The 241,596-nt window shown below is 43.1% G+C and overlaps 2 protein-coding genes, 6 long non-coding RNA genes and 1 other non-coding gene across 29 annotated transcripts; 3 read left to right on the top strand and 6 right to left on the bottom strand.

The window, feature by feature from the left end:
- Nucleotides 1–1,218: 1,218 nt before the first annotated feature.
- On the bottom strand, nucleotides 1,219–118,864 carry ZNF236 (zinc finger protein 236). 16 transcript variants are annotated; one of them, XR_011441641.1, is made up of 34 exons: nucleotides 118,533–118,852; nucleotides 99,715–99,857; nucleotides 98,324–98,488; nucleotides 90,999–91,085; nucleotides 85,071–85,249; nucleotides 82,081–82,205; nucleotides 81,605–81,777; nucleotides 79,310–79,453; nucleotides 76,376–76,579; nucleotides 75,163–75,391; nucleotides 62,983–63,255; nucleotides 61,513–61,716; nucleotides 53,011–53,152; nucleotides 52,095–52,355; nucleotides 49,150–49,403; nucleotides 47,460–47,561; nucleotides 46,811–46,962; nucleotides 45,081–45,184; nucleotides 41,063–41,214; nucleotides 39,164–39,376; nucleotides 35,906–36,188; nucleotides 33,414–33,517; nucleotides 31,223–31,588; nucleotides 30,348–30,493; nucleotides 30,013–30,253; nucleotides 29,415–29,594; nucleotides 26,247–26,402; nucleotides 21,231–21,312; nucleotides 20,002–20,189; nucleotides 15,074–15,205; nucleotides 11,855–12,052; nucleotides 9,400–9,529; nucleotides 6,787–6,963; nucleotides 3,324–5,848 (listed from the first exon to the last, which is right to left on the bottom strand). XR_011441641.1 is itself a non-coding variant. In XM_023648000.2 (33 exons), exons 1-33 carry the CDS (start codon nucleotides 118,585–118,587, stop codon nucleotides 5,724–5,726), a joined length of 5,787 nt encoding a protein of 1,928 aa, XP_023503768.1. In that variant the 5' UTR covers nucleotides 118,588–118,852; the 3' UTR covers nucleotides 1,219–5,723. The 16 variants fall into 16 exon arrangements, 13 of the variants coding, with proteins under 13 accessions (XP_023503768.1, XP_023503769.1, XP_023503773.1 ...); XR_011441642.1 differs by having other exon boundaries at nucleotides 30,348–30,490; XM_023648000.2 differs by lacking the exon at nucleotides 21,231–21,312 and having other exon boundaries at nucleotides 1,219–5,848.
- Nucleotides 118,865–119,434: 570 nt separating this feature from the next.
- LOC138925450 (uncharacterized) lies at nucleotides 119,435–129,005 on the top strand. Its single transcript, XR_011441645.1, has 3 exons — nucleotides 119,435–119,559; nucleotides 126,960–127,043; nucleotides 128,657–129,005. It is a non-coding gene; the product is annotated as an uncharacterized lncRNA (long non-coding RNA).
- Nucleotides 124,288–124,394, bottom strand: LOC111774845 (U6 spliceosomal RNA). The gene has a single exon (XR_002810148.1). It is a non-coding gene; the product is annotated as a U6 spliceosomal RNA (small nuclear RNA).
- Nucleotides 129,006–163,469: 34,464 nt separating the features above from the next.
- LOC111774770 (uncharacterized) lies at nucleotides 163,470–165,614 on the bottom strand. Of its 2 annotated transcripts, none has more exons than XR_002810035.2 (3): nucleotides 164,466–165,614; nucleotides 164,000–164,251; nucleotides 163,470–163,923 (listed from the first exon to the last, which is right to left on the bottom strand). It is a non-coding gene; the product is annotated as an uncharacterized lncRNA (long non-coding RNA). The 2 variants fall into 2 exon arrangements; XR_011441634.1 differs by having other exon boundaries at nucleotides 164,434–164,649.
- Nucleotides 165,615–167,818: 2,204 nt separating this feature from the next.
- On the bottom strand, nucleotides 167,819–168,323 carry LOC138925449 (uncharacterized). The gene is made up of 3 exons (XR_011441636.1): nucleotides 168,193–168,323; nucleotides 168,019–168,093; nucleotides 167,819–167,937 (listed from the first exon to the last, which is right to left on the bottom strand). It is a non-coding gene; the product is annotated as an uncharacterized lncRNA (long non-coding RNA).
- Nucleotides 168,324–170,698: 2,375 nt separating this feature from the next.
- Nucleotides 170,699–184,721, top strand: LOC111774772 (uncharacterized). Its single transcript, XM_070221205.1, has 5 exons — nucleotides 170,699–170,814; nucleotides 172,008–172,159; nucleotides 177,413–177,979; nucleotides 183,192–183,255; nucleotides 184,579–184,721. The coding sequence occupies exons 1-5, from the start codon at nucleotides 170,699–170,701 to the stop codon at nucleotides 184,586–184,588; spliced, it is 909 nt and encodes a 302-aa protein (XP_070077306.1). The 3' UTR covers nucleotides 184,589–184,721.
- A 7,533-nt stretch (nucleotides 184,722–192,254) lies between these two features.
- LOC102147610 (uncharacterized) lies at nucleotides 192,255–211,455 on the bottom strand. 2 transcript variants are annotated; one of them, XR_002810030.2, is made up of 6 exons: nucleotides 211,319–211,455; nucleotides 209,616–209,735; nucleotides 200,723–200,872; nucleotides 199,252–199,353; nucleotides 197,458–197,541; nucleotides 192,255–195,360 (listed from the first exon to the last, which is right to left on the bottom strand). It is a non-coding gene; the product is annotated as an uncharacterized lncRNA (long non-coding RNA). The 2 variants fall into 2 exon arrangements; XR_002810027.2 differs by having other exon boundaries at nucleotides 209,616–209,810; nucleotides 211,319–211,448.
- Nucleotides 211,456–218,109: 6,654 nt separating this feature from the next.
- On the bottom strand, nucleotides 218,110–241,201 carry LOC138925448 (uncharacterized). 4 transcript variants are annotated; one of them, XR_011441631.1, is made up of 3 exons: nucleotides 237,099–241,201; nucleotides 228,478–230,438; nucleotides 218,110–218,972 (listed from the first exon to the last, which is right to left on the bottom strand). It is a non-coding gene; the product is annotated as an uncharacterized lncRNA (long non-coding RNA). The 4 variants fall into 4 exon arrangements; XR_011441630.1 differs by lacking the exon at nucleotides 228,478–230,438 and having other exon boundaries at nucleotides 237,099–237,150; nucleotides 237,687–241,201; XR_011441632.1 differs by lacking the exon at nucleotides 228,478–230,438 and having other exon boundaries at nucleotides 237,099–237,757; nucleotides 238,149–241,201.
- On the top strand, nucleotides 228,088–232,663 carry LOC111774771 (uncharacterized). The gene is made up of 3 exons (XR_002810038.2): nucleotides 228,088–228,522; nucleotides 228,749–228,891; nucleotides 232,518–232,663. It is a non-coding gene; the product is annotated as an uncharacterized lncRNA (long non-coding RNA).
- Nucleotides 241,202–241,596: the final 395 nt, after the last annotated feature.

The raw sequence follows: 241,596 nt of genomic DNA, 5'->3' as shown, positions 1-241,596 counted from the left end.
TAATAGATTGCAGGCCGGCCAGACTTTGCCTCGGAGTGAGATATACCTTGATTATACTGGTCAGTAAACAAGCATCGCTTTGCTCTGGAGGAAGATGCTCTATCTCCTGAGGCTGTGTTCTATACAAACAGCCCTGAGACGATCATGGAGCAAAGGCAGACAGTGCTTTCTTGGTAAGACTTGCAGAAATGAGCGAGATCTACAGAGGAGTGTCTCCCAATACCTCATAGCTCATTAATTGAGAATGCAAGTAGAAGGTTTTAGAGCTGGGAAGGAATAAATTTAATCAACTAATTTTGTAGACAAAGGGACAGGCCTACAGAAGTTAACCAAGTGGCCTAAAGACAGTAGTGGCCTAAAGATTAGCCAGTCAGTGCCAGGGCTAATCTGACCCGAGGTCCCAAGTCCCCCTACTTCTCAGCTTTGCCAGTGCACAAGATGCTTTGTAAACTCACGCCTTTAATTGTGTTTAACTATGAACACTCTTACATCGTAAGAGAACCAAGCATTCTGGAAAAACTCATCTGGTGAAGCATTTTAAATAGTTGAGGCAATCCACTATAGAGGGCACAAATTTTCCATAATCTGCAAATTTTTTTAAAACAATCCCCTTCCTCCACCCACCACATTTTAAAAACTGTCGAGCAATATTCCTCCTACAAATAAACAAGCAACAAGAATGGTAACAGTTTCTTCCCATTCCCTCTGAGCAAAGTCCAGAGAAAATCACTATCGCTTAGCTATTCAGTCCAAAAGTGCATGCAGTCCCTACTCTGTGCCAGGAACAGGTGAACTAAGAAAAAAGATATCCTTAATTTGTTAGTTCAACAGGATAATGACTCTATCAACTACGAACTTCTAAAAGTTTGGAAATACATCTTTAAAAAGGATTAGATGCTAAAATATAAACTAACTCCATCGGTATTTCTGGGAAAGTCCAATATCGCACATATCTTATGAACAGTTAAATTGATATTATGATTGATTTTCATTTCATCTCAAGTCACTCAAATACCTTACAAATGAGAAAGTGGAAAATATCCTCAAGGATAGAAAATTAGACATCCTCACACTATTCAAGCCCCATAGATCTGAATTTATTGCAAATTCAGCACTGTTGCATTGTGTTAACCCATGTGGAAAATGTTACCTAGAGAAAATGTCCATCTTTAAAAGGTTATAACTCACCCAAAACCCAAATAAGTAAATATACAGGAGTTTAAAAATAATACAAAAACTATTTTTATTATTCTTAAAGCCAGCACAGTCACTGTTGGCAATAACTATCCATTTCCAATACAAAATTGGATTAAGTAAATATCATCCAATGTATAAAGAGACAATGAAACAATTTTGAAGATAAAAAAAGAATTGCTCTGTAAATTAAAAAAATTAAAAATTTTCTTTAGTGGTGAATCAAGAATGAATCACTGTCATTTTAGAATTTGTCAGATTACAAATCTTGATTTAATACAAAAGTCTTCATGCTGTAATGCATTAAACATAAAAAGATTAAATAGCAAAATCTTTTATGATTACTGCCTATTGCTCCTGCCACTTATACTGCCACTTAATCTTTATTTTTTAGTTCTTTAAAATATTTCATTAGTCACCCATATAAAAACTGCTACAGCCGAGAGGCCCATGTGAAGAGTGGGCGGGTGTGACAGGGAGGCAGCCCCTGTGTGCTCATTCGTGCACGCATGTCACTCAGGAAGGGGATAAACTCAGATGGGAGCAGCGAGGACCAAGCATGACACTTGGTTTCGGGACTGTCCCGAGGCAAAGACAGGGTCTTCACGAGGGATATGCAGGGCTTCTGACCTTACAAAAAGGTGTGTGCCCCCCACTTTTTAAACAACGAAGAACTAGATTTCTAGAATGCTAATTTTCACTAGAAGGTAAAGATACAGAGGCTTAAACATGTATGTAGGCACTTTTGAAATTCTATTCTAAAAACTCCAAAACACCTACATTACATACATAGAGATTAAGTGGCAAAAAGAGAAGAAATCTAGATTCAGAAGTATCAATTGTATAATTTCATCTCTGCCTCACTTTATACAACAAATTGTAGAAAAAGGATAAATTAGCAACGATCAACTCTTGGCTTAACTTTTTTTTGGTGGGGGGGAGCACGGTATTAACTTTGAAATAAACTTCTGGAAAAAAAATGCAAAAAGCAAGCATGAGACCTAAAAATAATAACCAGAAAGGAGTTCTATATATCTTACATATTTTCTTAAAAAGATGTTACTTACATAAATCTGATGATCATTTAATGTTAAAAATGTGTCTTCATGAGTTACAAATATTCTTCTGCAAAGAGGAAACTCCATGGGAAGAACATAAATCCACTTCCACGTTTTAAAATCTTGTACCTGTACTAATGCATGCATCTCTTGCACGTTAATGATTTATGAGTTTAGATGAAGTCAGAGAATACTAGGTTTAACTGTAAAGCTCAAATTCACATTTCCTTAAAAATGACAACGGGCAGGGGAGTACAAAATACTGCACTCCAGAAACATTCCCTAGTTAAATGCCCAAATTGGATGAAATGGAAATTCGACAGAACGATGGAAATTACTCATCAGGACAGATTTTTCGGGTTCCGTCAGTAACACCCCATCAGAGGATGGAGAGCAGTTTGATGGGCTTCCTACTGAGCGACAGGCCGCAGGCTCACCTCCAGTCCTCGGGGGATTCTCCTACTTAAACACCTGCCAAAGCGCCCGAGTATTGACCAGAGGCAAGAGGAGAGCTTGGGGGAGGGGCATTTGAGTTTATATTTTTTAAAAGATGTTTTTATTTTAACCTATTACCATTCTGTGAAAATATGGCCACTTCGGCATTGCCTAACGCATTGGATTCTATACATACTAGCCTCCTCCTGCTCCCTCAACAGTACACAAACCCAGCTTTAAGGTCAGTATCTGTGGAAAGGGAATTCTTCCTTTCAGCTTATTTAAGCGCTTCAGTTACTTTACCACACAAGTGGGTTAAAGACTCACGACCCTTCAAAAGGTACCTAAATGACGAGGGTATTGTTTAATTTGGCCAATAATGAAAAACTGAGACCAGTAATGATACTTGTAGCTAATACAGATGGCGTGCCTGTCAGTGAAGCTTATCCTGATTTTTAAAGTGTGAAGCTCTTCAAACAGACCTTGCAAGGGTAAGCTTTCATTGTCTGGACTTCACAGGGGTAAAGGAAAATATCATGAAAGTTCTTTTCTGTTGAAAGTTATCTGAACCTGAAATTAACTCAGGTGCCAAATTATTTTATATTAAGTATTTTAAAAAGAAAAAAATTAATCACATTTCCTAACTTCACTTTTTATTTATTATTATTCCAAAGCAGATATGCTATGATGAGATATTTCTAAAAATACAGTTATCGATCCTCAAAACCCTGGTTATGCAGGAAGCTAGAAATCTCTCGTCAGAAGACTTTTTATCAACCAGTAAAAATAAAGATCAACCTGTACTCCACCAAAGGTTCAAGTGAAATTATGTCTTTACAAAACCCTCTATTTTCAAGGACTGTTTTGCAAAGAAGCAGCTTTTACAATTAGGAAGTAAATCAAAGTAATACATTAATGTCTTGTGTTTGCCTGCTAATAAATTGGGAAAACTCACAAATTGCATTGTTGATGCATATTTTTTCTTTTTCTTTAACCAAAATAAAAGCAGGTTCGATTCACCCAGTAAGGCCTTACATAAGCAGGCAGTTCACCAATACAGTTCACTGAACCATGCTTTCTGCACAATTAGGAATTAAGCAAACCCCTTTTAGAGACTGTCCTGAGATGACATTTAATGCTAAAACCAAAATAAATAAACTAGCAAGAACAAAATTTTTAAAATTCCAATAATTTCAACTTTTGGGATATTTGTTCACCAAAATTAATCAACATTTCTAAAATATTTTAATACAAAATTATAAAAGAAAGTGCATTAAAAGCAGAACTTTTAAAACTCTGGCACATTACAATTATTCTGAATATACCGACTACAGCCAGGTATACACACTGACATTCAAGGAAAACCTCAGGATATATAAGTCCAGTATCACAAGAATAAGTCAAATAAGGCTTTTTTTTTTTCCTTAAAAAAATATACAATACACAAAGCAGTTTGAAAAAAAAGAGTAATATTATTTAACAGTTTTCTGACTTAAATATTTTCACATAACAAATGTTTTTATATCACCATCAGTGTTACTTATATACATACGCCAAAAGTGAACAACAAAAAATCAAAAGATGCCCTTTCAAAAAATAACAGTGAAATGTCTCTTTCTTCAGGAAGCTGAAATGAGCTACTTTCTTAATATACAAAGTCCATACAATATTTATAATAAAACTGCTCTCGTCTGAAACCAGGGAGACAATGAGAGAAAATAAAGGCAATTATTTCTCAGGAAAAAAACAAAAACAAAAACAAAAAACAACCCCAGCTCTATGTTACAATGAAAAAGATATCCATTTATTAATAAAATGAATACAATACTGATCTGAAGTGCTTGTAGGGAGGTAAAAACTCTGATGCTCTCTCTGTAATTGGGACTAGTGCTATATTTACAAAATATACTGTTCAGCCACACAGAGGCCCATAAATCTGTATATGTACATATGTATTTATATATAGAACATATAAATAATTTCAAAGGAGAAATTCACATGAAGTACAGAACTTTCCGTCTTTGGAATGCTGTAGGAACGCCGTGCACTCGGCCCCAGCACGGGGTAGGATTTGGTTTGGGACTGTACAATGTGGCACCATTGATGACACTAAAGAATTCCCTGAAATAAAAAACACACCTGCTTATGCATGAAGAGATCCAGAGCTTGTATGGGTTCTATCCTCAAACTACAAATGCACTTCCTAATTATCGTGGTGGACAGGGCCGCGGTTACTTGGTTCCTAGGAGACAATTCTGTGATTTTCTGTTGGCGATGTATGGCTTGTGCTTTCTGCAATCATCTAACCCACGTACCTGAACATCAGTTTGGGGAGACGTGTGGTGTGCTCCCGTGCAGACAGGTTAATCCTCATTTGTGTGTTGGTTTACTCTGTTCCCCAAGTTTACGCCCCAGATGCTGCCTTCTTGTAACTAATGATTAGACATTTGTAATGAAGAGAGAATTGGTCCAGCCATCTCTCAAGGTATTAGTTATATTAACTTATGGCGGACTAGAAAGAGTCAATTTCTACTAATTTCAAAATGCACAGAGAAAAAAGTGGACAAAACTTCCCTGCGTGTCTCTAACATTTTTCTGAGCTTCACGCACCTACCTTATGTGTGTTTTATAAGCTATGCTTCTTATAACAGAAAGCATGGAGGAAAAGCTATCTTACTTTTTCCATGTTAACTTTGTCTTTGCTAATACAAAGAAATCACACTACAATGATAGTAAGATCCAGTTCGCTTCTTTTTAACTAGATACACCGGCCACGGAGAAGGTGAGACTGCTAGTGTGACTGCTAGTGTAGTACCTGAGTTCAGTGATTTGTAGACAAATGAGAACAACGTGTCTACATTTTTCCCAGTTTTTTTCTAAGTCTCTGAAAGACAATGATTCGTTAGATAATTTTATAGCTAAAAAACTACTGTGGTAACATTTTTAACACTTGAAGCTTCAAAACAGAAATCCCAAGTGCTTTGTTCTTCACAACATTTAACTTGAGAAATGTCCTTAAGGTGACGGCAGGCCGTGTCAGAACACGTTGGCCAAGGCCTGCCACTCGCTCGTGGACCCTTGCACCACCTCTTCCAGGTGGAGGGTCCGGCTCAGCTCCTCCCCTCCATGCTCCTGGTGGCCAGCGGATTCCTGCAAAGTTCCTGCAGTGTAGACAGAGCAACAACAGGCAGAGTCTCAGATATACAGCACAAAATTATCCACATTTAAATATAGACAATTTAAATACAGACAAGAAATTCTAAATTGATTTGCTTTCCCTCTCAATGAAAAAGAATAATTTGAACCACAGCTTAAATAATTCTGTCGGTGATGACAATTACTTTACTTGAATATGAATACATATAACTTGTTACATATGCCCGCTCCCATAAAGGTTATATTAATACAATATCAGTGATGAGCAATTAATAATCAATAATGTAATAACATGCATGATTTTTCTAGCAGAAATTAAAGCAGGAAGCACTAGAGTGTGGATGTGAGAATAAATTTTCTCTTCCTCAAAAACTTTCACAACACGAAGAGTTCTATTCCTTGTGGTTCCCCAGACACTGCTGCACGCGACACCACTCACCATGCTAAGGCGCATCTAACTTCACTCAGGGACCACAGCGCTCCAAACAACTGAAGGGAACCTGAGATCCGTGCCTCTAAAACGCACTGATTCTGTCAGAGCCACACCGAAGGCTCCATTCACATCACACTGCCAGCTCTCTCCTCCCTGTAGAGCTACGCCTGCCCCCTGCAGCCTCGTCCAGGCCATTTACTGTCACTCCTAGATTCCGTGTGGAAACAGAGACGAGCAGGAGGGAGCCCAGCAGTCCACATGGAGACACGGAGCCCATCTGCTCTCTGAGCCACAGGACACACACAGAGAGCGTGCAGCATAGATCCGGCCTGACTGCCCCAGCGCTCGGCTCCACACACTCTGAGACACAGGCCTTGGCCAGCACGCTGCAGGAAGGGGATTTCCTGAAACCCTGCGGGGACGACACAGCACTGACCGCTCACTGTGGAGCTCTGTCTGTCACAGGGCATTTAAAAGCACGACTTCTCAGGCAGAGAGTACGTCTCTTACCAGTGTAGCTATGCGCCCGCTTCATGTGGAGCTTCATGTTGCTCTTCTGGGTGAAGCCCATGACGCAGTAGTCGCACTTGTAGGGCCTCTCCCCCGTGTGCTTCTTCATGTGCACCTGCAGAGCACTCTTCTGGTTGAAGGCTTTCTCACAGAGAGTGCAATGGAACGGCCGCTCCCCTGAGGGGAAGGACAGCCCCACGTCAGTGTCTCTCATTAGACGGCATTTGACAAGCAGACATAGAAAAAAATAATTCTGAAGAAAGCACGCAAATTTAAAAAAGATCATCATGGTGTCCTTCCTGCTACCATCGCCCAGATTGCTAATGCACAGGATCCTAGCAAATCCACTCCAGGGTGAGGCACAAAATAAAACTGTTTAATGAAAAGCTAGTAAAAGTCCTAGAGGCATCTAGACATAAAAGTAGAGCACACATGGTTTAAACAAAATGTTTCTAATACATCTTGGGCAGTAAAGCAAAAAAGACATTAAGGACGTAAGAACATCAAATCCATGTAATTACAAGCATGATTTATACAATATTCTTCTAAATGTTAATAGCTTTCAAGTTAAGACAGACACTGAGAAATGGAAGGAAAATTTGCCAAGTTTGACTTCTGCTGGGGGTGGCCTAGACGAACACCCACTTCCAGATCTGGTCCTGTCCCTGCTCAGCATCTTCCTCTGCTTTACCCGTCCTGGGGCCCCGGTAGTCCTGCGTCCCCTCACTGTCACTGACTCGTCCCCACACACTCATCCACTTCCAAGCTCCCAGGGGTTGAGTATTCTCCTGTCCCAGGACTGGCACAAGCCTTTCCCCTTAGCCTAGAAGGTTCTTTCCCATGCACTCTGCTTGGCTGCCTTCGGGTCAGGTATCTGTCTCCTTCCTGGACCACGCATCAGCACGAGGCCCACACGGTTACTCTGAGAGCACCTGCTCTTCATCTTCCCAGGGTGTCATCTATGCCACGCCTAAGTCTGTTCTTCCTTCTATGCAGTGGCCTCGACAAGGGAGGTCTTCCACAGCTCGCCTACGACAGGCAGAGTCCTAAACATGGCCCCCAAGGTTTCCTGCCCTAATCCCTGGGATGTGACTATGATGATGTCACGCCTGCCATTACATTCTGTAAATAGAGAAAAAGGACTGTCACAGAGGTGATTAAGGTCACTAGTTAGCTGACTTTGGGTCAGTCGAAAGGGAGATTATCCTGGCAGGTCCACTCTATCCACATGCACCCTTTAAAAGCATAGGGTTCTCAGGCTGGAGGCTGAAGGGGAAGTTGGAGAGATGAGAAGCTGGAAAACTGCCATTGCTGGTCTGAAGATGGAGCACCCACGTGAGAAGAGATGCAGCCCCCGGCCAGCAAATACACAGGGTCTCTCCAAATGCATCTATTTCATTAGGAAAGGCAAACAGTAGTTTCTGTCTCTTAAACAAAAGCTAAATAGCTGAACACCTGGCAGGTGTGGGATCTCTGCTAACAAGGACGTCACTGAGAATGCATGACCCCGTGGGCTGGGTAAGGACCATGATGGGGAGCGCTTTGCTGGCAATACAAGGAGACATCTTGGGCCGGCTGGGGCACCAGTAGGTACAGGGGCCTCTTAGGGAGGGGTGTCCACACTGACACCTGAAGATGAGTCAGAGATGACCAGGGAAACAGACAGAAGGGGTGGGAAGACAATGACCAGCCAGAGAGAACACTCTTTGCAAATGTTGGGGCACCAGATGGCAAGGCGAATTCAAGAACTGAGACTTCCCCATGACTGGGGTGCTAGAGGGATGAGGACATGGATTACAAAGGCTTGACAGGTCCCAGGGTTCCACCCTGATGGGCTCAGAAGGGGAACAAGACGGCACATCTGCCTCTTAGGGTTGTAGTCTGGCTGTTGTGTGAACAGAGGGCTGGAGGAGTGCCAGGAGACCAGACCAGGTGGGAGGCCGATTCTGTGGTCCTGAGGAGACCGTGCTGGCCGAAGCAGAATGGGGCCATGCGAACAGAGAGGAAAGGAAGGTCCTGAGGGAGAGGTAGGCTGCAAGATCCACAGGACTGGGGACTGGAGACAGGGTGACGGTGCAGAACAGTCAGGGATGACCTCCAGTTTCTGTGTGAGAGCAGAGGCCAGTAAGACGTTGCCAGTGTCAGTGGGGTGGTAGGGACAAAGCTGAGGTGGGTTGCCACAAGAGGCAGAGGAGATGGGAGTGTCTTTGTTTCCTTGTTTTTTTCCTCTAAGAAAAAAAGACTTGAGTAGATTTAGGTGGTGACAGGAAAAGCTAGTAAAGGAAAGTGTGAAGATATAAGAGAAAGACAAGGAATGAATTCCACTAAGGCACGAGGGATGGAAGCTGGAGGACTGGGGGGGACGGGTGCTGAGGCGGTCAAGGCTCCGGGACAGCAAGGGCGTTCTTGCCTGATGGCTTCTATTTCCTACGGTCACGGTGAAAACAGCAAAATCTTTTACTTGAAAAAGTTAGCGTGATAAATTGATCAAAAATTAGGAGAAAACTGAATATGTGGACTCTGCTTTATACTTTATAAAATAATGCATTACGTCATCAATGCACATTTACATGAGGTCTGCTCCTACGCCAGCAGCAGACTGCGAGTCGTTACCTGTGTGGATGCGGCTGTGTCGCTCCAGCTGGCTGGGTTTGGCAAATGCCTTTTCACAAGTGTCACATTTAAACACTCTCGGCTTCTGAGAACTTAAAGAAGGACCAGCTTGATGTGTCTGCATATGCTCCTAGTAAAGGCAAGACACAGGAATGAAGAAATATTTAAGATCGTAACGGAACTTTACAGACCGGAAACAGTAAAGGAAGACCCACAGAAACTCAGGTCAGCGGCAAGGATAACAACCGGCCTGTCTCTGCTCAGCGTTCTCCTGGTTCTCACACGTCATGTCAGAGGGTGGTAGTGTGTGGTGGACCCAGGCTCCAGTCCAAGCCCCTCATACAGGAGCCGTGCGTCTTGGCAGTTTCTCAGACCTCCCCTGTTGTGGATAACCTTGACAGTTTTTAGGGGATTCGTCAGGTATTTTGTAGGCTGTCTCTCAACTGAGATTTGTCTGATGTTTCCCCATGATTAGCCCAGGGTTATGGGACTGGGGAGTTAGACTGCCATTTCCATGCCAGGATATCAAGGATATACACAACATGCTTCATGACTGCTGATATGGACCTCGATCACCCGGCTGCGGCAATGCTGTCAGGTTTCTCCACTGCAGGTAGTCTGTTTATTATCCCCTCCCATCGGGTACCCTCTGGAAGGAAGAGGGAAGCGACTGGGCAGCTCACACCCAAGGAGCGTGCAGGCATCCTCCAGGGTGGAGTGTCTACATCAATTATTTGGAATTCTCCTGCATGGGAGATTTGTCTCTTCTTCTTCATTTATTCCGTCAATCATATTTATATCAGTGAGGACTCCTGGATGTGTATTTTGTACTGTGGGTTATAATCCAACACTACTTTATTTCCTTGCTCCAACTGTTCCAGCTTTGGCCACCAGGAGCTCTTTCCATTGGCTCCTGCATCCCTTTGATACGTTCCCATTACTGTGTGTGTGTGTGTGTGTGTGTGTTTGTGTGTGTGTGTGTGTGTGTGTGTGTGATGGGCACTTCCTTATTTTCTGGCACATTGTAATTTCTTTTAAATCCAAAATTTCTGAAGGTCATCAAGAGAAAGCAACTTATAGGTATCAAAATGCCAGATTTAGTCTTTCAAACTGTGTAACATCATTTCAGAATGTTTATGGAAAAGTTATGCCTTACATATAGCAATATATATTTAAAACATGTTAAGAAATTTTCTTTAACTGTTTTTATTCTGTTTCCTCTTTAAAAGGATTTATTCTGTTAGACAATATTACTGTGGCTATAATTTTTGTACTCTCTACTGTGAGCTAAGCATTGTGCTAAGCACTTTACAGTCCTCAAAATAACCATAAAATGTAATTATTAATATCCTTATTTTACAAATTAGGAAACTGAAGCTGTGGATGTTACACGACCTGACCAATACCACAGAAATTCTAAGTGGTGGATTCAAATTCAGAGGTCGGATAGGGTGGGAATTCCTTGGCATAAGTGGCACACACACCGATCCCACTGTGGTAGCCCTTCAAAAGAGAGTTCACTCTGTATTTGGTGTTTTAAAACTGAACATAGAGTCTTCTTTTCAAAATACATTAATAACGGGGTTCCTCAACTCAGAAAGAGGTGAGAAGCACTGGTTACCTGCAGGTCTGGAAGAGAAATGTAGGTTTACTAACGGAATGACTCCCTGGGAAGAGTGGAGGAAGGAAGTCTGGGATCCATTAGCTATTAATTAGTGATCAGATTCTGACGCTTCTGGTCACTGAGAAGTGGTGGTGGAGGAGCACTGGCCTAGAAGCCACAGGACCCAGTTACACATCCCCAGCTGGCACCTCACCTGATGGACGGTCCTGGAACTCACCTCACAGAGCTCTTGCTCATGCTTTCTCCACTGTGTGGACATCCCAGTTTACCCAACCACTCTCCCACGTGTGGGCAGACAGGGGGCCTCCAATTATTTGCAGTTACAGACAATGCTGCAAGGATAATCTTGGGCATACATATTTTGTACCAATTCCCAGGGTGGATGCAGTTTGGTTGGGTACCACCTCATTCCTCTACAGGAAGTCATACCAAGCTGCAGTCTCACCAGGAATGATGGGAGTTCTTGTTTCCCCACAGCCCTGCCAATAGGTGCTGACAGATCTTTTTTCAGTATTTGCCACACTGATAAGGTGAGAAATGGTATCGCAATGTTATTTTAATTTGCAGTGGACACCGATTTTGAATTGCACAGGAATATGCAATCTGTTAATCTGTACACCAACAGACCAATTAAAACCAAAACAACCTGGTAAACACATTTACCTCCATTGACCTTTTCCTCAAAAAAATGGAAAAATTTGTTACTCAGGTCTTTTCCTTTCACTAGTAAGATCCGTGACATGTACTGACGGCGGAATCCGCGGAGTGCCTCTGATCTTAAGTGAGGAGCAGCAGCACTTGCGGAACGAGGGCCAGCCGCAGAGAGAGTACCTTGAGGTGCGTGGCACGCTTGAAGGCCTTCCTGCACACGGGGCAGACGTGGATGCGCTCCCTGCCGTGCGCCTCCTTGCTATGATGCAGCAGCATGGCGGCCGACGCGAAGGTGCGGCCACACTCCAAGCACTGGTGCAGCCGGCCCTCCTTCTCGGGCTGGCCGCCCTGGGCCAGGTTGGCAGAGACATCAGTTACCTGGAGCGGGTCAGAAATCCCGTGACTTTACTGGACTGCTGCAGTTTGCAAACTGACAGGTGACAAAACAGTAAGGAGACACACTAACACAGGTATACCCCACCCACAGTGCACGGTCTGTCATCTGGGCAAGGTCAGCCGGGGGCCCTCAGCACTGGATCAGACCAGCACGGCACCCCCCAACTTCGGAATGCTTGCCATGCACCGACAGAGCAGGGCTCAGAGAAGAGAGCGTGTTAGATGCGTGTAGCAGCCCCAGTGCAAATCCAGGCCAGCGTTAGTGCCTTAGCCCTGAGAAACAGTAACTAAGAACAGTACCTCCCCATCAGGGCCTGGTGACAGTTAAATGAGATAATAGAAGAAAGGTGCTGAGAACAGAACCTGGCACACGACAAGCATTCAGTAAATGCTACTAGTGGTAGTGGTTTGAGCTTAGACAAGTACTAAAGATAATGCTAAAAAAAAAGGCTACTGCTTTGGCTGAAGATCTTTCTCAGCAAACTGCATTATAAATAACAGCAGCAGCAGGTGTTTTTAGCTTTTGATTGGATAAAAGCATTTTCCCAAACTTTGGATCACAACCAATTAGCAGGTTTTCAAATCATTTTAATAGGATGCCATCAACAGCCTAAAAACAAAGAAAGCGGGAGGAGTTTATTACTCAGCTTTTATAAACAGCAGAGTTCAGTCTGGCAAAAGAAAATTTATATATGATGACTTAGTGAAAGAAATTATAAATAATTATGAAGAAAATTGATGGGATTTGTCAACATTTTTATTATTTCCAGTTTATCAAATACTTTTTCATAATACTAGAACATAGAGAAATGGATGAAGTTTAGAGAAAAATACTTTAACAACAACAAAACATTTCTACACAGTGCTCTAATATTATTAATCTGTACTGTAATTTTAAAAAATGGAATGAAAAAAAGGAATAAATAGAAAAGATCAGAAGAGCAAAGATAACACAAATGTCACATGCCATAAGGGTAGGTATAATTTTGTGACACCTGTGTCAGGTGTGCATGTGTCTACACATGAATGTGTATGTAAAGAAAAGAAACAATAAGAACACACATTGTTTTCAGGCCATTGCATAAAACAGATTTCTTGTGAGTGAAAAGAAGTTTGAAAAACACTGGGATAAATGATACTCAAGGCTGTTTTATGCTGCAGATAAAAAACTACATGATTAAAACAAACAACACAGAAGGAAATATACAAACTAAAACAAAACCCTGGAGTTAGTGGTGCTGTCTACTATCGTCTACTAACACTTACAAATATTATCAGTAGTTAGAGTAACTCAAAGACAAGCAGCAAATTGTTTCTGAATCAAACATTTCATTCACAAGAAGTGAGCATTCAATGTCTGTGTCCTTTCACTGTAACCACGAGTAGACAGATTTCTCTGAGTCCTGTGAGTCCTTCATTGAACTCAAGCGTGGTCTTGGGAACCCTCAAGACAAATGTGTTAAAGTTACACAAACTGAAATTCAGTTAGATAAGCTGTGGTTACTCAGGCAAGATTGGGGGAAATTGCCAGCACTGGGTACGTCTAATTTCTTTATGAAAAGAGGCCTTGTCCCATTGAAAAGACCAATGAATAATTATCTTGAAACTCATTTGCTAAAACTGCTTAAGTATAAAATTTAATGCTTCTTAAATTCAAAGACTATTTATTAACTGCACTTCTAACTCTGAAAAGTTTTAAAGAAAGAGTTTCTGGACTCCTCTATATTTAGAACTATTACTTGCTAACATTTTGGCCCCCCAAAACATTCATTTTAAGAAAAAAGACTAGTTAAATGACAAATAGGTCATGCACACACACATACGTAAGTGGATATAGAAAGGTACAGCAAAACTTAAGAGAATCAGCAACGGTATTACAAGAAAAGCTACAAAACAACCAAATGCAGTAAATGGGAAACTGAAGTCTGCTCAGTAAGCAAATATAAGAGGATATTAATAAATTTTAAACCAGATTTACACATGTGGGGGATTTGAACTGGCCACCCTAAATGTGTCTCTTTGGTTCATTATTTTTAAGAACAAAAGACTCTGAAAGAATCTCTGACCTCCCCCCTTCACTCACATGTGGAAGATAACAAACACATGGATAAAGAGAACAGATTAGAAGTGACCAGAGGGGAAGGGGGTTGGGGGGTGGGCGAAAAGGATAAACGGGCACATATGTATGGTGACGGATAAAAGTTAGACTACTGGGGGTGAGCATGATGAAGTGTATTCAGAAATTGATAAACAATAATGTACACCCGAAATTACAAAATATTATAAACCATTATAATCCCAATAAAATTGCTTACAAAAAAAAAAAGAATTTAAGGCAAAGGCGTGTCCCCAGGACAGGCCATCACAGTAGATAACTCTGGGCATTGGCAGACCAGGAGGGTCCTGGCCAAGTCCATCTTATCAAGGTTCTGTCTACCAAACACCTGCTTCCCATGTCCCTGTGAGTCGCCTTCCTCCCCTTTGAAGCCCCAAACCCCCACCCACACCCTCCTCCTTTGTCTTTGGCTAAAGATGGTATTTAAGGTGGCGGCTGTGGCCATTCTGGGGAGTTGCTCAGCTTTCCCGGGTCTCTCCCATGAGTACATGTTACAAAGCTTTGTTTGATTTTCTCCTGTTATTCTGTCTCATGTCAATTTAATTTGTAGGCCGGCCAGAAGGACCTAGAGGGTAGAGGCATTGTCTTCCTCCCCTACACACATTATTGGCTGCTCCATCTCATTTTGTGGTGCTAAAACCACACCCCACTAAACACCAAGTCACAGAGTGAACCAGGTCTAGCAGGAGTCCTTCAACACACACCACCCCCAGACCCACTACAGCTCAGCACGCTCTTCACTCAGGGTTCGGCTGGAGACACAGCTCCTCAGATGCAGCCCCAACCACCAAGCCATGCAGCACTCCCCACGACCCTCTACCCCAGCCCTTCTGAACCCATGCTCTTTAAGGAGCGAGAGAGGACGTGAGGAGAAGGGCATACTGCACCTGGTAGGCGATCTCCTCACAGGTGGCAGACGACGGCTGCGGGGTGTGGCTCACCAGGATGACCTGCGGAGAGCCTGCACCCCCTTGGCCCGAGAGAGAGGGGTCCGTGAGTAAGGCTGGGAACTGCTGACCCTGGCAAAGATTATCACTAGTTTAGAAGTTATGACATTATCACATTCAGTCATCATTTAAAAGATCTTCTACGGGGCAGTCACTTTGGAAAACAAGTTGGCGGGTCCCCAAAAAGTTAACCACAGAATAACCATATGACTCAGCAATTCTACTCCTGGGCATCTGCCCAAGAGAAATGAAAACCTGCGTCTACTTGAAACCTTGTACAAGAACGTTCACAGCAGCACTATTCACAATAGCCAAAAGGGGGAAACAACCCAAATATCCATTAACTGAGGAAGGGATAAACAATGTGGGATATGTGTATAATGGAATATTATTTGGCAATAAAAAAGAATGAAGCATGGCATGTGCTACAACATGGATGAACCTAGAAAACAATATGCTGAGTGAAAGAGGCCAGTCACAAAAGACCACATTTTGTATGATTCCATTTATGTGAAATGTCCACAAGAGGCAAATCTGTAGAGACAGAACAGAGATCAGTAGTCGCCAAGGGCTGGGGAAGACAGCAAGGGGCGGGGTGGGCCTTGGGCTAGGGGGACACCAGGAGTGACTGCTTACTGCTATCATACAAGGTTTCTTTTCAGGCTGATGAAATGTTCTGAAAGTAGATATGGCGATGGTTGCACAACTGTGTAAATATATTAAACACTTTTAAATTGTACCCTTTAAATAAATGGGTGAACTTTATGATAAAAAAATAAATTATATCTCAGTAAAGTTGTAAAATATATATATTTATAAAGAATATTTATTTAAATGTTTACTTAATGTTTATTAAATAATGCTTGTTTGAAAATACACATACAACTTTGCTATACTATACAAAACTACTTTGAGCCTCATTACCACTCCAGCATGCCTTTATCTATTGACTGTGATTCTGAGACAAAAAGAGAATGAATGTGGTGGGGTGGGATAGCGGGGGCAAGCGCCGAGAGGAAGTTTAGCTTAAATGAACCAACTATGTACAGAAAATGCTGAATCTATATAAACACCTTAGCATACAACTTGAACTGCTAAAATCAAACTGCATTCTACACATATTTTACACATAATTAAAACGCTCACTTGAGACATTAATTAGAAAAATCACCATCAAAGCATAACACTAAGGGGGTAAGGGGTCACTAAGAACACTGGCTGATCATAAAAATCATGCCATGTCACTAGCACCCTGCAGCTGAAGGTGAGGGCTGTTTCTTAATGTCTTCAGGAGAGTGACAAAGCTGAGCTCCAACAGGGCAGACAAAGGATTGAGGAAGGGGAGGGGAGATGAACAAAAGGACTGAGATGGGATTTAAGAAAACTTCATCCACCAGAGAATTTCAGGTCCACTTCTTACGGGAAAGACACTACCTAAGGCAGACAGGGAAATAGAGGAAATGTGGAATACGGGGTACGTAGCACAGAAGATAAATTTACAAAGTCATCCTCACAGACACTTGAGAAAGAGAGTTTCTTAAATTGACTTAAGATTCTTTTCTTCCCATAGGCACCTTTAAAAAAAGAAAATGATGAGGCCAGCCCCAGTGGCCTAATGGTTAAGTTCAGTGTGCTCTGCTTTGGTGGCCCAGACCAGACCTACACCGTTCTGTTAGTGGCCATGCTGTGCTGGCTACTCACATACTAAAAAATAGAGGAAGACTGGCACAGATGTTAGCTCAGGGTGAATCTTCCTCAGCAAAGAAAAAGAGCAAATAATGATATTTTAGGTATTTCCACATATCAAATTTTTTTTTACACAAACATGTAATAGATTGAAAAGTTATAAAGATTCATGTTCCTTATCCCCCTTACAAAGTGAAGTTCATTGGGGGCTGGCTTGGTGGCATAGTGGTTAAGTTTGCGTGCTCTCCTTCTGCAGCCCAGGGTTTGCAGGTTCAGCTCCCGGGTGGGAACCTACACACTGCTCATCAAGCCATGCTGTGGCGGTGTCCCACATGGAAAATAGAGGGAGACTGGCACAGATGTTAGCTCAGGGACAATCTTCCTCAAGCGAAAAGAAGAACATTGGCAACAGGTGTTACCTCAAGGCCAATCTTCCTCGCCAAAAAAAAGGAAACAAACAAACAAAGGGAAGTTCATTGAATACTGCTACTTTCAAATACCACTTACTTCTGCACTTTTTGTTATGTGTCTATTGCTGGCTTTTGCCACCACTCTTATCAGACTACCCAACTTTGAAAAACAGTGTCAATTAAAATTAATAAATTCACATTTCCTTATTTTATTAATCAAAGACAAACAGAAATGCTGGCTGGAAATTCTGATATATATATAAGAACCAGTGTTGGCTCAATAAATTCATATATTCTCAACCAAAAGCTAAGATATTTGAGACTCTAAGCTTACGTAGGTTTATCAAAGCGAAATGATAATTCTCTTTTGTTTTGAAATGACAAAATTACAGAAGAACAGGCTAGCAGTTGTCAGGGGAGGGGAGAGTGAGTGTGGCTATAAAAGGGCAACCTGAGGGATCCCCATGGGGATGAGGGACATGTTCCGTGCCTTGACTGAGTCAGTGACCACACCTGGTTGATACTGTGCTATAGTTTTGCAAGATGCTACCACTAGGGGAAACTGGGTAAAGGGTACATGAGATCTCTCTGTATTATTTCTTATAATTGCGTGTTAATCTACAATTACTTCAAAATAAAAGGGTTAATTTTAAAAAGCCAGAATACAATGTACTTTACTAGCTTATCATTGGTGTTTCAATTGCCAATATTAAGTGTTCTTAATGCAAACACCCTGATTCAAAAATCAAGTGTGTAATAAAATAAATGCTCAACAATTAGCTACACTCATGGAAGTGGTGACCTGAACCCACTAAAATGAAAGTCGTTTATTTTTGGTTTGTATTATTACTTGCAGTCTATTTCTTTCTTTGCTATATTTGGTTTTCACTGAGGTGGGAATTACAATAATTCTCATTATTCCCCAAGTACACATGAACTTTGCAAGCTCCCAAGCAGAGGGGAGCAGGGCTTCAGCTCAGCTCCTCACTCAGCCCAGGCAGCTGCATCAGAATCACGTGGGAAAGAGGGACGGTGAGGAACACAGATTCCAGCCCCACCCACAACCACTGAATCAACCTCGGATGGAGACCCAAAAATTCTGATGTGCAACCAAGTTTGGGAAATACTGGTAAAAAATGACCAAGGGTTGGCCCTATTGATGAATGAGACTTGATGGGATAACAAATTTGACTCGTTATCAAGTACCTGTAAATCAACCTAATTTACTATTCACATGTACTATAATTTCACCAGAAATATTTTTCTTAGCAGTTCATAATCTCACTGCCCTATACAATTCTTAATAAACTAAGAAAAACACTGTGCCTCAATGAAAATGTCAAGATATTTAGAACCAATAACAGTCAACATGAGAAACTTGTAGGAAGATGAAAGCTAAGTAGGGCATGGAATTAAGAAAGCTTTAAACAGCTGGGGTTAAGACAATTCTAGTTATAATATGCGCAAGTACCTCTGGAACTTTAGAACTGGCCTCTTGTCACAGCAGGGTCCCTGGAGGGAATGAGAGGAGGGCTCAAGGCAGGGCTTACCCAGAGCTACTCAGCCCAGACGCTGGTCAGCCAGAATGGAAGCCACTACTTCCAAGGGAGTGCCTGGGCCCTCACTTGCAGTGTGCCACAGGCTGCCCCAGGAAAGGGCCCTGCGGTGCTGGCGGACCTCCACCAGTGAACCTGAAAGGGCTATCTGCCAACGGTGAGTGAGCATTCTCCACTGCAACAATTTGTGCTTGTCCTGATGCAAGCTGGCTGAACACTGGCCCTGGAGCAGTGCAGGAAATGTCACTATTTACAGATGAAAAGAATTAGAACTCAGAAGAGGTTAGTCACTTCTCCAGAGTCAAAATAGCCACCACAGGGCTGTGACAAGACTGGAACTAATCTTGCTCTAGATGCAACAACCTTAACTGTTTTTCTTATACAGGGATCCTAAAAAGCGGAGACAGGGGTAATACAAGAACGTGTTCTGTAGACAGAACAACAAACGAGCTTTCCGGCTCTGCGGCACCTTCTGCTGTTCTCGCGGCCAGGGACAGGCATATAGGAACAGGAACTATCTGCTAGGTCAACTTACAAAACTCTGACATAGCTTGATCATAATAAATCTTCATTACAATTAATAATTTATCATAATGATTTTTTAAATTAAACTCCAAAAGGTTTTCCAGCGTCTTAGCTCAATGCATTATATAAAAGGTGCACCCTTCGATCCAGCATATCTGCTCGTGGGGGATTCAGCTCAGAACATTAGAACTTCTACTCTAATTATTGAAACCTTGACTGCAACATAATGCCCCTCAGTAAACTCGTCCATAAAACAAAATGATCCACAGCCACTAAAACACTTTGGCACTGCTAAAATCACTGACGGGGGAGGATGTTTACAACATAATCAAAGGGGAAAGCTGACACTACATGATATATACACGAACTCATTTCTGCAAAAATTTTAAACTATGCTATCTGTGTGGATGCATGTGAAAGTTGAGGAGGATAGAGACACTAAAATGTTAACTGTAGTTCTGTTTGGGTAGTGGATTTTTTTAAATACTTTTCTGTATTATCTGCATTTTCTTGATTTTCCCTTTTTGCATTTAACATATTACATTTTTTAATCACAAAAAAACCACTTTAATTTTGGAAAACAGTTCAGAATACATATTTAGGAAAGAATAAATGAATAAAGTTTCCCAAGCTTACTCTTTGAAATGGTACCATAACTCTACCATGAAGGGAAAGGCAGTGAGGCACACACCTGAGAAGCGATGTTGAGCGTGACCGTGTCCAGTCCTCCGGAGAGCAAACCCTGAGTATCAGCCAGAGTCAGCGTGACGCTGGCATCTCCTCCCACCCCTGAGGAAGACATGACCAGGTTCTGAGCAGACATGCCAGAGGGAGACATCGGTGTTGTCGAAGGAAGGCTTCCAGTTGTAGTATTAAGCTCTACAAAAAGGCAAAATAAGTAGATCAATGAAAACGCTAGATTCATCCAATTTTAACAGCATAGGAAGAGTGGTTTTCATAAAGGGACTAATCTGTCATAACCAGCATTTACATTGCCTAAGATTTTGAAACTGCACCAAGGAAATCATAGAATCTTTGATTCTAATTTTATGGCAAGGCTTTTGTAGTTTCTAAATATTTTTATACATAAATATACTCTGCTTAAGTATAAATAGAGAAAAACAGTAAAAGAGGAGTGAAAATGTGACCCCATAGTTCCAGTAACTGTTGCCAATGCAGAAGGAAACTCAGACAAGAATTTTCAGGACACTGTCCCCATCTAGGACCAGAGACCAGCCTGAAAAGAGGAGTCAGGTGTGATACACTGAGCAATGAACAGTCCAAAGCTACAATGTGACCACGTCCACGACATTCGCACTTCCACCAGCCTTTACGTCTACTCATTCTGAAATACAGGGAATCAAAATAAACCTCATGCAATCCTGTAAATAGTAATTTATCCTGCATGACATCTTAATTTTCTTTGGCTAAGACAACAAAACTTTATATATTTTCCCCTTGTAGCCAATGATAAGAGAAAAGGAGATATCTGGGACAGAATCAGGCAAAGAAAGACCTCTTCTTCTACAGAACAGAAACTCATGCACCCTACGGGCAAATGAGATGGGCTTAGCACGGGATTATCAAAGTCCTGTGGTGCGCACCAACAAAAACCATTTTTTAAGTTTCTACTTGTAAGTATAACACATGCACATGCAAGTACACAAATACACACACACACTCTCACAATCCTTCCATTCATCTAACAAACATGATTCATCATCCATTTGTGTCAGCCACTGTGCTAGGTGCTAGAGATACCAAGATGATAACTAAAGCAGAAGCTGAAAACCCTATTTCCTAATTAGGTTTAAAAACAAAACAAAACGAGGCTCCTGTCAAGACTCTGCTGAGACGGGGGTCACATCAGTCCGGAGCCTGTGCTCGAGTCAGGGGCCAACGGGAGACCAGGTCACTTACTTGTAACTGGAGTCCTCCAAACACAATGCCTCCACAGATGCACACTCTTGGAGTCCCACACTGTGCTGCACAGACCTGGAACCTTCAAAAGCAGTATAACCATTAGGAGGCTAGGAGTCTCTGCTCTGAAGCAGCCACCGGGGCTCCAAAGACAAGCTCGTGAGATCCCTCCCACCTCGCCTAGCATCTGCAGAGGGGACTCCTAAAACACGCCAGGACAGCAGGAGGAGTGTGGATTTGTGGAGGGTGCATCTCTAAGCACTCCAGTTATCAGTACACTGGTCAGCCTCGATTCATTCTCCTGACGTCACCTCCACACATCCTTACTCTTGCAAACTAGCATGCAGGCATGATTTTAACGTAAGTGGACAAAGATTAGAAAGAAGAACCTGGAAGAACATGGCGATGACCAGCTACATGAATCGCTGGTGCATCAAAACCAGTGAGGAGACCACAGGGTGGGCCGTCAAAACACCCAGCTGAGAGAAGCACGGTGGTCTAAGGCTCACCGGGACCACATCCACAAAGAGCGAAGCCAAAAGCTCATGGGGTCCATGGCTACTTGGACGGCAAGACTTCACACCTCAGCCGAACTCCTGAAATAAGGGACCAAGGATCTTCTCCCCCTTCCCACCAGTAAAACATTTCTGACTTTGATGACTATTAATGTAAAAGGTTCCAGGACTGTGCATCACAAGAAATCTAAAGAAAACAGAAGCCTGGGTGTTCATGTAACTAAAGTGAATCCTGACACAAATCTCAGTGAAAAGACTAAACAACTTCAGGCGAAGCCAGAGTTCCTATTTCAACTCAAACAGTATGGCGCATGAACCTTTAATAACATTCTTAATTCAAGAGACTTTCCACAAAGAGGATGATACCAGTTCAAGTGAACTATCCTCAATATAGTTGAAAAGAACATGTGATTAAAGTAGGAAAAAACTGAAATTTTCTTAAGCTGTAATTAAATAACTAATTAAAAGCTATAATTACATTTGCTCAACATATAGCTCTTAATTATATAAAAACATTTGTTTAAAGCTCTAGAAGCCACAGGTTTAAAATCAAATTAAACACTCAACATGAAAATTAAGATTCATTACTTAAGCAAGACTGCCGACCCTCACTTGCAGTTTCCACTTCAGCTTCTCTGAAACCACTATTCCCCGAGGACACAGCACAGCAATCTCCGTTCATTTTATGACTCTAACTCAAAAAAGTAATCTTTAAAGGATTAATAAAATTCTGTATGTTCATCAACCCCAGCACTGTCTTCAATCTTTGTTGGGATAAGTTTTCATAGCTTCCAAGAAAACTTAATTATAATTTTGGAAGGTTTCCTAAGTAGTTTAAAAGATGAGAGATCAGCTTTTTCTTGAAGTTAACAAAAATGTTAGAGACGGAGGTGGGAGGTGGCAGGAACAGGAAGGGTGCGGTAGTCTGGCCATTGCTTCCCGAGGAGAAAGTGGGGAGAACGTCCTCCTTAATTTTAAAATGCACCCACAGATAAGAAATGTTAAAATTTCTGAGCTGTTGGGAAATAAGTAATTGTTTGTATTTAAATCTAGAAGAGACAAAGGCTAAAACAACCTTACTACAAACTAGTAAACAAAGAAGTGGTGTTTTCTTTCACTGAAAGCACAACTCGATTTATTCATCAAAATTATCTTAAAAGTGGGTTGAGAACAAAAAGATAATACCAATTTGAGAAAAATTCCTTACAAAGCTGTGCTAAATTTCAAGCCTGTATTAACAACACTTTCTGCCTCTGAAAGGGTACTTACATCATATTTGACTACTTTCTAGGAAAACTACTTGTGTCAAATCTTGTCATAGATCTTAGGATCTGACTTCAAAATGGACTTCAACCCCCACATCACACATCTGAACAAAAGCATGCACTTTTTATCTTGTATGTGAAATTTTGGCTAATTTATTTGTAAATCCCTAAAAGGTAACACACTTCCTCCAATTAAGAGGCAAACAGCCAGAGTTGTCCCAGAGGCTGATAAGCCTTAATTAAATCTTGTTCACACAGAGAACTAAAAAATAACAGAAACCGTATGCATATTCATTATGCTCAGATATAAAGGTCTGGCAACAGAAGCTTTCTATGGTAACACGGAGGGTCTGTATTTTAGTGTTTATCTTAGAAGAGGTCTGTTCAATCTCAAACAAAGTCATTTTAATTTCACTTCTTACTGGTGTTCCCTGAAGCTTGCTCTGGGACTGACTTTGACTCTAAGATAGCTATTGCCCATTAAGAGGTAGTCTCTTCACCAATACTACATAGATGGGATCAACTATTTAATCATGACCAGTACCAATGGAATATGCAAACATCTCCAAAAACATGTGCTCAATATCAAGGATTGGTTGGTTCAATGTAGGAAAAATCTCTTCCTATGGCCAGGATTATTCAAAGACACCAAAGGTATGTGAAAACATAATACAACTGATCTCCTCATATAAAATTAATCCTGTATTTATAAGAGCTGATATTGTGTTACTAAACAAATGCTCTTTAATTACAAGCTCATCTTTTATTTTACAATTATCACCAAATCCCTTGAAAAAAATTTTTTTAAATAAGGCACCACATTAAGCTAAAGCAGCATCAAAAAGAGAGAGAGACAAATTCTCTCTTTCAGTTCTGCCATCAGCCATACTGCCCTGAAAAACCCTTCACCTGCATGTACCCCTGAAGGCGGATCTATAAGGGAAAACACTTGATGTCTGACTAACCAGATACCGTAGTTTAAAGAAACACTGGTAGCCAAACAGAGCCCTCAGGGTTCACGTGTTCCCCTTCCATCCACTCTCTCCATTCTGATCAGAACATCCCCAGTTTTAAATTAAGTAACCTACTGCACCAGCAAACATTCCAATTACCAAGTAGCACAAAAACCCACCCCACTTAAATTAAAACATCTAATACTCGTCTTTCCATCAATTTGCCAAAGACTCTCTAAAGATGTGAAGCAGAGCTTCCAGGAAGACACAAGATTCTACCACTGGTGGCCGGTCTATTCCTCAGTGAAGCAGGCTGGGGAGAGCCTGGATTCCTAAAACTCCAGAACAGAGACCCACACCAGAGCGTGACAACCACTCTGGTGGCCCAGATACAAGAAATACATCTTCATGCCACTCGTGCACCATGCAGAGTGGGAAGGATGACAAACTCACAGCCTGTGATCAGAATTCTAGAGATGATAAGCAAGAACACACTTGGTTTAAAAAAAAAAAAAAAAGGATACAAACTCTGACTTTCAGAAAGTCAGTAGAGAAAAGTTTGCTGTCACTTCAACAGCACAAGACACACGCAGATGTCTCACTACCACAGACGATACTATAGCCTGAGAGTCCTAGCTTAGAACACAAAACAAAGTTCCCCTCAATTGAAAACAGAACAAACAAGAAGCCTCCCTTATTTCAAATTAATGAGAATTGAGTTCTATGATAGCTTTTTAGAGCCCCAAAATTAATCAAGCAAATTGATAAGGAAGAACAGAGTAAGATTAAGTAGATACAGCAAGACACCGAGAGCAAAAGTCCAGTGGAAACAATCACTGGTCAGAGTCCAGATTCTGGATCTGCCTTGATCCCTCAGGATGTAAGTGAGAGAGTTCTTAACCACTGGGGCCTTGGTTTACCCTTCAGGAACTGAGAAGGGTGTCAAAAGCTCCTCCAAGGTCCTGAATGGCCCATGCCCTCCTTGGATCTCCGCCAATCTTACGCTGTGCCGCCTTGCCTCAGCTCACAACCTTCTTCAGCTCAGCAAGGCAGCCCAGGCCACACACACTGTGCCGCTGCCTCAGGAGGAGCGCTCACACTGCCAGAGCTCCATTCTCGGCTCGGCCGGCCCTCTCCAGAGAAGCCATCCCCCACTGGGACAAATTCCCCGAGACCTGCTCTCTCGGAACTGTTCTCTCTCCATTTTATGTGGTCACTATTGTAATTTTACATTGACTTACGGATTCTTCAGTAAATGTCTGCATTCTATAGCTTCTAGGATCCAACCATGTCTGCCTTGCTCAGTTTTACACTCCCAGATTTAGCAAAATTCCTACCACATAGTACATACTACAATCTTCTATTGAATAAATGATTTACTGGATAAGAAAGCATTTCAATCAAGCATGAAAAAAGTCTAGCTGTGGGTACAAAAATATCTAAAGATTATTAATTTTTTTCTCAAAAAATGATATACATAGGTGGAATATAAGAGGGCTAAGAAATTACTGAAATCTCTACAAGGTGAAGAAGACTGGATAAGCATGTCATCCGGAACAGTTAACAGTTACATATGAAGCTGTGATTTATTTTACTGGAGCTCATTTAGTTTTATTTTAATTGAGCTTATTTTTATTTTTTATAAAAGTCTATACTTCAAAACCTTAGAAATATGCCTTCTTTTAACTTTGTTATCCTACTGTCAGCTGGCCAGAAAATTCACACTGCAGGGCACAAAGTAATGAGCTGGAGAAACTTCCAGCATAGGTAATCAGGGGACAGCTTTGTAATGGAGTCATCAAAATGCTCCCCTGCATAAATACATAACGCCTTGTATAGTTGAATAAGATTATTTACTTTTTGTTTTTTTGAGGAAGATCAGCCCTGAGCTAACATGTGTGCCCATCTTCCTCTACTTTATATGTGGGACACCTACCACAGCATGGCTTGCCAAGCGGTGCCATGTCTGCACCCAGGATCCAAACCAGCAAACCCCGGGCCACTGAAGCAGAATGTGCGCACTTAACCACTGTGCGACCAGGCTGGCCCCAGATTATTTACTTTTATTCGTTGAAAGGTAGGATCATTAGTTAGCTGATAAACTCGAGAGAGAATTCTGTGTCCAAGAATTACACATAAGCCACCTCTCCTTATGACTTCTCTTGCACAGGATAGAACGTTTGTCATGCTAATGAGGGCTTGCTTCCTTCCAGCGACTGGAGCGCAGCCCTTTAGCTACGGCATCTTATGGTGTCTTCTGTGGCTAACTCAGTAGCTGCATACCTGAGGAGCTCAATGTTGCACTCTGAGAGAGAAGTTGATCATTGCTGATTGTTAAGGTGGCACCTGTAGACTGATTATTGATTGCAGGTGCTGACAATCTTATGCTTCCATTTAGTTCACTACTTCCATTAGAATTGTGTTGAATAAGATCTTGACCTAAATAGAAATTAATATTGTGATATCTGAAAGTAACATGGTAATTCACATTCTGGCAAATGTGTTAAACACATATTAACATCCTATTAAAAATGAAAGCTACTTCATTTTTAGTAATATTTACAGAAAAAAAATGAAAATAAGGCCATGAAACACATTTCTGTAAGTGAGAGTATTTGTTCACACATTTTTAAGCTGTGAAGTATTTTTAAGTGCTTCTTGAGAGCTCTACTTTAACTCAGTACTTAGGCACTTAAAATTACACACCTTTTTAAATAAAACTTAAACTGAACCGAAAATATTTCCGAGAGTGGTGGACCACCAGGTGTGGATGAAAGGGACATCACAGGAGACGAGAACCCGCCATGCCTGGTCCCAACCGAGGTGGCCTGCTGAAGCGCAGATGCTGCGCTTTCCTGGAGGAGGGCTCGCTGCGCCACGCCCTCTGGACACTTAGACACACATTGAAACACGCCTGGGACATTTTCTCACCGAGAGACGCTGGCTTTTAGTTCAAAACCTGCTCACGCCAGCGTCACGGACTACTGTAATTATATAACATAATCAGACAGTATGGAAACAGATGAATATGAAAACCTGTTGATGTTTCCATGAAAACCAAACTGCTTTGGAAAGATTTGACAAGGACAGGTTACTTTTAAAAACTCTGCTGTCAAGTTAGGCATAACAAGACAACTATACAAAACTGGAGGGGAAAAGCATCAAAAGTCAAAAGGATGCTGCACTCTGCTTTCTAATTCCTGACATCCTCATGCCTCTCTAAACAAACAGAAATAGTAACTGAAGTTACGCACGGTGGGCGTGGACATGGGCAAAACAAAAAAACGCACAACTCTTATCCGCAGAGCAGACCCCTGCTGAAAAGATCTGCGGATGAAGTTCGGGGTATTAGCTATCACTTTTTTTCTGTTTGACGTAGCTTTTTACTAATAACTGGACTGAGAACATCAGGTAAGAGGACTGTCACTGTTTATGTACACGTCACTTGGGGAGGCTGAGAACTATCCTTGCCTTTTACTCATGTTTACCTTTCTCCCCCAAAGACTTATGAATTGCTAAAAGTCTGCAAAACTTAACTGAAGGGATATTTGCATTCTAGCATTCACAAGCATTTATAACTCTATGCATTAATGGAAAAGAGAACATCCTACAAAATAACCGAAAATTTCTATAGAATATCCAGATGCTTTTAATAAGGGATCATAAATTAAAAGTTTTTCCACTTTCAGGCTTTTCAGAATGGGATAAGGAAGCGTTGACTTAGGAGTCACTATGGCCCATTCTCATTACGTGTAACGAAGCACAGAGAAAATAAGAAATTTTAAGCCCAAAGTTTGGGCAAACCTTATTTCATCGACTGATTTAAAGATCTCCCCTATGACAAACCTTTTAATCTAAATTTTTTAAAAAATTAGTTATCTTCACCTACTCTTTTGAATACACTAATAAGCAATAAAATAACGAAATCATCAATGACACAAAAACATAGGAGAAATAGAAGCACAATCCACAAACTGAATAACACATTGTCTGAACTCTAAGTGAGACTCTTCATAATTATGTGTGTTTTGTACAGGATTAGCACCATGCCTCATATATCAAGGTTACTCAAAAAAAGTTAATTTGATCAACAAAATAGCTTTCTTAAAATAACTCTTCTATATTTCCAACCTTGAAATTCAGTTATATATAATGAAAGGAGGAAGGTTCCTGAATTATATAAAATTCAAAGTTAATTTTTGCCGTCTAATAGCATCTAAAAATCACTGCAAGTCATTCAAAAGCAAAGTTCTACCTAAGAATAGTTCCTCAAATTTCTCACGTTTCCACCATCATTCCTAGTGTTTTAAGGGAAAATGTGGACGCTTCCACCATCACACTGTATCTCCAGGGAGGTTATTTTGACTCCCAGAAAAACGTTTTTCTTATTTTTAACAACAGCCTCATGAAGTTGTTATGAGGCTTAAATGAATTAATGTTAAACGAATTAATAATATTTGTAAGTCACGAAAATAGTGCCTGGTGCATAATAAGGGTCATAAAAATTGTTGCTAATCTTAAAAATGACTTTTAGTTAACTTGAAGAGTTCATAGCGAAGAATCACGTTGGCAAAGCACACCTGTAAAATATGTCCCAGGGTAACTCAGATCAAAAAACGCTGTGAGAGAGGCCGGCCTGGTGGCGCAGCAGTTAAGTTTGCACATTCCGCTTCGGCGGCCCGGGGTTTGCCGGTTCGGATGGCGGGTGCGGATATGGCACCGCTTGGCAAGCCATGCTGTGGTAGGCGTCCCACATAGAAAGCAGAGGAAGATGGCCACGGATATTAGCTCAGGGCCAGTCTTCCTCAGCAAAAAGAGGAGGATTGGCCGCAGATGTTAGCTCAGGGCTAATCTTCCTCAAAAAAAAAAAATGCTGTGAGCATTAATGATATATAAGAAGAACCTGATCGTGAATATCACAGCCCTGGAACAGGGAATGAGTCAGCTTGGTGAATTATGTGCAGGATTAATTTACCAATTTCAAGTGCCCCACACAAAGGGTAGTTTCTACACTTTCACCTACTTTTCAGTGTTCTACTACATTTAATATTTTTCTATATAATCTGAGCAGAATTCTGAAAAGATCAGGAGAGCAGGCATCTACAACGTCCTACCATACAGGGTTTATACCAATTACATTCTTTCAGTTTAATGGAACATGAGTAAGAACTACGAAGCTATGGTTTTCTGCTCTTTGCTAAAAAAAAAAAAAAAAAAGGTGACAAAAATAACTGACTCAAACTGGAAGTGACACAGGAAACTACCATTTTCAATTTCTGGTATTAGATTTGAATTGTAACATTATTTTCACGAAACTTGAATTTCTCACATAAATTACACACACTTATTGAGCACTGGCTTTATGCAAAGCTCAGTGTTGCAGGAAAATAATACAAAGAAGATACACTTCAACTGCAGGTGAAAGGATGTTTAAAATTTTAAACGACTAACCAGAGATAGTCAGCGTGATTTCCTGCGGAGACCCCGAGGATGATGCGGCAGTGGGTCCAGCAGCCTGAGCCAAGACCTGGCTCAGACTTGAGTTGTTAATGGTCAGTGTGATCTCGTGGGGGCCACTGGAGGTGGACACCAGGCCTTGTGACGTCATCACTTGAGAGAGGTCTTGAGTCCCTGGTCATCATTACAAAACAAAACAAAACAAAACAAAGCTGGGCTTAAAAAACAATAATTTTCTCCTTTTTTATATTAAAAATATTTTAGTGAGATTTATTTCAAAAGGAGAAAGATTCAAAATAAAATATAAGCCATCTTTAATTCCTTCCTCTCAAAAGATAAGAAAGCCTTATGATGGAACAGGAAGCCAACAGGACAAAAGTAATTATATGAATGTAGTGATCTATGCACATATATTGAATAAACATCATTTATCATAAGAAAAGCTTACTTTACCCATAGGACATTTGATTTATTTGGTGAGCTTTACAATGAGACAGAAATGGCAGCACAGTGTCCTAAAATCAAATATGTGACTACAAGCAAGAAGCTGAAATGCCAGCTGTCAAAATCGACAAAAGTGAATGGCTCCTACCACTGCTGCTAGTGGTCAACACGGAATCCTGCTCAGACAGTGGGCCTATGGTCAAATTGGCAGATGTCACCGTGGGCTGTAAGGACAGGCCTGAGATGGGCTGGATGACCACACTGGCTGGGACCGTACTGTCCGGCGTCTGAAGAGAACTGCTTTGTGCGGCCAAGCCAGGCTCCCCTGTCAGCTGCTGAGCAAGCAAATTGCTCTGCTGTAGCGTTTGCTGCAAGATGCTTGGGTCGATCTGAAAAGCAACATAGACATTTGTAATGAAAATTTCACACTTACGTGTGATTTAGACCACGTTAAAGCACAGAAAACCACGGCAGGTATCATACCTGTAATGTGATGTTATTAATGCTAGAGGCATCAATTCCAGAAATTTGAACATTTGACCCAACCAAGTTAGCAGCCAGCTGTAACTGGATGCCTTCCAGGGTGGCCAGGCTTCCGTCGGTCAAAGACACTGTCCAGTCACCACCTGCTGCAGAGAAAGGAACAGGAGAGACCGTGTAGCAATGTGATCTAATCAACGAGCACTGACGCTTACTCCACACCACACACACACATTACCTAACTTATCATCAGAAAACAAACCCTGTGAAATAGATAATCATATCATCCATTTTAAATGTAACAGGAAACTAGGCTCAAAGAGACGACACTGATCAAACCAAGATTTAACAAAACAACCAGTGACTGTCTTTTATTAGGCTTTAATCACACCATAGGACACATACACAGAAAGAAAGCCACAGAAGATGCTAATAGCTATTAACATTTGCTATATTTATCTGTAAGTACATAAAAAACCCAAGTGGCTAAAATTTAATACTTCTCAAGCACTGCACCACCCCAACAGCCACTGAGTAACTCCAGTTTATTAAAAACAATGTTAACGAGTAGTTAGAAATCACACGTCTCATTATCAAATTTGTGAGAATGCTAGAAACAAACAAGTTTAAACCCAGTAAAAATAAAAAGCTAAACACAGTACTAAAGTATTAAAAAGGAGATGTGATGGAAGAAAGAATGGGAAATGGGAGGGTAACTGGCTAAAGATGAAATTTCCAGCTGCCACATTCGGGAAATTTCAAGGAAGGGCAGTGTTCTGTTGCTGACAGTAACGTTTCTTCATTACTGGCAGCAACAAAAGTGACATCTGTTAGTGCACTTACTGTGCCACCCCCTGTTCACCAGACTCGGTACTTACCTGACATAGAGGCTGGAAGGACAGCCTGGCCCACCAGTCCTTGCTGAAGCAAGTTCTGATCAAACTGTCCTGCGAGAACAGAGTTGTTCATGATAAACACGTTAGGGTCAGAGGAGGACGGACTGAGGAGGTTGACGGGCTGCAGCCCTTCTGATGAACTTCGGGTCACAGGTTTCCTGGCTTTCTTTGGGTCTGGTTTATAGTGAAACTGCATGTGAGTCTTCCTTCGCCCAGATGTCCGGAAACGTAATTCACAATGGGGACATTTGAAAGGCTTTGCTCCCGTATGCAAACGCATGTGGACTTTCAGACTTCCCTTTGTAGAAAAGGCGTTGCTGCAGACATGACAACTGAAGAGTTTCTGACCTGTGAAAAGGACAGCCAAGAGTCAACAGGAGCCGACCACTGCATTACATTCACATGCACCCAGTCAAACAGCCAGTGTGGGTGTGAATGTGCTGAATCCACGCACCCCAGTGCTGCAAAGAGTCCCTTTCTCCCATAGGAAGTCACGGATATGAGAGAGAGATGCTGTAGAAACTTAAAAGTAAGTTAAGTACATTGTTCACAATTTGAATGTAGTATTTTCACAACACTTTGATGTTACAGTGTCTCTAACCCACTGCATCACGAACCCTGTGGGAAGTTAAGGTTACGGTGCTTTAGCTCAGCTAGGCATCACTGTGGCTCTGACTTTACAAAGGCCATGTTAGCGACTCATCACTTTATTTTCTTTTCCGCAAAGGAGACAGCAAGACACCAGCACTGGTAGAATCCACCTTGGAGAAGGAGCTCTGGGCTCGCAGAGCCACACATCTAGCATCATGCGCCCTGCTCCTGGGACACTAGTTCTTTTAACGGGTACAGAGCTAACAAAGGCCAAGAAGGCAGGCCTGAGTGCCCTGCCACGAGCACCGACCCTGCTCTGGAGAGGTTCTGGGAGGAAAAAAACGTCCTGGTTTTCTGTTTCCCTCTCCTGTTCCAGGAAACCAATACTGATTTATACCAGAGACAGGCACCTGGGACTCACTCCAGGATTCGTGAGGTCTCTTATCCTAACACTGCTCAGGGACCTCAGAAATCACCTGATGACGTCAGAATGAAGAATGAGACCATAAAACGTATTTTTCACAGACTTTTCTTTCTATTCCTTAAGTATGGGAGCTGACACTGAAACCCAGTGTGCACGAGGCATCACGGACATCGCCAGGACCTGCCATGTGAGAGTCAGCACACTCAACCCAGGGACGCAAAGACAGGTGAGCTGGTCCCTCCTGACCCTCAGCAGCTCACAGTCTACACACGAGCGACAAACACACGGAAGCTAATGAAACAATGCAAACACCGCCCAGAGAAGAGGCATACTGAATGAGTTTGTGTATCTTTTTATTTAATTCCAAATATCAGAAAAGAATCATAAATGTGTGAAATTCCATTTACATACTCTTGGTTAATTCTGCTCATAATCAAAAATTAAGAATATGAATGAGTCTGATAATCATAATCCTACAAATTGTAACAACAACTCTAACATTCTCTGAGAGTTACTGTGCACCGTCTTCCTAAGCCCCGTTTTCCACACGAGGAACCGGGGGCTCAGAGCAGTGGCTTACAGGTGGAGCACAGAGTCCAGCCCACCAGAGGGCAGAGTCTGCCCTCTTAACCACTCGGACACACAGCGCAGAGTCAGGAAGCAAAGGCTTCATATACCTGGACTAGGACAATTCACCTTCAGCTCCTCAAATGAGATGAAGAAAAGAAAACGGCCATGGAAATTGTATATCAATTTTTTTCCTTTATAAGATTTTTCCCCCCACATAAAAAGAATTGTTATCCGACAACTGTAATCAGATTTGCTAAGTGCCCAGTTTTTACAAAACCTCAACAAACTGAATCTCTTTGGCCTCAATGAGACTGAGAGGTAATCTTTTTAACAAAGGTAGTTAAGTCTCACTGAGCATACAAGGTGACATAACTCGACATTTGAGATCTAGCTCCTTTTCCTTAGTGTTATAAAGATCATTTCCCCCATGACAGGGATCAAAAGTCTTCTACATCCATTTCTTCACGGTTCCTGATTTTTAAGCTTCTATAATTTTGACACTATTTATATGTGCAAAACATATAGGTGCAAACAAATACAAAAAGCGATGGTGAGGCATCTCCCAGTGACACAGGTCTCCGTTCTCACCTGTGTGAGTCTTCACGTGGCAGTCGAGAGTAGATTTAACAGTAAAACTCTTCCCACATTCATCACATTTATATGGCTTTTCTCCAGTATGGATTCGAACGTGTCTAAACAGAAAGCATTTACAATTAAGTGTTTTTCTTTTTAATTCTAGACACATTTACAAAAAACTTCATGATTTTAAATTTATAACTATCCATATAAATACAAATGATGTTACTACGTACTGAATAAATCTGACCAAATAAAACTTTAAAGCTTCATTCTTTACAAAAAAGACCATAAAACAAATCCAAAAGACAACAAAAATTCTGCAAGACCAATGAAAACAGGGCTAACTTTCTTAAAAACCAAAGAGCTCTTACAAATCAGCAATAAGACAAGAAACATCACAGCAGAAAAATGGGCAGTGCACAGGCAGCTCAGAGAAGGAGAAACGCACACAGCCAAACACCACATGAAAAAGTGTTCACCCATACTCAGGATGTAACAAGAGCAAATTAAAACGACCAGGCGCTGTCCTCCCCGACAGCCTGATGACGGCCCGCTGCTGGCTGGTGGTCTGGGAACAGGCACTCAGACTGACGGACTTAAACAGCACAGCCCACCTGGAGGCCAACGGGTGTTGTCTGTCAGCATTGACCCCTGACGCTCACCCAGATGCACCAAAGAGCACACCACTGTGGTGGTGACTGATAACTAAACACTGAAAACTAAATGTTCATAGAGGGGTCTGCTAAAATAAATTCTGGTATGCCCATGCAGCAGAACACCGCGTCACCATTTAAAAGAATGAAATAGGTTTGCAGGTGCTGATAAAGACAGACATCCAGTACTCAATGATATGTAAAAATTAAACAAAAAACAAAATTTCAGAACTTAATGTTTATATATGCGTGGGCATGTCTGAAAAATGCACATAAGGAACTGCCAATAGTGGTGATCCCTGGGAGCAGGAGCATTTGTCACTCGACAGCCTCCTGTGCTGGTTTTCTTTTGTTTTGCTTTACCATGATTTTTGCCCAGTACGTAACAGGGGAGGCTGAACCCTAAATGATTTTTAAATGAAAAATAGAACAGGGAGAAGATAAATCAGCTGTCAGGCTGTACCGCACTTCTTGTTTTTTGGTATAAGTGCCGCCTCTCCTTTTCATTTTGCGATGCAGGCTTCATTAGCACACTGATGATGTTGTGGCTTCTTGCCTCCTTCATCTCCTGTCCTTACTGGCTGCTCGTCAGCACACACCCACAGCCTTGCAGTCCTCTAAAGCGGCGTGTGGATCCCCACAGGGCTGTCTCCAACACCTCCACACGGGTGCCCCTGCCCGGCACACATTCTCATCCACGGTTCCCATGTCTGCCTCCCGCCGGTGACCCCAACTCTCCTGACCAGGTGGCTCATTAGTTCCTGGTGGCCACACGATCGCTTGCCAGGCTGGACTCCCACCTATGAAGCACCCAAGCTCTTTCATCATAACTCCCTGACCCTCTCCTTGGTCTAACGTTCTCCTGTCTCATCGCCCACGTCAGATCACTCTGTTGACCTGTGAGACCCTTCCTCCCAGCCTACAGAGAGAGCACGGTGACACCTTGGGGCCCATGCCATCAAGCCCCATCTGGGCTTCCTCTAACCGCACTCACCCACCTCACGACCCCTCTCACTACGGGGGTAGAAAGAGAACGCCCGCAGCCCCTTCTGCACTCACTAGATGAGCACTCCCAACCTAGCAGCTACTCAACGACAAGCCACTCTTCCCACGTTGCCTCCACCTCACGTGGAGCGCTCTGTGGAGTACAGAGGAACCGTCCGGCTTCCAGAAGCAGCCTGCTCTATTATTATCCATCTTAACATCCTGACACTTCTTCCTTCTACGTCCCCTATACCTTTCGCCCATTAGTTCTATCTCTGAAAGGAAAAAATAGGTGTCCCCTGATTGAATATAGCAACTCTTCAGATATATTAAGAGAATGTTATACTTGCGTCTTCTTTTCCTGTCTGAAGGTCCCTGGAGCCCTTCTCTCATTTGCCGTGTCCTGGCTCCTATCTGCACATCTGCTTGGCTGGATCTCATGTCAATCACTGCTATCCGGCCTGCCTGCCTTCATCGCACCTTCCTGGAGACCTCTCCTCTTACTCTCTAACTTGCTACGTGCTGTGCCCTCGCTCCTCATGCAGACCAGCACGCTGTAGGATAGGAGGACATCCCTAAAAGTTTGGCACCATGTCTTTCTCAATGAATAATTAATCTTTGATTTTTTTTTAATACTACCACGATTATACAGAAATAAGCACAAGCAATCCACGGAGAAAACAAATTTGTATTTAACATTCTGAATGAGATTAAAAGGAAGCCTCAGAAGTTATACTGGCTTAAAACCACAACTCAGGAAAGTAAGCAGCCACGTCAGTGGCACCAAGTGCGGAAACTGACCGGCTCCCTGCACGAGATGGCCCGAGGAGCGCACAGAGCACTGTTCCAGGCCCCTGGCCTTACCTTACTAAGTCGCTGGGCTTTTTAAAACTCTTGGGACAGTAGGAGCAGCAGTTGGCGTACTTGGGCTCGGCCTCGAGCTCCGCCTGCCTGTCCTTCATCTCGCTGATGCGGTCCTTCTCCGCAGCAGACTGCACGAGCACCTGCTCGGAGACAGTAGCGCTTTCCTGAGGCCGAATTTTAGCTAACTGTGCCGTCTCCTCCTCTGTGAAAGTGATGACCTCGGGACGAGCCTTCCTAGACACACTCCTTTCAGAACTGTCTTCCTCTTCTTCCATACACATATCTAAACGAAATATAGGAAAAAGGATCAAATCCTAACAAAAAAAACTAAGTTTTCACAGAACAAGTAAATTAAAACTAAACCAGTTTGTAAGGTTAAAAATTAATGACTCAAGAAAGCTCTATTTGAGATGATAAAGAGCTTTTTACCACCACCGTTCTATCGAGAAGCTAGGCAGGATCCCCAGAAGGAAAACAGCGCAGTGACGAGCATGCTGCAGGGAAGCAAACACCGACATTAGAGATGCTAAGACTAAAGACCGACTTCTAGCCTTTGCTGTCATCCCGGCAGTGGGCTGTGAAACTCAGTGTCCACACAAGTCACTGGGACTCATAAACATGGATGTTTTGTTCATTAATATGGGCAAAAGAGGAATCATCATCAGATAAATAAAATCAACAGCCCAAAAAGAGACCAAATTGACAAATTAGCAAATAGCCCCCAATTAAAAAGATTTAATGAAAGAAAAAAAATTTTTTAAATATGTATGTTTAGATATTCTTTCATTGAAATATAAAGATATATTTACATTGACAAAAAACAAGAATAAGTGGCTATTAAAATCTACCACAGAGAGAAAAAAGTTTGTCTGGGAGCAGGTCATTATTGCACAGATGGCTAAAAAAAATCTTTTTTATTTTTCGTTTTTCTCTTCAAAGCCCCCCAATACATAGTTGTGTATTTTCAGTTGTGGGTCCTTCTAGTTGTGGCATGTGGGATGCCGCCTCAGCATGGCTTGATGAGCGGTGCCATGTCCGCACCCAGGATCCGAACCAGTGAAACCCTAGGCCGCCGAAGCAGAGGGCGAGAACTTAACCACTCGGCCATGGGGCTGGCCCCTAAAAAAATTTTTAAAAACTGAACAGAAACACAAAATAGCAAAATGGACAGTGGCTAAAACCAAATTAGTGAATTATAAAACTAACTGGATGATTCTCTGAGAATAAAGGGAAAAAAGATGAGTGAGAGGGCAGGGAGGGAGGGAAAGAGAGAAAGAGAGGGCTGAGAAGGGAGGTGAGAGAAGGTGAACCATGGAAGATACAGTCATTTAGTAAGATTCCAGAAAAAGAAAAGAAAATGAACTAAAATTCCACATTACGACAGTAAATTCTGGAAAGATTTGGGGGCAGCCGGTTATAGATGGTGGCCTCACCAACAATGATATAGAAACATGGAGATAATTACGGTAAAAATTTTAAGGTAACCAAGAACACAATCAATATAGCAAAAGTCATCAAAAGAAGAAAAAGTAATAAAATGTGGCCCAGTAAGGAGAAGACATAAAATAACGTGGCAGTGTTAGGCCAAATAGGTTTACTTGTCACAATAAATGTGAAGGAATTAAATCTCTATTACAAGACTCTAGACTTGGGTAAAAGGAAACAATTTTAACAAGTGACTTTTCATCTATAGACAAGTGTTCATATGAAGTTTTTTTCCCTCGAGGATCCAAAATAAGAAAACACCAAAGTACATAAAGGCGTATCTAAATACATACACAGCAGTGTGGTGAAGCTGTAACAAGAGGCCCAAATCCATCCTCACGGCACTGATTTAAGGGCATTAGATGCCCTACTAACTGATGGGAAGGAGCACACGATCAGACCTGGAGATTATTCGTATTGGCTGATTAGTTAACACCCTCCAAACTACAGGGTTCTAGAAGTAATACTGGGATGTCCTATATTTTTTAATTCATTGTAAGGAAAAGAGTTATTTTCTTTTTATACTTTACTAAATCACGACAATGAGATTGAAAAATGTGAGCTATTTCACTAAGTATAACAGGTCAGAAACATCAATAATCTGAATTATCTACTGAAGAAAAAGCAGCTGCCTCGCTGTGGAGAAGTCAGAGTTTTTGTTATCTGAAGGTAGGTTAGGCACACTTTAAAGACTTCTTCCCCAAAATATAAGAGAAGGCTACACTGCTGTCATTTGGCACAGCACACTGGGGACAACTGTGACCTTGAGGTCAGGTGAACACAGAGCAGATGCAGGAACAGCAAACGGGGAGAGAAGCCAATGAATCGTCACCATATCTGACCACCGTGAGGACATCAACTGAACGATCACACCCGTTCATCACATTCACTCCACAGAAAACTGAGCACCAGTGCTGTGGGATGCACAGTGCCAGTCACAGCACAGACAGCAGTCCAGGCCCCACGACATTCACACGAGCACAACCCACACTGTGTACAGAATGACACCGGTGAAAAAAATTAAAATGCTGTGTACTGGCATCACGTGTCAAAATATACAATGTGCACATTCTTAACACTGTAATTTCACTTGCGGGATTCGCTAAAAAGAAATCACCTGCTAAATACAAAATGTATAAGCACAAAATAATACTCTTGGGATTACTATATTTATTTGGTATAAGACTTGGGCAAATCAGCTTGTCTAACGTTTCATTAGCTGTACAGTGTTTTATGTCAATTAAATGAGATAATGTAAGTGGTAAGCACGGGTTTGTCAAGGGTTAAAGTACTCCATAAATGCTGGCTATTCCTATTATAGTGAAAGACTGGCTAACAGCTACATGTCCATCGGTAGGAAATTATGTAATAAAGTACAATGGAGTTCCATGCAGTCGTTCGAACTGATGTACATCTGTGTTTAACAACATCAAATACCTCTGTGATAAACCTCAGTGGAGGGAAAATTAAGTGGACTATAACACCATAGACAGCATGATTTCCTATCTGTCACGAAAGTAAGATCTCTCCCCACACGTACGTACATGCGTGGCAGGAAGCCTGCATGGTTCCAGTGGGTGCTGATTTTCTGGTGTGTGGCGATTACTGAGATTACAAGTTCTCCTCTTTGCATCCCTCTCCGTTTTTTTTTCCCAAAGAGCAGGTATTGCTTTCATAATCAGAAAACAATTAATTTCAAAGGTGATTTGTATATTAACTTATCTCCAAGTTAGCATCTGGTTAATAGACCTTGAGCCAACAAACGAACAGTACCTCCTCCTTCTGCCTCTGCAGTCGCTGACCCGGCGGAGGAGACCGTCTGGTGCCTCTTCATGTGCTTTTTACAGTGAACCGTGGTCCGGAAGCCCTGCTCACAAAACGGACACTTGTACGGCTTCATGCTCATGTGTGTGGCCATGTGCCTAGTGAGGCTGCCGTTGGTCGTGAAGGACGCGTTGCAGATGCTGCAGCTGAAGGCCTTCACTCCTGTCACAGAGGAACAAGGTAGAAAACCACATTTCATTACCTTAAAATTGTTAAGTAGCCAAGAGCAAACACAGATATGCTCAATAGGCCATGAAATCAAAGACCCTTTATTTGCTGTGGTCTCCTGTCTGCAGGAGCTGAGTTATTTTCGGATGGAACTGACACACCGTGTCCCACTACATTCGCTAGTGAAACTATGGCCTCCAAAGCATCTCCCTAAACTAAGGTCAAGTTCCCTCTGCCCCATCGCCGTTCACATTTAAACTGGCGACGGGTTTGTGGATTCTACCCCAGAAATCTTTCTTCAAATCCATGTTTTTTCATCATTCCCACAGCAAATGACTTAGATTAGACCCTAATGAACAGCCTACAGTGTCTCTATACAGCTTACTTTCAAGTAACATCTGAGCAGAAGGGCTCTGTCCTCTGGACTAACAACACAGAGGCAAGCTAGGAAGGGTCCCTGTCTTTCTTCACGGAGTGGCCACCATGACTTTCCGAACTGCAAAGCTGGCCAGGCTCTGCTCCTTGTGGGGCTGTCCTGGCTTCCCTCGGCTGGAGGTAACACGATTCCTGCGCAGGACCTTCAGAGCGCCACGTGGCCTGCTCCCAGCCCATCTTGCCAGCGCCCATCAAGACCACTCCCCAACCAACTTACAGACTGACCTTTCCTTGTGTTGTTTGTATGTTTTTAAGCAGTACCCCTTTATTTTCAAATAAAACCTTATATAGGATATATGTTGATATTAAACAGAAGTATTATTAATATATTACATAAACACATTGAATGTATTAAACAGGTAAGTAATATATGTAAAATATATTTAATTGCGAAATCCTGTATCTGATAAAGAATATATTTAAAAACTCTTCTACAACCCAATAATAAGAATACAAATACTATAATTTATGAATAGTATAGGATTAGAAGAGACATTTCTCAATAAGCACACAAAAAGATGTTCAACATTATTAGCCATTAGAGAAATGCAAATCAAAACCACGATTAGACACCACTTCACATTCATAAGGATTGACATAACAAAGAAGACGGACAAGAAGTATTGACAAGAATATGAAGACAGGATGCTCCTACATCACTGGGGGACAAGTAAAATGGTGCAGCCACTTTGGAAAACAGTTGGGTAAACTCAAAGCTTTGAAAAGTTATCATATGACCAAGCAATTCCACTCCTAAACAAAGAAATGAAAACATACATCTACACAAAAACTTACATACAAATGTTCATAGCAGGATTATTCCTAACAGCTAAAAAATGGAAACAACTCAAATGTCCAACGACTGATGAACGGATAAATAAAATGTGGTCTATCCACACAGCGGAATGTTATTTGGCTATAAAAAGGAATGCAGTACTGATACATGCTACAACATGGATGAAGCTTGAACATATGCTGAGTGGAAGATGCCAGCAACAACAGGCCATATGTCGCATGATTCCATTTATACGAAATTATCTAGAATAGGCAAATCCAGAGACAGAAGGTAGATCAGTGGTTGTCCGGGGCTGGGGGCATTGAGGGGAAAGGGGGAGTGACTGCTAATAGGTACACATTTCTTTTGGGTGTGATGAAAATATTCTAGAATTAGATAGTGGTGATGGCTGCACAACTCCCTGAACATACTGAAAACCACATCATCTCCAGGGCAAGGCAGACAATGACCTGTGTGTGTCTTCTCGTGGGACTTGAGGACCCCGGAGGAGACGAAGCCACGCCCACAGAGCTTGCACTTGTAGGGCTTCTCCCCAGTGTGCGACCGCACGTGCTGCTTCAAGTGGCTGGACTTCTTAAAGCCTTTGTTGCAATAGTCACATCTGTAAACACAACACACAGAGCACAGGCCACAGTAACTCACAAAGTGACTAAAATGTTACAGCTGAGAATGGAAGAAAAGCTAACAATCTTCACCAACAATCATTACACAATCAGGCATAATCGTCATAGAAACTAGGCATGCTCTCCAATATTTAAAAAATTATAAAATATTAGAAATAATAATTTGTTAGGTCAAATTCTGCTCAGAGTATTTGTAGTCTTAAACATATTTTATTATTTCAAAATTGGTAAATCCTACAGTAATTCCCCAGGAGACACAATATTTGATTAATTAGGAACCCTTTCTTTAAACATAACAGGAAGGAATTTATGACACGCTATTTTCTTTAAGTCGTAAGACGCTGTGAAATCTTCCATTGCTTTAGGGTCAGAATCACTCCCGAGCCCAGACACTTGGAAATGCCAACTCATATGTACTTTTGGTTTATAAAATACTTTACAAAACAGATTTTACTCGAGCTATTTTGAATAATATACAAATATGCAATATTATTGTCCCCTCAGTTATTATGGAATGTATTAAAATTACTTCATGGATGCAAATAATTATAAATCTCAAAATTTCTATTTACATATTATTAAAAACTAAAAAGAGATTTAGAAAGTTAATTCCACTATACTTCCCTATTTTCTCCATTTCCAAGTTTTAATCTGTGCTAGGAAGTTAGTGACATTCCAAACCATAGAGTCTCTAAGACCAGGCACCCGTATAGACGCAACTAACACTCGTCTAAGGTCCAGACTAAACTAAAGGCTGCTAAATGTAAGGACGTTTGCAAATCTCACTCTAATATGAAGTGCGGTTTAGTGAGGTTATCTATTAAAAATAGAAAGCAAGCAAACAGTATTCATCAGCTGATTTTAGAAAGATAATTCTGCAAATGAGATCAGGATTGATTCTGATCTACAAGTCAGCGGAAGAAAATGATCTATTGCCAGAACTGAGTACCACTAAACCATTTGATATCTACTGAGAAAGGTTCTCTAGGAAGGAGCAAACTTTTCACAATAGTCACATCTATTAATTAAAACCAACCACCACCAACAGAACGACATTGGTAGAATTGTGGGGAAAGAACCACCCTTTGGAGACTGGTCTGAAAGCAGGAGCTTCACCACCGGGCCCAGCCAACCTCCCGGCCTCAGCCACAGCCACTTTCCCACCTCAAGGACCACACTCTGTCCACAGAGAGATGGGACCCTTCTCTGCCTGTGAGACACCGCTTCCTCTCTCCCCATGGACGACACCTGCCTGCTCTGCCAACCACTTTTATTCCTCCAAAGTGTCCAAGAGCGACCTAAATTATAGGAGCTAACACTTAGGGCTGGCTCACTGTAGGACAACGATCAGGCCACGGAGTATGCACAGCATCTCAATCACTCCTCATCACAACTTCAGAAGTGCATTCCTCAGAAGACATCAGGTCACGCGTTGAGCTCCCAGAGACAGGATCCACAGAAAAAGCTCATCTGGAGCGAGCCTTTTTCCAGGAATCACACCTCCAGGAGGCTTTACTCTTCGCTACTTTCGTCATCCTCATAAGACAAAAAAAATAAGATAAAAAAATTATAGGCTAGGGGTTCCATGTTTCTTAAGGTCCTGGCGGAGGATCCCTGAGCTCCTTGAGACTCCAGTGAAAGCTACATATCCTCTCCTTAAAGAACTATCCGTGCACATCAACTCTCTCTCATGGCTAGTGCAATCTCACCTTGCTCACCCTAAGTGGAGGGGCCAAGGGTGAATCTTTGAGCCCCTTCTCTTTTTTATGGGCAAACACTCCCATGGCTTTAAATATTAGTCTACATACTGATAACTTCCAAATGTGTACTTCCCGCCTGGACCTCTCCCCTTAATGCCAATCTGGCATAACGAACCGCCTATGTGCTGTTTCTTCTCGAATTCTTCTTGAATATCAATCCCGATGACACAAAGCCAAGTCTTGGTCTTGATATGAAAAACTGCTCCCCCGAGGGTCTTCTCTTTCCCAGGGATAGTAATTTCATCCTTCTAGTGCTCAGGTCAAAATCCTAGTAGGCATCCTTAACTCCTCTCTTTCTCTCACATCTTTACCTATAATAAATCCCGTAGGTTCTGCCTTCTAAATAGACCCAGAACTTACACTACTTCTTACCACAGCAACAACCGTCTCTTCTGGCAGCTCCACATGGCCCTTAGCAGCCTGTTCCTGCTTTATTTCTCCAGGGCCCACAACAACAAGGATCTACTGTGCAGTTTGTTTATTTATTTTGCTTATTATCTTTTCCCACTAGAATGTAAACTCCATGAGGACTGAGCGCTTCTCTTCTGTTTTGCTCACTAATGTAGCCCTAGCGCTCGACACATAACAGGGTCTTAATAAATGCTGAATGAAAGAATAAATGAATGATGCAAGGCTAGATGTCCAGCAAGGCCCAGGCACATGTCACCAAGGAATCATAGGAAGACACTATTAATCTCCCTTAAAAACACCAATGCAAAATCCCAAATTAAACACTAGCAAAAAAATACTTGTGAATAAATGAAAGTGTGAATAAAATATCAGGAGAGTCACAGAAATCCTGAAGCCCATCTATGTACATCCCCTAAAAATCCACGGAGCCCCAAATTAAGAGCCACTGCTCTAATATATTTTGGAATTTGCAAATTCATGAAGATCTCAGGATAATACACTTCTGAAGATACAGAATCTAAATATAAGAATACTGGTTCAAGGTACTTAAGATCTTGTATGAGAAACAAATCTTATGAAAACAAAATAAAGGAATTACTTGGCCTCTCAAAAGTTATGTACTCAGGGCCAGCCCTGTGGCCGAGTGGTTCTGAGGTTCAGAATCCTGGGCGCAGACCTACACCACTCATCAACCACGCCATGGAGGCGTCCCAGATACAAAATAGAGGAAGACTGGCACAGATGTTAGCTCAGGGCTAATCCTCCTCAAGGAAAAAAAGAGGAAGGTCAGCAATGGATATTAGCTCAGAGAGAATCTTCCTCACCAAAAAAAAAAATTATGTGCTTAGTAATGTTAGCAAAACTTATCCATATCAAGAATCTTAATCTCAGACCACTCATTTGAGGTAAGCTAGCTCTTAATTTTTTAAGAGTATCTATCAAGTAATGAGGTACATTTTTTACTAAATGACTCTGGAAAAAATGATTAGAGTTTAAAAAGTATTTTAAGCAAATAATAAAATTATTAAAATATTATAAAGCCAAGACTATTTCTATAAAAACAATACTCCTTTGACTTTTTTTATTACATACACACTCATATTCAACTGTATGAGAACACACTTTATTCACTGTACATGTCGATGTCCCAGCAGGAGCTGGGGCTGGTCTTTGTTTTCTCACCAGTGCATTCTAAGCAGCCAGAACAGTACAGGGCACTGAAGGTGCTCAGGACATACTGTTGAATGAATGCACAGATGAAGTATGAAAGGGATAAATTAATTTAAAAAGCTGTCTTTGCAATCACGTTGTGCCCCAGCACATATGAAGGGCCCTGGACAAAAAGGTGCACTAATAATTTAAGTCATCTCTGAAAACATAACAATGGCTTATGGTGGGCACAGGAAGCTAGAGCAGAGTCGTTTAAATGTACCGGCCAAAGAAAGGCTGCTGCATCCAAATCTCGGCCTGTCACTTACGAGCTGTGGAAATTTTAGCAAGTTCATCTCTTTTGTCTCAGATCCTTTAGTTATTAAAAGGGGGTGATAACGGAACCTATTTCATAGAGTTTTTGAGAAAGTTGAACTGCAAAGCCCTTGGAATGGTGAAGACACGAGCTTGGCAGGCCGTGGTTATAAGCCAGCAGTAGGTGAAGCGTCTGTGCCACTCTCTACCTGTAAGAGCGCCGGCTCTGGTCCTCACTGTCCTCTAGGAACTGGGGACGCTGAGTCTGCAGGTCCAGGTCCTCTTGGGATGACTCTTGAATCAAACGAGTCGTCTAAAATGTAACAGAAGTATAAAGCAGGCCCCTTGACTATGAATGAATACAAACAACTCAAGAACAACCAGGGATAAGAACATTCATAAATGCAGACTTAAAAGGAGAAAGCCCAAGCAGTTCATTGCAATCATTTGGACCAGACTGATAATAAAAATCATTTACACCAATTTTATTAAATAAAAAGTTTTCTATTAACTGCCTTTAATAAAGCTTGAGCATGAAACTGATCTTCCCACATTTTTTTACATATCTTACTAAGAGATTACTCTTTCACGCGCTCTACTCTTACTGAAATGGAATAATCGTCCTACTTTCTGAAAATATTGAGTCTCTTTTCTTGTCACAAAACCACAGGGGGAGAAAGCGAGCCTGTTCTCCATCCCCAGGAGCAGTAGTACGACCACAGAGAGCAGTCCCATAGCCCTCTACCTTCCTGACACAGGTGTTGAGACCAAGGCTCCCACAGCAAGAACTGAGCACAGATCCGGTCAATGATTTCTGACCCCTCCAGAAAACACCCTGCTCAATGGACAGAGGGGAAGCTGACCTTCAGGCCGTATGGAACAGGCACAGGACAGACCATCAACGGTGGAGGACCTGCCTGTGTGTGGCCGCTTGCTCGCCTGGTTGCGGTGACCAGATCCGATGAGCCCTACTCCGCTACAGTGAACTGGCTCTGCAGTTTTATTCAGGGGGCTCTGGAGGGGAGGGTCAGCTACTCAGCAGCATGTTCTCCACTACCTAGATTCAGCATCTGCTGGCAATTATGTAGTTTCTGAGCCAGGAAAAAATGCTCTGAAGTGTTCTCTGGAGAGTCCAGGCTGACCACTTGGGAAAGCTAGCAAGAGTGGCTTTTAAAGAAAGAAAACAATTGATTGGCCAATCATTTTCATCACTTTTAAAAAATCTCCAGGGGCCAGCCCTGTGGTCTAGTGGTTAAGTCCGGCACGCTCCACTTCAGCAGCCCGGTTCTGATCCCGGATGTGGACCTACATCACTGGTTGGCAGCCATGCTGTGGAGGCAACCCACATACAAAACAGAAGAAGACTGGCACAGATGTTAGCTCAGGGACAATCTTCCTCAACCAAAAAGAGGAAGACTGGCAAGAGATGTCAGCTCAGGGCAAATCTTCCTGAGCAAAAAAAAATTTCCAAAAATGGAAAAACCAAAAAGCAACCAAAACCTTAAATGTACCCAGCTTGACTAAGAGACAAAAATTTTAAATGATGCATTTAAATATTTATTTTTGGTATGTCAGCATTCATTATATTTTTGTTCTAACACATTTCTTTTAGGATTCCACAAATAAAGATGTTTAGGTTTTGTCACTAAACCAACATAATATCCATCAGATGTTATTACACAACACTGTACTGACTTTCCTGTCTTTTAGCCAAAAAAGTAAAGCCACATCATGAGAATGAAATCTTTGAGTAAAATTAAAATGTTTTAAGGGAAAAGAAAACCCTATATGCTAAACATCTAAGTTTTCACAGGTGGTGCAATAATCTTAAAGTTATAAGAAGTTAGTATGCCCTCTTAAGCAAATTTTAAACAATCACAGTGAAGAATAAAACAGATTCTGCTAAACAATGACACATGCTCCCTCTGTAAATACTCACCACGTTCATCGCGTCAGAGTTGGGAACCTGAAGTAAGTTCTGCTGGTGGAAACTTGTGGAGAGGGCCTGAGACTCTAGTGTACTGGAATCTTGTAACTGCTGGACAGGTGGAAACTGAGTCTGCTGATTGTACGTATCAGTCACTGTAAAACCTGAAACGAATTATGAAATATGAGTCCTATAAAAAATATTAAAGTTACATAAAAAAAGGCAAAAAAAGTGGGTTTATAAATAAAAATGTTTAAAGGACCATATCTACCTTGTGAATTAGAATCAGGATTAATTTTTATCAGGGGCTTTCAAATTATTTGCTAACTGGGGGAAGACTGCACTGAGCCAATATCCTTACAGTGTGGGCTTACAGGCTAGCCATAAACACTCAGTTACCCCTAAGTCCCAATTTCTACTCAATCATCTTTTCTTGGCTAGAAACTGAGTGTAGAATGATTGTTAAAGTCACTTTCTAGAAAAGATGAGCAGACCACAAAATAGTATACATACACACACACACAAAATCCATGCAAAACATTATTTGGTTTGAAACCATAAATTTCAGACGGGCCTTAAAAAAGACACCTAAGGCTGTTGTAAAATTCAACCCAACCCAGGTACAGCTCATTGGAAACCCCACACGGGACCCAGCACCGACCCTGGGACAAGCCAGCCGGTTCAAAGGGCTGCTGCGGAGGAGCGTGCTCTTCAAACTGGTCCATGTGCCCTGGCAGAGTGTGGGGCGGAGCCACGAACCTATCTGAAGACAAGAACGCAAAAAGAAGGGGGAATTCACAACTCTGCAAGTTACTTCAGATCTCCCAATCTGTCCAAAAGGATACTTCAGTGAGTTTTCAAAAATCAGCCCCTTATTTTTGAAAAGAGAGTAGGAAGGCAATTTATATAGATATGAGATATGGTTAAGGCACTATCTTTGTACTTCCAGTATATCTCTTCACAGTTTATCCTAAAACTTAGACATTCTTCTATAAAGTAACATTCTAAATGCAATTACATGTAACAACTATTTAAAACCTTTTGGACGCACATTGTTCCAGGCAACACAGAGGATAAAAAGTACAAAATCCTGCTCATAGATTAAATACATTTTGGGACATCCTTAAAAAAGAAAGTAAATTGGCCAGCAAATTGTTAGTGGGCCTAAATGAGACAAGAAACGTGTGCCAGATCTATATCCACGACAGCCATCCCCCCTTATCCACAGTTTTGCTTTCCACAGTTTGAGTTACCCATAGTCAACCAGTCAACCGTGGTCTGAAAATATTTAATGGAAAATTCCAGAAATAAACAATTTGTAAGTTTTCAATTGCATGCTGTTCTGAGTAGCGTGATGAAGTCTCACGCTGTCCTACTCCATCCCAGGATGGAGTGATTCAGGATTCAGGATGTGAACCGTCCCTCTCCAGCAGACCCAGGTCGTATGCACCACCAGCCCACTAGTCACTCAGGAGTCCTCTTGGTTATCAGATCACCCGTCACAGTATCTCAGTGCTTTTGTTCAAGTAACCTTTATTTTTGTTAATAATGGCCCCAAAGCATAAGAGGAATGATGCTGGCAATTCTGATATGCCAAGGAGAAGCTGTATAGTGCTTCCTGTAATTGAAAAGCTAAAAGTTCTCTACTCAATAAAGAAAGGAAAAAAATGGTATGCTGAGTTGCTAAGATCTACGGTAACTTTTATTACAGTATATTATTATAATTGTTCTATTTTATTATTAGTTATTGTTCATCTCTTACTGTGCCTAATTTATAAATTAAACTTTATCATAGGTATATATATATAAGAAAAAAGATAGCATATACAGGGTTCAGTACTATCCGGGTTTCAGTCATCCACTGGGGGTCTTGGAATGTATCCCCCAAGGATAAGGCGAGACTACTGTATGTCACTGTACTCATTGTCTGCAGTGGGGCTCACAACTTTTTGTAGCAAGACTCTATTGATGAAGGAAGCAATGTGCTGGATCAGGAGCCTAATCTCGGTGCAGGCTCGTAACAATTTACAGACCTGCAGTAGTCTGTGCATCAGACATGGAATACCATAATAGAATACTACAGACCATACAGATGTACAGAGATGTATACTTACTGAAAACAAAAGATATTCGCAATATATTAAGGGGTAAAAGTAGGTTACAAAAAACTATGTAGTGAAAGATCCTATTTCTATAACTCTATATGCACACCAAACTCTCGCACATACATACATAGCACAAACTGTGATTTACAGAAGTCAGAGATGAGATACCAACATGGACTACAGTGAGCAGGAAGGGCTGCAAAACTATACGGATAATTCCAAAAGTTAAAACTCTGAAATAGTTACCTTCCTCTGCTTCCAAAGGCTGATCTGCCAACTGCTGACCAAGTCCTGTTTCTTCCGTGCCTACGACATGCTGTGGCTCCAGGTCCAGCATGGCCTCGGGGTGTGCTGCGACTGCCTCAGCTGTCTGCTGCAGCTCGTCACTCTCAATCTCCACCTGCATCTGAGTCGAGACGTGCATGCTCTGCTGGTCCACGGTGTTGTCATCTATCGAGGCGGCCTGTTGATGCTGTTGGAGCTGCTGGGCAAGTTCATATCTCCAAAAGATCAATGATAACTCAAAAAGTTAGATGCTGTCAATAATAACACACACGGAATACAACTGTGCAAGTTGTAATTTATTTATTAAATAATTAATAAATTAACATTTTTACTTGAAATTCTCTCATTTTGAAGTCATGATGGCAATCCAGTTGAAGACTAAATACTATTAATGATTCTGAAGAAAAATCATTTTGCGTTATCTTTAGTGCTTTCACAGATTATAGGCACATGAAGGCAACAAAGGGAGGGTGAAGGATAACACATACCAGAATTTTTAAAAAGTTAAAAAAATAGAAAAGATGCCATATTTCAAAATAAAACTCTCCCAACTCAAATTCTGCAGTGAGTTAAAGTATTCAGAAAAAGAACTGTACAAAATGAGACAGTGCCTCTACGGACTGATTTCAGTACCATAAACAAATGTGGTATATGGTTGGGGAGGGGGCAGACAACGTCCTATAACCTGCCATCTCTCACAGCCAGGGCCACAGACGTCTTATCCGACCAAAGAGCCACTGCGTTACAGAACCGTGAGGCATATGGCCACTCTGACTTTCGGCAGGATCATTATTCATTTTAATATAGCTTTTACGTATACAAAACACATCCAGTATATCTTTAGCAAGGTCAACAACTTATCTTTTAAAGAGAAAAATGAACAATTAATTCAGTGAATGAATCAAAGAACTTAAAAAAATAGCTCAATTATCTGATTAACAGGCTACACAACATCTAATAAGTATGAATGACCTATTCCCCTTTCTAAGATATCATGGTCAGACCCATACAAGCTCCACCATATGTTTGATTCCAGAATCTCATGAATCTGCCAACTCAAAATTCCATTCTTAGTTCCAAACAAAATCTTTCCTCTTCATTTTCTGATATCACAAATAGTCACTTACCAACTACTTTCACTGAGGAAGGGGGAACAAAAATGTAATAAAAAGTAGCAAAGAATGAGAACACATATCGTCACCCCTTTCCCCGATGGTGGCTGCACAGCAATGCCATGCTGCTCACGTGTCTTCTCCACCACTGCCCTAAAGGGGAGGAAACGTGTCTTGCATGGTAACTGGTGGAGTCTTGTTTTCTGTTTGTTTGCTAGGGTTGTTTTTTTCCACGACTTTTACTATAGTAACCTTTTATACCTATTTTAAATGTAAGTGTTACAGTATTTTGGGAATTCCCAAGGCTTCAAACAAAGGGATGAAACACTGGAGCTACCCTGCTCGCAGGCAGGTTCAAAGTCCTCACGCGCTATGAGAGAGAAACACCCACTCTGGCATACGACAGCCCTGCCAGTCTTTAGAGTGCCACCTCCATCACACATTCATCTCCTAGCGCAACTGCGGCAGGTGTCCCTCAGCATAACCCATGACATGCAGTGGCAGATGCAACATCCCATCTAAAGGCAGCCGACCTACTTTCCAGAAATTATACCACTGGCCATTGAGTCCATAAACGGCCTTGAACCTGAACTCCTAACACTACCACAGAAAGTACACTGTAAAGGTCTGGCTTCTTGACAGAGAAAAATACTATTTACCAGGCTGCTGGGCAAGGCTGTGCCCAAGCTCCACTCCTCATAGTACACTATACCACTCAGACATCACACTACTGTGAGCGGAAACACAGCATCCTAAACATCTGTGCACTCATGAGTTCACCAGTTCCCAAATGCACATAAAGTATATAATTTTCTCCATAAAATGCAGTAAAGTACAACCGGATATATAAATGGCAAGAGGTGCCCATATTCACACCACCAATATCATATTCCCTAGATGGTCTCAAGAAGCAGTTAAACTTCTCACTAAGCGATCAACTGTACCAAAATCAAGGGAGTCAATTCTGTCAAGTGCACTCAGGCATCCAGATGGACAACATCAAAACAACTGTTTCTCACAGTTAACGTATTCTAACATCTGGGGATTTGTTTTGCAGGTAATACCTGGGCAGAGACATCCGGGTTGAAATACTGTCCAAAGTAAATGTTCTAGGGCAGAAGGTTCAATATTCCTTTATGGTAGGTCTAGTAACTCTTATTTTCAAAGCCTCCTAGGATGTGGTCCCTTCATCCAGGCTTTCCACTACAAGACAGAGCTCTGCGGCTTCACAGAAACCCCTGAACAAGCTCCACACAGTCAGAAATGCATCTCTGCAGGGCTGGTGGGATGCCCTCCCCTGGGAGATGAGGGAACCCTCTAATCAAGTGAAAATGGAAGTCAGCTTTCATAGCAGACTTTTGCAGGAGCTAAAAATATATTCTTTTTAAATCAACAACATAGAATAATTATCATTCAGATGCCTAATGATATGCCTAGAAATCACAGAGTTGACGAAGAACTTCTTTTTTTGACATCTTCACTACCTAAGTATACTAGGCATAGTCTATTTAGCATTTCATCTGTTATTGACTATCAGTTTTAAAAGAGAGCTTACAAAGCATTTAGCCCAATATAGACTACTTCAATATTATATTAAAAATAAAAATGTTAATGCTTTAGTCTGTGGCTCTCAACAGATCCTTAGACACTAACATAGAAGTTTATTTACCCCATATACCTCAAGCTAGAAGTAATAATATAGGAATCGAAGACAATTATTTCTTAAAAACACTCTCCACCACCATCTGGGAATTAGAAAGATGATTAAAAAGTGACCATCAGAACTATACATACCTATGGGTTTTCATGTGCTTTTTGCAATTTAGTGAGGTCTTAAATGTTTTCTGGCAATAGGGGCACATGTAGGGACGAAGGTCGTTGTGAATGCCCATATGTCGTCGCAGGCTACCGCCAGTGGTAAAGGCGCCATTACATATCAGACACTTGAAAGACTTCAGTCCAGTGTGCGTTCGGACGTGTGCTTTGAGCACTCCCGCAGAAACAAAGCCCCTTCCACACTGAGAACACTTAAAAGGCTTCTCACCCGTATGCGATCTAAAACGAATGAAGATTTGAATGCATGAGTAAGCTTCTCACACTATAACGCTTTGTAATCTAGAATGCACTCTTGTATATTACTTCACTCGATCATCCCTGTTTTCAGCTAAGCAGCAAAGTTGCAGCTGTCTGCTTTCTACCAACAAGCACACCTGAGACTCAGGTGCTCAAGTGACGGCCTAGAGTCACAGAGCTAGTCTACAACGGAGACAAAACTGGACCCCATGTCCTCCTCTAAGATGTATACTTTTTTCATGACATCTCACTGTCCCTCGAGATCAAGTTTCTATTTTCTTTTCACTGGTGCTAGCACCAACAATTAATCTAAACTCTGATGAATACACCTGAAAAACTGTTAAAGGACATAATTCTAACGAAAAGAAACAAGTACTTCCTCAACATGTCCTAGAAATTGCAAATACCGAACTATAACAGGACTGTAAATAAAATTCACTGGCAATTTCTGGGTGAAATATTTTACTCAAGACACTAAAGAATGAAAGTATCAATCATCAATAAATATTTTGGGGTCGAACGTGACATTTTAAATACCAAAGCCAACACTACCATCCTTAATATTTCTACCAGTCACCATTTCACTAAATCACTGTAATTATACTAAATTTCCATCTCTGAATCTATGTTACCTTACCTGATGTGTTGTTTAAGGTGGCAAGATTTTTTATATGCACGATGACAATAAAAACACTTGTATGGTCTATCTGCTTCATTTACAAAATTATTATTAAAATAACTTTGAAAAAACTGGTTTCGTGGAATGGGCTGGATAAGACCTACAAACCAAAAGAAAATCAGGAATAATTCACTGTCATTGCTACTAAAAAAGTTATATGTCAAAAGGCATCTGCTTTACCCAGAAGATGAAAATTCTGAGGCGTTAAAGATTTCAATGTTGCAATTAAAAGCTATGTTGTGTTAGGAACTGGCTATTTAAAGAATACCTATCAGGAAATACAAAGTTAATATAAGATAGATATTTTTTCTTTTTCTTTTTTTTTGCTGAGGAAGATTCGTCATGAGCTAACATCTACTGCCAATCTTCCTCTTTTTGTATGTGAGCTACCACTGCAGCATGGCCACTGACAGACCACTGGTGTGGGTCCTCGCCCAGGAACCGAACCCTGGCAACTGAAGCACAGCATGCCAAACTTAACCAATAGGCTATCAGGGCTGGCCCAGATAGATATTTTTGCAACATAGGGAATATCTATATTGTTACAGTTACTTCCCTTGGGTCTAGAGCCAATTTTTAATGGATTCCTACATTTACTTTCTATATGAGCATTTGTTGGCAAGGAATTTACCTAACTATATCCAAAATTTAGGTAAATCAGGATTTTTAATCCCTTATTTGTTTAGTATGAAGATTATATACCATGTACTATAATAAACTCAAAACAGAAATGATTCTAACACAATCTTTTGTTCTAAAAAAGTCAGCATTTTCATAGGAAGTTTATTAAAGGGATATCTTTAAATAACAAAATTACTAACTTAAATATTTCAGGTTTTACATACTTTCAATAAATAAACAATTCCATTAGGTTAACCATGTAATAAATATGTGTTGATCAAGCTGAGCTATATACACAAATCAGGCCAAACGTACTTTCGAACTATTTAACATTTACCTGGAACATTAAGAGGAAGACCCATGCTGTCATTCTATCTTGGCTGTTCCTCCTCCCTCCAAGACAATGCAGCTATCTGCCAAGATTCTGGACTCGGTCCACCATCTCTCTCCTCCCTTAGCTGTACCATTAACCTCTACGCAATGATTATCAATAGGCACCCCTAACACACTGCTTTCCTCATTCCCTAACAGTCCAGGATACAGCTCATTCTTTGCCCTAAAACCTGCTTCTTCCTCCCAGCTCTCCTAGTAGTTACATATAGAACTCCATTCTCCTACTCATACAGGGCCAGGCATTTCAGAATCTTTGACAACTCCCTCCTCTGTCTCGTTGAGTCTGTCATTTGTTTGTCATTTGCCGGTCATGGAGGTCATACATGTCCAACATTTCTTAAACTTGTTTCCTCGCTTCTATTTCCACTGCCACCAATTTCAAACAATGGAGAAAAAAATAAGAAAGCTGGAGAGAACTCCATGTCTCAGCTAAATCACATCACTCACTTACTAGACTTAAGTAAACTGACCTGCACTCCCTGATGCTTGCATCAGAAGCTCCATTTGGTCTTCAAAGAGAATTCAGAGCCCTCCCTTATGATCTGTGTACAATCCACACAGAAAAACCCTAAGAGCTGCCAAACCTCTTCCCATTTCATCAGTTTTTCGAACTAGCAGAGCCGTAACAGTGCCACACAGACATTCTCCCTCCAGGCAGCTCCAACACCACTCTGTGCTTCAAGGCACTGTCTTGCTTTTCCCTAACAACTCTTCTTTCCCACCCAAAAGAAAGAGCTTCATCACTCAGTGCATCCCCACTACCTTCCCCAGGACACGCATATTAAATAAACCCGATGTAGGTGGAATGACATGCCTGGTGCTCAAAGACATGAAGGCCGTACAAGGGCTGATCCTTTGAACCTACACTCTCATTCTCTCCTCTACATGGCTCTACAAAATACTCACCTAGACGATGCTAGCCTCCCAAATGACTGTTCTCCTCTACCTTCTCATATCACTGACAGAAAAACATTTTTACCAAAGTAAGCTACAATCTTAACAGCAATTTGCTCAGATACCTTCAACAGCTTACTATCAAAAACTTACTACTACAACTGGTCAGTTGGCATTCCAGCGCTCACTCCATCTATCTCTATCCGTCCATCCTTCCATCCATCCATCCACCCACCCATCTATGTACATATGCAGCTATATCTTGTCCCTCTATATCATTATGCTCTGACTATTTTCTGAAGAAACCCACAATTCCCTATCTCTACACTTGGACTTATTTCTATTTGAGCGCTTGTCACTGCTTGTTCTCGTCTCTCTTCCCTGCTCCACTAGCTATACCTTCTTGAGCCTAGGACCTGTCCCATGGTCACGAACATAGCCCTGGGCCAACATAACACCTGACAAGTAGGACACATAAATATGACTGAATAAATTAATGATCCTGTTCCCAGTGTCTAGAAGTTAGACACTAAAGGAAAGAAATACACACAAATTCAAACTAAGATTGCTTATTCACGGTCTTACGGGTAACCTTCATTGCACATCTACTGTGTTTAGGGAAGCATGTTAGGTTCTATGAAGAGAACAGAAAACTAATGTGAATGTTCTCCAAAATGGAACTACAAAGAGTGACGCCTCTGGTCACTACTAAGCTTACGAAGCTGTAAAATTAAAATGCTCAGTGTGGAAGGTCCACTGGTAATGCACAACAGCATATTAGGCACGGCTATTTGGAATTTTACGCAAACAGGTTCAATAACTCAGCATAAAATTAGCACTTAATTAAAATTGTAAACTCCAAATAATATCTGATAAGCCATTTTCTCATTCCTTGGTGAACCTAATGGAATGAATGCTTTGTAGGAAAAACACCAATAAAAAAATTGTAAAACTCTCCTCCCACAACTAAAATGAACTGTACAAATATACAAATGTGAGAAATTTTATGTTTTATTAGATAACATACATTAAAAAGCAACGAGAAAGAGAAACATAGGAAAGTGAAATAATTTTAAGCAATTAGTTACGTAAATTACATAAACTCACGGAAGTGGGTAAACTCAAAGAAATTCACAAGATAACTTTTAAAAAATAAAAGCCCTCGGATGGTTGTCTTCTATGTGTTTCATAGGGGAAAAAATAAGGTACTTCACAAATGAGAAAACAAATTACTGCTCTTGCTATTTCCCACACCAAAAAAGACTATGCCAGGGGCAGGGAGGGGAAGTGTTCACGAGCTTACCAAGTAGTCAGACCTGAAGTCCATGAAGGACTCCAGGAGAATTTCCCCCTAGCACTCTGCAGTCCAGACACAAAGCTCAACAGCCGTTTGGCTCCCAAAGGAGCAGTCAGGCCTGACTCCTCCAGGCATTAGGTCACATCTGATTTAGCACCTTTAGATACACAACCAACATCCACCTTGTCAGCCCCTGACATCACTGTCTAGCCCCTGACATCCAGCCCTCACTGAAGCAACCTCACACCAGAATCTTATCTAAAGACTTAAGACTGCCTATCTGCACCAGGCCTCACAGCTCCCAGCCCTCACAAGGCCCAGGGACCATCCCTCCTCTCTGTGTCACCCCTACCCTGGTGCAGTGCCCCACCTCCAGCAACCTACCTCCGCAGCAAACACCCCACCCAGCCTCCCACTCTTCTCCTCCCAACTCTTTCTCCTGTGGCTTCTGGAACCTACGTTCCCTGGTAAACACATTCTCCATCATAAACAACTTCATAGAATGTTTAGTTCATCATTTCTTCTCCATAACACTAAGTCTTTGTCAAACTGCTTCCCTGGAAGCTCTCACTCTTGACGACCCATTCCTTGAGTCTGCTGAGCCCCAGCCTCACATCCTGGCCTGTCTTCAGTCTCCCAGTCTGTCTTCACTTCCTTCTCAATGCTGCCTGTACTCCATGAGCCAAATCCCTTTACCCAACCCCTTGCCAATCTACCCTTAGGAAACCTGCAAGTCCTCTGGCCCCTTCTAAAAGTTCAGAGGATCATAAAAAGAAAAACAAAAGAGCTTGCACAGTAACATCTCTCAGAGAAAACCACAACTGACAGCTCAGTGTATACTTGAACAAAAGAGTCTGTTACATACAAATGTCAGTGGGATCAACGTTACACACTGTTCTCTAATTACCTGTTTATACTTCATATATACATCTAACATCTTTCCAAGTCATGACATATGACACCATCTCCAACATCCTTTGGATGACTGCAAGGAATTCCACATTCCCATGTACCCAGTTCACTTAAATACCCTTTTGATGGATATTTCGATTGCTTCTAACTGTGTACACTGTCACAATGTTGCAATAAACAATCTAGTAAATACAACTATCATCTCAGTGTCTCTCCCCGCCCCAGACATGGAATTATCATCCCTAGGGGGTATCCAGGCAAATGTATTTTGAAGCAGATCCCCAGAGGATTCTAAGCCCTTTGCAAGAAGGGTTTGGGGGACTCCTACTTTGAGCCACTAAAGAAGTAAAATAACAGACCTCAATTTTTAGATGTCTTATTTTTCACTCTAATAATTTCACAAAGTTCTGTTAAAAAGTTAGGCTAATTATAAACTCTCAATCTTTAAAGAAAAAAAACTAAAGGTGATTAAACATACATAAAAAGTCCTAAGGTCCTGGCTATATTATGTCATTTTTACTAGATTATCAGTCCTTAATATATTTTTTTAAGGAAATTACTTATCTCAAAGAAAGGCATGAATAAATTTCAGTTAACTGATATGCCTCAAAAACAAACTAGAAATGTCCTTAAAACGTCCTAGAATTCCTTCTATAATACCAGAAGAAAAAGGTTTATCTTGTTATGGTGCTTGGGGAAAACACAACTTAGTTTTACAAAAGCATTCATATAGTGCAAATAGTAAGAGAATGCAAATATTGCATGACAAATATAACATATATAATATATCCTACATAACATGTATAAAAGAAATTTGATATACTAGGTTAGGCAAATGTGTAGAGAAAAGCAAGATAAATGCACTAATATTAATATGATTAAAACATAAATATGAGCTTGGAAGATCAATTATTACAGCCTGAGGTTTAAAATAATAGATAACCAAACTCTGGCTCACTTCAGAGAAAAGATATTTCAAACATTTATGCTACGCAAAACGGAAAAATGGTGATATTATACTTATACACATACACAGAGTCATACATAGAGAAAAAGAGTGATTGTTTTAAAAATGGACATATAATATACATATGTTTTGAAAATCCAGACGCAGCTACAGATCAGATTATGATCACCTTGACTCCAATATTTCCCCAGGCTGCACATTATTTTATTTAAAATTTAGTTCTTGAATTAGAAGAATAAACATTTAGAGTATAATAGACTCTAAATACTAGTGAAATACAATCCCTAAAATGCAATGAACTACACATATTCAAGTTTCGTAAAGACTACTGGTGGCTGATACCAAGATACAGGGACTCTGAAAATCATGGTGTGCTCTTCCACACTTCTGTGCCCAGAGGGCAATGGTAATGCACGTGGGAAGGAAGTGCGTTTTACTGAACACAACCCTGGTCTAGAAGTCAGAAGATCCAGGTCCCAGTTCTACCATGAGCACAAACTAGTTGTATAACCTAAAAGCAACGTTATAACTCTCTAGGGCCCAGTTTTTACAGCTGTAAAAATGAGGAATGAGGAATGTAGAGAAACTTTGGAAAGACTATTTTTAAGTCCCTATGCAGCCCTAAAAGTTTTTAAAAATATATCACCTTACGGTATTATACTATCCAACAGTGCTGCCTTAATATGCAGAGATTAAATTACTCAGCATAATATTTTTAATGCATTCTAATACTTTCCTAAGTGACAGTCTCAATGTAAAGCATATTGTATTTTTTTCCTTAAAGATTGGCACCTAGGCTAACAACCACTGCCAATCTTTTTTTTTTTTTAATTGCTTTTTCTCCCCAAATCCCCCCAGTACATAGTTGTATATCTTTTAGTTGTGGGTCCTTCTAGCTGTGGCATGTGGGACACCGCCTCAACATGGCCTGATGAACGGTGCCATGTCCGCGCCCAGGATCCCAACCAGCAAAACCCTGGGCTGCCGAATCGGAGGGAGCGAACTTAACCACTTGGCCACTGGGCCAGCCCCGCATACTGTATTTCAAGTAACTAGACTGAATTGGAACATCTCATCTCCCGATTAAGTCAAATAATTGTAACTAATCTATGCTAAAACCCTCTCTGTTGTATTTGTATCAAAATCTATCCTTCAAAGGTTACTACAGTCATATCTTTTCAACACAGCCCTCAAGGAGCTCAGAGTCTGAGAGAAGAGACACACACAAATATAAATAACAATGAAGCTAAGTATGAAAATAAGCATTTACAATATTTTACATTTGACAATGTGAAGCCTCCTCTACGAATCATTTCCCTCAGGTGTCTTGCTCAGCCTAGACCAAACAGAATTCTACTTCCACTAACTTGGTGTAAGATGAAAGTCTAGAGATTCAGGACTCTCATTTAACTCAACTAAGGATTCATAAATTTAAAGTCAAGAAACCCACAGGTGTTTAACTTGATTCATGGCAACCTGAAAAAATTGGTAATTTGAGGGTACCCCTCAAAGATGAAGTATAATTCTGCGACTACTAAATAAATGTTTAATTTGTCCTGACTTTTAGATATTTTTCTGCATTTCAAGAATAACACAAACTACTGAGACGCTATAGACTATGGTGAAGATTAAATACACATTAAGTGAAATTGGTCTGTTGTTCAAAGTCTTTTAACCTACTTGGGAATTTTGACCAGTTTCTACGCTCTAAAAAAATTAAGTACCCTAAGAATTATAGCTCCTGGAAAGCTTAGTAGAACTCATACATAAAATCAGAGACTGGTATTTTGGAGAGGAAGATCTTTAATTTGTTGTTTGTTTTTGGGGTTTTCCATTCCTTCCAGAGTCAATTCTGATAAGTACATTATCCTAGAAAAGACCAATTTCATCTAAACTTTCAAAGGTATTAGCAAAAAGTTGTAGAGAAGATTTGAAAACAATTTTTATCTCATTTATATCTGTGCTTATAGCTCATTTCTCATCCCTAAAATTATAGCTGTTTTCTCAGTTTTCAGTTTACTAGTGACATACCAAGTCATCTATTTTACTGTTCATTTAAAATCATAAAAGCATTTAAGGTCACTAGAATTTTGTTTTCTATCTTAAATTCTCTTATATTTATTAATTCCATTTTGCTACTTCCATTTTTCTAGTTTTTTGAATTATGTATTTTATTTTCATTTTTTCTTATTTTGTAGTAAGAAATACTTTTTAAAAGTCTTAATTTTGCCGATGGCAGCTTTGGTCCATCCAATTTGTTGATATAATGCTCCTCTTTGTAGCATGTAATTGTAGTTTTGAGTCTTTCTTTTCCATATAATTAAATTTTAGATAACTATTTTCTATTAATGTTTTCATTGAACTGTAATCAAAGATTGTACAATATCTACTTTCAAGAATTTGAAATTTCCCATGCCCTAGAATGTGATCTTCTATTTCATGCATATTTAGAAGTGTGTATTTTAGAGTAAAAGATTCTATAAAGGTACTAAATCACTCTTTTTATATATGTGCTTCAAATCCTCTTCAGTTTCACTGAGTTTAGTTAAATTGATCTCAGGATTTCTCATTATACTTCCTCCTTTCTTCTATTTATTTTTGGTTTATATATTTTGATGATATGCTCCTAGATACTTAAAGGTTCATGACTGTTTATCATCTTACTGGTGGACTATAACTTATATTAATCTAAAATAGCTCTCTTTATGCCATTTAAGCTTTATTTATATTAAATTATATTTCACTTGATGTTAATTTTGTTCATTGACTGGATTGTCTTGTCTAAGACAATGATGAAATACAGAAACTGCATAAAATGTAAACTCTCACACAGAATTTAATGAGGTTTCTTTAATTGGTTCTAGTGCTTACAAAAATCACTTTTCTGAAGATTCTCGTAAGCAGCATTTTCTTTTTAGTTAACAAAATCATAATTTACCTTGATTATAACAACACTGAGCCTAAAAAGAACTTAAAAGCGGGTAGTTTTTCTTCTTAATCCAAAGACAAAGCAGCCCAGATAACACTGTTACACACCATGCAGGGATTTCAGGTGAGGCAAACAAAGTGCACTGTGAGTTTCACATAAAGAACCGTCGTCCATTTTTAGCAGCTCCACTGAGATAGGAACTTCTCTTCAATGAAGACTTATATACCGCTATCTTCACTTACACACCATTTCTCTCTTAACCAAGAACACAATTTGGGCAGTTTAGACAGAACTAGGATTTTAATTTTGATCCTGGAACATACTGGCCCATAACGCAAGACAATGCTTAACGAAAACTTCACTAACACCATGCCTAAAACGATCTAACAACGTAGAACATCATATTTATATGCCCTTTGCAAGGAACCACAGGGAAGAGAGTCTTACCTACGTCAGTTATGAGAATTGGCTCTTGCAAAGGAATATCAGGGACTGGAACGTTCGCCTTGCCAACACGAACCTTTGCAGGTTTTCGCTGGTGCCTCATCTTCCTTAACTCCGTGTGTTTAAAGTGGGAAGCAATGTGAGTCTTCCTATGGCCTGAGGTTCGAAACTTTTTGTCACAGTGAGGACAAGCAAAAGGTCTGACTCCTAATAAAAATAAAAGAACACAGTAGGATTATTTCAAGGGAATGCATCTCAACAATTAATGCCAACATAAATTTCTAGTAGTTTAATATTGATTTGAATATTCAATTTATCATTTCATGCTTATAATTTCGTGGATATTATAGAGTTATTTTCCTTGTTTGAATACAGTGCATACTATAGATGTTAAGGCATGTAATAAGAGAATTTTAGTAAAAAAAGGAAAATTTACTATTTTTAGGAGAAAGCCTTACATTGTAAAATAGGGACATTCAAACAACTAGCAGTCCTCAAGAACACTGAAGTGTGTAAGACTGCTCTCCCTCTCAAGCTGCCATCTGTAAACTGGAGTGACAACGCCTGCCTCCAGGCTTGCTGCTGGGTCTGGACACACTCATGTGTACACAGCACTCTTGCAGTGCCCAGCACTGGGTACCCAGCAGTAACTAATGTTACTGATTGTAAATAACGCTGGGGCTGCTGACAATGGTCATAATGTCCTCTCAACAATCCTCTACTATCACTCTCCTTTTCTGAAGGAAAGTTCCTTCATTTACAATTTTACTGGTAAACGAAAATGCAGATTCCAAAAAAGGACACAGAACGAAATTGACTAATTTCAGCTTTTTCAAATACTCATCCACACGCCCAGCGCAGCCCAGAAACTCAGAGGGGATAGAGGAAGTTACTGCTAAGCAGTATGGGGTTTCTTTTGGGGGTGAGGATAAAAATGTCCAAAAATCAGATAACGGTGCAGGTTGCACAATTCTGAATTGTACACTGTAAAAGAGTGAATTTTATCTCAATTAAGCTGTTGGAAACAAAACTGAAGCCTGAATATGCGCTTTCATGCCTTCATACTGATTACAGTCTCTGAAAGGGAGAGCCGTTGCTAAGGTGTCCCTCCCGGCCAAGGCCTCCGCACAGAGGGCCGGCTGCAGCGGGGCAGCTCAAACCCACAGGTCTTCCCACGCTGCGCAAGTGGTGCCTCTTCCGGAGAAGGGCCCATAGTCTGTCTAAATCTGGCCACCCACGAGCAGCCTCCCTCTCACTCTGCACTTCTATGTGCATTCGCGAGTGCTACTGCTTGACGCCTCCCTCACGAAGCCCCAGCTCCATGAGATCAGTCCCACGGACCTCCTTTACCAGTGTACACCCCATGCCTAGCCTACAGAAGGGAATCAAAAACCCTTATGAAAAGAAGGGAGAATGCGCCCTCAGAGTGCGGAGCGATCCTCCGCAGGCTCTGCCGTCGGGGGGCCGCGGCACCTGTGTGCAGGCGGATGTGCACTTTGAGGCTGCCGGAGGTGGAGAAGCTCTTCATGCAGTACTGGCACTTGAACGCCTTGATGCCCGTGTGCGTTTTGATGTGGGCGGTCAGAGTGCTCTTCACGGCAAAGGCCCGGAAGCACTGCGGACACTTGAAGGGCTTCTCGTGGGTGTGAATGCGGATGTGGCGCACCAGGTCGCTGGGCTTCCGGAACTCCTTGGTGCAGTAGGGACACACGTGCCAGCGAACGCCATTCTCCTCGCGGATTGAGCCTAAGGCAAAATTTAAACACACAGTCCAGCTTGGCCAGGAAACTGCATGATGCCAAATATTAAGGCACTTGAATTCCTTTCTAGGGTTAGATTAAAATAGCACACCATACCTATGAAAAGCTGTATACTTTTTGCCACAGCAGAAGATATATGATCAATTATGGAAAAAGTTGAATTTTGCATAATCACTGAAATTATGGAGGACTATGATTTAATCTTACAGAAAATTCTAACAGTCCCATGAGAACACAAATCACAGCCTGTGAGAGAGAAAGCGCTAACTGGACAGATAATGCAACATAAATCCTGAGTCCACAGCACAGACAGCCCACTGCGAACGTGAATGAAAGCAGCCAGGATCCAGTGACTCCAAAATTTACTCAAAGGACATGAGGAGAAGGAATGAAGTTGGAATAAGCGTCGTTTGAGCTCATCTGATATCGCTAATAAAACAGTACAAATGCAAATAATTAGGAAATAGTAAGTGTATTTTGCTATAAAAGGGAATTTACAAATAGTTAAGACAAAGAAATAGTAGATATGACACAAACGAGTTCATGATCAAATAGAAAAGATTCTCTGTGTTGTTACTCTAAATATTATTATTCACCTTTCAATCAGGTTTAAAACTATTCCTATCAGAAGAAAAATCACAAGTAGAATTTATGAAAATATAATAAGTAAAATGAGTTCTAAAATATAAAAAATTTTTTAAAAAACAAAATTCAGTAGAATCATTTTTTAGTTTTTAAAATTTTTTCTTAGATTTACTCATCTAAAATTAAATAGGCACCTATAATAAGGTAAAGAATCCACTTGAAATCAAAAATATTTTGGCCATGTTAATGAAATCATCAGAAAATTTTAACTTTTTATTTAAATATGTCTGTACAGAAATAGTTTTATTAGGGAAAAAGAAAATCTTCTTTCTTTCTCTGTCATGAATAAATACAAGGAATTCTCCTTATATGAAGTGAATCTGTAAGAAGAGAAAATCTATTTTCCTGAATATAATGCTCTTTGAAGACTAACACGGGAAAGGAGGTTAGGAAAAAGAATGAAAAATAACATTTTTCTAAAAAGTGATACAATGAAAACAAGGACAAAGAGAGGAACATACACAAAGCATGATGGGGGAGAGAGAGTAGCAACAAGGGAAATGGTTTTCAAAGTGAGAGGAAGACATTTCTTTTATAGTGATATTGTTTATAAAGGAAGTCTAAAACTCAAGACTGCTTAAAACTAATAGGTAAAAATTAATTCAGAGAAGTGCAATAATTACCTAATAGTCTTATCATTACAAGTCAAAAAACCAAGGGATAAAAAGGTGAGAGAGAACTATAATATCTATTAGCTAAAATTAGTCTTCCCCCAAAATGAGATTTTTTTTCCAAACAAAAATGAAAATATATCTTTACGTAAGATGGCATAATTTAAAACTGTCACCAGGTTCTAATTATTTCTGGGAATAGACTGGAATAGCGATTACAAACGGGCAGCCCTGAAGCCTGGCATGCATACGTGTTGTTCAGCCCACACCATGTCACAGAAAGAAAACTGAACCCAGATCCTGACCCTTTGACAAAGCAAAAGACCTGGAAACCAAGTCTGCACTCCCATATGGCAACCCACCCTGGTGCTGAGCAGTAGCTTTTCTCTTCAAACACATAAATAAGTTTAACAAGAAAAACACATATTATAATCATCTTCAAGATGAAAAGGCACTTACTAAAATTCAGTATCTAGTTTTAACTTTCAAAAACTGTCTAAAAACAGGGGAAGGTGAATAAAATCTATCTCAATACAACATGTGGCTTAATAGGAAAACACTAAAAGAAATCCCGATAAAGTCAAGAGAGGTCCACTACCACTGCCATTGCTTTATTGTGTTCTAGAGACACTAGCCAACAAAATTAGACAAGATAAAGAAAATACACAGTATAAACTATAAAGGAAAAGGTAAAACTATTATTTATAAATGATATGATTATATACCTAAAAAAATTAAAACTCAGAGGCCATTTTAATACGTGAAAATCAACATACTTTATATCGATAAGCACAATCAAGATGAAAATTTTAAAATACTACTAAAAATATATTTAAAAAAAAGAAGATCTGAATAAAGGGAAATGCCTTTAATAAAGCACATACCCTAGCCTTTGGTACAAAGACTAAAAGTTATAAAGCCATCAATTCTCCCTGGTTGAGTCACATATACAAATACCAATAGGATTTTTTTAGAACTAGAGTTTTGGAACTTTATCAGATGATTCTAAAGTACATATGAAAAAATAAATATATGAAAATAGTAAAAAATACACTTTTAAAAAAGTGTAACAAGAGAGGACCAGGCTTCCTAATTATGAAACCACACTATTAAAACTAAAATTGCTTGGTACCAGAAAACATGAATAAAAAGACAGATTAGTGGAGGAGAATAAAGTCCAGAAAAGACCCATACAGTTTGGAGAGTATAATGTATGATGAAGGTGACACTGCATCTCGGTGGGGAAAATATGACTTATTCAATAAACGAGGCTTGGACAGCTGGGTGCCCATCGGGAAACAAAAAAATTAAATTGAGTCAAAGATTTAACTTCAAACATGAAAGTATGAAAGTGTTAGATAAAGAAGTTATTAGTCTACAACATCAGTGTTGAAGTCTAAGTATTACCCAAGTCCAAAAGTCATAAAACATTGACAAATTTGGCTATACAAAAACAAAATACCTCTCCCTTTTAACTCAAAAGGCAAACAAATTAGAAAAGAAGATATGCCACAAACATAGCTCCCAAAATACTATCATTCTGAATGTATCACAGCAAATAAAAATCCAGAGTCAGTTAATGGAAAAATGCTCCTTAACATGAAAAGCTGCTCAACCTTACTCCTTGTAAGAGAAATGAAATTAAAACTACAATAAGAGAGCATTTTTTAACCTATCAGATGAGTAAAAAGGATCCCACAATTTTGACAACGATCTCTTCAAAAAGCTGTGAGAAAGCAGACACTCCAATACATTGTTGCTGGGAGTGTAAATCGATAAACTCCAGTAAAGGAAATCAGGAATATTTACCAAAATGTTCAAAGTATGTACAAAATATCTTTTTCTTTTGTTATCAAGCACATTCATGGTACAAATAATAAAATTTGAATAAGGTCTGTAGATTGGACCAATTTAATACCCTGATGTTGCTGACTGCAGTGTGGTTATATAAGACGTTGTCCATGGTCTTAGGAAATACACACTGAAGTATTTAAAGTTATGAGTATTACATCCGCAAGTCACACTTAGAAAATTCAGGGAAAATACAGGTAATAAGAGAGAGCAAATGTTAATATTTGGGGAATCTAGATGAAAAGCATATGGCAATTCTTTGCATCGTTTTTACAACATTTCTGTTAAGCCTGAAATTATTTCAAAATCAAAACCTTAAAACAATCTTTACAGAACTTACCCTTTGAAACCTCTGATATTTCCAGAACTGTACCCTAGAGATAAATTTACATGTGTGAAATGACGGAGCTACAAAATTATCTACTGCAGCATTGTTTTTATCAGCAAAAGACGGCAAAGAACCTAAATAGTATTAAATTATCCATAAAATGCAATGCTATTCAGGCATTTTGTAAAATAAGGTAAAAGGTGGAAAAAAGTAAACTTCAAAATAATATATACAGCATGCTACTCATCCTGCTAAGAAGATTAATGATATATACCAACATGCTCACGCTCGTTTAACAGACACACAAGACCCCAGTGACAGTGGCTGCCCTGGGGGGAGGCGCTCATTCTTCAACAACAACGAGCAGGGGATTTTTCACTTTTCATGGTATACCGTTTTGTATCTTTTGAATTGTGGGACATGAGCAAGTTTCACCTATTTAAAAATATTGGTATTCATTAAGAACTTATTGTGTGTCAGGCACTGTTCACACTTTACATGGATTTTCTCATGCAGTTATCTTCCACTCATTGTATCATTGCCCCATTTTACAGATGAAAAGGCTAACTAAAGGTTAACTAACTTGCCCAAGGTCAAATGCCAGTAAATAGGAGAGTTAAGGTGCACCCTGAGGTCTGTGTGATTCCACAGCCAGAGTGCACCTTCCTCCCGGCTTTACTTCAAGGAGAGCATTTACTGTGCATTTACAAGCTGCTACGTGCATTCCAGGCATGCTCCTGCCCTTGAAGGGACGACGGGGTGGCGACACAAGCAGGCCTGTACAGAGAGCACGAGACATGTGAAGACAGTGCCGATTCATCCCCTGGGGAGGAGAGCCCTTAAAAATGTCTACGTGAGAGCCGTGAGCCTCTAGCTGAGCTTCGAAAGGCCGGTGTTTGGACTGCCAAGAAGGACTGGGTTTGAGGTACATTTACCAGGCAAAAGCAGCAGCAAACGCCAGGCATGAGATTCCAGAAATGTACAGTCCAATATGGCCAGAGCGTGAGCCGTCTGGTGGGAATCAGCAAGAGCCAGAGCTTGAGAGGCAGACAGGGAGATGCTGGAAAGCCTCACACGAGAAGCCACCAGGCTTCCAGCAGGAGAGAAAGCAGTTTAGACGTGTCCTCCTCACTCTTCAATCAGCTTCCACGCGAGAGAAGGTGCCAGGGACACCGCCACCTCCGTCTCCAGTGTCGGCTGTGGAGGACGAGAGCAACAAGGTGACAAGGACCTGGGCAGTGCAGGCGGGAGGCGAACGGAGTGATGGGGAAGATACTTGTGGATTCTTCTGTGGGATCAGAGGGGCACACCTACGGTGATCAGAAAACTCCAAGTAGAGCAGGAGAGGGGGAGGGACAGGCTCATTCAGGGCTAAATGCAAATACTGATTCAGACTTTAGACAAAGGGCCTTGGCTTATTTCAAGCAGTTAAAGATTTCCCCAGATGCCTGGCAGGTGTGTGCAGAAGTTCCAGCCCAGAGGACTCACAGCGTCAGTTACAGAAAGTTGTTCTGCTGTCAAGAACTAGAACATCGAGTTAATTACAAACATTCAGAACTACTGTTTAACAACTGGGGAGATGCTCATATCCTGGGCTTCAAGTTCAGATGCTGAATCTCCAACCAGAGAGGAGCTGTAGATGCAATACAGCAGCCCAAGTCTTCGCCTTGCTTTTTGTTACAGAATATCTCACTAACTGGTCCAAGTTTGGTTACAGCAAGCAGACCATGAAACAATGTGGCTCTTCCAAAGTTTATCTGGACTGTTACAGACACTCTTGCCAGTTCTCAGTGGTCCCTTACAAAAGGATCTTCTCAGAAGTGAGTTCACACTCTCCTTCATTGCACGAGCATTTGCCTAGAGGAAGAAGGTCTTCTGCTCACCCCGTCCTCTTGGGAACATATGCACAAAGACTGTGAAGCGAAAGACCCCCAGGAGCGCACTCCTCTCATCAACCAGAGAACAGCCACAGTTAAGATACAGGCATCTCTGTGTTTACAACAGATGTTCATGCCTCTGCTTCACGCAGTTTTTGAAGTGTCACTCCAACAAGCAGAAGAAAACCACCAGTCTGCTGCTTTAGAGAGAAGTTACTTTGCTTCCCTGCAAAAAGTCACAGGCAGTGGAACGAGTGAAGTCAGAGCAGAGCAAAGTGCAGAGGACGTCAAACAAGTGCTGGTCACTGTCACCCAGGGAACAGTCAAATATCCAGAGAAATCAGACTCGCACAGAACTCAAAGCTGACAGAACTCTGCGGAGGTGAAGATGGACCAGCGGGATATGCTGATTTTGTTTATAAGCACAGTGTCTCTACGTGTTTCCTAGCACCTTTAGAACAAACCTCCAACGTGGCAGATACACAGACAGCACAGGCTTTACCCCGGTGTGCAGTGACACTGGAAAGAGTCCATCTCGAAGAGGGCCCAGAATGTGTTCAGTATCTTCAACAAGAACACCTGCCCTCCTTGCAAGGAGCTCCAGAAATAATTCGGGAGTTCTGGTAAGCTCCAGTAACCTGATACTAACGTTCTCAAACATGACTCAAAGGTGTTCTTCCAGAGAGCAAAGCCCTAAGGACTGAATCTCCCTGTGCCTACTCATCATTCATAACTCCAATTAATAATTTATAAAGAAGGGGGCCAGCCAAGTGGTTAAGTTTGCGCACTCCACTGTGGCAGCCCAGGGTTTCACTGGTTCGGATCCTGGGCGGGGACATGGCCCCGCTCGTCAGGCCATGCTGAGGCGGTGTCCCACATAGCATAGCCAGAGGCACTCACAACCAGAATATGCAACTATGTACTGGGGGGCTTTGGAGAGAAAAAGAAAAATAAAAAAGAGGAAGATTGGCAACAGACATTAGCTCAGGGACAATCTTTAAAAAAAAGAAAACAATTTATAAAGAAGCAATTTTTCTGTGCCATTCACACTGGTCTTTTTAACAGCACTTTGAGTTTGTTGCAGTATGTGTAGTATGACTTTTCTGTAAAGTGGGTGTAATTTTCCCTAAATACAGGTACGTGACAACAAGAGAAGCTGCTTGCATACCAACTCAAATTGCTCTATATAAATATGCTGTTAAAACATATAGCAGAGTTATCCTAGTATCTTAATTTTTTTATTTGAAACTTTAAATCAAGTCCTTTATAAAGACCAAAACAATGTACTTTTTAAAAAATTGCTAATTATAAAATACTTGAAAATTGTAATTTTCTTTTATGTAGGCAGTCACATAAAGCATGAAGGGAATACAATAATCAAAACTAATCTTTTGTGGATAGCAATTACATCTCTTTAAATGGTTTCTACATCAACTGTATCATAACAAAAGAGAAAAAAAGGCATTTGATAGTCCACATAAAGAAGAAAACAAAAACCCTTAATAAACTAACAATTGAAGGGAAATTCCTAAACCTGAAAGATATCTATGAAAACCTATAGTAAAAAGCCAAACTCAATTACGAAACATTAAAACCATCCCCTTTAAAAATTAGGATGGATGGGGCTGGCCTCATGGCCGAGTGGTTAAGTTCGCACGCTCCCCTGCAGGCAGCCCAGTGTTTTGTTGGTTCGAATCCTGGGTGCGGACATGGCACTGCTCATCAAGCCACGCTGAGGCGGCATCCCACATGCCACAACTAGAAGGACCCACAACGAAGAATATACAACTATGTACCGGGGGGCTTTGGGGAGAAAAAGGAAAAAAATAAAAAATCTTTAAAAAAAAAAAAATTAGGATGGAAGCAGACCACCATCAACACTTCTACACAACACTGTAGTAGAAGTCCAAGCCAACATAACAAGAGAAAAACTGTCCTTATTCATAGACAATTATCTACAGAGAAAATGCAAAATAATCTACAAATTGCTACAATTAATAATCGAAGTTAATTGGTTGCTGATTCACAATTGCTACACAAAAGTCAATTATTTTTCTTTGTACCTACAACAAACAGAAAATGCAATTTAAAAATAGTTTGGAGCGACAAAAAAATAAAGAAAAAGAACAAATCTAATAGAAGACTTGCAAGAGCTTTATATAATAAAAGACATCAGTAGTAAGAAAAACATGTTCTTAAATAGAAAAAACACTATATTTTAAAGATACCAATTTTCCCAAAACTAAAGACCAAGATAATCCTGAAGAGAATAATAAAAGATTCATCTTATGCATTTCGAGAGTTATGATAAAATAATGGAGACAGTGTGGCATTGATATTACCACCAACAAAGAGAGAAGTGGAGCAGAACTGAGAGCCGAGAGCAGGACGTACACATAGATGAAAGCAGATCTACAACAAAAGTGGCATTACATATCTGAGAAGAAGAGAGAGATTTTCCAATAAATAATGCTAGACAACTTGTTACGACACAGGAAAAATAAGATTTCAATCCTACCTCTCAGCATACATAAAAATAAAGTCAAGGTGAGACAATAAAGATGAAAGGTTAATTTTTAATACTTTTGCTAGAACATAAGGGAGAATTCAACACGGGTAAGAGAGAGATTTCTTTCTTAATGAAAGTCCAAATGCACAAACTATAAATAAAAAGCTTGATCAATACAGCTGCATTAAAAGTAAGAATCTCTATTCATCTGTTTATCAAAAGACACCTTAAAGAGAGTGAAAGGAGATATTTCTGAAGAAGATATTTCAAACACATATAAGCAACAATGAAATAAAATCCAGACTATATAAAGAACTCCAACAAATCAGTAAGAAAGAGAGAATCCGACAGATAAAGAGGGATCTACGTGGAGAGACAGTAAACGGATTTTCAGGTCCCTTCTAAAATTCAAAACTGGGTAACAGAGGATAGTCAAAATTTTACTCTCGTGACCTGTGCAGCAATTTTTTGTATATTTGTGACTACAGCCAAACACACCCTTATCTAAATGTTTGATTTGTATAAAATGTTAGTTATAAGCCAACAGAATTAATGCTACAAAATTTTTTACATAATTTTTAATATAGAAAACACCTGAAATGAAATTGTTACCATGGCCCCTAGAGTAGGATGGCCTCCTACCTCACCTGAACTGAACTTAACACTCCTTTTGCTTCATCTGATTTCCATTAATACTTGGTTCTCTTCCTTCCAGCTCAATAAAGCTTTACTTTCTCACTGTGGCCCACTGATTTCTCTTATCTCTACACTCAGCACTTCTTTAACTGATCAGTCACTTGACAATATGCCTCTGTAATCTATAAACTGTTGTCTATCGCTATGCCTTGTCCATGCACTGACTCTACAACTACACCATAAACTCCTAGTGGGCAGGTTCTTTTGTGATGCCTGCATATTATACAGTGTGTTACTTCATATTTATACATAATGAATACTCAGCTCAAAACCTGATTACCATTAAAAAAAGGTTAAAGATCTTAAGTACAGATAATATTTATATTTAATTATAAATGACCAATAATTCAAAACAGAACCTAAATCAAATCTCATAAACTCTGAATATCTTAATATCAAGGAATTCTACACAAATCAGATAAATCATGAAATTTTCAAACTAAATTCAACTACATCCAAATGAATAATAACAATTTTTTTGTTTTCCTATTCTTAAAAAGTTTATATAAAAGTGTAAAATAATATAGAAAAGTAATTTATCTGAACCATGAATATAAACATCTTTATTCACAACATAGACCCCTTAAAAGAGAAAGAAAAGCAGGAATGAAAAAAAGACTGATTTCTTGAAATAGTCAAAGTAGATATAAAAATCCAAACACGTTCATGCACCTTATTTTTAGAAAAATCACAAAGCTTGGCAAGGTTATCACCAAGAATAAGTTTATACCTAGTTTTTACGTAATTAGAAAAGTCATAATTTATCAGAGATCCAAGCACTTAGCAGATGACAAGCAGCAAAATAAGACCCTTCTGCAGGGTTGCTGTAGGGAAATGAAAACAGTATGCAGAAATAATAAATATATTTAAAAAGCAGATGAATGTGAAACCCACAGTATCCTGGAGCCCACGTACTTCAACAGGTCAAAAGGATGCCAGCCCATTATAGCACAGTATATAAGCCAAAGTTTGTAACAATGACCCCAAGTCTTCAAGAAAAGTTAAGTCATGAAAATCACACTCTGGTCCAAGAAGGTAAAATCTTTCTGATCTTTGGGAAGATTTACACACAAAACAGTTATACCATTATCATACTTTAAGAAATAAATTACCAGCTCTCCAAAACGTCATTCAGTGTGATTTCTAGATAGCCAATATTTTACTACAATAAGTTCCAAACTTTATTAAAACTTCACAATGATTTTTATGTCACAAGTTTTATGATAAATATAAAAGCATTTGTTAAATTTGTAATTAATATACAAAATGCTTCTTAAAGCAAATTCTACTAAAAATATTCACTCTCACAAAACTGAATAAATCAAACAGTAATAGCTTTAATGGCAGAGTATGTTCAATTTGGAAACACAAGGTTAATTGTAAGCTATTAAGGAAATGTTACAAATTATGAGATAAGAATAACTTTGCACATGATCTTCTTAGGATGTCAAATGGTATTCAACTGTCCTTGGAGAGGTCTTTTCAGAAACAACCATTACCTGAAAAGTTTTAATCAAAAGGAATATCTTTACATGGAAACATGTCCCCAATAATTTTCTCAGCACAGTATCAGAGAAATCATTAAACAACAACAACAAAAAATGCTGGCTCCAACTTGTACTAAAGATCACATTTAATCTAAAATTTCTAGAATTGTATAAACTTGCTCAGTACTCTACATATGTATTTAATTTATTCAAGTATTTCAAAAATGAATTTACATAATCTTTACAAACTCTTTAAGCACAACACTCCATATTAAAATAATGTATAATAAAGTTACCTGCAATTCCATTTTGAAATCTCTACCTAATGCTCAGTGCAAAAGACAAAGCTGTTTCTGACACCCGAGGACCTGGAAGGGGCGACCCGGGATGAAGCACACCTTCCCCAGTTTAAGGAGCCACTGTGCCAGTAATTTCAAGGAGTTAAGTCTGGCCTTTTATCTGGAGAAGCGTGTGGCTTACAGCCACGTTAGAGCATCTTAAAGGTTTTAACACGGTAACTACAGACAACAGCCGGTGGTAACTGGTACACACGAAAGGTTTCACGTAGGCTATGGGTTTCCATCCGTTTATCAGGTGCACATAAAGCAGATATTCAAAAACCACAAGGCTAACCTATCACATACCTAATAAAAATATGTGAAAATGACCCTTTTTTTTCCTTTTTGCCTCTAAATACCAGGAGAACCTGGATGAAAAACTGCTTAGATTTTTCACTTGGGGAGGAGGAGGCCAGATCAAGGGAAAAGGGAGAGCAGGACTACAATGTCATGTGGGTTGGGAAATAAGGATTTCACAACCACGTTACAATAAGAAGGCATATTCTCAGAAAGAAGTGCTAACACAGAGTATGATTCCACGCTTTGCAGCAAGAAAGCACTTGTTCCCTAAGACACCTGGGAGAGGTAGAATGGTCATATTCACTAAGAAAATATTTTTATAGGAATACTTTTGCCCCAAAAGACAGGAATCTATTTTATTCAAGAAAAATTTAGTAATGCCCGTCCCCATGCAAACAGCCATCCTGAGCATTGTGGGGTACTCAGAAACGAACAGAAGGTATTCCAGCTGTCCAACAACTCACACAAGAGACTCAGAGTCATAGAAGTCTAAGTACTGAGGGCGCTGAGAAGAGGAAGAGCACTCTGCAGAGCGCGTCCATGAGGAGGGGCATCTAAGCTGGCACTAAATGACCTCAGAGTTTTGACAGAGAATGGGAGAAAAGTGTGAGGAAGACGACGTTCTTGATGCAGAAAAGCCTGTGGACAAGTATGGCGCTCAGAAAACGTGTAAGCGTATGGACAATCGCAGGAACCCCACCTCACTTTGATGTAACCTGAATCCAGACAGACCGGGGAGGGAAGACTGGACATGCACGTTGCGCTGGTTATGGAGGGCTCAAAAGCCAAGGAACAGAGTGGGGCGGAATGCGAAATGGCTGAGGGTTTCAGCAGAGGAGCTGTGCTTGAGAAGTCATCAGGTGGCAGCACTGGGTGGAATGAAGGGAGAGCCTGGCCAGGAGGCTGCTACAGCAACGTGGCCAAGAGGCCAGCAGCAGCCGAGGCCAGAAGGACTGCTGGGAAGGAGGGGTCTGACAGCTGGCAGGGGAGAAAAGTCAAAGACTCAGCTTTCCAGCCCGTAGGGACGAGGCAACAGACACTGATCATGGGGAAGAAGACTCCCCAAGGAAAAGAGATAGTGTGACACATTTACATCTTCGTTCTTAATTTTAAGTATCAAACAATGCTGGTTGATAGACACTGTCAAACATTAAACAAGAAAGAAAAGAAAGAGAAAAAGGAGGGCATGTTTCTTAAAAACAAGCAACACACCATCCAAAATGCCTAAACCTTAAAGTGCGTAAAAATTACCAGGGAGAAATGGTGATTTCTTCTTTATAATTTTCTTTTCTTTTTTATCCAACTTCTCTGAGCCTTCCTGTTCTTTTCCTTGCTCTGCATCTGTCGGGTCAGTTTGCTCACTCGAAATGTTGGGCGCATCTGGATCTGGAGCCTGCGCTGCAGAAGTCTTGGCATGGCTGGAGTCGCTAGGATGTGCTGCAACTGGAATTGAAGACAGCCCACTGTTTTCTAAGGCTTGCTGAGACAGAACAAAACTAGAAGGTTAGGAGACACAGTGGCCCAAACCTGTCTACCAAAATCAATCACAAAGAAGTAATACAGCTTTACCTAAAGAATACTAATCCTACCCTGCTGGAAATAAAAATCTGCATTTCGAAGTAGTCGCCTATAAGTGAGACTTCCAAATTTACAAGGCTGAAATATCCCTTTTGATATCTGACATCTCACCTCCACTCAAAATACGGTATGGCAAGCATTTACATTTCTAAATTAAAGGGAATTAAAAGTAATACATTTGACTTTTAGAAATGTTACCGCAGACAACTTTGGTTGTCTCTGAACAGGTTTGGGAATCACTGTTTTAAATCACACTGGGTTTACCCTTAAGATATTGGCTATCATGACGTCCTGAGATTCTTTACACTCCGGCCAACTCATCACCACAAAGGGATGGGAGAGAGGTTCATTTTACAATGAGTAAATAAAGAGAGAGGCGAAGGAAGGCTACCTCTGTTTGGAAACGGAGAATTTGAACATAAAGCGGAACTGGGGTAGAAGAATCAGAAAAGAACTCCGTGCTCCACTTCCCTCCTCCTCCTCTCCCACACGTGCGTGGAATGTTCACACGCTAAGAGGAGAGGCAGTTCCGACTCTCAAAATAGTTACACCAGAACTTCAAGAAGGAATAATGTAGTTTTTATGCCTCTGTCAACAGGGACAGATACAAGAAAGTTCTGAAAAGCCTATTCTTTTCAAGTAAATTCACTTACAGAGAAAAAATTAGTTTTAAACTTTAAAAAAATTTTGTAGATTAATAAACAATTTAGAATTCTGCACTGTCCATAAGTTATTAAATAAGCATATTTTGTTTCAGCTTAATTTTTTCAATTCAAACACATTTTAACAAAGATTCCTTTACTTTGACAAGCCCCGCATATTTGTTTTTCTGTAATGACACCGAGTCTCTGACACACACAGACAGGAGCAGGGACGGGAGCCTCACCTGCAAAATGTCCTGGTTGATCCCCACCGTGATGCTCAGCTGCTGGCCAGGCTGAGGGGGCTGGCTGGACTCCACCGAGCCTGGCTCCGAGAGCTCCAGGAGCTGCTGGATGACATCAGTCACTGCCTGCGAATTCTGCTGACTCGAAGCTGAGGTGACCTGGGCTTCTGTCTGTTGAAGAGGTAAAGTCTGAAACAGCGTGGCCTGAAACACAGCAACATTTTCATTAAAAATAGAAACGATTACATTAACTGGTACTTTGATTTTTTTAAAGTAAAGAAATAAGCATATCTTCCTTATGATTTTTAATTTTTTTAAGCTTTATAAGTGCTAGTAGAGACTATTCAAGATAGGGGATTGAACACACATACCTCATCTTGCTGTTAGCCCATTAAAATGAGGGAATTTAAAAAGCTACAAAATAAAGAAAATACAGTGGTCAAGAAAATTTTCTGGAAAATAAGGGCATTGGAGGGATAAATGCTCTGTAAGCTACAGTCAAGAATATCTGCGGAGAGAGCTGATCTGATCCCTCAGAACTCAGCCATCTGAAAGGCCACATCAAAAAGATGGTGGAGAGCAGAGAGCACTCTGTAGAACCCTGTAATGGTGGATGGAGAAACTACACATCTGTCAGAACCTACAGGATACAGAACAGAACGTAAACCACGGACTGAGTTAACAATAACGTGTCAGTGTTAATTCAACCGTAACCAACGCACCACACAGACACAAGGGTCAGTGACAGGGGTAACCATGGGAGCCGGGGGCGAAGAGGACACAGGAGTTCTCTGTACTTTCTGCTTAATTTTTCTATAAACCTAAAACTTCCCTAAAAAAGTCTATTAATTATAGAAAATAAAGACGGAAGAAAAGATTCTTAGAACCGACAATGAGCCCTGTCTTCCTCCACAGATGGGAGTTAGGCACTTACCTTGAGGCAAAAAAATGGCAGCTTGCCTCTAAAGGAGCTAAAAAGGAATGAACATCTGGGGACGCAGGGCACCCCTGTGGCTCTTAGCTCCCCAGACTAAACAAAAGTCTTCTATGTTCTGCCACCAGGGACCCCAAGTTTAACGGCTGGTTCTCTGGCCAATCATACGAAAGGTGACCCTGGAGATCGACCAGCTCCATTCACATTCACACCCAGGTTTACTGCTGCCTCATTCTGAAACACCAACAGGCAACCAAGAACTCAGAGAAATCTGAGAGGGAGGAGTGGGGAGATGCCCCAAGGCAGGCAACTCAATGAGCAGAAGAGAACTGTTAAAAATAAAAGGCTAACTAGATTTCAGAGGAAAGTTCATCAAACCAGAAAAGAATATCTTGAAAAAGAAACAGTCAGGGGCCAGCCCCATGGCCAAGTGGCTAATTTCGCGCACTCCGCTTTGGCGGCCCTGGGTTCACCAGTTCAGGTCCTAAGCGGGGACCTACACATGGCTCATCAAGCATGTTGTGCCAGCATCTCACAGAGAAGAACTAGAATGACTTACAACTACGATATACAACTATATACTGGGGCTTTGGGGATAAAAAAAAAAAGAGGAAGATTGGCAACAGATATTAGCTCAGGACCAATCTTCCCCACCAAAAAAAGAAAAAGAAAAGCATACCTTAAAAAGTAAAAAACCCAGTCAGATCATGAAGAAGAGCTCTCAGAAATTAAAAATCTTACTGGCCAAAAAAAAAAAAAAAATTCAATAAAGGAGCCTTAAGATAAAGTTGAAGAAAACCCTCAAAAGTAAAGCGAAAAGGTCAGGAGTTAGAACACTGATTCCTAGATAGTCTTGAAAAGCAATATGTATAACTTGACTCAGAATGCTCTTATGTAATCAGATTAGGATAAAAGGTAGGGTAGATTCTAGGTTTCCAACCCTCTAGAAGTAGATTTTCAGGTTTTTATTGAGAAGATAAATTTAAAAAATTATCAGGATTATCATTCCTGGTTATTCACTACATGTACATATGTGACTTGCATATTGCCAAAGGAAACAGTGAAAATTCTAATATTTGGCTCATTTATACATTAAAAGTTTATTTAAAAAAATATTCAGTCCAAAATAGAATTTTTAAGACTTAATAATTAGACTCTAATTATTCTCCAGTTTTAGAACTTATTTACAACATTTTCCCTGATCAAGAATAAGCTGAAGGATCATCTCAAGCTGCAAATATTGTGAGAAAAGAAAAGAAAAACACTAAATGTGAACCTAATGCTGTGGAGCTAAACACCTACTAGGCCTATTTTCTACCTTGGCAGGAGGCACGTGTTGACTTAAACTACCAACTAATGGCCTTCGTGAGCGCACACGAACACCTCTGAGACGTCCGCATCCAACGCCTACTGCTGATGAACGCAACGCTCTATGCCTAGATTTTGCCATTTATTATCAACTGAGAGGGTAATGCATGTAACAGACTAAGGCTGAGCTACAGAATCCTACAAAAAAAGAATGAGAGTGTGTGTGTTTTGAGTCATACAATTTTAAACACATGCGCTGGAAAATACAATTTAATTTCCCAGAAGCCCAAAGTCTCAGGAAAAATTATCACTGTCACATTGGAAGTATTACTTTAAAAGAATAATTGATTAAATTATAACATAAGGATAAAGAATACTCGATAATAATTATCAATAACACTGACTCTAGGAAGTACAATTTCATAAATCAATAATTGTGTTTCATCTTATTTTTACAGGTTAAGATGGTGGTCCATAAATCAGGATAATGTGATATTATTCTAAAGTTAAAAAAATTGATTTTCTTTCACTAATTAAAAAACAAACAAACAAAGTAGCACCTTATCTCCATATAGAAAACTTTCATAGCATTTTGTGCTACTAACTAATATTCAATTATAAGGGTCATAATTAAGACAACAGATTTTGGTTAAAAAAAAAATCCTTTTATCAACCAGCTTACTACAACTTACCGTTAAAACATGAGCAGTCTCGGAGGAGCTGGCTGAATTCTGTGGCCCACCCATATGCATCTTGCTGATGTGCGTGTTTAAGCTACCTAAACTCTTAAACACACAACTACATTCTGTACAATTATAGGTAGGGCCATTCTTGACCTTAAGAAGAATAAAGAAAAAAGAATTTTTCACAATTAGTAGATAAAAATATTTAAATTATGGCAAATCATAATTTACCGTTCCAATAAAAACAAGAGAAATAATCTAACCCTTTAACATTACGTTTTCTTTTAAATTAGGTAGCTCTACATTCTTTAACAATATCGCCAGTAGGAGATTAACTGAAATTTCACAGTCTTTTCTGTAAATTCAGGAGTGAAAAAACATAGTTTTCAGTTATCGTAATTTAGTAAAAATAAAATGTCTGACATATGTTCTCAATTTCTTAAACAGTTAAGCACAATGTTCAATAATGAAGGCTAGACAGTTAGATATAAACATTACTTTGACTAAGTCTTTTGCGGGCTACATCATATAAGTTAGAAAGGATAGTCATATAATGTATACATCTTTCATCACCAATCCCAATATTCCGTATTAGCGACTACTTTTAAAAGCTATGATAAAGACGAACGTTGACTAGAGAAGCAGTAAAATGAACAGAAACAGCTAGGCACAGAGAAAGCATGTAAAATATTCTTTCACCATTACTCAAGCCGAGTGTTGTTACTGCTATGATTATGAAGGCTGGCTTGAAAACTGATCGGCCCTCTCTGAACTTGGAAAGACTTCCACTCTATTTCTAGCACCTTGTTAAGAACCAAACTTAAGGCTTTAGAGTCATCAGAGATTGGATAATAGTTAGAAACTAATCTTCAGAGGTCATTTCTGGAACGTCTCAGCGTGTCCCACCACAGCTCCCACGTGTCTCAGGGCTGGGCACAGGCGCTGGCTGCCCTAAAGGAGTTTTCTAAACATGGGAGCACGAGTGAGCACCACACAGGCTGTTCTCAAGTTCCAGTGAGATTCTTCTGGGTGCCACACAAATATACTATTATTCCTAAGCAATCGGCTTTACACAGAGGCAGCCCCACAAGAGTAACTTACACAGCCCAAATTTATTCTTCTGAGATCTAAGGGTAACCTCGCTTCACGGTATCTTTACCTCACTAATATTTATATGCTCTTCTAATGTCTCGGGTCTTAGGTAATAAAACCTCGTTTTCAAAAGTAACTCACTGCATATGGAATTCTGAATCTATTTATAAACTATGTGAATTATGTAGGTTTTTTTCATTTTAGTGTTACTTAAGGATTTACTCCAAAAAAAAGTAAGAAGATGTACATTTGCTTTTAACAATATGATAGCTTTCATTCTGCACAATAGTTACATAAAATAAAATGATCCATGATAAAAGTATTTATGGTGTTTAAATATTTCTTTCTTTCTACAATTAGACTATAAATAAGATACCAAATCATGACAATTAATGAGAGCAAAGGTTAACCTGTGTAAGAAAAATACTTCCAGAAGCTTTACAGATCAGTATGATCTAGACAACAAAAAATTGGGAATATCAGTTTCGCTGAAATAATTAACATGCAGGATGGAGGTAAATAAGCAGACCAGGACTCCATGTGATAGAAAAAGTAAATGGAGCCATATGTAAGTTTAGCAATACTGCAATAGGAAAAATAGTTTTTTCCCAAATTTTATTTCTTATCTTTCAACTTCTTACACTTGAAAGTGCCTGTATTTCAAGTTTGCTAAAGGGATGAAATACGTTAACATTCAGATTGATGGATCGTAACTAACAAAGGTATTAGGATTATTTTCAAACATTTATTCATCAAAGCTATAATACTGTCACTGAAGAAGACAAAAAGACAGTATTTTATATTTCTCCCAGTTATGAAAAGCCAAAAAGGTTCATGTATATATATTATTTATTTATTTAATTATATTTTTTTAAACAAGGTCTGCTCTGCACAAACTCTTAATCTGCATTCAAAAAACAGAAAAGTGGGGCCATCCGGTGGCACAGTGGTTAAGTTCTTGTGCTCTGCTTTGGTGGCCCTGGGTTTGTGGGTTTGGATCCCAGGTACAGACCTACACACCACTCATCAAGCCATGTGGCAAGCATCCTACATACAAACAATAGAGAAAGATTGGCACAGACGTTAGCTCAGGGACAATCTTCTTTACCAAAAAATAAAAATAGAAAAGCATTTCTCAGGTTCGCTCCTTAACTCAAGAGCCATCGACTGCAGCCCTGTGAATACTGCGCACACCCCGAGTGCGATGTTTACCTCTGAGTGAACTCTCTGCACGTGTGACTGGAGATTCCCTTTTTGAGAAAAGGCAGCAGGACAAAAGGCACAGGCATGGGGTTTTTCACCTGTATGCTTAATCATGTGAGTTTGCAACGCCCCCTTCTGGTTAAAAGCTTTTCCACATTCACTACATTTAAATGGCCTTTCACCTAGAGCAGAAGAAAAATGATCAAAATATAATTCCATATTGTGTGAGCATCTGATGGATTAAAAGAGAAATACTTCAGTTCCTCACACCCAAGACCCCAAACCTATCCCTCTAGGCAAAACATCTCCCCATAACTGTAGATTCATACATCCAATTGCCTACTCAAAACCTCAAAATTAACACCCAGATTATACAGCAAACTATGGAAAAGCCAAGAGTAACTTCCAGGTCTAGCTGGCTCGAAGGCACATTTTCTTTCCTTTAAGCTACGTCATAAACCGCCCCAAAGTAAACGTATTCATACCTGTGTGTATCCTAATATGCCGAGTTAACTGACTTGGCTTTTGAAATGTCTTTCCACAGTGTGGGCACGAATAAGTGAATCCACTCCTGTCGATGTTCCGATTATAAGACCTTGTACTTGACACCCTAGGATAATCCAGGGGGAAATACTCATTAAGTCATCTTTCTCTTATCACAACTTCAAAATTAAAATCCTACCAGAAAGTTTAGCTGACTGGTCATCAGAACATGCTTTAATGAGAAATCAATCACATATAAGTGCATGTGTGTGTCTTACACATATACACACATATACACATATTAGTTTTGTGTATTTGATATCATAAAATTCATTTTTTCCATATCTAATGAAAAGAGAAACTTGGTTTGGTTTTTTTTTGGGGGGGGGGGGTCGGAATGTCTGTTCTAGATGAAGCTTTACCTGTTATGGTCAAATATAAAGCCCTGAGCAGGCAGGCTCTCTCCATGGACAGGAGTCTGTGCTGCCTCCTCCTGTCTCCCTGCCTTCAATACCATCTAGAAGCTGATGTCTCCGAAGTTCCACCTCCACGACTTCCAGCACCTGCCTTGGATGTCTGACTTTCTGATTGACATCCCCTTGTGATGGCTAATCGGCAGCTCAAATCTACCATGTCCCAAACAGCACTCTTAGTTTATTCCCAACCTGCTCCTTTCCATGACAGGAAACGGCAACTCCTTGTAGTGCAAGTTTAAACCGCAGGAGTCACGCCGGATTCTCCCCTCTCCCTCACCCCTAACTTCAAGCCTATCTCCAAAAGCTGCTGGTTTCACTCCAAAACACCTCCAGATGCTCCGGTCTCTCCACTCTCCAACAGCGTCATCTTCCCACTGCCCCGATTCGCCAGGCACCCTGCTCAGCCTCAGCCACAGCCACAGCTGAAGTCCAGGCAGCCCATTCCTTTGTGCAAAACCCTCCAAGGGCTTCCCACCACACTTGGGACAAAATCTCCATTCCCGGCCATAAAAAAACACAAAGTCATCCCATTTGCAACAACATGGATGGAATTGGAAGGTATTATGTGAAGTGAAATAAGCCAGACTGAGAAAGACAAACACCACATGATTTCACTCATGTGTGGAATATGAACAAACACATGGACAAAGAAAACAGCTCAGTGGTTACCAGGGGAGGGGGCTGGGAGTGGGCACAGGAAGGGAAGGGGACCACTTACGGTGATGGACGAGAAATAATGTGCAACTGAAATTTCACAATGATGTAAACTATTATGAACTCAATAAGAAAAAAAAAAAACACTTCATTCCCAGGATGGCCTCGAAAGCCCTGCCGCCCCTGGGCCCTGTCTCCTTCAAATGCAGCCCTAGTACACTCCCCTCTGTAGTGGGCTGTCATCACGCTGGCCTCCTCTGTGTTCAAACACAGAAAGCTCACTGCTGCTGAGATGGTGGCAGCTGCTCCCCCCTTGCCTGAGACACCCTCCCCTGGGCCTGCAGGGCCTCCTCCTCCTCCAAGTCTCGTTTCAAACACCCCTCCTCAGAAAGGCCACCTCTTCAGCCCACCCCACCCCCCGGCATCACCCGAGAGCAACACGACCAATATCTGGTCTGCTGCACTGACTAATCCATTCACTTGGTCACTGTCTGTCCTCCCTACTAAATGACAGTTCGTGAGGATGAGGCTGGCTGTCTGGCTCGTCCCTGGATTCTGGAAAACCCAAAAGCCAGTGCATTCCAGTGTGTGATGACCACCTAAACAAGTATCTTCAATCATCTCTCCAAAACCTTCAGAGACACATCAAAAGTGCCTGTGTCAAAACTTCATCACAATAAAAATCTGTGCGACAGGGTGCATGCAGTATATTTTCGTGATTTAACACTCACTGACATAATGAAGTATTAGGTGGGTACCACATTAGTCAACAACAGACAAAATGAAGAAAGTGGGAAAGATACAAGAATATTGATTGTATGGAATGTTCAGTCCATGTTTCTAAAATGCAGTGCCTGAGAGGATAGGCAAATACCACGAATCCTTTTTATAGGGCATTTTATAAACTTTATTAACTGATGTGGGGCTTTTGGCTGTTGTGGTCCTTAAAAAGTAAAGATATTTCCTACATGTTGGGGTTTAGAATAGTGGCAGGCTACTGATAATACAGTAGTTAAAAAGATAACTGATACTGGATTTACAGTTTGCTGGAGAAATTAGCTCAAGGAGTGTGACAATTGATCATCACTATTAGCTAACTTGAGCACAAAGGGCCAAGGCAAACCTTGTATTTCCATTTGTTAAGAAAAGGAAATATCAGTAAAAATATATAATAAAAAATAGAGCAAATATGAAAATCTAAAAGATGTTAAGTTTTACTAGGAATAAAAGTATATATGTATTTAAACATAGGGACGGTTGCTAGTGTCATGAGCTCTAAAGCCAGACTATTAGGGTTTAAACCCCTAATGCTTGACCACAAGCTGTAAGACCCTGGGAAAGTTACTTGCTCTCTCTAATCTAGGTTTTCTCATCTGCAACATAGAGGCATAAAAGTACCCTGACCGACAGGGCTGTTCATAACGACTAAATCAAGTTGTACTTATATATATTTACACACACAATAAACATAATGTGGGCACAGATCAGTTCTAAACAACTAGGTAGTATAAAGAAACGAACTCATTAAATCAGGCGCTAATTTAGCCCTTGTGAATCCATTTTACACACATTGTTACCTGCCCATAAAAATGTATGTTTTTATCTTGTTTGATAGTTTTTAACATTCTAATACTAGCAAAATTTTTACCCACACAGCCTGACACATATTTTTAATTTTCAAGCATATCCTTCCTACTGTAGACATGAACTACACATTAAATGACACTCTAACACCATACCAGATTAGCTGCTGTGTTCTTATATCTAAAGCATCCAATATTTTTAACCAATCATAGCAAAGTATGCCAATTTTTAATAATTGTATAGATTGTTTTTTACCAATCCCAAGTAAAGGCTCATACCTAATTTTATAATGAGTCTTCATGTGCTCCTTCAGCTGTGATGATGTCTCAAACTCTTTCCTGCAGGCCTTACAGGCATGAATCCGGTTCCCAGCCAGCTCCTGGCGGTGCTCCTCCATGTGTATGGCCAACTGGCTCTGCAGAGTGAACTCATCCCCACATTCGGAGCAGATGAGGTTCTGCAGAGGAAAGGCCATCCATGAGCAGAGCAAACATTTCAAAACCACGACTTCTTAAAAGAATTAGTGCTGTAAATGGTCGATACACAAAATAAACTTCTCTCTGGAACAAACACTTTTCACCTCTCAAAAAATATATCACTATGTCCAAATATAAATATATACAAATCATTTCTTCATAGGGAGAAAAAGACAGAAACACAGGGAAAAGGATAAGAGAAAAATATAATTTTTGAGCAAAGTGAATTGTTTCAAATTGGCTGTTGGGTAAGTGGCATTTTGTCCATCTATGCTCTGAAAACTTTAGAGAAACTGAATGACTTCAATACCACAAAAGGGTCAGGAAAGAATTTAAATTAGGATTACAGTTTAAGAGACTGTCTTAAAACAAAATGACAGCTGATAAATTTTTAAATGGAAACATCTATCATTCTTTCAATTTGGTTTTTAGGCAGTCGATTAGAGAAAAGTCTGGGGCTCCCTTCAGACGTGGCTTGCTGAACACCTGGAACAGGTGCAGTCTGAACATAGCTGTGGAGTAAGCATAAAATACATACAGGATTTCAAAGACTTACTGCAAAAAGAACAACGTAAAACAGCTCAATAACTTTTAATATTTGATTATAATGTCCTGGATATATTTTCATAAATAAAATACACTAAAATAAAATTTAGTTCATCTGCTTTTCTTTCTACTTTTTTTTAACGTGGCTACTGTAAACTTTAAATTACTCATATTTCAATTAGATAACACAAGTCCAGATGTTCTGGAATCAGGTGTTGATTCACCCTAAGGCTGCCAATGTGTTTGGGTGTTAAGCACTCCAAGTCTGTGAAATAGGGATGTCAGCAACACCTGCCCTCACAGGGTTGTCATAAAGTTAAATAAAGTGATGCATGTAAGATGCTGAACAGTGCGTGGTACAGAGGAAGTACTCAGTAATGACTTATCAGCAGGAACTGCTGACCTAGCACAAAGTTCAATTAGTTCACTCATTGGCATTCCATAATACAATTATCTACTTAAACGATCCTCCAAATGAACTGCCCAAACATGGGGAAAAAAAATGAGTGTACCCTGTCAATGAGCATAAACCGTTATCTTCAAATAATAAAATATACAGCTATTTCTTTCCATCAGACTTTCTTCTAATTACTGTACATAACAGTCTTGTAAATGTATGTAAACCTCATTAAAATGAAGTTGTTCTTTGATACTACTCAGAGCATCCTTTACAGAAAAAGACGAAGATGAATGAGTAAATAATGATTTCAACTTAAATAAACTTAATGTTATTATATAATAATTTAGGGAAATAATGAACTACTAGATTGTTAGTATCTTGTTGATAATAAAGAAAATTCTTTCTGGGAAATCATCAAAAAAGAATATGTAACATAATTTGCTGCATCTCTTTAAAAAAAAAATGACCTCCACACTCCTGAATTTATATAGCAAAATATTCACTTCTCACTAACAACTCCACCAAGTCCCCCATCTTACAATTATGAAATAAAACGACTTTTTCTCCTCCCATTCCCACCCTTACTCTTTCATTGCTCTGGCTCAGATCCATCTTCTTTTTAGTTACTTTTTAACCAAAGGCTCAGATTAGTCTATTTCAGGAGACATCTACAGGGATATTACTCAGAAATTTGTCAGAATTTTGTGAGTGAAAATTCTAGTTATATACAATTTGCTTATACAGAGAAAGCAGGATCAGGCACACCCTGGGTCACAACCCGAACAGGCCACGTGACAGAACGCTTCGTCACTGTCACTCTGCTTGACAGCAGCAGACCCCAAGGAGCCAGGGCGCGCCTCCCTCCCCCTCAGCGACCTGAGGAAGTCTCAGGCAGGAGCGCAAGACCTCCTGGATAGCTGAGACTTCACTTTATTGCACTCTCCACATTCAGATTAATGTCAAGTCCTCTAGGCTAGAAGTAGTTACTAGTTTCTCCCCTAGAAACAGACATTCTGGGGTAATTTCAATGGTCCCTAAGTGGCACCAGAAACCATGGAGGAAAATGCATGGCATTCTAAGCAGCCTCCATCTTGCTGAAGATGTAATAATATCTGAAAGTCAACCAGAGCAGAAAATATGAGAAATACCAGCTGCTTTACGGCTACTCCCCCTGCAACACTCGGCCTTCCCATCCCCCCTCGCCCAGGGCCACCGAATGATCTTTCTCTTTGGCCCCGCTCACTCTGACAGTCACACCTGCCCTTCTCTCAGTAGCCCTCCCACGCTCCAGCGCCAAACTACTGCCTTTCTCCTGCCCCAGGATTTTTCAGGAGCCAGTCTTCCTTTCCTACAGGAGTGTGCTCTGCTGACGTCAAAATGGTGCTCCAAGCACAAGACAAACCGAAAGCCCACCCCACGGAAGGCTGCTCTTCTCTCAGCACCTACAGCAGCTGGTCCCATCACAGTCCACGTGTGCGAGCTACCAGAACGTCCCATAAACATGAACAATGCCTCCCGTGAGCAAGCGTATCTGCGAGGGTGCGTGTACGCGCTGTTTCTCCAAACATCCTCTAACACCCCTTGACGGAGGTGATTTACTCAAAAAAAGATGTGTTTCAATGATTCTGTGAATTTTAAGGAAATATTTCCAAATGATTTAAAAACTACAGTAATTTTTCTGGTTTACATCTCTGGATTTTGATAGGGTAGTGAGCACTACAGATTTTAGACTATTAATCTCAATAGAGCAGTAAGGAAAAATTAGCTTACAGTGTTCTAAAAGTAGAGATTCAAAAATGGAGCACCATAAACTAAAAAGTTAACTATAGTTCATAAGTGCACAGAAGAAAATATGTTTATCAGTTATTTTTAAATCAATTTTATTGAAGCATACTTTACATACAGCAAAACACACCCACTTACGTGTAATTTTTTACCTCTCCAATTCACTATGTGATGGTTTCAGAGTTTAACCCCTAAAGGCAACCTTAGTCCTATTTCCCAGGTTTCAGGGGACACAGCACTGGTGCCCCCAGGACATTCTATACCCAACACACGGCTGAGCTTCTACCTGCCGTTATCTCGTCTAATCCCCACCTCACCACGGAGCCTAGGCACCTCCCTCGGACTCCAGGGCTCTGCACTCTCCCAACCCAAGCTGCTTTCTAGGCTTAGCCGAAGAAGGCCCTTCTGTGGGTTCTCTGACAAAACAGCGAATGGTGAATACTTTCAACAACTGCCACGTGTTGAGTTTCGCTCCATACCAAACATTATATGTTTGGAGAAACAGCGTGTCTTGGAGACAGCATGTCGTTGGAGTGCGTTGTTTTTAACGCACTCTTCCCGTCTGTTCTTTATTTAACGTATTAGACCATAATGTACAGTCATTACTGCTACTTTAAAGCTTAAATCGTGCATTTTATTCTCTGCCGGCTGCTTACCCTGTTTCGTGCTCCTTGCTTCTCTTTTCTTGCCTCCTGGATTACTTTTTAGAGTTTTTCATATTCATTTTGATTTATCTGCAGTACTTTTGAGTACATCGCTCTGTACGGTTTCCTCGGAGGCTGCTCTAGATATTACAACACACCCATGTCACGAGCACGACCTGTGGCACCGACATCTTAACCCTTTCAGGACCATGCAGGAACCTTAGTTCCATTCAGGCCCTTCACTTTCCCCCTTTTTAAATAAAATTGTCCTAAGTATCTCCTCTATGTACACTGAGTTCATCAGATGATAATTTTTGCTTCAACCATCAAGTATGACTTAAGAATTCATGAGGAAGAATAATGTATTATATTCACCTCAGTTTTTGACTTATACCAAAAGTTTGTATTATCAGTGTTCTCCAGAGAAACAGAACCAAAGATGTGTAGACACAGAGAAGATTTATTATAAGGAATTGGCTCAGGTGACTGTGGAGGCTGACACGTCCCACAGCCTGCAGTGGGCTGGCCTACTGGAGACCCAGGTGAGCCGACGGTGCAGATGAAGTCTGAGGGCAGTCTGCTGTAGAAGTCCCTTTCTGGAGGAGGCCAGTCATTTTGTTCTATTCAGGCCTCCAACGGACTGGATAAGATCCACCCACACTACAGGAGGGAAATTTGTTTGCTTAAAATTGATCCATTTAGGGGCCAGCCCAGTGGCAAGGTTGGCTTCACATGCTCAGCTTCAGGGGCCTGGGGTTCATGGGTTCAGATCCCAGGCACAGACCTACACGCTGCTCATCCAGCCATGCTGTGGCGGCATCCCAGATACAAAAATAGAGGAAGACTGGCACAGATGTTAGCTCAGCGACATTCTTCCTCACAAAAAAAAAAACAAAAAATTCACCAATTTAAAAGTTAATCTCATCCAAAAACATCCTCCAAATTGACCATAGAATCAACCATCACACTGTTCTTTGCTTTCTGAAGTTCCAAGCCTCCTTCTGTTATCACTTCCTTTTTGTCTGGATAACTTCCTTCAGTCATTCTTTAAGAGTAGGTCGGCTAGCAACATATTGTTTTCCTTCATCTGAAAATGTCTTTATTTCCCCTTTATTCCTGAAGGATATTTTCACCATACATGGAAACCACAATTGACAGTTCTTTTCTTTCAACAAGTGGAAAATGTGCCCTCTGGTTCCCTTCCTTCTGGCCTCCATGGATTCGATTAGAAGTTCACCGTCACTAGAATTGGTGTGCCCCAATAGGCAACAGATCATTTTTCTCTAGCCTCTTTCAAGATGTTTTCTTGTCTTCAGTTTTCAAATGTTCGATTATGATGTGTCTTAATGTACATTTCTTTGGGCTGATCCTATTTTGGATTCTTTCAGCTTTTTGAATGAATAAGTTACTCCTTATACCACATCTGGGTAATTTTTTTCAAATAAATTTTCAGTCCCAGTTTTTCTCCTATCCTTCCATAATTCCTATTACACCAATGTTGGATCTTTTATCATTGTCCCGAAGTTCCCTGAGGTTCTGTTAATTTTTTTCAATCTGTTTTTTCTCTGTTGTTCAGTTTAGATACAGCCATACACAGCATAACAACATTTCAGTCAATGATGGACCACATCTGCAACAGTGGTCCCATTAGCCTAGTGTGTAGTAGGCTATACCATTTAGGTTGGTGTAAGTACACTCTATGATGCTGGCACAACAACTAAATCGCCTACCAATGCTTCTCTCATAACATATCCTGATCATCAAGCGACGTATGACTGATTTCTACTGATGTCTTCCAGTTCACTGATTCTTTCTTCTGTGTTCTCCATTCCACTGTTGAGCCCTTCAATTGAGTTATTTCAATCACTGGAGTTTTCAGTTCTAAAATTTCCCTTTAGTTCCCTTATCTTCTATTTCCTCTATTTTTTCATTTGTCTCAAGACAATTCATAAAGCATTTTTATGATGACTGCTTTAAAATCCTCGCCACATACTTCCAACATCTGGGTCATCTCAGTGTTGGTATCTGCTGTCTTTTCTCACTGGAGTTGGGACTGCCCTGGCTCTTGGTCTGATTAGTGAGTTTCAGTTGTATCCTGGATATGCGGGTGTTATGCTGTGAGACTCTAAATCTTAGCTTATCTTTTAGCAGGCAATTACTTTGCTTAGATGTAGCACAGGACCCAGGGGAGGGAGGCTCAACTTGTAGGGCCTCACTGACGCCAGGGGCTGGAAAGCACAGTGCAGACTAGTCCATCTTGCATCACCTGGTTAAGTCTCTTTGCCACCAGGTGGGGTAAGGCTCAGCTTCCCACTGACCCATGGACACTACTCTGGTAGGGAATCAGAACACTACCTGCTTCTGCTGGGCAGGAGATAGGAGGTCAGAGTCCAGCTGCTCTGCTAACACCATCCGGTGGGGGAATCTGGATGCCACCTCCTTCTGCCAGGAGAGGGATACAAGAATAGCTCCTTATTAATCCCAGGCCATCAGGGGGTCACGGGGCCATCTGCTTCCAAGGACAGAAGGCAAGACGGGAAGATCATTCTGCACTCTGCCTCGCTGAGCAGTTTCTCAGTTGATCTTTGGCTGGAGTAGAGTGGGCATCATCAAAAAGGTTCTCTTGTTAGACTACCCTTTTCCTGGTTTTGGCTAAGAGGAACAGCTTTTCTTGGGGCATTTTCATATATGCCCGTTGGCAGAAGGCTGTAGGCTTCTTCAGCACCCTGTCCAGGCATACTGGGGGGGAAAGAGCACAGGGAACTCCCTGCCATATTGTTCCTCAAGTCCTTAAACCCCTCAGCTGCCTTCCTTCTTCTTTCCACCTCTCAGAGTCTTTCTATATCTGTTGGTTGTGTTATCTTCTAGGTATTTTTAGTTCTAAGAGCAGGGACCTGGGATAAAGGGGCTATTCCATCTTAGCTGGAGTCTTATTTTTAAATGCGACTACAGGTCAGGAATTACTCCTGTAGTTATTACTAATATACCATATTCAAATCAATTAAGTGAAACATAAAAACATATGAAACAAAAGTAGGCAGAAATGTATGATTTTAACATACATGGAAAAGACTGATAACTGTGTTCAAATATCTATTCTTCTTTTCTTATATAGTAATAGATTTCTTAGCTGAGCATATAGCTATCCAACTAAAAACTCTATTTCCCAAGCTTCCTAACCCTGTATCACACTGTGATGACTGTGTTCTACCCAACGGGACATCAGCAGAATGGACATTCAACTTCTGGATCATGCCTTTAAAGAGCAGAAGTGTGCCCTCTTCCTTGCTCTTTTCATTATAACCATGTGATAGAAGTAACATTCAGAGAGCAGAGCAAGACAATCATTATGCACTGTGTAATGCCATGGTGTTATATGAGAGAGGAAAAACTCTGAGCCTGTACCCTAATACAACCATTAAAAACAAAAGAGCACCCTATTTTTTACATATTGCCAACACATTATTCACCTGTGAAATAAGCACAGCAAAGCCTTTCTTTCTTCTGCTCATGTAGAACCCCTAGTCTCAAATTCCTGTTCAGCGTAGGGTGACTCAAGTCAGATTACTGAACAGCACTTCCCAACTTCTAGAACTCCTCCCTTGCAGGACAAACAGCGGTGCTGGGGCAAGAAGGCAAAGATTCTCACAGCTTCCATTACTAGCTTCAAACCACAGTTATGCAAAAGCCTCTTTTGTGACTATTCTATCCTTTTCTTCTCCTACGATTATTTACTGATCTGAGAAAGAATCTGTTATATTCGAAGAGAGGAAACAGAAGACAGGTAGTGCAACAGAAATGTAAAGTCAACTGATTTTAGGAAACATAAATTTCTCAAAGGCCTTTTGGAAAAAAAGTAAGGAGTCAGAAACTATGGGATGCCTATGTTCTTACCACTACAACAGTTAAAGACAAAGACAGCTGGAGTTTTGCCAGTGACACAAAGGGTCCAGACGAGACTGGGCTGCACAAGCTTCCACATAGCTGCCTCACAAGGACAGAGCTCCCACCTCAGGAGATTACATCGTAACAAGCTAACCAACAGCAAAAAAAAAAAAAACTGACATAGCAAATTAAGTAAGGAGTAGATAGTTATCAGAGGTGGAAGGACTGTGAGCTCCATCTTGGGGAACAATCTGAAAATGAAGTTGGACAAAGTGTGTGGATGAGAAAATATACCGAAGGGAAGATTTTGAAAATAATGTATAAAAACTTAAGAACCTCTGGAAACGATCAATTACCGTTATTTCCCTTTCCAGTTATGGAGGAAATCAGAGTAAATTTTAAAGGGTCTGTCTGAAGAAACATTAGAATGGAACACAGTAAGTCTCCTCATCCTGGTGACCTGTGTTACAGGGTTTGAGGTTGGAGCCAGTGTGGCTGACGGAGCCAGTGTGGCTGACAGAGCCACATCCGCCCTTTACAATCACCCTGAGGGCTAAGCCCAAAAGAAGGAGTAGTGTGAGGAGACCTGCTGCAATGGTCTTCACCCACCCCTGTGACCTGTGATCCCACTGGAGGATGCATGCGTGCGCGCACACACACACACCAGGTTTCACTTCTTTGCTTATGCAGCTTAGGCCACATGTTATATCATTTCAACTCTCTTGCCAACCTCCCCATTGTCCCGACTCCTTTGTTATTCCATAACACGGGCTTCGTAAATCCTAACCTTGTTGCAAACAACCACCTCCACTCCTACCTAGGCTGATGGGCACTGCAAGGAAACCATACGTTCCCACTCCCACTCCCACCCAACAAACACAGATCAATTCTCAGCAATGATCCATGTACCACATGTAATACAATCCATGTGATACAATCCATGCATTCGTCCCCGGTCAGGCTCTGCTCCCATTTCCCTAAATAGGCTTCCCATACCTATCTCCAACCACCTCATTTTTCTGTAAAGACAGAGCAACGTCTCTATTGCACAGAGGGAAAAAATTAAGCTATACAATCATAGTCCTATCCTGTGAACAAAGCACTCCAGTGCACCATGACAAACTCATAAAGGGCCCAGGGAGAGCTGACACCCTCAAGGGAAATGTGATACTCAACAATTGTCCAATGCCACACAAACAACTGGTTCGAGATAGTTCAGTTTCAATAAGATCATATCTTTGTGAAGCTGGGTTTTGGTAATTGCTGTGGTTAAAAAGCAGAGACAATGAAAATCAATGGGGGACAGGAAATTCCAGGGCTTAAAAGGTGTGCAGCACCCAATTTACGTGTGGCAATTTTTCAGATGGCTACTAAGTCATAAAGACATAAATACTTATTAGCCTGTTTGGATCTAACTACTTAATAAAAAGAACTCAGATTTTGGCCTTGGTGAAAAACTTACTGAGACCCTGGGACTAAACAGAGAACTGGGAAAAACTGGGAGATCGGCTCTCACACAGCAGGAACGGCCTCGATCCCCAGCAATAAGCCGCACTCAGCTCCATCCGAAGCCATCCTCACTCTGTTCTTCTGGGGTCACAGGGAGGGGTATCTCTTCTGTTCAAAACTCACTTCTCCATCACGTTCCTGTAACAGGCACTCCTCGCCCCTCCGGACGCAGACCTCTGAAGACACATTTTTACCGCAACGCTGAATTCTTGAGTGTGATCATTGTTTTGTGATAATGAGGAAAAGTGTTGCTGTTTTTAGGGGGTATATACTGAAGTATTTAGAGGTGAAGCAGCAACATGATGTCTGCAACTTACTTTTAAAATTGTTCAAAACAGTGGGTGGTGGGGGTGAGAGCTGGGAAATTCTGACGATTGGTGAATCCAGGTAAAGAACGCACAGTACACAGGATTCACTGATCCACTCTTTCAAGTGTTAAATTTTTCAAAATAAATAGTTAGGTGGATATGCTATCACTACATATTGTGATGACAGATAACGATCAAAAGGTGATTTTATTTTAAATCCCATGTGCTAGCTGAAAAGAAAACAAAACCAAAAATGTTATTACCCAATTATTATTTCTAGATGAAGTTATATACCTGAAACCCAAAGAGAATCTGGTAGGACGGCAAGCTACAAAACTAATATACAAAAATGTTTTGCTTTTTGTATATTAATGTATATTAATACACAAAAATGTTCTGCTTTCCTGTAGTCAAATAACAAACAATATATAACTGAAAGATCCTCCTAAATGATATTAATAAAAGTCTTAAAACATTTAAGAATTTAAAGAATGTACTGAATCCATATGAACAAAATGTTACTAAGTGATGTTTTGACAAAGATTCACTATTGTAAACATGTTCAATTCTCCCCTGTAGCAATATGAAACTTTAACGCAATCAAAATAAAAAATAAAAATACGAACTGATTTTTAACGTTTGTATTAATAATAAACCAGAAAAGGAAAATAAGAAACATACAAACATTTGCATATCGTTACAAAGAGAAACACAGCAGAGACAAACCAGAACAACTAGTAGGAAAGGCTGAAGGAGTGAGGCGGAGGGCACGGGAGGGAGCCATTCTTCTCTGAGCGCTCCTTGTTTGTATCATTTTGACTTTGAATGTAAATTAATATCCAAATATTCAGAAACTAAATCCCCACTCTGCTTTGGGTTGTCTTTGTGGTCAGACTAACCTAACTCTGATGGAGGGCAGCTGATTGAGGGTTGTGCACCACAAGAATGGGAACAAGGGTGCACTACCAGGTGGTGTAGTGGTTAAGGTCGCACTCCACTTTGGCAGCCCAGGGTTCATGGGTTTGGATCCCGGGCGCAGAACTACACACAGTTCATCAAGCCATGTTGTGGCAGCGTCCCACGCACAAAAAAAACAGGGGAAGACTGGCACAGTGTTAGCTAAGGGACAATCTTCTTCTAGCAAAAAGAGGAAGATTAGCAACAGATGTTAGGTCAGGGCCAATCTTTCTCACCAAAAAAAAAGGAACAGGAAGGAGTGGGCCTAAAATAGAAAGCAAACTGAATCAAATTACCCTGTACTTACTTTAAGTTCTGACTGCTTTTTAGTAGGTTTATTTACAGTGGTGTGGGCCAAGCAAGTGTGAAACTATTGCAGACGTGATGTAGGATTGAGCAAAGGGAGTGAATATGTGCTGGCCTGTGGGAGTCAGGGTCCTCACTGTGGAGAAGGGACACACAAACAGGAACTAGGGGAGGCACACGGGAGCCCTGCCAGGAGGGACTGGATTGGAGGCATGAATGTGAGCTCACGCCCCTGAAATCTCTATGTGTACTGCACTAGAAGACACGGTGGGAGGTGAAAAACAGCAGTTTTAAACTTGGGAAGTATCTCTAAGCAAGTCACAAGAACCAGAATCTGTAAATGAACATAGTGCTCACTGTAGCTTTGCTTGCATTGTATACGTCTAAGAATAGTGACCTGCTGATTATGATAATACCATGTGGCTGTTAAAAACAATAAGACAGGGCCAGCCCAGTAGCATACCAGTTAAATTCGCAAGCTCTGCTTCAGCAGCCCAGGTTTGCCCATTTGGATCCAGGCACAGACCTACCAACCATTTATCAAGCCATGCTATGGCAGGCGTCCCACATATAAAGTAGAGGAAGATGGGCACGGATGTTAGCTCAGGGCCAATCTTCCTCAAAAAATAAATAAATTAGGGCAGGCCTGGTGGTGCAGCGGTTAAGTTTGCATGTTCCACTTCAGTGGCCTGGGGTTTGCCGGTTCAGATCCCGGGTGTGGACCTATGCACCACTTGCCAAGCCATGCTGTGGAGGGCATCCCACATATAAAGTAGAGGAAGATGGGCACAGATGTTAGCTCAGGGCCAATCTTCCTCAGCAAAAAGAGGAAGACCAGCAGCAGATGTTAGCTCAGGGCTAATCTTCCTCAAAGTAATTAATTAATTTTAAAAAACCAAAAACAAAAAACAATGAGAAAGCTCTCTGATGAACAGATGTGTAACAATACCTGAGATACAGTTAACTGAAGGAAACAGGCACAGAATAATATGGGTTGTATTAAAAGGGGTGCAGAGGAGATTTATAAATACACAGGTGCCCCTAGTAGCATACACAAAAAACTGCTAATAGAAGCTGCTTTTTGGGGAAGAACTGAAGTCAGAGGTTGACAGAGACTTGACAACTCCATGTACCCTTCACTACTCTTGCTTTCTTACTATGTGTACATACAACTTATTCCAAAATATTTTAATACGCCATTATTTAATAAAAACATTTTCTGCTTTTTAAAAGTAAAACAGTGGCCAATTCTGAATAGCACTGCACTACGGCTGAGTGAGACAGGCGTGCCTACGCTCTGCAGGGGAAGGCATAAAGCAGCACACTCTCTAGAACATAAGGGGGCATTCTGCAAAGAACTTAAAAAAGTCTTGTTAACTCAGTAAACCCACCTGTAGGAATCCATCCTAATGAAATAACTAAAGATACACATAAAGATGTATTATTTATAATACGGAAAAGGTATAAACAAGTTAAATGTTAAATAATAAAGGAAATGATCAAATATCACTATGCTATGTCTAGATGCTGAAGACTTAGAGTAATTTACAATATTGACATGAGGAAAACATTTAGGATATAGTAAGTGAAAAGGGGGAAAATATATTTACAACATATTAAGGGAAATGGGTAGGTTACCAAACAGTAGCATACCTATTTTTGTATTAAAAAAACTATTCTTAAATATATAAACTATTGTGGAAAGCATGTACAGCAAAAAAATAAGCTTGAGAGACTATATGTGCACTCTCTCCAACTGGTGTGATTACTGGTTCTTTTAACAATGTTACTTTAGTTAATGTCTAGTTTCTAACTTTTTCCAAAATAAATATGCATCACGGATACAAGAAGATTTAAAAAGATAGAAACAAATTATTTAATATTAAAAATTAAAGGCATATATAAAAAGAGGATACAAAGCTACATGGAAAGTATGAACTCAATTTTTAAGATGCAAATTTTATATATGCAATTAAATACTGTACTTGTTTTTCTGTCTCAGGAGGAAAATATACCAAATAGCTATCCATAATTATCCCTGGATGGTAGATTAGAGGTAATTTTATTTTCTCCTTTTTACTTTTTTTCATTTTCCTAATTTTCTACGATAATAATTTGGCTGAGGGGGGAAGGTGTGCTATTTTTAAAGCAACAGCCATTTACACTTCAAATTAGGCGCATCCACTCCAGCAACATAGAGGCCTCTTCTGTACACATGGCCAGTGTAGCCTGTCAGCCTTGAAGCTGTCCCAAGGCTACGCCTGGGCTCCTTTCAGGATTGTTCACTTTATATATAAACTGCCTTGGGTCATCACGCATTTCTTCTCTTCTCTCAAACATGTCAGGGGATCCAGGAGCAAAGTGAGGAGATTCTACCATCTTCAGAGGCAGAAAATCTACTTTTGGCCACTACAGAATCCTACAAAAGTTAATTTCTGTTAAAAAAAAAAAGGGGGGGGGTCTCTTCTAGCCAACATGGACATATTTTGACCCTCCAAATATACTACACATTAAAATGTCTCTGCTCTAAGGTATAGCCAGAAAATAAAAGGTTTATCAGTAAACTGAAGATTCGCCCAGGCAAATTTAATGATAATTAACTCCTTGAAATCTATAAGAAAGGCTTTTTGAACTAGTTTATACCTAAAATCCTCCTAAATAGTAGATGCATGTTAAAGATCAGTTAACAAAGTATAGGCCAAAATAATCAATTACCTCTTCCTTCTCATGCAGCATAATATGCGCTTTGAGACTAGCCACTCTGGAGAATTTCTTGTGACACACAGGACAGGTAGGATCTTCCCCATTGTGGGTACATTTATGAAGTGTCAGGTTGAATTCAACATTAAATGTTTGGGGGCACTGGTCACATCGATGTGGCTATTTGGAGAGAAAAGTCAAGAAGCCACTGAAATATAATCTTTCCACAATAAATGTCATTCAAATATTCACAAGTACCAGAATCTACAATCTTTCTAAGGAACTTCTGAAGTCAATAAACGCAAAATGGACACAGTAAAGCTCCTTACAGAATTTACCAAAGAATTATAAGGACGACAACACATCTATACAGAAAACATTTCTAATAAGAAATACGGCATATAAATGTATCAGGATGCAGCCTCTAAGAAAACAAACGTGAGAAACTCCCACCCATTGGGTAGGATTTTTCCTTTCCTTTCTGACCAACTCCATGGCTATAAACAAAATCACTTTAAGTAAAATAAGTAATCATCAAAATTTTTACTAGATTTTAAAAGAGTTGCTTATCCCACTCTAAAGTTTTCCCCAAATGCCTTTTACTTGTAGAAAGATAAAGTAATCACTGGTATTTCTCTCTGAAATATCAAGACCCTAATGAGTCTGTATTTTCACATCTTGAACTTGGGAAGATAACGCCAGTGGATACTGGTTACAGCATTATCGTTCATGCTGAAAGTAAAGCCAGAGTTGGTCATACACTGTTCTCTAGAGAAGAGATCCCTGGTGTTTTTCTGGTCTCAATGGCTCACTAGCTGACATTCTCCAAACCTAGAGAAAAGTCGGCAATCACTTTTTTAATTGTAGTTTTAACTGCCACTTTCCATCTATCAGGCAGACCATTCCATCAAGACACTAACATCTTTGACATATCCCACAAGGGGCACTGCAAAAAAGTGTTCAAATCTCTATTTAAGATAGTGTTGTTCCCTGCTGAAATACGATCTAAAATACCTCAAATACCATTTTAAAATGGTATTCGAGATAATAAAACGGTAACACTCTGCTGGAGAAAAACACATCAAGATAAACCAATTCTGTGCTCAGTCACCTAGGAAATCGAAACTACTGGGAAAAGTTGTATTTTAAGAGTATTTCTTTGTCCATTCATAAATAACTTCAATATATACATAGATTCACTAGACAAACTCTCTCTCTCATTACCTAATAATGTCTAGGAATACAACTACAACTAAAAACAAAAGGTCAAAATATTTATATAATATAAAACACTCCACAATTTAGGAATCTAAGTCATGAGAAAAATTTTTATTTTACATGTTGATTTTTACAATACCTCCAGTTTCAACGCTCACATTTCTGATATCCCTTTTGAAAATACATACCTTGTCATTTCGCTCGTGATCCCTCATGTGGCGTTGAAACTGGGACTCTTTTGGAAAAGATAGCAGACAGATTTCACATTTATGGAAGTTTGGAACTTGACAGGCATAATTAGTGTTCTCCGCATTCAATGTTAAAACTCCATCTATAAAATTGCATAAGTATACACAATAAATACCAGTTGTTATTCTCATCGCATAAATAAAACTAAATTATTTGGTTATTGTTTAGAAACCAAATTATGTCAGAGATTTATGACAGATTTTGGATGAAATTAGCGATGTCTTAAATTTTTTAAATGGACATGTTTTTAAGTTAGAAATGAGAAACGTGGAGATGACTGAGACAAAGGCCAACAGAATTCTAAATATTTGTTAGTAGGATTTTTAGAAACTGGACACTAAACTCCTGAAGCTTGACGCCCACGCAAAGACACACAAAAGCTTCACGCCCACGCAAAGACACACAAAAGCCGCCACGTCTCTTAACCTTGCCTACATGCTAATGTTGTTTCAAAGCCACTACAAATCGGGAGACACTTCACCTCTAAGTCCCTGAGAGTGCATCAGTAATCCACACTGCTTCTTAAATCACTCAGTAAACAAAACTCTAGCGGAAATATAAAAGCTAATTCACTAATTCCACCTACCTCGGAAAACTGCTACAAATCAAGATGAACTCAAAAAGAAAAAAGCTTTTGTTCTCTCATATAGTTATGGTTTAGGAAGATAAAGGATTGCAATGCTTTGGACAATCCTCAGGTTTCACAGTGTGCTTCTACAAACCCAGGAAGGTAAACGGCTATAAACGTAAAAGTATTTTCAAATAAGAATAACTATGTAATAATCACAAAAGTTTGTAAAGAATGTCACAAAATAAAGATGTCTTAAACCTCTACAATTCTTTAAAATAAGTAAATATACTCTACGTCTTATAATTTGGGCACAAAGATATAATACCTATTAACTATACAAAGACTAGAAATGTCACATATGACTCTTTGTATCAAATTTGACCCCAAAATATTAGAATTTAGAAATTTGAAAGTAGAGTAGGGGTTAATTTTAAGACTCAAGTAAGCTTAACAAGCTCTTCTGTTTCTCAAACGTCCGTTGGCAAACACAGGCATTCCAAATTTTCGATAGACCCTTAAATTCCTCTTTTGAGAAAACAGCTTGCAGTTCCAAGTTTGGCCAACAGTCCTCCTCGCCTACGGCAGAATCTGCATTAAAGCAAGAACTGTGAAATTCCAAAGGATGGGCGGTGGGCTGGAAACAACGTAGGAGGGGAGCAGAGACAGAGGCAGAAAGCTGGCAGCAGCTTCAAAACCTCTCCTGGCAGGTCCTTGAATAAAGTGATTTCCAGTTTCGAGAAATACTAACGTAATTCAAAAAACTCAAACTTCATTCATAAACAAAATGGGTCTACTAAGGAAAAGATAAACATGATTTTTATTCTATTTATTCTTAACTTTATCCACATGCTACTCAAAGACAATACATTCAAAATTTCTACACTAAACTAATAACAAAATGTTTTATGATTCCCCAAGTCCAAATAAAATGATTGTTGACCACATCAATTGATATATTATTATTACGCCCTTTGGATAATTTTGTACTTCAGGAAGAAGTAGTTTAGAGGTTAGGAACGTCCAAGTAAAATATCTGTTGAAAACTGTGTTTTAGGAACTGAGTAGTAAGTGTTTTAACCTAAAGGTTGAATACAGTAATGAAAGAGCTCCTAAACTTAATTTCTAAAATGCAAAATTACAAAGCTATTTCAGGACATAGAATGAAACAATTTTCATAGCCTCGATATTGAAACTACCTAATATATTATCCAAAAATGAGAAGGGATTTAATTAACTGCAACTGACAGATAAAACCCTAAGAGAGAAGAAACTGTACATTTAAAACTGAAAAATGATGTCATTTTGCTTATGAATTAAAACTTTTCCAGAAAATATTTTTATGTTAAGAAGAAAGACTTCCCTCTGTACTAAATCTCAAAACATAATAAAATTACTTTTTCAGTAAGCCCTTTCCTCTACTGATAATATATTAATTTAGTTCAAAGACAAACTCAAAACAACAATTCAAATTAAAGTGTAACTGGAGGGTCAGGGGGAGGAATCCATGCTTTAGTTTCCACTTGAGCATAATTTTAAAGTCCACAGCATCGCTACACTTTCACTGTGCTTGAGGAGAACACACTTTGTAAATGTGGCTATTTCTCTTTGCACCAAGAAAGCACGAAGCCTTTCTCCTTTCTCCCAGGACTAGGTGGGCCTCTATCATCTGCACTTTGTCTTCTTTCTACTCAGTCAGCCCTTTCTGGGCAGAGTCCTAGGCCTCAAAAAAACCTCTTTTGTCTGTCATTTCTTCAAATTCATTCAAATTTCTGGTCCCCAGAGCATCTGTTGTTCAGAAAGAGGTCTATGAAATTAATGTATGCTTACTTAGAATGGGCTTCAGGAGATCCATGAACCCCGCGAAAACGACCTGCAAATACTATACATCTACGCATACATGCACTGTTTGGCGGGGGCGGGGGGGGGAATCTCTGAAGCCACAGAGGCCACTGGATTTTAACAGGCTAGAGATCTAAGTAAGGTATGATCAAATGAATGGTGGCTTCTTAATGGTCAGCCCTCCTGAGGATAGTTGCATTTATAAAGGGCAGCTAGAAGAACTTCACGTGAGATTTTTGGCGATACATATTCCTAATGTTTCCCAAATCAGAGTAAGTTCTCTCTGTAGCTCCCCTCGCCACACTCACAAAATAAGCACAAAGCTACTGCATCCAGCTCAAATCTAAGAGTTTATCCAGGACAGTATTTTTCAACTACATGTTTCCGTGCTCCAGGAGGACAGGGGTGGATCATTCTAAGATTTCACTGGTGCGAGAGAGGCCCAGCAGGTAGAATTCCAGTCAGTTTTCCCAAATGGTCACATTACACACACAGACATGACCACCATCCTCTTTAACTGTTCACCCTTCCTGCCACCCAGAACTCAAATTCTCTATCAAAATTAAACAAAAACTGATTGCTCAAAGACAAGAAATTGTTTGAGCAGCTTTGTTTTCCTTGACAAAAATTTGAAGGGTTTCAAAAGCAATTTAACTCTTTACATAGATTCTAAATAGTATATAATAATAGCTTTCTATCTTTCACCCCCAAAAATAATAAAGCCTATCTCAGAGTCGCACAGATTAAATAAGATAATGCCTCTGGACGCTATAGAGACCAGAGCCTACCAACAATTTAGAAGCACAGCCATCTCTGCAATGCTCATCCTTCCTACTCATGTCCTACCCCTCAACCCATAACCATATTATTCCATAACTACTTTCAGGCCTGGTTTGTAATAACTCGGGACTAGAAGAGCTATCTTACAAAATGCTCTTCTCCCCAGACCAGGCTCAGCAATCAGGCCAGCCAGCTAAATCTTAATGGCAAAGGTCTGTCCTCATCCCCAATCTCAAGAACTTACGTTGATCTCATACAAAATGCCTCTCTATAATATGACACCAAGTTCCAACAAAACCTATCATTGCATGGATTTAACTCAAATTTGCTCCTCCTGACTTAAACACTTAAGCACTGTGCATTTAACAGCTTTCCATAAATCTTGATAAGGCATTTTTAATGTTAAAATAAGAGATACATCAGTTTCAGCTTCTAAAGTAACTGAGCTAACCCCAGACTTTTTATCTGCATTTATTTTTACATTTTGAATAAAAACCTTTCCAAAATAGAGCTGATCCCCCTATCCTCTGCTCTCAACAGGCACTAGCCTCAGTTCCCTGTGTCCATCACCCCCCACAATCCTCCAAGAACCTAGCTCTCTAACCACGTCAGCATTCTGCTCCCACTTTTTCACCCTCTGATATCATAATGCTCTCCCAAGTCACCAAGTAGATCTTCGGGTCTGATAGTTGCCCCTACTTCAAACTGGTACCACTTTGGCTAAACTCTACCATTCTTTCTCCTCTTTTCTACTTCTTTCTTACTCTGCCTTTCCTGTCTCCTGTTTTCTACTGCTCCGCCCACATTTGTCAGCACTCAGGCTTTAACACAACTAGACTTTTTCAGGTAAAACTCGGAAGTGTTTGGGCCCCGAATCCTTCCTGCTTCATCGTTTATCTCCAAAGCCTTATATAAGGCCTGGAACATAATATGTGCCTAACAAATGTTTGCTAAATATTTGGAGATGAGATAAAAGCTAGTAACATTTTTGGTCTCTTCTCAGTTGTCTGAAGCTCTCAAGACCAATATTTCTAATCCCTACTTTTACAGTGACTCATGCCCTCCACCTCAGAGCTACCTAAGCTAGATTTAATATTTTTGCAGCTTGTTAGGTATCCACTAACTATTCTTATTTTGTAAATATATACCTTAGCCTTGGTTGTTCCTAGGAGCTAGCTCAACTGTATGTACAGTATTTCCTTTGTAGAATCTCTCTCCTGGGTTAACAGCATCAGCCATCAGCACCTGCCTTCCTCCAGGAGGGAACAACATCTGTCAGCTCAAAAGTGCCCGCACAGAGGAGGGGGTAGTATCAGGGAAAACTCTTGCACTTTCTGAATTGTCCCTATTATCTAGTCAAATGTATTTACTATTAAGTAGGTTCTCATTTGGAAATGAAATGTGTTCACATGGAAACATAATCCTCAAAATGTATTCAGTGGTAAAGCAGTATGTTCTAGATGCAATAATTTCCTTAAAAAAGGGAGGGGGGGGCAGAGCTATCCCATGCATTTGCCTGTATGTGCAGTAAATATCCCTGTAAAACTGTAGGAAAAAATAATCGCATTGGTTGCCTGTATGAAATCTGCCTGGGGAATAGGACTGGGAAAGGCGACTTCCCAACTTTTAAATTTTGAACCATTATAATGTATTACCTATTCAAAAAGAATTAAATTAAGTAAGAAATAAAATTACTTGGAAGAAAAGGTGAGTCCTACAGTCCACACCCTTGTTGTACAGCTTAGGAAACTAAGACCCCAGCGAAATTAAGCTACTTGGTCAAAATCACACAATCGGCCCATGGCAAAGCTGGGAGTAATTTTCAACTCACAACTCAGGCCCTCCTAACCAATCAGGCTTCCACGCCTCTTAAGTTCATAGTTTCTGAGATGAGACTCCGGTTTCCACCTCGAGCCTAGCATAAAAACAGCAGACGAACCAGGATTTTATCGACAGCATTTTACACCAATTGTAAGCGTAGGACTCTTTATGTTCTTTCAGTACGAAATACATTCAACCGAGAGCCAAGTACCCTCGTTGTCAAAAGCATGAGTAGTTTCAATGAGACACTTAAAGAGTCCAAAGCATTGGTACTGGTACCATGATAAATGGTATGAAGCATGTCTTGGACAGCCTTAAAGGCAGATACTTGCTCATAAACTCATTAAATGGTCCTAATAGAGTCAGGTCACTCATATTCGCGCTGCAATTATTTCCAGGAACAAGTTCACCTTTACCTGGGTGTGCTTTCAATGCCCATTTTGTCAGTATTCGTATTTGTGTGACGTCTTCTTCTTATGCCTCATATTCCTACATTTTCTCTCATTATTTTTAAAATAATTATCAAGCCTCTTTCAAATATTTGCTTTTATTCACTGTAAATTATTTCTAAAGAAAGACTTCAAACTCAGGTAGATATATATTCAGACACGACATACACATTATCCAAATTTAACAAAACTACTGTATGTTAAAATTATAACAGAATAAATCCTCAAGTATCTATAGCCTCACCTTCTGGCTAAATCACAGACTTCGAGGCTCAAAGTCTGAAGCAGGGCCTTTCTGAGAATGATCCAGCAGTGTACTACTGCTGAGTATAATGCTTCCTTTGACAATGCAAAAAATTAATTATATATATATCTATAATAATCTGTCATTCTGTTCGCTGCCAATATTCTATTTGCATCTCCACAGACACACAATTTATGTTAGCACTGCAACAACAAGCAAGTAGAGCGAAGGGGCGCCACGGAGCATTGTGGACAGCCCAGCCCAAGATGCAGCCCCAATTTCCAATAAAACATGTACACACAATACATACTATTTTTAATGTCTATGTCTGAAAAGTGGTGTAACTTTTTAAGTTAAAATATGAGTTACAGGTCACAGAGCAGGGAGACGGTGAGGAGTGCAGGACTGTGAGCCACACGACTTAGGAGTCGTCTCAGTCCTGCCAAGTGCTGAGCGAGTTCTCTGCAAACCAGATTGTCACTCAGCTCAATTCTTCACCCAGAGATGAGCATGATTTCCATCCTGCCTACCCACGGGGTTGAAGTGAAGATCCAAGTTATAGCAAATGTACAACAAAAAATACCCACCAGTACTGCTAGAATTAAAGAGACAGACAAAACCAAGGATTGAGGAGGATATGGAGCAACTGGAAGTCTCACATACTGCCAGAAAAGAGGGAAAATCGCTACAATGACTCAAAAACTATTTGGCAGCATCAGCCAAAGCTGACCACATGCAAACCTTGTAACCCGGCAATTCTACTCCTGGGTATAGCCCTACAGAAATGTGAATATAAGTGCACCAAAAAGACATGTTTACAAATGCTCACTGAAGTGCTATTTTTAACACCCAGCAACTAAAAATAATGCAAATGCACTTCAACATAGAATGGGTAAATACATGGGAGCAGTCCACATAATGGAATACCATATAACAGAAAGAATGAACAACCTACTTCTAAACACAATAATGTAGCAAATCTCACATAGTGACCAAGAGAAGTCAGACATAAGGAAACATTCTGTATGATTTCATCTTATAAAGTTCAATAAATGGGCAAGACGTTGTTAGACTTCAGGATAGTGGTTTGTCTTATGAGGATGGGTATTGATTGGATGGAGCACAATGAGGACTTCCAGGGTGCTGTTAATGCCCCATTTCTTAACACAAGCAGTTACATGTGTGTGTGTACGTGTATATATGTGGGTTATAATAATCATATATATATGTTTGTGTGTGTGTATATGATTACTATAACCCATATAACCTAGGTGCTGATTACATGAGTTGTGAAGATTCTCTGAGCAGAACACTGCATGTTCTACATCTATATAAAGTTTACTTAAAAGGAAATTGCTATAATATACAACTTTCTTTTGTATTTCTGTCTTTTCCTCTAGATTTGGATCAACTAACTACGCCTAGCCTCCTTGGTAAACAAAGTTTCACTAGAACACGGCCACACTCATTGGTTTATGCATTATCTAAGGCAGCTTTCAGCCTACAGTATATCTGGGTAGTTACAGACACAGACCGTATGACCTAAACATTTACCATCCGGCCCTTCAGAGAAAAGTTTGCCAACTCCTACCCTAGATAGCAAACCACGATTCCACACCAGCCAGCCATCACTACTGCAATCCCTGGAATTTCCATTACATTCCACACTCCTCGGCACCACAGTGAAGTCCCCAGAGTGACAAAGGCATTAAGGGTTTATATATCCCATCCGTTATTCTCTACAGTAAACAGCCTTAATATTTACTTAAGTATAATCTCTTTAAAGCCAATAAAGACCTTTGTCTTAGTTGTGGGATAGAAAGACTGGATGCTCTCCTAAATAATAATCTTCAGAAAATTAATACGATAAAGGCGGGTGTCTACTTCACTCCTCTGCCTAACACTTGTGTACTTTGCATCTTTTTACCCGGTCCACAAAATGTTCTCTGCTAAGCATTTTCAAGCTGATAAATGCAATAATGAGCATTAAGGCCGTGGTTTGCAGCACACTGCTGAGCAATTCACAATATTTCCTAGAAAGGTGCAGAGCGTTTTCTAAGCTTATCAAGTGTGCCCCTAGGAGTTTGTGAGGTCATTTTAGGTAGCACAAGAATAACTTACAATTTTAATGGCTATTTATTTATTTTAAAGTGTCTTACTTGTATAATGTATACTTGACACTTTACATTATTAAGTATAATATCAGAATAGCGAGGTATTGGCAGAGGGATAAACACCTAGACTAATGGAGTAGAACTGAGAATGAAGAAATGAATCTATTCATCCATCATCAATTCATTTTCAACAAGGGTACCAAGACAATTAATGGGGAAAGAGCAGTCTCTTCAACAAATGGTTCGTGGACAAGTAGACATCCACACGTAAAACAACAAATTTGAACTCTCATCTCAACACATACAAAAATTAACTCAAAATGGATCAAAGACTTCAATTTAAGAACTAAAACTATAAAACTCTTAGAAGAAAACATAGGGAAAAAGCTTAATAACTATGAATTTGGCAGAGGTTTCTTAAATATGACATCAAAAGCACAAGCAACCAGGGGCCAGCCCAGTGGCACAGGGGTTAAGTTCGCATGTTCCGCTTCAGTGGCCTGGGGTTCACTGGTCCGGATCCCGGGTGCGGACATGGCATGGCTTGGCCCGCCATGCTGTGGTAGGCATCCTACATATAAACTAGAGGGAGATGGGCATGGATGTTAGCTCAGGGCCAGTCTTCCTCAGTGAAAAGAGGAGGATTGGCAGCAGTTAGCTCAGGGCTAATCTTCCAAAAAAAAAAAAAGTACAAACAACCAAAGAAAAAGTAAATTGGACTTCATCAAAATCTAAAACTTTTGTGCATCAAAGGATGCTATCAAGAAAATGAAAAGACAAACTAAAAAAATGGAAGAAAACATCTGCAAGTCAATTATCTGATAAGGATCTAGTATCCAGGATATTTAAAGAATTCTTACAACAACAAAAAGAAAACCCAATTAAAAAATGAGCATGAGCAACATATTTGAATAGACATTTCTCCAAAGATATACAAATGGCCAAGGAGTACATGAAAAGATGCTCAATATCATTAATCATTAGGGAAATGCAAATCAAAACAATGAGATACCATTTCACACCCACTAGGATAACCAAAATGAAAATAGCAACAGAAAATAACAAGCGTTGCTGAGGATGCAAAGAAACTGGAACCCTCATTCATTGCTGGTGGGCATCTGAAATGTCATAGCTGCTGTGAAAACAAGTTAATTACTATATGACCCAGCAATTCCACTCCTAGGTATACACCCAAAAGAAGACAGGTGTTCAAACAAAAGCAAATACACAAACGTTCACAGCCGCTCTATTCACAATAGTCAAAAAGTTAAAAAACATTAAGTCCATCAACAAACGAATGGATGCACAAACTGCGATGTATCTACACAATGCGATACTGTTCAGGTATAAAATGGGATGTCATACTGATGCAGCTACAGCATGGATGAAGCTTGAAATGGTACGCTAAGTGAAAGGAGCCAGGCACAAAAGGCCACATATTGCCTGATTCCACTTATATGAAAGATCCAGAATAGGTAAATCCAGAGACAGAAAACAGATGAGTAGCGGCCAGGGGCTGCGGGGAGGAGGGACATGGAGTGAATGCCTTATGGGTGCAGGGATTCTGTTTGGAGCTACTACATGATGGTGCTGTTGCAGAACTCTGTGAATGCACCTAATGCCAATGAATTGTGTACTTTTCAATGGTTACAATGGTAAATTTTATGTTATGCATATTTTACCACAATATATTGTCTTTGAGGTCTAAGACTATACGTAAAGTACATAAAAACAATACTCACAAAAGACAGGGGAAGGGAGCAGTAATTAGAATTAAAATGCTCTAACATCCTAGAATTTCCCGGCAAGTGGTAAAAATATTTATATTAAATTATAATATGTCAAAGATCATATCATATTCTCAAGGTAACCACTAAAAGAATAATAAAAGAGGGGACAGCCTGGTGGCACGGCACTTAAGTTCACACTCTCTGCTTCCGGGGCCTGGGGTTCACTGGTTCAGATCCTGGGCATGGACCTATGCACTACTCGTCAAGCAATGCTGTGGCAGGCATCCCACACATAAAGTACAGGAAAACGGGCACAGATGTTAGCTCAGGGCCAACCTTCCTCAGCAAAAAAAGGAGGATTGGTGACAGATGTTAGCTCAGGGCTAATCTCACCCCCCCCCCCAAAACAAAAAAGAATAGTAAAAGAATGCATATGTAGCAGGTTAATGGAAAGAGATAAGCACCATTTTAAAAATAGTGAGCCAAAAGAAGTCAAGAAGGAAAAGGGAGTATAAAATGATGAATCAAGTAGAAAACTAAAAGAGATGTCAGATGCAAACTCCAATTTATCAAGCACTGCCTAAAATGTAATTAGATTCAACGTGTCAATTAAAAGACGAAGATCATGAGGCTGTACTGAAAAAAAGAAAAAGGAGAAAGAAAAGCCAACTATGTGCTATTTACAAGTGACATAACTTCTATAAAAGGGCAGAAAGACTGAAAAGAAAAGGGTAGATGAAGAAATACGACTGGAACTCTCATCAAAGCAGTGGTGGGAGAGCCGTACAAACACCAGACAAAGGAGAGTTTATGGCAAAAAGCCTTACTAGAACAAAGCAGGTATTTCATAAGGAGAAAATGTTCATATACCAGGGAGATAGGACATTTTTAAATTTATACGGTTAGTAACACAGTTTCAAAAGATAGAACGTAAAGATTGACAGGAAACAAGGATAAATAGATAAATTTATGATCATAGCAGGAGACTTTAATACAATTTTTAATACAATTTACTACAATTTTGTAAGTAACAGGAAAAAAAAAGATACAATACATAGTCTTTTCAAATGCACATAAAACATTTACCAAATCTGAGCATAAAACATGAAACAAGTCTCAGTAAGTGTCAAATGATAATAAAATAATTCAAGCTTTATTCTGCAACATTAAATGAAACTAGAAATCAATAATGAAAGAAAGTAATTTAAAGAGTTCTAAATGTTTGGTAATGAAGCCACAACTTTTAAGTAACTTATGAGTCAACGTAGAAATCATGATAGAAATTAGAAAATACTTTATTTAATGAAAATAAAAATATACCATATCAAAACTTTTAGGATACACTTAAAAATGGGCTAATAAAGATAGCCTTAATGCACACAACTGTAAATGCATATATTAAAAAACAAGAAAGGCTGAAGATTAATTAAGTATCCATATCAAAAAGTTAGAAAAAAAACAACAGGAAATCAAACATAAAGTAGAAGGAAGGAAATGATAAAGAGAAGGAATTAACTGAATATAAAACCAACATTCATAAGTTGAATTGAAAGCCAAAACTTGGCTCTTCAAAAAGATTAATAAAATTGATAAAGCCCAGTAAGACTAAGAAAAGAAAAGGCACAATTTCTACTATCAGGAAAAAGAGGAAGGCTGCCACTAACTACAGCACCTAGAGGCACTGAAAATAAATAAAAGTGAGTAGTATGAAGAATTTTATGCTAATTTTAAATTTAGATGAATTCTTAGAAAAACAAAACTGACACAAGGAGAAATAGAAAATTTGAGTTATCCTGTATCTATTTAAGAAAATGAACCTGTAACTTAAAAATTTCACCCAAAGAAATCTCAAAATCCCCAACGGGGAAGTCTACCAAAGATTTAAAAACAACGTAATGGCAATCTTAATTTACAGGTCAATCTGTTTCATAAACATAGATACAAAAACCAAAGTATTTGCAAATCAAACCTAGATATACACAAAAAGGTTAACATCACAATAAGTTTAGTTTATTCCAGGGAGGTAAGTTTGGTTTAACATTAGAAAAAAAAATAATATAATTCACCTCAACAGAATAAAAAAGAAAAATTACATGATTATCACAATAAATGCAAAATAAACGTGATACAATTTAACACTCATTCATGATTAAAAATGCTTAGCAAAACAAGAGTGAAATTTATTGAATCTGATAAATAATATGTACCCCAAAAAGCCTACAATAAGCATCCTACTTAATAAGACAGAATAACTGAATAATTCTCTTGGAGTTGGGAACAAGCCGAAGACGTCTGTCATCCACTGCACTTAGTCATCACCAGAGTTCTCATCAGTTGAAGGGGCAAGACCAAAAGTAACAGAAGGGATAAGGACTGGAAACGAAGGGATAAATCTGTCAATACTAACAAATATGATCAAGCAGAAAATCCACAAGAATCTACAGATAAAGTATTAGAAATAGTAAATGAATATGTAAAAGACACTGGATACAAGACTAATTTTTAAAAATCAATTGTATTTCTATAATCAGCAACATATAGAAACTGAAATGTTTAAAACACTATAAACAGTGGTACCAGAAACCACCAAATACCTAGGACTAAACCTAACAATATATGTATAAGTCCCCTGCCTTGAAATTCTAAAACACCGTAGAGAGAAAACAATGAGGAAGTAAATCAACAACAGGACACATCGGGTTCACAGATTCACACTTGATTGTAAAGATGTTAATTCCACCCAAATTGATCTGCAGATTCAGTGCAACTCAAGCAAGATCCCAGCAAGTTTTTTGATGAAAAGGTAATCATGAGAAGGAAAACCAAAGCAGAGGACTCACACTTATACTACTAGATACCAAAACTCAGAATAAAAGTAGAGTAATTAAGACAGAATGAAACTGAGTAGGCAGAAACAAAAACCAATGGAAGAGAACCGAGTGCAGAAACAATTCTTCACCTATACAGTAACCTGATTTACAACAAAGCGGATACCGCAGTACAGCAAAGAAAGGATGGTCTTCTCAACAAATAGTTTGGTTTAACTAGATAACCACATGTGAAAAAAATCCTCACCCTTCCATCATAAACAAAACTCAATTTCAGATGGGATGTCAATCTAAAGGTGAGAAGTAAAACAATAAAAGCTTTTAGATGAAAACACAGGAAAATGTCTCTGTGTCCTTACAATTGTCAAAAATTCTTTAAACAGTTCCCAAAAGTACTAAGCATAAAGGAAAGTACTGATAAGTCGGGCAACATAAGATTAGGAACTTCGTTCATGAAAAGATATTCTTAAAAGAGTGAATAAGAGGGTACAAAGAACTTATATACAGTATATATAAAGAACTCCTATAAATCAGTAATAAAAAAGACATCCAACTCTTCACCAAACATACAGATGGCAAACAAGCATATGAAAGGATGCTCAACATCATGTGACATAAGGGAATTGCAAATTAAAACAAGGAGATGCCCACCCACATCTATTAGAATGTCTAAAATCCAAAAAAATCAATAATACCAAATGCTGGATGTAGAGCGACAGGAACTCTCTTGCTAGCAAGAACGCAAAATGGTACAGTCACTTTGGAAGAGTTTGGCAATTTCTTACAAAGCTAAACAGAGGCTCACTATACGATCCAGCAATCATGCTCCTCAGTATTACCCAAATGAGATGAAAATTTATGTCTACTCAAAAATCTGCACACAAAGGTTTATAGCAACTGTATTCATAATCACCAAAAACTGGAAGCAACCAAGATGTCCTTCAAAATGTAAATACATACATAAACTGTGATAAATCCATACAGTGGAATATTACTCAGCAATGAAATGAGCTATCAAGTCATGAAAAGACATAGAGGAATCTTAAATGCATGTTGCTTAGGAAAAGAAGCCAACCTGAAAAGGCCACCTACCATATGATTCAGACTACAGGACCTTCTAGGACAGGCAAAACTACCGAGACAGTGAACCCTAATGCGAACTGTGGACTTCAGTTAATAAATAATGTATCAAAACTGGTTCATTAATTGTTACAAATGTACCACACAGTTAAGGACAGGGGAGACTGGGAGGGGGGAAACAAGAGGTATACAGGAACTTAGTACTATTTGCTCAATTTCGTGTAAGCCTAACACCAATCTAAAAAATAAAGACTACTAACAAAAAAAAAACAAAAAAATTTTCAACCCAGTAGAAAAACAGGAAAAGACTTAAGAGCTTCATAAAAGAGAACAAGTGGCTACCAAACATGAAAACCTTATTAGCACAGAACTGCAAATTAAAAATCAAAACGAGATAACACTACACATTACCATAAAGGGTACACTGCTACAAGGACAGACGACACAGAGTGCTGCAGTGACTACAGAGCAACTGGAGCTCTCATACACTGCTGACAGGAGAGTGAACTGCACAATCACGCTAGAAAACTGTTCGGCAGTGTCCACTATGACCCACAAATGCACAAAAGTTCCTACAGCACTTATGTGTAAAAGCCGGAAACTGGAAATCACCCAAATATCTACAGTAGAAAGGATAAATCAAATGACAGTGTTCGTATAATGAAATACTATACAACTATGGAAATGAACACATTTCTGCTATATAATAGGGATAATCTCATAAAAACAAATATTGAACAAATGAACCCCGAAACAAAAAGGTACATACTGTGAATTCAATTCAGTTCAAAAACAGGTAAAACTGATCTGCGGTATCAGAAGATGACAGTGCAGGGGGCGGGGGGGGGGCGGGAGCAGGCAGCCGCAACTGGGAGGGAATGAGAGGAACTTTCAAGGTACTGCTTATGTTCTAGGCCCTGGTTACATACGAAAATTCCTGAAGCTCTTCACTTAAAATCTGTGCACTCTTCCATATAGATGTTCTATTCAATTAAAATAATACTCAAATACAATAATAAAGAGGTTTAAAAAAATACACATTTCTGGTTTCTCTTAAAAAATCATAAGCTATGGCAATAATTGAACAGAGGAGAGCAGGAGCCTGCCCTGTGGACACACGAGCTCTGGGATTCTCCACAACCCCCAGAGCCAGCCACCAACTGCTACTGTCACCTTCAGCTGCTTCCCTAGGTTGCACTACCCATTTGCCCCACAGACAACTGAGTTTTTTACTTCTGTATTGAGCACTGAGTCTCTTTACACAGCTTATTAGATTACATAAATTCTTAACTTTAATACACGACAGCAACAGTTTTCAACCACGCTGAGAGAAATTTTAGGGGAAGGCCCCTCAGAGGTGCAGGCTGTCTCTGAATCCCTCACGCTCCCTCTCAACCAGCACAGCTTTGCAGTAGGCCAGGTTCTCAGCCTCGACCACGCCATGGAGCCACCTGCAAGCTTTCGAAGCAGCGATGCCTGGGTCCCACCTCAGAGGCTCAGATGTAACTAGACTCAGGCAAGGCCTTGCCATCAGGAGATTTCAAAGCTATCAGGGGGTTCCATAACTGCTCCAAGGGTGAAATCTACCACTTGAGGCCTTGCTGTAACATTTCACATACCGGAGTCCTACAATTAAAAAGGAGTTTGAAAGCACTAATTCCTTGAGCACAAAGACAGTCTTGCACACAGGCACAAGCAAAGACCCTGATATACAACAAGTATTATCAAAAACTGCTAAATCGACTTTATCTAATGAGGAATTATGGGTTAGTACGGTTTTCCCAGGCTATTTTGCATCAAAGAACAAGATTTTTGAACCCATGTTAACTCACTACTTGATTCCAGGATCATAAAATCTTTAGATTTTGTGTTATCTAATCACACTTTCCTTAAAATACTAAACAGTCCAAGTTTCTGCCTACCTAAAAAGTCCAATGATGGAGAGGACAGGGTGCTCCTTTAAGAAGAAATCTTTTCATCCTTGGATACCTGACATCGTTAGGAAGTTATTAAGCAGAGTCTGTCTCCCCTTAACTGTTACCCACAACAGTATCTAGTTTTGCCCACAGAAGCATACAAGTCACCTTAAAAGCTGAGTACTGTATCTCCCCTGCCTTGTAAAACATTGAAGTGCTCCCACTTGTAGCTTACTCTAGCAGTCTCCTCCCCTTGGAGGGAAGAGTACAGAGTTCTTGAATCCACTCAAGAAAATCTAAGAGGGCCTGAACTGGTGATCTGAGCAAGAAATGACTTGCTCCCTCATTTGGCTCAAGGTCTGCGTGTTTCAGGTCTCTGGAAATTAAGTATTACAAATATCCCTCCAACAGAAAACAGACGCCTAGCAGGAGGCCAACTGAAGGTCCAAGCTAGGGAGGAAAATTTTGCGCCACTCTGGAAAAAACAGTTGGAAGCCACGTAAGATTTCCAAATGTGGTTTCCATCAAGGTCACAATTTCTGCTTATTGAGAATAAACTAAAGTAACTATGAAGGAAAAACTTCTCTCTCTTATCTCTATGTCCCAGGATGCTGCCAGGCACAAAGCAAGTGCTCAGCAAATGCTGCCCCATCAACTTGTTTACTTAGGTCCTAGGCTAACTGATTATCGCTTCAAGAAATGTTTCTGAGCAGGCCTACTCCTAGTCATTTCTCGAGGTTTCAGTTCCGACATCATTTTCTCTGGGGAAGCCTAGAATTCCAGTGCCCACTGTCTGCTGCCATAAGGGTTGCTACCATCACAGGACATGCACTGCCCTGGAGCCAAGGCAGAGACCCTGTCTGTGGTTGAATTCAGTATCCTGAGCCCCCAGCACAGTGCCCACATATCAAAGGAAGTGCTTTAAAATATTTTTTGAATAAATGCATTAACCCACATGTAGGGCTTTATATTTACCAAGAGAGAAAAATAAAATGCACACTTTGGACTCAAATGTAGATTCAAATCCCAACCCTGCCACTTACTAGATAGGTGGACCTGAGCTCACTTCCCAATGTGTAAAAATCCCCATCTATCTTTCAGGTTTTTCTTAGGAATAAAATCCATAATGAGTGACACTGAAAAGAAAACAATTTTGTATTATGAGAAACATTATTAAGAAAGTAAACTGAGAGAGCAACAGTCCTCAACCTTGGTCTCGGGATCCCTTTTCATTCTCAAATATTATTGAGGACCCCAAAGACCTTAATTTTATATAGGCCATATCTATTGATACTTGCTCTGTTAGAAATTAAAACTGAGCAACTTTTACATTTATTCATTTAAAAATAAATCTATTACACGTTAACATAAATAGATATTTTTATGAAAAATATATTCTCCCAAAAAATGTTAAAAAGTTTTCATTTTTACAAATCTTTTTAATGTCTGGCTTAATAGAAAACAGGCGGATCCTCACATCTGCCTCTGCATTCTCTGCTGCCACATCTTGTTTCTGAGTGAAATACAGAAGAGAACGCAGGTTGCTGCCATCCCCGCGCTGATTCGTGCTGGAAGCTCGGCAATTTTACCTCTAATTGCTGTTGCATGATTAGTGCAAACGGTAACCAAATTGTCTTAGTATCGTCATCAAAATATTGACCGTGCAGAGCCCTGGAAGCGTCTCCAGAACTGCGGGGCTCCGCGAACCACACTGACAGCCATTGTGGTAGAGGATGACTGGGGTGAGTGGGGAAAAGGCACTGTTAGGTTTGAGGAAGGCCTCTCTCAGGAAGGGGCACTGCAGTCTACAGAAGGAGCAACAGGAGGTGGCGTCTCCCCTTAAATAGAACAGGGAAGACTAACAAATGTGGCACCATCAAGGAACTAAAGGAGTGAACGCCAGATCGCGGCAAGAGAAAGGAGAGCCAGACACAGGCTGGAGGGGCTAACCCTGCAGGGGGGTGGCCTTCAGCCCAGGGAGGGACCCAGCGATGAGCTCTGCCGGGCGTGGCCCTGACTTCCATCTGGAGGACCCTGGGCTGGCGGGCCAGCCGGAGAGCTCGCGCAGAGGTCCCCCGGTGGGTGACACGACGGCTGGGCCGGGAGGTGACACCAGGGATGGAAGGACTGCGTGGGGCCAACTGGAAATACAAGTTTGCGGGAGAAGCTACAAGATTTAATTATGAGATGTCTTGGGGACTACAAGGAGAATTATTCTTAAGTTTGGGACTTGAAAAACCAAAGGACCAATGACGCCATTCGGAAAGATGGGGAGGACGCGGGAGAACAGGTCCCCCGCCTTACGTCGAGGCCAGCTTTGCGTGCTCTCCCTAAAGCCTTCCTGCAAGTCACGGGGAGTCCCTGCACCTCACACTACTTTCGGCAGGAGACACGTTAACAGAAATGTAAAGAGAGAAACACTGGGCAACACGAGGCCAAGGAAGGGGCGGGCGAGGCCGCGAGGTCCTCCTCGCAGGCCTCTGGGCCGCCGGCCGAAGCGCCGCAGCAGCACCGGCGGCGCCGCACCCCCGCCGGCCGGCGCCCGCCCCGCCGCGCCCCGCTCCCCGCCCGCCCGCGAGCCTGTCCGCCACGACGCGGGAACGCCTAGCGCGGCGCGTCCTGTGAGCGCTGTGAGCGCGGCGCCCACGCCTAGTCTTCACCTCTTTCCCCCTAAGCGCCGCGGGGGCGAAGCGAGACGCCGCGGCCGCGGGCTCCGGAGCCACCTCTCGCCGGGCTGGCAGTCCGCGCCCCGCCGGCGGCTGTCCTCACGGCCGGGAACCGCGCCCGCCGACGCCCGCAGGCCTCCGGGCCTCCGGCGGGACGGCACGCGGGGCCGGGGCCGCCCGTCCGCGCCGAGCGAGGCCGCCCACGCCGGGCCCGGCGACACGCGCTCCTCGTCAGCCCGGCCGGCCGGGCGGCCCGCCATTGCCGGCGGACGGGCGGGAGGGCGCCGTCTCCTCAGAGAGGCCTCCCACAGCCGGGGGGAGCGGCGGGCGGGCGGGAGGACGAGCGCGGAGGAGGGGGAGGAGGGCGCGGGAGGAGGAGGCCGAGGGGAGGGCGGAGGAGGCGGCGGCGCGCACCTCGCCCCCGGCCCCGCCGCCGCCGCCCGCCCGGCCCAGGAAAGTAGGCCCAGCCCGGCGGAGGGGCCGGCCGCGCCGCGCCGGTATCATTCCGCCCGCGCCCTGCGGCCCGGCAGTCGGGCGGCCGCAGGGCGCGGGCGGCGGCGACGGGTGCGGCGGTGGCCCCTTCCCGCCGGCCCCGGCCCCCGGCCTCGGCGCCGCTCCGCCGCCCCCGGCCCGGCCGCTCCCGGCGCCCCCCGCGCCGCATCCGGGGACTATATCGCGCGGAGCGGCACAGCGCGGACGGCGGGGCCGGGGCCGCTTACCGGTGTCGCCGCGCGCCTTGCTCTCCTTGGGCTTCGGGGGGCGGCCCCGCGGCATCGTCGGCGGCGGCGGCGGACCACCCCTCGGCGGCACACACACTCACACACATACACTCGGCGGAGCGCGCACGCGCGGGGACCGGCCGCGGGGGCGCGGCGCGCGCCCGGCCGAGCGGTGGAGGCGGGTGGAGCGGCCCGGGCGGGCGGGCCGCCGAGCCCCGGCCGAGCGCCCGCGGGCCTCACGGGGGAAAGGGGCCCGAGCGAGCGAACGGGAGAGCTAGAACCGCGCCGGCTTCGGCGGGTTCCATGGCCCGGCGGGCCGCGTTAGGGGCGTTGGGCGCGGGCGCGCGGTGGGGGCGGGGAGGGCGCCGTGCGCATGCGTGCTCCGCCATTCGGGCCTGCTGCGGACGGCCGGCGAGCGGGCCGCGATCACCCGGCAGTCCCGGCCCTCCGACGCCGGCCCGAGGGGCGAGCGGGCCGCGGTCACCCGGCAGCTTGGGCCCTCAGTTGGCCAACCCGAAGGGGCGGGCGGCGAGCTGCGCCGGCGGTGGGGCACTTGGGCAGGAAAGGTGCCCGTGGCAGAGGCGGAGGACAGGGAAGCGCAGCCGGGGCGCCCTGCGGGCCGGGGCTGAGTGTGTGTGCACGGGCGTGTGCCACGTTCACTACACTCGTCGTCCCGCTCCGGGAAGGCGCCGGGACACCCTGCGCAAGCTGGAGTGGCCAGGCGCCTGGGCACCGAAAGTTAGCCAGGACGTCCGGCTTGCACGGAGGGAGCCACCCGGAAGCCAGTGTTGTTGCGGTGTGATGTAAGACATTAAAATGCAGTGTCACACGTGCCGGTCTGGTTTGTTGTTCGCATTCACTTCCACGCGATCCCAGCGCAGCCACGTGACGGCGAGCGCGGCTGAGGTCGCGGGGCGGGGTCAGCGGGGGGCCGGAGCCTTGCTAGGGAAGCAGAAGGTGGTCTCACGGAGCCGAGCGTCCGCAGAAAGATGGGCTCAGAGCGACCAACAGTGATGCCCAGCTGCGTGTAAGGTGTCATGAGGGAGCAGAAAGGTCCCCCAAAACACCGGGGACCACGGGGCAGGGAAGACACAGAGCTACTCAGAATGTTATAACAGACGTTTAAGAAGTCCACGGAGGTCTTTAAGGACAACGTTAATTACAATCAGAAAAATAAATAGGAAGGCCCTCTTTTCACTGATTCTTGGTAAATGGTTGCGTTCTAACAGATGGTAAGAAAGGGCTTTCCAGGTGCGGGCAAAAGGGTAAAGGAGGAAAAACCCCAAAGTTAATGGAGAGTCAATCTGTAAGGTGTTTTACCTGCGTTGACTTATGTTTACACATCTTCATCCAGTTCCTAAAAAAATCTAGGCAGATAATCATGTTTAAAAAGAAACAAGCTCAGAGGTTATTTAACCTCCAACATCCGCCAACCAGTGAATGACAAATGGGTTTTTTCATTTTATCAATATCTGCTGTTTTGAACTGCTGCTTAGGTTTTAGGGCTTTACATAAAATACTTCTAATCGTTACAACAATCCTGCAACCGTTTACAGGTGATGGTACTGTTTCACAGATGATGATACTGAGGTTCAGGGGGTTAATTTACTTAAGTAAGCCTACATAGCCTGTAAGGAAATCCAAGACTCAAACCAAATCTGCTCACCTGTTAATCCCGTGCACCTAGTTGCATCAAAACAGAAAGCTACATGAGTTTAGAAAAATACGACAGTATTTCCATATGCATATTAGGGCTGGAGTAGGATGTCAGGTTGAGAAAATAGACTGGAGGCAGATCATAAGAATCCTTGGCCATTTGTAAACCAATTTGGATGATGATGTGTGTATAAATGTATACCCTATTTTGTTCTGAAAAGAATTTGAAGTAGTTTATATCAGAATAAGATAAATAGATGAGGAAGTCAGGATGAAGGAAAAAAGAGTAGGAAGTCACAGGGAGTAAGTATCTAAACTAATAAAGTCCTATGTGGTTATGAAAGGCAAGTAGGAAATTGAACTCCAGGTTTCTTAGGCCAAGTAAAGGAGTAGACATGGGTAGTTACAAGATTCTCACCCACCCATGAAAGAGCTGTGTCCCTATATCTGTATGCCTGTGCACTTTCCCAGGATTCTTTTTTTTTACCATGCATGCATACATACACACACACACACACACACACACACATAATATCATCTGTAAACAGAGACAATTTTATTTCTTCCCTTTTGATTTGGATGGCTTTTATTTCTTTTTCTTGCCTAATTGCTCTGGCTAGGACTTCCAGTGCCATGTTGAGTAGGAGTGATAAGAGTGGACACCCTTGTCACAATTCTTAGTGGGAAAGCTTTGAACATTTCACGATTGAGTATGATGTTAGCTATGGATTTCTCATATATGGACTTTATTATGTTGAGACCCATTCTTTGTATAACCAATTTATTGAGAGTTTTTATCATGAAAGGGTGTTGAATTTTGTCAAATGCTTTTTCTGCATCTGTTGAGATGAACATTTGATTTCTCTTTCATTCTATTAATGTGGTGTATCAATTTATTGATTTGCATTGCTTTCCATGGATAAATTCCACTTGATCATTGTGTATAATCCTTTCCATGCACTGTGTGAATTCAGTTTGTTACTATTTTGTTGAAAATTTTTGCACATATTTATCAGGGACGTTGGCCTATAGTTTTCTTATAGTGTCTTTATTTTGCTTCAGTATCAGGGTAATTCTGACCTCATAAAATGAGTTTGGGAGTATTTCCTCTCTTCAGTTTTTGGAAGAGATTGAGAAGGATTGGTGTTAATTCTTTAAGTGTTTGGTAGAATTCACTGGTGAAACCATCTGATCCTGGACTTTTCTTTGGTGGGAAGTTTTTGATTGCTATTTGAATCTCCTTACTCATTATTGGTCTGTTCAAATTTTCTGTTTCTTCATGATTCAATCTTGGTAGGTTGTATGTAGGTTTTCTAGACTCATCCTCCTGGATGTCTTAGAGGGCTCCGTAGAGAGCTGCTCTTTTCTTCCTTTCCAGTTTTAAATTGATAACTATATCAGACATAAAAAATGGGGCATAAAACATATGCTCCCCACATCCACTACACAGGGCACAGCTAGAGAACAGGGCCAACACCCTGGAAGACCCGTGTGTGCTGCTCCCTGAGGGGGTCCTTCCTCCTCCCTGGATGACCCACCCCTCTCTCCCCCTCCCCCCACCCTCGGCCGTGGACCTAGAGATACTCTCCCTAATGTGCTCCTCCCTGAGGACATCCTCCTCCAAGAGGTACCTGCTTTCCTGATACTATGATAATCATCCCCTTGACTTTATGATTGTGCAAATCTCCTTGATGACTTTAAATAAATGAAGTATTGGTCAATTGGTCCAGTTTTTGAACTTTTTCTTAAAATTCTTCTGTGTCTTTCTTCTTTGTTCAATATTGGGCTTGTGAGGTTCGTTGATGTTGATGCGTGTAGCTGTAGTTCACTTATTTTCACTGTTATATAGTATTTTGTTGTAAGACTGTGGATAATTTATTCATTCAATCCACTTTTGATGGACTTTCAGGTTATGTTCAGGGTTTTGTTGTTTTGTTTTTAGTGAACATGCTGCTATGAGTGTTCTTATACTTGCCTTCTGGTATTGATTTTTTTAATACAGTATGAAAAATATTTGTATCTATTATATTTTGCTTTCAATTTTTCCCAAGTCATCGGAGTTTACTTTCTCTGCTTTCTTGCCTTCTTTTGAATTGACATTTTTTTTCTCATTCTACCTTTTCCCCTTTACTAATTTGAAAGTTATATACTTTTTTCTATTGAGGACACCCTAGAAACTTCAAGATGATACTTATGAAAGTAGAATGTTAATCAATATATTTACCCTTCTTCTAATTTACATACTATTGTTCTGTGTTTTAATTCTACTTTTAAACTGCAGAAGATATTATTATATTATTTTATTTAGTCTAATTTGTCTAGATATACCAATAAATGTCCCATTTTTATGTCCACTACATTCCTTCTTGTATCTCTGACTTTCTTCTTCTCTTTTTTTCTGTTTCATATACATACTTTATAATTTCACTTAGTGAACATGACTAGTGGCAAACACTCTCACTTTTTGTTTACCTGAAAATGTCTTTGTTTTGTTCTCATTCTTAAAAGATACTTTTTCTGGTTAAATAATTCTAGGTTGACAATTATTTTCTTTCAATCCACTGAAAATATTTGATTTTTAGATTGGCTGCTGTTGTGGGTGATGAAGAGCCAGCTATCAGTCTTCATTCTTTCAGAAGTCATCATCTTTTCCACTGGAAGCTTTTAAGACCTTCTCTCAGCCATTGGTGTCTTGCAGATTCATCATGGCGTGACTAAGTGTGGATTCTTTTCATTTATACTTTCAGGGATTCATTAGGAGTTCTCAGGAATTATTCTTACAAATAGGGCCTTGACCCCGCTCTTTCTCTTTCTCCTAGAATTCCAACCAGATTTATGATAGACCTTATCACTTTATTCTCCATGTTTCTTAACTTTTCTTTCATATTTTCTGTCTCTTTTTCTCTCTGTACTGCATTCTGAATAATTTTTTTAGATTTATTTTGCAATTCATCAATTTTATCTTCTGCTATGTCTTCAGTTAAACCTATCTATTAAGTTTGATTATTCAATTACTTTTTGTTTATCTTTTGTAATTTGGTTCTTTTTCAAATCTGTTTGGTAAATTTTTCCAACTTTTTAATGATAAAATCAAACATACAAAAATATGTTGAAAGAATAGTATAATGAATTCCTGTATAACGAATACCTAGATTCAACAATCTTAATATTTTTGCCGTATTTGCTTTATCGATTTATTTTTCTACCAAACTGCTTGAACTAAACTGCAGACATCACAACGTTTTATCCCTATATACTTCAGCATGAATATCCTAAGAGTACTGGCATTTTCTTACATAACCAAAATACCATTATTATAACTAAGAAAAATACTAGTAATCTAATATATTTAATACCTAGTCCATATTCAAATACTCCCAATTGTCCCTAAAGTTTCTTATTTTCCTAATCAGAATGCAATAAGGATTCATGTCTTAAGTTTTTATTGTGCCTCATTTATTTTTAACAGTTTTACTGAGATATAATTAACATACAATAGACTACACATATTAAAAGGTGAAGTTTGATAAGTTTGGGGCATTTCAAGATGTGAAACCATCAGTAGAATTAAGGCGGGAACATATCCTATCACCCCAAATGCTTCCTTTTCCTCTTTGTACTCCTTCCCTCTACTCCCTGCTCCCCAATTCCCAGGGAACCATTGATCTTCTTTTGGTCACTATATATTAGATTGCATTTTCTAGAATTTTATAAATGTGGAATCATACAATATGTATTCTTTTTGTCTAACTTCTTTCACTTGGAATAGTTATTTGAGATCTATCTATGTTGTTGCATGAATCAATAGTTCATTCCTATTTATTGCTGAATAGTTTTTTTTTTTATTGAGGTATAATTTGACATATAACATTATGTTAGTTTCGGGTGTACAACATGATTCAATAATTGTATATATTGCCAGATTATCACCACAATAAGTTTAGTTAACACCCATCACCACACATAGTTACAATTTTTTTTTCTTTGTGATGAGAACTTTTAAGATTTACTGTCTCTTAGCAACTTTCAAATATACAATACTGTGTTATCAACTATAGTCACCACACTTAACATGACATTCCCAGGACTTACTTGTTTCATAAAAATGTGGAACACCACAAATTTGCATGTCATCCTTGCACAGGGACCATGCTAATCTTGTCTGTATCATTCCAATTTTGGTATATGTGCTGCCAAAGAGAGCACTGGATAGCATTTCATTGTATGGATTACCACTGTTTCTCTAGCCACCACCTGTTGTTGGACATTTGGGTTGTTTTCAGGTAGTGACTATTTTAAACAAGGCTTGGACTAAGGAGAGATAAACAAGGCTTCTTATGCACAAAACTGAAGGAGGCGCTCATCTTCCTTTTTGTGCAAATGTTCCACTTGCCTCACCCTCATACCAGCCCTGATCACAGATAAAGCTGCTATGATTGTTTGTGTCGAGTCTTGGCATGGACCTGCTTTCCATGTCTCTTGGGTGAACACTTAGGAGTGGAATGGCAGGGTCGTATGGTAGTTGTGTCTTTAATTTTTTTTGCTAAACTGTTTTCCACAGTGGTTGTACAACCTTCCGTTTCTACCAGCAATACATGACATTCTAGTCCCTACTACCTCACCAAATTTGGTATGTCAGCCTTTTGAATTTTAGTCTTTCTAGCGGGTGTGTTAACAGTATCTCATTGTGGTTTTTATTTGCCTTTCTCTAATAACTACTGATGTTGAGCATCTTTTCTTCTGCTTATTTGCTATCCATGTATTGTCTTTGGTGTAGTATCTGTTCAAATCTTTTGCCCGTTTTGAATTGGATTGTTTGTCATCTTATTACTGAGTTGTAAAGTTGTTTACGTATCTCAAATGCAGTTTCTTTGTCAGACACATGTTTTTCAGTATTTTCTCCTTGTAGGTGGCCTGCCTTTTCATCTCCATAACAGTGCCTTTTGAATGGTATAAGTTTTTATTTTTTTGAAGTCTAAATTATCAATTGTTCCATCATTTTGTGTCATTTTTAAGAAACTTTGCCAAACCCAAAGTCATTAAGATTTCCTGTGTTTTCTTCTGGAAGTTTCAGCTTTTAGATTTAGATCTTTCTCAATTTTGAGTTAATTCTTTTATGTGGTATGAGGTAAAAAAATGAAAAGTTTCTTTTTTTTCAATATACTATCCAATTTTTCTAGTACCATTTGTTTAAAAGATTACCATTTCTCTATGGAAATGCCTTGTCAGCATTGTTTAAAATTAACTGGGAGCTTGCCCTATTGCCAAGTGGTTAGAGTTCCGTGCACTCTACTCCAGTGGCCCAGGTTTGTAGGTTCGGATCCCGGGCATGGACGTACTCTACTCTTGGCCACGCTGTGGAGGCATCCCACATACAAAATAGGGGAAGATTGGCATGGATATTAGGTCAGGGCTAATCTTCCCCAAGCAAAAAAAAAGAAGAAGAAGATTGGCAATGGATGTTAGCTCAGGGCAAATCTTCCTCAACAACAACAAAAAGATTAATTGATCATATATGTATAGGTCTACTTTGGACTCTGTTCTGTTCTATTCCTTTATTCATCTTTTCTCCAATGCCACACTGTCTTTATTACTACTATAGCTTTATCATAAGTCTTGAAACCAAGTAGTGTTAAGTTCTCCAACTTTTTTTTCTTTTCAAAATTGTTTTGGCTATTCTAAGTCCTTTTTGACATTTCCTAAATTTTAAAATCTGCTTGTCAATTTCTTTAAAAGAAAAAAAAGGCCAGCTGAGATTTCAAGAATTGCTTTTAATCCATAGATTGATTTGGTAGAAATTCACACCTTATCAATATTGAGTTATCCAACCTATGACCACAGTATCTCTCTCCATCTACTCAAGTCTCCCTTAATTTCTCTCAGCTGTGTATTGTAGTTTTTAGTGTTGAAGTCTTGCCCATCTTTGTCAAGTATATCCCTCCTAAGTATTTCATATTTTTGATGTAAAATTAAATATATTGTTTATCTAGTTTCAAATTGATTGTTCAATATTGGTCTTTATCCTGAAAACTTGCTAAACTTATTTATAAGTTATAGTAGCTTTTTCTGTAGATTCCAAAAGGATTTTTTAAATAGATGATTATAATTTCCACAAGTAAAGTGTTTTACTTATTTTCCAATATGGAGACTTTTATTTCTTCTTCTGGCTTTACTGCACTAGCTAGAACCTCTAACACTAGTTCTGGTACTAATGGAGAGATGTGTTAACAGCAAATACCCTTTTCCCCCTGATATTAGAGAGAAAGAATTGAGAGTTTCACCATTAATATGATATTAGCTATAGGGCTTTTACAGTTGCCCTGTATCAAACTGAGGACATTCCCTTCTTTTCCTAGATTGTGAGAGTTTCTGTAATCAATGAAGGTTGGATTTGGTAAAATTTTGTTAAGAATTTTTGCATCTATGTTCATGAGGGAGACTAGACTGTAGTTCTTTAGTTGCTGTTGTTTTGTTCTTGCAATGTGTTTTTCTGGTCTTAGGACCAGAGTGACACTAATCTCACAGAAGGAAGTGTGCAGTAGTCCTTTCTCTTGAACTTTATGGAAGAGTTAGCATTAGCTCACTCTTCAAGCCATAGAAACACAGTTTGGCCTTTTCGATTTGTTGTTGTGATTGTTGTCTGTTTCTCAGCTGTCAAGGATTAAAGTTATACCAGCAAGTAGGATTCAGGTTAAAGGCAAAGAAGGAAACAGAAGCACAGGGCCTCAACCATTTGCCACCAGGCATATTGACGCATTGAATCTCTTTCAGTTTTCTTAGGGACAGAAGTGAGCATCGTGACTCCCATTGTACAGGGGCTTGTTGAACGAGGTGGAGTCACTCGCCTAAGACAACGTAAGTAAGTCTTGGAGCACAGACTGGAAAGCAGATCTCCAGGGCTCCAGATCCTTGTGCTCTTTCCTACACCAGATGAGCAAATCAGAGTATATGCCTAGTAGTTCTGTAAACTAAGATCGGGGAGTGTGAATTTGAGTTCACTCCAGAGTTATTTAAATTCACAGATTCCAAATTGAAGTAGACTCTGAAATCTGCCTGAAGTTGAAACTCCTGGAGTAATTCCAGGCATAAACAGACTTAGTTTAGCACCTAAGAAAATGGAAATAATATGATTATAGAAATAATAACAATAATTTATAATGAGCAGATGAATAAAATGATTGCTAAATACAAGCTAGAATTCGTAGTGATACCAGTGGGCCTCATCTCATGACTCTCTCAGGAAGCGCTCAATAGCCCGGGAAAATGGACACAGTCCCACATGGAAGGGATGGTGTGAGGACCAGCAAGGGACTGACTTGGGGCGGGCACGTGGGGTGCTGAGGGAGTAGGAGGAATCTAGGGTGCAAAAGCATGGTTCCACAAAGCATAGTCAGCTGATTTGAAATAAGGAATGATGTTATTCAAACAGCACTTGAATAAGGAAGCAAAGGATGTGTGAAGGGGAATAGTGTCTGAGAGATAAGGAAACAGTGAGGCTTGATGGGGGTGGAGGGCACGCTCAGCAGTGATCGAGTGGAGCAGTTCAGAAAAAGAAAGTTTGCCCTCAGTGCGGGGACTCTAAGACACCAGAGGGGAGAACAGTTGTGAACAATGACAAGTTCTGGAGTGTGGTCGTGTAAGTGATTGCTTTATTTTATCTGTTGGTCTATCTATCACCTATTTATCATCTATCATCTATCTATCAATCTATCTATCTATCTATCAATCTATCTATCACCTCCCTGCGATTCACTGAATGCTCACTGTGCACCAGGCACTGTGCCACCCTCTTTAACGACAGTCCCCCTGTCACTCCTGTAACTACAAAAGTAATGAGTGGAGAAACTGAGGAACATGAGGGTTAAATCTGCTAGAAATTTAAAATGGCGTTAAGGACAGAACGCAGATTTTAGGCTCTTTATTCCAAAGACTACTATTAATTTATAGAGATACAGTGTTCACTTTTCTAAAACTATATAAAATAACAGATTCAGCCCTGAGAAATGCTAAAGAAGGAACAGGCAAAACATCAAAACTCCGAATAAAATTTTCACATTATCCTAAAGATATAATAGGGACAAAGAGGCATTTAAATTAAATTCGGGGGCATTCTGAAATTTCGCATCTTTCAAAACAATACCTCTTTATCCCCTTTGAGTGAAATGCTTTATCTGTGTTCTCGCTTGATCCTTATACCATCTGAGGCAGACAAGGAGTGTTAGTCCACTTTGACACGAGGCCACTGAGGCCCAAAGGGGTGAAGGGACTTTCTTGCTCGAGGTTGGTGGAAAGTAAACAGCAGAGCTGTTCTCCACAGACCAGATCTGCAGCCTGAGCTTCCCCCACGTGGTCTCCACCCGCACCATCACCATGTCCCTCGTGCAAGTCTATGCCCAGATCCCACACCAGCTCCCTCCAGCCCTCGTGTGTCCTGGACTCTACTTTTTTCTTTATTCACCTGCACCCAGGATCGAGGCAGAAGTACCTATTTCAACTCTGATTCCAGCAGCAGAAGATGTAACGTGCTCACTCCTCACATGAGACACATTCTTCATGGACCAGCAATTCAACGAGGTTCGTTTTTCATTGTATGGCTTAAGGGCTTCGCGTTGGTGGGAAGCTGTGTTCGCTCATAAGAGGAACTGCTCAGCACGTTCTCCTGTGGCTGCAGACTCATCACCAGCCAGTTCCTGGGAAAAAGTGATAAACTCTCTTGGAAGGGACACATATATCTCTTCTGACACAGCTACATGGACTCTTCTCCAAACTCTGCAGCCATCCTCCCCATTCAGTGAAATAAAGTGTAGATTTACTGTATTTAATTGCACTCAATAAATCTTCTGAATTTCCGTTTCCAGAAAATGTCCCCAGGCAGCATGGAGTATGAACTTCAGTGACATAAACTATCTTTCCCGAAGTATGACCTATGTGTATACTTCCACTTACATAAATAAAAACACACCACGTGTTCTGGTATTCCATGGGAATGTCACCCTGTGGTAATTTTGCAGGCCCACTGGCCTTCAGCCTTGACTAATAGCTTCAGTTCATTCTTCCAGGAAATTGGAGAAGCTGTTTTCATTCCGTGTTGGGAGCAGGAGTCTGATCATTTTTCTCCTGAGTAGATAACATATAAAAATGTTCTTAATTGTCTCTCATATTTGGAGGCAGGAAACCATCATCTGTTCAATTCCTCCCTCAAAATAAGAGGTTTTATGTAAACTGAGCCTTCCTGCCAGTCAATTAACCTCAACTAACCCCCAGCTGCACCTGCCCGGGTGGGGTGGAGCCGACCCACCATGGACTACACCCTCGTAGACACACTCAGATTACAAGAGTTTTCTACAGTCAGCATGTTGAGGGGTGACGGTTGCTCTGTGAACTTAGAAACTTCCAACACATTTTCTCCCATAAATTCCTCAGAGTTGCTGCAGACAGCTTTTCATTTCACAGAAAATAGAGAGTCAGGCTGTGTTACCCCAGGAAAATCACTTTACCTTTCCAGGTCTCAAACTGTAAGATGAGAAAGTTGAACTGGCAGCTCTCTGAGGTTCCTGCGTGGTTTTAATGTTCTATGACTGCTCTATGCTTCAACCCTAAAACACCAAACACTATTTTTTCAGGAAGAGTGTTGGATAGAGGTTAAAAGTCCATGGCCCCTGGGCACGTACACTTCCAGGGTTCCAGGGCTCCTGCTTGCCCCTTGGTCACAGGCGTGACCTGGCTATAATAAAAATGAAAATATGCAAACCCAGCCCCAGCCTCATGTGTGCAGCTCACTGTCGCCAGCTGCCAGTCTCTGGGGAGGGTGGGTGCACAGAGGCAGCCACATTTAAGGAGAGGACGGTATCCCACCCATGTGTCTTGAATCCTAAACACAGCCAGCCCCGGTGGCTGGGAGCGTTACTGGGGCCAAGCAAAGAGGAAGGCGGCGCCATCCCGTCCCGCTCCCTCCTGCCACCTGCTCCTGTCCTTCTGGTCTCCTTGCAGACCTCAGTCCCACTGGCCCCCGCACACACGTTCAGTGTTGCTTCTCCAGTAGCTTCTCAGCTCCAGTACAGGACATACACGGGATCTTAGGTCTAGAGACATTCTCAGGTGTGTCTTCACTTCTCTCGCCTCCAGACCTTGTTAGAACACCCAGTCTGGGTCTGCACAGCTCCTTTCTCATCGTCTGCTGGCCTCACTGCAGACCAGGTGTGGGTCTCCTCCAAGACACACATGTCATGCGTGTGGTTCACTCAGCCTGCACCCCAGCTCCCACACAGCCGTGTCTGCGCCCTGATCGCGCTCCTCAAACCCTCCGTTGTCTCACCAGGAAGCCTCTGAACCGCGTGCTCTCTCTATTGCTCCCCCTCAGGACCCCAGGCTGTGCTCCCTTCCCGGCCCTGTAGCGGAGACCCTCCCCACGGATCCCAACTCCCCACCTCCACGTCCCCCGGGGGAAGCTCCCAGTCTCTGTGGGGTGCATTTCTCCTCCTGAGCCCTGGAGCTCCGGACCCACACTTCACACACCTGTCGGGGCTTCCCACAGCCCTGGCCTAGTGTCGCCTCAAAGCCATCTGTTCAAACGCCAGCCTGCCTTCCACCCCATGGAAACCGCCCCTCCTCTGCTGGGGATCTTGGTTCCTAAGACGTGGATGGCTTCCTCACCTGCGTCAGTCTGTGCTTTCTCTGATGGTTAGCTTTCCTCGTCCCTTAAAGCTAGTCACCGGATTCAGCTAATTTTATCCCCATCTCCTCCTCCCCATCCTGCTGCCAGAGCCGATTCTTGACTGGCTTCCTCCTGACTTGTGCCTCTGTCTCCTAGAAAACGTCCCTGTTTGCAGACTCTCTGTCACTACCCATCTTCTGTCCTGCCATCAGAGCTATCTTTCTAAAATTTAAGCCTGACCTTTTCACTCCTAAGCTAAAATATTCCGATGGCCTGCCCATTCCTGTACTGTGAATGTTAAAATATGTTTTTTTTAATTAAGGTTATGATAGTTAACAACCTTGTGAAATTACAGTTGTACATCATTATTAGTCATTATGTAGGTACACCACTTCACCCTGAGTGCCCTCCCCCCACCCCCCTTTCCCCTGGTAACCACCGATCAATTCTCTTTGTCCGTATGTTAACTACCACCTATGAGTGGAGTCATACAGAGTTCGTCTTTCTCTGATTGGCTTATTTCACTCAACATAATACCCTCAAGGTCCATCCATGTTGTTGTGAATGAGACTACTTTGTCCTTTTTTTATGGCTGAGTAGTATTCCATTGTATATGTATACCATATCTTCTTTATCCAATCATCAGTTGCTGCGCACTTAGGTTGGTTCCACGTCTTGGCTATTGTGAATAATGCTGCGGTGAACATAGGGGTGCATGGGACTTTTGGAATTGCTGATTTCAGGTTCTTAGGATAGATACCCAGTAATGGGATGGCTGGGTCATAAGGTATTTCTGTTCTTAACTTTTTGAGGAATCTCCATACTGTTTTCCATAGTGGCTGCACCAGTTTGCATTCCCACCACAGTGTATGAGGGTTCCGTTTTCTCCACAACCTCTCCAACGTTTGTCCCTCTTGGTTTTGGATATTTTTGCCATTCTAACAGGTGTAAGGTGATATCTTAGTGTAGTTTTGATTTGCATTCCCCTGATGATTAGTGATGATGAGCATCTTTTCATGTGTCTATTGGCCATCCGTATATCTTCTTTGGAGAAATGTCTGTTCATGTCCCCTGCCCATTTTGTAATTGGGTTCTTTGATTTTTTATTGTTGAGTTGTGTGAGTTCTTTGTATATTATGGAGATTAACCCTTTGTCGGATAAATAACTTGTGAATATTCTTTCCCAATTTGTGGGCTGTGTTTTTATTTCAATCCTGTTTTCCCTTGCCTTGAAGAAGCGCTTTAGTCTGATGAAGTCCCATTTGATTATTCTTTCTATTGTTTCCCTCATGTGAGGTGTTATGGTGTCCGAAAAGATTCTTTTGAAGCTGATGTCAAAGAGTGTACTGCCGATATTCTCTTCTAGAAGACTTATTGTTTCAGATCTAATCTTTAGATCTTTGATCCATTTTGAGTTTATTTTAGTAAATGGTGAAAAAGAATGGTTGATTTTCATTCTTTTACATGTGGCTGTCCAGTTTTCCCAGCACCATTTGTTGAAGAGACTTTCTTTCCTCCATTGTAGGCCCTCAGCTCCTTTGTCAAAGATTAGCTGTCCATAGATGTGTGGTTTTATTTCTGGGCTTTCAATTCTGTTCCATTGATCTGTGCATCTGTTTTTGTACCAGTACCATGCTGTTTTGATCACTGTAGCTTTGTAGTATGTTTTGAAGTCAGGGATTGTGATGCCTCCAGCTTTGTTCTTCTTTCTCAGGATTGCTTTAGCAATTCGGGGTCTTTTGTTGCCCCATATGAATTTTAGGATTCTTTGTTCAATTTCTGTAAAGAATGACAATGGAATTCTGATTGGGATAGCGTTGAATCTGTAGATTGCTTTAGGTAGTATGGACATTTTAACTATGTTTATTCTTCCAATCCATGTGCATGGAATGTCTTTCCATCTCTTTATGTCGTCGTCGATTTCTTTGAAGAAGGTCTTGTAGTTTTCGTTGTATAGATCTTTCACTTCCTTGGTTAAATTTATACCAAAGTATTTTATTCTTTTTGTTGCAATCGTGAATGGGATTGAGTTCTCGAGATCTTTTTCTGTTAGTTCATTGTTAGCATATAGAAATGCTACTGATTTATGTATGTTGATTTCATACCCTGCAACTTTGCTGTAGTTGTTGATTGTTTCTAATAGTTTTCCTAGGGATTCTTTGGGGTTTTCTATATATAAGATCATGTCGTCTGCAAACAGCGAGAGTTTTACTTCTTCGTTGCCTATTTGGATTCCTTTTATTTCTTTTTCCTGCCGAACTGGTCTGGCCAAAACCTCCAGTACGGTGTTGAATAAGAGTGGTTAAAATATGTTTTAAAATATATTCTGTACTGCTTCAACGGCACAAAAGGGTATCAATATGGCTCGTGACCCCTCCACACGCATCACTTGGCTTACCAGGACATCACGGCTGGAGTCCTCATAGTTACTATTTTGCACAGCTTCAGGGGCACCCTCACCGCTGTGAGAGTGGCCCTGCATGTGCCACCTTCTCCCACAAGCTTCCCACTCCAAGTAACCGACAGGGACCGAGCTTGGGGTCCGTCATGGACAGGCATGAACCTCTGCCCGCTCGCTGCCTCTGTATCTCTAAGCATATGTATTTTATTCATTTCCTCTCCTGTAAACAGCTCCATTGTATGACTATATTACAGTTTTCTTTCCTCTTCTTGGTGAAATTTAGGCTATTTCCAATTTTTTTTTTTTTTTGGTATTACGAGTAATACTGCTCTAAACAGCCTTATACATGTCTCCCTGTGGATATAACCTTCTGGGCTCCAGGAGTGGAATTGCTGGGTTATAGGGGTTCTGATGTGACTGCGATAATTCCCGTTTTGAGCAGGAGTGTCTGCACACTCCTGGAGCTCTGCATCCCCGTCGCCAGCTGGAGCTGCCAGGCTGCTTAATTTTTGGTAACCTGTGTGGTCTTCTTTGATCTATTTCCCTGTTTCTAGCGACGTAGAACTTCTCTTCTTTTTCCTCTTCACTGACCTACCTGTTCTTATTTTTGCCTATTTTAAACATTGGGTTTATATGTATTTCTATTGACCTATTGTCATTCTTTCTATGTTTTCAGGACGAACATTTTATCAGATGCGTGTGCTGTAAATGACTTTTCCATCCCGTGCTCTTTGGTTTGTTTTGTTGTTTGAGAAATTCGAGTTTTAATTTTAGTGTAATTCCACGTTTCATCCTTTGCCCCTGTCCCGAGGAGATTTCAGGTTTTTCCTCATGACTTCCGTGATCCTCTCCAGTTCACCTCAGGCTCCCTCCCCGGCTCCCTGAGCCCCCTCCCCTCCTTCCGTGGAGGCTCAGTCACTGCCTGTGTGGCTGGGCCCTGCTTCCACACCTTGTGGGCTTCTCTCTGCTGATCCAGCTCGTCCTCCCTGACTCTGCCCGTGGGGGGTGTCCACTGTCCTGTAGCCGGATGTGTCCTAGCAGCCTAAAACATATCTAAAAGCAGCCTAAAAAGCATAGATATTTGACGATATCTCATCTGTTTGTGATCTGGGTGTCTGTTTTCCCCACTAGATTTTGGATTTTTTAATCCTTTGTTTCAGACAGGGAGATTTGTAGGAGGTGGCAAGGCCTGGCAGACTCGGGGCCAGCAAGGGGTGGTGATCTGGGGGTGAATGCGCCCCCATCCAGGGCTTGGGGAGCCCAGAGCAAAGCTTTGTCTCGCTGAATGTGCTGAGAGTCTGGAAGCCCGTGTGGAGGACTCATCACGCAGTGGGGTCCAGCCCGTAGGTGCAGAGGGGGATATGCAAACTGAGCAGAGAGAGACAGGGAAAGAAACCTGGTGGAGGGGAGGGAGGCACAGGGGCAGGTGCAGGTGGGGAAGGGGCCCTGGGGTGGTGGGGGCTCCTGGGCAGCTGCTTCCACTCCAGAGCAGCAGCCCCCCTTTACCCAGCGCACTGTGCAGTCACCATCATTTTCTACCAGTGCCAAGACCAGGAAGGCTGAGAACTGCTGCTCTGGGCACCTCCGGAGTCCTGCTCCTGACCCTGGCCCACGGTGGGTGTGACACTTCCTTAAAGGAGCAGGGCTGGGTTCCTGGGTCCAGGGATGACGGTTTACACACAGAAGGGGAGAAAGGAAAAGATAGGAACAGAATTGAGAAAATGACAGCGAGAAAGAAAAAGAACATGAGAATGGAGCGCCACCTGGTGGCAAGTCATATCACCAGCACTTTCTCAGGAGCAACGCAGACACCTGCCGTTTGCTCTACCGGCCTGACCTCCAGCGCTGAAACAGTGATTGACACATGCTGGCAGCTTAGAATAATAGGTAACACCTATTTATTGAGCAACAACTCTGAGTGTTTTTTTAATTAATGGATTTTTAAAATCGTTTTAGGATACCCTAGTATTAACTGAATTCCATACTTTACATGAAGGTTCGCTCTTGGTGGTGTAAGTTCTATGGGTTTTGACAAATGCACGTCATGTATCCGCCATTATGGAATCAGAGAATAGTTTCACTGCCCTCGATTTCTCTGTGCTCCAGCTAGTCACCCTGTCCCGTTCCCCCGACTCTTGAACACCTGGCAACCACTGATGTTTTACTGTCTCCCTAGTTTTGTCTTTTCCAAAAAGTCGTATAGTTGGAATCATACAGTATGTGGCCTTTTCAGACTGACTTCTTTCCCTTAGCAATGTGCATTTAAGGTTCCTCCATGTCTTTTCATGACTCAATAGCGCGTTTCTTTTTAGCACTGAGTAATATCCCATTGTCTGGAGGTAATACAGTTTATTGATCCATGCATCTACTTAGGGACATCTTGGTTGCCCCCAGTTTTTGGTGATTATAAATAAAGCTGCTATAAACATCCATGTGCAGGTTTGTGTGTGGACCTAAGTCGTCAACTCTTTGACTAAATACCAAGGAGCACAATTGCTGGATCATATGGTGAAACTATATTTAGTTTAATAAGAAACCGCCAAACTGTCTTCCAAAGTGGCTGCACTGTTTTGCGTTCCCGCCAGCCATGGAGGAGAGTTGCCACTGCTCCACATCCTCACCAGCGTTCGGTGCAGTCAGTGTTCTGGATTTCGGCCATTCTAATAGGTGTGCAGTGGTAGCTCGTTGTTTTAATTTGCACTCCTCTAATTACATATGATTTGAAGCATCTTTTCATATTCTTGTTTGCATACTTATATATCTTCTTCGGTGAGGGGACTATTCAGATCTTTGCCCATTTTTAAAATTGGGTTGTTTGTTTTCTTGTTGTTGAGTTTTAAATTCGTATATTTTGGGTATCAGTTCTTTATCAAATATATGTTTTGAAAGATATTTTAATATATATGAATTAATACACAGATATTTAAATAGAACATATTTGTTGAGGCATCACCTAAAATAACTTCCTATACCATCTGTGGTATGCGTACCACATTATGGGAAATAATATTTAAATCTCCCAGTTAAAGTGAAATAGCAGCGCTAACACAGATTCATTGCTGTGCACATATAATTAAAGCAGAATAACCATAATAGCACCCAGGGAAACTCACTTCCCGCAGGCTGCAGCCTCGCTTGCACATCTCTATTTTACAGCGAATGGACTATAATGACCCACAGTGCAGGAAGCTTAGCGCACACCAACATCCATTCATCACTGTTTGTCTCAGGAACTCATGTGCAGATTTAAATTACACTTATTTCATAATTTTCTTGATGCCTATCTTAGTCCTTTTGGGCTGCTGTAATAAAGTGCCACAGACTGGGTGGCTTATAAGCAACAGAAATTTATTTCTCACAATATATTCTCACTGGAGGCTGGAAGTCTGACATCGGAGTGCCTGCACGATTGGGTTCTGGTGAGAGCTCTCCTCTGAGTCTCAGGCAGCCACTTTCCCTCTGTGCCCTCACATGGTGGAAGGGACGAGGGAGCTCTCTGGGGCCCCCTTTATAAGGACACAGATCCCTTTCATGAGGGCTCCATCCTCATGACCTAATCACCTCCCAAAGGCCCCACCTCCTACTACCATCACATTAGGGGTTAGGTTTTAACACATGAATTTTGGGGAGACACAAGCATTCAGTCTCTAACAACGCCTTAATATAAGTACTGCTCCCAGAGATGAGTCTTAGTTTTAGACATGCTGCCTATACCCAAGGTGAGTTTTCATTTCAAATGATGTATAGCAAAGACTATGTAACTTTCTATTGCACACCACATCTTTGCAAGAGATATTCTCTACAGTGACACCACAGAAAGAGAACTGGGTAGGAGTCAGGCAGCCGGAGTTCTTATGATGATCTGTAATTTACTCACGTGATAGTCACTTACCTTCTCTGAGGCTCGGTTCATTAATCTAAGGTAAGTGATCGCTAATGTTCTCTCTAGTCTGACACTTTTATGATTCAATGATTTTTGAAGCTTACCTTTAAGCCATAGGAAATTGCTACATAAAAAATTCTGCAAAAGTAGCAGGATATGTCTGATGTTAGCCACAAGAGGAAGGAAATTGAAGCTTTCACTTTATCCTCCACTGAGAGCTGAAATAAACAATAAAGTCCATGGAAAATCACAAGCCCATCTGAGATTATTGTGACAACCACGTGCCGGACATGTTTTATGTTAATGTGTTGGGCTAAACACGTTTAGCATCAGAAGTGGATACGAATAAAACACAATGAAAAATTTTAAGTGAAAACTTCAGTTTAAAATGAGACAATTGCCATCATTTTAGGACAATTAACATCAACAATCCAAAGCTAATCTGAGAGTCCAGCCTCAGGAGCTGAACCCACCTGCGCCGGGTGCTGGGAAAGCTGACAGGCTGAAGGATCTCTTTTGCCCTGTTTCTTGTCTGTGTAACCAGGGGCTCCTAGTGCCTCCCTCAGAGGTTGTTATGAGTTGTAAATCATGTATGTAAAACACTTCCAACAGCACCAAACGTAGAGACAGCCTTTGGGAAAGGTCAGCCATTGTTATGCCCAAAGGGCACACTTTCTAAGCATCACAGTTCTGTGGTGCCATGGTGGCTGCTATCAGGGTGCCAATTACCCCTTACACCTCTTGAGTTCTTTTGGCTGGACTAAAAAAAAAAAGCTCAAGACAGATTAATAGGAGAAAAACCAATGTAATACACATGCACGGGAGATCATAAAAATAATGCTCAGAGAAATGACTGAAGCAGGCATCTTTTATATCTTTTTACATAAAGAAACAATAAATGTGTGGAGATTTGACAGGACAAAGAAACTTACGTTTTTCAGGGCCAGCCCAGCGGCGTAGTGGTTAGGTTCATGCACTCCACTCCAGCTGCCTGGGGTTCACAGGTTCAGATCCCAGGTGTGGACCTAGTACCACTCGTCAAGCCATGCTGTGACAGCATCCCACATAAAACAGAGGAAGATTGGCAACAGATGGCAGCTCAGCAACAATCTTCCTCACAAAAAAAAGAAAAGAAAAGAAACTTAGGTTTCAGTGCTTAATTAGTAAGGAATCTAAGCAGAGTTTGGGTTTGGAGTAGTAGATTAGTAAAAAAGTAACAAGGTTTGTTTGTACAGGCCTCTCTGCCCTGAATTCCCCATCTCTGCTGATAAGGATGTCTCTCTCCCGCCTGGTACGGGGAAGCCACCTTTCACATGGAAGATTTATTTCCTGCTTTCACGGAGACCAGAAGGGTCACAGTACCCTTTTTGCACTGGCTGCTTCTCAAATAACTTTAATTCAAAATAACGATATGCCATTGTGGGATATTTCGGAGCAGCCTGCCCCAGGCCTCAATCCTGCTGTGCAGAGTTCCACAGACCCAGCACCTGCTCACCCCTGCCAGCTTTCCGAATGCCGCCCTGCTCTGCTTTTAAGCTTTCCTTCCTTCTCATCTTCATCCCTTCTTCAGAGGCTCATGCTCTCCAACCCTCCAAGGACTTCATCCATTCAGTAGCTGACAGTTTCTCTGGAGGCGAAAGCAGGATGTCAAAAAATTAGGTGAGCACCTATCTTATAGCCTTTGAAATTTCAAATAAGCCCTGGAAAGGATAATGAGAGAATTTGTTTTCCTCCATCAATGAAACACAAGAGAAGCCCTCTATCGCTCCCTAATTTTCTATGTGATGAGCATTTGGGGAGCAGAAGTGACTTAGCTTGGTTCAACCAAAAGCAGAAGCTGCCGTAAAGGCTTGTGTGCAGGCAGTGTATAACAGGGAAGATGGGCCAATGCAAAGACATACCCTCCAGTTGAGGCCACCATGGACCCCTGTGGGGGCCTTCTGAGGAGCCTCGTGAACTGAGTCCCAGAACCATCTGCCTGGCTGATGGCGAGAAAGCGCATCGGGGAATGACAGCCCCTGCACTTCTGAGTGGCAGCTGTCCCAGGGCAAAGCGGGTGCCTCAGAAGCCCAAGGGTGGCACTGTCTGAATTGGGGGTCCACTCCAGGAAGGACAAGTTACGTCTCTGCCAGGGGATGAAGGCATCTGGTAAACGCAAGCTGCCACGAAGTAGCTACTGGATTCCTGGAGGGATAGTCCCTTATTGAGGGCTCAGTGTGCATCCTGTGACTGGCCAGATGGGTTTTCAGCACTGGCAGGAACTAGCTCAGCCTTGTTGAGAGGGAGCCCATGCTGTCCTCCTTCCCTGTCACTATGGGGACTCTGCTTGTGGCCCATTGCACAACTGTGGGGTGGCTGAGAGGAGAGGCGGGGTCACAAGATGATCGCCGTGTCCACTTGGTGACATTTACAGTCATCCACACTCATTCACCACAATGCATCTGGTTTTTTTCCCCGAGCTGGACAAATGATTTGAGCAGGGACGTGATGGGGACCACCATGCCGTCATCCTGTCTTCAGAAGTGGCGCTCATCTCGCACAGTCTCCCAGGAATGTGGTGCTGCTTCAGATTTACTTGGCTGGGCACTGAAAGGGAATGGGTCAGCTTTAGGGACTTCTGCTTGGCCCCTGCTACCATAAGTGTCTCTTCCCCCTAGGACAAGGAGTCAATAAGAGGGCTTGCTGGTCACCTAGAGCATGTATAGCAGTCACGCTGTTGAGAACTAGACATCAAGTCCACCAGATGGACTTGATCAAGAGCCCCATTCTCTGGCCTCCTGAGCCCACACTGCTGGGCTGTGAGTGTGTGAAGGTGTGTGGTTTGCCCCCGAGGCAAGGGCAGCCTTGAGGGCCCATCAAAGCCTGTGTGGGACCTGGCAGCTGCAAAGTGGCTGCGTTAAAAGAGGGCCAAGAGAATGCTGCGGTGGAGGGTACAAAAAGTCCCTATACAAGGTGCCTCCAGGCTGTGGAGCATCGATGCCGTGGAGAGGCGTTAGAAATACCCACCAGCACTTGGGTAACCACAGATTCAAGAGGACGAGCAGAAAAGAACGTGAAGACTCCTAGTGTGGAGCAGGATCTGCTGGGACTGGTCTGGCTCAGGGGCCAGGTGACCAGGCTGAAGTCAGAGGCTGTAATGAGAGTGAGGGGGCAGGGAGAACCCAGGGGACCCTGACACCAGGGGACAGTCAGGCTAAACGGTTGAAACCCAATTAGAACCAGGAAGATGTAGGTTCAAAAAGGGCAGGCTGAGAGATCCAGAGGGAACCCAGGAAGCGTCAGGATGGACAAGACGCTGGATTCTGCGTTAAACAATTCTCTCAGCCAGAAGTTTCCTAGATGCTTTGTGCCGTGGCAAAAACCCATGTTAGAGCTCTGTGGGCCTGGGGCCGTGGTAGAGTCCAGGCACTGGAAGGTGAAAAATGCGGGGGAGTCCCGGCCACAAGAGGCCTGTGGTCAATTGTTAGTCTTTTATTTTAACGAGTAAAGGCTGGCAGAAACGGTGCAATGATGTAGATACAGCGTGACTCTAGTTCTGTTGACCATGATCGTCTGAAAGGAGACCTCAAACCAGGAAATAAAAACAAAACCCCCAATAACAACAAAAGAGGGGCCTCTGAGCATCGAGCAGTCATTGCCCTAAAGTTCAGGCTTCTTGCTTAGGAGAGGGACATACTTCCCTTCACCCAGCAATCACAGCAAAGACGAGAAGTAGCAGGGCAGACAGACAAATGGCACTGACTGCAGAGAGAGGAGACCGCCCGTGGGAAAGGGCAGCCCTCGGGCCAGCCGGCTACTGCGGGGAGGTCAGTGCCCATTCAGGGGCCGCTGGGGGGCAGCACTGAGCTTCAGGAAGCAGCCGCCTGAGGAGGTTGCCAATAGTCACTCAACTCTCAGGACATGTCATTTATTGTCTGTGCACAGGCTCAGCCACTTATTAGCTCTGCGTGGTCTCCGGCAGGTTGGATGGCCACTCTAAGACTGTATTTCGTCAACGGTGAAATCGAGGTTTAACGTCTGGGCTCGCGCAGTTGAAATCACTAAAGTGATAATCTGTGGGGAATGCTCACGCAGCCTGGAACACAGAAGGCAGACAGTAAGTATGTTCCTACTCTGTTTGACAAAGCCACATGTTCCAGGCACACACCTGATTCTGAGCCATCCCGGGAGCCCATGTCCCTGAGTCACTGTTGGGCTGGGCCCAGGGGACTTCTTGCACCTAGATGACCTCGGCTCAGGGCTTTGACCTGCCCTCGGATTCCTGGACACGTTGAGAGGGACGGCAGAATTCTACACTGTGCTCTACGAACACAGGGATAGATTAGGACCGGCAGTGGGGCAGATCAGACATCCGAGGAGAATCTGGATCTAACTACTGAAACCAGCACAGACCTGGCTCTGGGCTTGGTCACTCAGTGTGCCCACCTTACGTTAGGCTGGTGTAACACATGGAAGCCAGACAGGAAAGAGTGAAGTCACAGTTGCTTACGTACACCAGAAGGGAATATCTTCATAAATAAAATGAAGTTTATATCTGTTTATTACTGCATTGGAAAAAAACAGTTGGATGGCTTTTCCCCGAATTTGGGGGGTATACTTAGCTATGGCATCTAACTGAACTTTGGGTATCCCTGAGGGGCTTGTCATCTAGATAGCCAGTTGTCCTCCTGAGTGGCTGGACCTGAGGGACAGTGCCAGGTGTGTCACTGTTAATCTAAAGAGAAACGCCACACATGCTAAGATGCTGAGGGTCAGAGAAACACAGGCAGTGGTTTTGAACTTGAGGCCCTAATTAAAAGTCCTAAGAGCGTGTGCTCCATGTGCCAAGTATTGATTTTTTATTCCGGCTGCTTGTTAATGAGCAAGTCTGTGCAGCATTGCCAGGTGGGAGCGGCAAGAAGATTTGCTTATATATTTATTTGCTTAGTTACTTACTATTAATGGCAAACAATTCTTCGAAAAAGATATAAACAAAGATGGAGGTAAGTAAATTCACTTTCTAATCCTGCATGCTAGCATTTGCACATGGTGGCTCAGTATCCCAGCCAGCGTTTGCAGTGCACCCATCTGTCAGAATCGATTCACATTCCCGTTTGACTTCCATCGTGTGTGTATTAAGTTCTATACAATTTGATCACCGTATAGTTGTGTATCCACCAGCCCCAGTCAAGACTCTGAATAGTTCCCATGCCACAAGGATCCTTTATATAGTCCACCTCCCCAACACCTCTGACCCCTGACAACCACTAATCTGTTCTCCATTTCTAAAACCTTATCATCTCAAAAATGTTGTATAAGTGGAATCAGAGATCACCAAGAACCACCAGAAGATGGAGAGACAAAGAAGGACCCCCCTTGCCCTGCCAACACCTTGATTTCACACCTCCGGCCTCCAGACCATGCAGGAATAAATTTCTGTTGTTTTACACCACGCAGTTTGTGCTACTTTGTCATGGCAGCCACAGGAAACTAGTACAACAGAGAAAAATTGCAAACGTATGCCTGCAGACGTATATGGGAATGTCGTATGCATTCTCGAACAGCAGCTCTGTTCTCAGGAGCAAAAGCCTGGAAATGTTTCACATACTCATCGATGGAAACATGGATTGATAAATTAAGATGTCACCAGAAAATAGAAGCAGTCAAAACGAAAAAGTTACAGCAACACACAACAATATGGATGAATCTGAGCAGTAAATATTCAGTGAGTAAAATAAGTTTCAAAGAGGACGTATGACATGATACTTTTCTTTGCAAAGTTAAAAATCAATTGGAAATCTACTTTCTGGAATATATACACCTACATACATAATATAATACGATACAATATAATGCAGAAAGGAACACAAGGGGAAGAATGCCGCAGGGCCGCCAGCCAGGAGGTGGGAGGGCAGCCACGTAGACGCAGTTGGTCAAGGGTCTAGCTTTCATGGTGAGTGGTAGGCTTATGGGTGCTTACTACGTTGTTGCAAAAACATAAATTTATAAAATGTGCCATTCATGGGCTCCCTATGACAATTTTTCATGAACCCAGGATAATGATTAATTCAATTTGGTGCACAGAATCCAGTAAGAAAAAAATAAATATAAACATAACCAAATCCTATTACTGTGGGAGGAAGGGAGAGGAGAGAGACTAACCAGTGGTGTCTGCCATGTCCTGTTATCCGACATCTAGGTTATTTCTAAGTTTGCATCTTGTGGAAAGCATGGTGATGGCCTTATCCCCACGTGTTTATACTCAAGTCCTCTTAAGGGTGAATAGAAAGCACATGGACGTGCTGTTGCTGGAGACAAGCCTCTGCTGTATGGGATGAGCATGAGTCACACCCAGAAAGCGATGCCCAGGGAATGCCCACGAGCAGCACATAAGTGGGCCTGCCTCCCAAATCTGGGCTGACACTCAGCATGACCATTTAGGGGGAAAACAATCCTTGCCATCTTGTATAGCCCAGAAAGACACATGTAACCTGATTTTTGTTTTGCATTTCTTTAGCAACTTGTGAGGTTGGCCATTTTGCATTTTTTCATTGCCCTTTTCAACTTTTTCTTTTGTGAATACCTGTTCAGATGGTTGACCATTTTTCCACTGGAGTGGAGTCATTGGATTGCCTTTTTCTTATTGATCTGTTAGACTCCTTCATATATTAACCAGTAGGAACATCGCCGTAGTGATTAATTAGTAACTCATTCAAACCGCTTCATTGTCTGAGTGTAAACTTGGAAGAACGTTTCTGACCCCTTGTGGAAGCTGGGCCCCCCTGTCTTTATTCACACTGCTCTGGAAATGCGCTTTGCGGGGGCTCGTGTGTCCCCTGCATGCTCTCGGTGCCACAGGGCAAACAAGGGAGTTAGGAGGGGTCTCTGGACAAATGTCTCCTTCTCACTATCACCCTGCCCCAGTTTGATCTTCTTCACTGCAAAAAGAGCATTAAGAATTTTGCAGGGATTAACAAGCCACACATTATGCTTTAAGAATTATTTGACATTTCAATCGCCCCGAAGTGTGAAAGGGTTCTATTGTGTACAGATTCAAATCCATTATGAGCTCTCATGATGTCCTGGTCAGAAGCCTGCTTTTCATTTCCATCTCTCTATCACGAGCAATTTCCTCTTGGAGTTTGAAGACAATGTTTCAGTTATACATCCAGAAAAGAACAATTTGTGCACGGTAATCAAATCAATGAATCATTAATCCTCTTTAAACCGTGCTTAGTGCCTATATAAAGATTCCTCTGGGGCCAGCCCGGTGGCCAAGTTGTTAAGTTCACACACTCCGCTTTGGCAGCCCAGGGTTTTGCCGGTTCGGATTCTGGGCGCAGACATGGTATGGCACATCAAGCCATGTTGAGGTGGTGTCCCACATAGCAGAACTAGAAGGACCTACAACTCAATATACAACTATGAACTGGGGGCTTAGGGGAGAATAAAACAATGAAGATTGGCAACAGACGTTAGCTCAGAGCCAACCTTTAGGAAAAAAAAAGATTCCTCAAAGGTTTCTTTTCCCACACGTTATTTAACTGGAGTCTCCATTTGTTAATAACCAAAAGGAGACCCGGTGCCGAGAGAATGGATGGGCAGACTGAGCGCAGCACAGAACAGGAGAGAAAGGAGAGTTTAGAGGCACAGGTGAAAATACCTTGCCCTCCTTGGAAGTCAACGTATGACCCCTTTTAGAAGAGAAAGCCGTAAATTTTCATTTCTACCCATATCTTTTTATGACATCCAATTAAAGAGATATTTGGTTAAAACATTTATTATTTTTCAAGTAACACCAAAGTATGTTTATAAATCAGGGAGATACCCCAAACTGTTGATGCAGCGAAGAAGTGAAGCTCATTCTTTTTTTCTTTTCTTTTGTTTTTTTTTTGAGGATTAGCCCTGAACTGATATCTGCCACCAATCCTCTTTTTGCTGAGGAAGATTGACCCTGAGCTAACGTCTCTGCCCATCTTCCTCTACTTTATACGTGGGACGCCTGCCACAGCGTGGCTTGATGAGCAGTGGGTAGGTCCATACCCGGGATCCGGACTGCAACCCCGGGCTGCTGAAGCCAAATGCTCGAACTTAACCACTGCGCCACCAGGCCAGCCCCACAAACCTCATTCTTAAAATGAACTCTACGTCGAAATCTGTGGGCAGGCTGCTAGTGATGTAACTCGTCTGCTGTGATTGGGTCCTTTCTCCCTTTCATGTCAAAATACACTCTCCCTTTTATCCTTTCTTCTTGTACTGACCAATTCACCAAACAAAAGAGTAAAGAAAGTGGTTTTCTACAATCATGCTAATCCAGCCCTGAGTGAAATGATTTCTCTGGAGAAGATACCTAAGGAGTCGGTAGGATGGATGATGCTGCTGGAAGAAAGAAGTAGGAGCAGACAGAGGGAGCTCTGCTGTGCTGGGCGCGGGACGTGGGCAAGGGGGCATGTGGGAAACCACGGTGGGCAGCGAGGGGTGGCAGTTCTCCAGAACTCTCCAAGTCCTTCCACCCTCACTTTAGCGCAAATGCGTAACAGTCAGGCAAGGGTACATTGACGGGTGTTTGCACTCCTGGGCACACAAGTGAAAAGACTATTCTCCCAATAGGACCCAAAACAGCATCACTCCCCTCAAACAGATTGATCACAACTGTGCTGACATTTCAGAATTACTATGAGCGCCTCTAGGCACGCTCGGCTCTCTGCTGCCACTACCAAAATGGGATGTGGCTGGCACCCTTGTGCTTCAGCATCTTCTTGGTTCCAGATGTATGTGTATGTTTGTATATTTAATCTTATCTTCTAAGCAAGATTAAACAAGAGCAGAGAGGATCAGAAATCAGCTGTTCACCAAAATCACCCTTACTGATCTCCGTCTTTCCCAGTAGGATTGCCTATTTCTTCCTTCTTTTGTAAGATTCCTGAATTTTGGATGGAGCTTCTCTTCTGGGATTCAGAATAAAAACCTGTTTCTTTGGCTTTTGTGATCTCCCAGCGTCTGGCCTCTGCTGTGCTGCTGACACGTATGCTATTGGGATGTTCTGCTTCATGTGAGCAGACTTGGGTGTGGGTTCTACCTGCAGCTTCACTCTCAGCCCCACCACACACTCAGGCCCCAGGACCATCCTCTGGTGACTTGTTCCATTGTTGCCCACACCCTACATGACATGCCTCCCACTGGACCAGGGCCTGAGTCTGGAACGCTCTGTCCCTAGGATGGTGGAGAGTCAGTGAGTGAAAGGAGAAATGCCACTGTCGAGGGGGTATTTGATGTACGAACAACACGAGGATGGAAAATGGGGGTGAACCATGTCCAGGCAGCCCTGATGGTGGTGCATGGTCACCTGGAGGACAGAGATGCTTGGGTTATTGCCTCTTGACTTGAATAGCTCATCTTCCTATAAGGATTATAGCCTAGGTCAAAGAGAAAACACACTTTTCACTTCACTTGGCTTTTAATAGCATCAACAGGTTGATGGATAATATACAGTTTAGAACAAAACGAAAAGGAATGTAAACAATGTAATAACAATTAGGTAACTTTTGTGAATTCCTAACAACTATGAAAACCAATTCCACCTACTTTCTTATAGCTAATGCTTGAAGGTGAGTCCACATTTAACAAGCTCAGAGCTGTTAAGAGAGAAAACGCCTTGTCTGCAGCGTCTGCATGTCAGGAGCATGAAATCCTGTGATCGTCATTTCCAACCAGAAGAGAGTAATATTCCAGCTCTGCTCCCTGGCAGACTTGCTCTATTCCCCTCGCCAGTTTTCACTTGTTCATTCAGTTACCATCACAAATACTTATTAAGTACCTATTGGGTGTCGGCACAATTCCAGGTGCTGGGATAAAGTTATGGACAAACAGGCATGACGCTGCCTTGGACGGGCCCACATCTCATGGAAGGAAGCAGGTAAGCTGAGATCTGAGTGCAGAGGAGGAGCCAGGGTTGGGAAGATCAAGGGGAAGAGGAAGACTGAACATTGTTAAGATATTTTTCCGATGTTAAGGCCACCAAAGTGGTATAAGATTCACTGCAACCCCTTTCAAAATCCCAGTGGATTCTCAGCTATGAAACCAAAAGCATGAGCAGCAAAAGAAAAAATAGATATATGAGACTTGATCAAAACTAAAACTTTTGTGCATGGACAGGACCAAGAAAATGAAAAGAAAACCTACAAAATAGGAGAAAATATTTGCAAATCATATATCTGATTGGGATATAACATTTAGTATACATAAAGAACTCTTACAACTTAAAAACAAAAAGAGAAACAACCCCACTGAAACATGAGTAAAGGATTCCAATCAACATTTCTCCAAAGAAAATATACCAATGGTTGATAAGCACATGAAAAAATGCTTAGCATCATTAGTCAATAAGGAAATGTAAATCAAAACTACAATAAGATACCACTTCATACTTCTTATAATCAAAAAATGGAAAACAACATGCATTGGCAAAGATGCGGAGAAATTGGCACACTTGTATGCTTCTGGTTGGAATGTAAAATGGTGGAGTTTCTGTGGAAAACAGCTTGGTGGGTCCTCAAAAAGTCATAAGATCCAGCAATTCCACTTCTAGGTATATACCCAAAAGAATTGAAAACAGGGACTCAAACAAGAACCTGTACACGAATGTTCATAGCACCACTGCATACAATCGCTGAAAGGTGGAAACAGCCCAAATGCTATCAAACGATGAGTGGATAAACAAAGTGTGGTAATCCACACAATGGAACATTATCCAGCCATAAAAAAGAGGGAAGTTCTGACACACACTCCCCCATAGTTGAACCTCAAAAACATTATGCTAAGTGAAAGAAGCCAGACACAAAAGGCCACATATTGTTTAATTCTGTTTATATGAAATATCCAGAATAGGTAGATCCATAGAGACAGAAAGCAGATTAATGATTGCCAGGAGCCCGGGGGAGAGGAAAATGAGAGTGACTGCTCAAAGGGTATGGGGTTTCCGTTTGGGATGATGAAAAGGTTCTGGAACCAGACACTGGTGATGGTAGCACAACATTTTGAATCTACTTAATGCCACTGAATTATACAGATTAAGATGGCTAATTTTATGTTATGTGAATTTTACCTTAATAAAAAATAATCAGGAGGAAGCTCAAAAAATGGCCTTTGGTTGAGAATCAGAAACATCCATGAAGCCGAAGTATACTTCACCAAACAAGGAAAGGAAAGAGCCAAACCATACTGAGCTTCTAAAGTTAGGATTAGGAGTTACAACGGTGCATTGTGAAGCCATTGTGAGTGTGTGAGCAGGGCAGTAACACGACAGACTGATGTTGTAAGCCATCACTCTGGCTGCCCTGGCTGTGGTTTGAGGGAGGTGTGGAAGCATGGACCTGAGGGTGGTTGGTGGTGGCAGTGAGCATGGATAGACGTAGGCAGATTCTGGATATTTAGGGGTTAGGGGTGGTAGAGTTTACAGGACTTGGTGGTGGACTGAATATAGGGCTGAAAGCAGACGACCAACTGTTTGATGAACAGTTTGAAATTTGCACATAATATTAAGTGTATTAATGAAACCAAAGTGGAAACATTCCTGTGATCTATCTAACCTGGCCTCTCACGCTGTTTTTTTCTTTGAAAAAATTTGTATTTTTTTTCCTAGAAAATAATTTAAAGAACAACAATCACAACAAAGTCCATAGATGATGAGCATTTGAACTATAGAATTTTAGAGTTGAAAGGGGTCTTAGAGCTGATCCGGCTCAACCTCCTCGTTTGTAGATGAGACAACAGATCCAGAATGCTAGGTGGCTCCCCACAGACATGCAGCTGTTTAGCTACTTAGCTCAGAACCTAGGATAGGATGGATTCCACCTAGGTCTTTGAGTCTTAGGAGGCATCCCCTGTGCACAGTTCGAGGTTCTCTTTCTTCCAGTGTGGAGAAAAGGGAACCCTTGGGCACTGTTGGTGGGGATGTAAATTGGTCCAATCACTATGGAAAATAATGTGATGGTTCTTCAAAAAGTTGAAATTAGAACCACTTTATAATCCAGCAATCCCACTTCTGGGTATATATCCAAAGGAAATGAAAACAGGATTTCTGTGAGATATCTGACTTCCATATTTATTGCAGCTCTATTCACAATAGGCAAGATATGGAAACTACTCAAATACTCATCAATGGATGAATGGATAAAAAAGATGTGATACGTATACACAATGGAATATTATTCAGCCACGAGGAAGGCGGATATCCTTCCATTTGGGACAGCGTGGATGGAACTTGAGCACACCATGCTAAGTGAGATAAGTCGGACAAATACAAGTACTGTACATGTCACTTATATGTGGAATCTAAAAAAGTCAAACCTGTAAGAAACAGAGTAAAATGGTAGTCCCCAGGGGATGGAGGGTAAGAGTGATGGTGTTAAGGATACAAACTTGTAATGAGTAGTAAATAAGCCTTAGAGATCTAATGCACAGTACAATGAATATAGACAATAATATTGTACTATAATTATGTAATGTGATAAATATCGCTACATCAGCAATCATATTACAATATATAAATGTATCAAAATAACACACTACATACTTTAAATTAAAAAAATATATATTTCCTTGGTATCCTCCAATAAACAGTCCACATTCAAATTTCCAAAAAAACATTCTCTGTCTGCCTGCCTCCTTCGTTTTCAGCTCTAGAGGAAAATACGGCTTTTGTGTCCACTGTCTCTAACTGCAGAAGGCCTGCAACGGCAGTCCCACTCGAGACGACTGGACGTGGGAGCCACGCCGCCAGGGCTCACGTCCTGGCTCCACCACTTTCTAGGGTGACCTTGAATAAGTTACTGAACTTCTCTGTTTTCAGTGATTTCATCTAATAAACAGGGAGTAGGGATGGGTTTGAAGATGAAATGAGCTTGTCCCTGCCTCGACCATGTCCTTCTGACAACAGGCAGTAAACCCCAGGGTGAAGCTGAACAACCAAGGAATCCTGGCGAGGTAACACCACAGGAGGAGCGCACAGTGGGGGGCCTTTCCACGCCTAGTCAGCCCCCTCCCTCACCTTGTCGCCTCACGTGGTGCAGTTTAACAGCTCTTCAGCACCTGGCTGCAGTATTCCTCCACGGTCCATTTTCAGATACACTGAAATTTTCAGTTAGTTCAACTATAAATCAGGGGACAGAACTTTATAAAAGGGAAAACTGCAAGTCTGGGGGTGTGCGTGCACGTGTGCGTGATGGATGACAGGGGGGTGGGCGTGGTGTGACGCTATGCTTTTGTTTTTAGAACATTGTTATTCTCTCTTCTTTCTCTAAAGAGCAGCACTTGAAAAATCAATTCTCTAACTCGGAGAGCGTCCCATGGCATTTTAACTGTATAAAATTAGTCACGGTGACATTAAATCCTGATTTGGGAACCTTTCCGATGAGCTCCTTCTGAATGGCTGGAATAATAATTCCACCTTGGCAGACGGCTGCCCTGATTAACACTTACGTCATCCTGAAGCGCTGGTTGCTTTACATCTGCTCTCAGTGTGATTCCCGCCCTAAAGTTTCCGGGGAAGAAAAAAAAGACTGCAAGTTTGTCAGAAAGAGTGCTACTGTCAGAAGCAATGGCCTCCGAAAGTCATATTTCATGTTTAGCACAATTTTTTTGGCTTTCTCTGAGTGCAAACATGGAGAAAGTGAATTAGAGAAAATTCTGTATTTCAGCTCCAGCTTCTAAGGCAAAATGTACCTCTCAATGCTGCTTATTATTTTATGTCCGACTGGTTTTTTTTTTTACTGTTGAGAGAATGAAGTAGAAGAGGTTTTTTTTATTTTTTTTATTTATTTTTATTTTTTATTTTTTCCTTTTTCTCCCCAAAGCCCCCCGCCGTTACATAGTTGTATATTCTTCGTTGTGGGTCCACCTAGTTGTGGCATGTGGGATGGTGCCCCAGTGTGGTTCGATGAGCAGTGCCATGTCCGCGCCCAGGACTCGAACCAACGAAACACTGGGCCTCCTGCAGCGGAGCGCGCGAACCCAACCACTCGGCCACGCGGCCAGCCCCGAAGTAGAAGAGGTTTTTAACATTTCATTGCTCTGTGTTTAAAGGAAAAAAATCCCAAAACTTAAATGTTTTACTTCCTAGCCTCCATCCTCTCTTCTTTCCCCTTTTGGTTTCTTTTCTTGTTAAAAATCTCCTTCCCCTGGCCTCATTCTCCCCATGATCTTTGTCAGTATGTTAAATCTAACAATTATGTTAAAACCAAAAGGATTTTGGTTAAATGTGGCAGAGTGAACACAGATGATACTTTGCCATCCTCCTGAAATCCTACCAAAATGACCATAAGGGGGTAAAAAGCTATAAACTCCTAAGAACAGAGAAAATAGAAACGATGACTTGATAACACAATTTAGGGAGATGGAAAGTAAACAGGTGAGCGGCACTTGACAGTCGTTGCAGACAGCTTGAGCTCAGTTTGCTTAATGGGAAGCCACCAAGAAGCCCGCTGACGTGTGGCATCCTTAGGATCTACCTCTGGAAGTGAGGTTAAAGGAGATACCTGAAACCAAGCTTGGTGTTCACAGGAACGCCCAGTCCTGCTCCCCCGATATGTGTTTTCCAGCAACTACTCACTCAGACACACCCCTCCACCCACCCCCACCCCCACCCAGAAGACTGGAGAGTTATTCTCTGGGGAGACTGCCTGAGGCAGGCTTTGGGCTCAAGGACTCCAAGTACAGCTGAGGACGTGGACGAGGCACTATGCCAGGAGTTGACAACTCCAGCCCACTACTCGTTTTTGTAAATAAAGTTTTATTGGAACACAGCCAACATTGATCTTCATGTTGCTGTGGCTTCTTTCTCATCACAACACAGTACAACAGCATAGAGGGGGCCAAGCAGTTGCAACAGAGACCTAATGGCCCACAAAGCCTAAAATATGTTCTATCTGGGCCTCTGGCTAACTCCTGTTCCAGCATGAAAGCCAGAGACTAAACAAACAGAGAAAAAGAGCTCTGAGGAAAGAAAAGACAGCGCAGGCAGCAGAAGAAAATGTCAAAAAATATTTCCATAATTAACGTCCCTCCAGAGGTAGAAGCATATATTTTATCCATCCAACATGAACAAGATGCTATATAAAAGGAAGATAGAAGAATAAAAAAATAGTTCTTGGAAAGTAAAATACAGAAGTGGAAATAAAATAATTGAAATATTGGAAGACATAATTGAAGAAATCTCTTGGAAAGTAGAACAAGAAAATAGACATAAAAAATGGAAGACAAAACTAGGAGATAAATTCAAGATGTCCAACAACTGACAAATAGAAGTTCCAGAAAGAAAAAATGGTGGAGGAGTAAATCACAAAAGAAACAATACCACAGAAGGTCCCCAAACTGAAGGACATAAAGTTGCACATTGAAAGAACCCACCACGTATCAAGAGCATCAAGTCCATCCCTGTGCATTTTAAGAATGTGAGGACCGGGACAGGATCCCAGGACTTCCCCAGAAGAAAGAGGAGGAGGGAAAAACACAAGCTGCTTTTCAAAAGTTCAGAAATCAAGACGGCCCTGGAGTTCCCCAAAAGAAAATCAGACGCTAGAGGATAATGGACCAATGTCCTCAAAATTCTGAAGAAGGATTCCAACCTGGAATTGGATTTCCAAGGGAATTGTTGATTGAGCAGGACAGAACAAAGACATATTTGAAACGCCAGTCTCCCGGTGTCTCTGAGTCTCCCAAAGGTGTTCCCTGGCAACATGTGAGAGCAAACAGCCAAAACTGTGGGGAAAAGGAAAAAATGTGTGTGAAGAGAGATGATGTTAAGAAGGCCATGTCCTGATCTTCAGTTTAGAAATAGTGGGATAAATACCAGAAGTGGTTGGTCGCCACACTTTTCTCACACATCTCTCATACACACTCTCTTACTCTCACATACACACTCACACACACATTCAAACACAATGTCACAACTCACACAATCTCACACGTATACTCTCTCACACAATCCCTTACACACATTCTCTCTCAAACATATTCTTTCACAGTCTTGCACTTACACATTGTCACACAACTTTCACACACATTCTTACACTCACACAGATTCTAACACACTAACAGACACATTGTCTCAAACACACATTCACATACATTCTCGTATACATACTCTCACCCACATTCTCACACTCTCTCACATATTTTCACACACACTCTCAAATACACACTCTCTGATGCACACATTTGCTCTCACAGCCACTCTCACATACACACGCCCACTCACAGACACTCTTTCAGTTTCACACTCACCTTCTCTCACTCATTCTCTCAGACTCTTTCACACACTCTCACAAACATTTTTACACACACATCCTCACACAGTCTCACCCACATTCACACATTTACACACTCTCTCACACGTAACTCACTCACACATATTCTCTCATACTCACATTCTTTCTCACACTCACTCTCCAACATTTTCTCACACTCTTGCTTTCTTATACTCTCTTACGCACGTTTTCTCCCACATCTCACTCACTGTCACACACACATTGCTCACACTCATAATTCTCACATACTCTCACACACCTCCTCTCATACACACTTTCACACACTCACACACAATCTCTTGCATACATTCTGTCTCACAGACACATTTTCTCACATTTGCATATGCACACTCTCACACACGTTCTCTCCCACACTCTCACATGCACATGCACTCTCATATGTACCCTCTCGCAGATATTCTCTCACACTTCTCTCACATTCTCACACACTCTCTCACACACGTTCTCTTTCAGACATTACTACACACGTACTCTCATACAAAACTCTCACGCACACTCTCACACACTCTCTCATACAAATTTTCACACACACCCTCACTCACACAGACACTGCTGACGGCGAAAGTGCCGCAGCTCACACCGCTGAAACTTCTGGAAGGGACGCAGCTGCCACACGGCGGTCCCTCAAGGCGCCGAGGTTTCCTCAGGCCCCGCCGGCGGCGCAGCTCGCCGCCCCGGGCGCCTCGCTCGGGCCTGGACGGCCGGGGCCGGGGCGCCCTCCAGAGGCGGGCCCGCTGCTGTGGCGCCGTCGGGCCGGCCCGCCGCTCCCCGGGCCCGGGTTCTGGCCGCCGAGGCTGCCGTGGGCCTCCGGCCGGTCCCGCGGTGCCCTGGGCGCCGAGGTCCGCGCGCCGAGCCTGGGCCCGGGGCGGGCGCACACAGCGCGGCGGCCCCCTCCGGCGAGGCCCGCGGGCGGTGGGGAGAGGGGCCGCGAGGAGCAGCCCCCACGGAGGGCGCAGGGCCAGCAGGGCGCGGCCACCCACCCTCGCTCCGCGTCTCGCCTCACCCACAGACGGGCTTCCGTTTCTTGGACAGCGAAGCCGCAGAGACCCGCTCCCCTCCGGCCGCCGGGGGCCCCGTGAACCCGTCCTCTCGGCAGCCGCTCCGAAGCGGCTCAGCCGCGGTCACCGAGCGGCTCCGTGAGGACGACACGCATCTCTTTCCACAGCAATGCCGAAAATCCCTTTCAACCGCAAAGAAAAGAGATCAAACCCGAACTTCAGAAGTATTTACAGCAGAGCTTTTTGGAGGCAAGGTGGAATTGGCATCATGTTGAGACTGATAGCTGCATTTCGAGAAATACGCAGCAAAAAAGGCAGCCTGGAAAATAAAGCAGGAGATCTAACTCACTCCTTCACCACGTGAAACGTCTCATTCCACACTGGCAACAGTCAGGACAGATAAAGAACGCTTGGGCAGGGGCGCTGCCGGGAGATATGTATAAGCGACCTTGGAATTTTCCAGAATCTCAATCAATCCACCATTGAATCGGAATGCTCGTGGAAATCTGGCATAGGTTATCCTAAAGGATTTAAAGGACTGTCTAGAAAATTCAGTCGTTTTGATTACGTATCTTTTAAAAATACAATTAGAATATTTTTATCATTTCTGTTGTGTCTGTACTCTTACAAAATTCTCTTAAAACTGAAAATTTACAGGTCGTTTTTGCAGTTAAGGAAGCTTTTGTTGGGATTTTAAAATGGCCATAGTAACCGTGATTATGGTTAGTGGTGCATCGGAAGGATTCCCCTCAACTGGTAGGCAGGGTGACCCGCCCGGGGACAGGGAAAGGATGCAGCATTTGCAGGATCGGGGAGAGGACAAACCGCTTGTCTTCTGTCCATGAACGTGGAGAAGCGACAGAGGGAATGCCTTGTCCACCAGCCACAGAGCGGGGAGGGGGGAGTCAGAGGGCAAGCCCAGCCGAGGGGCTCAGGGAACAGAAGGGTCACTTCGGTGTTGCTTGTCTCTGTTCTGTGACAGTCTTTCACATCGTCTTGATTTTATTCTTGATGCTTCTCTGTATTTCCTAAATATTCTGAAATGAAAAGCATTTAATTTTTAACCAGAAAAAAATCTATGAAACAGGCAAGACAACAAGGCAACCCAGAGGTGGTTGACGAGCTGTCACTAGCCTGTGTTGCCATTCTCCTTCCCCAGGAGTCCCTTTCCTTGCCTATAAAGTGACAGGAGGGTGGGAAGACCACTGGGGCCCTCTGTCCCGACCCTCTGTGATCCCGGGTGCAGCCTGTCTTTGCAGCGTGGAGCAGAGGCACCTCCACCCAGGTCCCCAAAGTTCCCTCCTGACTCCTGGGAGGCTCTGCCCACCACCCCCCATTCCCTCTTGGGACCAGGACTTCAGGGTTTTACACCCAACGAAACTTACAAGTCCACCTCCCACGCCTTTCCCAGAGAGCTCAGAGTTTGGAAAGTGACTTGCTAACACAGTCATGCCAAGGTAGCAATAATGTTGATGATGTGACCATCTGCCCTCTAACGGACAATTTTATTTCTAAAAGGATGTCCGGGGCCACTCCCCAAAGGAAGGGACCACTAATGGGATCTGTGCTCATGAAGGAGTTGTTTCCTGTCAATGTGGATTGGCTGTTCTTGAGTTTGTGCAAGCAGCCCCTTGGAGGCAGAACTAGCTGCTTACAAACCTCCCACTAAGCAAGTGTTATGTTCCAAAAATATTTTCAATCCTAATTTCAAATTAGAAAACGGGAATGAAATTATTTTATTATTTTTGAGGTTGTCATTTATGTTCATACCAACCTGGAGAAAAACCCCTAATTTATTTAAAAGATTCTAATCACTTATGATTCTGTTGGAAACTTCTCCCCTCTCTTAATTAGTTTTGCCCAGCCTTCCCATCTGTTAACATCACAGGCACATGGTGAGAAGTCTATAAATTGTTAAGCAATTTTCAGTTACTATAGTCCTTGATGTTGCCCCATTAGTGGATCATCAGTCACTGCTCTGCCTGTAAATGGGCAGGACTGGTCCTACGCAATTAGCAGAGCTTGAAGCAATCCATCGCAGATCTGTACAGGGAAGCTGGGCTTCAAACCTCTAGAAGAAAGTGCATCTGATTTCTGAAGGCTGTTGCGTGATAATTAATTGACTGCAAAAGAAGTTTTCACGCAGGTAGTTCGATGAGATGGCAGAGTGCCTGCCATCTAGGTAGTTCCTAGATAGCAGAACGCTACATCCTAGTAGACGGGGGTCCCAGTGGAACCACTCCTGTCTGCCGGTGTAGGTCTGCCCCTGTAGGTTGAACTAACTCAGCTACACACTTTATGCAGGATTTTGTATTTGTTCTTGGATTAGGCTTCACATGAAGAAAAACCTTTTTCCAGACACAGAAGATAAATGCCTGTATAAAGAATTTTTTAAATTTATGACAAAATACATAATGATATCTTGAAGAAACTAGGTTAGCAAACATTTCTAGTGTTTGTGTTGTCCCTCACATTTGTTTTAGATTGGCCCTGAGCTAACATCTGTTACCAATCTGTTTTTTTTTCTTCTTCTCCCCCAAGCCCCCCAGTACATAGTTGTATATTCTAGTTGTGAGTGCCTCTGGTTGCACTATGTGGGACGCCACCTCAACATGACCTGATGAGCAGTGCCATGTCCGTGCCCAGGATCTGAACCAGTGAAATCCTGGGGCGCCAAAGCAGAGTGCGCGAACTTAACCACTGGGCCACAGGGCTGGCCTCCCCTAACATTTTCAAATGGAGAAGAAATAATATCTGAAAATCCTAAATTGTGAATGAACTTATCACTGAGCATGATCCCACAGATGTGGACCTAGGAGAGAGTGACGCAGATGTCACCATGTCCAAACCCCCAGCAGTGCCCCCTGATGGAGAGGTCTCCCCTCAGGTGACCCCAGTGGAGATCTCTGTCCACAGGAGCCCCAGGCCATCAGCACCTTCAGCTCATGTTGCCACCACATCACCTTCACCTGCATGGACACCAGGAGCTCAGAGAAAGCTTATTTCAAGGACTATGATCCCTTTTGGAACAGTTTGTTTCCTCTTCAGAGTTAAAAATCACTTCTGAAATTTCAGATCTCACAAGCTTTCTGAGTCGAACACACACCAAGAGAGCGTTCGGTGGATGGCGTGGCTTCCTCATGCTGTCCTGCATCGCGGACAGGCAGGGCAGGGTAGCTTTGCCGGTTTGATGACCACAGACTGATGCGGGGGTGGGCAGAGCGTTAGGTCAGAGGGAGAGAGGGTCCCAGGACTCTGTTTCATACCGACTAGAGTAACATCCTTGGGGAACCCACTAGGTCCCCACACCCCACACGCGTGTGAACACATTTCTAGAGAGGCAGGAGTGCTGTGAGGACCATGATGCACAACAAGGGGGAAAGCAGGAACAGAAAGCAGGGCCCACAGGCCACGCATCTGGATTCAGAGGGCGCCAGGCCTGGGCTGGAGTGCTATCCCCACGCAGAGAGGCTGGAGGCTCAGGGCAGGGCCTTGCTACAGGCTGGCAGATTTGCATTTGTAATCCTGCTGTCAGATTTGAAACATCCCCCTCAAGTTTCCTGGTGATAAAATAAACACTGGTTACGGTGATACCTGAAACCTTACCTCAAATCCTACAGCTAAGTGTCAGCTGTGTCTCTGACTCCAGCCCTGGGCCGCCGAGCCACTGCACGGTTGAAGCGCTCACAGGGACCCGATCCTGGGGAACGTTTCCAGAACCACGGTTCCAGTGGATGCAAGCTGTGAGGGCCACCTTCCCAGATTCAGGAGCCATCGTTTATGTGTTAATGCACACTATTTTCCATTTTAGGAGAATTCCTTTCTAATGTTGAGCATGTTTTCACATAAATGCTTCAAGTTTCTGTAAATAATTTTGGCTTCTTTTTTATCTTTTAGAACATTGTAAATTTTTCCTTATTACAAATTAATACACTTAATTGAAGAAAATTCACGTGAGCAAAAAGAAGAAATAAATAACCCCTGTGACCTCGCCACCCAGAGATGATGTCTATGGCTCTATGTGCATTGCTGAGCACACAGACAACTTTTTAAAATTCAGGTCTTACTATGGACACTGTTATCATGCACTTTTCCATTTACTGCTTGATTATGAATATTTTGCCTGGTTTTCCCGACCTTTTCTAAACTATCAGAAATTTTAAAAAAGAATCATCATTACGCTTAACTACTTGAAAGATGTTCCAAACGAAAGTACCAAGAGTTCTGATGTTTCTAGTAGCTTCCCTGGACTATTAAAATTGGTGTCAGTTATCTTAGAACCAGGCAGAAGGGAAATAGTTGGCTGTAGAAGGTCATCTCTGGTCCACGCAGTTCACCATGCTGAGGGAAATCACGTTTTAAGGCTCAGAAAATGGTGCGCATTCCCTTTCTCATCCTCCAACTCTCCGGATGGCCGTGGCTAGCAAGTGTTTTTCCTGCATTGTGCTTGCATTTCGTTGTTCTGGTTTCGTATCTTATGAGGCAGGCCCGCTGCATCAAAGGTGCTAACCGTGTCCTTTTTTCCAGTTGAAGTACCTGCCATTCCTCTCTTTCTTGAGGTCTCCTCCTTGGAGACTCTTACTGAATGCTGCGCCCATTCGCTGCTTTCCGGCCCACTTCTTCTTATGACCAGTCAAAGACAACAGTGGAACGTGCAGACACACAACCAACCCTGCCCTCAGTGGGCTGAGCGACTTGGGTGCTTGGATGTCATGGACCCTTCATCTCGTTTTCAACATGAGGATTTCCTCAGCAGCTCAGGGGCACACTGCCACCCCTGCACTCAGCACAGCTGAGCTCACGGCCCTCCTCCCAGCCCTGGGCGCCAGCTGTGGGAAGATCTGTGAGCTGCAGGGCGGAAGAGGGACTTGATGAGTATTATTGGTTGGTGCTAAGAAGCCCTAACATACTAAACATATTTTTTAATATATTGTTTTTTTACAAAAGATGTTGCTTTTTAACACCTTTCCTTTAAATCCAACAATTTAAATCTATGCTCTCATTTTGGGTTGAGGAAATAGAATTACATTTATGACCAATCAAGGAGATATGTGTCTTTGGTCAGGGTTCCCCAGAGAAACAGACCCAAAAGGATGTCTGTGTACATAGAGAGAGATTTATTTTAAGGAATTGGTTCATGTGATTGTGGAGGCTTGGCAAGTTCACAACCTGCAGAATAGGATGGCAGGCTGGAGACCAGGGAAGAGTTGAGGTTGCAGGTTGAATCCAAGGGCCATCTGCTGGCAGATTTCTTCATCTCAGAAGGTCAGTCTTTTTCTGTTAAGACTTTCAACTGATTGGATGAGGCCCACCACATAGTGGAGGGTAATCTGCTTTACTCAAAGTTCATTAAATGTGAAATGATTTAAATGTTAATATTATCAAAAGAACACCTTCACAGAACATCTAGAATAATGTTTGGTGCATATCTAGGCCCCATGGCCCAGCCAAGTTGATAGACTTCATCACAACGTGCTTGAGATTATCTTGAATCAGAATTTGTGTGACTTTCAAAAAAGAGGCCTCAAAACACAGAGCTACCAATGGCCTTAAACCAAGTAGTGAAAAGTGCTGAATGCATTCTTGGCAGACGTGTGCACCTCATACCACCCCTTCTCCAGCAGGACCAGGAGCACTGAGACGGGAGTCCACTGGGACCTCTGCAGTCTGCAATTGACTTCCTGCTGTAGCCTGCCCAGGCCGACACAATGAGGTATCAGTTCGTTCCAGCTCTTCACCCTCCTGTTTGCCCCTCTGTCAACAACTGGGACTCACATGTCCCTTCTTCCTTCTCTATCCATCTCCCCAAAGCCCCATGGTGTGTATTCCAGATTGTATCTCAAGGCCTCACCACCTCTTCCTGGGAACCCTTGGAAATCCAATCTCTGGACCACCCACTTCCCCATCTTTGGTTCTGGCCTCACAGAGACCAGACAGACACTGTTTCTTTACTTCCTTTAATCTCCATGAAATCATCTGATGGCTTACCATGCTCTACCAATGCCCTTTCAAAATCTCTCACAATCTGTCTCCCTCTTTCTATTCCTACCCCTGTTGCCCACGTCTGGGCCTTCAGCATCTGGGGTCTACACTGTTCAGTAGCCTGTGATCTGCTCTCCCTGCTCCGGCTTGATCCGTCTGAGACAGGGCTGTTCTCTAAAACACAGACACAGACGTGGCACTCTTCTGCTTAAAAGCTGTTATTGGTCTCCAGAACCTTTCCCACAAACTCTAAACTTCTCAGCACGGTATATGAAGCCACAACTCTAGCTTTCCTTGCACATTCCAGACTTTTCTTATACTCCTGTTATGGGTTGAATTGTGTCCCCACAAAAAGGTATGTTGCAGTCTTAACTCCAAGTACCTCAGAATGTGACTTTACTTGAAGAGAGGGTCTTACAGAGGTAATCAAGTCTAAATAAGGTCGGTAGGGTGGGCCCTAATCGAATATGACTGGTGTCCTTACAGAAAGGGAAAATTTGGGCACAGAGACAGATATGCACAGAGGGAAGATGACGTGAAGAAGAAGGCAGAGGTCAGGTGATACATCTATAAGCCGAGGAGCACCAGAGACCACCAGAAGCTAGGAGAAAGGTATGGAATAGATTCTCATTCACAGCTCTCAGAAGGAACCAACCCTTGATACCTTGACCATAGACTTCTAGCTTCCAGAGCTGTGAGAGAATCGACTTCTGTTGTTCAAGCCTCCAGGTCTGTGGGTCTTTGTTATGGCAGCTCTAGAAAACTAAACCAACTCTCCACATTGTGGCCACCTTGTCGTTTCTCCAGTCCCACACAATGTCACAGCCCCATGCTGGTACTCACGCCACTTCCTGTGCTTGGATGTCCTTTTCTTCCCTGACCCTCTAGCAAACTCCTACTCTCAGTTTCAGTTTCCTACACTGCCCCCTTGTAGGGGAGAGAACTTTGAGCTCTTTCCCCAACCACCAATTTCAGGCCAACCTCTTGCCAATCCACAGAGGAGGAGGGCTGCTCGTCTGGTTGGTCAGAACTCCACGATGCTGCATTTACTAGAAGGCCAGGTTACAGGATGCTAAGAGGCACAGCAATGCTCTGCCACCGTTCCCTTTCTCCAGGTGGAAGAGTAAGTGAACTTGGGGCCCCCTCCCAGCTTCCTCTCTCCATGCATGCCTAAAGCTGCTGGCCAGTGCCTGCAGGCTTGTGCCATGTGACTACCCGGACTCCAGCAAGAACTCAAGATGTCAAGATTCAGATTTAGATGTTCAGGGAAGACTGACTCCTCAGCTTCATCAGAGCACCCCATGGGGCCACTGCATGCAGCTAAGAACACAGGTCACCCAGTACCTCTCCCAGAAGGCCATGGGGAGGCAGGGTGATTGGTACGGCTGGATTCAGGCACCCCTAGGTTTTTGTCCAGACTGTTGTTAAATCTGCAGGCCCCTCTATAATCCCTGACATGCCTGTCCTCAGAGCTTTTCACTCCCTTCTTCGTGTGCTCATATGCTTTGCACTCATCTCTAAGACAGATCCTGTCATAGTCTGGTTAGCTATTTACTTGACTTCTCACTTTGTTTCTTTGGCCTCCTCTTCAAAACTTGCTCCCCATGGCTAGACTCGGAGCCCTTCAAAAACAGAGCCCATTCCACGCTCATCTTGCTATCTCTGAAGCCAAACTCACACCTGGCTCACACATGTCCTAGATAAGGGGCTCAGAAACAGTTTATGCAACTCAGAATTGAGCAGAACCATAGCAAGGCAGCTAGAGGGAGTGAAAGAGAGCCACTGTGAGTGACGTGATGGTCTGCAATGGATCAAGGATGTAAATTCTCAAGGTGGCTTCCCTCCATGATGGAGTAATGGTCACCAGATCCACTGTCGCCCTTTAACCTGGACAAACTATACGAAACAATGGCTTTCAGACACTGGACAATAAGCACTGCAGGACAGTGATCCTTGTGAGAAGGGAAAGAAACAGGGCGGGCCCCACAGCTGCCCCAGTTTTCTGCCTGCAGAGGGGGACAGGCCACAGTGCAAGGAGGGGGAACCCAAGCCCCCGGTGGTCTCCTTAGTTGAGGAGACAGAGTTGAGAATTCGGGGAGGCTGAGGCAGCTAGAATTCTCAGGGTGGAGTACCAGAGGGGAGAAAGACGCACAGGAGCAGTCTGCAGAGGCTCCATCTCAAGGTTTCGGCTGAGTATTGACCAGAACATGCACGTCAGGAAACTACGCAAAACCGAGGAAAAACCACCAGAAAGGATCAGATGGAAAAATTCTCAGAGCTCGCATGCAGGGCTGGGAATAGTTCATGTTTCCCACAGCAGAGTGGAGAAACGTCATGATGCACGGAGCACTGAGTACTTGGGGGTATTGTCTTAGAAGTGAGGCCAAATTGGCCCTGGACTCAGCACTGTTCTGGTCCTGCCTAACAGAGCTTGAAGGCTGGATCCAAAAGGATCAAATGTTTCCAAGTAATTTAACTGTGTCCCAGAATAAAGTTCAAAATATTTAAAGGAATATGAAAAACTTCAGCACCTAGACTTCACAAAGAAAGTAGTTTTTTACTTCACTTATTCACCACTTAAACATCCCACTCACCACACCTTTACTGCAAACTTCTCTCTTACACGGGAAGATGGCACCATGGATGCGCCACTAGGATGTCCCCGAAGCTGGTGAGGACAGACTTGCTTTGATCCACACTCTCTCATGAGGCTTCTAGATGAAAGATGTGACACACCTCCTTGCCCAGGGGTACATATCTTTAGATAAGACATCCAATAACAAATGGAGACTCATGGCCTGACCAACTTGAATGGATGAAAATAACAAAACAATATCTGGAATTATGACTGTCTCAGAAAAATATGGGATATGTAGTCACAGCGCCCATAAGAAAATTCAGCCTATGATCTTGGCCTCGTGAGCGTCCGATCGTAAGCAGCCAAAATAGGGCAAACTGTCGAGGACTTCCTTTTCGTCTCACCTTGTTTCTTGTATAGCAGTCAAGAATGGCCCAGATTTACCACTATTGGAATAGTAACAAGAAGAGCAATAAGAATATTTATTATTGTTTGCATTTATTTTATAACCATTTGCACACTGCAGCAACCTTAATATGGTAATCACTTGATTGTTAACATGAAGAGAAAGTCCTAAAGTAAAGAAATATAAAGGACATGGTCGTTGTAACAAAAGGCAAGGATCTGTCATTTGAAGAGATTATTTTCAATTTCCAATGTTTAAGTATGGCTCTGTCACTTCAACTGAAATGCCACAGGCTGTAAATGTTGCCAGCAGTTTGGATCTGTTGTTTCGGAGGAGCTGGCCTTTGAGAACACAATTTAAGCATCAAGAAGAAAATGAAGGTGGTGAATCAGTGATGACTCACGTTGAAGCTTTGGTGTTCATACTGTGCAGCTCCTTGCACACACCCTCCTCGGCAGCAGTGAATTGGCTTTTTCAGTCTTTCTTCTTTGTTCGCTAAGTGACCTTAGCATGAATCATGGTGGGTGGTCTGTATCAAATAGAGAAATTCTTGATCATAATGAACAAAATGTCTCTTTAACTTCTCAAAAGACCCTTTAAAATACCTGGCAATGGTTAATTTGGATGTTTGTTGGTCCCAGGAAATGCCCCTCTCCTCTGAGAGATGTTCAAAATCCGGACAAGATCAGAGAATGGTTAAAACGGCAACGGGAAGTGCGAGCATGGAGCCCACCAATCTGATGGTATGTGCGTGAGTCCCGAGAACACTCTGCGTCCCGCATCTAGAGGTTTCTGAAGGCCTTGCATGGTAACTGTCCATTTCGTCCCCTCGGCTGGTCATCTGTTGGATTCTCAACCTGGAGGGAAGCAAACCCAGCCAGGAAGCTCCCTCCTCACTTCGTTCAGGACTGTGCTGTCACATCCTCCGAATCCTACCTCTTTCCCCCCCACACATCCCCCAATTCTGGGACTTCACCCCTTCCCCTCGCCCGGTTACCTCTTTGGTGTCTTCTCTACATTGAAGGGAAAGGAAATGTACCTGAACATCACAAAGGTGCCGGGGAATCTCACCGAGGGATCTCCTTCCTCGCTCTGTGTGGCCCACACACCAGGAGCTGGTCAGGAACGTGGACTCGCGGGCTCACTCCAGGCCTACTGACAAGGTCTGCATTTGCACAAGGCAGTGCAGGTCGCTTGTGGGCATACTGACTTTGAGAAGCGCTGGGCTAGGTGACTCTCCCTAGCCTTGAGTTACCTGTGGGACTAAGAACTGTTAACGACTGCAGAGGCTGTGGGCAGGCCTAAGCATAACTGAAAAAAAAAAAGGCAAATTGAAGAAAAATATAATCAAGAGAAAAGGAAGAAGGAAAGAAGGGAGGGGAAGGAAAGAAGGAAAGAAGATGGGAAGGAGAAGAGGGATGGAGACAAAATTTATATGAACATGATTTATATGAATTTGAGTCACTTCTACAAACATGATTCTGAATGGCCAAGCGTTGTGAGCAATGCACAAGATTTCAGGTCTAATCAAAAGATACTATTAACATTAACTTGTTTTCTAGTTATTCAATCTAATAAGGAGCTAAGAAGCTTAATAATTGGGAGAGTTTCTACTGACACATGTTTCCTTTCTGTCTTTTTGCAAGAATTTGGGATACTACCCAAATGGTGGGCCATTACCCTGGGATTCTTTTGCTATTTTCAGAGACTTTTTTTTTCCTGATATAACTTCAGATTTGTAACTTTATCTTTCCTTTTTATTGCATGAAATGAAGGGGCATGATATTTCAAAATATTGTATTTAGTAATATCGTTTCCCCGATCATCTCACTCCAAATACTTTGAGACAAAAGGACCAATTAGAATTTTACTGTGCTTCACCCTTTCATTCTCAGAACTGCTATTTCAATGGGCCCAGTATTTCGAAAGAAACATATTTTATATTTCAAAAGATACAAATTGATACTTTAAAAAAATTATTAATTTAGGGCATTTTTTTGTGGTTACGTGTGACCAAACCGCAAATCTTAGTAATTGGAAGAACTGTCAAAGAATGCCTCTCATCACTGCTCGTTTTACTGTTACTAGTGGAATGAAGTTCATTAAGGGAAATGGTGAAAATCCACCGAGGCCAAGGACTGCATTTCAGGCACTGCTGTATCCTCCGTGTCGCCTGGCAAAACGGCAGACACACAGTAAGCTCTTGATAAGTGTTTGTGTAATGAACCTGTACCATATTTAGTACCAAGAATTGTTTCATGCCTCAGCCAGGGGCGAGAAGGCAGAGTCCTTTCTTGCACCGTGCTCGTCACATTGGCGATGACCTGCAGCCGGAGGGGCTGAGCCTGCTGGGCCCTCGCTCTGCTTCGGAGTGTTGGGTCCTGGGTTGGATAGTGTCCCCCCAAATTCACATCACCCAGAACCTCGGAATGTGACCTTATTTGGAAATAGGGTCTCTGTAGATATAATCAAGATGAGGTCCCTCTGGGTTAGGGTCAGCCCTAGATCCAATGACTGGTGTCCTATAAGAAGAGGGAAATTTGGACACAGAGACAAGAGGAGAGTGCCATATGAAGACACAGCTGCACATGGAGAAGACGGTGTTAAGAGGGAGACGGAGACCACAGTGATGCAGCCACAAGCCAAGGGACATCAAGGATTGCCGGCAAGTACCAGAAGCTGGAAGAGGCCAGGAAGGATCGTTCCCCAGAGCCTTTGTGGGCAACATGGCCCTGCAAACACCTTGTTTTGGGGCTTTGGGCCTCTAGAACTGTGAAAGAATAAATTTCTGTGGTTTTACACCATCCAGTTTGTATAATTTGTTCCAGCAGCTGTAGGAAATGAATCCACATTGCAGCCATTGTTCTGGAGGCCTAAAGGCTACTAGGTCTTAATACAAAAGGCTTGTGGGATGTGCACTTGACTGTGGGGCAGCCCACACTGCTGCACTTGGCACCATTGCTGGCCTCACAACAGGTGGACACCTCAGCCATGGACAGTGGGCACACTGCTTCTGGCTCGTAGGAGAATGGTGAATCAAACAGGCCAGTGGGGCATTAATCCAGCAGGAGTTCAAAGGACATCAGAAAAGGTTGTTTGCTTCCTTTTTAAACATCGGTATGATTTCTTTTTTTTTCTTGAGGGTTCGAGGGGGAGGGAGGAAATAAACTTTGTGAGATCTTTTCAACTGCCCGCAGGGTAATTGGACTCAGTAAGTTAAAAAATATTAAAGTCCTGGGTGCCACCATCCATCCCCAGCGAGGACAGGCACGCAGGGCTGCAAGGTGTCAGTTAGGGAGTCTTCGGGAAGACACACGACCCAACCGCCCCTCAGCTGCCAGGCCAGGCACCCCGGGGAAGAGACCCCGAGTTCCCAGGGGAAATGGAATGATTCATTCTCAAATAAATGAAACACATCCTTAGGTTTGGGGAGATGATCGGCTTACTTGGGTGGGAATTTAACATCTTAGAAGAAATATTTCCTTTCACTCCGGTGTGGCAGGACTCACAAACTCACCACAGAATGAGAAACCCAAACAGCTGATTACACTCTCGAGGCCTGGGTGGAAAGCCAGCTCTGGGCTGATAGCGAGCGACCGTTGCACAAAGACAATTTTCAAATTCAGGTATAAATAAACGTACTATTTTAGAGCAAACCCTCCAAATTGGCCTCAGACCTACATTTGCCTCCTGGCAATTTTCAAAAGGTCTGCCGTGAAACGGAGCTGGATCTCCTGAGCTTAGCGCGGATTTCCGCAACACTCCAACCTTGCATGAGCTCGGCTTTATGCGAGCAGCAGCAGCTTCAGCTAGAGAACGTGCAAGGAACACACTCAGAGCGCGGCCACGTGTCTGACAGTTCCTAAACCACTGCGACGTTCCTACTGCATCCTCCAACGGCCTGGGAAAGAGATGACTGCCATCTGCAGCGAGAAAACCGAGGCCAAGAGGCTCAGGTGAGCCGTTGTGGAGTTGGTTTCCCTTTCCGGTCCTCCCTCTGCACTGCCCCCACCATCCTCTTCCTCATAAAGGTGGAGCCGTGCGGCGCTCCTAGGTGAGGCTGTCGCACCTGAAGGACGACCCTCATCATCCTCCCCCATGCGCCCTAGGTAAGGAAATGGAAGCGCCTCGTGTTAACTGCTCTTGTGTTGTCACTGGTGCCACCAGCGCATATTTCCCACAAACCACGCTTTATTTCATCTCCAAAACGCAGGGAGATAAAAGGCTTTTTTGTTCTATGCCATTGTTTGCCGCTGCCTCAAAACAACTTTGCAGAACTGACCGATAAGGATGGAACCTCCCATTGCTGGGATCCCAACCCAGGCGCCACGCGGCAGATGCACGCAGGCGCACTGAGGAGCAGCTCGTCAGCCTCGCAGGCCGACCCGTGAGGGAGACAGTGGATCCCTTTACGATGTTCTTACCTCCTCTCAGGACAGAGTTACTTCGAACTTGTCACTCCTGTTTATTTCTGTTTCTGATATCCGCTTCTTTTACATCTGCCTTGGACTCTTTTTCAGATGTCACTGCAGTTGTGTTTTCCCTTCATTTAAAAGAATTCCAGAGAGGTTCTTTCTCTTCCATCCTCACTAGGAAATCTTTGGTTCATATTTTCAACACTTACCCTTTTTTTAATTGTTTGACCTTCTCTTTTGTTGGAGGACATTCCTAAGACTCTTCTCCCTAGACACCCTGAAAACTATGGAAGGATTTGAGACCTTCTGAGGCCTCTCCATGAACTTCTGAACAAATGTGTTTCTGTGGGTCAGCATCAGCTTTGAATTTCAGGATCACTCACCTGAGAAAATGAGCAGCAGAACTTCAATTTAGACACTCAGATTTCCCTCCTCTTAACTCTGAATTAGGAATTTCCTTCCATCTCTCTTCTTTCTGTAAGTGGGAACAATTTAGCCATATATCTCATGAGGCTTTTGTACAGACTGATGGAAGATTACCTACAAACCTGGGGATACCAATGCACATTCGCAGGCTCATCCATCCTGCTGGGGACGGATGTGGCCCGCCAGGCTGCACCCTTCCTTCACGGAGCTGCAGTGAGATGAGGCAAGCATGTCTGGTCACCTCCTCACCTTCCAGCTTCTCTTCTCTCTTAACTCACCTGCCCTGCGCCCTCACAAACTTCTACCCTGACCTCTATGGACTCCCTCCCAAGGTAAGCCACATTCCCTTACATTTCCCTTGCAGTGTCCTTCTCTTAACTAACTATTCCATTTCCTGACTTAATGGAGTCCTGGATGATGCCTGCAAACTATTCCTCCCTCAGCCCCCTCAAGGGGTTTTTGGTAAGGACTTTGATAACAGATCCCATCTCCTGACTGCTGAGTCCTTGGTTTAGGCTTCATCATGTGAGCTTACATTAAATGTAAATGGCCTGAATATACCAATTAAAAGACAGAGATTGAGAGAGTGGATTAAATAAGTGTGGCCCAACTACACACAGAGGCATTATGCTGATTAAAAAGATGTTAAAAATTCACATAATATATGCATCCATTTACATAACATTCTTGAAATGACCAAAGTACAGAGATGGAGAACAGCTTGCTAGTTGCCAGGGTTTAGGAATGGTAAGGAGAGGGACACAGGTGTGGGGCTAAAGGAATAGCACAAGAAAGGCCTGCGTGTAACAGAACAGTTCTGTATCTTGATTGTGGTGGTGGTTAAACAAAAATACACCAGTGATAAAATGGGTTAGGGCTCTACACACACATTGTTCAAATGTTAGTTTCCTGGTTTGAAATTGAACCATAGTTAGATATGATGTAACCATTGAGGGGAACTGAGTGAAGACTACATAGACCTCTCTGTACCATCTTCACAACTTCCTATGATTCTCAGATTATTTAAAAATAAAAATCTTCAAAACACTACAGAATTTTATATATAGTATGAGCTCAACCACACAAACAATTGTATTTGGATAGCATGAGATGCGAAAAATACACATGTTCTATTTTTTTTACAAGAAAGTCAATGACATAGATCTCCATTGTGGCATTGACATCAGGGTCCCGCAGCTTTCACTGGCATCATTATTGAGCATAAATGGAGTCTGTGTCCTTCTCTGGTTTATAAGCTAATAACCTGGCCAAAAAATGCAAGTTATTAATAAGTAGTGAAGTTACAGAAGATGTTTCATGTTTTGTTTTGATGAACTATTTTTGTCTCCTCTTCCTAAACCAAAGACTTACCCTTATTTTAAAGAATGTCTTGGAGCACAAGTGGATTAGTACAGAAATACCTTTCTTATCTGGCACAGATCATCTTCTAAAGAAGTGGTAGTACAGAATCACATAAAAAGTAGGTCAACTTTCTCCAGTAGGTTACAACTCCATAGGGTCAAGAAAGATTTCAATCAGATTTGTTTCTTACAGGGAAAAGTATTAAAGTATATCTTGGAGGATATGAAATTTCAGATTTGCCAAGAGAAGTAACTTGTTTTCCTGTGCCACAGTTCTTTTCTGGATCATATGATCAGCAAGGATGTAACATATTATAGTTGACAATGTGCATTCAGCCTAATTCTCAGGTCAATATCTTGATGGCAGTCACACTAAGGATTGCACTACTGCACTATTTGTTTATTCATATTGGTTTTTTTTTTCTAATTTGAAACTCAATGTACTTAAACATATAACCCTGCACAAATATAAAAGTCAGCTTTTCCAAAATGCTACCTCGAAGTTTAGCACTTTATTTTGAAGGCTGAGATTTGCAATGCATCATGAAGTCAGCCACCTTGAAGGAGGTGATTTAACATAGAAAAAGAAAAAATTCCATTTGGTGATGAGTGTGATTGCTGTTTCACTGGTTGGCTTTTCTTCATTCATTGGTTCTATGTTTATCAGGTCTCTACCTTATTCCAGGCACTATCTGAGGTGCTTAAGTAATTTCTTGAATTCAGAAATATTAGTTAAGAACTTTGTCTATGTTGGCAAAACGGTACGGGTGAACCACCCAGGAGCCTGCTCTCCCGTGAACTGAGACTATGGCTGAACAGAATGAGGAGAAGCCCCCAGCAGTCCTGCTAGCCCTCTTGTCCTAAGTGCTTTTGGGGTATTTATCTACTAGGTACCAAGTATCCAAGGATAACCATGACACTGTCCAGGCCCTCAATGGTCTCCCTGCTTAGTTCAGGGTGAAGAGGAAATAGGTCCCATGTGACAAGTGCTACAGAGACAGAGAAATGAACAGGGACTTTCCAGGCAGAGAGGAAAGCACAGAAAAGGAGTGATGATGTGCGGGCTGTGCCTCTCCCAGGAAACCATTAAAGGTTTGGTGTGATGGAAAAGCAGGTAACAGTGGGAACTGACAGGCAAGGAGGTGAGAGCCCACAGGACCGTGAATGCTGTGTGAAGGCACACCACAGTGGAGATGTCCAAGGAAGACCCAAGGGATGGTCAGTGGTCAGAAGGAAATATTGGGCTTGAGCACTTAGAATTCTCTTTGCAAATGTCCCTTATTAAACCAGTTACCCCCTTCTTTTGTCCTATTCACTCTGTTTCTCTAACACATAAGCACAGTCACACACACATGCATGTTGTACATTCTTAAGGCTTTACCTACTGGTTCAAATATGGGCCTTGTCCATTTCTTTACATAGTTTTATGGAAACCCAGAATAAATAAAATAATACAACTCTGTCTTAACAGAGCATCTCTGCTATGCTAAATAGTACTGAGACTACACTCGCCAGTCACAAGGAACTGTTACATTATTCTATTACCTCCCTCTAGCTTGGGAGAGAATAGAGAGAGGAGGACCCAGACAAGGGGGGCCAAGATTTGCATTACAACTCCTCTTGTGCTAGTGAAGATGCTTGCAGGTTTTTATTCCAGGTTTGATTGGGGGTCTGGCTCCAGTTGTTATGTATTTTCAGCAGCGTGAGAAGAAAACCTCACTGTTTTATCTACAAATAAACTCCCAATGCACTGAGTATCTAACCCTTGATCAATAGCTGATTCTTCTAGCAATGTCTCCAACGCATCCAACACCTGGTCCCCAGGTGGAGCCTACAGTATGGCTCCAAATGTTGGATCAAATGCTGCAGTGCAATTAACCCTGTGAAATGCTACACTTTGAACTTTATAAACCTTGCGATAGTGCTGGATACTTCCATGTGGGAGCACCTCTGGATGGCTCCATTTACTGTAAAGAGCTTCCCATTCAAATACAATACTTGTGACTGGTGATTTTCCAGCCTAGGTCCTGGGGGAAGTTGTCTCAGCCCTGCCCCATCTCTCGTGGTACCTGAGGGCTCCTTCCACTTCAAGCACACACAGGAACAGTGAGTGCTCAGTGAGCACCTGCTGACATTCATAAAAGAGAACGTTACCTTCCGTGCAGGAGGCACTGCACTGAACACGTTATCTTATCTAATCCTCACAGCGTGTCTATGGAGCAAGCACTATTTTACCCTTGATGCTTTCATGAAGACAGTGAGGCTTAAAAGGGTTAAATAATTCTCCCAGAAGCATACAGCTATTAAGTGGATTTAAATCTGATCTCCTAAGATTTAAATCCGGTTGGGCATCCCAGAGATTAATGGTGCCCATGGAATTGGCCTTTTTGGCCAATTCGCACCTTCTTAAGGCCTGAGTGTTGGCGAGCCAAGGCCTCCCATCCGTTCCACCTCCCACCCCCACCCCAGCACCCACCACCGGGACTGAATGCTGCAGGTCTCAACTCCACAGACAAGGAAGGGCTTTCGGAAACACGCAGGAAACAGGAAGAACAGGACCCAGGTACTATTTTCATTTTCCTTGACTCTTTCCAACAAAAGGCTCAATTTCCTTGTGTACTATATTTCATGGGCAGCAAAGACCACATGCTGTTTTTACAACTGATGCCAGCTCTCTCCCACGTCAGTTTCTCCTGTAAACAGCCTGGAGGCCTCCCTTTCTCAATCTGGGTCTTTGTCTTTTGCCCCTCATGGTCGTAAAGAGGTGGAAGACCAGTAGCGAAAGGCGCTGGCTTTGAAGACAAAGGATCTGGTGTCACTGTGCGCCATCATTTCTTTTGTCAGAGACTTGATTGTTTTGTTTGTTTATAATACACGATAATAATAACCACCTCCCAGGGCCATTACTGCAGTGAAGCAGGTGTCCACCATTGTCCACTGTCCCTCTCTGGGGTCTCCTCTGGGATATGGTGAGGAAAGGAACTTTCTCTCAAGTCCCTCTAGAGCAGTGCATTTGGAGGCTGCTTCTCAGGCAGGGGTCTCCTTCACCGGCTCTCCAGCCAGCTGGGCCCCACTCGCTTCGCCGCTGGTTCTGGGCTGGGAACCCTGGACCTCTGTCAGGCTGTGGTGCTCTCTCCTCAGGCACCACGACACAGTTTACGTAAGTGGTTCTCAAAGACTGGATTCCACACCAGCAGGGTCAGTGTCACCTGGGAACTTGTTGAAAACACAAACTTAAGCCCCACCCCACATCTACTGAATCAGAGTCTGTGAGGTGGGGCCCAGGAGTCTACGTCTCAACAAGCCCACCGGGTGATTCTGACGCTCACTCAAGTTTGAGAACCACCACCTTCAGCACTGACTGGAGAGTACAGGTTCTACAGCCAAACTACCTGGGTCCAAGTCCTGGCTCTGCCACTGTGTGATCTTGGCAAGGTGTAGAACTTCTCTGTGCCTCAACTTTCTCATCTACAAAATGGGATAATAATAATATCCTTATGCCAGTACCACACTGTTTTGACTATGGTAGCTTTGTAGAAAGTTTTGAAATCAGAAAGTGTGAGTCCTCCAACTGTGTTCTTTTTCAAGACTGTTTTGGCTATTCAAGGTCCCTTGCAATGCCGTTGGAACTTTGTTAGGGACTGCATTTGAATTTGTAGGTAGCTTTGTCATCTTAACAATATTAAGCCTTTCAGTCCGTGGATGCACAACATCTTTCCATTTACTTAGGTCTTCCTAAATTTCTTTCAGCAATGTTTTGTAGTTTTCAGTGTACAAATCTGTCACCTCTTTGGTTAAATTTATTCCTAAGTATTGTATTCTTTTTGATGCTATTATAAGTGCAATTGTTTTCTTAATTTCTTTTTCGAATTGTTCATTGGTGGTGTATGGAATTATAACTGGTTTTTGCGTGTGATCTTGTACCTTGCAACTTTCCTGAATTTGTTTCTCACCTCTGGTAGGGTTTTGTTTGGGGTTCTTTAGGATTTTCTATATAGGATCGTGTAATCTGCAGTAAAGACAGCTTTACTTTTTCTTTTCCAATCGGGATGTCTTTTGTTTCTGTTTTCTTGCCTACCTGCTCTGGCTGAAACTTCCAACATAATGCTGAATAGCAGAGGTCAAAGCAGGCATCTTTGTCTTGTTCCTTCCCTAGGGGTAAAGATTTCAGTCTATTTAGCTATTTTTAAAAAAACCTTATTCTCCCTTTTCCTAGTTATGTACAACCTTCACGAGGTCTATCTCATGAAACCAGTTCCACACAGCTTTAATCATCTTTGTGACAGCTTTTTTGCTTAGCAACGTCACAGGTTTTGACGTAAAAATACCATTGTCTTCCTCTTATTCTAGTTTATAAATAGCTATGAGCCATGTTCGTTGTTGTCCACTCTCTACTTCCTGAGCCCGCACTGTTTGAGGTACCCTGCCTCACACAGTTCCTGCTCATTAGATATTATGAACTTCCACTGGCAGTGACATAAGCAGCCACCTGGCCCAGTTCATATTCTAAATAACGAAGTACTCATCAGGGTCATAGTTAAGAGTTCCACCCATCTGAATATTGCCTTATTTTTTTCCATCCAAATTCTCATTTCTCTGATCAGTGACATCTTCCAAACACAGATATTTTAGTGAAAGCTTGAGCCATAAATATAGTCAGTCCTGTTTCAGTTATCCATGCCTTCCAAATTTTCTTTGACACAAATTGCCAAAATTGCAGTGTTTAGAACACGCTGGGATCTTTTATTGCCTGGCTCTTATCACTAATGTCTGCCCCAAAACATGCTTATGAAGGGCATTCCCAAGGAACAAATTAATGTTGCTCTAGCCCTCCCTAGATTTAGTACATCTGTTCTGCACTCCATTATAATTTTAAAATTTCAGGGTAGGCAATGTTCTGGTGCGACAAAATTGCCAGGGGACTCCACACAGCCCTGAATGCTGCCAGACAGTTTGAAATAACACATCAGTGAGTTTAGAAAGACCCATTTTTAGAATACAAATGGAGCAAAAAACACTTCATTCACTTTGAGTCAGGTCCAACACATGAGGCAAAAGATGACCATCAAAGACTATGAGGACAAGAGAGCATTAGGACGCCTACAGCCCATCTACTCCAAGAACTGTGGGTATTTCGATAGAAAGCCCTATATTTCTTGCACATCCACTGTGTGCCAAGAGCTGTGTTAGGAGCTCTGCATATATTATCACAACTCTAAGAGGAAGAGTAGAAAGAGTAACCTCTTTTTACTAATGAGAAAATAGGCTCAAAGATAAATAATTTGCCTAAAGTCACAGATCTAGTGCATGGCAGGACAGAGATTAGGTTTGGGGTCTTATAACAACATCTCTCCTCCTTCCCCCATTCCAGGGGTCAGCAAGCTAGGCCTGAAGGCCTAATCCCACCAACCACCTCTTTTTGTAAGCAAAGTCTTACTGGAACACAGCCAGGCCCACTCATTCAGGCATGGTGTGTAATGACTTCTGTGCAATGGGAGAGGTGAGTGGTTGAAACAGGCTGTGTAGTCCACCACGCCTAAAATATTTACTATCTGGCCCTCTTCAGAAAAAAATTTTTTTCAGGCCCCTGCCCTATGTAGGAGGACCTTCTCTTACTTCTAGGTTGTCCTGCCTTTACCTCGTTTTCATCCAGTAGGAATTCTAGAAAAGTCTGCGATATGCCCTAAGATAGTGGCTCTGGCACACTCTGAGAGCTGACAGAGACAGACTCGGGAGGGCTGTTGCCCCATGTAGTTTAATCGCCATCACCACTGAGCAGCTGGCCCAGCACAGAGCCAATCTTCAACATCATGGCAGTCATCCCCAGATGATCTGTCGTCAGGGCCACCTGCAACATGGAAGCACCTAGACCAAGGGCACGCCTGCAGCACCAGGTGGTGCTACCCCATCAGGCGTCCTTTCTGCCTAGGTCTCTGTGACCACAAAGTGTGGCCATAAGCCTCAAACAGCCAGGACTGTTCCTGTGTCTGGATGGACAGTGGACTTGAACAGCGAGGCCTAAACATGTGCCTTATTTATGGGTCACTCCCTCCCCAGCTTTGTTTTGGTGGTGACTCGCTGCTGGTGTGCAAGACCATTTACTTGTGAGTTTGGAGACTACCAGTCTAGAGATTTATGGCACTTAGTAGCCAGAAGAGGAAGCTGTAAAGTGCCTGACAGAGCAGCTCTAAAAATTAAGGCTTCTGTTTCCTGAATCCACAGGCTGAAAATCCTTAAACCCTGCCGCCGGCTTAGCTTTCCTCCTTCTGCACCAAGCTTATTCATGCATAATATGGGAAAGAAAGGACAGGATGAATTTAACGCAATCTTGTCTGAGAACCCTCCTCACTCTTAGTTCCTGAGATGAGGTAGAATATTCCAGTTTCCTGGGAAGTTCATCACGAAGCCATTTGAGAAGGAGCAGGTTGCAGGGAAGAAGTCAGGTGTCCTGACAGCAGCCCAGTGTTTCACCAGGCTGAGGACAGGCCCGGGAAGGGTCTGTTATTTGCGTTTGGAGATATCTAGGGTCACATTGTGCACTTGCCATGTACTTGCTGTCTAACCTGGACCACACATAAATTCTCTCCCTCTTGGTTTTTCATGTCACAGCATTTAACGATGGAAGTTTTGTAAATTGTAGGGTACTGGGCCAACCCTACAACACAGTTCGTTCTTTCTTCACTTTTGCCATTCTCCTCCTTAAACTAGCTGAGCAAAGGGTAAGGCCAAGGGTCTTGACAAATCTGAGGTAAGAAGTTTAAACTGGGGGACTTTAGGGCTCTGAAGAGCAAAGAGACATTTATTTAGGGACATCATCAGCTATTCAGCTTCATTAATCATCTAAGCTGATTTTCTTAAGTATGCGTGACATTGGCATGGAGGACTCTTACTTTCTGGAGTAGGAAGAAGTATTCTCTCCTTTGCTGGGTTACTTCTGCTCAGAGCTGGTTTCCTCCAGACTTGTCCAGAGCAAGGGCCAGAGTTCAAGGGTGAACGTGTGGCATTAGGTCAGTGTCGTCTGCATTTCATTTTAAACGTAATAAACGGGCTCACTGAAAGTAACTTGACATCCACATGGAGAAAAAGAGTAAAACTAATGATAGATAACACCAATAGTTGACATCTCGTCTTTGGTATACGATGTGGTCCTTTTATTTTGGGGGCCTCTGATACCTTGGGAATTCAAACATTTCAAAGAGGTGACTGCAGTCCTAGGAAGCCCAAAATCAGAAAGCCGTGGAAACTGTCCAACTTCCCCGTCCTGACCTGACCCTCACTGCTTCCCTTCTCCTGCCGTGTGTTTCCACGCTTCATAACTGAGGGTTCACATCTTCAACGTTTACAGGAGACTTGCTTCTCTTTCAAAAAACAGAACCATAAAAATAAACGCTGGAGTTAAATCCAGGCGTGCGGCCACCAGGTGGCAGCGGAGCCTAAATGACAGGCTCCCGGCTCCTTCGCTAAACCCAACTGTGGGTGGGGCCCCGGCAGGAGTTTACACATACACATACAACACATTTACCAGGAAGCTGGGACTCCGGGGTGCAAGCCGCGCACTCACAGGCACGCGGCTCAGCAGCGGCAACTCAGGTGGCAGACGTGGCCGAGGGCACGGAGGCTGCGCCAAGACAGCGAGTTCTCAGCCGGACGGTTACCGTGCGGTAAACGTGGGGACCCGCCGCCCTCTGCTCCTGACCTGGCCTGCTCAGAGGCAGAGGCCGGGAAGGCGTCCCCGCTCCCCGCCGGCCCCACAGCGCCATGTGGCCACCCCGCGTCGCAGGGTCTCGGGACTAACACACGCCGTCTCCCTCCGCAGAGCCACGTGTCCGATTAAACCAAGGCGAAGTTTCCCGCTATCTGAGCGAATTCTGGACACATCTTCACTTCTGGAGCTCATTTTGGACACGAATTCGAGAAAGTTCCCTCGACGCTCCCGCTTTGCAGCAGGTCTGTCCGCACCGCGGGCTTCCTCTCACCAATAACCCGCTTCTTCATTTCCCCGGGGCCGGCTCCCAGCGCCCCAAGCGGCTCAGACCTGCCCCGGAAGAAGACGCCGGCCGGCCGCCCAGGAAGGGCCAAGAGGAGGGCACGGGCTGTGGGGTTCCCCACCCCAGGGAGCCGGGACTGGTGCTGGACCTCCTCCTGCCCTCACGGCGGCTCCAACCAGCAGCCACTCGGCCCCACGCACGTCTGCGCCTTCTCGCCTCCGCCACCGTCCTCCCCTCGCAGCGTCCAACTGAAGGACGTAACCAGTCACGTGAAGCAATTCAGCCAATCACAGGGCAGAACGTCAGCCAATCACGTGGCCCCTGTCAACCAGTAACCTGGCCGTACGTGAACTTGTCACGTGGCCTCCACCAGTCACGTGGCTGCCTGGCTTCGGGTGGGTAAACATGGCGCCCGCCTTACTGTGAATCGGTTGTTTGTGTTTCAAAGAGTTTTCTTGCCCCTTTCTCCTGCGCAGTCCCCAGGGGAGTCCGGGTGGACAGGATGCTGCTGCCCTACAGGTTCGGGTGAACGAGGAGCGCGGCGCTGCAGCGCGATATACCCGAGGCGTGTTATGCAGTATCAGGCCGGAGGGGGCCGCAGGGGCCTGGAGGCGGGCGCCCCGCCTGGCGCGCAGGTGGAGTAAGGAGCTGAGGGCAGGAATGGATCTGTGATTCTTTAAAAATAGACTCTCTCGGGCATTGCCACTTGCCAGCACGTTCAGGCCCCCAGTGGAAGCTTTATTTCCCCTGCTTCAATTCGGCGCCCCCGGCTCTCCCCTTGATTGCAGTGTTTTCAGGCCCTCGACGTCCTCTATTAGCCTCGGCCTTTTCTTGGGTTTTCCTTTGCCCTCTTACATTGAAAACAATGCCTTAAAAGGGAGACAGCTGAGATTTCTGCAAGACCAGTTTCATCTCAAATTTCTCGCCTGCAAGGAAGAGGGAGAATGGGCCCCCCTGACCGGGCCGAAGCAGTGTGACCGTCTTTAATAAGTCCAGACTGTTCTTTACCAAAAATCTATGCTTCCTTCTTCTCGAGCCGCGAGCCCTGCTACCCAAGACTCCAGCCCTCAGTTTTAGGAGGGAAGAGAAAAGACGGCCAGCGTGAATGGCTGTGATGTTATCTAAACCTTTGAGCTCGCTCCTTATCAGCTCCAGAGCTCCCAGCCCCAGTGCTGCCCGGATTGTTTTTTGAACAGTTTAGCACAGAAGGCAGGCTTTTCTAAGAGTGAAGGCCCGGTGAAGAGGACCCAATCCGCGAAGGAAATTTAAATTCCAGTCCACTAAGCAATCTTTTGCAAAAGAGCCCTCTTTCCCAAGCTTGCTCGTTTTCAGGAGCAGCCTCCTCAAATTGCTGAAGGCGCTTCTCCCACCTCCATGCGGGAGATGCGAGATCCCCCGCAGGGTCCTCTTCCCCTCCACTTGGGACCGCTCTAGCCGTGTTCCTAGGGTCACAGAGTTTGTAGAAGTTGCAAAAGTAAGACTTTGTTTGTATTCTTTTTCTTAGTTTCCTCTCCTCAGAAATTGTAACAGTCCCAAGTTCCACAAAACCCGGATCTGAGCCTGCTTTCCTTTTATATAAGGCATGCAGATGGGTGAACGCTGGGCTACAGAAAGAAACTATTACAACTCCTTTCTCTCTCCTTTTTTTTTCTTTTGTTTTTGTTGTTGTTGTTGTTGTTTTGAGGAAGATTAGCCCTGAGCTAACTACTGCCAGTCCTCCTCTTTTTTTTGCTGAGGAAGCCTGGCCCCGAGCTAACGTCGTGTCCATCTTCCTCTACTTTATATGTGGGACGCCTACCATAGCATGGCATGCCAAGCAGTGCCATGTCCGCGCCCGGGATCTGAACTGGCGAACCCCGGGCCGCTGAGAAGCAGAACGTGCGAATTTAACTGCTGCGCCACCAGGCCGGCCCCTTGCTCCTTTTTTTTTAAGCCAAATAAGAAAATCAAACTTTACTAACACCATACGGACTGATTCCCCCATCCCTCCCTGTGCTTGCCCGACAGGCACAGACACCCCTGAAGAGAAGATAAAGGCCCACAGTGAAGGTTGGGGGCAGGAGAGGCTTACTAGCTGGTTTCTTTTGGCATTTGGTCTATGTGCCTAGGTTACATATGAGAAGCATATTCATTCTTACTACTTGCGCTCAAAACACAAGTTGGAGTGAGAGCAAAGAAATATATTTTTAGGGGCCAGCCCAGTGGCTTAGTGGTTGAGTTTGGGCCCTCCACTTCCACAGCCTAGGATTCGCTGGTTCAGATCACAGGTTGGAACCTACATATCAGTTGTCAGGCCATACTGTGGCCACATCCCACAGACAAAATAGAGGAAGATTGACACAGATGTTAGCTCAAGGCTAATCTTCCTCACCAAAGAAAATTTTATATATATATATATATATATTTAAAGTTAAGATAAAATAGTTTAAAAATATTGTTTATTTTTATCACACCCTTTAAAATGTGTGTGATTATAGTAAACAAAGCATGTTAGTGCAGTAATTGTACATATATATGTGAGATCAATAAATTATTTGGGTAGGTGCTCATTTTTTTTGTTTGTTAGAGGTACACCATCAAAAGTTTGGAGCTTACAGCTTTAAAGTATTGTGTTAACAATCCCATCTCCATGCAGAGGAAAGGAAACTAGGGCAGAAAAAGTGTGCTACTAACTTGTCCATAGATGTTCCTTAAATGAATGTATCTCAGATTCACCATTTGGATTCACCAGCTACTCTCTTAGAATGCAAAGTTGCCTGTGAGAGAGAATCTCAAACTGGGTCAGCAATGGGCTAGTCATACCTTAGTATGAATTACTGCAATCAGTTCCTTGTCTATCAGCAGTCAGGCACTGTTGGAAATGAAAGATGGGAGGAAGGAAAGAAAAGAAATTGGATGTTACTCATTTTGGATGATGGGTGTTTGATCTGAAAGTGCAGTTTCCGTAGGACACCATTCTGGGGGAGCTGCTTGCGGGCATGTGTGTGTGGCACCAAATGAAGAGAGAATTGAAGAAAAAGAAAGAAAGAGAGTAAGACCTCTAAGAGAGTAAGGACCTCTAAGTCTCTTCTCTGCTTCCCTTGATGTCCAGGCTGTACTCACCATCCACCCTGCACCCCAGACCATCGGGAGGGTTCCGTTATGGAATATTCCATTTCAGTTACCTCCATAAATAAAGGACGTACGCTGGAAATGTCAATACTTTGACTCTGCCTTCCAGACACATATTTACTTCTGGAAGCAGCCCAGAGGTCCTACATCAGGCTGCACACCCTGCCTCTGAGTTTGGAAATATGACTGTCCCACTTGTGGGATTTTTGGAGCTTCTGATGAGTGCACATCTTGAATCAGAGAGCTCTAGAATATTAGAGCCAAAAAACCATTTAGAGAAAGCTTGCAGCTTTATTTCACAGACACGGAGAGTGGGTCAGAAAGACTGCAGGGAGTGCGGACAGGCCTGCGGTGGGTCTGTGATGGGAATTCCCGTGTCATCCTTTACTGCTGGCCAGGGTTTTAGGCAAGAGCCTCAACTCCCCCAGCCTCCGTTTCCCTGCAGGTCCTGTTTCGGAACTATATGTGTTACTCGGGATATCCCACGTGCAGACGCTCAGCGCAGTGTGCTGCACGTCAGCCTTTTAGCCGTGAATACACACTGCCTCTCCTACTCTTTGGCCCAAATCATGAGCTAATTGGGTGTAGTCCTGGCCCTAAAAAGAAATGCAGGGTATATAGGCCTGTACATGATTATTACAGAATTTCATTCTTAATAAAAGTGGTCCCCATTGTCTCCTTAGAAGCAGGAATGTATAACCTTTAGTTTCCCCTCTTTTTAAGTTGCTAATATTTAAAGACTTTGGAATAAGACAAATTTATCCAAAGTTGGCCCTTTGAGCCAGGCCTCTTGTGTAGGTTGCTGCACTTACAAGGAAATGGAGCTTTTTACTTTGCTTGCAGGAAAAGTCAGCTGTGCCAGGGGTGTGTGAGCCCAGAGGCCCTCCGTGCGGTGGAGTCTCACCTCTGGCTCTTGCTCACAGAGCCCCTGCATTCCAAAGTGTGACTGCGGAGTCCGCCCTCCAGAGCAGAGTCAGCTTCTGTTGTGATCGACCCAGACAGCTTTAAAATATGGCCCAAGTCCTGGTTTGTTGTTGCAACAGTATCATATTTATTTAGGTGGGACTTTTTTTTTTTTATTTTGTAATCTAATTTAAAATAACTTTAGCAGTACAGATAAAGGTCATTCATGTTACATTTGGTTGTGTAATATGCCAGATATTATTTTTTAAACATATAACAGTTTTTTTTCCTTCTTACTTGAAGCCACCTAGATTTGTTTTTGTTTTTGTGAAAATGGGTCCTGCCTTCGAGGAGCCCTGCTTACTTTCTTTGGAGATTGCCGCTGGAAACCCAGATCTGGCTGCTGGCTGTGCACATGCATTGCGACCAGAGTCTCATTATTGTTTTAATATGCATTTCCTTGATCAGAGAATTTGAAATTGCTCATTTATTGACTTTTTTCCCCTCCTTCCTCTATAATATATTGTTTGTCATATTATTTGCCTGTTTTTCTATTAGGATGTTTATCATTCTTAATTTGTAAGGAATCCTTAAAATTTAATATTAACACTGACATAATTTTAGTACATAGTTATCCTATTTGGTCATTGGCTTTTAAATTTTACTTTTGTGTTTTTCTAGCATACAGAAGCTTAAAATTTTTAGGAGTCAAATGTCTTTACCTTTTACTGTATATATTATTTTACTGTTACACCAAACAGGTACATACTTACTTACAGACTTATTTCCTTGTCTTGTGGCTTCTTCCTTTGTTTTTTCACTCCTTCTTTTCAAGTTTATGTCTAATTATTCTTGAATTTGTTTTGTGAAGTAGTGCTCTAAATTTATTTTACTTAATTTTATTTGCAAAGTATTAACCATTGTGTCACTGATTTAAAATTTTATTTTTATCTTTAATTCTTATAAACACTCTGGGCTGTGTCTTCTGCCCCACAGATGCCTGCCTATGGCTGTGCAGCTGTGCACAGCACAGCATTCTCTGTATATCTTAAAGTACATTGTATTGTATTGTTAATCATAGTAGTGCAGACATGCACTTAAGGAAAGGTTCGAGGCTTTTCTGAAAAACAACAGCTCCATTTCACCCTCCCTCACTCCATTCGTATCCATCAGAAGAAATATTTCTAATTATTTTAGTGGACTTTTGTTTCCTGCTAATTTTCTCGGCTGTTCTTGAACATTATTTCTTCAAATAAACTTTAGAATTATTTTGCATAAAAAAAATCCTTCTTAAATTTTATTGAAATTTGTTAAATTTAAAATAGTTTTGAGACAATTAATTTCTTTGTAATACTGATTATTTTCTGAAATGTCTTCCCATTTGTTAAAATCTTTCATGCCCTTCATTGAATTTGTGGAGTCCCCGCCTCCACATCCAGGCCCTCTTTTATTTTTTTTTCGCTGGGAAAGATTTGCCCTGAGCTAACATCTGTTGCCAATCTTCCTCCCTCTCTCTCTTTTTTTTCCCTCCCCAAAGCCCCAGTGCATAGTTGAATATTCTAGTCATAAGTCCTTCTGGTTCTTCTCCCACAGTTTGGCTGCTGACAGACGAGTGGAGTACTCCGCCACTGGGAACTGAACCCAGGCCACTGAGGGGGTGAGAGCGCTGCACTTTAACCGCTAGGCCGTCAGGGCTGGCTCCAGGCCCTCTTTGATAATTCTTCTTTAGTGTATCCCTAAGTATTGTGTGTGTATGTATGTGTGTGTGTATTATTCAAATATCAAAGATATACACAAAAGACATACTTTTCTCGATGTGTTTTTCATAAGAATAAATTTGTGGGGCCAGCCCCATGGCCGAGTGGTTAAGTTTGCGTGCTCCGCTTCGGCAGCCCCGGTTTGAATCCTGGGCGCAGACATGGCACCACTCATCAGGCCACGCTGAGGCGGCGCCCTCATGCCACAACTAGAAGGACCCACAACTAAAATATACAACTATGTACTGTGGGGATTTGGGGAGAAAAAGCAGAAGGAAAAAAAGAAGATTGGCAACAGTTGTTAGCTCAGGTGCCAATCTTTTTTTTTTTTTTTAAGATTTTATTTTTTTCCTTTGTCTCCCCAAAGCCCCCGGTACATAGTTGTATATTCTTCGTTGTGGGTCCTTCTAGTTGTGGCATGTGGGACGCTGCCTCAGCGTGGTTTGATGAGCAGTGCCATGTCCGCGCCCAGGATTCGAACCAACGAAACACTGGGCCGCCTGCAGCGGAGCACGCGAACTTAACCACTCGGCCACGGGGCAAGCCCCTCAGGTGCCAATCTTTTTTTTTAAAAAAAAGAAGTGTTTCTTCTAGTCATTTGTTTCATAGACACTTGCCTCAGCTGATACAGAGTAGAATAGTGATAACAACAAGGCAGTGTTGAGGGTGACCTTGTTTCTGGGCCACCACCTTTCCAATAGCAGTACTCAGAGTCATTGCCACCAATTGCGGACATGCCACATTGGTATTGGTATCCAAAATGCAGAACCTTGGGTGATACTTTATTTATTTTAATATATCAAAATCTTACAGACTTGTGATTCCCTTAAATCATTGTGGCCCAGTAATTCAAGATTTTGGATGCTTTCTTTCTGAGATAACCAAGAAGCTTGGGCAAAGATTCAGGCAGGTCGGTTTACATGAGGGATGGTGATCTGTGATGGTTCCTGCCCGTCTCAGGTCGTGTTCTCGCTGCCAACAGGCAGGCCCAGCGCCCACACACAGACGTGTCCAGCCTCGGGGGGCACGCACACGCTTTCAAACAGCCGCCTCCCTCTGTCTTGAAATCCAGCTTGAAGGTCTCCTCCTGGTGGAGGTCTTCCCCACCCCACGCGGCTGGTTTGCTCCCTGTTCTCTCGGTGCTTTATCTTTGGCTTATTCTTCATAGCGTGGATCACGGTGCAATCATATGATTCTTTGTATAGTTTTTCTCTCTTATTCAGCGTTCTGTGAAGGATACAATCTTGTCTCTTGTACTGTTGCACTTGCTGCGCCCAGTGTGAGCACACAGCACATAGCAGGTGCTCAGCGAACATTTGCAATGAACAGGGTGACGTTGGAACCGCCTGAATGCCGAGCAGTTGGAGCACAGGTAGGAATGCTTTTCAACCAATAAAATTTTTATTTTCAGAGATTTTTAACGGCAAGGGAAATTGCTTCTTTTCATAATATTAGGTTTGTGCAAGTCAAAAGTAAAAATAGGTACAGGAAAATTGCTGGAAAGACATCAAATCATTCGCAGTGGTTCTTGGTGGCATGGAGAACTATGCTTTTGTGTGTTTACTTTAAAATGGGCATGCATTAGTTTCATAGTCAGGAAAAAGGGGTTTTTGTTTTGTTTTTCAGTTGATTTAGAATATTGTAGGCTAAGTTACTGGAAAAAGTCCCTCTTAGGAATAGGAAAATTGGAAGTAAAACCAGGTTTTGAAACAGAGATTTCAATAAAATGATATTTTTAATGCTCTGTTTAAAAAGAATCCTGGCTGATCAGGAGAATCGATGGTAAATAAATTGTGATGTATCTGCCCAATGGCCCACTCTCCAGCAGAGAAATGAATGAATTACAGCCACACGTGTTCACATGGACAAAACCTGCAGGAGAATGTCGAGGGGAAAAAAATCTATGATGCCATTCATAAAATAAAATCAATTTATAATGTCAATTCCATAAATTTTAAAAATACATAAAAATACTGCTTATTGTTTAGAATACATGAATGTATTGTAAAGGTGTGAAGAAATATAAGAAGGCCATGAGCACTGAATTCACTAGAATGGTTACTCTTGTTGGGGGAGGAGATTGTGCTTGAGGAGAGAGAAATGGGGCTTTGATTTTTTTAAGTTGAGTGGTAGAAATATGGTGTATTATATAATTCTTTGTACCTTTGTGTATGTCTGTAATGTTTTATAATAAAATTCCAAAATTTCATAACAAATTTTGAAATAAAAGCAAAAATGAAAGGAATCCTGCTATTAATTCTTTCATAAACAAAGATTCTTTTGTAAATATGAATAGTACACTTTCACCAGTTTATAAATTCAGATTCTCAAAGGCTCTCCCTTCCCTGCCCCACCTCCCTCCTCCCTCTCTCTCTTTTTTCTTTCTTTCTTTCATTCTCTCTTCTTTTTTTGGCTTTATTTTAAGGTAGTTTACTCTTTTTAACATAGATGCTTTTATTAGGAGAATTAGAAATCACATGAAAACCAACAAATAGCACTTATTTTGTCACTTGGCATTTTAGTCTTGCCTTGCATGATTGAGAGAACTTTTAGGATTTTTCTAGTGCTTTAATTTACAGGTAATTTATATTTCATTTATGCAGATTTCTAACTTGGCAGGCACTCCTAGAAAGCAAGCAAGTAAAAGAAATATCCTTCTCTGGCTTTATTGGGTCACGATTGATTTCCTTTTTCAGGATCAGCAATTTGAGAAAACAGATGAACTGCACTGGCTTACGAATTTCTGACGACTTGCACTGTACCTGCTGGGCTCCTGACCGCGTGAAGGGCGAAGGCTGGCCTCACAGCGGCCGTGCCCCCGGAAGCGCAGTGCAGAGTGCCGCGCAGCGCCCTCCTGACCGCATGAAGGGCGAAGGCTGGCCTCACAGCGGCCGTGCCCCCGGAAGCGCAGTGCAGAGTGCCGCGCAGCGCCCTCCTGACCGCGTGAAGGGCGAAGGCTGGCCTCACAGCGGCCGTGCCCCCGGAAGCGCAGTGCAGAGTGCCGCGCAGCGCCCTCCTGACCGCATGAATTTCTGATGACTTGCACTGTATCTGCTGGGCTCCTGACCGCATGAATTTCTGATGACTTGCACTGTATCTGCTGGGCTCCTGACCGCATGAAGGGCGAAGGCTGGCCTCACAGCGGCCGTGCCCCCGGAAGCGCAGTGCAGAGTGCCGCGCAGCGCCCTCCTTCGGTGCCCCAGCACAAGGGAGGCGGGGCGGAGCTGCCCTGCAGGTGGCTGAAGTTGCCGTCCTGGAAGATAGATGCTTCCATCCGCTGTGCCGTAGGTGCAAGTGCTCCCCTCGCAAAGTGCTATTCCATCATAACCTTCTTATTTCGCGCCAGCTCTGGGGTTAATGTTTGTCTGCTATGTTAGGGGAAATAATAACTGCTTAAATGCAGAGAAATACATTTATTTGACAAACCTTTGTGCTAGAGAAACCAAAAAGAGGGGCTCCTTGACCTGGTGCAGAAGCAAAGCCAGTCACTTAAGCTTCTTGCTCTTATGCTGAGCCGCTGATAAGCTTCTCGCCTAATTTTAGCCAAAAGGTTCAACTTCCACTCCCCCATCTTACTCAGAAATAATTTCTTTCTTTTTCTTCCATCAACATACCTGTGAAGATATCAAATAGCAGCAAAATTGCTGAAAGGCAGACAGAGCAGAGGAGGAAGGACCCTGGGTCATCTTGCTAACTGGGAGTCAAGCCTCAGATCACTGAGCGTTAACTGCAGTGCAAGAAGTCATTCTGCTGCCTGTGTCGTGGGCTGAGCCCTTCCCCCACCACGGGCTTCTCCCAGAGCGCGTGGGCACACTCACACTCAGCACTCACACTTACGTTCATATACACACATTCATATACAAACATTCACACATTCATATACACCTACTCTCACATTCACTCACACTCCTGTGTATACTCTTACACCCTACACACTCGCCTTCATACACACACAAGCACACTCCCACACTTGTACACACAGCCCAACTGCCCATGCACAGTGCAGCCTCCTGGTTGCTCTGCTGCACGAGTCTGGAACAAATGAGAAGGCTTGATTTCCACATCCCATGGTTGAGAACTGACCCACTTAAGCTGTGTTTATGAAGATAAAGAGGTGAGCCAAGGAAATGGCCCAGGCATAGAAAACCTACCATACGGAGCAAGATCCTTGTGACCCAGATTCCCGCCTCCGTGGCCGCGATGCCCCGAGCAGTTGTGTGTTCCTCCATTTCACCTTAGCTGAGAAGCTGGATCCACGTGGCACACTGAGCCCGGCCACCGTATGGCTGATGGGGATGTTTCAGCTGCCTTGAAAATTGATATTGATCACTTCAGAAGGCATCATCGGGCAGCGATTCATCTTGATGGTTAAAATGGCCACAGTGATTGGACTCCCCACGCACAGCTGCATTCCACACGCCAACCTGATCTTGCTCTTGGATTTAAAGGTCAAATTAAAATCGGTCACCCAGCACTGCAGCTTAAGTGCCCAGGTTTACAACCTAAATTCTTGTCATGTGGCTGCAGAGGTCACCAACAGCAAATAAACATCCTGTAGTTTGGGGTAAAGCAAGAGGAAATATTAATTTAAGAACTAGAATTAAACTGCAAATGTCCGGAACACCATGTATGTAAAGAACATGTTACATTTAAACCCAGAAACTGGTATGGCATGAATTTGGGTTATTTTAATTTTATCATTTTTGAAAAAGTCTCATTTGCAAGTGGCAGGAGATAATTATTGTGAAAGATAAGTTGGTCTTGTTTATATTCAAGAACCAACTCAGATTAAAGTGATCTTTTAAAAGGGCTTGAATAGAAGAATAAATCAGTATTGGTGTCAGTTTGTCTTATTTCAATAATAGTCACTATGGAAACAAATCACTGACCTATTTCTTTTCATACCTCCAAGTAAACAGTAGGGCTCCACTTTTCCGTGTATCCTGTTTCTTTTGGACAGGAATTTCTGGTACAGAATGTCTCTAAATCACTTTTTATTGAAACGTATAGTTCTTTCCTACATGCTTATTTTAGTTGTTTTAAACATTCTCAGCCTCATTGTGGATTTCTACTGTGAAAGGCAGACAGAACGCTCAGCTCGATCCCTCAGCATCCTTCTGGCAGGCGCTCACCAGCCTTTGCTCGGAGGTGGAGAACCCAGTGGCTGCCGGATGCAGATGTCGGGCCAGCGTTGGCTCAGACACACCATGTGATGCCCAGTGTGACAAGTCCACAGAGTTTCACTTTAGTTTCTTTTCCATCCATGCCAATCTGTAATTACAGACAAACAGGAATGTCACAGAAGGTCATTTTCCACATTAAGCTGCTGATTCAGGAAAGAACAAACCAGATATTAACATGTGTGTGCTCCCTTCCTTGTCCTCAACCCACATCCTAAATCCATTTTATATTTGGCTGAAGCCAGAAGTTGCTAAATATAGAGGTTGCACTCTCATGGCACTCACGAGTCACCCGGTGGGGCTGTCTGTGCGTCCACATGCCCAGTCTGCCTGAGCCCGTTAAAGCAGCGAAGTGTGGCCCTCAGCCCCAAACCACCTCCCAGCCCTTGCCTCCGAGGACACACTCCTGTTGGAATATCAGAAGGAAGTACACCGTGTTTAACTGGATTTATCGCCTGCTGGTTTTGTGGCCTATAAAAGCGCTCCTCTTCAGTTGTTTATTGTGTGAGATGGAAAATTACAGAGACATTTTTTTAAAAGGCACACACAAAAAAAGACCAAAAAAAAGACATAAACCCCAAACGGTGCTCCACACAGCTGCAGTGCTCGCCAACAGAGCAACGAGACGAGATCTGCAATGCTCTATACAGCGTGTTACAAACAGTGGGAGTAAAATGGCCATAGTGATGAATTTTTATCTGACAAATCTATTTTTAAAAATGGAAAGAGTTCTGACCTAATATGGTAGTGCCCCAAATGTGCCTCAGTTATCTTGGGAGAACTTTTTGAGATTTCACTACAAATACTACTTTCCTTTTTTTTTTTAAGGTATGCTTTTTTTTTTTGTGAGGAAGATTGACCCTTAGCTAACATCTGTTGCCAATATTCCTCTTTTTTTTTCCCACCCCAAAGCCCCAGTACACAGTTGTATGTCCTAGTTGTAGGTCATTCTAGTTCCTCTATGTGGGATGCCCCACAGCGTGGTTTGATGAGCTATGTGTACGTCTGTGCCCAGGATCCAAACTGGCAAACCCTGGGCTGCTGAAACAGAGCACGCAAACTTAACTGCTCTTCCATGGGGCCAGCCCCCAAATATTACTTACTTTCTGCTCTTACAGCATATGATTTTCCAAACAGCCATGTCAAGATGATATCAAAGCCGTTGTTTGGAAAGTGGGAAAGATGGCATCAACCTGAAAACTTGGTGGATTGCTTGTAAACATGCTCCCATTCTCCACGTCTTCCTTTGTCCATGCCCTTTGCAATATGACTCAGCAGCTCCTCTCATTAAGAGGTAGAGTCTGTTTCATCACCCTTCAAGTCTGGGCTGGCCCTGTGACCCTCTTTGATCACCAAATATGGCAGAAGTGACAATCTACTAGATCTGAGCCTAAGCCTCAGGATGTCTTACACACTCACACTCTCTTTCAGCCACTGCCACAAGAACAAGCCAGGGACAGCATGCTGCAGGATGGGAGAGCACAGGAGAAGAACCGGAGCATGCCAGCTGACCCCCAGCTGACCACACAGTCATGAGGGAACCCAACTCAGACAGGAAATCCTCCTAGCAGAGCCCAGCCAAAATTGCTGGCCCATGGGATCATAGCTAAATACATTATTCTTGTTTTAAGCTACTAAGTTTTGGGGTAGTTTGTTACACAGCAATAGCTAACTGATACACCTTTTCTTTCTCACTTTACCAACTCTTCCATCCCCCAGTAGGGGCTTATCATTTGCAAAACATCCTGGTCAAAGAATCAGGAGACCTAGCTCCCGGTCCTGACTCTGCAATATTTAGCTATATGACCTTGAATAAGTGCTGTTACTTTTCTGAGCATCAGTTTCCTTGTCTATATGTTTATATGTCGATATTTCTAGCTAGAGCATCTGTGTGAAAGACACTGACAGAGCAGCCTGAATTCTCCCACTCAGTGCCATGAATGCCTGTAGGTGGCACGTCTAACAAATCTATTCACATTATGAATACTCCGTTTGACTCATCAGTCCCACTTCTTTGCCCTTATGCTATGGAAGTTAAGACACAAATATACTAGTATTTGTGTTCAAGGATGTCTTGTGCAGGATTGTTTGCGTGGCAAACATCAAGAAATAAGCTGAATGCCAGTCAAGGAAAATGGTCAGACAAATAGTGGTATATTCATCCTATAAAATATTATGCAGCTACTTAAAGAATTCTCTGGAGGAAATTTCATGATGTATTTTTTTTTCAGTAAGAGAAGCAGGTTTCAGATGTAATGCATTTTTGTGACAGAAACAAAACAAAAAAACTCTTGAATGAGTATATAGTTTTTATGTAATTGTTTGGCCACTGAAAATGGTTCAGAAGGATGTTGACCAGGCTGATTGCCCGGGCTGGAGGCAGAGGTTTATAACAGCAACAATGTTGAAATAACCTCAGCATTTAGGTATGAGGGTTTAGTTAATTTAATTATGGCACATCCATACAGTGAAATAATATTCAGCTGTTAAAAATAATGATACATAATACATGAAAATAATTCTATAAAACATAAAAATAATGATATTAATGAACATGAAACAGTCTGAAAGGAAGTAAATGCATGATCCCACACCTTAAGAAAGTCTTTAGGACAGATGCACGCCAAACATCCACTGTAATTTTTAATGATCGTGAGCTTATGAGTAGCTTACCCTTATTTTTATGTCTTTAGGTTTTCTAATTTTGCTAAATTAACATGTATAAAAGGGGGAAGAGGTGGGACAGAGGCAGAAACGTTTAGCGATTCAAAGGCGTTGAGTAAAAGAGACAGCAAGAGCCAAAGGGGACTGGATCCTGGGTAAACTCAGTAACAGCTCCGACTAGGAGGGAGCTGGCAGTGGTTTGAATTGGAAATGGCCTGCGAAAGGCGGCTTGAGATATTTAGCTAGTAAGTTGAGTGACTGGCCCTCTATAATGTCTTTGGCTCATACAATGTGATGAAAATGAATGAGATAATTAATATTTATCAAGTGCTTTTATCCTGCAGAAAAAGCTGTTGTATAAGATGATCCTGGCTTTCTCAGCTCAGTCCTCTCATCTTTCTTCAGATGGGCCTGAGCAACCTCTTTCTGATCCCCCGTTGAAAGCTCACTTGCTTATCTCCTAGTGGTGTTTGCTTTTTTAAACAAGAAACCCTTGATTGGAGAAAGATATTACATTCCTTTTTACTGTAAATTGTATAAATCAAAACAAGATGCTGTTTCTACCTTCTGAGACTACATTTGTACTTAGATGGATGCTTTTCTTCAAAATATCCGCCTTGAATAAACTCTTTCTCAGCCAAGGTCAAAGGCCCCCAAGACAATAGGACTTTCTAGTGAAGATGAAGGATTTAGCCAAGACTGACTGAAGGTGACTTAGACCAGCGTGCGCAGTGAGGAGCCAGAGGAGACGGCCCTGTTGCCACAATGCGGCTTCCACCCACCCACATTGACCTGCCGACTGCCAAGCAACTCTCACCAGAGCCTGGACCCTCCAAGGAGAGGAGGTACCTGGGTACGAGCCCCACTGATGATCTGACCAAACCAGTTGCTGGACAAGTTAGGACGGAAAGGAGCATCCCTGAGCGTGCGCGTCTTCGGGTGAAATGTGACGTTACCTCTCCCTGCGGGTGACCATCTCGCCCACTCCTTAGTCTGGCAGATTCTGTAAGGGCTTGTGAGTGGATAACATGCATCCTATCGCACAACTCAGTACGTTATCATCATTTTTTTTTTTATTCTGTGAAAAAAGAAAAAATCATTGTTTCTTCCACTTAGACCCATCATAAGTCTTAGTACACTGAAAACAGTCCAACTACAAAAATGTCATCTCAGGACACAGAGCCATTGGATCAGAAGTTTAGCAGATTTTTTTCTCCCTCGTTATTCTGGATGATCCAATAGTAACTGGCTCTGTAGGTTTCTCTGCGGGGGCCCCCACTGTCGTACATATTCCTTGCTCAACAATCATCCATGGTCATTTCCCTGGAATAAAAAGCAGATATATAAGGTTGCTTCCTTTTTCCTAACGTTGAAACTTTGTTCTCAGTTGCATCGACCTTGCTGTTCAATCGTTGATCCTGGCTCTCTTGTTTTACTTTTTTTTTGGTGAGGAAGATTGGCCCTGGCATCTGTTGCCAATCTGTTTCTTTTCTTTTTTATTCTCTCCCCAAAGCCCCACTACTTAGTTGTATATCCTAGTTGCAAGTCGTTCCAGCTCTTCTACGTGAGATGCTGCCGCAGCACAGCTTGATGAGCGGTGCATAGGTCTGCGCCCAGGATCTGAACTGGCAAACCCCGGGCCTCCGAAGCAGAGCACATAAACTTAACCGCTCAGCCGTGGGGCCAGCCCCTCTTGTTTTACTACGTTATACATATATTTTATCAGTGTGAGTAGTAGGGCACCATGACTATTTGCACGACAGGAATGAGCTCTTGTCAGAAAAGAAAACCCCCCAAATTACTCTTTAAAACTGTACTTCTTAAAGGCAGTTATTGTTTGGGGGATGGTTTGTGGCCAGAATTAAAATTTTTTTCCCAAGAAATTACATTCCAAAAATAATGGAAACAATCCCAGAGCTGAGAAGTGTTGCCCTTGTTTAACTTCAAGTAGTCACAATTGTCCAGTTGTGAATGTGCCCCTTTTCTGGGCAAAATCTTGGAGTCAGTGGAAAGCTGGTCCTGGACTCCCCTGGGAGAGGACACGTGGTCAGATGGAGCATCTTCCTGCTGGGAAGCGGGTTCGAGAAGGGCAGGCCACGAAGCTGCTAGCGTTATAGTCTGCATAAAGCAGGTTTCGAATTAAAAAGTAAGCCTTATGAAGTATGCTGTGAGCTGCGTCACGTTTTGATATTACCAGTGTGAGTAAAATAACGTTTTTTAAGAAGTCAAACTCTCAGCACAAATGAGAAAATTACTGTCGATGTCGTTCACTGACAACTCCACACCCAGCGTCCATGAGAACCGATGGATGGCAGCTGCCTGTGGGGCTGTGGTTGACCTACCTGCGAGTCAGCTACACGAAGCCCAAGGCTGTGTTAGAAGCAAATGACACAAAGTCTATTTTGAGGGTGAACTACTGAAAGGAACTTGACCAAATGCTTACATTTCAAGAACAGAATCCCGTCATTGAGGGCTCAGAAATAGGACTGGCAAGACACAACGTTTCTCGAGGTATGCGGTTTGTCCAAGGCATCCCTGGGCCTTCCTCCAGGAAGCTCCGGAGGGCCTCCGTGTGCTCATGTGTTGTGTAGACAGTAGTGCAGAAAGAACGGACAAGACCCCGAGCCCCTGCAGTCGGGCAACTCATGGAGGTGACACTACTGGTGCAGGTGATCACAACTCATTCTGGTTGCAATTTGTGCTGGGTGCTCTGAAGGAAAAGCAGAGGGTGCTGGGGAAGAGGATGACAAGCAGACCTGAGTCCCACAGGGCAAGGGGGCAGCTGAGAAGGCCGTTGTCATTGACATGTGAGCCAAGACCTGACACATAGCTGGGACCCCCTCTGCCCACAGTACTGCGTTCTACCTGCCCGCCCTTTCTTGTTGGAGGTAACATTTGGCCCGTTTGATGCCTGTCATCAAAGTTTCCCACAGAGTAACACCTCTGCGCCAGAGCACTTGCCAAGGGGTAATCCGAGTGTGGGCAGCCACTGACTAAAGCCAGAAGTGAGAGATGAGGTTTCCATTTGCATCTTTCAGGCGTCACCAGGCCTTGTTGACAGCACTGTTGGCATTGAGCAAACACGGCATCCAGGCTGTGTTTGACTGGCTCTGCACAGGAATTCATTCACAGACGGGAACACCCACCTCAGGCCAACTCACGTCGAGGAGTCCCATCAGAGACGAACCCTGCTCAACGGCAGGTGTCCGAGGCACTGCTGAAGGACCTCACACCGGCGTTTAAGGAAACGGGACTCCAAGCACCCCCCCTTGGCCCTTGTGTTTTACTTTTATCTTCTCCAACATGTGTTTCCACCAAGCTTCTAATTAGCAGCTGTATTCCAGGTGGTGGCATCAGATGGCACTTTAGGGCAGTGAGCCATTTATCCAGCATTTGTATCTGACGCTGGGACTCCGTGCACTGAAGCCACCAGTGAGCCATCGCTTCTATAAGCTTTCATAAACCTCACATCAGCAAGGTTGGTGGGGTAACTCCAGCTTCTACCATGAAAACGCTCATCAGCCAGTGTCTAAAAGAGATTTGAGAGTAATTTTAACACACCTTTCAAAATATTCCACTTTAAAAGTGGCATTTTTTTTTGCACTAGAAATGAATCAACACTTTTGCATCATTACAGGATAAAGTATGATCTATATGAGAAATAGAAAAGTTTGACATTTCGGTTTACTTTTTATAACTAAACATGTTCTCCTTGTCTTACGTGTTAGATCCACTGTCTTTTGCCACTTCTTCATAAGTGCCCCTGCTTAATCCAGGTTTCTTCAAAGTAGACATCAGACCAGGGCTGGAAGCCTTTCAGTAACAAACACACATACCAAAGAAACAGCAAAGTAGTTCCTAGATTATGCACAGTCATTTGTTGCATGGCTACTGTGAAGCGTGTTCTTGGTGAGATGTGCTTGGAATCCATCGTTCAGTGTTCGCAGCAGTGTTCATTTCCTCATCTGGGGCTTTGTGACGGTGTGAGCAGAAACGCAGATGACGTGCACCCGAGGCGTCTCTCTAAGGATGAGCTCTGGAGTAGGAGCCGGAGGACCCCCAGTGAGGGAGCGGTTGGGGACCGGGGCTTCCCGAAGACGGTGGCGGAAGGCCTTTCTCAGCCCGTCCCATGGTGGGGGCTGACATCCATATTGGGAAAACCTGAGGTGGAGGTTGGGGGGACGAGTCAAGGACTGCTTGTTACACATGCACACACACATACACGGACACACGCACCCAAGGAAGGGAACTGCAGGGCTCTGTGGTGCCACCCCTGGGCATCAGCACCAGTGTGGTCTCACCACCCTGGGGCCCAGCAGTGTCAGCTTGGAGCCAGAGCAGGAAGAAAGAGAGCAGATAGGGATGGGGACCCGGGAGTCAGAGAGAAGCTCCTCAGGATTCACCTGGTCTCCAGAGATGTCTGCCTCCCTCCTTCACCCTCTCTCTCACAGCCTTCAGCCGTCCAAACTGTTCTGGCCATTTCGCTCTGCCAGACACTGACCATCCCACTGCCCTCTCCCTGAAGACAGCTTCCTTCAGGGGCTGGCAGAAGGGGCTGAATCTGGGTGAGATTTGGGTTTTCCTGGCAATCTGTCTTGCTGCTCACACTGCTTCCACACCCAGCCCCGCACTCCTCTAACTGGGGTGGACTCAGGAGAGGACATGGTGGTCCTGCACAGTGTGGTTTTGGGGAGGATGAGGTGCGACCCCTCCTTCTCCAGTGCTGGATCGGGACCGCCCGCTGGGAACACCACGAAGAGAAGCAGACAAACCGGGAGGATGGCCTTTCAGTTCCGGGGTGAGGGGGAGCAGTGGGGCAGGCAGACATTTTTTACATCATGTTGTGAAGACCCCAAACCCTTCCCACAGCATCAGTATCAGACACTAGGAATCCAGGAAGGCGAAATCGGCCTCAATAACGCCGGATACAGCTGGGATTTCACTAGGCCGTCATTCTGGCCCGTCACACTCCTGCTCTTCAAAAGACAAAAACACCAGTGCTCTGCGGTACCAAGCGCCTTTTCTCTGAGAAACACATGGACCAATCAGGGGCCAGCTGAGTCGCTCCCAGTTCCCACAGGCTCCTTCCTTGCTTTGTTCAGACCTGCCTACCCCAATTCGGTGCAGTGGCCATTCAGAATTCTCTTCCTCGGGACTGGATGTTTCCCAAGCCCCCTTCTTACGAAGTTTGCTTCTGGTATCTTCCTTACCATCAAAAAGTCAGGAACTGAATAGTCCCTGGACTTGGTCCCTCAGATAAGGGTGCATTTGCCCTTGGAAGGGACAGGCCCCTGCTCCGGGTGCATCACACAGACTCTGATCCAACTGCGCCCACCCGCTTTCTACCCCCTGGGCTGTTGTTGTGACGTCGTCAGTGTGGCCTACAGTGTACGTGTGTGCGTGTGTGTGTGTGTGTGTGTGGAACACTCATCATATTTTCTGATAACATCTCCGAGCAGACATGTTATCAGTGGCCAATAAAACAGGGCCTCTTATGGAAAGCCCGGGAGAGCTGCACAAATAAGGACCAGCAGAGCGTCACGTTAGATGAAAGCTAATGAAAAATGACTTATTAAACAGTGTGCTGTGGACGGACAAGCACTCATGTCTCATCTCAGGTTCTTCAAAGAGATGCACTAAATGTTCATTCCCTGGTGAGTCACGATTTACCTCTGAAACTCACAAACAGATCCTCAGTCCTCTGCCCCACTGTGCCCTTTCTCGTCACCTGTTAAGCCCTCACACTGAAGTCATTCTGCATCCTTTAAGCCTGAGTTGTTTAGAAAGCCAATGGATTACACAATTTCATTTCAAGGACTTATTCTCAGAAAAATGACTCATATTTAGGTAAAGAGTGTGTTCACGTGAGCAATGAGTCATCCCCACCTGTTGGCTCTCCCTTGCACAGCACAGCTATCCGTGTTTGGGGGGAGAGAAGATTCGAGAGTGCCTGGTGTCCCCCCCCCCCCCGCCCGCCGCCACGTGCACTGGGGCCCCCACAAAAAGCTGTATTTGAATAGACTTGACCTAAGTCAAGTTTTTGAAAGTATCTTTTCCTGGACTTATCGGTGTTTCCATTTTTTTTAGAACAATGAAATCACAGTTGCAACACCCAGAGCTTGGGCTTATAAACAACTTTGACACAATCTGTAGTCCAAGAAATTTGCATTCCCTTTAACACAATAACTTATCCTGGCAAGATCTGTTGACGTCAATCTCCTTTATAACTCTTATTTGTTGGCCAAAGGAGGGACGTACCTCTGTGTTATTGTCCTCTAAGTATGGGATCTGGGTCAGTCTGACCTGCAAATTGATAGGTGGCCCTGGAACTACCTGCACGTTCTGAAGAGGAAGAAACAAAACACATGGTTACTATGGGCTTGCTTGACTCCAGGATCATGCAGTTTCACGAGCTCCCAGGAGATGGCATCCACCTTTGGGAAAATAATCTCTAAGCTACTTCTGCTTCCCTCTCCCAAGGCACCCAGAGCGGGCAGCTTGCAAACCTGAGGGGCCAGTTGTGGAAAAGGAGGAAGTAGGAAATGCCTTGGTTCAGCTTGGTCTTTTCTTGAAATCTGTGTTGCTCAGAGGCCCCCCTGAGGTATGAGAATGACAGTCACCCACCACAGAGGAGACGGAGCAGAGCGTTCGCAGAAGGCAGCTATGGCAGCACAAAGTCTGGCCAGAGAGCAACGTGTGATTTAAAAAATTGTCTCACATATGTGTTGGGATCATCACATTCTTTTTGGAAATTAAACCACACTGGGGATCATCTGAGCTCTAACACAACGTTTAACCGTTGTTAACCCTCAAGAACAAAAAAAAAGACCGCCTGTGTTTGGGTGCCTGACATGTTTGTGAGGCTGCTGCACAGCCCGCTGGGCCTGGGGGTTGGGCACAGGGAGGGCGGAGGTCACCCATCCTTGGGCGCTCATGATGGGCCAGACCCCCTCCAACATGTACACCTGCACATCAGATGATAACAGGGAAGGGACTGTGCGTGTAAGGTGTTATCCCATTTTGTAGGTACAGAAACCAAGTCTTGAGAAGTCAGTCTGCAGTGAGTATCACAGAGGAGATGGGAGCTGGGGTGTCGATCCTGGAGTGAGCGCTAAGCCTGCCTCTTGCACATGGTTCCCCCAATCAGCACTCAAAGCGCCGTCCCCAGTGGGCTCAGGATGTCCCAGAAAGCCACGTCACATGTGTGTCTCTCCGTGAAATGACTGCAAGCACTCTTACCTGGCTGGGCCAGGTGTCTCCGTTCCACTGCTCCACTTTCTCAACATAAGCCTTTCGGGAAATTAGCAAAACCGTAAGCAGTTTGAAATCTCACTTTCTACACTTTTATTTCAAATAGAGAAAATGGTCCAACGTTGACATCAAAGTTTGCAGTTGGTTGTAGGGTCCTTATACCCATAGCCTGGTCTAACCCAGGAGGACCAGAGATGGGCTGTCATTTGCAGTTCTCCCCAGATCTATGGTCACTTCCCCTCCTGGGAGCATCAAGGCCTGTAAGGTTACAGGCAGGACACACAGCAGCGTAAAGCAGACGATGCCATTTGTCTGGTTGTCACAGCAGGTGCGTTGTGGGTGCAGTGTGTGGAGGCGGCCATGGGGGAAATGAGTGATAGGGGGTCTTTACACTTGGGGCCGGATGGGTGTGTGCAGCACAGCACGGCTAACGATCATTTATTCAGAGTGTCAGGGACAGCCTTGGCAAAAACCACAGACTTGTAGGAAAAGAAAAGCCTGCAAGTTGGGCACACTTCCATAATTCACTCATGTGCAAATTATTTTTAAAAGTGCAACATCAGGAGGAGTTACAGCTACTCCGCAAATCACTGTCGGGTTGACAGAGCAAAGGCTTTCTCTGGATATGAGTGATTCAGCAAAACGCCACAACTTGGCCCTTACGGAATCACAACTCATAAAGGGAGGCTTCCTATCAATTAGCGAGCAGAGATGCAGTCTTCTCTTTTCCTTCTCAGGCCTCTGTGAGACGTGCTCACGGACTGTGAAAGGACAACACAGCAACGCAGAGAGAATCCCTACCTTTGGTGGGCCCCGCTCATCAATTGAGAACGGCTTCAGTTGGAAAGCATCTCGCTTATCTCGTAGGGGTTTGGGAGATGGATGTTAAAGCTCAGAAGGCTCCTGTGTGCATAGGAGGAAAGCAGAGATTGGTGACATCACAGAACTCGAAAGGAACGGTGGAGAACACTCCATTTAATCAATCAATCAGCGTTTGTGGGGCACCAACTGAATGGAATAGAAAATATGGTTGCCAGGTAAGTCCACCCCGTTGTCTGGTCTCCTGCCCGGGATGGAGCAGGGGCCATCTGGGGAAAACAAGAGAAAGGGGGAGGAGGGAGCCTGTCCGAGCATCACCATGTCGTGAAGGACTTGACAGTCCTGCCTCTTTGGCCTTGAGCCCACCCTGTGCACCCCGACCATCCCCCATCTGGGGGAGCACAGTGCCCAATGGTGGGGTCTGAGGGGTGGGGGCGTGAGAGGGAGGGGGGAGACGGTGAAAGGTACGAGGTCTCACTAAGTAATGTGGTCCTCAGTCCCAACAGGTCTATCTAGTGGGTTCCCCCTCCTGGCGGGCTCCTGGGGTCTGCCTACAAGGAGACTCTGGTGGGCTCACCCGTCAGCCTCAGGATGTAAATGGACAGATGTGAGCCCGGGAGGGACAGAGCTAGGGTGAAGAGAGGCATCCGTACAGGCTTCAGGAGGAGCACTGAAGAGTCACACACACTGACACAGTCGTGGATCTTCTCAGGAAAGCGGGAAAAGTGACCTGTGATTAGTAGTTACCAGATATCACACTCTCCCGCATCATGTTAACAAAGTCGGGGGCATAACTGGGTCAAGGACAGGAAAGGAAGCGGGCGCAATGGAAAGGAAAGGAGCGGTGACGACCAAGCAGGAGCAGCATTCAGGTGTTCGACAGCCCCCAGGAGCACGGTCGTGCTGGGCAGATGGACACATGCGGTCATCAGAGAGGGCCTTCCCCTGGGGCAGCCCTAGACTCAGAGGCACCCAGAGACTCGTTACAGGATCACAGATTTAGAGTGACCTCATCCTAGAAACCATCGTTCTCCCCCCGGCTGGTCAGGACGGGGCTCCCGACTCCTCACTCTCCTCCTCCTAAGAACCCAGGGCCTTCCTAAGGCAGCCCCTAAATCAGTCGTCGCTCCAGCTGGGCCGAGAATTTACTCGAGGCCTCATCAGGTTCTTACTGACTCTTCCCTGCTTCTTAGAAAGCGCCAGGATGTGGCAGTGATGCGAAACAGTGAAACAGGTTAAACCGGGATGAAGGGGTTACCAGGGCTGAGATAAAGGTTATTCAGACACCCTTCCACTCATCCAGGTCCTGATAGTTCGTATCAACAAAATGCTCAACCAATATGCTGCCATCCTGGAGCTGTGCTTAATCTCTGTTTGGGACTTTGAAATAAGAATGGCACCATTTGCCTACAGATACCACTAGTGACCACTTTAAGATTCTGATAAAAATTACCAGTTGTATTTATCGTCAGAACCAAGGCTCTGATGCAGAGGTCCCCAGCCTCACTGCCACTGGCGATGTAACTGGTCAGGTGTGTGGCTGGACACCGGACAGGAAAAGGCCCCCCAGGTGGCTCTCATGTGCAGCGCAGGCTGCAGACAGCTGTGAGATGGAAGAATAAAGCTTGATTAGTGTATATTTGCATGTCCGTACATTTTTGATTTGTTGTATTTATAATTACAAAGATAGTTATCATCTGCTTCATGGGAAGTATATTGAAGTAGAAAGAACTAAAAAAAATAGTTACACACAACCTCATTACCCAGATAGACCCACTATTAATATTTTGTCATATTTCCTCCTGGGTCTTTATTACAGTTTTTTTAAGCATAATTGAAATCATACAGTATATGTAATTTTAGAAACTTAAAAAAATTTAACATAGCATAAAAATTTCCTCATGCATTAAACAATTTTGTAAACACAAAATGTAAACACAATTTTTAATGGCTGTGGGAAACTGAAATATATGGATGGGCCACACTTTAAATTTTTCCCTCTTAGATTACGATTTTAATAATATTAATATTGGTTCCTGCTTACTGAACCCTTACTATTTCTAGGCACTGAGTTTAGCGCCACATACAGATTCTCTGGTTTTAATTCTCAAATTGATCCTATGGGGTGAATACTATTGTTTTACCAGGATTAGAGGTGAGAAAACCAGGACTCCATAGGGACTAATTGTCCCGATCAAGGAGCCAGGCCAGCTCACTCAGCTGAGCAGGATCCGCACCTCGATCTGGGTGACCCCATGGCCTGTGCCCCATGCTCAGACTCCTTGAACCCCTCCCAGGTGGCCAGCCGTTTGCAGGCACCAGGGGCTCAGAGTCGGTGGAGGGACAGAGAGCTGGGTCTGCTCTCCAGGACCTCACTGTCCAGCAGGGCACTAGGACAGACACTCTCCACTGGTTCACTTTGGGGAAGTTACTGGACCTTTCCAACGTGTCTCCCCTCTTGTCCAATGGAGGCACTAAGACCTGTCGTGACCATCACAAAGAACAGTGAAAATTAAAAGCAAATGAGTGCACTTCTCCGCAGGCTATGCCGGGAGCCTGGCAGCTCTTCCCGGTGGGGAGGAGGACCAGGAGGAAGCGGGAGCCGGTCGAGGCCACGGCCCGCTCAGTATTTCAGAAACAGTGTTGGGCAGCAGCCATCCTTGTACCAGGGGTTTGCAAACTTCGGTGCTAAGAATCACCTGGACAACAGAATATTATTCAGTCTTGAAAAGGAAGGAACTTCTGACACATGCTGCAACATGGGTGGACCTTGACATTATGCTGAGCGAAATAAGCCAGTCACAAAAGGACAAATGCTGTATGATTCCACTCACAGGAGGTACCAGGAGCAGTCACATTCATAGAGACGGAAGGTAGGAGGGTGGGTGCCAGGGCCTGGGGAAGCAGGAGCAGGGAGCTGCTGTTTAATGGGGACAGAGTTTCAGTTTGGGAAGATGAAAGGTTCTGGAGACGGATGGTGGTGACGGCCGCACAACAATGTGAATGTACTTAATGCCATTGAACTGCACACTTCAAGATGGTTAAATGGTAGATTTCATGCTATGTGTGTTTCATCACAAGAAAATAAGCAAGCACCGGAGTCGCTCTCTGTTGAACTGGGCTGTGGCGTCGCCTCCGAAGAACTGAAGTGCAGCCTGGGTGCTGATCCATCACCGCAGGTGGATGTCAGACGGTTGCTTGAAGAGGAGGAAATGAGGGACTGCTCAGACCCAGGGTCCAAAAAAGGATCACCTGGGCAGTGACACGAGCCATCTCAGAGGACATGCACTAAACCTAGGCTTTGCCACCTTGTACGTGTTTCTCAAGGTGTGGGCCGAGCACCAGGATCCGCTCTGAACTGCTGGAGGCATCCTAGGGCTGCATCGCCCGCTCCTGAACTAGCGCCTCCGAGACCTGCATCCTGGGAAGTTCTGCCACTGCTTATGCGCCACCCTCAGGTTTCACTTCAACACTGGGTTCCAGAAATTTATGACGATTGAAAACACCCGACACAAAATAAACAGAATTTCAGTCGTGAGAGATCCGGAGTTGGAGTTCCCAGACCCCTCTCGACAGGGAAGGATGGAGCGGAAGAAAGGATCGTGAGCTCCGTGGCACGCAAAACAGTGGCGAGCAATGAGAGCGGGGAGATAGAAAGCCAAGGAAGGCTGTTCCTGGAGTTTCAAATACTTTACAGCCACAGGAGCTGAGGCTGGAGTCTGCTAACAGCCCAAGGAAGGGCAGTGACAGCTCTCTTAACCGGTGGTAACTCACTGGGCAACCTCGCTTAGCAGGACCAGGATCCAGAATCAGGAAGCAATTTTTTAGAAAAGCCAAATTAAATATTACAAAGTTCATGCACTAAATCTTGTGCCTTTTGCTGATAATAGAGCCCTTGGGCCATCACTTACCACCTACTCACTCTTCCAGACAATCCTGCAAGCCTGGTTCCTGGACTTTCCAGCTCACGGTATATTAGAAAGGGAAAATCGGAGGAGGAATTGAGGGGAGCTGCCCAAGATGGGTGAAGGCAGCACCGAGACCCTGACAGCAAAGGAGGGACACGGAGCATTACACAGGACTAAAACAATTAAACAGCTTAGTGGTCCAAGTCATTTACTATGGGCAAACAATATCGTGTACCTATTATGGGCGCCCAAGAGAAAATCCCAAATGGCGCCTGAACCATCTGGCTCCATGATGGAATGGATTTTCCTTTTTGTTAGAACTGTTGTGATGACGATTAAGGACATTTGCTCCTGCAGAGGGCATCCCCACTCGGCTGCACCTTTTTCTGGACAAGAGGCTGAGGGGCAGGTGAGTGCTCAGAGAATGAGCATCAGCCTTCAGCCCCTGTTCTGTCACTCACGTGTGTTGGGGGTGGAAATCGCTCCTTCCTCATTGTATGAATTTCCTAGGGGCTTTCATAACAAGTACCACCACCTGGATAGCTGAAAACAACAGGAATTCATTCTCTCACAGTCCTGGAAGCCAGAAGTCTAAAGTCAAGGTGTTGTCAGGGCTTCACTCCCTCTGGCGGCTCTAGGGGAGGATCCTTCCTTGCCTTTTCTGGGTTCTGATGGTTCCCAGCAGTCCTTGGTTTGTGGCCACATCACTCCAACCTCTGCCTCCCTCTTCACATGGCTGTCTTCTCTGTGTCTGTCTTCACATGGTGTTCTCTCTGTGTCTAATTTCCCTCTTCTTATAAGGATACCACACATTGGATTAGGGGCCCACTCTACTCCAAATGACATCTTAACTAATTACATCTGCAAAGATCCTACTTCCAAATAAGGTCACGTTCCGCAGTTCTGGGTGGATGTGAATTTGGGGAACCCTGTGAGACCCGGTACAGCCATCCCTTCTTCTCCTTCCTACCAGCTCGCAGCTTTCCCACAACATCCCTCGTCCTTGAGTGAGGATGGTGGGGCACCAGATCCTCGTGGCCACTGTTTTACAAACATGTGATGTGGAAGTCAGCCTGGAGTCAGAGCAGCCAGACTTCCAGAAACCCCATCAGAGCTGCTTTCCAAATGTACCCAGCACCCCCGTTGTTGCTGCACTTGAGGCTGCCAATCAACCTCCTCCCCGCTGTGCCAGCTCCCTCCGTGTGGGTTTCCTTCACAGCCCCAAGTGTCTCAAGCATGCCTCCATAGCCCGTTGAGGAGACGCTGGCCCGTCTGTCTCCCAAAGGAGGCAAAAGGAACTTTTCTGCTGTAGGAAAAAGTGATTAAAAAGGCACTTGGAGGGGCTAGCCTGGTGGCGCAGCAGTTGGGTGCACATGTTGCACTTCGGTGGCCTGGGCTTCGCTGGTTCGGATCCCTGGTGCAGACATGGCACCACTTGGCAAGCCATGCTGTGGTAGGTGTCCCACATATAAAGTAGAGGAAGATGGGCACAGATGTTAGCTCAGGGCCAGTCTTCCTCAGCAAAAAGAGGAGGATTGGCAGCAGATGTTAGCTCAGGGCTAATCTTCCTCAAAAAAAAAAAAAAAAAGGCATCTGATGTATGGCCAATCCATCTGTCATTTGCCCATCACCCAAGGGTGCAGGCCTTCAGGACAATTGCAGATTCCTACTTCTGAGCGGAGGGCTGAGGGCAGTATCTGTAATGAATGTATTTTGCTGTGAATATAGAACATGGGAAACCCCTCGACAGGCCCCAGTCCCTGGGAGTCTTGAAAGAGCCGCCAAAATTAAAAGAATCCAAATAAGATCTGATAGAGAGAGAGGGGGCATCCTTAACTTGTGCAGATCCTGAAACAACTCTTCAGTAATTCCTGGGAGACGAATGTGTGGAAATAATGATAAAGAGACGTTAGTGTTCATAACAATAAATCATCAGAGGCAATTGCCTCCAAAAGATCTATTTATTTATTTTCATGAAAAATTGATCAAAATTTTGAAAGGTGAGGACTTGAGTTATCTGAAAAGTTTATTCTTAGAACATTTTTGAGAATGTCAAATACTTTAAAAGTTGCCTAATAGCACCTCTGTAAATGTATGCATTTGTTTGTGAGAAAAGAGGAACCCATTTGTGGTGTTTCAAATAAAGGAGAACATGTGTGAACTGAAATCTTTATTCAATACCTATCTATTTCTTTTTTCCCACTTCTCCCATAAAGAAACAAGAATTATAGTCATGCGTCATTTAACGACGGGGATACGTTCTGAGAGAGGTGTCATTAGGTGATTTCGTCATTGTGCCAACATCATAGAGTGTGCTTACACAAACCTAGATGGTACAGCCTGCTACACACCTGGGCTCTATGGTACTAATCTTATGGACCACCATTGTACACGTGGTCCATCATTAACCGAAATGTCGTTATGTGGCTCATGACTATATATGAAGAACAAGATATTGCTTATTGCTGATATACAGGATTACATGAGTGACTAGACGAAGATTTTTCTCTCTAATTCTAAGTCTTTACTCCTAGGTTATAGCCAAGAGAAATAAAAACATATGTCCCCACAAAGACTTGTATACAAATGTTCATAGAAGCATTGGTCATAACAGCCAAGAAGTAGAAACAATCCAAAGGTCTGTCAACGGACAAATGGATGGACAAATTGTGGTCTATCCGTACAATGGAGTGTGATCTGGCTATCAAAAGGAAAGACGTACTGACACAGGCAACAACATGAGCCTGGACAATGTTATGCAAAGTGAGAGAAGCCAGACAAAAAAGACCACACGTTGTATGGTTGCATTTATATGAAAGGTCCAGAACAGGCAAATCCTTGGACAGAAGGTAGATTGGTGGCGATGGGGTTGGGGTGAGATAATGGGGTGTGGCTCTTTACGGGTACAGGGTTTCTTTTAAGAGGGACAAAAATGTTCTAAACTTAGTGGGGATAGTTGCACAATCCTGTGAATATATTGAAAAGCACGGAATTTATACTTTCTGTGGGTGAATTCAGTGGCATATGAATCAGATGTCGATGAAGCTCGCACGAGGAGATCAGAATCAGTGCATTCAAGCGTTTTTTCCTTTGAGATGTTTCCACGTTTTCTTCTGATAATTGTCAAAATTATTGGATCTGAGACTCCGACAATTTAGATTTTTTTTAGAAATTCAGACGGCAACTTGTGCTGCTGTTAAAATAGATATTTCAAGTTTCAGCAAGTCTTGCTCAGTCTTCCTGAGCCACAAACCTTAAACAACAGCTTCCTTCACGTCTTCACTTTTCTCTCCTGACTTCTGATCCCCACCCACAGTTATAAAAAATATGCTACTATCCTGACAACTCTTGTAAAATGCTCCTAAATTAGGGAACATTATTTGTGGCTCTGTGGGAGTATGACACTGACAGTGTAGCTGGAGAGTGATGGGTGGGTGGATGTAGCAATTGTGAACATTTTGATGTCAGGTAGCAGAGATCCCTTGCTTTTAAATTTCATGAATGCAAAATGCGCCTCAACTTTGAGCACTTTGGACACTAACTGTAAAAAGTGAGGGGGGAAAATATCTGTGTTATGTTGAAAGTCACTTTACCACATCATAACAATCACTTCTTTGAACTATTTATGGTAAAAAGAACATTTTGTTGCATCCAACTCAGAGATGACAGACTCTTGGATCCCCAGTTCCAACCACAAAACAGCAGGGCCTGGGGATATGACGCCTGTTTCGAAGCCATCCCCTGGGATCCACCACCATCCTCACCGCCATATTCAGAAGGACATTAGCTGCCTCATGCGCTGGTTTCGGAAGTCAAGGAGCTGATGTAACTAAGTTGCCTGGGACAGTGTGTGCGATACAAAAAGCACTTACTCCATGTTAGCTATCATGACTATTGTTATGATTACTATTATGGTTTTTTCCCCTGCTCACCTAATAGCTCTTACAAGAGTCCTGGAACTGAGCCTCCTGCCTGTCACTGGCTTGTCTGAGTTCTGTGTCTGCCCTCGAGGTGGTCCTGTCCCTGGCTGGGAAATGAAATGCCTCTGTTGCCAGCTTGGGTCCCAGGCCTCCCCTGGGGTCTGGGGAGCATCAGTTCTACCAGAAAAAGAAAGAATGAGAGTGGGGAGGATGAAGTCCCCAAGTGGAGTGGGGGCCAGTTATCAGTACTAGGCAAATGATGCCCGGAGCCCGAAACGGCAAATGGCCACTGCACATCCCACTCAAGGAGACACCTTGGTAGGGGGTGGCTGAGCCGGGGGGCCTTCTGGTGGCCAACGGCAGCAGCACGAGTTGTCCTGGGAGACCAGGCCTGGGCAGTGTGCGCTGGGACCTGTATTTTACGTAAGAACTATCATGACAGAACTGCCAAGAGCTGACGTGGACAAGACAAACTGCCAGCTCCTCTCTGGACTCGCTTGCTCATGCCTCCAGCCCCTGGTGTGTCTGGGCACCATCCTAGGCCTGGAGAGGCAGTGGCGAGCCAGAGAGAGAGCGAGCCAGTGAGCCCTGCTCCCAGTAGGGAACTTTCTAGTGGCGGCAGACAGACAATAAACAGGGAGGAAATAAACAGGGAAGCACTGCGAATTTTCTATGAAGGACACGCTTCGAGGGAAGGAAGCAGACTATGCTGAGGGAGGGGGGACATCTGAGCTCAGTCCTGAAGGATGAAATGAAACCAGCCACCAGCAGGTCTGGAGTATGGGGGAGAGAGTCCCTGAGAGTGGGACGGTCGGTCAAGGGCTCAGATCTTAAGGCAGGAACAGGCATGCGGAGGAGGGGCTGGTGAGAGGCAGATCCCATCAGGGCCCCTGGGAGGCCCCAGGAGGGACCCCATGGGCAGCACTGTGGTTGACAGACCCTGAGTCCGGCTGGGGCCTCTTCCCCAGCTCAGCGCCTGTGCAGGGATCGGGGGTGGGGACCGGGGCGGCCCGCTATTTTGGGGGGCCTCCCCTGCCTCCTGGGGAGATGCTCGTCCTCCTGCCAGGCTGGCATCCTGGTCAACAGTGCGGGTGCCGCCTGTCACGGGCTTGCCACTGGGAAGGGCTGGCCCCGTCTCCCCCAGGTCGTGGAGGAGAAGTCTCGTCATGAAGAGGAGAACTCGAAAGCACCCAGTTTCCCATAAGACAGCTCTGAGGGAAAACACCTTATAAAGCTCCCAACCAATCAGACTAAGGTGTTCTTCTGGGGTTCTGAGGCCCTCACAAGCCCTCTGACCCTAGGCCGGTTTGCTTTGCCTCATCTGTCTTATATCTAATGAACGAGGGCCCAGACCACACAGCCACCCTGTGTTTTGGTGGTGTGGCCTGCGCCGTGTTATGGTGGTGTGGCCTCTCCTGTGTTTTGGTTGTGTGACCTGTCCAGGGTTTTGGTGGTGTGACCTGTCCAGGGTTTTGGTGGGGTGGCCTGTCCTGTGTTTTGGTGGTGTGGCCTGTCCTGAGTTTTGGTGCTATGGCCTGTCCTGGGTTTTGGTAGTGTGGCCTGTCGTGTGTTTTGGTGGTGTGGCCTGTCCTGTGTTTTGGTGGTATGACCTGTCCTGGGTTTTGGTGGTGTGACCTGTCCTGGGTTTTGGTGCTGTGGGTGGTCCCCATGAGCAAGTGCAGTGATGTGATGATTGATGGGGCTCTGGGCTCTTGTGTAGGGTCCTGGAGAGGCCCGCTGCTTAGAGGGGGTGGTGGGTGGGGTCAGCTCCGCCCTTCTTAGGATTTCCTCTTTATTTAAGAAGGTCAGGTGACCCTCCGGAGCTCTCCTATTTACTTCTAGTAAATGCTGTCAGCCCATCACCTTCACAGGTAAGGATCTCAGAAGACAGCATTGTGGGGCAAATGGTGTCCCCCCCCAAAGCTATGTCAAAGCCCTACCCCCGGGAGTGTGAGTGTGACCTATTTGGAAATAGAGTCTCTGCAGATGTCATCAACGTAAGATGAGGTCCCAATGGATTGGGGTGGGCCCTGATCCAATGCCTGGCGTCCTTATAAGAAGGTGGAAGTTTGGACACAGGCACACAGAGGCAGAGCCTGGAGTGATCTTTGTGTCTCCAGGCAAAGGGGCACAGCCAACCACCCCCAGAAGCTGGAAGAGGCAGGAACCGAGCCTCCCTCAGAGCCGGCGGAAGGAGCCAGCCCTGCTGCGCCTTCCTCTTGAAGCTCTGGCCTCTAGAACTAGCGAGACGCTGAATTTCCCTCATTTTACATAACCACCCAATTTATGGCCCTTTGTGACGGCCGCCCCAGGAGGCTCACAGACGGCTCTGACAGCTGCTTCTCCAACTGATCCTGGTGAGAACTAACACAGGCATCCGCAAGAGGACCGAAAGACAAAATAGAAAACAGACAAAAATTCTCCTATATTTGTAGGATTATGAACGCTTTTTAGCTTTTTAAAAAAAATAAACGTTTATACATCATCATAAATAATATTTAAAAAGGAAAGCAGGTACCACTCAGAAAGTGCTCTTTCGGTTCTTCACAGACGCGGTAGGACCGCTTCCCGCTGCTTTGCCAACTCCCGGGATTGCATCGAGGAGGAAACGACATGGAATACGGAGCTTCTTCGTAGACTGGAAAAGACAGCTCAACAATGTCATTTACAGCATTAACTTGAGGGGAGCCACAGACCCCAGAAACTTGTTGACCTTAAAACAGGAAATGGAAAAGTGCTTTTTAGAATTCATTTTCCCTGAGTGAGCAAATAAATGCATTCTCAGCAATTTAAGTGATTCTCAATGGGTCCTCGATGTTTAAACCCCACAGACTGTCTCAGCACATGCACATCCTACACAGGATTGCGTTTTCACCGGCGCTGGCATTAAATCGTACATTTAAATAGAAATCGAGAACTTGAAGATGGGGGTTCCCTTTGGACTATCATCCCCATAGTACAGATGGTCTAATTTTAGCCATCGGCTGATGATGGTCTTTCTTTCAACTTGGATTACTTGGATATTTTTCAAAAATTTAAGTAGCATATGTTTTCAACGTTAATAAAGAGGTTTTACATTTCAGTGGAGAGCTGAGCAATACAAACACGCAGTGCCAAGCTCACTGGAGGCTCAGTGAGAAGTCCCCGCCCCTTCCCCGGGGGACAGGGGTGGGAAGAAAACTGTGGAAACCCCATTTATCACTCCAAGTAATGGGGATAGGCCACAGCATCCGAGGGAATGTTGGCGAAACCACTGGGAACCGTTCCTTTAAACACACAGCGTTCCAAAGAAGATGGTCCCCTCCCTGTTCCCACCCTGCCTTTTCACTGCTTTCAGAGTTAACCTTTTCATCATCGGAAATTCTGAGGATGTGCGAAGTTTATAATGACATTCAAAGGCTAGAGAAGTTGAAAATGTGGACAAAGCTTTGAGCAGATAAATAATAATGGCATATCATGTTCCTAATATGGTTCATTCAAGTTTAGAGAAGGGAGTGGATTCTCTGGAGAAAACATCAAAGGAGGGTTGTTTTGTCTGGAGAGGAGAACGGCAGAGGAAATGACAGCTTTTTCTACAAGATGAAGAGTTATTACCAGGGGAGAAGCTGTCTGTCATTCCTTCATCTGCCCTGGGGACAGACAGGCGAGCAGTGATGGGGGTGGACTCTGCTTCCCTGCTCCTCGGGGCCCCCCAGCATGTCCGGCACATTCTTCAGGGAGCCCTCTGGGCAGGAAGAAGACCCTGGACTCTGTCAGGGCAGCTTCTTCCTGGAGGCCCATTGCCCACCCGTCCCACAGTAGCCTGTCGCCAACACTGTCCCGCAGGGGCATCTTCTCCTCATGCATCCCCCGTTCTGGTCTGCCCTCCTCCCTGTGCACTCTGTTTTCTCCACGACACTTCCAGCTACACTGCTCACGCAGTGTGTGGAATAGTAAAGGAAAATGGCTGGGGGGAAAGGGGAAAGTCAAAGATCCGAGTCAAGCAAAGACCTATGTCTACAGAAAACCCTTTGGAAGACCCCCCTGGGCCGGATTCAGATTCCCTACACCCTCATGTTTCTGATGTCTCAAGACATGAACGGATCGGTGTCTGCTATTTTTATTTTATAGAATAGATGCTCTATGGTGCTTATCATGTGACAGGCACTGTTCTCAGTACTTCATAGATATTAATTTATCTTCTGCTCTTACAAGAAAGGCAAGTACTGTTAGGAACCCTACCTTACAGATGAAGAAATCGGGCCCAGATGGGACGAAGAGCTCACCCAGAACCCCAGAGCCGGGAAGTAGAGATGATGGCAAATGTACGCTGCCCCGCTGCTTCTCACATTGATGTAAAGTGTAATTAAACACACCCACACAAATGCAAGAAGGAAATGAAACAACTCCTGTGCATGTGTGGAGCACACACGGGTCACGTGTGCACGTAGGCAGAGATAACCGTGGGCGGTCCTGGGAGCTCGACTCAACGCAGAGTCCCGACTTCTTGAGCCTAAATCAAACCCCATCATTGTTTGTGTGAATGCTGTATTATTTGCCTTGATAAATTCATGTTTCTCAAAACTGTAGCAACCGTTACTCCTTCAGACAAAGCTGGTCCCGTTAGAGGACCTGCCCATCCCCCGTCTCCACTTCCTCTTTCCCAGTCTTGCCGCTCATCCTCGTCAGCGCTGGGCGGACAGCGATGTTTTCTCTGGTTGGTATGAAGACCAGGCTGTAAAGGAAGTTGGCCCGAAACCGAAAGGGCACATCTTAATTTAATTAGAGCTTTCTTAGTTGAGCAACGTCTGTCTTCCTCACAGAAAGGAGATGAAGAAATGAAGGTTTGTGGTGGGGAAAATGAAGGAGCCCAGTATTAAAGGGGATGTGCACAGTTTCCTAACCTCTTCTGCCCTTGTAAACATCTTGTACAGAAATACAAAATCTCAAGACCCAGGGAGAATTTTTAAAATCATACCATCATTTTTGCATGGTACATGATGAAGAAGCAATTTCAAGCTCAAGAAGCGTTTTTTTGTTCAGTATATCATTAAAGATTGCACTACAACATTTATTTTAACACAATTATTTTTATAATATATAAAGACACATTTCAGCTATTCCTATTGAAACAGTGACACTCTCCATTTAATTTATTTTAAAATGATTATGTGATAAAAGCATGATTTGTCAACAAACGTATTTTTAAAAATTTTATTTTTACTTTTTCTCCCCAAAGCCCCCCGGTACATAGTTGTATATTTTTAGTTGTGGGTCCTTCTAGTTGTGGCATGTGGGATGCCACCTCAGCATGGCTTTATGAGCAGTGCCATGTCCATGCCCAGAATCCGAACTGGCAAAACCCTGGGCCACTGAAGCTGAGCATGCAAAACTAACCACTTGGCCACGGGGCCAGCCCAAAAGTTTTCTTTTTTTTTTTTTGAGAAAGATTAGCCCTGAGCTAACATCTGCCACCAATCCTCCTCTTTTTGCTGAGGAAGATTGGCCCTGAGCTAACATCTGTGCCCATCTTCCTGTATTTTATATGTGGGATGCCTGCCACAGCATGGCTTGATAAGCAGTGTGTAGGTCCACACCTGGGATCTGAACTGGCGAACCCCAGGCCGCCAAAGTGGAAAGTGTGAACTTAACTGCTGCACCACTGGGCTGGCCCAACAAACGCATTTTTAAATGAAATACTATATCCTGTTTGGTTTTGGCTCATCACATAGACTAAAATGTAGACGGGCATCTACCTTCATGCTATAACATCAAAAACAGACAAAAAACACAGTCATGGTTTATCAGGAATTCTTGCATTTTGTTCTTTGAAAAGCAACTGATTTATTTTTATAATATTTATATTTTTTTATGGTCACTAGGTGTCACATATGCTTAATTAATAAGCTTTTAGACGTGCCATAGAAAATTATTCCATCTTACATGGAAACTGTTTATATCATTACTTCATTCTTTGATACAAAAAAAGGAAATGTTCTTATCACTTAGCAATGTGACCTCCCTGGAGGGAAGCTTGATTCTGACGTCTTGGCACGCAGTTTTTGGGTTTATACAGTTGGGGATTTACTCTGCTTCTTGAATTTGTAGGTTTGTGTCTTTTGCTAAATTTGGGAACTTTTCATCCACATTTCTTTGAATACTTTTTTAGCGCCACCTTTCTCTTCTCCTTCTGGGACTCTGAGGACAGGAAAGTTTGACCTTTTGTTGTAGTTCCACAGGCTCCTGAGGCTCGGTCCATTTTTTTCTCCAGCCATTTTCTCTGTTGCTCAGATTGGGTAATTTCCGTTGTTCCACCTTCAAGTTCACTGGTTCTTTCCTCTGTCCTCTCCATTCTGCTGTTGAGCCATTGCACTAGGTTTTTCATTTCAATGATTGTATTTTTCAGTTCTAAAATTTTCATTTGGCTCTTCGTTGTGTCTTTTATTTCTTTGCTGAGAGTTTCTATTTTTTCATTTGTTTCAAATGTGTTTGTAATTGTTCACTGAAGCAGGGTCTTTTTGATGGTGGCTTTAAAATCTTTGTCAAATAATTCCAACATCTGTGTCATCTTGATGTTGGCATCTGTTGAGTGTCTTTTCTGGTTCAAGCTGAGATTTTTCTGGCGCTTGGTATGATGAGTAATTTTTTTACTGTAGTGTGAATATTTTGATTATTCTGTTATGGGACTCTGGATCTCATTTACGACTTCTGCTTTAGTAGGCTCCCTTTGATACCACACTGATAGGGAGATGAGGACACTGTCTCATCACTGCCAGGTGGGGGTGAAGAACCAGTTTCTTCAAGGAGGGGCTGCAAGGATGGTACCCAGCCCTGTGCTAGGCTCCTCCCACCCCCTGGCTGTGATGGTGTCAGGCCTTCTTCTCACTAGACAGTGGTGGACATTCTGGTCTCGGCTCCCCACTCAGCCTTTGCTGGTGGGGGTGGGGACGAGGCCTTGGATTTCTCCATGGAGTCTGGATGGTGCAGGGCAGCTATTGTGTCAAAGTCGTGTATCCTACCAGGCTGCCCCTTTGGCCAGAGAGAGCAGGCTCTACTTGGGACGTTTTTGTTTGTGCCCTTTGGCATTCCTGGTTGCCGGCTTCTCCAACATCCAGTTTAGGATATATGAACTCACCACTGTGTCTGGCTGGTCTGCATTTTCTCTTCATCTTTTGGAGTCTTTTCATGTTTATTTCATATATAATGTCCAGGGATTTTTGCTGTGCCCAGTGGGAGGAATAGGGAGATGTGTGTCTATTCCATCCTGGTCTCAAATTGGAAATCCCCGTACTATCTTATAATATCACTTTCTTTGACTCCGTCAAGAATTGTTCTTCCTTCGGTCATTCCCATTTTTCAGGTCTTGTTTGAGACCTTCTGCAGCAGAGTGTGCCAGAACGAACGTGGGTTTTGGAATTAGGCGGATTCATGTTTCACTCTAGCGCTGTGAGTTAGGCGCTGTGTGATCCGGGTAAACTACCAACTTTGTTGTGTTCCAGCTGCTTCTTCTGTAAAATGAGTATCATGCTTCCTGTCTTATAGGGTTAGGAGCACTCACAACAATGCACAGTGCCTGGAATTTAAGGTTCTCAGGAACTGGTAATTAGTACTATCAACACTTTTCCTTATGTTGCCATCAAATGTGATGATTTAATATAGGGTCTGTAAAAAAAAAAGCTCAAATATTATGTTCAAAGAACATTTGTTTACGATTTGGCATCTCTTGTAAAAGTTTTCCATGTGGCCCCTGCAGCACCCACTGGCCCACTCTGGGTCCCAGGCGTAGGGGGCCACCGATGGGCAGCATTGACCTGGTTGGATTTTAACAGGGGATGATGACAGGTGTCTGCCTTCATCTAACTCCAACTGCTTTGTGTGTTCTGAAGGTTCCCTTTGTGACTAGAGCCTCGAGGAGGCATAACATTGACCGAGTGAGTGCCTTCTACCTTTTTATCAAATTTTGTTGTAAAATGTGGGAAAGGCAAAGGAGCACAGTCATGTCCAGGTGTAATCTCCCGCTGTGGGTGTTGTGCTCATCCATCGGCTCCTGTTCCCAGCCTGGAGGACACCCACAGGGGCTCCCACCGGGAGATGCGAAAACATGGAAAGCGCTGGTTGTGAGCTTGAAGGCCCCACTGGGGGGCTTATCTACCCAGTTAGGGTGATAATTTCAGTGCATGTGGATGCACACGGTAACACGCACAACACCCGGGGATATCCCAGAGCTGGAGGAGGCAAGGGACATGCTCTAAGCCTGACCAGACCTGCCTTCTCCTGGTGCCTCTCCGCCCTTGGATCCGCCTCTGCATGTTCTGCCAACCAACAGCTGGCACCAGATCCGTAATTCCTTTACCAGGAGAGACTATGAGTTGCAGAAACACGTTAGTCTGTGTGCCCAAGTTCAGATCGTAGAAGCCTTGTTTTCAGGCCCTGCTTCACTGGCACTGAACCCTGGTCCGGGGCAGCCTGTGGCCAGATGTTCCCAAGTGTAGAAAAAAACGAAAGTGATAGCTTGAATGTCTTTAACTTTTGTGTCATTCTCCTATAAAAATGCTTTTTAATTTTCTCTGATACCTGTTGCTTTTTTATACTAGAAGTTGGAGTAAAAGCAAATGTACGATTTGATCTAGCACAAAATGTTATATTTAATTATAGTCAGTCAGATATATCAACAGTTCATGTGAATAAGTTGGAGAAACATTAAAGAACAGAAAGTTCCGTTGTGTTCTTTAATTTTAGCTGACAGTGCTCCTGCTGGCTGCTCACCGGCTGAATGACAATGAAAAAACTGCTTTACTTCTCAGAGCCTCAGTTTCCCCATTTGTAAATGGAGATAATAAGAGTCCCACCTGTTACCAGATTATATGAGTTAAAAGATCAAAGTGCTTAGAAACTTATTTGGTAGATTAGAAATTCTACTTAAGGTCAGCTATTTTTTTTTTATTGTGACTAAACAGAATAATAAAAATGCTACAGGGCAATTCTTGTCCAACATTCACTTTGCAATGTGCCTGCCCTCCTCGTGATTGCTGTGGTTGCATCTGCATTTCTGGGCCCCTCTGGTTGGTGTACACAACAAATAGCTGCATGTCTGGAGACTGGTGCCCCCTGTGTGGCCCTAGAACGCTCTTTGCTCCAGCTGTTCAGGGGCAGTCTTGCTAGGGTTTGCTCTTCGAATCTCATATCCTATTATATATGTCTGTCATTTATCCTTCACATTTGGAAAGATTTGCTGAAATTGGTTTTGTGTCTAAATACACTGTTTATAGTAACTACGGGATGGCTCACAATGCCCTATGATAGTTCACTCGTATGCCAGCAAATTCCCTGGCACCCACAGTGCTTGAGTCCCAGGCCCATCTCTCGGGGCCATGCTGCACTTTAAGACTTAGAGTGGGGCCTTGAATTATGCCGAGTCCATTTGCCCTTTCAGAAAACATTTACTGGTTCCTTCCTAGTGTCTTCTGCCCTCCTAGTTGATGGCCAATTAATGATGCAATGATTTGTCCCAGTATCTTCCCAGATGTTCATTCCAAGATGAGCAGTCTGTAATCAGGTCCTAGCCCACCTCTTTTAAAAGATGGTCACACCGTTTCTTTCCAGATCCTCAAGAGATCTCCCCTGTCCTCTAGGACTTCTCACATGATGGCTCATGTCCCATTGTGACGCCTGCCAACGCCTAATGTGGCCCAGAGAGTACACCACCAGGCTCCCCTAAAGAAACAGATCCTTTGCAAGGTGATATTCAATTATTCATTTTCCTTTAGTAATCTGCCTTTTCATCCATGCATCTCACACGGGAATGTGCAAATTTGGTGTTTGCAGAAAGAAGTGTTCTTCAGCAAAAATAATGAACTCAAACATTTAAAAAAAATATACTCTGTTTTTCTGCTTTCTTCTTTCAGGGATGGGGATTTTCCTTTATTTAATATATTTGAAAAACGTTAATATTTCTTATTTCTTCTGTGCTGTGGAATCTTCTTAAGTTTGCCACTATAGAACTGTGCTGTTCACTAAGACCCTATCTCTAGGATCTGGTTTGACTGTGACTTTGTGAGGAAGCAATTTTAATATTCAGTTGGGGGTTGCTGTTCTTCTGGGGTGTACATCGATACAGGTGTCTAAATGCTGGTCCCTTGCTGACACAGTATGAATTCTTCAGTGTATGCATGTGGGCAGGGTAGGATCATTGCTCATTTCCCCAGTAGGCAAGCCGATGCCACTTGGCCTGTCCCCACACCAACCTCAGCCCCCTGCTGGCATGATACCTCCTGCCCGAGTCTGCACACCCCATGGCTCTTGCTGCTGGGCTCTCTTCACCCAGTAGGTAGTCTTCTTGGATGGAGCACCAACATGATGGCCCACTCTTGGCTACTCTCCATAGAGTCCATGGGACATAGTGAAATGAGCCATCTTCCTCATGGAGACGGTAGGAGAGCGGGGGCTCCAGACAGCCTCTATCTGGTCCTGTCTCCCATTCGGGTCCCTCCCTCTCAAATACACCTGGATTGGTTGGGTCAGGAAGTCTGCTCATCCACAGGCATGCCCCTGAGGAATGCACCCTTTATCGTTTCTTGAAAACAGTTCCAATTCCCCATTTGCTTAGGAATCCTGTTAACTTGTTTTCGGGAAAGACACCTCACTGGGAGTCGTATTAAGGTCTGCCAGGCCAATGACTCACAATCCCGTTGGATTTCCCATCTCACCTGACATTTCACTGAAATAGAGTAGTGGGAAAAGTGGAGGGGTGGTAGGGGTCATGTTTGGAAACAGTAGAGCAGTCTGGCCTGGTTGCTCCCTACATCTGAGCACAGAGGAATCCATCCTGGGACTTCCTCTGTCACCGTCCCTTCATCTTGCGGCTTCCTCTTTCTTAGATTGAATCTTCTCCATGAGGAAGCACACCCTTTAGTGGTGTCTAAGGAGGGTACAGAGGGGCATAGTTTTAGGTAGTGGTATACCTAAAAATGTTTTTATTTAACCCTCATATTTTATGGTTTGGATGGATGTAAAAATATAGGTTGAAAATAATCTTCCACTCAGAATTTCTCTACTTTTTATTTTTGTCTTTTTATTTTTATAAAGGAAAACATCAAATGGACTGATAATATAAACCATCAGGACCCTGATCCAACTGTGTATCCCTCTCCCCATTTTAGCTGTTTCTTTGGCATTGACCATCGACTGCACATTTTTAAATACTATGTGCATGGTGGTAACTCTTGGTTCATCAGCTTTCTCTTATTGTCGTCTTATTTTCGGTTTGTTTGTTTTCATGGCAGGTTCTAAAATTTCTGCTTTTGGAAATCCTAAATATATACCAAAAAAAGAGAGAATGGTATAATGGACTCCCACATATACCCACCCAGCTTTGACAATTATCAACTCATAGACCATCTCTTTTCTTTATTTTTTCGATTTCTCTTTTTTTCCTTCCCTTTAAATATTGCATCTGGTTATTTCATGACTGATTCCTCCAAACCATCCTCCTCCAAGTGGTTCGTCTTTAAATCTCCCACTATTTCTTCCTGATAAGGGTCAGATTAGTTACAGCCTCTGTTCTCTTGGAGTCCTCTAACATCCTAAAGCGGGAAATTCTCTCTAGGGTAGTTCCAAAAGCTACTTGGTGGTCTGTGGTCAGTCGAATTGTTTTCCCAGAATGTAACGGACTTAAATGCCCCATCATAACTAGATGTAACTGAAAGCTTTGGCGAGTTGACCAAAAAAGATTTCCTTGACCTCTTCTTCATGTATATGCCTATAAATAGGCTCCACCAAGATGCTGCCCTCCACGCGAATCTCTTTCGCCTTAGCACTGTCTGGTTGACGGCTTCAGGTTTCCTGGGGGACTTGATTCACTGGATCATGGTGTCATCCACGCCCATGCAGAGCCTTCCTGCCAAGATAGTAGAATGTGAGAATGTGCAAGATTGTCTCCCCAGCAAGGAAAGAACTGAATTTCTCATTAACTTGAAATAATTTTTATGACCATCAAATTGTTCAAGTCTGGTCTTTTCAGAAAGTTAGAGGGAAGGGAAGGGGAAAATAAAAGAAATGATGACTTCTCTTTAATAAATGCTGTCTTTTTGCACAATGTTTTAAACAATTTTTTTTCTTTTCAGGAAAGGGAGGACACTGGTAAAACAAAACCTTTGTCTGTTGGTGGTCTGCTCCACATGCACGTCTTCCAGACAATGTGACCCATTTTCCATCTTTTTCTTTCTATACTTACTCTGAGAGGGTTAGTTTTACTGTGCCATGATTCAAATTTTCTTAAAGTATTTTAAACTCTCAAAAGCACGTGTAGAGATTATTATCACTTCCTGTTTTATCCAGGCTCCTCATAATCTTTGGTAACTGTATTTCACCAGTTCTGTTTACTCTGAGCCAGAGGGCACAGCCTCACCCTTTGAGTACCAATAAAGGCTACGAGAAAGCCAACGATCTAGACCCAGATAGCTGCACAGTCTGAACACAGCGTTCCAGCCTGACGGTGAAGACAATAAATGGCACCTAAATTTAGGCAAAAAAAAAAAAAGTCCTAGAGTTGTTGAAAGAAAGGTGCAGTAAGAAAGAGTAAGACTTTTAATCTTATGGAAGCAAAAATTAAATATACTTCTACTACACAAATTTGGAACATATTTGAAAGAGCAATTGACATATGTTTCTATACAAATTTGTTGATCTGTGTTATCCTATTATATTTATTTGGTGCTCCATTTGGTCATAACATTGTGAGAGTATCATTTGCTTAATTTGAAAAGTGAGAACTGAGTGTTTTTAAAATAAGCAAGGAGAGAAGTGAAAAGATGTCTAAAGACCAGGATGTTCCTCATGCCGGTCTCACTCATTGTCAGGGGACTCATTGCTCCTGGGGTGGTGAGAGAATGGAACTAATCCGTAAAGTTAGCACATTTCTGCTTCTTAACATTTCCCGAATGCTTGACACTATAGGAAATACAATCGTAGTCTAACGTGCTTACGAAAGAGCAGCCCCCACAATAACTCAGTCACCAACCAATTTCCCCACGTATGAAGGTTTCAGTCACGGCACACATTCACATTTTTAGTGAATATTTAACTTTCATGCTCAATGTATAACAGTTACTTCTGAAAATTCATTGTAAGTAAGCAGATGAAAAGAGAAAAAGTTAATTTTTCCCAAAGGAATGTAAAAAGATCAGTTTATTTAGGAGGAGAAAGATAGCGCGTGATAAGTAGTGCCTTTCTTGGCGCTGTAGGCATTGCTGTTATCATCTGGGATTTTTTTTTCTGTAAACCTTGGTATAGATTATTATTTAAATAAAAGCAATGCCTTTTCAATATCTAAACTTGATTTTTCTTTTTGAAACATGGGTATTTATTGACCTGTTAAAGACTGAATGTTAACCTTATTCCAAATTTTGCTCAAGACACGCACACTAGTCCCACTTATTATTTTATGGACTTTTCCAAGCCAGGAGGAGACGGACCCTGGACCTTCCTTAGAATAGGAGGCAGACGGCACAGACAGTAAAGCATAGACTCTGCAGCGAAATCACCTCAGCTCGAGCCCCAGCCCCCCGTCTCGTGGTTGTGTAACTGGAGGCATGTGACGTGGGTTCTCTATCTCCAAGATTAATGTAAAATGGAGATAAGCATAGTCCCTCCCCATGGGGTTGTTGTGAGGATTAAGTGAGTGATTATGTGTAATATCACTCAGAACCATAACCGATTGTCATTCTTACTTAAGGGGAAACAGTGACTTGCCTGGATCATCACAAAGGTTGAGTTTGTCCTGTTGGATATGGCCAGACTATTGAAACTCCTTTCTGCTTCAAAAAGTAAGACATTTATTCCATAATTTGGCACAGGAACAAGTATAGTGGTGTCTGAAGTTCTGCTTCATCCTCCGATGTGGATAATAGCATTTGTCTTCAAGAAATTTTGCCCAGGTATCATAGGCAGGGATCTTGGAAAAACTAATTTATTGATGAGAAGTGACTGTGTCTTCTTAAGGAAAGTCCTTTGTAATTACTGATGCCATCTGACAGGGCTGAAATTCTTTTCCTTTTAAAGAAGTTTGAGACACCAGATGAAAGATATTAAAAAGTTATAAAGTAGATTTAGTGTTGAGTAGATTCCAACATTCTCCATTAATTGAGTAGTTTCAAATAGCTGAGATCCAGGCTTCCTTGCAGACAACAACTTGAGGGGGATGGAAGGGAGGAAACAGATCCTGGAAGGAACAGGACCAGGGAGACACATCCATCTACCGGAAAAGCCCACAGAAAGGGTGTCCAGCCAGACTCCAAATCTCTCATTTTTCCTTTAAGCCAGCTTCATCCCATCAACCTGTAGTTGATGTACTACTGGCAGATTATGAGACTGCAGAGCCTAATTTGTCAGAGGTCAAGTGGACCAAGAGGAAGAGCTGAACCTTCTTGGGGGTACCTGCAGCAGCATGGAAAGAGCGGCAGCTATTCACTGGGCGCTGTCTCTGAGCAAGGCACTCCAGTGAGGTCTCTCACACCTCCTCTTGCCCTGCACAGTTACCATCCTCCACTTCACAGTGAGGAACACGAGGCACCCAGAGGTGAACAACTTGCCCAATGTCACATGGTAAGTGGACCCTATGAGAGCAGAGCCCGTCCTCTTGACCACCATGCTTTCCTTCCTCCTCACTGCATGAAGGAAGCCTGCTCTTTTGTTCTTGCACTCTTCCCCCTCAATCTGGAAATTCCCAAGCACCACGACTGAATTGCAAGAAATGAACCTGATTTGACAGACAAGGTCACTGCCTTCTAGGACAACTAAATCTCAGACAGACAACACTGACATGAGCAGGATGCATGAGGACCCCCAAACATAAGAACCCAAATTAAAGAAACACCTCACCTCAGGGCCCGAGTTCTCTCATCTACAAAATGAAAGTGTTGGGACATAGGAGGGTATTCTACCGATTCACTCACTCACTCATAAACAAGCGTGCCTTGAGGACCTTTCATGGGCCAGGCCCTGGAGATGCCACTGCTACCTCAAGGAGCCCACAGTCACAGGATGCATGTATGGTAACAGATACTATGCGCTGTAGATAATGCTGGCTTTTCATTTGCTAACTCCACGACTATTTGTTAAGTTTCTGCTATGTTTCAGTCTCTGTTCCAGGCACAAGAGATAAATCAATGAGCAAAACAAAGTCCTACCTGCATGGAAATTATTTCTACTAGTGTCTAGATACCCAGGGCCAGGGTACGTCCTCAGTAAATGCATGCTGAATGAATGGATGGAGCTTGGTGATAACACGGTCCTTTTACGTGCTCTTACACTTACATTGCCTCTATTTAATTAAGTTCTCTTTTGTGTAAAATTCCATTTGAGTCTTCTCACAATTAACCCCACACAGTCCAGTGGTTCCAGTTGAGCTAATCCTCTCTCCATCCCTGTCCCAAGGTCCCAAGGATGGACACCTGCCCCAAGCTGGACCAGTCAGAATATCCGATCCCCTCGGCCACACTGAATGTCGTGGCCCAAGTCAGACTAACCAGAGTCTTTGCTGGGAATGGTGTTGAGGATATGGGAAAGCATGTTTTCTTTCTCTGCTTTGTAATAGTAGGCGTTCCTGAAGACAGATCGCTGCCCACCATGCCTCCCACCATGAGCCACTTAAAAGAGCCAATAAATTCCTTCTCTGGGCTTCAACAACTTGACTTGGGTTTTGTCACTTGCAGCCCCAAGTTCCTGCCATGTACAGCTATGGAGAGGCAGAGCCAAGGCCTGAAGCCAGGTCTACGAATCTACGTTTAGTGCTTTTTTGGCTAGATTTACCAGCATTTAAACCTAAGCTAGTATGTACTTGCTTCTGTTGGGAATCTTGTTTACAGATAACAGAGCCACACTATTACCCCAAATTCTGAATCAATAATAATTGCTAACATACATGTTGAGGATTGTTCTTTGCATCACATGGTGAAGTAACACACTTTGTGGGAGGCACTGCTGCCTGACCCTCTACGTTTTCCTTCTTTGCTAACAGAATCTTGATTTTGTTCAGGTATCCGGCACCCAGTAAGTGAACGTTAATTACTGTAGGGAAATTTCATTTCCCTTGCTACTGATCTGTTCAGGCGTGGGTAGTCATGCAATGCTGGCCCGTGATATTTAAGGGAACGTCTGCTGGGGACTTTAGGATGCAGTTCACCCCATAAAAAGGGGCCCAATGAGGACTTCCAGTCTAGGCAAGATGATGTAGACCCATTTCTCCCTGCTGCTCCCTGCGAAGCACAACTGTAAACCCTGGAAATAATGTAACAGGAACTGAAGGAGAGCTCTAGAAGGTGGAAAGAGGGAAGTCACCTGGTTAGGGACCCCAGGACCTAGGGACAAAGTGATAGCAAGGCATCCTACAACCCACCATTCAACAGAGGAAGGCAACCAAGGCCGAGCATTTTCTTACCCCAACCTAGTAGCAGAAAGCGACCCAGGGAGGTCCATTCCTCCCCTAGATTGGTGGAATCCGAGGACCAACACCAGACATGCCCAGCAACACACACCAGGGAGAGGGGCCACTCAAAACCTTGGTGATAATAAGTGACCAGAGCAAGTACTCACCTTCTCCAGCAGGCCTGAGACTCACCTCCTGCCCAGAGACACAGGACAGCTGGTGGCAAAGGCAAGAGAACCTGCTGCAACAAACACCGAGCCCAGGAAGCCTCTTCACCCCCATGAGCTGGAGACTCCTGCCCCCACCTAGGGGGCCCAGGGCCCAGTGTGGGGAAACTCCTGCCTCCCCAGGCAGTAGCAACAGAAACCACTGGGAGCCTCACAGCACAGGAAAAACCAACAGACCATAGTAACACCACAAAGTCTGTGAAGATTAAATTGTCATTAGAACCACAGCCTACAAAAGAAGACCAGGACCTGTGTGCTTAAACCTAAACAGGGTGCCCACCTGCTAAAATAAAAGATTTAATAAGGACCCAGGGTTTCCTAATACAATAGTTAAAATTTTCAGGATACAAGATCACCTGTCATACTAAGAGTATGGAAAATCACAATGTGAATAACACCAGTCAACTGAAGTTGACATGGAGATGAATCAAGATATCAAATTATCTGGAAGCCACCATAAAACAGTTTCAATAAGCAATTAAAAATTCTCTTAAAACAAATGGAAAAATAGAAAATCTCAATCCCAAAACAGAAGTTATAAAAAAGAACAAAATGGAAATTATAGAACTGAAAAATACAATAAAAAAATTTAAAATGATGATGGGCTCAATAGTGAGTGAAGATGACAGAGGACAGTATAGAGCAAAGTTGAGGACTGAGTAGGCCAATTTACCCAACGTGAGCAGAAGAGAGAAAACAGAATGAAAAAAAGGAACAGCCAGTGGGACAATAACAAAAGATCCAACATTCGTGCTATTGGAGTCCCAAAGAAAGGATAAAAACTGGAGCTGAAAGGATGTTCAAAGAAATGATGGCTGAAACTTCCAAAGTGTGATGAAAGACATAAATCAACAGATTCAAGAGGTTGAGCAAACCCCACATGGGGTAAACCCCAAGAAATCCAAGACAGGACACCATAATTACACTTCTGAAGACTCAAGACAAACAAAAATCTTGAGAGCAGCCTGAAAGAAAGGACACATTCACTGCAAGTGAGCACCAATTCGAATGACAGCAGGTTTCTCATCTGAAACCATGAGGCCAGAAAGAAGTGGTATGTTCTTCTGGTGCTGAAAGACAAGAAGTGTCAACTGCAAATCCTATATTCTGTGAAACTATCCTTCGGGAATGAAGGGGAAATAGAAGCATTCTCAGATGAAGGAAAACCAAAAGAATTTGTCATTAGAGATCTACCTTAATGAATGGCTAAAGGAAGTTCTTTAAACAGAAAGAAAATGATAAAATAAAAATCCTTGTAGCATTAGGAAGGAAGGAAAATAATGAAAAGAACAGAAGCAAGGACATACGATAGATTATCCTCCTCACTCATTTTGTAAATCATATTTCCTAATTAAAAACTCTAATACAATCTGATATGTATGACAATGACATTTAAAAGTGAGGAAGGTAAAGGGACCTAATGGAAGCGAGTTTTCACCTTTTACTCAAAGTGATAAAAGCTTAATACCAATACACTCTAAGTCACAAATGTATTGTAATACCCAGAGTGACCACTAAGAAAATTATATAAAGAGATACACTCAAAAACACTATAAATAAATCAAGACGGAATATCCCAGGGACATGAATCCACACCATGGAATGCTACTCAGCAGTAAGAAGGAATGAACTATTCATTTACACAACTTGGATGAGTCTTAAGGGAATTATGCTGAGCAAAAAAAGCTAATCCCAAAAGATTACATACTGCATGATTCCACTTATATAACATTCTTGAAATGACAAAATTAGAGAAGTGGAGAACAGGTTAGTGGTTTCCAGGGGTTTGGGATGGACGAGTTACAAGAAAAGTTAGGTGGGTTATAAAAGGGGAACGTGAGAGGTCCTTTGGTGTTGGAATTGTCCTGTATCTTGATGAGCCTTACAAGTGATAAAGTCGCACAGAGCTAAACACACACACACACACACACACACACACACACAAATGAGTACAAATAAAACTGGGGAGGTTGGGATGCTATGGGCGGATTGCATCAATGTCAGTATCCAGTTTGTAATCTTGTGCTAGAGTTTTGAAAGATGTTACCATTGGGAGAAACTAGGTAATGGGTACCTGAGATCTTTCTGTATTACTTCTCATAACTGCATGTGGATCTATAATTATCTCAAAATAAAACATTTAATTAAAAACGGGGCTGCCCAGGGTCGAGTCGCACCCATTCTTGCCTTGGGATGTTGTGTGGGAGGATATGATATTGGAGCTGTTTACGACTGATGAAGGGAAGCCAGGTGGACTGGAGGAGGGATGATCCAGGATCTGGTATCACTGAGCCACGTGTTTAACCAACCATGGGCCCACCCTCTTCTCTCTCTTATTCTGTGGGATGACAATTTCTCATTGCGTAAGGCACTTATACCTGGGTACTCTGTTATTTGCAACTGAAATGGTGTAATTGACACAGGCTTGAAAATTCAAACTATCTCAGATAAAACAATTATTGGAATGGCTTGCCAGATAAAATATAGGAATCAGTTACATTTAAATCTCAGAAAAGCAATGAATAATATTTATAATATGCCCAAATATTGCATGGGACATACTTTTACTGAAAATTATTTGTTATTTATTTGAAATTTAAATGTAACTGGATGTCCTGTATTTTTATTTGCTAAATCTGGCAACCCTATATTGGAATGGGAACGGATGTATACGGCAACTGAAAATTAGTATTTTTATGTGCCTCATTCGATTCAACTCCCAATGAAGGGGTTGAAATTCAGGATTTATCATTTAAGAAAAATATATTTTAGGAGTAATAACGCCATATTTGTTGCATGCATAACAATGTTAAAAATGGGAGTCTCCTTATCTCAGTTTCAGCCAAGCCCTCGAGATAAGAGGTGTCAGCTCCACACCACCCCCGCCCCCTGCATCCCACACAGGGCGCAAGACCTATAGGGGGCTTTCAAAGGAGGCGCTAAAAGTCAACTCATGATTCTTGCCCCTCATCAACCTTCTTGGCAAAAGCTACAAATTCACTCTGAAGCCAGCACAAACTGGGGCAAGAGAGACTCCTTCATAGTACATTGGTACATTATCCTTTGGGACTAGGCACTTTAATTTCTGAAATAAGGCTGTTCCTACTTTGCAAAGTGACCAGAAGTCTTTGTATAATTCAAGAGTGATTGGAAAAGTTACGAGGACCAGCCTGAGACTTCATGCAAGGTGGCGGGAAAGAAGTAACTCACAAAGCAGATTCCGAGGCATGTGAGGGGTAAAGAGGATGGCTGCTTTCTGCTTGTGGCATGAGTGTCCTGCTCCTCAGGGTGGTACTGTGTGTCCTCTGGACACTGGGCACGAGTCCAAGTCCTTGACAAATACTAGTGCATTCAGTGCTCTCGACAGCCCAGTGAGGTACCTATTATTATCATCTCCACTTTACTGGAAAGGAAACGTAGGCCCGTAAAGTGGAGCAGGTCACTCGGGATTACACATCTACTATGAGGCAATGCCAAGGTCTGAATTCACACATTCTGGCTCCAGGACCACCACTTGTAACCATTATGCTATACTACCTCTCTCATTAAGTGGAGCAAATGCAACCAAAATTACTTTAAACGCTTTACATTTTCTATACCCCAATAATTTCATCATCATGACCACCACAACCCCACCACCCTCACCATCATCATCAATTCATTAATTCTATATCCCCATCAAGCACGTCCTGTGTGCCAACATACTCGGCACTGTTTTGTATCACAAGAATCGATGACTCTTGAAATAATAGCGCACAAAATAGGGATCATCATTTACTGAGTGCATGATGTGTACCGTACTAAATGTTTTACTTATCTCATTTAATCCTCTCAACAAACTCATGAGAATGACTTCTTCCACAGATAAGTGAATGCAGTTAGGAGAGAATAAATTATCCATGGCTAGTAAGAAAAAGATTCACTTTCAGATCTGCTGCCTGGCCTTGGCCATCACAGCATGTGGCCTCCCTGACAGGGTTTCCTCTCTCCAGGTAGAGAGCTGGGCTAATGGACTCAGCTGGGCAAGAGAACACTCCCCCCGGGCCACTGCGGCAATTGCTGACACTCTCCTGCATTCCAGCCTTTCCTTCTGATATTTCCATTTGTTGGGGGATGACATTTCAATGTTTGTAATTTATAGTGCAAATATGCTTTACCTTGCTCCCTACAAAATACTTACATCAAAATTAGGATTGCCAGCTAGCAGACTCAATAGGCGGGCACGCATCTTTCTAATATTTGGACAGTGTTAAGGAGGTCTGCAAATTTGGAAAATGCTATAATTGTTACCAGGCAGTCAGTGTGCCCCTCCTGATGCATTGTGGGTCAGGGAGAGCACGGTGTTTTGTAACCATGGAAACAGAGTTTGAGAAGCCTGAGAGCAAACCTCCAGCATCCAGATTATCCTTCAAAGATGGCAAAGGAAAGAAAAGCTCTAAAATCACCCAATGCATTGGAACTAGTTCTAAAATATCTACACCTTAATGAAACCAATTATTCTGGCTGACCTGGGAGACAGGGAGAGTGGTAGCCTACAGAAGTGTCTAATGAAGTCAGCCACCAGTCCCTAAGAGAAGCTGGAGCAACAGGAAGTGTTCCCCCCACCCTCTCACCCCCGCCCCCGACTCCTGCACTCGCTCTTTCTCTGTCTTTCCAGGAGGCATACACCATTCGAGAACTCCATAGAGAAGACTCTGCCATCTTCAGCAGCCCCACCCCTTACAGTCCTCCCCCCATTGGAGAACACGTACCGCTAACTTGGGCATCTCCAGCCAGCCGACACGTCATCAAGATGGGTAAGGCCAAGGGCCTTCTCTCGAAAACGGAATCCTTCCTTCTCATGTTGGCATCTTCCTGGGGATTCCTGGGGTTGTTATTGAGGGTTTGGTTTCCAATTATGGTGAATCCAACAGAGCCTGTGAATCCTTTCCAGCCTCTGTGCCTTAGGGAAGCAGGGCGGGGGTAACATCTACCTTGTGTCTGTTTCCAAAAATAACTTGGAAATGGCACATTTTGTATTAGCTTTTGCAGACTTCCCAAGGCTGAGGGAGCCATGGCCCTCATTGCTGCGTTATTGATGGTGGTCTTAGAGAGAGATGGATCATGTCATCACTATCCTCTCACAGCCTCATCCGTTACATTGACTTAGCTGTATGTCCATCAAGGTAAGAACTTTGGGGCAAGAGATAGTTTCTTCACAGCACATCTTATTAGGTGACTTGGATTAAGTGGCTTGGGGTGCGGGATGCCCAGACCTACCACATCTCTGTCGGTGCTGAGGAGATGTCAGGGAATAAGTGGGCAGGAAGCTGAGAGGAAGGAAATGAGGGAACAAACCCACCTTTCCTCTTGCCCCCACCCTGGTCTGGTTCTGCACACCCTCTTCATGGATGGTGGCAGCCAGACCTGACCTGCGCTCCTCCTGAGCACACGGCGTGAGTGCTGATTGAATGAGAGCGTCGCTGAGGAAATAGCCTGTAAGGCAGCAATTATTGTTCATTTGTTGCTATGGTGTTTCTGTGGCCTGTTTGGATCCATGAATGTCTTGATTATTTTCAGTACCCACTTATAGAACATTCTCTTCATCACAAAGTGCTTTGAAACCATCTTCACAGGTCGCTCCTCAGAACAGACCCGCGTTAGTAACGGCACTGCCACTTCACAAATGAGCACGTGAAGTGGGGTGTTGTTTTAACAACAAAATCAAGGAAGGTAAAAGAAAAGATGTACAATAAATGACATTATCATTCTAATAAAGGAAATTCGGCTTTAGGTTAAATTATGTTTGACATAAATTGATGTTTTTATGTCAAAGGACATGACGATATCACTGAGGCGTTGACATCTAGCTGGTGTCACAGTTGGGAGGAAATATTATTTGAGAAACAAAGTTACTATTTTCAAAGGGAGCGAGGCCTAATGGGCCGAAGGAGGAGCCTGGCAATAACCGGCTCTCGAATCTCTGCTTCACAAAGAATCTATGTAGAAAATTACCCAATTCACAGTTCAATCTTTTATGTATTGGATCCCATAATCAGAGACTGTTTACAACTTATGAATAATAACACATAACAATTGTTATGTATGTACAGGTAATATTAAAATAATGTGAGCAATAAAAAAAGAGAAAATAATATCCTCTTGTGGGTAAGCAGGTCACGGTGTACTCACGCAATGGAATTCTACGTCTCGGTGAAAATGAATAACACAGAGCTACATGCATCGACACCCACGGATGCATCCCAAACGTAAACTTAACAGAAAAGGGGACTGCCGAGAATGTTATACCTCTTATGGAGACTTCAAAAATGTGCAAGACTAGGCAATGCATGGTTCAAGGATACATAGCTACAAGGGAACATTATAAAGGAATTAAGTGATAACGAACACAGCATTGGGATATGGGAACCTCGTGGAGAAGGGGGATGATGTCAGGGAAGAGCAGACAGCACGGGCTCCAGCAGCTGTGGTCCGGTTCCAGGGCTCAAGCGGGAGGGCTGGTCCTGGGCGTTTGTGATATTACTCCTTGTACCTCATGCATACTTGTCAATATCTTCTTTCACATTGATGAGCCACAGTAATGGCCATCAGTTTGGTTTTGTTTTCTTCCCTACCTGTGAACCTTGATTTTTCCCATTGTCCACGCTGGGCTGACCCAGCACTTGTTCGTGCCAAGCAGGGGCGTTGCCTCGGGGCTGTCCCGGCCCACCATCTGCACAGAAAATAAGTTGCTTGGGTCAGAGGACGTGCTCTCTACTGTTTTGTGTAATGGGATATAAATGATCTCAAACTCCAATGATTACAATCAATAATAATGAGTATAACTAAGACCAGTGGCTGGATTCTCAATATGTGGGTTTCTATCTAAAAAAAGCAATTGTAAACCAGGATGATGATGAAGATTTTTAAAATTTTCAACAGAATGTGTTGGCAAAATCCTACAAAATAAAGTAGACGATCAGTTTTCACTTTCTTCTTTTATATGATTTCCCTGGAACACGAGATCCTGTGAGAAAGAGTGTCCGACAGTTTCCGCTGTCCTCTGACCGAAAGAAAGGAACTGGGGCAGAGGGAGCTGGGGAGGCTTATTTAAGGTCACAAAACACTCAGTGTCCCCAGGGGCTCAGTGTAGGCCCCGACTCACAGGTAAGTGGCCAGTCCACCATCAGGAGCCTCAGCTTTCTGCCCTCCTCCGATACATTACTACTGAGAGGAGGAACGGATCAAGTCTGGCGATCAGTTCTAATGCAATCAGCACGGATTTGGGAGGAAACAGTGCTCTGACTGAGGACTCGGGAGGCTGCCGGGAACTCGAGAGTGCTGGAAGGTCAAGGAGCAGGAAGCAGCAGCATTCTGTGTTTGCATGGAAAGTCTGGCCGGGATTCTAGCACAGGACAACAACAGTGACTGTGAACAGATTCAAGTGTCACTTCCCGTCGAAGAGTCAAGGACCCAGGTGGGAGCATCCAGAAGGGCCTGAGTAGGTGCAGCACCCAAGCTCAGACAGCCAAGGGGTAGAGAGAGGGAGCATCCTTGCCGTTCAGCTTTGGTAGGGGACCGCTGCACACATCATGCCACGAGTATGGCTCACCTCGGGGATTCTGCCAAGATACAGGGAATGACAAATGCCCACTGATCTATTCCTTCAACGTCAACAGATTTACACACACACACTTTTCTTCCCTGACATTCGTTTCCAACGATAACAAACCAGTTCTCTTTAACACAGTGCCACTCTCCTTATTTCAAACAAAAAAATGCACTCACTCCCTCAACAACCGCGACAACTCAACACCTCAATGGTTACAACTGCCTCTGCCCTCAACGCCAGGGTGTCCCCATCCTCAAGTACCACTCTTGTGCGGTCTTGCTATTCTGAAAACTGCGAGATAAATTACGGTCAGCTACCAACAAACTGTGTATGATAGTGAGGGAGAAGAGAGAGAGGAATGGAAATGGAAATTAATTAACTCATAAATATGTATATGACACAGCAAGGAATGAAATACCGGTGGAGGCCACAGTCATGATTTCTGCAGCTGCTCAGGAGGCCAAAGCTGATATTTATGACTTCTTTCTACCATCGTGTTTGGTTTGCCTTTGGCCAACATCTCAAATGGCTTGAGGTCCTTATACATGAGGGCTTCCAAGTGTTTATTCTTGAGGAACCTGAGAGCTTGCCAGTCCTAACTGTAGAGGATTGTATTAGTCAGGGCTTTCCAGAGAAACAGAGCCAATAGGATGTGCATATACGTGGAAAGAGATTTATTTTAAGGAATTGGCCCATGCAACTGTGGCAGCTGGCAAGTCCAAAGTCTGCAGCGTGGACCATCAGGCTAGAGACCCAGGGAAGAGCTGATGTTTTGGTTCAAGCCCAAATGCCATCTGCTGCAGGAATCCCTCTTCCAACGGGGAGGTCAGGTTTGTTTCAATCATGTCTTCAACTGATTGGATGAGGGCCCCCCCCCCCCACCCACACTGTGGAAGGTAATCTGCTTTACTCAAAGTCCACTGCTTTAAATGTTAAGCTCATCCAAAAATACCCTCACAGAAACATCCAGAATAATGTTTGACCACATATCTGGGCACCACGGCCCAGCCAAGTTGAAGCCAAATTAACCATAATTGCTCTTTGATCAAATTTTACCACTGGACTTGTTGATATAACGAGACACCTCTCAGGCTCCCTTCCCTAGGCCCCCTTCCATCTCTCTTCTGTCCTCATAACCCCATTTCTCTTATCAGTTGCCCCCGTCAACAACTATTTCTCCCTTTTTCCTGTTTGTCTCAGTGACACAAGAAACCTGAAACGGCCAGCTGGCAACCTCTGTTTCCAAACGAGAGAAACCATTGATTTGGCTGCATACTAAATCCCTAAACCAGGCGTGTTCAGAGTTCCAGGAATGAGAAGCAAAAACACAATAAAAAATAAATAAAACATGAGCGGCTCTGCATGGCTTTTTGATGTGTCACTGGCCAGGCTACAGACCCCGGTCACCCAGTCACTGACCTAGTGCAGCTGTGAAGGGATTTTACAGATGGAGTGAAAGCCACTGAAGAGCTGATCTCAAGTACGGACAATCATCCTGTATGACCTGGGTGGCCCTGAGAAAGGCCCTCAGCACAGAGCTGAGGTGTCCCTGGGGAGACGAGAAATTCCACACCATCCCACTGGGATCTTCCTTTTGCAAATAGCTACTTTCACCTAATGTTTCTGAGGGAGGGTTCAGTACTTCCTCCCTTTTGTGATGGAATAGTGTTCCAGTGTATGCATACACCACATTTTATTCATCTGTTCATCAGCTGGTGGGCGCTGGGCTGTGCCCTCTCTTGGGCTATTAGGAGTAATGCTACTATGAATATCCGTGAACAAGTCTTTGTGTGGACACGTCTTCAGTTCTCCTAGGTATATATCTAGGAGTTGGATTGCTGAGTCTTATTTTAACCGCTTGAGGTACTGTCAAACTGTTTTCCAAAGTAGCTGCCCAATGTTACATTCCCACCAGCAATGTCTAAGGGCTCCAGTTTCCCCACAGCCTCGCCAACATGTTATTATTTTGCTTTTTCAGTGTAGACATCTTTGTGGATGTGAAAGGGTATCTCATTGTGCCTTTGACTTCAATTCTCCTAATTACTAACGATGTGAGCATCCTTGCAGGCGCTTATTGACCAGCTGGATATCTTCTTTGAAAAAATATCTATCAGATCCTTTGCCCATATTTTAATTGGGTTCTTTGTCATTTTGTGGTTGAGTTATAAGAGTTCTTTGTATGTGCTGGATACCAGAACGTTATAAGATACATGATTTTAAAATATTTTCTCCCATTCTGTGGGTTGACTTTTCAATTTCTGGAGAGTGTCCTCTGAGGCACAAAAGTTTTTATTTTGATGAAGGCCAATTTATCTGTTTTTCCTCTGGTTGCTTGTGCTTTAAGTGTCATGTCTCAGAAACTACTGCCTAATCCAAGGTCATGAGGGTTGACACCTACATTCCCTGTTAAAAGTGTCATGGTCTTAACTCTTGTATTTTAGGTCCTTGACTCATTTTGAATTAATTTTTGTATACGGAATGAGGCCAGGGTCCAGATCCAAGCACCATTTGTTGAAAGGACTATCCTTTCCTCATTGAATTGTCTTAGTGCGCTTGCTAAAAATCCATTGACCTTAGATGTTTGGGGTTATGTCTGGACTCCAAGTCTATTCTGTTGATCACTGTAGCTTGGTAATAAGTCTTGAAATCACGAAGTGTGAGTGCTCCACCTTTGCTTTTCTTTGTCAAGATAGTTTTGGCTGTTTGGGGTCCCTTGCACTTCCACACGAATTTTAAGATAAGGTTGAGCCTCTTGGATAAGTTTGGATGTATTCAAATGATAACAGGGTCTCACAGGAGGTTGAAGGACAACACTTGTAAGATGTACAGGAACCAAGGCTGTTCTAGAAGGCCAGAGAAAAGGGACATGGGCTACCCTGGACATGGTTATGATGCTATCATGGCAGCATCTGTGAGCAAATTCTAATTGTCCCTAGGTTGTTGCTTCACTTTGTCCAGTTTCAACATCCTGGTGGATGTGTCCATACGGCTAAGTCTGGGTCCCCTGCCTAAGCTCTCGCTGTCTGGGAACAAGGAAGAAGTTTCGCTTTTCTCTTTGATGCTGGTGTTAGGAGATGGGACTCAACATCACATGACAGAGTCTCATTATATTTGTAAATAACATTCACTACATCGAAATAAGGGCAATTGTTTACCTTGTCCTTTCTCTAGACCAGAAACGCCTTAAAAGCAAAGACTATGCTTTATCCAACATTTTTATCTGTGGATTTTTCCTCTTAAAATAAATAAGTATTGAAACAAAAAGAGAATAATAACCCTCCCACAGCCAATGAGGCAGGCATGGTCACACTCATTCCCACGGGACAGGTGAGCAAAGTGGATCTTCAAGAGTAATTCGTTTGCTGAATTTCACATAAAAAGTAACCAACAAGGCTGGTAAATTCAGGTTACCAGAATCTAAACCCACACTCCCGGGCACTGCTGTACCAGACAGCAGGGAACTAGAGATTCACCTTCAGAGTCTGTATCAGTTTCCTAAAGCTGCTGTAACAAAGTAGCACAAACTGAGTGGTTAAAACGACAGAAATTTACTCTCTCACAGCTCTGGAGGTGAGAGTCTGAAATCAAGCTGGGGGCAGAATTGGTCCCATCTGAGGCTGTGAAGGGGCATCTGTGCCAGGCCTCTCTCCTGGCTTCTGTGTCTGCCAGTCCTGGGTGTCCCTTGGCTTGTAGACACGTCACCCATATCTGCCCCCATCGTCCCGTGGCCTTCTCTCCCTGGGTCTCTTCCTTTCTTCTTGTAAGATCACATTCGGAAGTTCTGGGTGGACATGAATTTGGGGGACAGCATTCAACCCAGTCCAGAGTCACACAGACCTGAACTGGGGTCTTGGCTCCTTACAGCCGTGTGACATCATAACCCTCATCCCCCTGGCAGCAGTATGACAGTTTGCCCCAGATGGTCCCTGTTGCTGTCATATAATTTTAATATTGTCCCCATTTATTCTCAAGCTATTTCCGTTTGAACAATTGATGACGCAGTCACTCCATGTGTAATGTGTGTGAATTCCCTAACGCACAGAAGGCCCTGAGTAAATGACAACTTCCATTATTAAAGGAAGCAGCGTTCAGGGATGGGGCCACATTTTTGGGTCAAGGCTTTCTGTAACTGGGAAGCGAAGGCTGAGGCCACAAACAGTTCATCAACGAAAGGGAAAGTATTACATTTCTCCGCGGCTCTCGGTCTGTGCTGTCCCGTAAGGTAACCACTGGCCACATGTAGCTATTTAGATTTAAATTCATTATAATTAAATAAAATGTACTGAGCCTTACTCGAGGCCCAGTAGCTGCCCGGCTGGCTCCGTCTGGGACAGTGCAGACACAGACCCTCCACGTCACCGCAGAAAGGCCGATGGGACAGGGCTCCCAGGGCTGTCTGTCAACCTTGGCTGCAGGGGAGGCCCAGGGGCACCTTCCGAATCCCAACGCCGGGGCACACCCTAGGCGGGTTTAATCACAACCTCTGGGGGTGGGCCCAGGACTGTCTCCAGATGAGCATGCACCGGGGTCACCCGGAGACCGTGAAAGCACAGATGGCTGGGCTCCACCCCCAGAATTTCAGACTCAGTAAGGCAGGGGCGAGATGCGAGAATCTGCCTTTCTAACAAGTCCCCAGGGAGCACACTTTGCAATCAAGGCCTTGGAAGGAAGGAATTCCGGGAGAACGCCTGCTGCCCACAGCCTGCTTGCCCACAAAGCGGGCACCTCGCCACCCTGTAGTGCGAATAGCAGCAGAGAGCAGGAGGCAAAGGCGTGTTCCCAACCCGTGCACTGTGGCCCCGGGGAGGATGGCTTCCGAAGGGCTCCAGAACGAGCCAAGGCAGAGACCGAGGTCCAGTCGAAAAGGAAATCTCCCTGTTTCTCTCACCTCCCTTCCATCACTTTTTTCTCTTCCATCCTTCCGAGCCCCTGAGGCTGCCGGGCCCATCGTTTCCTCTCTAGTCCAGCTTGGCTCCCGTGGTGAATGGGGACGAGCCTGCCTGCCCCTTCCAAACGCCCCTGCCACTCCTGGAGGCGACAGCCTTGTGCGAGGCTCCCAGTCCTGAAAGGCATCTAGTGTTCCTTGTCCACTGGTCCCCAGCAAAATCAAATTCATGGGTTCTACCCGTGAAGACAGTGGCCCCAGGCTTGAGCAGCCTGAAACTTGTGGAAGCCAGAGACCCATGCGCAACGTTTTAGGATCACACCTTTAGACCTATAAATGAAACAGGCCCCAAGGGGATGCAACCCCAACAGCCTGCAGCAGCGTCCATCTAAATGAGCCCTAGGCTTCTGCTCAAATCACTACATGGTTCTGTTCAGACGATTCTCCTACAATATTAACTGTCTGGACACACGAATCTCCTTCTTTCTTGTTCTTCTCTTCATCCCATTTCACTTTAATTTGGGGCCTCTCTTCATTCTAAATGAATAAAAGCATTTATAAGCTATGCTAGCCATTCCTCACTTAGCCAGGATTTTCCATTAAAAAAACACGAAGTTCTAAACTAGCCTCAATTTCTGTGCCTCAAAGAAATGAAGGATAATTGCTGATCTGAGATTCCTAATTTCACTAAACCCCAAATCTTAAATGTTATGTTGAGGCAAAAAAAAAAAAAAAATCTTCCCTATTTCTTAATATCTGTTTTTTTATTGGTATATTAGAATACAAAATGAATAAATCAAATTCTACCACAAACCAGAAGAAAAGTTACATCAAATCATTGGGAATAATGTGTTAAGATAGAATGCAATGCTCCTGCAGACCCTGAAAACACTCACCAGCCAGGGATCAGCCCATTTGTCCTGTTCCAACGACCTCCATCATAACAAACTGTGAAAAATATAAAAAACAAAACGTACAAAAATGAAACAAAGCAGTGCTTCGGATTTCCCAACAGATGTGCACGTCAATGGATTCTTCTCGAAAGTTAGCCTCGAACTAAATTTATTTCATAGAGTAATATGAAATATTTACAATGGCTCCCACATCTCCCAGGGGTTTCAGTTTCAGATCAGACGCTGCCTTTCCACGCACTCGAGGTCAAGCAGGAAGAGATTCCTTTCACCCTGGAAAGGAATCCAGGGATTCTGAGCATATTCCAGTTCATCTTTCATTTCGAAGCACTCCTCAGACATTTATGAACACAATCCCCTAATTTGGCAAAGAACCAGACCCCCAGCGAAGTCTTCCGGCCCTGCAGTAACAAAGCCAGCAGGTCAGCACCCAGGCCAGGGCTGGGGGCGGGCTCCCCGGGCCTTGGACCACCCTCCTGCCCCAAGCTTCAGCTCTTCAGTGAGGAAGTTAAAGAGAAGAACAGGAAAATATTCAAAATGCAATCACAGGGTGTCCATGCGTCAAGGACAGACCTTTGTTCTGTCGCTTTACAAACTTCGAACGTGGGCTCTTCTTCCTGAGACCACTGCTGTACTTTGTTCTTCTGGAAGAAAAAAAAAAGCTTTAAGTGCCTTAAAATGAGGCTTTCACCTGATACTAATTCTCTTCTTAGTTATAAAGGCTATTGTTTGTTTGAACAAAGAGGAATAGGAGCTGTTAGCCCCTGTTGACATTGTAGGAATGAGGGCACGGGGGAGGGAGAAAACCTCCTTCATTAACGAGCCAGGACACTGATCGTCAGGAAACGGCCAGAAGCACCGAAAACGGAAGAGGACAGCATATTTTTATATTCTTTCCATGCAAGCAAGACACTACACTTATCATCCATTAAATACCACTGACATACTCTAGATTGCTCTAGGCTTAGTTTAAAATTTAGACTACACAAGCAGTTGGAGTCGGATTTAAAAAAAAAAAAAAAAAATACAAGCCACCCTAGAATCCTGGATCAGGCCTGTGCCGTGACACCACGATCCTGCAGTCACTGAGGGCGTCCACGCAGAACACACAGGGCAGCCCACCATATTTGTCACGTGGGGGTCTCAGTTCACGCAAAAAATTCCTGGCCTTTTCGGACGTGGCAGCCTCTTACACAAAATAGGCTTTCAATAAATATTTATAGAAGAAATGACTGAATGAGTTTCACTTGGATTAAGTATGACTGGTCTGCGTGATTCACTTTCATTTCGGCGGTTTGCAGTCTGGCTGAAAGTGTTCCTCCGAAACCTCAGAGCAGAAAAGTTTCCTCTGCTTCGAGCTGCCTGCAGACGCCTCCGGTCTGAGCCCGCGGCCGAATTACGCAGTCACTCCCAGCCTTTCAGGCAGAATATTTTTATTAAAGAAAATCAAGCCGTCTGCAGAACACGCTATCATGCGACAGGCTTTCTCCTGCCACCTACTAATTTGACATCAGACCTGATCACGTGTCTGTTTCAAACTCAGAGCACAAGTGACATAGTTTTTTTTTTAATCTTTGGGGAACAAACCCAAAAACAGAAGACAAGGAAGAGTAACAATGTAGATTAAATACGAGGTAGGGTCCAGGCTTTTAACAGGATTGTTTTTAACTTAACAGATAATCAAATCATTAAATGAAGGCGTAATTTGTCAGCCAGAGTTTACTCTATTGTTCCCTGAACCAGCAAGGGAGGGAGGGGGTTGGACTAATTCAATTCACGTGGGGATCGGTGTTTACCATCTAGGAGTCCTAATGAAAAGACACACAATTTTCGAACTGGAAAAATAAATAATAATGCATATCGCCACTGAAGCCGCAGTAACCTTGCTGTATTTCTCTCTCAAATAGAACAAGCTACATTTCAAAGGACCTTTTCCTTCCATGTGGAAGTATTTCTTTGCTAGCTCCTGAGGAGCTGCCAGGAAGTACCAAAGCGTCGCATGTTTAGAGTTTCAGAGGCAAATTGCTTCTGCACACGTTGTCTTGAGTCAATGGATTCTGCTGTGTTCTCTCTCTCTACGTCATGACTTCATTAATCTTTTTTTTTTTTTAATATGAGACTTTCATTTATTGCTTCTAGAAAGCCAGGTGCATTGCAGTGGAGCTCTTCGGCAGAATCTATGTTTCGTGTGGATATTTACTGTTTCATTGTTGAGCCCCCGGATGTGTTGGGCGCTGGCAGGCGGCTGCAGAGAGGAAGGGTGGCCTGCCCAGGGACCCGGGAGTCGTGGGTCCCAGGCCCACCTCTTCGGGGCCACCTTGAGCTGGGAGGAAGTCGGATTTTCCATGACACACACGGACTTAAATCCTTCAGCGAATGAGAAATCCCCTGGGTGAGCGCAAACTTCCACGTTGCCAGCCAGAAAAAGAAAGTTCCCAGGATTTTCGTTCCCGAAGCTCTGAGCTAACAGCGTTTGCACAAAGCCGGGCAGGACGCAGAGGGCGCGGCGAGGGGCGGGCTCTCACCGGTGCCTGTTTTGCATCGGTTTACAGATGTGCTTAGGTTGCATTTAGACGTTGTATTTTTAAAAGTTAAATTTTGGCGTTTTGCATTTAATCCCGACTAAAGCTCTTTGGTCTGTTGACTTAAAAGGTCTTCAGATTGCCAAGACTTTGCAGCTTGGATAACATCTTTGGAAAGGTTAAACGAGTCAATCGTCTAAAGCTTTAGTCGGCACAGGCACGTGATGCTCTGCCCTGCTGGAAAAGCAGGGGGAACACCGAGATCTCCCCGCAAACCCTGTGCTTCCGCCGGCCTCTGGGCTCGCGGGGAATCCCGCCGCTGCAGGGAAGGCACTTCCATTAGGCGTTTCACTTCGTCCGAGGGAGGCCGGACGACCTCTGTCGGTATGGCCGCGGCCTTCCAAGAAATTCGAGCAAGATCGGGAGGAGGAGACGAGCAGCAGGCCTGGAGACCTGTCGGCAGGGGGCGCGCCGGCCCCCAGCAGAGACAAAGGCCAGACGCGCACCGCGCGGACGGGGGTCGGCCCTCGGGGTCTGGGGGAGTCAGAGGGGGCGCAGCAGGGCAAGAGGAGGGTCCCCCGCCGCCCCCGCCCAGCCTACAGCCGCGCAGCGTGCTCGCCCTTCTTGGGAGAGAGGAGCGGGAGCGTTGCTAAGATGGTTCCCATTTTCTGCGTCGTCGCAGGACTCTGTCCCCGTGTCCACAGGCTGCTCTCCTCCCCGCACCGGCACCCGCGTGGGTTCAAACGGTGGCGGGCGGCCCCGGGCCCTCGGACCTCCCCCGGCCGGCGTTCTCATCCCCCTCTGCCCCCACAGTCCCAGAGCCGTCCTCGCCTTGTACTAACCCCCCGCCCCCGCCCCCGCCCCCGCCCGGCCCGGCTCCGCGCGGTGACCTCATTCCCACCGCTCCGAGCGAGTGGGGTGAGCCCGTGGCCGAGGCCGGAGAGCGGAGCTTCCCTCTGCCCCCAGGAACGTGCAGCACGGGCGGGACGCGCAGGCTGTTCGGTTTTGTTGTAAGAAACACCGTGTATTTTTTTCTAGCACAGGCCACACTCCACCACACTCGAGTACAGAATATTAATTTTTTTTTTACTGCGCTCTCACTTGCCGTCAAGGCTTTCTTCCTCCTTAGCATCAGGTAAGGACACAGCCAGGCACGGCAGGCACGGAGCCGCCGCCTCTGTCTTCGCCCAGATCGCAGCAGCCCGCTGCCTCGATGGTCTGAGGCTGCTGTCAGATGCGAGCGCGAGTTGGGTCAAAACGACTGGAAGCCCAGCCGAGTGAGGTGGGGGGATCTGGTTCCCCTGCACAGAGGGAGTCCCCAGGTGGAAGCCAGCTTCCCTCCAATAGGGCCGAGACGGGGGGAAGCGCTTCTGCCACGCGGCCACACCTGTGCCCACTGGGTGGCCCCCAGCAAAGCTGCAGTCTCAGACTCCTGGTCCCTTTCTCATACTGCCCCAAACGCTGGGGGGATTTAATCCAAATTTCACTTTCCCTGGCCACGCAGTCAGGTCTTTCCTAACATTTAAAGGGTTAGATGGGGGGAAAATAAAATCAAAACCAAGTTTTGGAATTAAATTTCCTCTGTATCTTCAATACGTTATGACAGAAATCCAGAAGGAGAAAAAATAATCAGGAGCAAACTTCTGTGGTGCTTTCCCACGTGCCCCAGTGAAGCCCGGCTTCCTCCTCCTCCCCACCAGAGCCGGGAAAGATCTGAATACTGCGATTATGACATACTGCAGTGGATACATTTTCTTTTTTTAAGATAAAAGTTTTATTTCAGAGAGAAGCACAAAGCCCTCACTGTCATGAACAAGCCTGGGCCTCGCCGGGACTCAAGGACCTTCCAGAAGGAAACAAAAGGCATTAGCTCTTGATTAAGAAAAGTCCGCAGTGCCCCAGCCCCTGGGCCTCCTGCCCCCAGCATCTCCATCCGCCCTGACTCCGGGCCCTGGGCTCTC

Source organism: Equus caballus, chromosome 8 (assembly GCF_041296265.1).
Source record: "Equus caballus isolate H_3958 breed thoroughbred chromosome 8, TB-T2T, whole genome shotgun sequence".
In the NCBI taxonomy this organism is placed as follows: Eukaryota; Metazoa; Chordata; class Mammalia; order Perissodactyla; family Equidae; genus Equus; species Equus caballus.
This window is presented reverse-complemented; position numbering and strand designations above follow the sequence as displayed.

Bases quoted from the DNA above. Each gene is read 5' to 3' on its own strand.
- ZNF236 (XM_023648000.2), bottom strand. From the start codon at position 118,587: ATGCCGCGGGGCCGCCCCCCGAAGCCCAAGGAGAGCAAGGCGCGCGGC. The intron at 76,580-79,309 runs GTAAGTTGTAGT...GCTGTGTTTCAG, and splicing joins AGACTGCTCATGTTTTAACG to GCCACGCTGTTTCAGACTTT. The intron at 45,185-46,810 runs GTGAGTATTTAC...GTTACATTTTAG, and splicing joins ACTCTGACGCGATGAACGTG to ACGACTCGTTTGATTCAAGA.
- LOC111774772 (XM_070221205.1), top strand. From the start codon at position 170,699: ATGGAAAAGCAGGTAACAGTGGGAACTGACAGGCAAGGAGGTGAGAGC. The intron at 170,815-172,007 runs GTCAGTGGTCAG...CACCTTCTTAAG, and splicing joins CAAGGAAGACCCAAGGGATG to GCCTGAGTGTTGGCGAGCCA. The intron at 177,980-183,191 runs GTGGGTAAACAT...CTTCTCCCACAG, and splicing joins ACGTGGCTGCCTGGCTTCGG to TTTGGCTGCTGACAGACGAG.